Below are 251,358 nucleotides of genomic sequence, written 5' to 3'. Positions count from 1 at the left end.
CTAGCTCTATAGGGGTACACATAAGCCCAGTACAAACTCTCAGAAAAACACCCCCCGAATCCCTAAAAAAGGCGGGGGAGGGTTTTAAGAACTTCTAATAAGCAGGGACACATCAAGCTTCCACCCTAGTGAGAACACTCCTGTTTTTGTTGGATTATAATTTGAAATTTACCTAAAGCTGGCTACTGAAATATAAAGAAAATACCTGCCCAGGCTATGATGAGAAATACTATGAAAACCAAGTAAATAAACAGATGCTCCTCCAGGGGTTTTAATTTTTTAAAGAAACGAGTCTTGAAATTGAGGACTCTTGACCAAGTGTGATCTGTTTTACTCCCAAATATGATTGTACTGAAAAGATTAATGTGGGCGGAGGGTCAAGGAAATAAGAGAATTGGTTAACTGTTGCCTGGAAGCTGGTGAGAAAGGGCTGTTTGCCCCATACCCTTCCCGGAGGCTTAGGTAGGACACCCCCCACCCCCAGACATTCATACATGCTGGGCTGTCTGGAGCCAGGACACGGCAACTGGAAGCAGGAAAGAGTCCTGCCCCCGCCCCTAGCCATGAAAGTACTGCACCCCATCTCCTGGCGGGACTGGGCTCCATTTTCTGGAGAAATTGAGCCCTATGAACTCTGGACTGGGGATATCAGCCACAGGGCTGAAAAGCAGGTGAGGGGAAGTAAGCCTGTCCACCCTCTGCCCATAGCCCTCCCCTCATTTCAGAGAGGTTTCTAGATGTTTCCTCAGTGAAAAGACTGAATCACAGTGCCACTATTCTAGGAGATGCATGTGCTTGTGTACATACTCAGAGCATGTGTAGCCAAGGACCCTGAGGCAGCTGAAGAAGGCTTGCCATCTGTCAGGAACCATGGCACATGACACTTGGACCCAGTGTTGGAAGACAGCAGAAGAGGGTCGGGACTGGAATGTACAGATGGACATATGTCCTTTCTAGAGGCAGCAGGGGATCTTGTCACACCATCCACTCCATATAGATGACTTCATTTTTATATCCAGTTCACAGGCCCCATACTTGACTTTCACTGAGGCTTCACTGAGGCCATGTGCCCACTTGGCATCACTACTTGAGGATTTCACAGGCATCAGACTTGATATGTCTGAAGTAGAATTCTTGACCTTGATTCCTTTCTTTTCCTCTAAATGTTCTAACTCTCCTACCATTTATTCAAGCCAAGTGCTAAGCTTGATTTCTTGTAAATGTGAATTCTTGATTCTTGGGCTTTAATGGAGATGTACAGATTCAGAATGATGGTCATGATCCATTCTGAGTGAAAAGCAAGCAGTCAATCAATGTGCTCTCGTTTTTCTAAAGAAAAGCCAATAAATCCCACCACAGGCAAACACATCCCACTGTTAGTGGCAGTTCACTCTGGGGAGGGTAAGGGGAACGTGAATGCTCCACTTCACATTCCTCTGTGTGTTTGACTTTCTACAGCCAGTTTTATTTCTCATTTTGATACGGAGCCGTTTAAAAATAAATAAAACATACCCATATAATGAAACGCTATGCAGCCATTAAATTTGTAGAAGAATAATAAACGACATTGAAAGATATAAATAATGTATTAAGTGTAAACGCTGATAACAAAATTGTACGTCCAGGAGGATCGGTTTAGCTTTTAAACCATGGTCACAAAAACACCTGGATTGGAAGATGGTAATGGCTAGGTAAGCACTTGAGTTTGAAGATGTTGTGGGCTTCAAGTCTTAATGGCCATTGATTTGGTAATATGATCTTAGCATTATGAGACAGTCCTTCATTCTTAGTTCGTCACTGTGAACAGGGATGACAGTATCTGTAGAGAAGTCTTGGGAGGGTGTACAGTTGATGTCCTGCTCTTTTAGAGGACCAGAATTTGGTTCCCAGCACCCACATCAGGCAACTCTTAAACACCTGTAACTCCAGCTCCAGAGGATCCAATACACTCTACCGGATTCTGCAGGCACCTGCATGCACATGTGAATACAAACACGCACACACACACAATTAAAATTTTGTATCTGCTTTGTAGACCAGGCTGGTCTCAAACTCACAGAGATCTGCCTGCCTCCCAAGTGCTGGGATTAAAGGTGTGCTAAATGTTTTTTCTCTCTCTCAACATGTTTTTGCATTTATGATGAAAACCCAACTAATACCTGGGGCTCAGTGGTAGAGTGCTGGCCTTGCATGTATGATATCCTGGTTTATTTCCCAGCACTGAAAAAAAAAAATGTCTCAAAGCCAGTGGGCAGTGCCGTGATAGGACTATTACAAGTGGCCGCCTACATGGGATAGGAAGTGAGGTGCGTGGGGGGAAACTTCCATGCTGATGGAAAAGGAGATGAAAGAAGTTCCTTATGTTTCTTTGGGGAGACAGGCAAGAAAACAAAACAAAACGGGATTTTCTTAGAATTTCCCATCATAAAAAACGGTCTTTGCTTAAGAAAGTGGCTGAATACAAAATAAATATAGAAGATAGAAGCTGCTTTTCCAAGCAGCTACCAGGGTCCATCAGGAGGAAAGGGAGGTGTTGTTGATGGTATATTGGACACGTCAAATCCAGACAGCTCAGTGAGGGTTGTACACCGTCTGGACTGAGTCCTTACCAGACCTGTGGCCAGGGTGAATCGCCTGTCTGTGTCTTCAGCTCACCAAGGCCCTGTTCAGTGAATTCATATGAAGATGGTCATGTGTTCCACATATATGTTTAGAGTTGACTGTTGGCTTCGTGACTCCTGGTTCACACTTATTTCTGAATGTTTTTGAAAAATTCAGAAGAAAGTCCTTCAGAAGGTCCAGTCAGAAGCCATCTGCTTTTCTGAAAAGGGTGATGGGTCCCTTGTGCCACAGTTGGCACTGAGGCTCTGAGGGCTAGGGTGGGGTCCCTGCAGAGTTGCACTTGGGGTGTGTCCATCCACACTTGGTTGCTGTGCAAAAGTTTATGCACACTGGAGTGTGTGGGTCAGGGGACCCCCACACTGGAGGGAGAAGGCCTCAGTCTCTGAAACATTCCTTATAAAATATTTACAGCTTTTACCTTTAATGACAGAAAGCGGCAAATCGTGTGAAAGCATATTTTTTGACAACCAAGACTTACACACAAATATCAGATGTTTATAATATATGTTTAGCATTTTTAAAATTCACTAATTAATGAGGAAACCAGTCAGTTGTCATAGCCAATTCAAAGGAGAATTCAAAAGAATCGTGCATTCAGGCAACTGGAAATTACAAGGAAGGAAATTTACAAATAGATGCAAAATGTTTCCAGGGCACTGCAGCAGACACCATTTATCCCAAATCTGTAGGACGAGGATCACAGTGTTACCATCATTTTATGACCTAAAGAAATTCAAGACCAAGCAAGTGATGGGTCCAGGAGACTCATAACCAAAGATGTTGAAGTCTCATATATTTTCCTAAAACCAGATTTAAAAACAAAAACAAGCTGGGCAGTGGTGGTGCACACCGTTAATTTCAGCACTTGGGAGCCTGAGGCAGGTGGATCTTTGTGAGTTTGAGGCCAGCCTGTCTACAGAGCAAGTTCCAGCACAGCCAGAGCTATACACAGAAACCATGTCTTGAAAACCCTAAAATAAATAAATAAAATTTAAAATTTAAAAATCAAATAATAATGACTAAACAGGAAGAGGCAATGTTGAAAGTCCACTACCTAAAAATCCCTCTCAGTGTAGACATACCTATGTTTATAGCTATCGAGATAGACTTTGCTCTTGCCCATACAACCTAATTTCTATTTTATCATTTGAGGTAAAGTATCACTATGTATGTAGCCAAGTCTGACCTCAAACTTGAGACTTCTCTGCCCTCCCTCCCAGTGCTAGAGTTCCAGTGTGCACTGCTCTGCTTGCCAGACTAGTGTTGTAAAGGTAAAAAGAGAATTGCACTGCACACTAATCAATTTTTAAAAGATGCTTTCATTTTTATTTTAAAAAGTAAAATATGAGTGTGGGTAAGTGCCTGTGGGTTGAGTGCCTGCATGTACCACATATGTGGCTGGTGCCCACAAAAGTCAGAGGACAATGGAGTTCCCCTGGAACTGGAGTTACACATGGCTGTAAGCTGCCATGTGGGTGCTGGAAATCAAACCCAGGTCCTCTGAAAGAGCAGTCAATACTCTTAACTTCTGAGACATCTCTCTAGCTCCTAATCAATAGTTTTGCATTTGTATTAAATTTTAAATTATGTGTATATGTGTGCATGTATATGTGTGTGTCTGCATGTGTATGTGTATTTGTGTGTCTATATATGTATGTGTTTTGTGCATGTGTGTATGTGTGTCATGTGTCTGTGTGTGTATCTGTGTGTCTGTTTCTGTATGTGTGTATCTGTGTGTGTATGTATGTGTCTATGTTTTGTGCATGTGAGCAGAGTTGCTCTTGCAGAGTTCAGAACATGGCACCAGGCCCCCTGGGGCTGGAGTTACAGGCTGCTGGAGCTGCCTGATGTGGGTGCTGCAAGAGTAGCCCCGTCTTAACTGCTGAGCACGCTCCTGCTCCCCTAACCCCAGCACTATTTCGTTGGAGTTTTTTTTTCTTGTTTGTTTATTTTGCAGAGCATGTTTGGACATGGCTGTAATCCCAGAACTTTTGAGATAGAGACAAAAGGATCCCTGCAAGTTTGAGGCTAGCCTGGTCTACATAGTGTACATAGCATATCCTAGGTCATCTAAGGTTAACATGACCATACCCTGTCTCAAACAAAACAAAACCAAACAATACCAAACAATAACAACCAATCAACAACAACAACAAAAACAATTGAAATGTTGCCCAGGTTGAGTACCACATTCAAGATCACCCTGCCTCACATCCTCCTGAGTAAGCAATGTTCGTAAGATCTGCTCTCAGTATCCAACTAACTAACAGGTTTGCTTTTGCCATTCAGCAGTAGATTGTGGACACTGTCCTTTACAAATATCATCTTTCACTGTTACTTATATTTATTTACATATATAATTATATAATGATTATACTTGCATATAGTTTAAAATTACAAGCCTTGAATTCTGATTTTGTTTTTCTTTAAACTTTTGCTTTAGTAACCATTTCACACTTCCAGCTCAGTTGTTTAAATCTATAGTACAAGGAACACCCATGTGCCTTTCACTCCAAAGGCCATGAACATTTAACCCTATTCGCTTTATCCTGTAGTTTCTCTCTGTCTTTCTGTCTCTCCCTTTCTCTGTCTCTGTCTCTCTTACACACACACACACACACACACACACACACACACACACACACACACACTTCCTTGAAGTCAAGTTTCATATCACGGTTCCTTCCCTTAGCCCTTCCTAGCTTCAAGCAGTCTCTGCCCATCATAGTTGGGGCCAGCGTCATCAGGGGAACCCGCTCTCACATTCACTTTCTAGTTTCTCAGCCAACCCTGCTCCATCCTTTTATACTGTCCCCCAGTGCATTCAGTTGTATTCAGTTGTCATGGCTCTTTGGCATATTTTAGTCTGGAACTTTCCTGGTCTTTTGTGACGATGGCATTTAGGAGAAATACAATCAACTACACCCCTTGCTCATTGTTAAACAACATCAATAAGAAAATAGTGTGTTTGTCTGATGTGTCTCATGACGACAGCAGAGGCCTCCCATTATTATCCATGTGGTGCTGATGCATTCCTGTTGTTAAGAGGATAGAATTCATTTCTCAATTTTGTTGTGACAAAGTCACCCAGCAGCTCTGGCTGTGACCCCCGGACCCCTTCAAGCTGGTGTCTATCCTAATACCCCAGTTTCTGAACTTGACCTTACTGTCTGACCTAACATGACATGCAGGTTCCTTCTCTGACCTGGCTCTGGCATTTCTCTGAGCTATGTTGGGGAGTGGTATTAACTGGCCAAGATCAGGAATATACATCCTTACACAGGCACATGCTAGAAATTGGGAATTGGTGCTTCTGTTTCTAGTTGAATGGATCTGAATTTTCACACACACACACACACACACACACACACACACACACACACACACACACAGATGAAAAGCCTCAGGGACATTCCCTCTTGGTCCGTGGCCTACACAGAGCATGGCGAGTTTTGTACTTGAGTAGTGGTGTGTGCAGGGGGTGCAGAAACCTCTTGTAGGCCTTGAATGGCATTCTATCACTAGATACCCTGCCCTCCTTAGCAACACTGGTCACCTTGAGCTGCCTCTCACCTTTGTTGATGGTGAAAACGCACGTGCAAAGGGGTCCATCTCTTCCTGAAGAGCTGAGAAGTCAGGGCACCAGTTATCCCAGCAGCAAAGCAGGCGGAGGAGTGAAATGCCAAGTTGGAAAAGAAACACAAGGAGTTAGCAAATGAGTGCGAGCCTAGAGTAGGGCTCACACCTGCAATCCTGGCACTTGGGAGAGAGAAGGAGGAGGATCAAGGAGTTCAGGGACATCTCCAGCTACATAGAGAGTTGGAGGTAGCCTGGGCTAAAGGAGATCTTGTTTCAGAGTAAACAAACAACTGCTCAACCACACTCATAATTAAAGAAAAGCAAATGAAAATATCAGTTAAGTTGCTTTTGCTTTTGTTTGTCCCTGATTGAGTAATAGAAACAAAAAGGAAGTCAACCTAAGAAGAGAAAAACATGAGATGTTGAATGTTGACACACTTAGGGGCTGGGATTCACTGTGTAGCGGCCTTATATCAGGTTGTCCTGCTCGGCTTCTTTAGTTCAAAGTTTTATCGGCTTTCTATGTATATTTACACCTAAAGCGATGCTTGTCTCATAGGGGATTCAGCAAAGGAAGGGCCGTATTTTTAAAGATGTGTTTTTATTATTATGTGTGTGTGTGTGTGTGTGTGTGTGTGTGTGTGTGTATGTATACACAAGTTGTCCTTCCAGGCCAGAAGAGGGCAGCAGATCCCTTGAAGCTAGAGTTACAAGTGCATGTGAGCTGCCTGATGTGGGTGCTAGAATGGAACGCTGATCCTCTGGAATAGGAGCAACCACTCTTAAATGCTCTAGCATTTCTCCAGCCCCAAGGCTCTGTCTCTTAATGGACAGGGCAACGAAATTAGAAATTAGACCTATTGCTTGAAAATTCAATATACATGTAGAAGCATGTATATGGATGTGTGTGTGTGTGTGTGTGTGTGTGTGTGTGTGTGTGTGTGTGTGTGTGTTTGGAGAGGGAGAGAGAGAAAGGGAGAACTGGAGGAGCACAAACACACAGAACATAGGCACATGAGTATTGAATATCAAATTGGTACTCCAAATTCTGACTCTGCATTTATAGATTCAGCTGTCAAACATTGAACATGTTTGGGGGGGGGGGTGCAACTGTATTGACCACGTGTATTTGTTTATTTTTTAATTCCCTAAACACTTTGTGACTAGGCACTGTAAATAGTATAGCAGGAGTTTAAAGTGTACAGGCTACACATGTACATTTTACATAAGTGATTTGAGCATCTTTAGTATCTGAACATGAAGAGATAATCAGTACTGATTGTGATAGATGTGTAGTGTACCCGAGTGGGTCAGTGTAGTCTACACTTTGGCATGCGAGTGGGTATCTGTGGATACATATCATTGTGGGTATGTGTCCTGTGTCAGTGTGAGGAAATGCTGTAGATGTGTTGAGAGCTGAAGGCAGAGGCCAGGCCTGCAGCTCCCAGGAGGCTTAGCAGAGCTCGGTTCACATAGCATGGGCTTCATCGGCCAAGTCTTTGGCCAGCCAGCTATGGGTTCTGCCACAACAGCATCGGTGTGGTTGGGGCCAGAGGCCAAGGGGACCCAAGGACAGAGATAGACAGCCAAGAGTGCCCCTTCAATCTCCCTCATCGCCCTCCCCCTTCCTCTGGAGCTGCAGCAGGGACAGGTTCAAGCTCCTTGAACTTCTGTGTTCCTTGCAGAGGTTTGGAAGGGTTTTCCTGATGAGAGGAGGGCCGTGTGTCCATTATAGGAAGTAACTGTGTGATTGCATTCCAATAAATCAGCACAGATTTCAGAGCAGCATGGGGCCTTGTGGGCTCTGCGGGCCATAGAATTCAATATGATGTGCTTCAGTCTGTGGACTAATGGGCTGCTGCTGGACACCACGTGACCCAGCCTTCCCGAAAATGCGATGCAGGGCTGAAAACTAGCATAGATCTATTTATTGAGACAGTGTGCATTCCTGCTGGTGGGTGTGTGGGGAGCCGTGTGGGAGGAGACAAGGATTTCCTGAGGCCTCAGGGTTGGGGCAGAAGCCTCTAGTCTTGCTCTTGGCTGCTATGGGGTTGTCTCTGTTCCACATGGTCTCCTGCTGTGTACCCTCTTCTCAGTACAAGTATGCTGTTAAACCATTCACTCTGCCATGGTCCCTCTCACCTGGCATTCACACCCACCTGTGTGCTTGTGGAGACATGTTCTGCGTGCTGTAGGTAGCTTCCAACAGGGCAGAGAAGGCTCTGTATTCATGGAAATTTGGTTCCTAAGGGAGTCAGGCTACTGCCTTGGTGACTGTCCATTTGGTCTCCAAAAACTCAGAGTAAGGCTGGGCATGCAGCTCACTCCTTAGCTAGCATGCTTAAGGATTGAACATGGGTTCAATCCCCAGTGATAGCAGAAAAGACAACAAAACCTGAAACACACACACACACACACACACACACACACACACACACACACACGCACGCGCGCCCTAAAACAAAACTCTGGAAAAAGTGTCTGTTTTCCTCCAAAGTGATGGCCAGGTGGAAATGGTCCCTATATTCACTCCCTCACAGTGCTCACTTTGTTGAACCCAAAGTGTAAGTTTGTCTTCAAAATCACACCTTGATAGTCTTCTTGGTGATGTAGTACTGAGGGGGACTTCCCCAGGACCTGGGAAGCCTGGTCTTTCTCCTGGGGCAGTCTCTTGCCTCCTTCCTGACGTGCAGCCAGAGTGTCCTTAGACCTTTAGTCTCAGGCATGTAGGAGCCACCCTGGCTATGCCCATAAAACACACCCTCAGTGTTTATTCACTGAGAAGGAAGGAAAGGGACTGAGCCCAAAGCCACCAGGCAGAGCAAATGGTTGCAGCCAAAGGGCTGGATGGTGAGTCAGAGGTGAAGAGTTGCTGCAGAAGCCTGGACAAAGGCATAGCCCAGCTAGGGCTGAGACTGAAGGAGCCAATGGGGGCCTGGAGGAGATTTGGTGTTGCTCCTCAGAGGGTAGAGAAGCCACAAAACATAGTGAAGCTGGGAGAGTTACCTGAGCTACTGGGGAAAGAACAGAGGTTGAGAGCTGGATGGGACAGTGTGGGAGCCCATTTTCAGGTTCCTCGTGGCTTTACCCAGCAGGTCCGCATAGAGGATGATTAGGGCCACGGGCCTGAGTGCAGGTGTCTGAGATGGTCTGCTCTTGGCTGTGCTGGGGGGAGGTCTTTTGCTCCACCCCTTGGTGTCTCTATAAATACCCTGGGGCAGAAGCAGTCAGGGCCCCTTGGAAAAAGTTCCAGGCCCTCTGGAGGTGGTCCTTTTTCTTCTATCTGTTCATCTCCACAATCTAAATCCTTCTATCTAATATTTCCTGCTGCCCACACTCAAGAAAACTCTGGGGAGTTGTGGGGTTGGTGGGTGAACGCCCCACAGAATGGCACCATGAACAGGGACTAAAGACAAAAAGAGAAAGTGGGGGGACTATAGAAAAAGGGGCACTGAGGACAAATGAACAGGGACTAAAGACAAAGTATTAGGGACTAAAGAAAAAAGAAAATAATAGTTTTATTACAGAGTTTTTGGCAAAAGTGTGAGTCAGCCCTGCCAGTGGAAAGTGGCATAATGCCAGTGTTATGGGAAAAAAATTATATATATATATATATTATATATATATATATATATAAATAATTGAGGGGCAGGGGTTTTATCCTTGAGAGAAAAGAAAAATGGACTAGAAGGGTGTCTGATGCAGCACGAAATTCTCTTCTGTCAAAATTTTCTATCTTCTATCCCTTTCTCAATTTCTATCTGTGAAAAATAAGTATAAGGTCTAGGGTAGTAATATAGTGTAGGAAAAACTTAGAAGTGTAAGATCATGTAGAAAAAAATAAGTAAGGCAACTAGACAGAAAAACTCTTCAATTTTCTAACTTTGGGGGCTATGAACGCAAACTGGGAAAAAAAATCTTTCTTTGGGCTTTATTGGTAGTAAAAAAGCTCTTTTTTGAGCTTATGGGGAAGAAAAAGTTTCCTATGGAAGTTTTGACCTGGGGACAGCTGAAATGCTGAGTCCAAATGCAGGAGAAAGTGATTTCTCCCTGAGGCAAAAATGCGGGTGTAAAAAGCCAAAATTTAAAGTTAGAAGGTTTTGGAAAAAGTTGGTCTTTCTCTTCTGGGGGGAAAAAATCTTTCTCTTAAACTAAAAAGCTTTTCTTGAAATATTTTGGGGAAAAAAAATCTCTCTAAAAAGCTTTAATCTTTCTCTCTTAAAAAACTTAGAAACTAGCCAGGTGGTGGTGGTGCACACCTTTAACCCCAGCACCTGGGAGGCAGAGGCAGGTAGATCTCTGTGAGTTCGAGGCCAGCCTGGTCTATAGAGCTAGTCCAGGACAGGCTCCAAAGCTACATAGAGAAACCCTGTCTCGAAAAACAAAAAACAAAACAAACTTAGAAACTAAAGCCTTTAACTTTCTCAAAAGGACAAATTAGAATCACCTGAAGATATTATTAGTATGGGGACCACCTGTGATTAGCTCTAAGGGAAAACAAACTTCTTAAGACAGCAAAGCCTCTCTAAGTTCTCTTTCAAGCTTTAAAAATCCTCCCTGCAATGCAGGAGGCAGGGACAAGTTCCTAAAAACCTCTTTTAAGCTCTGTCTCTTCCAGCTAGTAAAAGAGTGGGTCAGAGTCCCCTGAGGGAAATGCTGGGAGAGTGGGTGAAAAGCTACAGAGCCCAAAGGGCAGAAAACCTTACCTGAGAAAAGCAAAAGCCAAGCTTTTCAGTCTCAGCCCAGCTGAGGCATCAAGGGTTTTGTTTCTGAGTGAGCATTTCAGAAGGAAAAGGTGCTCCTAGTTGCCCTAAGGCAAAGATCCCCTGAAGTGATACAAACTCTGTTAGCATTGTATCCTTGGTTCTGAGCAAAAACCCAGAGGTGACTGGCCAGTGGCTCTGAGTTGGAGTGCATTTCAGGGATACTAGGGTTCCTGCGGTTGTAAACTTCTGGAGCCCACAGCTGAGGCAGGAAGGTGCAGGACCCAGGGGAAGATTGCTAATGAACAAACAAAGCTAAAGCCGGTGGGAACAGCACAGTTGTCCGCTTTCCTACAAGTCCCGGGTTGACAGGTCCACAGCTGCAAAAGGAAATCTGAGAAAAGCTTCCCTACCAGAGAAAGGACCTTTCTGGGAAAACAGTAAAGCTGAACTGTGTCTGAAACACTGACTGGGGAAAGAGCCCAGCCAGGGCAGAACAGAACTATCCAGGAGTAAAGCTTTCTTCTCTGTCAGAGAAAGCATCTCTTTGAGAAAAGCTTTGTTTCAGCTGACTTCCAGTGAGAAGAGGGAGTGTAGCCCTGAGGGGTGATTGCCTCTGGCCTAAGCTCTGTCCTTGAGCACCCAGACAAACACAACCCACTGGGGGACTGGGCCAGGTGAAGGCCTGATGAGGCCAAACACCTATGGGAGTTTAGAGATGGCAAAAACCTCCCTTGTTAGATTTTCAGTCTGTACGCAAACCACACAGACCCTGAAAACAGAAACGGACAAAAAGCCCCTACCTTCAGTAACAGGGAAAGTCGCCACGTTAGTGTCAAAAACTGTTTCTGGGGCAGAGGTGATAAACTGAGACCGAACTGGGAACTGACTCTAAGAAACGGACAAGGGACAGATTCCTCCCCAAAAATGCATGACCCGACAAAGCTGCTAGAGTTTGAGGCAGATTGGGGCGGGGGAGCCCCTACCTCCAAAGGCAGCTAGCAGGGGAACAGAGCAGCCTGAGATATCTGAAGCTCTGCATCTGGGGGAAAGAAACAAGCAAAATGAAAAAAATCAGTGGGAGAAAACTCTCTGAAGGAGCTATGGAAAAGCTGTTGTAAATGTTTGTTTTTCATGACTGGCTAAGGCAAACACAAGCCCCGAGGAAAGTTGCTATCAGAAATTGCCCGTTTCAGTGCTCACTAACAGGCAGGTGCAGTTCTAATTCAGGGGCTAGTGTCAAATGAAGGAGAGACACCTGTTGAAGCCAGCTCAGAATAGAAATGTCCCGATGTCTCGTAATTGAAAACTTAAAACGCTTGGTTCAAATCTCTTGTTGCAAAAGCAAAAACTTCATAAGCAAGATCAGTAAAAGTACCAGAAGTTGACTCCCAGACCCAGAAAGAACTATGGGAAATGGGTCCATAAGCTAGCTTGCAACGAAGGACTGATATGAGGGAAATGCATTCTGGGAAATGTAGTTTTTCAGCTAAAGATACTGTCCAAAAACTTTTTGGCTCAAAATGAAGTTTCTTAACAAAGCAATGCTAGAAAGCTTAATCTTACCTCTTGAGAACTCAGATCAGAAAAAAAGCTACATATAAGAGCAAACAAACTACTTTAAAATCTTTAAAGCAAGGGAAAGCAGTTTATACACTGAGCGTTGTCTTAGATATGAAGAAACTTACGTTGAAATTAAACTTTTTTTGCCTTTTGAACAAACTGCCTGCAATGAGTAATTCCTTTGCAGGTGTGGCAGTCAGAGGACAGGCCATGTGTGATAGCAGAAGTTTCTTAATGTATTGAGCCATTTATATGGGCTATGGAGGTTACTCCATCTCAGCTTTGTACCTCAGTTTTCCCAGCTGTACAATGGGGTGGTGTGGTGAGTACACCCAGCCCTTCACCTCCATGAGGGTTCAACCTACAGATGCTCAAACATGTTCCCCAAAATGTGTGCGTCTGTACTGAGCAGGAACGAATTTCTTAGACTATCTATCTCTACAGCACTTCCATGGTATTAAAGATTGTAAGTCTAGAGAGGGTTTAAAGAATATGGAAAGACATACAGGCATTACATCGTGACAGTACACCATTTTATGTGATCAGCTTGAACATCCTCAGAGTTTGGCATCATCTGGGGATCTTTGAATCAATCAGTTTTGGATACCATGAGCTGAGTCTGGCTGGGATGGATGTTCCATATGCTAGTGTGGATGGGTATATACCACACCCTCGGCTGTAAGAGCATATCCGTGGCAAAGGTTGTGGTAAGGGATCTGTCCAGGTATGATTCATATGCTAATACACATAGGTAGCCTAATTGAGTTCGTTTGTACCAGAGAGTGCATTTCCCATTATACTTACAGTTGGGTCAGGGACATGTGACAGTGATGGCCAAGGCATGTGGGTGGAGATAGAGTTGGTGTTGGCCTGACCAACATCCCCAGTTGTCTTCCTGCCTTGTCTTCTCCAGAATAGCTGGCGACCTCTCCAGAGAGGGAAGAGCCCATGTTGGAAGCAGCTAGAGCCACCCTGAACTGCCACCTGCCTAACTATGAGAGCACACCCTGGGTAAGCTGCCGACACCTGCCCGCTTGCCTATTTCAGGTCTGCCTAGCCTGACTAAAATAGGAACATAGCACTGAACAGAATGCAAGTTACAGGACTTTTAAAGTTAAGACAAATAAACCTTCGATAAGTGCTTCTGACCTGTCAGTCTATGGCCTACATCCCCAGTACAACCAGGAACAGACCCTGTGACCCACTGAGGCCAACAGCTGCTGACTCTGGCAATAGCTCAGAGCAGGTCCATGTACGTGGCAAGTGCCAAGTGAGGAGCCAGTTGTTAGCACTTCATGTCACGGTACTCCTTCAAACTGATTGGTTACAAACTCAGCGTGGGGCTTCAAGAGTCCTCAGAACTGCTCAGCTGAGGGGAGAAATGCCTGTTGTAATGGACGGGATAGTGCTGTCCCGTCCCTCCGAAATTCAGCTGACGAATGCTTACTCCAGCGTGATGCTATGAGAAGGCATGGACTTTGGGAAGCCATTAGAGCATGAACAGGATTGGTGCTCTTATGAAAGGACCCCAGACTGTGGTCACTCTCTTTCTGCCACACAAGGATATAAGGAGGAAGCAGAGAGCAGCCTACAGCTGGAGGGCCCTCGTCAGAACTTGACTGTGCTGGCATCTTTCTGATCTTGGAATTCCAAACAAGAAGAAATAAATTCCCACTGCTTATAAACCTTTCAGCTTGTGGTACTTTAGCTGCAGTGAACTAAATAGATTCAGTCACCCTGGCCAGCAAGAGGCTGGCGGGGCTGGAGGTCTAGGTCATGGCTGGATTCTGGTGGCTGGCAGAAGCCCCTGTGGTCACGAACTTGGCCCCCAGCTCTATAAAAGCCTGGAGTTCTCCTCACAGATGGGAGTTTCAGAGACAGGAGAGTGCTGCAGGCTTTTGCTGTTGTATACCTGCAGGTGCACAGCACAGGCACACTTGTGTGACAGTGCAGTGGCAGCTGTTTGCTCAAGGGATGGGCTAAGAGCTGGCTCTAGCTTCTGCCCTTCATGAAGAGGCTTACCTCACACCCCTAACTTGCAAGGTAGAAGGATAAGAGCCCCCTTTGGCCTCCCTCATTTGTAAAAAGAGTTGCCAAACACACTGTTTTACAATGAACCCCTTTATGGTTGAGGGTAATGCTGGAGCTGCTTGGATTAAAGACAGAGGTGGGGCATGACCCTCTGAGGGATTATCATTAAGTGCCCAGTGCTTTGGGGGAAGGCAGCTGGGTGAAGAGCCTCTCTGGTCTGGACAGCCTCAATTCCAAGCCCCAGAGATGTACCCTGGGTGCAGAGGACCCAGGTACCCAAGCCAGGATAACTGAAAGACCCCCACAAAAGGCTCAGACACAGTTCCCCCAGAAACCCAAAAGAGCTGAGGGAAGAGAGATCTTAAAAATAAACAAAACCGAGTCAGTTCCCCCTTCCTAGGGAGGGTGAAGTCAGGAGTTTTCAAAAGATCAAAGTCGAGATGCCCCTCTCCGGAGATAACATGACCGGACCCTGGAGATGGGTTGTCAAACTCCTGACAGGACAAACAGATAAGCTGAAATAAGACAAAGTCCAGGCCTGGGAAAAACTGGACCAATCAAGGATGGACCCGTACTAACCCCCTCCCCTCTAAGGAATTTTGTGGGTTTTGCCTATAAAAACTGACTTCCCCAAGAAAGAGGAACTCTCCTCCCTGCCTCACGGTGTCAGGTGGGCATGGTGGACCAGAGTTCCCAGCTAGCTTGAACTACACAGGTGTGCTGAATCAAATAAACCTTGCTTTTGCATTCTGGATATCTCCAGTTCCTTTGGGGGTCCTAATCTGGCCAGAACAGTAACCTTGCATGCTGTCCTGCCATTTTCTTCACATAATCAGGGGACTCCTGGTAGGCAGACCTGGGTCTCTCTACTAGACAGTGGAGTGGCAAAGAGCCATTGGATGTGACAGGAACCTGGGACCAAGGAGGCTGTCGCATGGTGGGGAGTACAAGACATGTGTAGGATCTGAACGTTCTGTGAAATACTGGTGCAAAGAACCTAGGGAGTTGTCAGTGTGCACAGCCTGCCTAAGTGGTACAGGGCCTGCAAAGGAAGGCTTCTCTGAAGCCACTGGGGTGGGTGGAGAGTTCCAGGGAGCTGGGGGGGGGGTCTCACTTTATTTTTAACTCTAGGCCATCTGCTTCCCACTTCCCACCGGGTGGGCCACAGTCTGGGAAATATTCAGAATGAACATATGCTGCTCCTGGGGTGGGGTGGGGGTGGGATGCTGGGAAGAGGTGTGTGCAGGGGATGGGGGATGGGGGGCTCTGTCCTCAGGCGTCATGGCCACCAGGTATGCTGGGAGGACTCTTGGTGGCATCCTTGGTGAGGGGCCTTGTCATTTTGGTCTCTGGGGAGGAGGAACAGGAGATGACTTTACATACAAGGAGCTCAGAGAGCAAACCTTTTCTCAGGGCAGGCATCTCCTAGATCTCTGACAGATGGCCAACTTCTAACAGGGCCCACCCTGCTGAGAGAGACTGTTCCTCAGGCAGACTGAGGTTTGGAGGATTTCTCAAACTCTGACGCCCCCAGGACTTCATGGTTCCCTAGAGTCAATAGCTCTCAAGCAAACATCAACCATGAGGGGAAAAAAAAATTAAAAGGTGCCCTTTGCTTACCAATTAACCCAAGATGAACAAACATTGTCTCTCCCCCTCACCCACCTCCCAGGCAGGTTTGCTGTCAAAAATTATCACACAAAAGAAACTGTCAGTATTCTAGCTGTTTATACAATAAGCCTGTGGTTAGCGACACTCAGCTTCATTTTATTATTGTATTTTACGAAGTTACCAAGACAACTGAGGCTGTAACAGAGCCTTGAATACATGCGCCATGAAAATTTAATAAAGAATTTTGAAAGGCTTAAGAGGTGGGAGTGGCAGGGGGAGGGGAGCCGAGGTCTCAGCAGACTTCCAGGAGCCTCCCTGCCAGGGCTCATGGCCTGGCAGCAGTGTTTCCCAGCATCTGTGGCTTTCAGCATATGGAGACCATACCTTCCTCAGCAGACGTTTGTGAAGACACTTCTCATGCCAGGCTCTTTGGGTCCACTTTGACATGATCTCTGCACAGAAGAGGGATGGGTGTGAAGACAGAAAGTCACTGGTCCATGGCCACTCACCAACAGTGCACCAGACCAAGCAAGTTCACACTCCTGTCAGACTCCAAAGCCCCGTCCTTCCAGAGAAGACAGGCTTCCTTTGGCTTCTCCGTTGTGATGTGAAACAGGGAAAAATCTCTCTGCAGCCCAACTGAGGCCTGGGGGAGTCGTGATGGCCTTGGGCACAGAACCAAATGCTTTCCCTTCCTGTGGAGGAAAAGTTTCCCAGGGGCTTCTGGGTGAGCAGGTTTTGTGAAAACAGGGGCCACAAAGAACCTGCTTTCCTCTGCTTTCCAGATCAGACTCGGGACAAAAACCCAGAAATGAGGTCAACATTAGTGACTTTATCATTTTATGCTGAAGCTGAAGTGTGTGTGTGTGTGTGTGTGTGTGTGTGTGTGTGTGCGTGTGCGTGTGTGTGCGCACGCATGTGTCCCCGAATGTGTAAGTGTAAATAGACAGCAGTATGTTTTTTCCAGTTAAAATGAAAGCAAGACTTTGGTGATGAGAGGAGGCAACTGAAAAGCCTTCTGCAGGGTTTCTTTGTCTCTGAGAACAAGAAAAAAAATTGCACTATTTCGTAAGAAATAGGGTGTGAGAAAATTTCATTCACATTCATCAAATGAAATGGGAGAATGGCAAAATTATCAATAGAAGCTGGGTAGGTTTCAGTCTACATTGCTCACTGGTAAAATTCCCTCATGGAGTGTGGACAGCTCTCTGCCTCTGGGAACACAGCTCCCCGATGAGAGCTCATGAGTCTGAGCTTCAAGAGAAGGCATCCAAAGCCAGCCCAGTTCTCACTTACCTCTGAGGAATAAAGGACCTTAATCAAGGGACGAAGGTGTGTGGTGGTGGTATGTGCACCATTTTAGAGTAGTATTCTGTCAGTCACGAGGCCAACCCCAGACAGCTGAGGAGCGCCAGGGTCTTTTTCCAGCCTGTGAATTGTCTTCAAATATGTGCAGATGAAAGGCAGCCAGGGGTTAGGGGTGGGGGTGGGGATTGGGGGTGGGCATGTCACTCTGGGTTCATCCGTCTCCATGAACACTATTCAAGGAAGCTTTTCATCATCTTGTCTAACGTGCCTAAGTTTCTGAGAGAAGACATCACCCACACTTGGGTGGTTGATGACCTGGAGTCCTTACAGTCTCTGTGGGCCCCAGGGTCTTCCTTGGGGGCCAATAGAATAAGTTGGAAGGCCCCAAGTCCCTAGAATTCCCAGGCATGCTCTGATGGAACATGCAGCTCCCCTGCCACGTCTGCTCAACTGGGCTTTGGAAGGGTGTCAGAGGGAATGGTGAGAGTCCTTGCCTTTCACTGGGTAGCTTGGAGGATCAGAAGAGAAACTTAAAAGAAACCTTTGAACTGTGAAGCACCAAGAACACAGAAAAGGAGTCTCTAGAATAATCTAGAAAGGCATGAAGTGTTTTCAAATGCCTGTCCAGCTCCACTCCTAAGCAGCCACATTCACAGCAGACTGTCTTCTCCAAATGTGTGGTGTGACATTAGACGAGGAGACAGGGTGGATACCCATGAGGAGCAGGTTGAAGGCTATCCAGTCTAGCAGCCCTTGGAGTACAGGGCTGAAGGAGAGGGGGTGCCCCTCAGGAATAGGCCTGAGCTAAGGTCCCATGGAATCTATCTGTGGATAAACTCAAGGATCAGCAAAGCCATTGTTCACTCACGACCAATGGGACAGCTACCATGCTTGGGGAAGGGATCAGCCAATTGGGAATCTGGGGATGTTCAGCCAATCAGCTCAGTGAAGCTTAGAAAGCTGTGATTCATAAGGTATCCACAGCATGTGGAGAGGGGACATGTCTCCTCACTTACAGCTGCTCAGTTCCTGAACAAGCACCTCTGGGTCTTAGCAGCTTACCTGGTCTCTCCCTCAAGTCACAGCTGGGTTCCCACAGATAAGCGGGGTGGGGGTGTGTGTGAGCTACAGCAGGGTTCTAGAGCTGAGCCTCAAAGGGAAGTTGTTTTCTATTGGCCAGAGGATCTGGCTGGACCGGGTAGAGGTAGCAGGCGGCCAGGGTCTTCCTGCCAGTGAAGAAATGGCCCCATTGTTTTCATGACAGAGTCTAAGAGTACCAGGAGTCCAGAGGTCCAATCCAGGACTGTGGGGGCCTTGTGGCTCCTAGGGAAGAGGGGCTTGATCAAAAGGCCCTTGACTGAGGCACTTTCAGCAGGGATTTGAAGGCTCCCTGGCGTTCTTGCTCCCTTCCAGAAGCTAGGGAGGGAGAGAGGGAGGGAGAGAGGGAGGGACTGACTGAGGGGTATGGGGCCAGAGGCATGGCTGCATCTGGGAGAGACTTGCTAAGATCTGAACTAAGAAGACATAGAGTTCCCTGGTATAATATAAGGGGAAACACACAGCCCCCAACCCCGTGGCCAGGCTTGTGTGGGGAAGCAAGAGGCTCCAGGAGGCCCTGTTCTGCCAGGGGTGGGGACAGAGTGGGCATCTGGTAGGACCAGCATTTAAACAGTTCCACTGAATCCTGTGTCCTTGTAGGCTCCTTCTGGCTAGGCTGGTGGGTCACAGCCCCACCTCCAACAGATGAAAAGCTGAGCCTGGTCTACAGGCTGGGGCATCTACAGAAGGGCCTTAGGCCACAGCTGGACACAGAGCACGCATGCTCAGCTGGGCCTGCCTGGGCTCTCTGGTGCTCCTCCTTCCCTGCAGGAGGAAGGAGCCCTCTGAACCCCTTTCATTTCAGCCACGCCTTGCAGAAGGTGAGGTCACCAAAGAGAGTCTAGATAGCAGTGCCCCTGAGGAATGGAAGTGTTCACTCACAGCTGAGTGGCCCGAAATTCTGACAGTATTGGGGCAGGGCCAACTTGTCCTTAATGGGCTTCCCTCACCATCACTAGAGTCAAATCCTCAAGGGCATGAAGCCTCCCAAGGTCATGCGTGCTGGCAAGCACTTTCTGAAGACTCATTTTGAGAAAAAGTGTCAAGTCAAAGCTCTGTTTAATAATAGCCCTGTACAGCTCCCGGCTGGCCAACAAAGATCCCCACAGCAGACCATTTGGGAACACTGATTGCTCTGGTCTAGAACCCCACACGCTTTCCACACACTTCTGCTTGCTCTGCCTCTCCTCTGGGCCTTGCATTCTCCCTCTGAACCCTCCCCTCACCCAGAGCTGACAGCACAGTGCTGGGTGGGTACACAATGGCCCTTGGCCATTGGGTCAGCACCCCACCTTTGCTGGGGTCCCCTGGAAGCTGGACAGGGAGACTGAAGAACCCGTTATTTCTTAATTCTTAAGTAGTAATAAATCAAACATTGCAACAGGCAAGTTAATGAAATAGTGAGGTTCATCTATTAAGTACACCCATATAGCACATGATTGGGGTGTCCACCATCTTGATAGTTCTACTTCTCTCAGAGAACAGGTGGTTTGAAAGAGCTGCTGAGATCCTGAGCTCTGACCGGCAGACTCGGGGAGGCCCCAGCAGACCCCAAGTGTGACCTCGCAGCCACAGCTCCTTGCTTTGAGATGGTCTATCCTTTCTCTCACCCTCTGCTCCCCTGTGGCCCCAAGCACAGCAGAACTGCCCCAGTTGGTGCTTCCCAGGAACCCGGAACAGTAGGTGCCATCTGTCATATCTCAGATGTCATATATCCACTGATGACTCACAAGCAGGGTGGGTCACCACAAGGTGCTGGGAGGAGGGTGGGCAAGAATTAGCCATGTGAGGCGAGAGCCCTGCAGAACAGGATTCCTGGCCATTGTAGCTGGAACCCTAGTGGCTCCCCACAGATTGGAGAAGCCCAGGGTACTGAGCCCCCAAGAGCACACCTTCTTCCAGGAGGGCAGGGTGGTCTTCAGGATAGAGCATGTCTAGAGTGGGACAGCTTGTTAGCACCGATCATGCGGGGTGCAAGGCTGCCTGCAGCTGACTGGGTTCTGGTGTTCATCTCCTGGGGAGGACTACTTTGGGGGCGCCTGCGCCGGCCACACACCAAGCGCTTTTCATCTAGCAGGGACAGGTGGTATTCACACAGGTCAATCAAGGAGGCCACCTGCTCATGCAGAGGCAACATCTTGAACTTCCTCTGGGCCAGGAAGAAGAAAGCTTCAACAAATGCCTGTAGACACATCCCTGTGGACAGAGAGATGCTGTCAGTGAACTCGTAGTGCCCTAGGGAGGCTTACCCAAAGCACAGTGGCCAGCAAGAGCTTCTCTGCTCACCATACCTCCACTCCCAAATGGAGGTCTCCACCTGAGACCAGCACACAGGACCTTCCCCATGCCCAGGCATTCAGAACTTAAACAGGAAGTAGATTTAATTCTCTCTGAGATGGAGAAACTGAGTCTCAGAGAAGTGGGGAGACCTGAATAGAAAGCAGAAAGCAGTGGTGCTTGGATTTAAACCTTGTCCCAAATTTTATTCCTGGGTACCATGATGAAATGTCTTCCAGTGAAAACCCTGTTCCCAAACTTTCACCATTAGAGGGGTAATCTTAGTTTCAATCTGACATTGTGCTCTCCATTCTGATACAGGTATACACAGTCAATTGTATCTTAAGGTTTATGCATTTCACTACTTGTAAAATTTACCTCAAGTAAAATAAACTCAACCCCCTTCTCTTTGGTTGTCATGTTGTAAATGTGACCCCCCCCCCACACACACACCACAGGTGCTTGTGTTGAGTGCTTGGTCTCAGCTAATGGCACTCTTTGAGAAGGTTCTGGACACTTCAGTTTTCTACCTGCAGTGTCTACCTGAAGGAATTTGGTCACTGGAGGCATGCCTTTGAAGATGTCCTTGGTCTGCTGTCCCTCCACTTTTCCTTTATTTCCTATCTTCCACAAGGTGGCCAGCCTCCTCCGCCACACACTCCTACTACCGTGATGTGATGTTTTGCTCAAATGTATGGGGCCAAGCAGCCATGGACTAGCCCTCTGAGGCTGGGCGGCTAAATCCTCTGTCTTTCTCATTAGAGCTGTCCCCTCAGGTGCATCTCTGTTATGGTTTCATGAGAAACATGGCAGTTATGTGCTTGGATCACGACGTACCATCCCCACCATGTCCTGGAATGTTCTTCCTGACCTCATAAGCTCCTGCCTGTCACTGGGACTTGAGCTCCAATTTCCAAGGTTAAAATTAGGCAGGACCCCTGGCACACTGCGTTTTCATTGCTGGTCTAGGGTCCCAGGTCCTGCGTGCGGAGCTCTACAGTCACTACGTTAGAGCTGTGTCCTGGCCTCACCTGCTTTGGTGTCAGTTTCTACCTCACTAGCAGTGAGGACGCATTCCTCTTTCTAACATCCTCACTCGTATTTGCTGTCCTCTTTATTTAGAGACAGAGTCTCACTATGTAGCCTGACTGGTTTAGAACTTCTGTGGAGACCAGGCTGGCTTCGAACTCACAGAGATCCACTTGCCTCCTCCTCCTCCTGCATCCTGGGATTAAAGTTGAGCACTATCATTCTGACTGGGGTAAGACATATTCTCACAGCAATTTTATTTGTTTGCTTACTGTTTTGAGTTTGTGCATGTGTGTTTGTATAAGAATATATATATATATATATGATATGTAGTACACAGGTATATGCACCCATGTATATGCATGCATTTGTTTGTTGTGGAGGTCAGAGGTCAACCTTGGGTGGTGTTCTCCAGTCAATCACAATCATTCCTGGTTTATTTTTTAAATAAAGTTTCTCCCTGGGATATAGGGCTCATCAGTTAGGCTAAGCTGACTGGCCAGGGAGCCCCAAGGGTTTGCCTGTTTCCACCTCCCCAGTGCTGGGTTTCAGATCCTGTACCACCATGCCTGGCGTTTCCTGTTGGGGATCCAACTCCAATCCTCATGATTGCACAGCAGGTGCTTTACCCAGCATGTGCTTTACCAGCTGAGCTGTCTCCCCAGGCCCCAAAGCACTTTTAATTTGCATCTCCCTGACAGCTAAGGATACCTTTTCAAGTATTTTACTGGCTGTTTATGCTTCTTCTTTTTAGAACTGCCTGTTCAACTCATCATCCCATCTACTGATGGGTAATTTGGGGCTTGGTGTTTTTGTTGTAATCAATGTATCTTGTCAGAGTCCGTTGGCGTGGACTTCCCCCATTCTGTGGGCTGTCTCCTCAGCTTGTCTCTGGCGATTGCTTCCTTCGCTGTGCGTCCTAACTTCATGGGATCCCATTGTCAGTTCTGTGACTATTTCCTGTGCTGCTGGAGCCGTTCACGAAGTCCTTGCCTGTGTCGGCACCTTGGAGCATCCCTCCAATCCCTCCTCACCCTTCTCGGCAGTGCAGTGCCTGCCACGGCTCACTCGGCCATCTTTCCTGTTTTTGTTAAGTTCATCACTGTCTCCCAGGGACAGGAACCCAGAAGGTACTCAGGACCCATGTCCTGGGTCTCAGAGCGGATGGCTGGGTGGGCAGGGATGAACACGTCAGCATGAGGTGCTTTATAGATATTGTCACTGACCCTCTTGGGTGTCATTATTATGCTCTACAGATGAGGACCAAGATAGAGGTGAAGTAACTTCATAAGTCACTGACAGAGAACAGTGGCCTAGGAAATCAGTTTTTAAACCAAACTGTATTACATGAAAGGTCCAGTGTCCACATGAAAATGAACCCAGGGATCCCCAGGGAGGTGACACCTATAACCACAGTCAGTGCCTTACAGCATGCTGGCCCAGGCTTTGCCTCTGCTCAGCCACACCTGGCCTCAGGTTGCAGATACTGGCTACCCTCACACCTGAGAACGCCTTTTGACTTGAGAGTGGGAGGTGGGGGGAGCTTTTGTCTCCCTCCAAAGGCATCAGCTTTGTGACTCTGCTGCTGTTGATAGATGCCCCGAAAGTCCCTTGCTCCACGGGAGGAGATGTCAAAGTACGGGACTCTTGTGGAAAATCCTTTCCATGTAAACAAAAGCCTGTTGTGGACAGACAGGGAAACAGGGCTTCAGTTTAACTCAGGAGGCAGAGATATCCCAAACACCATCTTTTGGCTAGGTTTACTGAGGTGAGCGTGTGCCTGTGTTCTGTGCATATGACCATGTATGTATATGAGCAAAAGAATGTGCACACTCAAATGTGTGTGTGTCACTATGGTAATATATTGTGTACCCTAATAAAATTTGCCTGAAGATCAGAGAACAGAACAAGCCACTAGATTAAACACAGAGGCCAGGCAGTGGTGGCACACACCTTTAATCCTAGCACTCAGGAGGCAGAGATCCATCTGGATCTCTGTGAGTTCAAAGCCACCCTGGACTACATGAGATTGATTCAGTCTAGGAGAGAAAACAGAGCCAGGCAGTGTTGGCACACACCTTTAATCCCAGTACTTGGAAACCACACGCCTTTAAGGGCTGGGTGAAGAAAGGTATATAAGGCGTGAGGAGACAGGAACTAAGAAGCCCTTTTAGCTAGAGAGCCTTTTCAAGCTGAGGAGTCCAAGAGGTGAGACGTGGCAGTGGCTTGCTCCTTTGTCTCTCTGATCTTTCAGCATTTACCCCAAAGTCTGGCTCTGGGTTTTTTATTAGAAAGACCTTTTAAGATTTGAGCTACATCTCATGATTAGTTGGGTTGGTCAGATACATACAATGGAAGATGCCAAGCTCTCAGCCAGAGAAACTCAGTCACCCTCCAACCTCCTTGATCTGTGGTCTAAACATTTCTTCGTGAAGCCTGGCCCACCAAGGGCCATGTCTGAGACAGTGCATCTTACTGGCCACCCAGGGCAGTGTCAACTGCGCATCTCACAGTGCATCTCTGGCTTCTGACAACATAAGGAGCTTGGGCCAGAATGTAAATCAGCCGCCTCATCAATCACACTGCTTACTTGAGTTGACAGTTCTTACAGCAAGTCTTCCTCAGCAAAGGAAGTAGCCAGCTGTTTATGCTCTGGCTCAAGCCTCTGGTCCAGGCTGTAACCAGCAGTTTGCAGGTCACAACTCTGAGTACTTCCAATGTCCACACACAGCAGCACTAATGGGCATTCCTATTACCACTGTCTTGTTAACATGTGGGGTGTGGGGTGAAGCCAAAGACATGCATGTTGTTAGATCCAGTGGCTGCTGGCCTCTGGACCACACTGAGCATCAGGCTGGAAAATACAGGGCCTTGTAACTCATGGGATTACTTTTGTTCCCTTCTGGTATGGATATCACTCTGTATAAATAAAGTGCTGATTGGCCAGTAGCCAGGCAGGAAGGATAGGGTAGGTGGGACAAGGAAGAGGAGAAGGCTGGGAACAGGAAGGCTGGGAGGAGACACTGCCAGCCGCTGCCATGAGAAGCAACATGTAAAGACACCTGTAAGCCACAGGCCATGTGACAAAGTATAGACTAACAGAAATGGGCTAAATATAAGAGTAAGAGCTAGACAATGGTAGGCCTGACCTAATGGCCAAGCAGTTTAAATAATATAAGTGTCTGTATGATTATTTTATACATGGGTTGTGGAACTGCAGAGGCTTGGTGGAACCTGGAGAGAAGCTCTCCAACTACAAATGGCGTCCAATGTGGGGCAAGAGTTTCCACCTAAAACCTGAGAAAAAAGATTCTAAAATGGAGCTAAAAACAGCTTCCTAGTTGTCTCTCTCAAGTTAGCGGCAGCCTGCCAGTTTGAGCTACTATGGCAGGTTCCTGGGGTGTGCATCTGACCTGCAGTGTGGTGGGAATGAGGAATCTACAAGCAGCACTTTACTCTGCTGCATGGTGGATTTAGCCTTTGCTAGTTAAAAGAGAAAAAAAAAAAAAAAGGTTTCTGGGCTATGCAATGCTTTGATAGAACTGCTTCTGATAGTTGATGGTACACATGGCTCCAGACCCAGAGCAGGCAGTAAACTGTACCACCGCCATGTTGGGAAGCTGAGGTGGGTGGAGCCAGCAGCCACAGCGGTGTTTCAGTCTTACAAAGATGGATATCACACAGAGAATCTGGTTTATGTTGTCTTTGGGATTTTTAACTACAAAAAAAGATTTGATCGTAAAAGCTGTTGAGTTAAAGAAATATGTAAATTTTAAAGGTACCTGGACTTCAAAATTTGGATATAAGGATATGTTGCTTTGGAAAAGAGTCTCTGCTTTTGTTTCCACAGAAAGCCAGAGGCTGTGGATTTGTTCCAGATTAAGATACATCAGGTTTGATCAGCCAAGACCACCTGAAAGGTCTCTGATGACACCATGGCCCAGATAATCCAACATCCAAAATCGTTTCAAGAAAACTGGCTCAGAGGTTCACCCTAATGGACTACTCTATAATCCTAAAATTTTCTTTGTGTCCCCATAAGATACAGCGCCCCCCTCCAGCAGGAAGTAGTAAGAAAAGCTACGCCCAAATTCCCAGCTGGCTTTGGAGATAGAATAGGCTCACTCCTTCTCTAAACCTCAACCACATTGTTAAAATAAAAGGTTAAGAGCTTCTTGTGTCCCAAATCAGAAGAGCCCTCTGGTGTGGGACAGAGAAAAACCAATATTTTATTTAAACCAGGTTGATTATAAATGCAATCTCTTTCTAAAGATAAAAAGAGGATATGATATAGATATGATAGGATGAAAGGGTAGATTAATGAACTTACTTCTAAAGAGCAACAACTTGTTTAAAATGTTTTACATTGGTATAGATTTTAGTCTATTGATACAAACTTAGTTAATTTTGTTATACTGAGTGTATATTTCTACTCTTGTTTAAGGTATTATGTTTGTACAGCTCATTTAAAATTATAATGGATAATTAAAAATAGATTAATAATTAGTCATCTATGATCATACTCATAGCCATGTTTAAGTCTTCTAGGTATACACAGAGATAATTCAGATAGATAGGTAATCTTCAAATACTTCAAAGAACTACAGAATATGGCATTTAAAATATTTTTAAAATTTAGACTTTCTGGACAATGAGACATGTCCAGAAACACCAATTTACTTCAGAGAGGAGGATGGGCATTGAAGACACTTCATATCTTATCTTCACCTTGGCAAAAATAGCCATTTGGGCAAGAAACTGTTCTTGCCTGGACTGCTTGATCAACTGGACATGCAGGACCCATAGAAAGGTGACCACTAAACTTTGCTTGACAAAATGGTCCTTCAGGTTCCTGCTTCGCAGAGGAAACTGCCAGACATTCTACAGGACACTGAGAAAAGTGACCGAGAGACTCTAGCCCTGTGGGCTGAAGACAAATGCCCCAACTTTACAAAGGAACATTAGGTGACTGTCCAGGCTGCCAGCTGTCTCTGTCTACCCTGCAAGACTCCCGAAAGTTGCTTGCATCCTTCTCCCGGTTCTCAGGTAATATTATATCCTTTTGAGGTCTTTGCTATGGTTGAAGACTAGATAGTTATAATTTCTTCAGTTATGATACAAGATAAGTTAGATATAAAACTTTAGACTCACAAATATAAGATAGATAGGATATCTTCTTTAATATTGTAACTATAATTCTTGCTTGATAATTGTTTTGTTATCTGTAATTTTACTATATAAAAGTTAACCCTCCTTTTTTTAACAAAAAAGAAAAGGGGAAGTGCTGTGGATATCACTCTGTATAAATAAAGTGCTGATTGGCCAGTAGCCAGGCAGGAAGGATAGGGTAGGCGGGACAAGGAAGAGGAGAAGGCTGGGAACAGGAAGGCTGGGAGGAGACACGGCCAGCCACTGCCATGAGAAGCAACATGTAAAGACACCGGTAAGCCACAAGCCAGGTGGCAAAGTATAGACTAACAGAAATGGGGTAAATATAAGAGTAAGAGCTAGACAAAGGTAGGCCTGAGCTAATGGCCAAGCAGTTTAAATAATGTAAGTGTCTGTATGATTATTTTATACGTGGGTTGTGGGACCACAGGGGCTTCTCTGAAGACTTCTGTGATTTGAGCTATCACTTATAGAAGGAACATGACAGGGGCAAGAGTCCATGGTTGGATTATTTGGATGAAGACATTCTGAGAGGAGAAGAGGTTTAATTCATTATCCTTGGCTTTCTGTCTGTCTGTCTTTTCTAATTTCCTCAAGCTAATGTGTATTAAAAAATATACTAAAAAATGTATTTTGTCTTCTGAACCAAGTGATAAAGGGTCTCACCTTATAGTCTAGACTAGGCCCAAACTTGTATAATCCTCCTGCCTCAGCCTCCTGAGCACTGTGATTGCACATCTGCACCCCTACACTTGACTTGTAATGGGAAACTTGAGTGGGCACTTGCTTCTTAATAGTGAGCTTGAGTCTGAAGTTGGGAATGTGTATTACTTTGAAAAAATACAATGCCCGCACACACACACACACACACACACACACACACACACACACACACACACACAACAGTTCCTCAATTATCCTTGAGGGGTATGCTTCAAGACTCCCCTGAGAACCCCCCAAACTACAGCCAATACAAAATACTGTACTGTACACCCTATATTTTTTCCTTATATGCCCTGCAGCAACACAACACAGCACCAGAATTAATTCTTCTGTTCCTGTTTTATCCCCCGATTTTTGTGCTTTGGGCCGCTGCTGAGTACTAAGGGTTACTCAAGCATGAGCACTGCTGTGCTGTATTGCCCCATGGGCAGGTAGCCCATACAGTGTGGATACACTGGATGAAGAGATGATTCATGGTTCTGGGCAGATGGAACGGGTCAGCCTGGGACTCAATCATGTGATTCAGATGCATAATTCACAACATGAGAATCTTTTATTTCTGGAATTTTCCTTTTAATATTTAAAGGCTGATGTTGATAGTGGGGAACTGAGGCGGAAAGCAGTGCTTTAAGGGGAGACCACCACAAGGGGGGATAAGTGAAGGATAATGGACATCAGTGACTCACACAAAAGTGCCGTCCTGCCCAGTGTGGTGGCTCACGCCTTTAATCACAGCATTTGGGAGACAGAGATAGGTGGATCTCCGTGAGTTCAAGGACAGCCTGGTTTGCAAAGTGCCAGCCAGAGCTACGCAGAGAAACCCTGTCTCCAAAACAAAAGAAAACAAAACAAAAAACAAAAGAGAGCCGTCCTCTCTTAAGCCAGGTGGGTGGCAGCTTACAGTCCTCCCCATACAGACCTGTTCATTTCCTAGGACTCCTGGCTCTTCACCGCAACGGTACATGACATCCCGAGTCAGTCAGTAATCTACCACAAGAGGACCAGACCCCAGCTCTCCCTATGTGCTCATCATACTCTCCAACCACACAGCATCCCAGAACAAAGGCAAGTGGAAGATAATCTCAACTTTCAGGCTGTGGTTCGATCACTGTGGACTTCGGAAAAGCAATCTGGCAAAAGATTAACAGCCATTATACCATTTAACACAGCAATGACAGACCCAGAAATTTCCCAGATATAATACATTCTCTCATCTGGGCAGCTCATTGCCAACTCTGCACAGCACAGAAGTTTCATTGTGTCTTGGGGTTTCTGTTGCTGGGAAGAGATACCATGACCATGGCAACTCTTTTTTTCTTTTTCTTTTTTTGTTTTTTGTTTTTTGTTTTTTGTTTTTTTTGTTGGTTTGTTTTTCGAGACAGGGTCTCTCTGTAGCTTTGGAGCCTGTCCTGGAACTTGATTTGTAGACCAGGCTGGCCTCGAACTCTCAGAGATCCACTTGCCTCTGCCTTCCAAGTGCTGGGATTACAGGCGTGCACCACCTCCGCCCGGCCCCATGGCAACTCTTATAAAGAAAACATTTAATTGGGGTGGCTTACAGTTCAGAGGTTTAGTCCATTATTATCATGGAGGGAAAAGGCAGCATGCAGGCAGACATGATGCTGGAAAAGGAGCTGGGAGTTCTACATCTTGATCTGAAGGCAACAGGAAGTGAACTGAGACACTGGGTGTGGCTTGAGCATATATGAGACCTCAAAGCCCACCTCCACAATGACACACTTCCTCCAACAAGACCACTCTCCTGATAATGCCACTCCCTATGAGATTATAGGGGCAATTAATTACATTCAAACTTCCACATACAGCACTAAAACCTTTTCTGCTTTTCTGTATTTTCCAAATGGTATCGTGGATGCTCACTCTTAGTGATAATTTAAAAAAAAATAGAAAGAGCTTAATTTTTAAACAAATACCCTAACCAGGGTACTGGTTCTTTGAGGTTCCCCTTGGCTACCCCAAGTGGAAGTCAACTACACTTCCCAGTGCTTTCTCCTGTTTCCTCCTACTTCTGGCTATAAATCCATGGGTACATGGTCTGTCTCCTTAGTGGGGAGAAGAATTCTGGAGGCATGCTTGAGACACAGGTGCTATGATGGCCATTGTACAGAGTGGACACTGACAGCGGCTGGGACAGACCTGTGAAAATGGTTCTGAGAAGGTTTGCAGATGGGTGAGAACATAATGGCCCTGACTGGGACTCCCGACCATCAGCATCCCCTGGCCAGGGAGGGAGGGGCACTGGGCAGCAGATAGAGGCCCTAAGCCAGAGCTTCAGATCTGAAAGGCCAAGGTGGGGCCTGAAAATCTGCCTTCATAAATTCCCATGATGCTCAGGGCAAGGGACCCGGGAGTCCCCTTGAAGACAAACCCTTCCCGTGACCGAGCCCTGCCTGGATGAACTTTAGTCTGACTGTCCTGAAGTGAGAAGGAGCTTGGCTTTGTGCTAAAGACATTTTAAAATACATTTATTTTAAGACATTGATTGAGAGAAACCCAGCCGTTATTTTTCAAAGCCGAATGACAGATGTGAGAAACCATGAACCTGTCCCAGTGTTGTGCTGAGTCCTCCCTTGGTTTCTAAGAGACCACACACTCCAGACTCCTGGTCCTTGCTCCCGTCCATCTTACTAAGGTGTGATAGACTAGGATGGTTCTAGAAGGCTAGGCCACAGATAGCCCTGTAGACCATGGCAGAAGATTTCAGATGGAGGAAGACGAGAGGCCAGGAGGGGTGTTTGAAGTAACAAGATGGCTGCGGCTCCATGCTGAGACCAAGTGGTATGGAGCATGTGGGAGAGAAAATAAGGATGCTGCACCAGTCCAAACAAAAGCTGACAGCTACTGTGGTAGTGGAGAGAAAGGTAGTGAGGGCTGAGCAGACTCTAGGTACAGTTTAAGATCAGTCCCAGTGTGAACTGAGATCTGCCCATGGGCTAGATGTAGGAGTGATGGAAAGGCGAGTACCCTGGTAAACAGGGCTTCTGATGACACCAGGTCCAGGGGCGTCAGGTCTGGGGGCACCAGGTCCGGGGGCAGGCCTTCTCTTGGTTTATGCACAAGGTAATTGGAGGACCTTGCCAGAGATGCAGTTTTCTGTCCCCTTCTCCTGGAGGTGCTGCCTGTTAACAGTGATGCATCAGAAGGCTCGTTTGTCACAGCCAATCTGGGGGCCTTTGGGATGAACACTCCTACGTGGTTGTGTCTTGAGGCAGCACAGTGAGAAAACCCAGAGGATGCTCTGTGAGAAAGCTAGCACTGAATGGACTAGCCGGGCATTGCTGTGGACATTGCTCAGTATAAATAAAATGCTGATTGGCCAGTAGCCAGTCAGGAAGTATAGGCGGGACAAGAGAAAGAATTCTGGGAGGTGGAAGGCTGGGCAGAGAGACACGGCCAGCCACAGCCATGACAAGGAAGATGTAAGGTAATGGTAAGCCACAAGCCACGTGGCAAAGTACAAATTAATAGAAATGGGTTAATTTAAGATAGAAGAAGTAGATAACAAGAAGCCTGCCACGGCCATACAGTTTGTAAACAATATAAGTCTCTGTGTGTTTACTTGGTTGGGTCTGAGGGACTGTGGGACTGGCAGGTGAGAGAGATTTGTCCTGACTGTGGGCCAGGCGGGAAAACTCTACCAACAAATGGCGCCAAATGGCTCAAGTTTCCACCTTAAACCTGAGAATATTTAATAATCAATTCAAAACGGAGCTAAAAACAGTTTCCTAATTGTCTCTCTCAAGTTGGCAGGTTCCTGGCATTTGTGTTTGACCAGCCATGTGGAGGAAATGAGGCATCTACAAATGGCACATTATGCCGTGCTGCATGGTGGATTTAGCCTTTGCTAGTACAAAAAGAAAAAAAAAAGTGGCCGGGGGGGGGGGTGGGGGGCTTCTGGGCTACACGCCTCTTTGATAAAAGCATAGAACCACTGTTTCTAAGAGTTGATAGCTCCCAGAGCTGGTGGTAAACATACACCACTGCTGTATTAGGAAGCTGAGGTGGCAGCCAAAGCTGCTGTTTTAGCCCTAGTAGTGCTGCAGCAAACAGATTCAGGTGAAACAAGACTTTAAAAGCTTTACAATGTGTGTAAAAATGTACGTAGGCTTGAAAGAGAAAGAAAAGGGAATATATACAGTTATATAAATAAATAGATAGTTTTTAAAAATACAGTCTTTAAAGAGACAGTAAAGGTAGTATGAAAAATAAGCCACGTATAGATGGATATTACACAGAGAATCTGGATTGTGTTGTCTTTAGAATTTTTAACTGCAGAGAGATATTTGATTGTAAAGGCAGCGGAGTTAAGTCACCTTGACTTCAACATTTGGATCTAAGGATATGTTGCTTTGGAAAGGAGGTTCTGCTTTTGTTTCCACAGAAAGCCAGAGGCTATGGATTTGTTCCAGATTAAGATACACCAGGTTTGACCAGCCAAGACCCCCAGAAAGGTCTCCAATGACACCATGTCCCAGATGATTCAACATCCAGAATGGTTTCAAGGCAACTGACTCAGACTTGGACTACTCCTCACGGACTACTCCATAATCCTAAAATTTTCTTTGTGTCCCCATAAGATACAACGCTCCCCTCCAGCAGGAAATAGTAAGAAAAACTACGCCCAATTTCCCAAATATATCAAGCTGGCTTTGGAGATGGAATTGGCTCACTAAACCCAGATATATTGATTTAAAAAGAAAAAAGAAAAAAGGTTAAGAGATTCTTCTGTCCCAAATCAGAAGAGCCTCTGGTGTGGGACAGAGAAAAAAACAATATTTTTATTTAAAACAGGTTGATTATAAATACAATCTCTCTCTAAAGATGAAAAGGGGATGTGATATAGATATGATAGGATGAAAGGGTGGATTAATGAACCTACTTTTAAAGATCAACGACTTGTTTGAAATGTTTTACATTGGTATAGATTTTAGTCTATTGATACAAACTTAAAGTTAATTTTGTTATACTGTGTGTATATTTCTACTCTTGTTTAAGATATTATGTTTATACAGCCCATTTAAAATTGTAATGGAAAATTTAAAAATAGACTAATAATTTAGTCATCTATGATAATCATACTCGTAGCCATGTTAATTAAGTCTTCTAGGTATACATAGATATATTTCAGATAGATAGGTAATCTTCAAATACTTCAAAGACCTACAGAATATGGCATTTAAAGTATTTTTAAAAATTTAGACTTTCTGGACAGTGAGACATGTCTGCTCCTGGCAGCACTGACTGACTTCAGAGAGGAGGATGGGCATCAAAGACACTTCATATGGAGTTTATCTTCTTCTTGACAAAAATAGCCATTTGGACAGGAAACTGTTCTTGCCTGGACTGCTTAAAAAATGTATCGACTGGACATACAGGACCCATAAGAAGGTGACAACTGAACTTTGCTTGTCAAAATGGTCCTTCAGGTACCTGCTTCGCAGAGGAAACTGCCCGACATTCTACAGGAGAGAAGTGACCAAGAGACTCTAGCCCTGTGGGCTGAAGACAAATGCCCCAACTTTACAGAAAAACTTTGGATGACTGTCCAGGCTGCCAGCTGTCTCTGTCTACTCTTGCAAGACTCCCGAAAGTTGATTACATCCTTTTCCCATTTCTCAGGTAATATTATATCCTTCTGAGGTCTTTGATAAAGCTAAATAATGACAATTTCCTTAGTTATGAGAAAAGATAAGTTAGATATGAAACCTTAGACTCACAAATATAGGATAGATAGGATGTCTTCCTTAATTTTGCCAAATACAAATAGACTATTATTATTATAATTATAAATTATTATAAATAGACTAGATATTGTAACTATAATTCTTGCTTGGTAATTGTTTTGTTATATGTAATTTTACTATGTAAAAGTTAAAACCTTCCTTAAGAAAAAAGAAAAGGGGGAGTGCTGTGGATATTGCTCTGTGTAAATAAAGTTCTGATTGGCCAGTGGCCAGGCAGGAAGTATAGGCGGGACAAGCAGAGAAGAGAATTTGGGAAACAGGAAGGAGAGGGAGAGAGCTGCCAGGTGCCATGACAAGCGAGATGTAAGGTACAGGTAAGCCACAAGCCACGTGGCAAAGTATAGATTAATAGAAATGGGCTGAATATAAGAGTAAGAGCTAGACAATGGTAGACCTGAGCTAATGGCCAAGCAGTTTAAATAATATAAGCATCTGTGTGTTTATTTTATTAGTGGAGTGCTGGGGCTTGGTGGGACCTGGAGAAAAGTTCTCCAACTACAGCACGAGGCAGCAAAGAGCCCTTGAGGATGCTAGGGAAGCTTTTTTCTTTGAAGTACCACTGTCCATCCATCCATCCCTGTCCTCAGTCAGCCCAGGCTGTCATAGTGGAGTTCCACACACTCAGTGACAAAGAGCAGTAATGTCTAACTTCCTCACACTTAGAGGCTGGAGGTGCCAACAGGCTGCTAGCATGGTCAGGCTCCGGGGAGGACCTCATCCTGCCTGGTAAATGGCCACATTCTTACCGTGCCTTCATAGGTCAGAGTGCTCACACCCTCTGCTGTCTTTTCTGAAGAGGAACTAACACAATTGGAAAGGGGCCTCATTTAACATCACCCAGTTCCTTAGAGAACTCATCTCCGTGGTCCATAATCCATCCCACAGGGGATTAACCCCAATATGTAATATGTATCTCAGTATCCAATGGGGATACTGAGAAGTGGGGAGGGTGCTGCAATCCAGTCCTGCTGAGGTGGCCCTACCATGTGGGAATACTCTCTCACACTCCCTAGGTCTCTGAGTTCCTAGAGCTATTTAGGGCATGGTTAAACCCTCACCTCTCTTCTTGCTCCTCTGCCTGTCACAGGGAAGGCTGTCAGGGCTGGGCTTGGTCACTGGAGACATCTCATGACTTATTACAGTCAAAGGAATGAACATTAGTTCATGGTTATTGAGTCTTCTTATGTCAAAGCTCTGGGATAAAGACTGCCTGCACATTGTTCAACTAGATTGTACTCAAATCTTATAAAGCAGGTGCTGTTCAAAGCCATTTTACATTCAAGAAACATGCTAAAGTCCACATGGCTGTCAGATGCTACCCAAGCCTCCGTCATTTCACATTTTTGCTCAGTGCTGCTTTGAGCCATATCAGAGTTGCCCCAGGACTGCAAACAAGCAAACAATAACAAAAAACACTTAAAGAAGAAAATTCCAGAAGCAAAATCAATCTTGGAATGAGTAAGGGCTGGGTGCCATCCATCTCTGCCAGATGTCAAGAAGGACAGGAAAGATAGGCAAGATCCATGGATCTTTGTGAACATGCTTTCCCCACACCTGAAGATAAGCAGTGGGTCAGGATTTGAAACTTCATTTGGGTTGACAGATGTGGCTGAACTGATCGCAGACTCATGCCTCTCACTGGACATGGCCATTGGATACTGAGATACGGCCACTGACAGGACATGGCCTCATTCTGTCAATCAGCAGGTGAAGGAGGGCCCTCTAGCTTCTGCCGGCATGGTCCTCTCCTCACACCCAGGGAGGCCTGGAACACATCTGACCTGAGGGGAGCGTGGCAGTTCCCCAGGAAGCCTGTCTTCTAAGGTTTAAGGATGCAAACAAAGCCAAGGGCTTTCTTGGTGCTCTCCATCTTCTCATCCAGCTTGAGAAGTGTTTGAAGAAGGCTATTGGTACACAAACTCTCCACCTGAAGGTGAGGGACATATACTAGTGGCCAAGCAGCAAGCCAAGGTGACTCCCAATAGCATTACAGCCCAGGCCTGTCTCATACTCAAACCTGCATTCTTTTCCCAACCTAATTAATATTTTGTCACATTTGATGGCTATGTATTATTTTACAGTTTCCAGAACACATTTACACATTTGATGTAATTAAATCCAAATCATTGTTGACAGCCAGAGATATTATCCCACACTGAAGGTGAGATTGATTCCCCACTTCCAGTCAGTCTTTGTTCTCTCACAATACTCAAACCTCTTTCTTCTTACTCAGCCAGAATGGAGGGTTCTGCCTCACAGAAGTCCTAAGTGCACACACATACTTGTGTCTGGAAATGAAGTGGGATGCTCTTGGCTGGAATCCCTCACAGCCCCTCCCTGTGCATCGCCGTGGCCTCCACAAGAGATGTCTGCTAGGAGAGGAAAGACACCAAGGTGCTCCGTTACCAACTCCCAGCCTCCTCCCTGCTCGTGGTTACCCAGGTGTTCTGCTGCACCACAGTCTTCCAGGCCCAGTGCTTGGGTCTCATGCTGGGTGGATCAAACCCAGGCAGTTCCCAAGAGATTGCAAGGGGCTCAGTGAATGGTGACCGGGACTCTGAGTCTTATCCCAGCTCTGTCCCTGACAAGCTGCCAAAGTATTTCTTTTCTCTGTGCCTAAGTGTCTTCATCTATAAAGTGGGGACACTAACATCTGTCCTGAGTGACTTTTACAAGGATCCACTAGACAAAAGCAATGTGGGAGTCTAGAAGCTGGTCATGGGTCTGTCTGTCTCCTCTCCACTTGCCTTATTTTCAAACCCTGCCTCTCTTGCCTGCCTGTAGTGTTAGCTTCTTGCTCTGGCTTCCTTTTATGGCTGGTCAGCCAGCCATTGTTGGCCTCTGGACTTTTCTTTCTTTCTTCCTTTCTTTCTTTCTTTCTTTTTTTTTTTGTTTGTTTTTCGAGACAGGGTTTCTCTGTGTAGCTTTGCACCTTTCCTGGATCTCGCTCCGTTGACCAGGCTGGCCTCGAACTGACAAAGATCTGACTGCCTCTGCCTCCCGAGTGCTGGGATTAAAGGCATGCACCACCTCTGCCCAGCGCCTCTGGACTTTTCTGAGCTTCACAAGATCACAGAGCAGGAGGCCAGCCTCTTCAGTGCTCTCTGTCCTTTATATACTTTGTAGCTTTGAGCTGGTCACTTCTGCTCCATGGATCTCATGTTCCCTGTTGTAGACAAGGGTCTCTTGGGAGTCTAGAAATACTGAAAGTTGATTGTATCTTCTGGATGTTTAAAATAGTGATGTGATGGTTACTGTTGTCATCCTGATAGAATCCAGAATAACCTGGGAGATGGGCCTCTAGGCATAGCTATGGGGCATCATCTTGATAGCATTAATTAAGGTGGGGTGATCCACCCACTGTGGCACCATCCCCTGTGCCAGTGGTCCTGGATTGTGTAAGTGGAATAGCTGAGAACTGGCATTAATTTGCCTCTTCTGACTGTGGATGCCACGAGACCAGCCGCTTCAGGCTCCTGCGGACCTGATGTTATGGAGTGTACCTGAACAGTGAGCCAAAGTAACTTTGCTGCTTTCAGTGGCTCTTCTCATTCCATAAGAGCAACACAAAAGTGGCAATGAGAACACCACCAGCTGCCTGAGAGGACCCCGCCCCTGCCCTCCCCAGGCCCTTTCCACGACCCATGGTAGTCCGGAGAGGCTGGCATGAGAGGCCAAGGCAGGTAGGCAACATCAAGTTCTCTTGGCTGAGGTCACATTTTAGAGGAGGGTGGCGTCTTAGTTGGTTTTATTGCTGTGACAAACCATGGCCAAAAGCAGCTTGGGAGGAAAGGGTTTATTTCAGCTTACAACTCCCGGGGCAGGCACTCGAGCAGAGATTAGGAAGGGTGCCGGCTACTGGAGCTCCTCCTGCCTTGCTCAGCCTGCTCTCTTATGGAACCCAGGACCACCTGCTCAGGGGTGGCACCACCCACAGTGGACCGGGCCCACACATCAGTCCAGCTGATGGAGGTGATTCCTCAACTGAGGTTGTCCTTCCCGATGGCCCTAGCTTGTATCAACCTGACAAAAACTAACCAACATAGAGATAGTGCTGGGGTCCCCACCACTGCCCCATATTCATTTCCTCTCAAGCTGGGGTGGGGAGGAAAGCCCCCAAGGCCTACTCTTCCAGGGAAGAAGGGGCCACAAACCTCCTGCGCTTTCCCCATGAAAGCGTGAAAGTGACTGCCTATAAGCATCACAGTGGGAAGAAGCCACTACTACCTTTGTCCTTGTCTGGATAGAGAAATGAATAAGTGGTAAGACAAAGCCATAGATAGACCTTGCAGAAAATCATTACCTCCAGAAGCCCACAACCTCCAATGGCAAACACAATCAAAGATGAAAGCAGCTTTTCCATCTTTCATTAACCAAAGGTCACAGGCTGGCCCTGGGCCCAAGGTCCCAGCCCCTGCCATCTGACATCAGGCCGGATCCCACCATAATAGCTGCACATTTCACTCATCATGGAGATGGGACCTCAGAACCAGTCATCACTTCTCTTGCTGAGACATGCCATCCCAGATATTTCTTATGTGACCAGTAGCTCCATGGATACTCTGAGGCTCAGTATTCACTCCTCAGCAAGTTGCCAAAATCTCTGACTTAGAACTTCAGAGCCAGCACATCTCAGGCCCTTACAGGGCAATTGCACCTCTACTGAGAATTATGGGTATCTAGCATGCTCACGTCTCTAATTAAGACCCTCCACTGTAGTGGGTAGCCATCCCAGCCTTGGCCTGGAAGTTCCAACCCCCATTGAGGCTTCTGTAATGGTCACACCCACAAGGCGGGGCTGAGGGAGGAAGCTGAAGACCCAGGATCAAGAGGAGAGGCTTATCTTGGTTCCAGGACCCTGGACGCTGGAGGTAGACTGAGCAGAGTTCTCCAGAGAACACCGCCGGACTGTGCCATACCTTTCCCAGACCCTGAAACCTATCCCTTAAAAAAAAAAAAAAAAGAAAGAAAGAAAGAAAAGGGGAAGTGCTGTGGATATCACTCTGTATAAATAAAATGCTGTTTGGCCAGTGGCCAGGCAGGAAGTATAGGTGGGACAAGAGAGAAGAGAATTCTGGGAAGTAAACGCTGGGGCGGAGAGAGACTGCCAGCCACCACCATGACAAGGAAGATGTAAGGTAATGGTAAACCATGAGCCACGTGGCAAAGTATAGATTAATAGAAATGGGTTAATTTAAGATAGAAGAAGTAGGGGCTGGAGAAATGGCTCAGAGGTTAAGAGCACTGGCTGCTCTTCCAGAGGTCCTGAGTTCAATTCCCAGCAACCACATGGTGGCTCACAACCATCTGTAATGAGATCTGGTGCCCTCTTCTGGTATGAAGGCATACATGTTGTATATGTTAGTTATTAAGTTGGTGCTCTTACCCCACGAGGAACACGTCCTGAACACGACAAATCCACAGAAGAGCTGTTTATTAATATAGGATAGAGGATAGAGGTGACAGGCCTGTGTGAAGCACAGATGTGAGTGAGGAGAGGAGAGGAGAGAGACCTGTGCAAAATGGCGCCGGCTTTTTAAAGAGTGAGCCATGCATGTGTACAGGACCGCATGTGGCTACTCCACGCATGCGCGTAGATTACATGGCCATCCACGCTTTACGCAACCATGAAAAGCCACAGAGTCCTAGTCACGCGAGATGTTCTGACCTGGAAATGGCTATTTTGAACTGGAAATAACTAGGCTGTCCGCCAGGAAAGCCCAACCGTGTGGACATTTGTGATTTCCTATCAGTATACATAATAAATAAATAAATCGGTAAAAAAAAAAAGATAGAAGTAGATAACAAGAAGCCTGCCATGGCCATACAGTTTGTAAACAATGTAAGTTTCTGTATGTTTACTTGGTTGGGTCTGAGCATCTATGGGCCTGGCAGGTGAGAGAGATTTGTCCTGACTGTGGGTCAGGCAGGAAAACTCCAACTACACTTCACCTCCCACTTCTTCCTCTGGTTGTTCTAAACCTTTTGTTTTTGGGTCTAATTTGGTGGTTGAGTGAAGGGATGTGAGGTTGTTCCCATCAAACCCATGCTCAATACAACTCTCTGTGCAGGCTCCTTCCTGGCACCTGCCTGCTCAGAGGCAGAGAAGAAGGAGCATGGAGCAAGCGTACAGAGAATGTGACTTCTTGTACTGTCCTGTGAGATTCTGGGTTGCAGATTGTCCTCTCTGGCCATCCAGTCCCCTCTTGGCTGTCCCCAGGGCTGCAGTACCCACTCTTTACTGACCCAGAAGGCCTGTGTGGCTGCTGTGTGATATCTTGGGCTCAGCCTGAGTCCTAAGATGGGCGAGGCCTTTCCATGGCCTCACTTGAACATGGAGTGAACTTGACTGTTCTGTGACAGCTTTGGTTTGTGAGGACAGCCACCATGTGAAGAAAATTCCATCAGGGAGACACACAGGTTGATAAGCTTCTTCCTGTGCTGGGGTCACGACAAGTGGAGATGGACAGATGTGGAAAGGGTGTGACCAGGGCAAAGATCCAAGGGAGAAGATCAAGTCTGGACAGGCAAGAGAGATGGTAAACTCCCACAGGAGCTGTGTGGACCAGGTGAGAGCCTGTCTACTCCAATTCTTGGGCTCAAAGTGTGTGCTGTGTGCCATCTCTGGGATACACATGTGAAATGGAACTCATGGATTCCATAGACATCAGTAACTTATCTACATAATTCTGTATATCGTACTTTGCTTTTTCCTTTCCTTTCTCTCTTCCCTCCTTTATGGTGATATTTTATTTGCACTGAAATGTGATTTTATTTGTATGTTAATAAATAAAGTTGCCTGGGGGTCAGAGCTAATAGCAAGCCATAGCAGGAGCTGGGCGGTGGTGGCACACACCTTTAATCCAGATCACATGACAGGCAGATCTCTGTGTTTTCAAGAATACAGCCAGCATGGAGACACATGCCTTCAATCTCAATACCAACCATAGAAGACCTGGAGGTCTGTACAGACAGGCTGAGATGAGGAGGTCATGTGGTTGGGTTTACAACCAATGAGAAAGCAGAACAGAAAGTCAATAAAAAGACAGACACACAGGAAGTAGGTCTCTTGCTGAAGGGAAGGACAGCAGCGGCAGTGAAGGGTAGGCTTCAGCTCTCTGACCTCTTGGCTTTCATCTCTGCATTGGCTGTGTTTCTATTTAACAAGACGGTTACACTCTTTCTCTTCCTTCTTGTTTTCTTTTTCTTTCTTTTCCTTCCTTCCTTTCTTTACAGGCTTTTACTATGTAGCCCAGGATGTTTCACTCCTTTTTCCTGCTTCAGGCTCCCAAGTGTTCTAATACCAAGTGTAAGGATTCTGTCCTTAATTATGTCATCAGCCTGGGATGGCGGCCCAGCCTAAAAAGCGGGCGGGCCCTCTGTGTGTCCCCTTTTCTCTTTCCACTCTCTTCCCTCCACGCGGTCTCTCTGTTTCTCTGGTCTCTCTCTCTCTCTCTCTCTCTCTCTCTCTCTCTCTCTCTCTCTCTCTCCCTCCCCTCCCTCTCCCTCTCCCTCTCCCTCTCTCTCTCTCTCTCCCTCCCTCCCTCTCCCTCCCCCCATCTCTCTCTCTCCCTTCCCTCTCCCTCTCTCTCTCTCTCCCTCCCCTCCCTCTCCCTCTCTCTCTCTCCCTCCCCTCCCTCTCTCTCTCTCTCCCTCCCTCTCTCTCCCCCTCCCTCCCTCTCCTTCCCTCTCCCTCCCTCCCTCTCCCTCTCTCTCTCTCTCTCTCTCTCTCTCTCTCTCTCTTCCTCTCTCTCCCAGTAAAGTTCTAGAAAGGTAACCATGGCTCGTGACTCCAGCACTCTTGCTCCCTCGGCATGGCTGCCGCGGGCGGCGGCCAGCCACGAGCAGCGCATGGGTCACCACACTGAGTGTGTACTGTACTCTTTAACCATGTCTTAAACCTCCCTGTATCTGCATAAATATATGTCTACTCAGTGTTTTCAGACTGCACTCAAGTTTCTAGTGTGTACATACCATGAGCTTTAAAGCCCTTTCTCTCCTTTCTCCTCTTCCGTGTGTTATGTTCACATGATGCTGCACCGAACAACTTTGCACACCTATCAGCACACGCCATACTTGAAGGAGCCATGCCTTCCTTCAAGGGGAAACTTCTGGGTCACCTGGGCAGCTCCTGCCAAACTCTCCTAGGGTTGGGACCCTGGAGGATCCTGCACAGGAAGACCTTTTTATTTGTTTAGAGACAAGGTCAAACTTGCTACTGATCCTTGAACCTCATATCCTCAGGCCTCCACCTCTCAAGAGCTGAGATTACAGGTACATAACACCTAGTTTTTATTTAGTGCTGGGGAACTTTGCATGCAAGGCAAGTGCAGATCTACAAATTGAGCTCTGGCCACTGGAGGAAGACTTTTTATAGTGAGGAGCTAGGTCATGCAAAGTGCTGGGAAAGGCCTTCTTCAGGTGTCACAGGGCCTGGCAAGAGGCCTTGGAGCAGCGAAGAGAAGAAAGGCATCTGTCCCTTGAAGGAACGCTCCAGCAGGACTCCTCTGCCTGTCAGCCACTCCAAAGTGGAAAGGGCTGCTTGAGGTGGTATCTCCCTCCCGCCGCCCCCTACTCTCACTTGAGGCCAGACCTCCCAGGTGCAGACTGACCTACAGCTCTGTCCCTTCCACTGGAGTCTAGTGGGGCTTTTGGAAGGACTAGGCCCTTCCCTGACTCTCCCCGCTTCCCCGCCCCCTCCCCCATTGTGCTGCCTGGTTTGTCAGGAGCCTGGGGTCAGTTTTGAAACTTCCCTCCCACAACCTCATCTGCCTCCTAAACACTTGTACACACCAGTGGAAAGCCTGCTCTCCACCTGCCAGGCCCTGGGACTCCAGCTACAACCTCACCTGTCCCCAGCTCCAGCACCACCTACATTCCTCTGACTAAAACCCTGAGAGGGGATGCACACTCTCAACCTCCTCTGGGGGGCCTGCAAGAGCTGTTCCCAGCCTCTGCCCCACCCCCTTCTCCAGAAGCTTGGCATAGCAAGGTCCCTCTTTCCATTCCACCTTCTGCCCCCCAGAACCTCTGGTCACCAGCACCTGCTCTGACTGCCACGTCCTGTCTGTTTCTTCCTGGTGCCCCTGCAATGTGTCTCTTCTTTCACAGAATTATCAAAAACACTTTAAACTACAGGATGTTACGTTAAATGTCCGCCTCTGCTCCAGTCAAGGGCTTGGATGCGCTGACAACACCTGTGTGGCACACAGCACAACTTCCTGTTTGGGTCAGAAAGAATCCAGAGTGGCTATCAGTCACCATGTGTGAAGACAGGAAGGGACTCTGGTGGGCTGTGTGGTGATCTGGGCTGATTTGGTGTGCTCCTGGGAACCTCGGCTCCTGTCCTGGTTGGTGGTGGTGATGGCCGGGAGAAGTTTCCTCCCCCCTTGTCTTTAAGTCATCAGAGGGACTCAAGCCTATAGGGACAGACTGTCACCCTGCAGGACAGCCGCCATTGTGGGGGCTGTCCGCTCCCCACAGATGGACAGTGCTGCCCCATTACTTAGTTGCACCTTCTAGACTTTAGAGAGGCTTAAAGGTTAGGCCTCAAAGGGGTGAGGAGGTGGGCTGTGGGCGTGCTATCCACTCACAAGGGGACCCAGCCCTGTCCTCAAGGACCCTGAGACACTCTTCAGAGCCTGCCTGTCACTTGGAGAGGTGAAAGGAGGCAGATCAGTGTCAAAAAGAAGACAGAGCAGTGGGTTTCAACTTGACTCACGTTAGGAGTGTCACAGAGCACAATCAAGAGAGAGGAGAAATGCTTTTCTATGCAGGGGTTTATTTTTGTCACTTTGTCAGAGAGAAATTGCAGCCCTGGGGGCATTGGAGCTGCACAGAATTACCCAAAACTTTAACATGCAAATTGCCTTCTTTAGAGAGGGTAATTTTATTAGTGAACTAAAAATCAGGGGGAAAAAAACCCAGTTTCTTTCTTGTACCATGCCTGGGAGCAGTCCTGTCCTGGAGCTGGTTAGGGCCAGTGCAGGGGCTGTGTGTGTGTGGTATGTGTGTGTGGTGTGTGTGTGTGTGTGTGTGTGTGTGTGTGTGTGTGTGTGTGTGTGTGTGTGTTAGGGAGAACCTTGAACTTGGTCAGGATTTTGCCACCTCCTCCAGTCCCCCAGCCTCAACACACTGCTGACTGCTGCTGGGTGGCCACTGTACAAGTGGAAGGGGCAGGTGACTACCTCAAGATCTCCCAGCTGCGTTACAAGACCACAGCCTCAGGGAGCCAGATGAGCACCTGAGAGCCACTATGAGGCCTGGAAGCTGCCATTCTGAGAATCAGGAGCCACCTGTTCACGTGGACATTCAGGCACCCATTTATTCTAGAGGATTCCACCGGGCTAAGTCACTGGCCCCAAAGGAGAGCCAGGATCTGGCAGGAAGGCACTTGTGGGTGCCAGTGGAGAGGAGAGTGTGCTGGGGCTATATCAGGGATGGACACTGAGCTTCAGGCAGGAAAGGTCTCACAGGGCCTGGTCGAGGCTGTTAAGATAGGGAGGGACATTCATAGAGATGGGGACCAGCATACTGTGATAATGATGCCTAGGCCAGGGGGGACATGGTGGGATGGATGATGGGGCTGCAGAGGGTGGAGACGGGTCAGCAAAGGTGTCTTTAAAGGATGCAGCATCCCCCACTTTGCTGTTGGCTCACAGTGAGCAACCTGTAGGGTCTGCTTAGAACAGAAAGAACCACAGCCCCATGGAATTTTAGGAGAGACGGGTTTCCAGTCCCGGGTGCCAAAATGACAGAAGGTTCTATGAGGCTGCGATTATGTAAGGCTCCCTCTCCGCTTTGCAGCAGCAAGCAGGAAAAGCAGAGCAGAGACTCCCACGGCCACCAAGAAGCACCCAGGTGATGTCAGGTCTCCCCAAGCAGGCGCGCACACTCTTCCCAGGAGGCCACTGGTGCCCTCTCCACCAGGCTCAAGATACCTTCCCTCACCCTTACTTGGCAGGCGCTGTGGCAGATAGCCATGGTGGGGCACAGGGGACTTCTGAGAGCTCCAGTGATTGTCTTCAGGGAAGCCCAAGGGGAAATGTGGCTGCTATAGGCATCTGGAGCTGGGTGCCTCTTTGCTGGGGCCCAGGGCATCATGAGGGTTCAGGAGCACGCCAGCTTCTGCCTGCTGGAACCATCTTTCCACCCTCAGCCTGACCAGACATGCTCACACTCCTGGAGGACTTGGGGTAGGAGCTTTCAGTCCCATGACTTTCTGTGGCAGTGACATAAGTGCGCATCGGAGAAAGGCCGTGATGCTGAGCTCTCTCTGCTGGACAGACTTGGCCAGGCTGGGAAAGGCATTTCCTGACCCTGAGGGTGGACTTCCTGGATGGCTGTTGACTCTCACTGCACTTTGAGTTTTAGGAGGCCCAGAAAGTCTCTGGAAAGCCTCTCTGGAGAAACGTCTCTAGGAAACTTGTTCACTGGGACAGAATAACTCTCATATACCGTTAGATTCTGAAGAAAGTGGCCCTACTGCTCACATGCTAGGCCACCTTACAAAGATGGTAGGCAAAATGTCACAAGCTTATAGAGGTCTTCCCAGTTTTAGTTTCAACATGTATGGAACTCAAAATCTCACTCCAGCCTGAACAAGCTGCAAAGCCATGACTTTTCTTGAGTTTGGGAAGAATTGGGAGATCACAGAACAAATTGCCACACTGGAGGCTGGAGATGCAGGCAACAGAGAGAATCAATGAGGGGCAGAGACACCAGAGCCAGTAACAAGAGAGACACACTCATGACTGGCTGACAGGAGCGCAAGTCCTGGGTGGGTGGTGGTGGGCATGCACTCATAGATGAAGCCCCAAGAGTACCAGAGGCTTCTCAACATGGAGACTGGAGAAAGAACCCCCACTCCCCCACCCTTCCCACCCCCCACCCCTGCTTCAGACAAGGTTGCAGGGGAAGAAACTCTGGAAATATCTAGAACTTTCTCCCCCACAATGGTGAACGCCCTCCAGACACCCACCCAGGGTAAGGCAATTAGACAACTCCAGCCTCTCCAGCTAACCTGTCCCACCCAGAGGGAAGCAAACCCTCATGAAAGCATCGGTTGTGGATTTTGGCCCTCTGTAAGCTCAGGTTTTTACAGTGCTCTTTCTCCCTGGCGTTACTGGAGTGGAGGGGACCTCAACTGAGAAAATGCATCTACAAGCTCCGGCTGTAGGCAAACCATAGGGCATTTTCTTATTTAGTGATTGATGGGGGAGGGCCATCCCTGGGCTGGCAGTCCTGGGTTCTATAAGAAAGCAGGCTGAGCAAGCCATGAGGAGCAAGCCAGTAAGCAGCACCCCTCCATGACCTTTCCACCAGCTCCTGCCTCCAGGTTCCTGCCCTGTTTGAGTTCCTGTTCCAACTTCCTTCAGGGATGGACTATGATGTGGAAGTGTGAGCCACACATCTTCTTTCCTCCCAGGTTGGTCCTGGTGTTCCATCACAGCAATAGTAACCCTGACTAAGACATCACCTCAGCCCCAGGACTCAGCACAGGGTGGAGGATTGTCAGGCTCCATTTGAGGAGTTTTTAGAAACCCAAAGGCAGTGAGGGGAGAAAAATAAAACTAAAGAAATAAGAGGAAATGTGGGCTTCTGGCTCCAACAGCCACAGCACAGTCAACACAGCCGGGCCGAGGCAAGATAAATATAAAGCTCTCAGAGAGGAGGACTCAGGAGAAAGAAATATTTTGAACTAAATGAAAATGAAAACAGAACTTACTGAATTGTGTGGGGCACAATGAGCGCAGTGGTGTGATTAGACAGGTTTAGGGTATCAGATGCACAAATCAGACAAGAAATTGGTGGTGGCGCCAGTGGTGGTGCACACCTTTAATCCCAGCACCTGGGAGGCACAGGTAGGCAGATCTCTGTGAGTTCAAGGTCAGCCTGGTCTACAGATCGAGTTCCAGGACAGCCAGGTCTACACAGAGAAACCTTGTCTCAAAGCCCACCCCCTACCAAAAAAAAATGTTTTCAGGCTGGTGTGGTGGTACATGACTTTAGTCCCAGCACTCAGGAAGCAGAGGCACATGAATCTCTGTGAGTTTGGGGCCAGTAAGGTCTACACAGTGAGTTCCAAGCCAGTCAGGGCTACATAGATACCTTGTCTTAGAGGAAAAAAAATGTTTTTATTTCAGGAAACAGGAAAAAGAGCAGATGCAAAATGGTAAAAAGAAGTGGTAAAAATCAGAAAAGAAATCAATAAAAATTAGACAGGAAATCGATAGAGAAAAATCAATAAACCAGAGAAGCTTATCCTTGGAGTAAAAATCAATGAAATTGATAAACCTCTAGCCAGCCTAACTGAGGAGACAAAGGAGATCGTTAACTACTAATTACATGTTACTAGAACCAGAAATCTGAGGGTCCTAATAATTGCATCAGAAATGTCCCTCCTGACGCAGGGGACAGTACTGGGTAACAATGGAGTATCATGATGACATCTTTGCCTGTGAATTTGGTAATTTAAATAAAACAGACCAGTTCCTTCAAAGATACAATTTACCAAAGTTTACATAAGGAAAACCCATAATTTGATGAGCCTATTATCTATTAGAGAAATTCAATAAATAATTCAGAGCTTCCCCTAAAGCACCAAGCCCCAGAGGGCTTACTGGTGAATTCTCTCTGATGTTTAAAACAGAAACGATGCCAAGTCACATTAGAATCTTCTAGAACATGGGAGGAACTCAGACTGTTTAGACGTGTGCTATTCAGCATCCAAGGGGCTTCCCAGCTATCTTTGTTCTTGCTTTAGCTTAAGTCTCTTGTGTCTGAAAACAGTTTATTTAATTATCTGATTTCCTAAAGTGGCCATCCCTGAAGGTGGAGGCCTGTAATCCCAGCTACAGGGAGGCTTCAAGGCCAGTCTGGGCAATGTGAGGAGAGTCTGTCTGAACAGAACAAACTGAAAGGAAAGGGTGGGGATGCAGCTCAGCAGTAGAGTGGACTCGTCTGGTACATAGGAAGCAACCCCCAGTCTTGCAAAAAATAAAAATTAAAAAAAAAATGTTAGCGGATGTTTTACAGCTTAGGACACACTAGGTTTTGGAGACCATTCCATGAGGATGGAGAAGGATGTGGATGCCAGTCTTAACTACATGAAGCATTTTAAACATATGGGGCCTGAGGACATACTGTTCGGGGCACCTGTGTCCTGACCTGTGGGGGATGCTGAGGTTTACTCTTCACTGCCATCAGGTGCACTCATGATAACACTTTAGGTGTGGCTGGAAAACCAGCTCCCTTGCTTACTACTACCCACCTTTATCTCTGCCAATTTCCCTGTCTAGAGTCTGTTTGTCCAGAACTGACAATACTGCTCCATCTCAGATTTCGTTTGTGTGAGCATGATATGTCTGTCTTCAGTCACTTTCCTTGGCTATTAGTGTTTCTAAGGTTTAAATGGGTTTTTTATAAGATTGAGTATTGTTTGTATATTTTTATTTTTGAATTCTATTTACTTAAAAAAATTTTTTTAGACAGGGTCTCACTATGAAGCTCTGGCTCTTCTGAAACTCACAGAGATCCTCTTGCTTCTGCCTCCCAAGTGCTGGGACTAAAGGCATGTGCCATTACACCTAACTTGATTTTTTTTTAAATATTCTCAACAGGTTCTGCAATTTAATTGACATATTTGAGGCTTCCACATTAGAGTTATGGCTGATATATAAATGGCAAAGAAGCATATGGAAATATGGTCAATATTGAAAATGTATACTTTTTTTTTTTTTTTTGGAGCTAAGGATCAAACCCTGGGCCTTGTGCTTGCTAGGTAAGTGCTCTACCTCTGAGCTAAATCCCCAAACCCACTTCTAATGTTTTACAATCTTGCATCTAAGCTCTTAATGCCCAATATGCTGGATACACAGACCAGGAGCTTCCCTTAAGCATTCAGGAGGGTGGAATCTCGCAGGGAATTAGCATAGGGAGGATATCAAGGTCAAGGTCAGCAAACAATGCAACAGTTACCCAAAATGCGGGCCAGAACCCTACAGGTTCCCTCCTTTTACTAAAAAAATGAGTTTCTGACTTAGGTTGCGTGAGACCTCAGCAGGTCACCTTACCCATCAGGGAGACACCTGTCCAGGCCACATGGGCATTCTGTCTTAGGTTGGTGAGCACCCCCAGGTATTACTTGTCTCTGAATACTCATTATCATACAGGCTCAATCATGTGAGAGCTGCAGAATTAACTGTTGCCAGAGATCTCTAAGTGGCACTGGGCTAGCAATCTGTGTGTTCAACACAGAAAAGACCAACAGAAGTCTTAACCTACCCATAGCCGGTAGGCTAAAGGCAACTGAGCCATTCCCTTCCTTAACGAGCCTTACTGCAAATTGGAGTCCTTGTAGGATGATATCCCGAGAGCAAATGGAACTTGAGTTTTTAAATTTATAACTTTCAAAGCCAATCGAAATGTATATAACTATTGATTTAAATTTGTCATGCCCAATAGAATGAAAGATTAACTAACTGTGGTAGCTACTTTTGCTGCCAGGGTCTCCACTGTGCTAGCTGTAGTAACCAGTTATGAAATGGCAATCCCAGAAACAGTAGTAGCAGTGGTGGTCACTGTTATAACAGCAACAATGGCAGCAGCGATGTCAAATTCTCTTCTGGAGCGTGTGGGCATCCACTGGCATCAGAAGCAAATTTCTGCCCTCCGGGGTTCTCCCATTGTGCTGTAAGCCTGTATTTAAGACCTCCTCCATCTTTCAATAAACAGCATTCGACATTCAAAAGAAGAAGTGGGGTCAAGATCATGATGGGGACAGCTGACCGGTGCTAGTTGGAGCTCACTGACTCTGGACTGACAGCTCGGGAACCTACATGGGACCAAACTAGGCCTGCTGAATGTGGGTGAAAGTTGTGTGGCTTGATCTGTTTGTGGGGTCCCTGGCAGCAGGACCAGGACTTATCTCAGGTGCATGAACTGACTTTTTGGAGCCCATTCCCTGTGGTGGGATACCTTGCTCAGCCTTGATACAATGGGGAGGGGCTAGGCTCTCCTTCAACTTGGTATGCCAGACTTTATTGACTATCATGGGAGGCCTTACCACTCTGAGGAGTGGATGGGGTTAGAGTGGGAGGGAGGTGAGGAGGCGGGAGAAGGGGAGGGAGGGGGAACTGGGATTGATATGTAAAATGAAAAAAAATTAATAAATAAATGTATTAAAGAAAAAAGTATGAAAAAAAAGAAAAGAAAATGTATACTGAATCTCAAAACAGTGAGGTGTGTACCGCTACAGATCCACTAAGAAGGTCAATTAAAAGAAAAACATTCTCTGACTACCCTAAGTTAGACAATGATGTAGAGTGACAGGTGGGCACACAAAATGGCACTGCCACTTTGGAAGACAGGCATTTTGTATAAGACTAAAACAGCCTCATATGGATTCGTCAGGATTCTCCAGAGAGAAAACCAACAGGAGGCAGGGAAGGAGGCCCACAGACAGACAGACGGATGGATGGATAACAGATAATAGATTAATCTAGACAGGCGAGAGGGAACTTATTAGGGATATTGGTCATGTGATGATGGGGGTAAAGGCGCCCCACATCTTGCTGTCTGAAAGCTGGAGGCCCTGGGTCCAGGTAATGTGGCTCACTTTATGTCTGAAGGCCTCAGAACCAAAGGGCCTGAGAACATATGAAGTAAACTAGTATAAGGCCAGGAGTTCAAAGCCCAGGGAGGCTGGGAGCTCTGATGCCTAAGAGAGTGAGAAGCAAAGGGAGAGAGTTTCCCCTGCCTTTAAAACATTACAATTAATTAATCACGTGTGTGTGGGCACACATGGGTGGGCACATGCATGCCATCATGTGAATGGAAGTCAGAGGACAACTAGGTAGGTTTTCTCCTACCACTTGGGTCCCTGGGGCTGAGCTCAGGTCATCAGGCAGCTGCCACTTTATCTGCTGAATCATCCTGCCAGCCCCCTCTCCCCCCACTTTGTTCTTCTGGGTCCTCAGAAGGCAGGACCTACTCACGGTGAGGGTGGACCTTCCCCACTGAGTCCACCGACTCACAAGCTAGTCTCCTTTGAAAACCCCTCACAGACATAGTCAATGCTTTGCCAGCTCCCGAGGCATTCCTTAGACCAGTCAGGCTGACACCTAGAATTAATCATCACAACCATATGGCCCAACAGCTACATTGATGGGTATTTGTCTATCCGTGTAAAAACTTATGTCCGCAAAAAACCTGCACATGAATGTTTATAGTTAATTCATTCCTCATTCCCAAACTGTGAAGCAATCGAGATATCCTTTAAAAAGTAAATATGTCCACAAATTGTGAGCATGCCCATTTAATGGATGGTTATTCAGAGATTTTAAAAAAATGAACTATCAAGGCATAGGAAGGCATAGAGGATCTTAAAGGCATACTGGTGGGTGGAAGAGTCAGTCTGAAAGGCCAGGCATACTGTGATCTCAACAGTAATAGCACCATGAGAAAGGCAGAATTACAGAGTCAAGGGCTCACAGCGGTGTCAGGGGCCTGGGAGTGTGTGTGTGTGTGTGTGTGTGTGTGTGTGTGTGTGTGTGTGTACAGTGGGTGAATAGGACACAGAGAGGCTTGGGGCAGTAGAGCTGCCCTGTAATTTAAACTCATTTCTTTGAGGCTGGGGAGGTGGCTCAGAAGTTCAGAGCACTGGCTGCTCTTCCAGAGGACCTGAGTTCAATTCCCAGCACCCACATAGCAGCTCACAACCATCCATAACTCCAGTTCTAGGGCATCTGATACTCTCTTCTGGCCTCTATGGGGACCAGGCTCACAAGTGGTACATAGACATTCATGTAGACAAGATGCCCATACACAACCAATTTAAAAAATAAGAACTAAGAATATATCAATAAAAATAATTTTTAAAAACCTCCTAGGATGTACAGTACGAAGAGGGACCCATGGGCTCTACTGGAGACTAGTACTGCTCACTGGTGGCTGTGTCTGGGGTGACTGTACGACTGTATGGCATGCTGTCTGCTCCGTGCTTGTAGAGGCTGTGGCTCACATTTGTGCTGACCACCTGTGGTCAGGTTAGGATGTAGTCTGCAGCAGGGGTCTAAAAGCTGCCGCCATTAGCTGAGTGTCTATGGAGGGTCACCTCAGTTATCTGGTTCTTCTTCTCCAACTCTGAGCAGAAAAGAGAGATCCCCCCACAGCCTGGCCGGACACACCCGTGTGCGTTTTTGCCACAGTTAGCCCAGTGCAAACGCTCCACTGGCCTGTCCAGGGCTGTGAGTGACAGAAGAGAGGTGCTTGGAAAGGAAGCTCACAGTTGCAGCGCTTCCTGTCTGTCATCATCACCAGTACACTACTCCGAGACCAGAGACCAGACGCTGCTCTCTCAGCTCCTGCACTGGCATCATGTGAGGACAGGGGCTGGGGCTCATGTCTCTCAGAGTCTGGGAACTGAACTCAGGCTGCTTCCTTGTAGTCCTCGGTGGCCTGCGAGAGTAGTCTGTCCTCCATGGTCCCTCATGAGTGGCCTCTATCCTCAAGGGCCCCGTGAGCGGTCTCTTTACTCTCAGCCTCTTGGAACTTCAGTTTCCTCCTCTGGAAATAGGACTGTGAATAAGATGGAGCTGTCTGGGCATGGGGGCTCCTAGCTGATAGCTAGGAACCCATCTTGCCTCTACAAAGCACACCCACATCAGGGGGGATGCTGGTTGGCTGAGGAAAGGAAAAAGGAGCCACATTGGAGCTTCCTTATAAATCTTGATACCACGAACCCAAGGTGGATGTTAAAGGCCCTGTCTCAGAGGCTGCTGAGTCCCTCAGAGGAGAGGAGACCCGTCTCAGAGCTCCCTGACAGTCCCCTGCCACCTGTCCCATGACACAGAACACTGCTGCTGTGGAGTTCCCACAAGATATGGAAACCATAAATCAGTGGCACAGGGAGGTGTTAGGAAGCAGCCAGCTTCCTCCTCCTGCCTGGTTCTGGTACGCAGATGCAATGTTCTCCTTTGCCTAGGTGACTGAGGATTAGGAGGGCCAGAGTAACAGCATTCATCACAGAGTGGCACCCTGAGGTGAGGTGAGGGCACATCACAGTGTAGCCTGTGTCCTGCAGGTCTTGAAGACCCACATCTGGGTGGGGGGAAGACAAGGCTGGCATTCTTTTGGCCCACTTACTTAAAAAAATATATATATACTTTGGCTATTTTGTAAGTGTATAGGGCTTCCATCCAGAGAGACCCATCTGACTTGGAGATAACTTCAAAACTGAAGAAAGTGGACGGGGAAGTGCTGCGTGATTCCGGCCTAGGGGTAGGGCAGCCATGTATATGCATAAGGGAGGTCTTGCTAAGCATTCCAAGTAAAAATACTTTTAAATATTTCAGTACATCATCAACTAAATACGTTTCAGTAGGAGCATGTTCCAGCTGAAAAAAGTACAGGCGTCACATGATTTGCATAAGTCGACTGAGGAAATTTGGTGACAGACGGCAGTGAGCTGCAGACGCCCACAAGTTGAGCTGGCTGGCAGGGTCTGGTCCACCCAGTGCCTGTGTGTGGAGCATCAACTATGCACCAGGCACAACATTAGGCTTCTGCAGGACAGGAGAACCCAGCAGTGGCTGGTTGGTTTAAACTGACAGCAGGTACTGCACTATATAGCACTGGCTGTGAGTGGAACAGATGACAAGGGTCCCAGCCCAACCTGGGACTTCGAAGAGTTCTCTCAGGAGGAAGGCCCTAGCTTTGCCCTTAGGAGAGGGGCTCTGTGGGAGAAGCAAGGACCCTAGTGAAGAACTCTGAGGTGGCTGGCACTCTGCCTAGAGTGAGGGAGGACTCCCTCCCCAGAGATGGAATGGTGATCCTGCCATGAGAAGGAGTTGGCGGTAGTTTGAAGTTGAAAGATGATTCAGAATGAGCCGGTGCACGCTTCATCCTAAGGCGGGGCCAGGCAGGTTCGAGACTTCCTTGTCTGAGCTGAATGTGCTGAGAGGCCTGCACTGTCAAGTGTTGAAAAAGCCCACCCTGCTGACCAGACTGGAGGAAATCTTTCTTCCTACCCACTCCCCAAGACCCATAAAGACCTGAAAGGAGCAGGTGCCTTGGAAAGGGTCCTGGTAGGCATGCTGAATCACAATGGCAGCAGGCTAGCTTTCTGAGTGAGCATAGCTGGCAGACACAGGTAGACACCATCGGAGGAAGCTTCACTCTCCACTGCTTTTGGAGGCAGACACCAGGATCACACTCACTTTGCAGATGATGGGCAGGCGGCCTTAGGGGAAGTTAGGCAGCTTGCTCAGGACCATCTAGCTGGCAAGTTATCAAGCACAGGGTGGACCCCCCATTTGGGTCTAGAGTCCAATGTCATTCAAGTGCTGAAGAGATGGCACAGGGATTAAGAGCACTGGCTGCTCTTGCAGAGGACCTGGGTTTAGTTCCCAGCACCCACATGGTAGCTTATCTATAATTCTTTCCAGTTTCAGGGGATCTAACTCCCTCTTCTGACTTCTGCAAAGACCAGGCACACACATGGTAAATATACATATACTCAGACAAAACATTGATACACATAAAATAAATAAATCTTAAAAAGGAAAAAGAAGGCCACTCACAGCCAGGACTGCTTGAGGAGGGGACAGGTAGCTCAGGGACTCAGAAGGGAGATGAAGTGTTTGTTTGGTGGAAAGGTCCCTAGCATAATCAGATATTAAACTATGCATTCTTAGACTTCCCTCTCTGAGTCCTGAGAAGGACCTTTAAATTCCCTTTTACTTGTTTATTTTTTTACATTTTGTTGAGACTGGTCTCCTTGGATAGCACAGACCAGCTTCTGCCAGTCTTGGCCTCTCAAGTGTTGGGATTTCAGGTGTGTGCTGCCAGACCTGGCCCAGCTCCCTTCTCAAATAGGAAAACACCTAGCTGCAAAGAAAACAGATGATTCAGAGCCCCCAAGTGTCGACTGTTAGAGGGTGATGCCTGCTGCTGGGACCAAGTGCCCCCATACAGGTGACTGTTGCACCAGCAACAAGGACAAGTTTATTGCCTAATCGGGATGCGGTCCTCATCTCTCACACAGAGATGGGCTGGCAGGAGCAGAGAGCAAAGTCTTGGTTACGTTGTGAGTGCGATTTATAAGAAATCACTGCATCTCTGCCCACAGACTGGTTTCCTCATTTGGTTTCAGCCCAGGAGAGGGCTGTGGCATTCCAGCTTTGCTGATAACACCCTCATTTAGACTTGTGTTCTGCTAGAAATTCTAAGGATAGAAATGAAAATTCTTAATTTTGGGGGAAAATATGACAGTTACACTGGGGTGCTGGAGAGTGGGATGCAATTGTTAAGTTCCCCCAAGCTCCTGAGCAGGCTAGAGAGATTATCCATGGGACAGACAAGGGCTCTTCGTGGGGGAGGAGCGGAACGGGCCAAGGTGGGGAGCCACATGTGAGAGGCTGTTACTGTGAAGGTCTAGCTTTTGTTTTGGGTGAGCCTTCTGGGTCCTCATTCCATTACTAAAAATACCTAATTTCAGGGCTGGAATGAGAGCTTAGTGGGCAAAAGCCTTGCTTTGCGGGCATGACTCAAACAAAGAACTAATGCAGAACCTCCCGGGTGTGCTGGCACAGACTTGCAATCCCAATGTTGGGGAGGAGGAGACTGGCGGATCCCCCCTCCCCCCGCCAGCTAGACTAGCCTACTCAGTGAGATCCAGGCAAATGAGAGACCTCATTTTGAAAATCAAGGTGGATGCTACCTGAGGAATGAGAGCTGAAGTTGTCCTTTGCGGAAGACGCTTACACACCAGAGGCCCACCAGGAAACAAAGCCTGTGGTCAGGCCAAGGCTGCTGGAGAGGATGGCTTGAGAGCCATCTTAGTGGGAGTGCTTTTTTTGACTACTTTTGACTTCTTCCTAACCCGTTTCCAGGACTAGTTTTCTCCTCCATATCAGTAGAAAAGTCCCCAAACATAGGCTGCCTTTGTTCACACACTCTCACTTGTGAACTGTGATGTGGCTGGGTTACCCTTTCTCTTGAGGACAGGCTCATTAGGTCTGGGTGGGTTCTAGGGAAAGGGAGGGTCCCATAGCGCTTTGCCACAGCTGCTACTGCGTGGATGGCAAGCCTATGCAGCTGGGCTGGTGTATCACACTGGGCATCCAGAAGTGGGAAGAAAGACCCTGCCAACGAGGCCACCGCGTCTACAGGCTGTGACTTTCCCACTCAGAACTCCGTTTTGAGTATGTGGTGACCTTAATTTCAGTTTGTCAACTTATTTAAATACTAATTGGGACACACAGACAGACATAGACATACACAGACACACTGGCCAGCACAGAACTGGGATGGAGGACTGAGGATCCCTTGGCTCCATACCAGGAAAGGAAGAGGAAAGAAGAGAAGAGATGGAGGGGAGAAGGAGGGAGGGAGAAGGAAGGGAGAGACTGAGGGAGGGAGGAAGGAAAGGGGGACAGAAGGGCTCACTCTCTCTCTGGTATTTCTGCTGCTTCATGCCAAAAGCAAGAACCACACCCAGGCACAGATTTCTGCTGTGCTCTGGGAGTGTCCTGAACGGTCCTTGTGAGGCAGCTGGCTTTAGATGCTCGTTCCTGCTGAGAGTTGGGGTGGAGGGAGGGAGGGGAAGGTCTTGAAGGAGGCAACAGTGGCTGGGATAACAGGGTCTCCGTCTCCACCGGCACAGAATGGCTTCCATTCCTGACTTTAATACCCAACCCACTTCCTAGGCCCCAAGCCTCTGCCATTTCTTTTCAGCAACAACGGAAACAGGAAAATTAGCTCCAAAGACAAGGGTAGGAGAGGTGGGAGCTGGACAAGACACCACAACATACACACTCTAGTTATGTCCCCATGGGTTCTGTGCTGCTGGGTAAAGTGACTTTTTGAAAGAAAATGTTGTTGATATATAATATTTACATGTATTTATGGAACACAATGTGATATTTAGTCCACGTGAGCACATGTGACATCATATCCAGTTAATTAGCATATCCATCATCTTAATTATCCATCATTTCTCTGTCCCGGGGTCCTCATAATTCTCTCTCCCAGCTCTTTGAAACACACAGTGCCATTGTGAGCAAACCTCCCTGCCTCTGCATCACCTGAGTCCTGCCACACAAGCCCAGTCTCCTCCCCAGTTGTTCAGGGGACAGACACTTCCTGGTGTGCTTCTAGATTAGAGACAGTGCCTGGGGCCAGGCAGCTGAGGCCTGCCTTCAAAGTTTGCCTTTGCCACTAACTGCCTGTGAGGCTGTAAACAAGTCCCTTCTGCTTTTGGAACCTCAGGATCCTCAACTGCAAAATGAGGTGTGATCTTGCATATCAAAGCTACAAGAATAAACCACAATAAATGCCTTCATGAAGTCGAAATGGCCTGCAAGACCTATAGTTATTGCTCTACACCTTCAGGTGCAGATGTCCCAGGGAGCCCAGCCCAAGCTTCAGCCATGGTAAATAGAAGAATATTTCTCGTTTTCCTGGCTTGGTCAGCAAAGAAGAGACCCTGGCAGACCCCAGAAGCCCCTTACTAAGCTGATACTGTGGACAGCCCCCTCCCTGCCCTCTATGGATTCTGCTTACAGGGAACGATTTTAGGAGCAAACAATACATGCAAAGCTATTTGGGATGAACAATGGGCCAGATGGCCATGCTGGTTGGAAGCAATAGAACATGATAAATAGCTTCCTGCTGAGACTCCTGATCAATTTCAATATTTAATAATTCCATTGCCACCCCTACCCACTCATCTGGCCCCTCCACAGGGTCCTGCCTTCACGTCCTTCTGCAGGTGTGCTCTCCTCCTCTCATGCTGGGGAGGCTGGAAGGCCCTGTCAGCTGAAGATGTATACTCACCTTGTTGACTCAGTGACTGCTAGCATCCCCTGACTTTGGCTTCTGAATTAAGCCAGGCAGCAAGCAGTCTGGCCATCTTACCACCACGTCAACAATGGGCAGTGACCCAGACAGGGGGCCATGTGGGCTTATGGTTGAGTATTATTTTATCATTTGTACCTCCGAGACTCAATTTCCTCCTCTGTACAATGGACACAGTCAGACCTGTCTCCAGAATTGTAGCCGGTGCCACCCATGTAAAGTGTGTGGCGTGCCCAGCACAGAGGCAACAGCCAACAAGTGGTTTGAGGTGGCATCATTATCAAACATGAAGCTAACCTCAAGTGATTTCTGAGTAGCAGCACTTTGCAGGATGGGTTGGCTGTGTCCTTGTGGTTGGCATTTCTAGCCCACACTGGGGCAGATTTGCCTCAGTTGCCAACGGTGGTCACACAGCCTCTCCTGAGAGTCTCCCCCAGCAGTAAGACAGGAAAGAACCCACTGATAAGGTTAACCACCTTAAATGGTTGGCAGTGACCCCAAAGGCATTAGTAGCCACTGATATACGAGCCTTCAGGGCCTTTCAGAGAACACATATATATACAGATGAGAAACTCCAGAGTAGGAGGCAACATGGCTTTGGGTCTGATGTTGGCAAGAGATGGCATAGCCACTTCTCATCTAGATCTTTTAGCTTCTGACTTCACATCCTCTCCACCACTCACAGGAGGAGCAAGACACCCTGGCAGGTGTGGCCTCTGTGTGTTTGAGGTGGGGTGCAGAGGGCAGGGGAGGATGGTGGCAATACATACCCGGATCATGGTCACGGCACAACTTCAGTCACTAGAGTTACAGTTTACTGTGTGTGAAACGAGGCTCCTAATACCTTCTGTGCTGCGTCACGGGGACACTTAATGAGAGAATCTTTGTAGTTTTGTGATGAACTATACAAATGTCAGTTATGAACTAAACTGCTCAGAGGATGGAGATGGGAAACTTACCCACTCAGAGGTAGATTCTCCTAGCAGAAGAATCAAAAAGAAAACACAGAACACAGTGTGGGCTACCACAGCTGAAGTCTTTGGTGTGATATTTAAAGTTTACCACAACCCCATCCCCTTGCCTATTTTGTCCTCCATTGGAGCCGGTTGTGGTAGCCTAGGCTCAATGGCTTTTTCACGTGTTCGTGTGTAGACAGGCCTACATTCCTGCTCAGAGCCATCCTCACCTTCGTCACTAGTTTATCCAGTGGGCTCCTCTTGGGAGAGGAACATCCCCATCCTGGTCCACCCAGCTCCTACTATGTTAGTGCCATTTTTCACCTGTCTCAACCCCACAGAGTTCCTTTCAGGCAAGAGCCAAGTTCTCCAGTTTACCCAAGGCCTAGCCACTGTGTGCTCAGCAAATGTATGCAGAGCCACAAACAATTAAGTAACCAGCAGTCTACCTCCAGCAGCGATGGAGTCAAAGCCTTAGGCTAATGGTGGGACTGGAATTTGGGGTGGGGTTGCACAACCATGGTAGAAGACAATGCCTTGGGGCTAATTCCACTCAATTTATCTTCCTTCCCACCTCCATAATATGAAAGGACAGAAGATACACAGATCCTCCCCACACCCTGGGCAAGGGCCCATGGGATGTGAAGGCAGCCATCAGGTACCTGAGTCCCGCTGGTCCAGGGTCATAGAGTTCCACCTCCTTGTGATATCAATGTAGAGGATGTCCACTGCAGCCATGGATAGGCTGCTGCTGCTCAGCTTGCAGTTCCTGCCACAATGGGAGAGGAAACGTGTCATTCTATGGTGAAGACGTCTGGCTCTTTCTCCTTCAAGCCTATGGAGACTGAACATTTGTGCCCTCGCGAAACCCACAGGTGGGGTCTTTGGAGCTTAAGAGGTCATGTTGGTGGGGCCCTAGCAGGTCAATTAGTGTCCTGGTACAAAGACTCTAAGGAGAGGAGAGCTTGCCTGCTTCCTTGCTCCTCACCACAGAGAAAACAGATGCAACAAGCCAGGAGCGAGCCCTCAGCAGCCACCTCTCTGCCAGGGCTTCAGCACTGGCCTCCCAGCCTCCAGACTGTGAGAAGTCTGTTGTTTAAACCACTGGAGCTGCTCAAATGGAGAATGTGTCTTTGCTCAGGCCATGTTTTTCTCCCCAGAATTCTTGGAGGTCAGCAGAGGAAGAGCGGGGAGAAGGTTGCAAGTGAGGCCTGGGGATTGGAGACTATGGCTTTAGTTAGGAGCTAATGAATGGCCTGTTGAGAGCAAGACTGTGGAGAGCCATGCTTGAGCCAAACCCTGGCTCTGCCACTGAGAACATGGGTAAGCCACTCCCCTTTCTGGCCTACCTGTTCCAGTGTTTTCCTCCTGTCAGCTGCACCTCATACAGCCTTCAAGACCCTGCCCACTCCCAAAGGTGGCAGGACTCTTTCTTTGCATTATTATTATTATTATTATTATTATTATTATTATTATTATTATTAATTATATTATTGCAGTAGGGACTCACATAGCCCAGGCTGACCTCAAACTTACTATATGGCTGAGGATGATCCTCCTGTCTCTACCTCCCAAGTGCTGGGGTTACAGGTGTGCACCACTACACCTGTTTTTTTAGGTGATATTGGGGTGGAACCCAGAGCCTCATCTATGCTAGGCAAGCATTCTAAACTGAGCCACACCCTAGCCCAAGGAACTCCATAGTCAAGAAATACTCCTCCTTTATGTGTGTTCATCTTCTTATGACTATATCAGGATGTTAGTACTGCCCTCTCCTGCCAGTGCAGGCAGCCATCGGTGCCATGGTCACGTGGCCTGGCAAAGACCGCTCACCACTGAAGTGGCTCAAATCACCACTGGCCTGGGAGCCATTCCTTCCAGATCTCACCAGATGAGTACTTGAGGCCAAACACGAGGACAAGAGGCTTGCTGTGTCCCGCTTTACGTCCGACTCTGCCACCCTGATGGCTTTGTACAGGCCCAGGTACGCAGAGCAGAAAGCCCAGGTGGGGCCCACGCCACTGGAGAGCCCTTCCATCCTGGGCTGCATGCTTGTTCCTGGTCATCTGGAGCCAGGGGAGGGTGGTTGCTTCTGGTGCTCCTTTTGCTCATGTGTGGGGAAGCCAAAGAACGAGATTTAAGTCTGATGTCAGCAGCAATGCTGTCTAAGCCACAGAAGTAGGTGAACAGCATTTAGATGCTTGATTGTGGGTAGTTTTTTAAGCCTTTCTCCACACCTTTGTTTCCTGATCTCAGGATGAAGACAGCACCTGCCCACATGGCTGCTGAGACAGCGAGTGTCTGTGGGGACCTGTGTGATGCCTGGGAGACTCGTGGCATCCCCAGTCCTCATCTGCTCTCACTCTCCATTTTCCTCTCAGGCCACCAGACCAAATTTTCACTGATCTTTTGAGGTATTGATGCCTAGGTCAAGAGAGCCTAGGGCAGCTTGTCCGTCTCCCCCACCCCACTCTGGACGTGATCATTCTGGGAGTTGGGTTTTGTCTAGGAATCCTGAAGGCTGGACTCTGGGCCAGCTGTCGGAGTGTTAGACCTACAGCCAACACTTCTGGACAGTTGTAATGTGTCACATCCGTGACCCCAGCTGGTGACACAGTGCTTGTCTGACTGCCCATTTGTCATTGTCCCTGTGTGAACAGTTCCTATGGGCACCAGACAGGTGAAGCTTTGATTGGCAAGCATGATTGGCACCCAGAGGCTCCTGTCCAAATTCAGGTCCACTCCTTAACCACGGTGGCCGTGAGCATGCCATTGCCCCTTCTTCCTCTCCTTTCTTCCCACCTGTCTGCATTTTCCAGACCGACAATTCACACCCTGTTTCATATTTCAATCACAAGGCTCCATGGCAGACTTCAAAGCATGTCAGCGCACAGTTATTGAGTCTCAGTAAAACATGTCAGTGGACGCCGATCTTTTCACGTCACCCATCACAGAGGTGGCTGTCTCTACTAGGTTCTGCTAGGGACAATATTCCAGTCTCTTGAGCCATGCCGTCAGTGTTCACTGCACATTTCCAAAGCTTCACTGAGAAAAGCCCATCACCTTTCCCTAATGGTCAGTGTTCTTAGGACTACCTGCTCCATGGTAGTGTGGAGCGCTGCCTTCCCTGATCTACAGGTTAATGAAGGATAAAAACAGAAACTGAACTGACCCCTGGTATATAGTTATTTCTTTTTCCTGACAGGAAGAAAATAGAAGTGTCAAACCATTAGCAGAAGCCGTAATTTACCAAGGAGAATTCTCCATTTACCCCCTTTCCAAAGTAACTCATCCTCCCCAGCAATACTGCCAAATACAGTTGATTACGACATCTGAAGTCAGAGCGGTGGACCATCCATGTTGGCTGCAGCAGATGGGAAATGCTTAAAGAGATTTGGATTCTGTAGGTATTTCTTGGGCACCATATCCATCAGCAAGGTCCTTTCCTTCCCAAGGTCTCAGAATCTGTGTAAGCATATGTGAGGGAGGGGTCCCCAGTCCCATTTCAGTGGGGTATAGAGGGTCAGGATTTGCCCAAGGTCACACAAATCTGTATCCCATCTCCCCTTGGAGACAGAGAAGGTTCAGGAGCTGTGGGGAGGTAGCCCAGCTCAGGGTCCCAGGAGGAGCCTAGGATCAAGATACAAAGTCTCCGACTAGTGACCAAAGGGCTGGACACCTGCTGGGAAGTTTTGTGACAGAAGGCTTCTGGGAGATAACCAGGGTCTCAGGAAGGCACGGGCTTCTGGGTTTGTCCTTTGGCTACCAGACATTCTCAGTGAGCTCAAATAGAGGCTAACATCAAGTCTTTGGAATAAGGCTTTTCATCCATCTAGCCACTGAATACAGAACTCATCTGCCACGGAGGTTAGCAGTATTCAGGGCCCAGGGTGACACAACTCTCAGAAGGTGACGTGCAGGAGTGTGATGACCAGGTAGTTCATGGGCACAATCTCCTCCCCTTATGCCGGGACAAGCTTATCCAATGAACAGGTGGAGGGTCAATTCTTTAGTGGAAGAGCACTCTGAGAAATAGGGTATGAGAGAAGCTAGAAATTTTCTAGAACAGGAATGAAGGATTGGGACCTTGGCTTTGTTGCCTGTTCTTGTTTGTTTGTTTGTTTGTTTGTTTTTGAGACAGGGTTCCTCTGTATTGTTTTGGTGCCTGTCCTGGATCTTGCTCTGTAGACCAGGCTGGCCTCAAACTCACAGCGATCTGCCTGGCTCTGCCTCTGAGTGCTGGGATTAAAGGCATGTGCCACCACCACCCAGCTATTGCCTGTTTTTGAGCATGCCATAGAAGTTCTCATTTGTCTGAGGGGTTCGAGGCCACCTAGCAGACAAGGCCCAGGTATTGCTGCTCCATGCCAGGCTCATGTGGAGAAGAAGCCAATGACAAGCAAAGCCTTGCCTAGTGGTGAAGAAACAGCTGAACGTGATGATTTTTGTGCATTTCTTTCTTTCTTTTCTTTTTTTTTTCAGAATGGAAGGAAATCTGAATACATATGATGGGAGAGAATCACAAATCATTCAAGTTCATTAGGAGCCTGAGCGTGTAGGAAGCTTTGAAATGATCATTCCATTTCCTCTAACTGCCTACGTCTCATGGGAAATTTAGGGACCAACTTTTTATACTCTACAAAATCCTATTTATAGAATTTCTTTTATGTCCATCTTTCTTTGTGGTGGAAAAAAAAAAGCGTGTGTGTGTGTGTGTGTGTGTGTGTGTGTGTGTGTGTGTGTGTGTGCACGCGCGCGCATGCGCGGCGCGCAAGTAAAACTAAGTATTTCAGGGGGAGGAAAGAGGTGGCAACAGTTTAAACCACCCATGGTTTTCAAGGGTGTGAAGAAGAATCTTACAAGATTTCTGGGAAGGAATGGTCACAGAAGGGACAGTTTCAAAGTCACTAAGGAGTTAATGATAAAGGGGAAAGCTGGCTCCTTATACTTCTATTCTAGAACATTCTAACATGTCATGCCTCTCCGAGAAAAACCCCTACAGCTATCCATTATGGAGCATATTAATATCTCCGTACAATAAAAGGGAAGGGAGAGGGAAAAGGAGAAAGAAAAATGTGTCCTTTAATTCAGAAGGAGATCTGGGATCAGAAGCAGTGAGAGTGGTGGAACAGGGATTTCAGAGTATGGTCTCAGGGTGCAGGAGCTGCAGCTTCCTAGGAATGAGCCTGGCTGGGGCCAGCTGTTGAGTCCCGCACTGCATTGAGTGGAAAACGCAGGACACGATGGAAAAAGCATCCTCTGTAAATTACATCTGATGGCTCCCCACCCCCAACTAGTGACCCATTGGCAGGAGCCTAACACAAATATATTTCTCTTCAAGAAAGGCTGCCAAGCTGCAGAATCAATTAGACAGCTTTTATTTTCCTGAGAAAGAGAAGCTTCCTCACTCTGGCAATTATTATAAAATAAAATTTCCAAAAAATAAAAAAAGTAAGAAGAGGAGCTCAGTTCTCAGCAATGACGCGCTGCTATTCCTCGGCTCCTGAGGCTGGTTAGAGTGTCTAGACAAGAGAGCGACAGCTTGCTAGCTCTCTTCTCAGGGAGCGAGTGGAACATAGCCGGGCGTGCACTGGCATAATTCGCCCTGAAAACTGCTGATCTATGCTGCAAGTTCTGAGAGATGGACACTGAAAACAAATCCAAACAGACCGTTTATTATTCGCTTCCCTTCTCATTCCCTTCAAGGAATGTGTAGAGAAACAGAGTGGGTAGCAGATATGAAAGCCAAGTTCCACTTCAGGCATCCGAGTGGGAACCTTGAAGAAGCATGCACCGGGCTGGGAATATGTCTCCTTCCAAGCGCTCTTGCAAAGGGCACTTGGTTCAATTCAGCATATGGCATAAATATTATTAATTCATAACGAAGCAGCATTTAAACCAAAGTGGAAAGGAGAGAGAGAGAGAACAGTCGTTAGCAGGTGGTAAAATTTAATCTGCAAGACTGAACATACCCAGATAAATTGGAAAGCAGAGAATTATCATATTTTACTATTAAGTTGTCATTGGGGTTTCTTGGGACATTTTTAAAGGAAACGTCTGTTACCAAGTGCAGTGTTTCATCCACTTCCTCCTGCATCCTTAATCAGGACAGGTGTTTGCTGGGTAGCCTTGTTGTCTGGGTCCATCTGCTCGAGCTGCCTCTTGGTGACCTGAAGATGCTCTTTACTTTCCTGTTCTGCCACAGCCCCACTGACGGCTCTGGCTAACCACAGATTGGAAGTGGTGGCTTCACAACCTAACACCCCCAGCCTTGGAAAAATCCATTTCTCGTGCAAACACCTCCAGTGGTGGTGAGGACCACAGAGCCTGTCAAATCCACAGCTTTTGCAGGGATATTCTTGTCATTAGGTCTTCTGACCTGAGAGTTATCTTTATCAGAAACTAGGGTTTCTCTGTGCAGCCTTGGCTGTCTCAGAACCTGCTCTGTAGATGAGGCTGGCCTCGAACTCAGAGATCCACCTGCCTCTGCCTCTTGAGTAATGGGATTAAATGTGTGTGCCACCACCACCCAGCCTATTAGAAACATTCTTAATTCTGTTTTCTCTTCAGGATTGTGTAAATGTGGAGGTCCTCTCCATAGATGCCTCCTGGGTTCTCACACCAAGTATCACTCACTGGAGGCCTCCATGGGCAGTCCTGTTTTGATGGAATGCACACATGGTTTAAGCCATTCTTTGAATATGGAGATTTTACATAAAAATAAGCACTCATAGCTTCTTTTGAAGAGACCCAAATCTCTGGTAACATCAAGTGTGCTGGTGAGCAGCTTCTCCAGCCACTCCCCATCAGAGCCCACAGTGTGTTTGGGGCAGTGGGGAGGGAGGGGAGACCCGGATGCATTTGAGACTGGAAGCTTCCCAGTGTCTCCACATCTCCTCCCTGTCTATCTTGTGTCCTTGCCCAGTTCACAGATCCTCAGGTCCATTGCAGATTGGACTACGCACCATCCTCACTTCTCAGCTTGGGCCACATGAAATCCTTCTGCTGGCTCTCCTTGCTGCCTACTGCTCAGCCAATGTCAGCTAGTTGTGGACAAATATTGCCTCCTCCAGGAGCCCCCCGTGGATTCCACCAGGTAGATAAAACCTCCCCTGTTGTTATTCCTAGCTCGCTGCTCTGTTCATAGCCACGGCCATGGAGCCCTTGGTCGCTGCTTCAGACTTTGCCAAAGGCTGAAGTGGAGAGTCGATTCCCATGTGCAGTTAGTTTGGGAGTTCGAAGGGAAGCAAGGTTCTTTAACTTGTCTTTGAATGTCCTGTCCCCATACTTGGGAAAAGATGGGCATAGACAGCATGTTACAGGATCTGCATTCCTTGCAGATTCTGACAGTTCCCCATGTGAAGTTCAGCTGGCATTTCAGTCCTTCAGGTTTTGAATGGGGACTTCTGTGTCATGGTGCAGAAGCTGGGCAGGCCCAGAATGTTCTTGCCTTGGCCATGTTATGCAAATGAAATGCACCAGCTCGCCCACCTCACTGTGTCCCCATGTGCTTCCACAGGCCTCAGACCAGGGTCCTCTATGTTCCAAGGCTCAAGTAAGAATCACAAAGAGGCACAGACTGCCTAGCTATTGTCCTATTCTTTCTCCTTTTCACTATAATGACAGCAGTTTTTATACATTTTAAAAGAAAACACACACACACACACACACACACACACACACACACACACACACACCTCTATAGGCCAAACTCTAGATGCTTGCCACCAAGCCTGACAATTTGAGTTCAGTCTCTGAGATGCACATTTTGGGAAGAAAGAACTGGCTCCTGCAAGCTGTCCTCTGACGTCATAGACATGCCGTGACATGTGTGCACTGCACTCACACACACTAAATAAATGAATGACTAGATATAACACAAAGTTGGCTTCCCAGCTTCCCATGTAACTAGAAGTAGCCAACAAAATGGAGCCAGAAGCCAGGCGGCGTGGCACATGCCTTTAATCCCAGCACTCAGGAGGCAGAGGCAGGTGGATCTCTGTGAGTTTGAGGCCAGCCTGGTCTATAGAGTGAGTTCCAGGATAAACACCAAAACTACACAGAGAAACCCTGTCTCGAAAAAACAAACAAACAAACAAAAAACCAAACAAAATGGAGGCAGGAATCATTGCTCTCACATGCAGGGCAGCTTTTAAGGGGTCCAACTCATCAGCAGGGTAGAGACTGTGCTACTTCCCCCTCCTCCTCCTTTCAGTCTAGTGCTCCACCATGGTGGCTGGATTTTGAGCAGCCATCCTGTGACCATAAGGCAACCTTGAAACCATCAGAACATGCTTAGTGTGGGTGACCAGGAAGGAGGTGGGACATGGATGACACTGTGGAGTTGCTCACCATCCCTAGAAGGCCCTGGTGGCTTTTATGTCTAAGGCACTCACAGACACTATGCAATCCTGTCAAGAGTCAAGCAGCTCCTTCAATCCAGGCCCTGAGCCATGTGCTTATGATACACCATACCCTGGACTCACAACACCACAGAAGGCAGGATTACTGCTCACACAAGGGTATTGGGACTAGAGACTAATGGAGGATTTGCCAAAGACACACAGCCAATGACCAATAAACTTGGTCCCAGAGCCAGACCTATTCGACCCCAAAGCCTATGTCCTTCCTTCTGCCCAATGCACCACCCTGCCCCACACCCTGCCCCCAAACTAATGCAATGCCCTTCTCAAGCCATCTTAGGACTTCAGGCTTGCTAAAGTGGTTGGCAACAGCGGCCACCAAGATATGGGGTTACCATCTTACCAAGACTGGAAGGTTGGTAGCAGTCTCCATAAACTGCATCTGGAGAAGTCTTTAGGAAAATGTGGCTTCCAACTCACAGCGCCCAATTATTTGCTTTAGTGAAGAGGAGTGTGGCTTTGAGGTGTTAAATGACAAGAGGTAACAACAGGGCTGAGGGCTGTCAGAGACTTCTTTCTAAGGTGGTTATGCCGCAGAGAACTGCAAATGAGCAACTCTCTGCTGTGCTGGATCATGTTTGCTGAGGAGATCTAGGGTCATCTGTTTGGCTTGGCTGTCAGGTTTGTACCAGACCCTGTGTAGGCCCTGGCTCGCTGCTCGCTCTCTCTCTCTCTCTCTCTCTCTCTCTCTCTCTCTCTCTCTCTCTCTCTCTCTCCTTCCCTCCCTCCCCTCCCTCTGTGTGTGTTTGAATTTATAGAACTATATGCAAAATTTCATGACATTCTTTAACCGTTGTAGAAAGTAACTAACATTTATTAATCACTTACCATACACTAGGTGTTTCCCTGTGGTCCTGATTAATTCTATACACAACACATACACACATGCACACACACACACATGCACACACACGCGTGCTCACACATGCACACAAACACATGCACACACACATGCACATACACATGAAGACACATAAACGCGTGTAGACACATGTGCACATACATACATGCGCACATGCACACACACACACACACACACACACACACACACACACACACACACCTATGGCCTGTGTGGCTGCATTCCACTCTATAGAATAAGACCCCTAGGTCCAGAGTAGTCACGAACTTGCTCTGGGTTCACTGCTGCTGAGCTCACCTGTGTTGTCCCCAAAGTGTGTCAAAGGGAGGAGGCAATGAACGAACCCTCAGAGATGGACAGTAAGAGACAACTGCTTACTCTGTAGGCTACAGAAAAACCTGTCTCCTAATTTATGATTTACCTTTAAAATTCATGCAAGTTCTATATAGCACACACTATAAGCATGCTATTTTAATATTAGAACAACTGCACTATATGTTTTATCAGACTAATTATTAGACTTCACTCCAGAAACTCAGTGTGGAATGATATGCATTTGTGAACTCAGCCTCAGCCAGGCTGCTCTAATGGGAGAATGCATGTTAAACACAAGGCTGGTCAGACACCTGCAGCAATCTCTACCAAGTGTTGACAGACCTGGTTCAAGGTCAGAACCCGCAGTTGGAACCCTGTTTGAGGAAGTCCCTATTCCAGTCTCACTGTTGCTGTATGAAACACTTGGACCAGAAGCAGCTTAGGAGGAGGAAGGATTTGTTTGGCTTATACTTCCAGGTCATGGTCCATCTTTGAGGGAAGTCAAGGCAGAAACTCAAGGAGGTACTTGAAGCAGAAAACATGGAGGAATGCTGCTTGCTGGCTTGCTTGCTGGCTGGCAGGCTCACAGATTCCTGCTCAGCTAGCTTTCTTAAACAACCTAGGACTACCTGCCTTGAGATGGCATCCCTACAGTGTGCTGGGCCCTCCTGTGCAGGTTAATAATTCAGACACCCCTCACAGACATGCCTACAGGCCAGTCTGATTCAGACTTTCCTCCAAGTGACAACACTAATGAGGATATCCCCTGAGGAGTCATGTGTGGAGGCATGGACCTCAGCGTGGTATTACTCAAGGGGCAGCATCTTTAGGAGGCAGAGCTTGTCAAAGGTCTTTAGGTCATTGGGCATGAGCCCCTGGAGAATACTAGTGGGACCCTGAATTGTTATAAGAATGAGCCTGACTCCAATCTGCTCTGATCATCTCTGGACATGATCTTTCTCCTGAACATGCCTCCCCTGTGATATCTGCCATCAGACTCTTAATAAAGACCTACCTAACGGTGCTGCCTGATCTTAGAGTTCAAGCTGCTAACTTAAACTACTGTGAGCTAAATGAGCCCATTTTCTTAATAAGGTTATCCAGCTTCAGGTATCCTGTCATAGCAATAAAAAATGACTATTGTGTAGTTCACAACTCTTTTGGGTGTGTGTGTATATGTGTGGATGGGTGTAAATACCCACACATGTGTATATGGAGACCAGAGGTAGATTTTGAGTGTCTTTCTCTACCGTACTTCACCTTATATTTTGAGACAGGCTCTTCACTGAACCTGGAGTTTTGTTCTTTTGCTAGAATGGCTTGCCAGCAAGCTCTTATCTTGCCCTGTCCACCATCCCTGGTGCTGGAATTACTATTGCATGCTGCCATGCCTGGCTTTCATATGGGTGCCAGGGATTTGAACTCAGGTCCTCTATTTTTTTTTGTTTGTTTGTTTGTTTTTGTTTTTTCAAGACAGGGTTTCTCTGTGTAGCTTTGCGCCTTTTTCTGGAATGCACTTGGTAGCCCAGGCTGGCCTCGAACTCACAGAGATCCGCCTGGCTCTGCCTCCCAAGTGCTGGGATTAAAGGCGTGCGCTACCACCACCCGGCCAGGTACTCATTCTTAAGCATCAAGAGCATTACTATTGAATTACCTCCCTCAGCCCCACAATTGCTTGTTTTAATAATGAACCTACAATTAAATGTCATGATCAGAACATTCATTAACTCATTTGACAAGAGTCTATAATATGCCAGGGTCAGTGCCAGCCCTGAGGTGAATATAGCTTCAAATAGGGTACCAGTTCAATACTTTGGTCTCCTAAGAGCAGTCAAGGGCCACATGGCATTCAGTTAAATGACTGGGCTCCACCCTCTCCAAATCTCAAGAGAGAGAAAGCTGATCTCACTAACCTTATGAAGGTCCGAAAGCCAGTTGGCCCCAACTTCATTGTCCCCTTGATTCCCAGGAACCGGATAAACAAATTAGCCATCCTGTCTACCAGGCGCAGGTAGTTGAACTGCTTGGCATACTTGGGGAACACCTGCTTGAGGCAAATAGAAGGCAGGTGGGCTTCAGGGTTGGAGTCGGGGTCACCGGTCAGCTCACAGTCCTGATCTTCCTTCCCAGTGACAGGCTTTTCAGGATGCTGAGACCTGAAATACACAAGGCACTCATGACATACTGCCTTCCTCCAATGGCTTCCTTCCCTTGAGATGCACAGTAGCTCTGGGGGATTGGTGCTATACAGTTTCTATTTTATAGACTAGAAAACTGACCTCTGGGAAGTGGCCTGTCAAGGCGCACACAGCTCCTGTATGGTGAAGCCAAGGCTTAAACCCAGGGCAGGGCCAGGACTGGAAACACAGGTTTCCTCCATCTTGCAAGCCCGGCTTTGCTCTGCTCAAGATTCAAGGGAATACTCCATTGTGAGCAGTCTGGATTTGATTTCAAACTCCTACTTATGGGTTGTAATTGAATAATTAAGAAATGGAAAAAAATCTCACTGAGGGTTGGCAAGAAGCCACAGGCGCAGTTCAATGAACAACTTGTGGAGACTCTTCCATTCCCCAGCCCTAGGAATACAGATAATTTCCTGCCTTAACTGTTTATTTGGAGCTCATATAGAAAATGACAAGTTTTGTGACTCCATAGCCTATGTGTTTTATTCTGAAATTATTCTGATAATCAAGGAAATGATTTATCTATCTACCTCTAGCTAGAAATGGTCTCAGTTTCTTCTTGCCTCCAGCATGACACAGCCCTTCCCCCACCCAAAGTCTGTCCTATCCCCTTGGTATTTCTCTGCCAGATGTCTGCCAGTTACCCAGGTGGGAAAAATCAGAATAAATGCCAACTCCTCCTCTGTCTCCATAGTCAATGCTATATTACTATAGTCCTCAAATCAGCTCTCACAGGCCAGCGTTTGCCCATGCTGAGAAGAGACTCCATGACCACTCCAACTCTTATACAGGAAAACATTTAATTGGTGCTGGCTTACAGTTCAGAGGTTTAGTCCATTATTGTCATGGGGTGGGGTCAGGTGGGGAGCAAGATGGCACACAGGTAGACATGGTCCTGGAGGAGGAGCTGAGAGTCCTACATCCAGATCCGCAGGCAGCAGGGAAGAGAGAGAGCCACTGGGCCTGGTTTGGGCTTCTGAAACCTCAAAGGCCACCCCGAGTGACACACTTCCTCCAACAAGGCCACACCTCCTAATAGTGCCACCCCCTATGGGGGCCATTTTCTTTCAGACCATCACACAATGCAACAAATTTAATGAAAGCTGCCTCCCATTCTCTGCTCCCAGGAGCCTAATACACATCACATCCTATAGACATGAGTTGGCTGGGATGTGGGTCACATTGAGGGGCTAACCTGTGAACCACTGAAGTATGTGGGGAACAGAGAGACATATCCAAGGAACAGAATGGGATGTGAAAGACTGTCATTGGTGTGGCCAAAGAGACATCTTGGGGTGGAGGTAGTGTAGTATAGAAATGTGCCACACAGCCAGGGCCAGGGAGAAGCAGGTACAGGGACACCATGATGTTCTAGTGTGGGGACTACTGGAAGTGGGAATGTTGACACAAGGCTGTTTAAGAAAAAGAATCACAAGAAGCTGATATTGTGTTTAGCACCATGAGATGTGTGTTGAACACATCTTATGTTTTGGTTGAGATGGGACTTATTGACCATGCGCTGTAGATGTAACTGTCTTGTTAAATAAGAAACACAGCTAATTGTAGAGCTAAAAGCCAAGAGGTCAGAGCAATAACTGAGAGCTGAAAACCTTCACTGCTGCTGCTGTCTTTCCTCTCTGCCCTAGTAGCAGCAGTGAAGGGTAAGGTTTTCAGCTCTCAGCTATTGCTCTGACCTCTTGGTTTTCGACTCTGCAATTGGCTGTGTTTCTTATTTAACAAGACGGTTACATCTACAATGCGCAGTGTGTTCAGGACTTGGTCTTAGGACTGATGACAGCAGGTGGGAGGTGGTTTTCTGCGGACCTGGTTCCGGGTGCGACAGGAGCCAAGAAAGGGTGGAGCTTGAAGGAGAGAGAAGTACTAAATGAGGGAGTTGGGAACTCAGGGGCATGGACTCTTGGGCTCCAGGCCAGACCAATGGACAACATTGTAGAGGGCGACACTCAAAGCCTGGAGGAGAATGTGTGCCCAGCCAGTGAGGAGCTAGAAACAAGAAGGTCTGGGGAAAAGCACAAATGGCAGGATGAGGCCCTTGTGAAGAGGCGGGCATCTCAGACAAGGCTGGAAAGGAAGTAGCCCAATCAGGCGCGCTGGTTGCCATGGGGCTAAATAAACATGGTGGCATATGCCCATAATCCCAGCACTTTGGAGAAAGCAACAGGAGAATTGCAAATTCTAGGGTAGCCTGGGCTACATGGTAAGTTTAGGGCCAGCCAGAGGTACACAGTGAGACCTTGTCTCAAAACTGAAAATAAATAAAACAAAAGCCACTCAGGTGCCAGAATGGAGAATGGGAAGGGCAAACCCAGAAACCTGGTGTGGTGGTCTGAAAGAAAATGGCCCCCATAGGGGGTGGCACTATTAGGAGGTGTGGCCTTGGAGTGGGTGTGGCCTTGTTGGAGGAAGTGTGGCCTTTGAGGTTTCAGAAGCCCAAACCAGGCCCAGTGGTTCTCTCTCTCTTCCCTGCTGCCTGCGGATCTGGATGTAGGACTCTCAGCTCCTCCTCCAGGACCATGTCTGCCTGTGTGCCGTCATGCTTCCTCCCACCCCACACCATGATGATTAATGGACTAAACCTCTGAACTGTAAGCCAGCCGCAATTACATGTTTTCCTACATAAGAGTTGGAGTAGTCATGGTGTCTCTTCGTAGCAATAGAACCCTGACTAAGACATTGGGAAAGTTTGCTTCTAATAATGACATAAATGGATAGGGAGAGTCTCAAAGCCATGATGTTTCTTATCCCATAAGTCCCTGGGAATGGGAAAGAAGTTTGAGAGACAAACATTGTGTTGGAAAGCTCTGCCCAAGTGGTCCCCTTCTCATACCAGCCCAAGGAGCCAACTCCCAGGGAAGACATGAGTAGAAAGCTCCAGAAGGCCTGGTCACAGTTTCTTTCAAGTGGATCCTAACTTTGGACTCAAAGCAAGGACCGGCAGGGGAACAGAACAGTCACCATGAAGGAAAATCTCTTTCAATGTTCAGTGGCATGGAGGGTCTGGGCTGCAAAACACTCCCTCCTGCATGTGCAGACCCAGTTCCTCACAAGAGGTGACTATTCCCTAGGATGTGCAATTTTTCCTTCAGCAGAAATGGCTTTGTAACCACCACCTTGACAGTAAATAAAATCCAGGTGGTTATTTTCCCCATGAAATGAAGTATTTTCCCCATGACAGTTGTAGGAAGAAAAATGGGGGCGGCGGGTAAACTGACACTCTTACCAGAAATTAGCTCCTAAATTTCTGAATAAGTGGTGGTGGCTGACATTACAATCACTCAAAAAATTTCATTAAGGGGGAGACTGGGAGGTGTGCAGTGTGAAGGCATGGAGGGATGGAGACAGCTCAGGGGACCACCCAGTCAACAAACCTGCCTCCAGGGTGTCATCTCATCTTTTCCCCATGCACCTCTGCAGAAGAGCCTGTGACTACAGCCCTGTTCCAGACGAGGAGACTGAGGTCGAGCATGGCATAATATCTCTGAATAAACAAGGATTATAAAGCAGTTCTCTAGCATGCTTCTTTTACTTCACCCTTGTTCTAAAGCACATCATGGTCCACACTGGGGACACAGAATTCTGAATACTATTACTTAATTTTTAAAAATATTAAAAATATCAATTGCCTTAAATATCTCTCTCTCTATCTATCTATCTATCTATCTATCTATCTCTATCTCTATCTCTATCTATCATCTATTTGTTTTCTTTTATTTTTTAAGAGCAAGGTCCAAGATGAGGGTGATCTTGAACCTCTGATCCTCTTGCCACTGCTGGATTATAGGCATGCACTACCACATCCAGTTTTATGTGGTGCTGGGAATGAAACACAGGGCCTTCTGCATGGGAGGTAGGCACTCTGCCCTACTGAGCCATATCTTCAGCTGGGAGCTTTATGTTTCAGATTATAAAAGTTACTCAAGTTCTTTGTAGACCTTTAGAGGGAAGTTTAGAAGAATCAAAATGGTTCCTAATCCCTTAGCTTGAATAGAGACACCAATAGTGTGTTTAGAGTTAGGATGTTTAATTCTGTTGCTCACCCCAAGCATGTTTCTCATGAATATACACACAGTCTGAATTAAGCCTCAACTGTAATGAAGTTAATATTCCTTCTCAGTTAGAGATCTAATGGCAGCATGACTTGTCATCTGCATGAACAGAACCCAGTGTTCGGCCCCCTCCCTGGATGAGGTGGCTCCTCTCCCAAACACAGATGCTATGGTGTGTTAGCTGCAAGTGGCTTTGGAAATATTCTATCCAGAAAGATTTTTTTTTGTTCTTGTGTGAAACATACATAAAAGCCACCATTTAAACCATTTTAAAGTATACAGTTCAGTGGTATTTAGATCTTTCATGAGGATTTATCACCATCACTGCCATCTAGTTCTAGAACATTTCACAACAGTGTCATTTCAGAGATGAAATTTTAACCTAGGTAGACAAGATTGGAGCTATGTAACAGCAGGCTGTTTAAAACAGCACGTCCAGGTGGCCATCTTAGATTGGACTGTTATAATGATGGGGATCTCATCAGTTCTGTCCAGCACAGTCAGACTAGACAGATCTTCCTCACATCACCCCAGAGGATGAGGATGCCCTCTTCCAGAGACTCCTGTCTCCTGCAGCCCAGCATGCACCTGACACTACTCCTCCAAGGCTTCTGCACCTCCGATGGCTGCCCTCCCAGACACTGGTGTCCCATCACAGACCTCAGAACCACAGCTTCTGAGGGAGTGGTTTTCTTCACCCGGAAGTACTGAAGATATAGCTGATGTATGAGAGGAAACAAAAGGATGAGGGACGGCATCTTGGCTGGAGATAATTGCAGTTACCACACAAGACCTAAGCCATCACAAATACTGTAAAAATCCCATTTTTACTTAATAGCATTTTAATAGAAATGTCAGGCTTTTGGAATAAAAGTGACTGCTAAAGAAAACATAAATCAAGTTTACTAGTCCTTTGGGATTGTTTCTGGAAAAAAATGGAATTTGGTATATCCTTGATTCATTAAAACAGGGGAAAGAATCCTGGAATGTTTTATCTATTATCATTTTTCAAACAAAGTGGAATTCTTTTTCATTAAAACTCGTGTGAGAAAAACCACCTGTCTCTATTTTGTCTGGAAACCTCACTGCTAAAAAATCGCCACCAATTACTGGGGACCTTCTATATGTGAAGAATTGAGCTAACCAATTTACCTTTGTAATCCCATTGTTTCCAGTAGCAGGTCTCTGAAGTAGGTGGAAGCCATTTCTCCTTCTCAGAGTGGCCAGGCAACATTTGCCCAAGCTCACTCACTCAGCGGAGGGGTCAGCATTGACTCTAGGACCACCTCCCCCATGCCCAAGCCAAGCTCGCTATGCAGTTCATGTGCTTTTTCCATTTAAATCAAATCAGAGACTTTCTTCTCTATAAGCTATATATAGTCCTGGAGATGAACAAAAGTGGAGAGGTAGACATGGCAGGAGCAAATCCTAGTTTCACAGGAGTTGCTTGGATCCCTCTAGAGGAATAACTTGCATCTCTTGTTAAGTATGCCTTCAGTCATTTTCCACCCCTGAGATAGTTCCTAAACACTGGTATGTCCCAGTGGCCTTGGATACACAGGTGAGGTGGACAGAATCCCTGCTGCCCAGAGGCATGTGACTGAATGGGGATACAGAGAGGCCCATATATGAACCACACTGGTAGTGTCATGTCCAGGTGGCCAACATGGGTTTCGGTCTTGATTCTGACTTCTAGAAAAGATTTTGGATTAGTAGTGAGGGAATGTGGGAGGTTTTGATGCAAGGGGAAGCATGATTGGAAATGGCCATGGTGAACAAAATCAGCTAGTAGCACAAATTACTTATAGAGAAGGACATTAGGAAACTCTTGGAATAATCTAGAATTCAAGAGAGTTCATCCAACCTTTTGGATTTTCTAGTCCATGATAGATAAGGAAGAATTGTCTTAAGGCATACATTAAATCTAGGTTATTCAGCTCATGGCCCATAGGTTTTTAGTATACACACACACACACACACACACACACACACTTTTGATTTTTGTGACATGATGCTGATGTTGTATCTACAAAATTCACACTTGAGACTTACATAATAGAGTTATCAGAAAGATGTAAAATAATTTCATGAGATTTTAAGTTTATGATTTTGTATTGGGCTGCATCCATAGCATTTCTGGACTGCATGAAGCCCTTAGGACATGAGCTGGACACCATGGTATGTTAACCATCTTGAAAGTGGGGTCCCTGGACTTGCTCTGTTGGTGTCTCCCGAGAATTTGCCAGAAATGCACACTCATAGCCCCTCTGTAGAGGCATTGCATGGGCTGGGGGGTTAAGACTCAGAGTGGAGTCTGAGACTCACTATCTAGACAGTAGAAGATGTGGGTTATCTAAACCAGGACCACTGGATAAGCAAGGAGCCAGACAGCCACTTCAGGGGCCTGAAATGGCAATCACCGTTTGAAAATGGGCAATGATGAGGCAGAGAGCAGCCAGGTCACATGCTGCTGGCAAAGCTGTGTCCAGACAGGATGCCCTGGACATGGAGGTTCCACAGCACAGAGGGATGGACACAGGCCTCTTTCTGCCCATCTCTAGAACCGAAGTGCACCGTTGTTCATGAAGAAATGCTAACAACGCACCATGGAGTGTCTTAAATTAGGACCACAGCTAATTTGAAGTGTCTCAGGATGAAGTCACTAAAAATAAATGTAACTACCAGAAAACCCAGCTCTGTCACTTGAAAAAGCTCTGCCATGACAGAGCCCCATTTGCTTAATGGGTAATATGACGCAGTTTGAAGAGGAGGTGGAGATTGTAGGTAGACGGGCACACATTCCCAAGAGATGAGGGAAGAACTGAAAGAGAAGTCTCTACTGGACACATTCAAGTCCATTTAAGACCCAGACCCAGGCCGAGGATGGCCCTATTTGCCTTTGCCCTGTTCCTCCCCCAAACCCTGGCCACTCCCACCTCACTTGATCACGTTCCTCTGAGGCAGGACGTAACAAGCACACTGTTGACACCATTACTACCAGCAGGTTTTAAGAATGTATTCTCCATAAAATCTCACAGTGGGTGTTATTTTATTTACTTATTCTTCCCTCATACAATACCTCCTAACTGTAGCCTCCTTTCCTTCCAATCACCCCTCCCCTCTCCCCAGATCCACTGCTCCTCTGCTTCCCTTCAGAAAAGAGCAGACCTCCCAGAGATATCAACCAAACGGCATAATAAGACTAGGCATATGCCCTCATATCCAGGCTGGTGAGGCAATCCTCTAGGAGGAAAGGGGTCCCGTGAGCAGGCAAGAGAATCAGACACCCTGACTTGCATTGTCAGGAGTCTAACAAAACCTCAAGCTAAAGAACAACAGCATGTATGCAAAAGGTCTGATATAGACCCGTGACCAAGTGGATGTTATATTCCTACTTTACAGGAAGGGGAACCAAGACACAAGAAGATAAATCAATGCATGGTGGAGCCAGGATAGAAACATATGCATATATATCTACGTGGTTTTATACACATGTAAACACGCATGTAAATCTAGGTTCCACATATGAGGGAAAATGTGATATTTTAGGTGGCTCCATTTTAGATATGAGGGAAATGTGTTCAGAAAAGCTGACCGACCATCTTGTGAAAGTTTCTCAGTTACTCAGTTTGAACCTCAGAGCTGTTTAGGTTCAAAACTGGTTGCTTTCTTTTCGTTTTCTCAGCTGGACTCATTTTCTGTCTCCTTATGGAGAGAATCTCTTACTTTATGCTGTAAGGAAGGCTTAACGGGGAGAATGGATGAGGGTGGGCACAGCCTGTGCTGCTTAAGATCTAACTTCAACCTTCTCTGAGGCACTAACATGAACTAGTGAGGCAGCTTCTGGGAGGGTCAACTGCTCGTCTGGATGCAGTTGCCCAATTTTGCTTGCTGAGCAAATCAGTTTGTTACTTGACTATCCTGGGCTCTTGTAACTCGTGACGCAGAGTGTTTATGGAATGCAAAGTAGCAAGCTAGAGACAACAGCAGCAGCGCATCTCTGTCCTTGCTGTGGGAGGAAGCTTCCTGGAGCCATGACCTGGGCTGGCTGCTGGAGTGTTTCCTTGCTTGGTTAGCCGATGAATCTGCAGAAGGACAAATCAGAGGACATAGTCTCCTGGCTGCCTCCTCAGGCCTGAAGGCAAGTCTTTTCAGCGCTGGAGAGCTCTTTGGGGGTCACTGGGCCCAGCCCTCTTGTTTTCGTTTTCCGATGAAGGGCCTGACAGCTCCTTTTCCACAGGCCTCCCAGTAAGCTTCTGTGTTGGCAGGGCACGCTTCATGCCAAGTGCCTTCCCTGCTGACTCTTGCTGTGTTGCAGCATGCTCCATAGATAGAATGATCTGTGCACACAGCTCAGGAAACCATGCTACTGCGGCTCCTCTCTAGGGGGGGACAGGCCTGATGATCTGGGGGATTTGGGGTACAGGAGATTGGTAAATCAAGGACAGTTGGATCATCTGTTTGAGGCCACCTGACCTTAGGCAAGTAATAATCTCAAAGCTCTATTATTCTGTAAGACAGAATAATAGTGGTCCCCTAACCCACAGACCTGATATAAGTAACGGTAAGCCGAGAGAGTAGAGCATGCACCTTAGCACCATGCCTGGATAATGTCGGCCACTTCTATCATAATCACCTGGTTCTTCTTCATCTCAAAGGGCTTACCATCTAGTCACCAGCCAACCACTAAGAGGAAGATATTCACCAGGAGATCCTGCTCCATCCCTACCTCATGTAACTAGAGGCAGGATTGTCCCCCACTGCTCCTGCTACGGCCAATGAGACCTGTCTTCTTGTTCTAGCTTAGAGTGTGCTCCATGATGCCTCAATGAGTAACAAACTACACCTTACCTGATATTTCAATCTTGGCTCAGGATTACCTCTATCATAAAATCCTATGCTGATGAAGGTGTTGCTCCCTACCTTATACCAGAAGTAGTTAAACACAGGAGTTAGAGGGCACAACAATTTGCTTCGTTTTCTTTCTGAAATAAGAAGGAAGTAGAGGCCAAGTCTTTGCTTGAGGGGAGACATCTAGCAAGAGGCCAAATTCCATCCTCCTGATACCCTGGCTCAGAGTCTTCAGATGAACAAAGGGGAGAAAAACACACTACATTGAGCCGGAACACCCTGATGGCTGAAATTCCAAATGATTCTGAGTACTTTCGACAGGCTTCACTTTTCTCTGGAACCCAGAGAAGAAAAGTTCTTCAAAGTCTGAGCTTGCCTTGAACAGTGTCCTGTCCTGAGGCATGCTAGCCCAGATACCTGAGTGGAATGCTGGAGCCTCATGTCATCTGCTCACTACCTGCCTTCTCTTCCCTCCAGACATTCCCTCCCTTGGCAAATGTGTTTGTTAATTACTCATGTGTTCCATCTTTTCTGTATCTTTTTCTACAACTTTCTGGGGGAAAAAAAGGCATCACTCCTTTGTCCATAATCTTCCTGACTTTATACATCATCATACTATTTGTTGTTGTTTGCTTTGTTTTTTGAGACAGGGTTTCTCTGTGTGGGCCTGGCTGTCCTGGAACTCACTCTGTAGATCAGGCTGGCCTCCAACTCAGAGATCCACCTGCTTCCTCCTTCCAAGTGCTGGGATTAAAGGTGTGCACCAATATAGCTGACTCACCATATTCTTGATCACTCTCAACATTGTTATCTTCATTATCCTCACCATCACCTTCATCACCATCACCACCGTCATGGCCAGGATCACTTACATCACCATCATTATTTTTAGCATTGTCACTATCATCATCACAGTTGTCGTGATCACAATCTGCCACCACCATCATCTTCATGGTCATCACCGTGACCACCTCCTTTACTGCCAATGTCATTATCATTGCTGTCATCATCATCTCCATCACCATTATTATCATACAATTCACTGAGGACTTATTCTCTGGCCTTCAGGATGCAAAGAATGCAACATACTTGTTTTTCTTTTTTCAAAGAACTTATCAAGCTTAAATGACTAATTTTTTAACTGTCCATGGAATATCTGTTTCTTTTAAAAAAAATTCCAGAAGGCAGGCTCTGTAGTTGCTGAGTCTATGACGAAAGTTACTGCCTCCACAAAGCCTTATTGTGCACATATCTTGCAGTGAGTATAGTCATATTCGAATGAGTTTGTACTACATTCTAATTAACTAGACACAACGACTAACCTGAGTTTGTATCTGGTGACCCTGAGGCTTAGGTGCACTAGTGGCTTCAGTGAGGAGCTGGGACTGGAACTCTAGGCCATATCCCATATTCCTATCTCCTACACACCTCTACTTCTGGTTGCACAATGAATCTTTCTTCCTGCTTTTCTCTCTCAGTCACTGCAAGATCCTGCATGCATTCTGGGAAATGAAAATTTCCTAGTGGTTTCAGCAAGAGCCTATGTGACAATTGTAATCAGTGGTTGTATTAGCCCGTTCCACCACCTCCAGAATTAGCAGAAAAGGCTAACTTGAGCTTTCATTGTGTGGCGCTGCTAATGAAGGGGTCCTTTTAATTACACACTCAGTGCAAGGCTGCAACACAAAACAGTTTAATATTTAAACACAGTTCTGTGTCAAAGTAGGGGCTGCGTGAATGCGGGGGAAGTGGGGACAGCCACGTGTAGATGGCATTCTTTGCTAAGGCTGCTTTCTTTTTCCACATCCAATGCCACCCAAGCCCAGTTCATTGTCTGCAGAGGTCCTACATCTCTCTCAACTGTTGTGTATCCCAGGAGTCCTCATTCACTGGTTTCACAGGACTCTACCAGGCTAGAGAGTGACAGCTCTGTTGACTGACTGATTGACTGGCTGCCAGGAGCATTCTCTCAACATCACGGTGCCAGCACATCTACCTCAACCCTGAAGGACTGGTGTAACCCCAAATCACCTTCACTCAGTGACAAGGAGCTCATAGCATTTGCACCCCACTTCCTTTGTGAACCACTCAGTAGGGGATCTGTGTTAATGTGAGGGAGCCCTTACAGGACAAACCATTCTCAGGCAAGGACACCCTGCTCCTGTGTGTGCATCTGGTCCCTCTCCAGTAGACCAGCAATTCCATTATGTGCTAAGTGTCAGGCTTGTGGCTTCCAGACCAACACCTCATGCCCAGGGATGTATGAAGGCACTTGGGTCTGGCAGGCTGATGTCCTGCGAAGCCTTTCATCCCCAGTCAGGTTCTGATCCTATGTGTCCTTCACAGCTCCCTTTAGAGACCAGCCACAGTCTCTTTCCTCCCTCCCATTCAGAAGTACATTTCCTGCATTTCCCATGGTACTTCTTGGTGGACTGTATCATTTTCTGAACTTGCAACATGGCCATTTCTCCTGAAAGACTGTTGGAAACGAATTGATTTGTGTTCCCCTTGTCTCTTTACATTTCATATATGTTTGGAAGGCCTGCTAGTAGGATGACTGCACAAGCAATGTGTTTTTGAACACTCACGACAGGAAGAATCTGGGGTGATTCTGGCTGAGGGCATGCATGCCATTTGCTGGATGTCATTTTCAGGGAAGCATTCAGCTTCCTTGAGATGAACTATACGGTTAATATAGTGAGTAACTGATGATGGTAAGAGTAACTGGTCCATCTTGTGCTAACTGTATGGCTATTAGGAAATTGTGTTATTGCTCAGCCTCAGTTTCCCTTTGGTGAAATGGAAATAGACATGCAGTCTGGCTCCCAGAGCTGTGCAGGGGCTCAATAGGAGCACGAAGACAAGCATCCTGGCTGAGTCACAGCACAGGGAAAGCTGCTGTCACTCATAGGGTGTGTGTGTGTGTGTGTGTGTGTGTGTGTGTGTGTGTGTGTGTGTGTGTATGTGAGTGTGTGTGTGTGTGTGTATGTGAGTGAAAGACAGACAGACAGATAGACAGACAGACAGAGTCTTGTTAGGTAGCTCAAGATCCTCCTGCCTCAATTTCCCAAGTGCTGCCAATGTCCCGCTGGACACATATTTATCAAGTACCAACTCTGAAGTGAGGGACAGAAGGCCAGTTCCAGACCACCTTCTCCATAAAAGTCCACCTCCTCCTCCAGTCTACAATCTCCTTCCCTTAAAGAACTCTGGCCCTAATGAAATCCAGTGTTTTCTTCTGTTGTTTTGTTTTGTTTTTAATCAGCTAATAAGTTAGATGTGCATATTAGCTATCAGGTGCAGAGAGAAAGTCTGACTTTTTCCTTTATGCGATTTTGAATTCCCTTAACATAGAGCTGTTGTCAAGATCCATTAAAGTCTTTAATTTCTCTTGTTACTGCTCAATTCCAGACAGTATGCTGTGATACTCCTCAGAGAAGCATCAAGTGTTTAGTGATGTCTACATTTTCAGATGATGTCTCCCTGATGGACCGAGACTCTAGAGAGACCACACCGAACTTGAGTACAGGGTAAGTTGAGGTGGTGGAGTGGTAAGACATTGCGGAGATCAAGCAGGCTCCACGCTGACATTTACCACTGTGTGACCTCAGGAAAGGGACCTAACCTCTCTGGGCCTCGGCTTCCTCATCTGAAGTGGTGACTGTGTGCCAAGGCTCAGAAGCTCTGAATGGCAAATATAGAGAACCTGGGAGAATGCCAGACATGCCACAGTCCCCAATACAAGACAGTTTCAAAGTCTCAAGGACGTGAAGACACAGAGACCAGGGTCCAGAGGCTGCCATCCTCCCCACCCCTGCTTCTTCAAGCAATAGATTTGCAAGACCAGAACTCACCTTTCTTCTCTTCTTTGTGTGGGAGGGGCACGCTTACTCTATGTGTGTGGGTGTTTTGCCTGCAGGCATGTCTGTGTGCCATGCGACAGGGCCTGTGGAAGCCAGAAGAGGATGTCAGATCCCCTGAGACTACAGTTATAGGCAAATGTGAGCCTCCATGTGGGTGCTGGCAATCCAACCCGAGTCCTCCAGAACAACAGGCAGTACTTGTAACCACCGAGCCACCTCACCAGCCAGCCCCAATCTTATGTTCTGAGATAAGACCTCTCACTGACTACCTAGCTTGCCAGTTAGGGAGGGACCTGCCTATCTCTGGCATAGAAATTATGCACATATATCAGTTCACCCAATGACTTCTGTAAGCACTGGGGTTTGAACTCACAGCCTCGTGCTTGTGCGGAAAGCACATTACCACTAAGCTGTCTCCCCAGGTCTCTTGACATCTCTTAAACAGTAACTCCTACTAGCACCCATTCATTCAAATAAATTCATATCTACTGGACTGGATTCAATGAGCAGGCAAAAGTTTCCATGCCAACAGGAATATGGTGTGGACCTCCTTCTCCAAGGTGGGGGGGGGGGGAGACAAAGTCTTCACCATCTGGTTTCACTACTAACAAGTAGGCACTGAAGTCAGAGCTTGCCTCTTCCTCAGTTGGCAACAACTAGCGACCTATCCACCCCCCTTCTCCCCCAAACACACATGCCACACGAGGTGGGATGTGTAGAAAGTGGTGGTCCAGGGAACTCCCCAGTGTTCACATGAGGCATACTGTCATCTGTTTTTAGTACAAACAAAATCAGCAGAAGTATCTTTTGTCAGGAGGAGTTACAGCTTTATCATGCAGACAGACCCTTGGGTGGTTCTGGGAAGACCCAGAGCCCTCATCAGTTTCATCATGGCATTGCAGGAAAGTGGGCATCAGAGAGGCTGGGATAGTCCCCTGGGTCTTGCTTGCCGATTCTGACACTTGCTGTCCCAGGCTCAGAGCACACTTCCCATCCTAGACTGGACGCGACCTCAACAGCCCTCTGGAACAGCAGAGAACAATATGCCCATTTTCTGGCAAGACTGAACATTGGTGACCACTGCGTATAGACTAGCTGGCTTGTTTTCCCTTTTCAAGGGTGCTCTCTGCCTCCTCACTGCAGGGAGCACAGGAATCTGCCCAAGCAGGTTTAATTTCCTTCCTCTCACTCTGGCTCCATGTAGCTTTAAAAAGTCACCTTCTAAGCCCAGCGCTTGCCAGACAAATCCACGCAGGTGTCCCACCTGCATCTCAGTGAGTCTGGCCTTCCAAGTCGAACACAATTTGTTTCCCAGACCCCACCGAGTCTTGCTGGTTCTTGTTGTTATTGGCAACTTCACCAGCTCAGTGAGCCAAGCCTCAAAACTCTGAAGTTAGCTCTGGTTCCTTCCTTGTGCTCATCCTGGTTTCTGGGGAGCTGCTTTAGGAGGTAGGCTGCCCCTACCCTCTTCCGTTCGGCGGCCCTAATTCTGGGTTGGAAAGCACTGAGTGAGGTGGTCAGCGGTGAAGGCCAGGATGCCTGGGCTCTGTGTGAGGGCACGCTCACATCCCAAGCACGCTGATCCTGGATTTCCATCTTCCAGATCAGACATTGCCTAAGAGACCAGGGTAACACAATTTGCCCAACGCTATTCAGAGTAGAACAGATTATAAATATAGATTTGCCTGACTCACAACCAGGCTTCAACCCCCACTGCCAGCCACCGAGGAGTCTGTCTGTTTCCCTCCCTCCCTCCTCCCTCCCTCCCTCCCTCCCTCCCTCCCTCCCCTCTCCCTCCCTCCTCTCTCCCTCCCTCCCTCCTCTCTCCCTCCCTCCTCTCTCCCTCCCTCCCTCCTCCCTCCCTCCCTCCTCCCTCCCTCCCTCCTCCCTCCCTCCCTCATTGGATTTGTTTGAGGCAAGATCTCCCTACTACCTATCCCAGGCTGGGCTTGAACTCACAACCGTCTGCCTCTTGAGTGCTGGGATCCCACATGTGCACCATTACCCCTGGCTTCAGCATGAGTGTGTTAGCCAAAGTGGCTGGCCTCTCTTCTCCTGTTTCTATGCTGGCACTGGGACACTAAAGCTAGCCCCATGCATCTGAGGAGATGAGCAAGTAGCCGATTTGAGCTTCATGGAGAGTGCTAGTTCAGAGCCAGTCAGCCTGGATTCCACTCCATACTGCAGGATGCTTTCTCTCCTCCTCTTCCTCCTCTCCTCCTCCTCTTCCTCCTCTCTTCTTTTTTTGGGAATTTCACATGCATAGCATGTCATTGTGATCAAATCCACCTCCATCCCCCCCTTCCCACTCTTCCCGTCCCCTCCCCTCCCTCCTCTACTCCTCTCACTGCTATTGTCTCTGAATTTCATTCAGGCAGTCCTTTTATAAACCCTCTGAGTCCACTTCCTGCTGCCTGTATGTGCAGGGGTGTAGGGCCACCTACTGGAGCATGGGTAGCCTCTCAGGGGCCAGATCCCTGAAGAAATATGACTCTCCTCCATCAGTTTCCAACAGTTCCTCAGCTGGGGTGGGACTTCTTGTCCCCTGCCCTGTTCATGCTGGGATCCTGTCTGGCTGGATGTTGGGGAGGTTGTGCATATGCTGTTATAGCCACTCTGAGTCGACATGTGCAGCTGCTCTGCTGTGGCCAGGAAACACTGTTTCGCTAGTCTGGCTCTTACATCCTCTCTGCCCAACTCCATGATAATCTTGTAGCCTTGGGAGGAGGGGTATCATTTAGGGCTGAATAATCCATAGTCACATTGACCAGTTGTAGAGAGTCCATCTCTTGTTGTATGATCTTAGCAAGACAACCTTGAAGAAACCACTAGTTAAAGGCTAAAGGACTCCAGTGGGCTGACTATGCCCCACCCTTGATAGATACTTACATGTAATCTACGCGCATGCGTGGAGTACACACAGGAGTCCCTGTACGCATGCGCGGCCCAACCTTTAAAAAGCTGGCGCCACCTTGCATTACTCTCTCAGGCTCTCAGGCGCTCAGGCGCTCAGGCTCTCAGTCCTTCTCCTCCTCCCCCTTCCCCCTTCCCCCCCCTTCTCTCCCCACCCACGTGTGTTTCACCCAGGCCTGTCACCTCTATCCTCTTTAATAAAACTCTTTCGTGGTCTTGTTGTGTTCGGGACGTGTTTCTAGCGCCAAATAACTAACAACCCTCTCGGTTTGTCCAGGTCTAATTCCTATGACTATTATTGCCCGAGCCCTTTGCAGACAAAACCAAGTTAAAGGTTTTGAGCCATCAGGATCTAGAGAGGGGCATCCATGCTGACACACACAGAGGGACTGGAGTGCTGTGGGATGATCCTTCTGCACGCTGTGAATACGCACTACCCTCATTGGTTAACAATAAAGCTGTTTGGCCTACAGCAAGGCAGGATAAAGTCAGGCAGGACAACCAAACTGAGGACTGGGGTGAAGATAGGAGGAGTCAAAAGAGAGATGCCAGAGGCCATGGGCCACATGGCAATGACGGGGGTGTTACTCTGTATGCTGTGAATGTGTTGCTCTAATTGGTTAATTGATAATGCACTGACTGGCCAGTAGCTAGGCAGGAAGTATAGGTGGGATAAACAGACAAAGAGAATTCTGGGAACAGGAAGGCTGAGTCAGGAGATGCCAGCCCACCATCAAGGGAGCAGCATGTAATGGCACACAGGTAAAGCCACGGAACATGTGGTGACATACAGATGAACAGAAACGGGCTGAATTTAAGTGTTAGAGCTAGTCAGTGGTTAGCCTGAGCTAATGGATGAGCAGTTTTAATTCATATAAGCCTCTGTGTGTTTACTTGGGTCTGAGCAGCTACAGATTGGGCAGGACACAGAAAAACTTCAACTACATGGCAATACATGGATTAATAGGAATAGGTTAATTTAAACGTAAGAACTAGGTAGTAATAAGTCTCAGCTATCAATTGAGCATTTTGTAATTAATATAAGCTTCTGTATGTTTATTTGGGACCAGGTGGTCGGGACTGAAAAGCTCCACCTCTGTTTACATTGGAGTGATAGCATTACCAAGGAACAAGCCAAAGACCCAAAGCTGCCTCTCTCTACTGCATCAGAAAAGCTGTGGCCCCCATGATTTTCACCCAGCATCCAGAACCACAAGGGGGGACCATTTCTGTGGCTTTGTGGCCCCCATCTGTTGTGACTTGTTGAGGTAGTCCTAAGAAACGAACAGTAGGCCTCAACAGTCCCCTCTCTGGGATGGAGGGTCACAGCAGGTTATTCTGCAATAATGTAGACACAGCCCCAACAGGACCTGGTGCACAAAGAGCCCTGCACGAAAGTCAGGTGTGCAGAACCACTCTAGCCCCAGGCGACACCTCAGAAACATCTTCCCCAGGCACACCTGGCTGGCTGTTGCTGGCTCCATTCTCAGACTGGCAAACTTTAATGCTGCGTGCCCGAGAGAGGACCATCCCCATGAGCCTAGCTGCCAGGGATAAGCAGACAGTTCAGAGGCATTTGTGTCCTTGCAAGGCTTGTGACTAAGTGCTGGCCTATCTCCAGCCTGAGATGATGAGCCTGCCACAGTGGGTTTCACAAAACATCTGGTTCAGAACAAGCAGATTGTCTCAGGCTGGCTGGCTCTAGTGATAACAGTATGTTTTTCCTATACACAGCTATGACATGTTCACTGAAGCCCAATGTTTCTAAAAGTAATTTCTCAAGTGGTAGGAGCCCATCAAAACCTTCACAAGCACTGGTGACATGTGGACAGCCTAGGAAGTTTCCTTTGTTGTCACAGACCTGAGACGACATGACTGTGGCTTACAGGGACACTGTTGCGGGTGGCTGGGGAGGGGCAGCACTCTCTCTAAAACTGGTCCCTTTAAAGGTTGTGCCTGACCCCACAAAGGGAGTCAGGCCTGTGGCTTCATGCATATGGATGGCAGCCATGGCTGAATGATAACCTACAACTTCTTTGCTAGTGTTAATCAACTTTGGTTGGTTTCTAAGAACCTGACTATGATATACTGTGCCAGTGCACACACCAATGATCCCTAGGATCCAAACATGGCTTTGCTGGATTTGATTGAATTCCAGCTTGAGATAAGATCACAGGAAGTGGAGTGTCCCATGTGAGATGGACACACTGTGCCTTGGCATGAGAGAGAGAAAGAGAACCTAAAGGAAGACCCAAATAGGAGAGGAACAGACACTGTCTTCATAGTCTGAGAGGTAGGGGAATAGACTGGGCCAAGGAGCAGAGACTCCCAGGGATAGGACAGATCCTCTGAACCTTGGGCACTGGGCTAGCCCGGTGTCTGTTGGTCTTCCTAGAACAGTAATTGTACCAAGATCTGTCAGTCCTCAACTGCTCAGGGAGTCAAGGGGTCTGGAATGGGTCATGTTATCCAGGTCCCCTGCTGACTTGCAGGTGTGGTGGCTCTGAAATGGGCATTTCTTATCCAGTTGTGCCCCAGGAGACCACTGTCTATATCTCTGGTCTCCCTCCCCTTTCCAGGTCTCAGTAGCCTGTGTTTTACCTGAACCCCATACCTTTCTTTTCTGGACAGTCTGAGGCTGGGACCCCCAAATGCCATGGGGGTCAATCCCATCCTGGCTGATAGCTAAGATTTCAAGGCCAAGTGTGGTATAGTGGTACAGAAGGCAGTGTACAAAGCATGCCTCCTCCAATCATCGGACACCCTGAGACAGTTTCCCAAGAGAAAACATGGAGGCTCTGCGATCGGCAGACAAGCACTGAGCTCTGGAGATAGAACACAACCTTTCCAAGGGTTCAGGGCTCAAGGTGGGGGACCCAGGTTCTCAGATCTTAAGTTTGCTGTGACATTACCCTCAGGTTCTCCCTGGGCCACAGTCAGACAGCAGAGGTTTAAGGTCATCTCTGGCCCTTAGGCAGCTCGCTCTAGGACGGCAGCTCAGTACACATTACTTAGGCCTAACATGAACCTGTCTCGTATATACATATATCTCAGACTTGGACATATCCCTGAAGAGGGATAATTTCAGGACTCTGCCGACCAGCTCTGAGCAGGAACTTTTCCTGCCTGTGACATGATGTGGAAACAGATTATACAACAGCCAGAGATGCCATGACATGTGGCCATGCTATTTTCTTCCTGTGTATCTGTGACCGTGTTCACACAGTGACTACTGCTGCCAGAGGCCATGACCAACAGGCCTTGCCCTGGGGGCTGTGTACACAGTCCTACCAAATCTCATCCTCAGGGATTACCAGTCCCTCTCTACAGGTGGGAACTGAGGGAAGCTAAGGGTTTGCCCAAGGTCACACATGAGTGCTGGAGCAGGAATCATTTCCGTCTGGAGGGTTCTGCCTCAACCCAGCTCTGCTAGCATGGGAATAGTAATACTAATTGACAAATGATGATGGTTTTCTCTGCGCAGGGCATAAAGTGTGGGTGTCCATAATGCCCCCTCCCACCAGCCCCATGGCTCTACAGGCTTAGAGATGCACAATGAAGTTTGTAGGTGATCCACACCCAGGTAGAGAAGGACAGAGCCCAGAGTCAAAGGTAAGGCATGTGTGAGGAACTTTGGCTGGGTACTCTGCATGCCCTACTTTGAGAAAACTGCTTAGAAAACATTTTAGGGCTGGTGAGGCAGCTCAGCAGGTAAAGGTGTTTGAGAGCAAGTCTGACAGCCTGAGTTCTATTCCCAGGGTCCACACAAGTTGTCCTCACACTTCACACATAACACCCCTGCCGCATGAACAAATGAAAATTTAATTTATAATTTTTTTTAAGAGAAGGGACTTTTTGACTGTTTGTTTCTGAATTGGTTAACCAAGGCCTGCTTGGCCACAGGGTCCTTGCCCAGCATGAGTGAGGTCCTGGCTTCAGCTCCCAGCACCTCAACAAGTAAATTAATATTTGGTAAACCAAATATGACATAGAACTTTCCTTTTAACTCTTCAGGGCCCGATTCAATGATGTCATGGACAGTCTTTGCTGGGTAAAGTAGTCATCACCACCACCCACCCAATGATGTCACGGACAGTCTTTGCTGGGTAGCCATCACCACCACCCACCCCAGAGCCTTTCCTCTTTCCAAATGGAGACTTTGCATCTATAAAACACAACTCCCTGCTTCCCCTCCATGCAGCCCCTGCTCCACCTTCTTGGGACTTGACCTCCACAGATCACTCAGGATTTGCTGTATTCACTTAGCACAGTGCCCTCAGGGCTGTCTTTGTGCATCTCACTAGAATTTCCTTCCACTTGGAGATTGATGGGAATTCCATGGTAATGGAGGGTACACTGGCTCAGCCCTTTGTCAGTCTATTGTAAATAGTGTCTTTGAGAAAATGTGTGCACTTGGGCAAGTCACTAGTATGCTGGCCACCTTCTTTCCTGAACTTGAGCCTCCAGCCTGGCAGGAGGGGGCAGGCGAACACTAGATGGCTAAACACTAGAGAAACTGACTTCCCCTCTCCTCATGGGTTGAGATGACAAATTAAATCTCTCATCTCCACAGGTCCCATGAGATGATGCCATCATGGGTCGACAACTGAGAGACATCTGAATTCTCACAATTTCTTTGCCGGTCTTGTCACTATTAATGTCCCCCTTCAACACATCCTCCTGATCACAGACAAAGCTCACCACATCACCTCTGGCTTTACCTCACCACTCAATCACACCATCATTCTTTTAAAAAATCTATCCAAATGAGTCCTTCTTAAGCAAGTGTGCAGGAGCACTCTGCTGGCATCCTTAGGTACCCAGGGCCTTTCCTTGCTCCGTTTTCAACACTGTGCTCTCATTCCTTGGGATTCATGGGGATGTGGTCCAGGATCAGCTGTGGGGACCTCAATTCCAGTATGTTCAAGGCTCTTGTGGAAATTGGCATGATATTTACATAGAACATGCTCACATCCTCCTGGATATATGAGGTCATTTCCAGATCACTTACAATACCGAATGGAATGCAAATGCTATATAGAGAATTGATATTCTGCATTGTTTAGAAAATTGTGGTAAGAAAATGTCTGTACATGCCTAGTACAGATACAACATTCCCTAGCATTTTCAGTGTGTGATTGGTTGTTCTCACAGATACCAAACCTAGGAGCATGAGACTGATCACATCACTTTCTCTCCCATCCATCTCCTGCCCTTTCACCTCCACACCCTCTACAGAGAACACAGTTCCCAAGGCAGGGGTTGATGGTGTCCTGTGCAGAGTACAGCTATGTGTGAGTGACCAGTGGGCATCCTCCAGCCCCACTTTCTCCCACACTCCTGTTTATACTCCAGTCACATTGTCCTGCTTGCAATGTCTTCCTGTTGCCCACCAGCTCTGAGCCTTTACCTACACTGTAGCTTCTGCCTGGAATACTCTTTCGTTTACCACACCCTGTCTCTGCTACCTCAGTGGCTCCTTTTGCTAGGCTCTCACCACATCCCATTTAAGCCCAGTTTTGAGCTTTACACACTCCATTGCAGCTGTCCCTTTACTTATCTTGATCAGTTTTCCAACAACTAATTCTTTAAGGACAGGATGATATTGGTGGCTCTCACTCAGATCCTCAGGGCCAGGACTAGGCTCATTGTGGATGAAAGAAATGTCTACTAAAAGGAAAATGAGCTGATTTTACAAATCCCAGCTATTCCCTCTTGAATCAACACCAGGACTATTCCACTGGATTGGACAAATCATGTGCCATGAACATGTGTTTGAACATTTGGTCCCCAGTTAGTGGAACTGTTTGGAAAGAATTTGGAGGTCTGACCTTGTTGGAGTAAGTGTGGTCTTGTTAGAGGTGTGCACTGGGAGTTGGCTTTGAGATTTCAAAAGCCCATGCCAGGCCCAGTCTTGTTCTCTGATCCTTGTGGATCAGATGTAAACTCTCAGCTACTGCTCCAACACCATGCCTGCCTGCCTACTGCCATGCTTCCCACCATGATGATGATGAACAAACAGTCTGAAACTGTAAGCAAGCCCCTAGTGAAATGCTTTCTTTTATAAGTTGTCTTGGTCATGGTCTCTTCACATAGAGCAGTGAGTAAGTTACTGAGTCGGCACTCAGGTGCAAGGGGTCGGGGTGGGGAATTTGGGATCATGAGATACCTGGAAAATCTGTTTCCTTTCCTTTAGAAGTCACCCAGAGTCTTTCTATCATTTGTCCCCTCTGGAGGCTAGGCTGATCAGTGTCATCCCAGAAAGAGTTCCTGTCTTTTCCTGTCTCATCTATCACATTTTGGCAGCATGCCCTTGGTGCACAGAAAACATCCAAGTTCACTCTCTTCCCAGAATGCACTCTATTTATAATCAGCATGTTGTGAAGTTGAGACTCTCTGAGGACCTTGGGAAGCGGTTGTGCCCATCCCTTGTTTATACTTGAAAACACAGGTTCAGACAGGTTGACTGACTTGTTCACATCACACATCTTGTTAGGAACTTAACTCTCTCTTTCCTTAGTGAACCTGTGGGACCCTAGAGAAATCTAGAGTTTTAGTCTGAATCTCATCCTGGCCAACAGAATCATTGAAGAGAAACTCATTTGTAGCCTGCGCCCTTTCCAGCCAGCAGCAGCCAGGTGGTTTCAGATGTTAGCATCTCTGTGGGATACCTTCTCCCCCACTTCCCAGCTCCCTCCTTCTCACTGTCCTTTAGAAAAATGGCGTGCCATCAGCAGAGGGATGACAACGCCTGTGTCAGTCTCTGCCACTCTCTGTGGAGGAGGAACCCCCTGCCTGCCTACAAGTAATGGTCCTCTGTGTGGGCACCAGAGCCCTGTCTGTGGACTTAAGTGGGTGGATGGAGGGCGGCAACAGAGGGGTGAAGCAGAGCTGGGGGTGTGGTTTTGGGAGTCAGGAAGGCAGGTGAGAGGCAGCCTGGTTGGAAAGGACCCTGGTCCCTGTCTCTTGGCAAGGGAGTCATGAGTCATCTACAACTTCCAACTGACAATGCACACATTCATTCCCAGAGGAAATCATTACTCCTAATTATTATTATTAAGCATAATGACTAATTAGTAAAAATAGCTACCATTTACACAGTGCCAACGTATGGCTGCTTCTTAATGTGTATTTTTACCACTTTTTCACTCTTTCAGGCTTACTTTCTATTTTCCTAATTATAAAGTCAGTATGTGCTCAAGGAAAAAAAATTATCAAAAAGATCCCAGAAAGTAGAAACAAAGGGGCAAAATATTTCCCACTTGGCTCACGGTGACACACTGGAGGCAATATTAACATGCTGCTTGTTTCTCAGCCTTCCTTCTCCATCCTCCTCATGTGTGTGTGCGTGTATATGTGTGTGTGTATGTGTGTGTGTATGTATGTGTGTATGGGTGTGTATGTGTGTGTATGTATGTGTGTATGGGTGTGTGTATGTGTATGAGTGTGTGTGTGTATGTGTGTGTGTGTATGGGTGTGTGTGTGTGTATGGGTGTGTGTGTGTGTGTATGGGTGTGTGTGTGTATGAGTGTGTGTGTATGGGTGTGTGTGTGTATGAGTGTGTGTGTGTATGGGTGTGTGTGTGTGTGTATGGGGTGTGTGTGTGTGTGTGTGTGTGTGTGTGAGAGAGAGAGAGAGAGAGAGAGAGAGAGAGAGAGAGAGAGAGGGAGAGAGAGAGAGAAGGGAGCGGGAGAGGAGGAGAAAGAGAGAGGGGGACAACTATGTCACTTGGCTAGTCAGTACCTGGCTACGGAAAGCGAGGAGCCCTTAAACTTCGATGAAGACATTCTGTCAGAAACTGGAGGGATTCTGTGTTTTCTGCCCATACAGATATCTGGAAAGCTGAAATCAGAAAGCATAAGGAACTATTGTTTTCCCGGCTGCTTTGCATGAGACAGTTGAAGTAAGTTCTACAGAGAGGTCACCACGAGGGTAGGGAGGAGGGGGATGGGGGCAGTCTGCATGTCCACAGGGCCTGGGTGGGAGGGGCAGGAAGGACCCAGGGTCCACTTCTCACCAAATGTTTGAGCAGAACCAAAGGTACTCAGTGTCCTTATGTTGACACTGAGGTGACAGCTTATGTGACAAGCACTGGACCCTCATAGTGTCCCCTCCCAACAGGAGCTCACAGCAGGGCAGAAAGGGTCTCAAGGAGCAGTTACTAGGCTGAGGTGTAGTGAGAAGGAGCAGAGGAAAAACTAAACAAAACAAAAGCTCACACACTAAACCCAGAAGGAAACAAATCTCTCCATGTGAGGATACGTGGCTGAGAGAAGAGCTCCAGCTGGACGGGGAGGGAGCAACCGTTTAAAGGTTTTGTTTTTAACTCAAGTCCTGTGTTCATTCACGAAATATAATTATAAAGACAGATAAAGGAGGAAATTAAGTCACCTCTTCCCTTTATCTCCCATTTCTTAAGTTTGGCCGCAGTGCATTGGCACATGTCGCCCCTGGACAGTTTTAGGCTCTTTCTAACATGAAATGCTTTGGGAAGAAGATGGCTGGAATGCATTTTGTTCCCCCAAAAAAAACTCACTGTGTTTATGTACGAGTCTATGGGCACATGTATTTGTGTATGCATGCCTATGTGTTTGTGTGTGAGCATGTTTGCGCATGTGCATATCTGTATGTATCTGTGCATGCATGTGCATGTTTATACATGTGGATGTATGTCTGCTTATATGAATATGCTGTTCCATCTTCTAAAAGCTTCAGCTACCTCTAACTGGATAAACAAGGTTGTTGAACTCTGCCCGAGACCTATGGGAAAGAGGCCGCTGGGAACGCAGAGACTGCTGGGAAGGCAGGATGCAGGGAGTTCTGCCAGGTTAGAGCAGTGCTGTGGGCTTTGCGCCTCTTCCTCCTGTCCTCAGCCCTGCCTTCCTGGAACCCTCAGTCCCAGGCTCTGCCATCCTTTTCCTCTTCATTTCCTCTCCCAGTCCCTCCGCCTGCCTGTCCCGAACAGTACGGCTCACACATGTGCATGGCACAGAAAGGGTTGTAGGGGAGACCTGCAGACACCTGGCCTCCATCAGTGTCCCCCTGCCCCCCACTGTTAAGGAGCCCTCTTCCCACAGTGGCTGTGGGTCCCAGACGCCTCATCAGGGTATAGGGCTCTCCCTTGACACCTTAGGAAAGGATCTTTGTGAAGCAAATGCCAGCTCAGGGCAGCTCAGCAGCTTTGATTTGGGCCATATTAATTGACTGTGGCCTGGCAATCAGCCTGGATATCAGGAAATGCTGCACGGACATAGAGGGACCCAGACAGGGCTCCCTGGAGAGTCCAGGGATGCCTGGCTACTGCTCACAGGCTGTGTGCTTAGGGTAGCTTTGCCTGAGTTTCTACTTCACTTTTAGCCTCACACCAGCCCTGTGAGTTAAGACACAGGCCCAGGGACGGCCCAGGGACGGCCCAGGTTCAGCATCTCCTTGGGCTAGACTTCAAGCCAGAGCACAGTCTTCCCTTCTCTGCCCTCTCCCCTAGGCCAATTGCTCCTCTCTGCAGGCCCAGTACCGCCTCATTTCTTTCCTCTTTCTGGGGTTCAGCCTTATTGTCAGGACTCCTGGCACCTCTGTAACAGCCCCAAGTGACCTTCTCAGCCTGTTTCTCAGCAGCCTCTCTCACCCTCCTTCCTCCTTTTCATGCTCTGTTAATACCACCCTTGCCATCCTGAAGGAGAGGAACTTGGGGACCTAGAGAGGCAGAGAGCGTGACAGAGAAAAACAGAAGCTAGGGTTGGGGCAGAGGCCAGGAGGCTGTGTGGCCCTTGAAAGGACAGTGTGGGGTCTAAGATGCGTGGGTGCCATCGTGGATACAGCAGAGCTGGCTAAGGCAGGCTGGGAGCAGTGGGTCTTCAGTGGGTGTCCTAGTTTGCTTTTGGTTGTTGTGGTAAAGCACTGACCAGGCCACTTACAGAAGGAAAGGATCTATTGGCTTGCAGGTTACAGGCTGTCATTGAGAGAATCAAGGCAAGAACTGAAGAAGGTACCATGCAGGAGTACAGCTTGCTGGCTTGTTCTCCATGGCTTGCTCAGCCTGCTTTCTTATACAACCTAGGTTCATCTGCCTAAGGGTGGCACTGCTCACAGTGGGCTGGGCCCTCCCCCATCAATCATCCATCAATAAAATGCCCCCATAGATTTGCTTATAGGCCAATCTGATAGGGGTAATTCCTCAATTGAGGTTGCTACTCCCCACATAACTAAACAGCATGGAGGGCAAGCTGGGATAGGCGGGCCTGAGGGAAATGTGGCTGCAGCCTGGGCTCCAGCCCTGTGGTTCTAACCATTCTGACATGCAATCCTTACTCAAGTGCTCGATGGCATTTGTGTATTTGTAGGGTCAGCATGGCAAGATGACTGGACATGATCCTCTGTGGGTCAGGGACACTTCACTGGAGGGAAGTGGGAACAGGGTAAGATGCATGTCCAGCGAGCTGCTGGGCTGGAAGGAATCACACCTGCCTGGTGTTTGTCTTCGGTCAGCTCCTTCTGCTCAGCGCCTCCTGCCCTGTCCCTGGCACTCTCGGGGAAGACTGTGCTGCCATTGTACCATGTCCCCTCTCAGGGCGTGTGCTATGTGGAAGAGCTGCTGCCATCACACACCCATTCTCTCTGGTTCACTTGGCTCCATTTCTGCCAGTCATCTTGGACTTGCCTGGCACAATCCTCCTGCCTCGGAGCTTGCCTAATGCTTTGCCTGCCAGTCTGTCCTCTCTAGGCTTCCTCATTCTTTGTTTCTTCTTCAGGAGGCTTTGCCAAACAAACCCTGACACAAACCATGCTCTCTTAACCGGCTCTGTATTTTGATTATTTTATCTCTGTTTTCTCCCTCTCCATAACCACTGCTACTAGAACTTACATGAGGTTCTGCATTTGTTCACTGACATATTCTTAGCAGCTTGGGGATACTCAGAATCTCTTGGGTGAATGAACAAAGAAACGGGGATTTGAAACATCATTACAGCTTTTATATCTGATCTTGTGTTGTTTCACAGACAACCTGTGGGCGGGGGGAGACAGTATTTCCCCACTTTATGGGGTGAGAAGCAGAAGCCAATGGGTGTATCGAGAGATCCACATTTGTGCACTTAGCATAGTAGTTGAATCCAGAATAGCCTATGTTTATTAAGATCTTGTCACCGTAGACAGCATCTCCCGTATCCTAACAGCCAGTGGCCCTGAAGTCAGCTCTAACCAGGGCCTCTTGTCCTCAGCAAAGGGGTCTGTTGCTCTGAACTTCCAAGAGTATTAAGACACGTTCATGGGGGACACAATTCTGTGACTCTGTATTTCATTTCTCTGAGCGTTTGAAGCTATTCCTGCTGGGTCCTACTGTCACAGTTGAAATGACCCGGCTGTCTAATTCTTACTTGGCTGCCACGCACTCTGTCCCTCTATGTCTGGTCTCTCTTAGGCTCTTTTGTCTTCAGTATTTTGGTACCTTGCTGTTTCTCACCTTTCTACCTGTAGATATTTAATCAGTTAATTATTGTGAGACAGGGTCTCACAGGTAGCCCAAGCTCAGTTTGAACTCACTTCGTAGACCAAGCTGGCCCCCAATTCACAGCAATCCTCCTGCCTCAGTGGGCAGGCTGAGTTACCATACCAAGTTCTTTTTATTCATATTCACTGAGATTCGGTGGGCTTTCTGATCATTTTGCCATTTATTTTTAAGTTTCATTGGAAAATTCACCTCCAAATTCCAATTCTCCAGTCTTTCTATTATTGCCTCTCTCTGGACCTCCTGCTGAAGGTACGTGATTTTTCCATTCACTGTTTTTCATGAGATTCTTAGTAACCTCTTCAACGTGTCTATTGGTTCTTTCCTTTCGCTTTACTTGGTCTAATAGGCTAATTTGTCTGTCCCCCGAATTTCTATTGTATTCACACTAGTTTTTATTTTTAAAGGTCTGATTTCTTTTTATAAAATCTTACTTATCTGTTTATTTTCAAACTTGCCAACCTGTTTTATTATTTTTTTCTTTTTTCTTTTTCATTTTTTTATTATTATGTGTTTTAATTTTATACATTAGCCATGGGTTCCCCTCTCCTCCCCGCTCCTGCCCCCACCCCCACCTTCCTTCCAGCCCCTCCCCTCCATTCCCATCTCCTCCAGGGCCAAGACTCCCCTGGGGACTCATTTAAACCTGGTGGATTCAGTACAGGTAGATCCAGTCCCCTCCTTCCAGGCTGAGCAAAGTGTCCCTGTGTAAGCCCAAGGTTCCAAACAGCCAGCTCATGCACTAAGGACAGGTCCGGGTCCCACAGCCTGGGTGCCTCCCAAACAGATCAAGCTATTCAGTTGTCTCACTTATCCAGAGTGCCTGATCCAGCTGGGGGCTCCACAGCCGTTGGTTCATAATTCATGTGCTTTCTTTCGATTGGCTATTTGTCCCTGTGCTTTTTGCAATCTTGGATTCAATAATTCACGCTCTTGCAGTCCCTCCTCTTTCTCAACAGTTGGACACCTGGAGCTCTACCTGGGCTTGGCTGAGGATCTCTGCATCCACTTCCATCAGTTATTGGACGAGAGTTCCAGCACGACTGTTAGGGTGTTTAGTCATCTTATCACCAGACTAGGTCAGATCAGGCTTTCTCTTGACCATTGCCAGCAGTCTACAGAAGATATATCATTGTGGATTTCTGGGGACCTCTCGAGCACTCTGCCTATTCCTGGTCTCATGTGGTCTTCATTTATCATGGTCTGTTATTCCTCATTCTCCCTTTCTGTTCTTGATCCAGCTGGGATCTCCTGCTCCCCTAAGCTCTCTTTCCCTCAAATTTTGCCCTTCATTACTCCCACTGTCGTCCAGGGTGTTCATGTAGATCTCATCCATTTCTCTGTCATTGGGTGATCCCTGGGTCTTTCCTAGGGTCCCATTTTCTAGGTAGCCTCCCTGGAGTTGTGCAGCAGTCTAGTCATCTTTGTTTTACATCTAGTATCCTCCTATGAGTGAGTACATACCATGTTTGTCCTTCTGAGTCTGGGTTACTTCACTCAGGATGATTTTTTTCTAGATCCATCCATTTGCCTGCAAACCTCAGGATGTCATTGTTTTTCTCTGCTGAGTAGTACTCCATTGTGTATATGTACCATATTTTCTTTATCCATTCTTCAGTTGAAGGGCATCTAGGTTGTTTCCAGGTTCTGGCTATTACAAACAATGCTGATATGAACATAGCTGAGCAAATGCCTTTGTGGTATAATTGAGCATTCCTTGGGTATATGCCCAAGAGTGCTACAGCTGGGTCTTGGGGGTGATGGATTCCCAATTTTCTAAGGAAGCACCATATTGATTTCCAAAGTGGCTATACAAGCTTGCATTCCCACCAGCAGTGGAGGAGAGTTCCCCTTGCTCCACATCCTCTCCAGCATAAGCTGTCTTCTGTGTTTTTGATCTTAGCCATTCTGACAGGTGTAAGGTGGTATCTAAGAGTCGTTTTGATTTGCATTTCCCGGATAATTAGGGATGTTAAGCAATTCCTTAAATGTTTTTCAGCCATTTGAACTTCCTCTGTTGAGAATTCTCTGTTTAGTTCTATAGCCCATTTCTTAATTGGACTGTTGGGCATTTTGATATCTAATTTCTTGAGTTCTTTATATATTCTGGATATCAGCCCTTTGTCACATGTGGGGTTGATGAAGACCTTTTCCCATTCTATAGGCTGTTGCTTTGTCTTGTTGACCATGTCCTTTGCTCTACAAAAGCTTCTCAGTTTCAACAGGTCCCATTGATTGATTATTTCTCTCAGTGTCTGTGCTACTGGTGTTATATTTAGGAAGTGATCTCCTATGCCAATGCATTCAAGACTACTTCCTACTTTCTCTTCTAGCAGGTTCAGAGTAACTGGATTTATGTTGAGGTCTTTGATCCACTTGGACTTAAGTTTTGTGCATGGTGACAGATATGGATCTATTTGCAGCCTTCTACACATTGACATCCAGTTATGCCAGCACCATTTGTTGAAGATGCTTTCTTTTTTTTCCATTGTACATTGTTTATTTTTTATTTCTTTAAAGACATTAAGCATATTTATTCTACGGTATGTATGCATTAATTTTAATATTCATAGTCATTGTGTGGCTGATTTTCCATTCTGTCATTTTCCCTTTGTTTTTCTTCATTTGGACTGTTTGCCTGAAGGTTTTGAACAACTCTTTCTTTTCTGTTTCAGACCTACCTTCCTGGGGTCTTCACTGCTTTAGATTGCTTGAGTTTCAGAGGTAAAGTCAATTTCATCAGTCAGGTTCCTGGAAACACCAGTGACTCACAGCCGCTTCACCTGAAAATGTCCTGCTTTTCAAGCCACAGAGGTAATGCGAATTCTAATCCCAAATTCTCATGAAGGAGAGTTTATGGATTCTTAAAGATATAGCCATTACTCCTTGTCCCAGGCCCAGAACATGCCAGTCAAGTGTTCATCCATTGCTCACCATGGGCATGTCTTCCCCAGTTCACTCACTAGAGCTGTGGTCCCTCAGGGGTCCTACCTCTGTGAGGGCATCTATGGTCTAACTCCTCCACTGTTTGAGTTGTAGGTTTTATCTCTCTTCTCCAAACATCATGCCTAAGCTCCAGGCCACCAGAGATATGCCCATAGGAAAAGCCCAGTTTCCACACCTGGTACTGTCCCTGCTTGTTCAGACCTCTTTACATTAAGAAAACATTTAAAACATTATCTGGCACACATCAGGAGAACGTCATCAAATTTCTAGTTGGTTATATTCTCAGAAACACAAAATCTAGTGTGTGATTCAACAAAATATTATACTTGTGGATTTTTACTCTGTTATGAACAGTCTCTGAAGAAAAATGAAATTATGGATAAACAGATAATATGTAAAACATATATCTCTCTCATTCTGCCACCAAGCAGTAACTAGTTTTCAAGGTTGGTGCAGTGACTTCCTTTCCTAATAAATATGTCCTCTTGATCCGTGGCCTGGCGGGGCTTTTCCTGCAGCTGTAGTTACTACCCTGTCCTGGACTCTACTCCCACAGCTCACTATGGACCCTAACGTGGACCCAAAGGCCCATGTGGCAAAGGCCTGGGGCCAGGTTGGTGCTATTGGGAGCAGGTGGAGCTTTTAAGGAGTGAGCTTTAGTGGGTAATCTTTAGGCCACTTCACAGCCCTCAGAAAAACTCTGGAACCCTGGACCTTTTCTCTTTGATGAAGTGGTCTTGACTGCTGGGCACTTCCCACCGTGATGTACTTCCTTGTTGGGACTAAGGATTCCAAGGCTGTGAGCCAAAAGAAGCCTCATCTCTTTGTAAATTGATTCCATGGCTATCTATTATGGTAATAGAATGCGCATATGCTTGTGATTCTTTCTAAAAGTCATTTAAGTGACAAGAATGGGCTTATGTGCTTCCATGTGCCCAGTGGAGATGGTGTTTGGGAAAAATCTACCTGACTCTGGGTCTTTACTTTTCCCATTGTTCTGTGCTATGTTCCTGGCTAAGCTTCAGCAAAATCACTGTAGTTAGGAGCCTTGGAACAAAAAATGTTCCTCATGGTCACTTTGATTCTCCACACCCTACTCTAGGGTCAGGGTGTCTTTTATTGTGTGTGCTGTTTATGCCTGAGCAGGTTTGCCTGGGCTTTCTTCTTTCTTTCTTTGTTTTTAACTAATTAATTAGAGTTTTATTTGTTTGTTTCTTTGATATAGGGTCTCCCTGCATAGCCCTGGCTGTCTGGAACTAGCTTTGTAGCCCAGGCTGGCCTTGAACTCAGAGATTCTCCTGACTCTGCCTCCCAAGTGCTGGGATCAAAGGTGTGCGCCACTGTGCCTGGCCTGGAGTTTCTCATGAGTTGTTTACAGAGGTTGGTGCTGGGATGCTGACCAGGGTTTGCTGCACTCTTCTTTCCTGCTCCCCATTTTGGAGCATGAGGAAGTCATTAGTTAGTCCTCTATGCACTGTGTTTCAGCTGGGTCCATGCACTTCTGTGGCACAGGCTGAGAGTAGGCCTGGTCAGGGTGGGCCAGTGGTGGGGTCTCGGCCATGGCATCCGTTCCCTTTGGACCCTTTTGCCTGTAAGGTACCACACGTATGGGAGTCTTGACTCTGCATCTCTGAAGAGTAGGGAGCATGCTCTAAATCTGGGTCAAAGGGGTTGGAAGGAATGCCTGTGGGTCCTGTGTACTGAATGGCTCAGGATGGGCTTAGCTGCTGAGAAGCCTTCTCAGCGCTGCTGGAGCACCCTCACCAGAAGCTCGGACATGATCAAACACAAGGACAGTAACTGGAAGCCAGTGCATAGAGGGCTTTCTGGACATGAAACTATGCTGCATGCTTCACACCCGCCATCTTGAAGCCACTTAGCCCTGTGAGGATGTTCGCTTGTCAACATCCTAAAACAAGCAAGTAGCAGAGCCTAGAATCCAGGTCTCCCACTCCTACACTGCTGTTTCCCTCTGGAGTTTAGATGACAGAATTACTCCATGAGGATGTGAAGATGCTAAATCTGCAGCAATACCAGTAGTTGGAGAGACCTGCCATTTACGTCATTTTATCCCATTTACTGGGAACAGCACCCACTTGTACAAGCCTGGAACCATCAACACTCTACCATGGAAAGGGGGGCTCTTAAGGCCCCACCCCTTAGAGGGGAGCTATTTATAGTTAAAGATTGTAGAGGAAAGGAGTCAGTGGTATATCAACTGGTACACTGTCCCCATCCAAGCAAATAACCAAATAACCCATGCTCGCATAGGCAACCCTAATTAAATTCAGGGGCACAGAGTGTGCACACACGAAGTCATAAAAGTAAAAGGGAAGAAGAAGGGTTTGGTAGGACAGGAAATAAGAGAGAATTAATGGGAGATACTTTGATTCAAGAATATGTATATCAATATATTGTGTACCCTAATAAAATTTACCTGAAGATCAGAGGACAGAACAAGCCGCTAGATTAAACATAGAGGCCAGGCAATGGCAGCACACACCTTTAATCCTAGCACTCAGGAGGCAGAGATCCATCTGGATCTCTGTGAGTTCAAAGCCACCCTGGACTACATGAGATTGACTCAGTCTAGGAGAGAAAACAGAGCCAGGCAGCGGTGGCACACACCTTTAATCCCAGTACTGAGAAGCACACCTGCCTTTAACCCCAGGAAGTGATGGCAGGGAGGAGAAAGGTACATAAGGCACGAGGAGACAGGAACTAAAGGCTTTTTGGCAGAAGTGTCCTTTCGGCTGAAGTTCTTTCAGACTGAGGAGCTGGTGAGGTAAGAGGTGGTGGCTGTGGCTGCTGCTTCTTTGACCTTTCAGCTTTCACCCCAATATCTGGCTCCCGTTTTTTCTAATTAAAAGACCATTTAGCAATTCGACTAGCATATATATGAATATATATAAGTAAATAAAGCCCATAATTATATCTCTACACAACATTCTGAAGGAATAAAAAAACATTTTTAAAAAAGTAGTATGTACTTCAAAGGAAAAGAAAACAGTACCCACTTGCAAGCAAAGCAGCTCAAATCCCAACACTGCCACTCAGATGCTGTGTGACTATGTATATGTCACTCAACTCTTCTGATCCTCAGCTCTCTTATCCTTAAACAGGGATAATTTCTCTTTTGCAGGGTCAGTGTGAAATTTATTTGCAACTGTGTATAATTATAAATATTAATCTCTCTCTCTCTCTCTCTCTCTCTCTCTCTCTCTCTATATATATATATATATATATATATATATATATATATATATATATATTAAAACACAGCAGAACTGGTCTCTGATTCCAGAGACTTGTGTAGTTGAGGCAGGAGTATTTGAAGAGTCAAGACCTGCTTTGGCTACAGAGTGAGTCTAACTCCAGGTGTTATAACTCAACAAGATTCTATTTCAAAATATGCTTTTAAAGCAATGGTTCTCAACCTGTGTGTTATGACCCCTTTACCAAACCTCTATCTCCAAAAGTATTCACATTAGGGTTCATAATAGTAGCAAAATCAGTGATGAAGTAGCAACGAAAATAACTTTATGGTTGGGGTCACCACAACGTGAGAACTGTATTAAAGGGTCGCAGCATTGGGAAGTTTGAGAACCACTGCTTTAGAGGGCTAGGATTCAGCTCAGTGACAGAGATCTTGTCTAGCATACCTGAGACCCTATGTCCAACCCTCAGGACCCTGCCTACAGAGATTAAATGCACGCTATTTTTATACATACTAAATGGATACATTCTCCTTATGAACTGCTTTAAAAGCTTCACTGCAGATGCACACGTGCACTCCCAACCCTCCTGTCTAGGTGCAAACAGTGGCTGGCATGGGCAGTCACCAGGCTGTCTGGACATGCTGTGTTATACTTCATAAATCCATCACCAAGAACAGATTTGCTGGCAAGAGGAGAGGATTAGGTAAACTTCAAGCATTCGGAGAAACTCCTGAGCTGTCTTTTTCCTTCTGTGCTTTGAACGGAATGATATCCATTCTGTCATGTAGCTTGGAGTTTGCAGCTTTCCCAGCTGGCTTGGGAATGTCAAGCAGGACATGGGTTAAATAGAAACAGTGGCTCAGCTTCACATGCAGATGGAGTCTGACCGGGAGGCTGCTTTCCTCCTAGCTCTCTTGTCTAACAGTGTCCAGTCTTAGAGAGGGTTCTAACAGCGGACACTATTTCCACACCAATGACTGTCCAGTGGACATTCACAGCTACTTGGGTGCCTTTTGCACATTGTCATGTATTTGGTACACTGTCCATCTAGTGTTACATTCCCCTCCTAGCCTGAGTCCCCAAAAGGCCTGCAGCCTCTACTAATCCACTCAGCCCCATCCAAGCCCGGAGCTGCTTCCAGCCTGGCAAACAGAGTTTCAGTTTCCTCAGAACTGCTGTTATCTTTCTTCCTTGAGTCTGGAATCCAGAACCCCCTAGCTGCAGTTGCATGTTCATGCCAACCTCTCGCTCACAGAGGTCAGCCAGCTCTGTCCCATTGGCCTTCGTCTTCCGTGTCTGTTTGGAACTATTTCCCAAGAGAAAAACACCCTGACTGAGATCTTTATCCATCTGACTAGGCCCTGGAACTCCTTGCTTCCTTCTTCCATGCAGATGGCAGGTTCAAGTCCCTGTAACTTTACACTAGCTGAGTGTGAACAACTTGAGGCCACCAGCACCTGGCTACCAGCATCGACCACAGCCTGGCTTTCCATGTCTGTCCTACCTCCTATCTTGAGCTCTGGACTCAGATGGCTCTGTTTGGTTTGCTGTGGTTTTTTACTTTTAAAGTCTCTGGAACCTCAAAGTTCACAACCGTGGTTGCATTAAGGAGACTCTGCTAGCTCAGTTTTGTTGTTGTTTATTTGTTTGTTTTTAAGACAGTGTTCTATGTAGCCCTGGCTGTCCTGAAATTCATTCTGTAGCCCAGGCTGGCCTCGAACTCAGAGATCTGCCTGCCTCTGCCTCCCGAGTGACAGGATTAAAGGCATGTGCCACCTCGGCCCATCTACCTATGTCTGTTTTCAATACCATATCTTTTAATACCATACTCTATCTCCACAGAGTTAAATCACAATCTGTAGTGCACACCAGCTTGCAGCTCGCTTCACATTTAGCATTTTACTGTAGGCACTTAAGCAACCTCCTCAGGGACAATACCCTCAAGCCGTTAGGTAGTGAGATTGCTTCCGACTTTTCCTACTCAGATAAACTTACTTGCCAAACTATTGTCCTCATACTTTCAGACTTTATCTTTAGAACAAACTCTGAGAAGTGAAAATTTTAAGTCACCAGGTTTTGAAGACCCTTGACATATAATCTGGTTTTATCCAGGACCTTGTACATTGCTAAAGGATGAACTCAGAGACTCCAATTCAAAGCTCCCACCCACAATCCTTTGTTTGCAATGAAGTTGATGACTGTGATCACAATAAAGTGGGGCGACACGTTTTGCTATTAATTTCAACATTAAGAATTAAGACTATCTCACACAGAAGCATGTGAAACTGAAAGGCATGAGATTAAGCAATATTTTCAAATGACCCCAATTACTTTCTAATAATAAGAAATAGTCACTGAGATTTGTATCTCCAATTATTTTTTAGACTCTTCCCAAAGCTGTGAACTTGAAGGGGAGTCAGTAGCCCGAGCAGTCAGATGTGGAAATGGGGGCTCTATTTCTGAGTTTCTTTTGTAGAATGTGAACCTGGGACATAGCTGCTTAGAATTCCATTTATGCAGCATACTTTAAAAAATATCTATATTCTCTGTGATCCTTCCCCAATCTGTGCAGGAGAACTAATCACTCTCCATCACATAGCTCTTTGTTAGGGTTCATTTACACCTTTTCTGCTCTTTGCCAAATTTCAGTTTTGTTCAAGCATCTCTCCAGGGTGTGAGCTCTGGAAGGTGCAACTCTAAGATTTCTTTGACACAGCACAACCAACAGTGTCTCACTGGAGCTCACAGGCATGTGGGGATGCTGCCAGGGTGACAGTGAGAGCCTGAGGCTGGTGCTTTGGGGATGGAGTGTGCTGGAAGGCTGAGGAGACGCTGTTCAGAGAGCAACAGTGGGAAAGAAAAACTTCCGCAGCCTCAGTGCTTGGCTGGTGAGATGGCTCTGTGGGAAAAGGAACTTGCCTGCAGGACTGATGATGACCTGAGCTCGACCCTCAAGCCCTACATGGTGGAAGAACTAATTCTTACACATTGCCCTTGAATCTTTGCATATGTCCTTTATTTCAAATATCCTTCTGGAATGTCTTCTGGGCTCAGGCGTGGTGATAGGTGGTAGGATCTACCGCATTCTCTGCCATCCCAGGGTTCAGAACATCTCAACAAAACATAGACACTTCAGTGATTATCTACAGATGGGAGGAGGGGATGTGAGCATGAAAACCCACAGGAAATAGGGTAAAGGGGCTGTTCTTCCATCAGTCAGAGGCACCACCCTCCTTCCACTACCTAGAAGCCATGCAAGCTTTTTGTCAGGCAGCTACCAGTCTCTTGCCATCTTGAGATCATCCACACACCTGTTTCCATTGGTAACAACCTTCTGAGGATACGTGTTCTAGACATTTGAAATCTGCTACATCTTACTGCAGATTTCCCTGGGGATTCTCACATATGTGGTGTCTTGCTGTAGAAAAGACATGACTTCTAATTGAGCAAATACTTTAAAATATGCTATACATAACAGAGGGAAATAGCTAAGACCTAAGGACAAAGATTCATTAGAAGGGGCTTAGGAGATGACATGGTGGTCAAGGGCTTGCAGTACAAGCATGAAGACTTGAATTCAGGTTCCCAAAAGCCCACATAAATACCAGGTGGGTATGTGGTAGCCAGTCTGAAATTCCAGTCTTGAAGATGAGGACAGGGGATCCACACAGCAAACTGGCTATCAAGACTAGCCATAATAGTGAGTACCGACCATAACTGAGCACTGAGTTTGACTGAGAGATCCTGCCTCAGTGGATAAGGTGGAAATGCACACACACACATGCACCCCTATGGACATGTAAAACATGCACATGCACAAGATGAAAGAAATTCCTAAAGAAAAAGCATTAAGTAGTGAACCCTAGGGCTATAGCATGGTACCAGACCTTCTTGTTCTCTCTTACAATGTGTGTGGGCAGAGAACAGTGCATCCAAGAGTGGGGGGTTTCATTTGGCCTTTTATATCCAGATTAGAAAACTTGGTGGGCCTGACTCACCAGGCAGAATAAGTTGTTTTTATGAAAGATCGCATCACATGTAGGTATTACATGAGCAATGGGAAGTGTCTCTCTCATCCTGACTTCATTGGGGATTCATTAAATATTGAAGTAAGTGCTGTGGAATGGAATATGATGAGAAGGAGAAGGGTGGAGTCAGAGAGTCGCCGCCAAATGCAGAGATGCAAGATGAGAATGTTGCACTTAGAAAAGGTACAAAGCCATGTGGCTAAACACAGATATGAATTAAGGGTTAATTTAAGTGTAAGAGTTAGCTAGTAACAAGCCTGAGCTATTGGCTGATCATTTATAATTCATATGCAGCCTCTATGTTGTTTATTTGGGACCAGGTGGTCAGAACAGGAAACGTCCATTTGTAAGTAAGTGATAATGCCATTTTTCTATTCTGTGATGGTTTTCTCCTCCTCCTCCTTCTGTGTGGGTTTTGTTTTGTTTTGCTTTGCTTTTGTTTTTTGAGACAAAGTTCCTCCTTATAGCCCTGGATGTCCTGAAACTCACTCTGTAGACCAGGCTGTCATCGAACTTACAGAGATCTATCTACCTCTGCCTCCCGAGTGCTGAGATTAAAGGCGTGTACCACCACCAATTGGCCGTGTTTCTTTTCTTATCTCTTCATGTTTCTCCATCTAGTCAATCTCCTCAACTAGTAAAAAATATTTATTGTGACTATAAAGCAGCCATGTTGCCCATTTTCAAGAGCTGTGTTGTAAGCCTACCACCTCAGCTTATAGATGGCTGTCTTGTTGTATCTCCATGTTTTCATGTTTACTTCTTTTTAATGTGTCTCTGTGTGTCCATTTTCTCTCCTTACAAGGATACTGTTCATGTTGGATTAGGGTCTACTTAATTACTCCAATAAAGACTCTATCTCCAAGTAAGATCATAGTCTAAGTTGCTTGAAGTTAGAATTTAAACCTGAGTTTAGAGGTGGGGACAATGTGATTCAATTCATAGCAGTTAGTTCATTCATTCATTCATCCTTCCAACCATAATGGAGAACAAAGGTTTCAGGCACTGATTTGGGTAAAGGGAGACAAAGCAAATCAGGTAGCTATGGCCACAGAAGGCTTCATAGTTGGAGGTGGTGTCACTTGACAGATACTTGACTCAAAGCAAGTGCAAGCCAGAGAGATCACTGAGATCGTAAGGACTCTTGGCTCCCAGGGAGTGTTATGAGAAGGTTTCCTAGAGGAGTGAGAGCTATGTGACAGGTAGCCATAAACTAGCCAAAGGAACCTGTAAAAGTAACGGATAGGCATGTAGGAGGAAGGCTATGTTTTAGGAATTCAGGTGACAGGGGTGGAGCCTAAGGTGTGTGGAGGAAACAGAGAGGAAGGTTGTGGTAGACACTGTAGAAAACACAAGAGCAGAGACTCACTTCTTTGTTGGAACTCAGGTGCCCAAGAACCTCCCCTTCCATGTGGGACAGTTGGAAGAACCAGAAAGCCAGAGAGAAGTCCTTGGAAGTATGAAAGCCAGCCTGGAAGCTGACCCACTAAGGTCAACATCTGCAGGGTTAAAGACACTCACTGCACCCATATGTGCTTACTTTATCCACGCTTCCAACAAATATGCTGAATTGACTTTCAGATCAACATACAGCGAGGGATACCCGAAAATTAGGAGAGGAGGGAAGGGATGTCATAGCCACATGATCTGCAGAGGATGAAAAGATAGCTGCCAGCCAGAAAGCAGAGAAGGAGAAAATATCCACCTGGAAAAGTCACACTCTTCAAAGACACCAATGCATCACAAAGCAGTCTCAAACTGGGTTGTGGAATTCAGATAAAAAGTCCCAAGATGAATGGGGTGGCACACATCTGCCATCCCAGTGCTTAGAGGTTGGGCTAAGAATGGAGGGATGGAGCTCAATCTGGATTACGTAGAGACACCTTGGAAGGAGGGTAAGGGAGGAAATGGAAGGGAAGGAGGGAGAGAAGAGAGAGAGAAATTCATGAAATGAATGGATCTAATAAGTCGAGATGCATAGACAATTACACAAGATAACTGAAAAATCCAAAGGCTCTCAAGGGTCTCTCAATCAAAGGCTCACCATCATGCTAAGAGCCAGTCTTAACCAAACTGTAAGTGCTCATGGATTTGTTTGCTGTTGGAAGGGCTACAGAAATTTCTTAGACCCAACCTTCTTTTCAGGTCTAAGAGAATGAATACCAGTGTGGGGAAGAGACTTTCCCAGAACTATACAAAATGAAAGAAGCAGAGCCATAGCTGGGCCCAGGCCCTCTGGACCATCTCTTCTGGATCATCCAGGACAGGAGTTCTGTGTAAGTGATGCTCCCGGGATGGCAGGCTTGGAGATAGGTCTACAGAAGTACAGCCCGAGATGGTTCCAAACACTCGACACCTGATCCCACCTCTGTCTGGAATGCTGAGATTCCGGGGGTAGATGCCATACCTGGCTTGTGATTTCTCATTTGAAATATCACTCTACAAACCATTTTGGGGTTGTGGGTTGGTGCCTGGGGCAGTGGAGAAGAGAGGAAGGGACACATAAGTCTTGGGGTCCCATGATTGCTAGCAATGCCCTAGAGTTCTTTGCTGCCCACCAACAGCCAGTGAGATTTCCTAGGGGAGCCTCTGAGTGGAGCTGTGTAGTAAGCAATACAGAGGGGACCCTTATGATGGCCATGAGAGGCCCCAGAAGGGGATAACTACTTTGCCTACTTGTACTCAGCACAAAATCAGAACCATCACCGTGGTCTCCATGCTTTGTAGACACTGAGTCTTATTCACAGCAGCTGCCCTGGGGCAGGAGTAGCAGTAGGGGACAGCACCTATCTATTTGGTTTCTGCAAGTTAAATTGGGCAAGTCTCTCAATCTCACGGCTTTTTCTCATGGGGTACATCTGGTATTTAGCTCTCACTGGGGCTTGAGTATGTTACACATCTGCAGCGAGCTTCCAGAACCTTCCGCTCTGTAACACTCTGTAGAAGACGCCCTGTATTTTGTGAGGGCTTTAGAAACTTCCCAGAAGCCTTCACAGCTTCCCTGTCAGCTGAGTGTAACAGTTTAGGAAGTGGTGCTGGTTCTTGAGACTTCAGATGAAACACCAGCTCTAGCTGCTTTCTTTAGCACACATTTGCCATGAAGACAAAGGGCTGAGGGCTCCTAGGGAAAGTGACACGGAGCTGTCAAGATAGACCTGTTTTGGGAAAACATCATTTCTACCCACCTCCTTGCCTCATGAGTAGCTGGAACTTCAAATTACTTTCCCTTAGAAATGAGGGTGTTTAGGTTATAAAGGAAGGAGCCGAGCCGTCTTTGACGTCTCAGATGTAATTATTGTTTGATTAATAAGTCAGCTTTGCAATGGTACAAAGGCAAACTACCAAATACAACTCTGTGGCTCGAGCGTCTTGGTATTTCTGAAGCGTGTATGTGGGTGGAGTTGGTTGAGATCCAGGAATAGTCACGTGGTGTATTTTTTTATAATGAGTAGGGAAACAGGCTTTTAAACTAGAAAAGGTAAGATAAGTCTTAATTGGTGTTGGATAGTAGGGCCTGAGCCTCTTCACCCGCTGTGTTCTCAACTCAACCCCTAGATTCCTCTCAGATCATGGCTCAGTCAAAGCAAACAACAGGATTTCCTTTTGTAAGGGATGCCTTCTAGTCTGGGGACATGTGGTGCCAGGCTCTGAGGCTCACTTCAGATCACATCCTTGAGGGATTTTTGAGCATGCCAAGAAATGCTCCACCCTCCAAACTCCTTTCCTGCCCTCCTCTCCAGGTGACAACACATGCTGCTTAGAACACTCCAACACCAACACTCTCACTGCCTTTGCAGAAGCCCCTTCTGCTCAGAACATCTCTCTCTGCCTCACAAACCAAGCAAACCTTGCTGTCACTGAGACCTGGTACACAGTGTGCCATGCCTACTCTAGGACACGTCTGTACTGTGTCCACCTTCCCACGGCTGGGCTTGTCACCTTCATCTGTCAGCTGCCTGCTTGTCAGACAGGCCTCTGTCCCCTGCTATAGCCAGGAGCATCCTGAGAGCCAGGGCTAGGTCTGTGGCTTCTCTAGAGCCTCAGTCCAGACCCCTCATCCAGAACCTGGCAAATGATGGCTATCCAGTGACTTTAGTTATGTGGGCACCTCAGATGTGATGAGAAATTCTAGGCCCTTCTGAGTGTCTCCCTAACCCTCACGATGATCCCGTGAGCAAGGAGTTATCCTCTTTGTTTGGTAGATTAGGGAATCCAAGGCTTGGAGAAATTAAGAGACTTGCCCAAGACAACGGGCGGAAAACAAAGAGCCAGGATTTGAGGCCAGCTGTCTCTGCATCGCAGACTCGACTAAATTCCTTCTGTGTTTTCTCTCGTAACAGGTGATAAAGACTACAGTGAACTCTGACCTTTCACCCATTCTCCAAAACCAGCTCAGCCCAGGCAAGCAGGCAGAAGGGAGGTGTGGCTTCCGAAGGCTCCTGGTGATTTATTGTGGGTGGCTTCCCTTGCTTGTTTGCTCATGTGTTCACTTTCCATTGCATGGATCTGAACAGCAAGACCCTGAGCATCTTGTAGCCTTGCCTCTGAGTTTCGTCTTCCTGGACCAGTCTGACTGGCGGCTGAAGGACTAGACCTGACTGACATAGTCATTTCTCTAAAGTGTCCAGATCCCTCAGTTGGTGAGAAAACCAGGAGGTGAAATTAAATTACAGTCCACCACTGTCTCCACATTTGTCTCTGTCAGCATGAAAACTTACAGCAGATATTATCTCTTTGAAGGGGTTCAAGTCTTAGAAAATACAAGCTAAATTTTAAATAGAATTTTAATTTTAATGAAAGCTTCAGGGAACACTGTTTGTTTGTGTTGCTTATCTTTCATACCTGGTGATTAAGTTAATTTATGCTTAATGGCAGAGGATATTTCTAATCCCCAGACAGGCTCAACATCTGTCTAGGACTGTGTTTCTGGAAGCCTTAAGCTGCTTGTGATGGATGTAATGAAACCAGGACACTGCTGAACTGGCACCCAAAGGCTGTACATGGAGGACCAGGGACATTGTATCTCTCTGCCCAGTGCTTGTGCTGAAATCAAACCAAAGTTCCAAGCATTTCATTCTGACATTCCTTCAGCATCCTGTCTCCTGCTCTTTCATGTTATTCCCTAGATAGAGCTGTGCAAAGGAAGTTGGGCTGCAGGGTTTGAATCTGGTATTGAAACTAGCCATTCTCAAGCCCCTCCCACATCTGCGCACGTCTGTACTTTGAGGCATTCCTTCTGTGTGCATCTTCTCAGCCAGCTCTCTTGGGTCTGCAGGAAGCAATGATTATCTATCCTGCTTTACATTTTGGGGAACAAAGTCTCAAAATGTTGAAATAGTTCACCTAGGAGATGCAGCTTCTAGGTACCAAAACTAGTATTTGACCTGAAGGCAGTCAGTTCTCACTCTTTGCCCCATAATAATGGATCAAACCACTTTGTCATATGTTCTTGTAAATAAAGTTTAATTGGAACACAGCCATGAATATTTAAGCATTGTCTATAGTTAAATTTCATGCTGCAATAGCTGAACTGTGTAGATGTCACACAGAGAGGGTAAATGGCTGGGCCCAAAGTATTTTATAGCAAACCTTTGAAGGAAAAGCTTGCTGACTCAAGTAAAGAGACTGCGCCACAATAAAACTGACTGTGAGTCAGTAGCACCATTGTCTGGGCTGGAGAGGGCCATAGGATTAAAGTCGAAGAAGATAAAGGGAATTAGAGACAACAGCTAAGCTTGGCTGTTGATCATCTCAGTAACCCCCCCACCTTTCCAGTCAAGGAACAAGAGTCCTGCCTTGCTCTTGTACACTACAGCAGGTCTCTCAACCTTCCTGAGCTCCCCAGCCAGCCAGCACCACAGCCTCCACCATGCAGAGCTCTCCTAACCTCCCTCTCCTGTGCAGATTCCCATATGGTCCAGCCCCACTGCCCATAGCCACTGGGAGAAATCTTGCTTCTGAGCTAGGTTGTAGCCTGAGCATCAAGCAAGATTTGCATTCATTCCCCTCTTTGAGGTGGAGTGAGGTCAGGAGCCTGTGCCCATCCCTACCCCCCCCCCCCCCCCCCCCCCCCCCCCCCCCCGAAGTTCTGGAGTCCTGCTTCGGCCTCAAGTTCTCTGTTGTCGTTTGGATGTGAAATGCACCCTCCTTCCCTCGCCTCGTGTGTCAAAGGCTTGGGTGTCAATTGATGGATGGGCTTTGGGAAGTGCTTGGATCACGAGGCCCCCACTGATACATCCATGGTTTGTTGACACTCTGTGGGAGGTTATGGAAACTGGGAGGAGGGCACAGCTGAGGAAGTAGGCCCCTGGAGGAGCACCCCTCAGGGAGGATAGCTTGTGTCTCAGCCCTTTCATCTGCCTTCGCTTCTTGCCCACAACAGGTGAACAGCTCGCTCTCTCTCTCTCTCTCTCTCTCTCTCTCTCTCTCTCTCTCTCTGCCAGAGCTGAGGGCTGAACCCAGGGCCTTGCACCTGCTAGGCAAGCGCTCTACCACTGAGATAATTCCCCAACTACTGAACAGCTCTCTCTTACCCCGTCCTTCTTCCACAAAGCTTCTACCTCGGCACAGGTCTATAAGCAGTGGAGCTGCTGACCACTGACTGAGACTCAAGCCAAAAGTAGTTCTTTTTAACTTGGTTCTTGTACTGCCGTGGCAGGCTCCGTCCCTCTAGGGCTCGATTCATCCAGGGGACCTGGGATAGTTTGTGACTCATTACCTCATTCCCTCCCTAACATGTCTCTCTTCCTGTAAACAAGTCCTTCCTCTCAGTCACAGAGCAGACATCTGCTGCTGGAGGGTGTGGGGGCTGCACCCACATGAAACTGTTCTCACATCACAGTGAAGTGAGAAACACCAAAGGCACACATATGTGTGTACATGTGCTGCTGTGAACATATGGAGACCACACTTTTATGAAATCATGTTGACAATATTAAGTTAAATCATGTGAAACTGCAGATATTTTGACACATGGAAGTCCCAATTTCACATTTAACTGGTGATAATTGGTATTTAGAAATTATCTTGTACATGGAGATGTAAAATGTTGGCAACTTTCATGTTAGCTCATGTGTGTGTGCATGCATGCATGCGTGTGTATTTTCACATTTTATTGGTTTGTAAAGTCTGAAAAACTGGAAATTACTTATCCTTTCCAAGCAGCATCTGGTCCCAGACACTCTCACATTTTGGCAGTAGTTGTCAAAAATTTTAAGTCACCTATTCTTTGGCCTACCAGGTCTTAGTTCTCAGGATCTAGCCTGCAGATGGGTGGGCACCAGGGTGTTCCTGGCAGCGTGTACAAAATGTGGAACTAACTGACGTTCTCACAGTCATGGAGTTGGCTATGAAGAGAATGAGAAGTCCCCAGACTGGAATAGCAAACAGACCAGAGAAGCAGTGATGCCCAGCTCAGGATCTGCTCCTGTGCAGATATGTCCTAACTATCCTGGAGAACACAAAGCTCAAGTTGGAGACCGGCAGATGCATTACTCAGTAAAGCATAGGTTCCTGTGTGTCTTTGCAGGTTTAAACATAAAAATAAAAAGCTTGGGAAGAAGCAAGCAGTGGACAGTGGCTCTCATTAGGAAGCAGGGAGCTAGGGCTGAAGGGATGTTTGCCTTTTCAATCACATATAAACTGTAGGGCTAACGGTGATGCTCAGTTGATGGAGTGCTTGCCTGGCCTGTAGAAGCCCAGAATCTGAGCCTGGCACACATACACCAGATAGTCATGGTGTATAGTCATGTGATCCCAGCATGAGGAAAGGCAGGGGGTCCGAAGCTCCAGGGCAGGAACAAGTGAGGGAATAGTCTGGAACACATGGGGCTATCTCAAAAAAAAAAAAAGCCAGACAGTGGTGGTGCACGCCTTTAATCCCAGCACTTGGGAGGCAGAGGCAGGCAGATCTCTGTGAGTTTGAGGCCAGCCTGGTCTGCAAAGCGAGATCAAGGAAAGGCACAAAGCTACACAGAGAAACCCTGTCTTGAGAAGAAAAAAGAAAAGAAAAGAAAAAAAGACTTGATAAACCATTCACATTATTTATGATGCCACTACTTTCATAATATTTTCAAACAAAGCAGTAAATGAAAACAGCCTTGGTATGCGGTGGGTAATGGTGTACAGTAAAACCAACCAGGAAAATTCATACTGGTTTTGGGATTCTGACTGGGCTTTCAGCACAGGCATTTTCTAAGCTGAGCCTTAGAGGGTGGGAAGAGAGAAACAGTGTCCCTGGCCAAGGGACCCTGAGCTTATCTGAGCCCTCACTGGGCTAACCACACTGGGGTCTGCTTTGCAGATGATGGCAGTCAGGTGGCTGGAAAGTTCTAAAGAACCAGATCTTCAGTTAAGAGTCTTATTTCCTTATTCAAACAAATGTACACCCCTCCCTACCCACACAGCCCAGTACTGTCTTTTACTTGGAGACCGAGTGCGGCTTTATGTTAGGGTTAGGATGGCTGTAGACGTGGTTGATAGCTCACTCCGGCCCCTTCCCTTTGCCTGGCAGACTCAAATTCCATTCAACTTCTACGCTCTTTTTCAAAGATATATGCTTCAGAGAGAGGCTGACCCCAGCCAAGCCTTGCTCAGGGATAGGTTGCTGTGGGTCCAATCTTATTGACAATACTAATTTATGATTGGGACTGTGACCTCGTTCTGGATAATGTAATGTGGCAGAACATCTATTAAGGTATCTTTGCTCTTTTTAATTCTTTTAAGTGAGAAAAAGTCTCATGTAATCCCAGCTGTGCTTGAACTCATGCAGCCCCGTTTCCACCCCCCGAGTACTGAGATGAGAAGCATACCCTACTACCACATCTGACTTCATTTTCACTACTTAAAGACGTGTTGAGAATATACTAATTGATTTGTTTTATTTTTTATTTTATTTTATTTTTTCTGAACATTAGTGTTTTGCCTACATGTCTGTGTAAGGGTGTTCCTTGGAGTTGGAGTTACAGACAGTTGTGAGCTGCCATGTGGATGCTGGGAATTGAACCTGGGTTCTTTGGAAGAGCAATTGGCTGGTACTCTTAACCTTGGAGCCATCTCTCTAGCCCTGTTTTATATTTTAATAAAAATCAATTTATCATAAAGAACTTACAATAAGAAACACCACACAGCTAGACTAACACAAGCACTCAAGGACCACCTACGGAGACCCGAAGACTACGCGTCTCTATGAGCTTCCACACAGCTAGAATGGCCGTTCTGAAGCCTGGGGCCTCACACTTCACTATCAGTTGTGTTTTTGTGCACTTACACACACACACACACACACACACACACACACACACACACACACACACACCAAAACCATGACAGTTAAAACTAGAAATGCAGTGAGTTTTGTAGCTTCCTTCCCGACTCGAGTGTGCCTCCCTGCACGCCAGCCTTCCTCACTCTTCTGTGTACAATGTTAGAGTGCACACCACACTGGTGTGCACACACACATGTGTCCATCATAGGCTAGGACCTGTATATGAGAGAGAACATGTGTTCTCTTTCTCTTTCTAAGGTCGTGTGACCTCACTTGGTATTACACTTGAGACGGTGTGATAGTGGCTTCTGTTTTATATCTGCAAAGCCATACTCCTTCTGTATCTTTGGCTTTGAGATGCTTCTACATGAGGATGCAGCACCTGCCTGCAGCAGAGAGTTTGTGACTGAGACAAGACCATGCCTGAGGAACAAAGCCTCTGTGCCAAGGATGGAAGGAATGGCAGGGTGGAGGGAACTTGCTGGGAAAAGGATGCTGTCCCCCACTAGGCTCACTGACATACATTTATGTTACTGTATATGGAGGTCAGAGGTCAACATTGGACATCTTCCTCAATCACTTTCAACCTTTGGGGTCTTTTTGGTTTATTTGTTTTTGACCCAGAGTCTCTGACTGAAATCATTTGCCAATTAGACGACAGCCCTGGGGTTCTTCAGTCTTGGCCTCCTGACATGGGGTTCTGGGTTCATGTAGCCACACCCAGTTTTTTACATGGGTTCTGGGGTCTAACTCAGTTCTCGTGCTTCCATGGCAAGAACTTTACCAACTGAGCCGTCCCCTGTGGCCCTTAGCAAAGGGACTGTAAGAGGAACCTCAGTTGACCCAGCCCTCAGCCCATGGAGGTTTAATACATCAGGGATGGGGACATGAGAGAAGATGACGTGGGTTACTGAAGCAGAGGGCACTAAGGGAATGAGGTGGCTGGTGGAGAGAATGCGTTCTTGGAAGGGAGTCTCGGGGTGGAGAGGTGAGGGGAGACTTCTCAAGGTTTAGCAGAGAGCAGCTGATACAAGGAAGACACCAGAAGTCAGGGATGTCAAAAGCTCAAGTGAGGCTGAGGGGACCGTGTGACTAGGGCATAGTTCAAGAGGTCAGCAAAGGCGCTGCTTTCGTGTGAGGTGCACTCCAAATTCCTGTTTAGCAGCCAGGCGGTGGTGGCGCACGCCTTTAATCCCAGCACTTGGGAGGCAGAGGCAGATGGGTCTCTGTGAGTTCGAGGCTAGCCTGGTCTACAAAGTGAGTTCCAGGAAAGGTGCAAAGCTACACAGAGAAACCCTGTCTTGAAAAACAAACAAACAAACAAACAAACAAAAAACACCAAATGCCTGTATGGCACAGCATACAGTAGCAGCTTAATTAATACTCATTGACTGTGTCATCCCAGCTCAGGGCAGGGCAGAGCTGCAATAAGGACATTATAGGGCTGTCCTAGCAGCTCAGTTCACAGATGGAGCTGGCTGCAGAGAAGCCATGGTCCATCCTCTGTGGGAGAGAGGGGCCATGAGGGATGAGTTCTAAACATTTGTTCATTCACCATTTCCCTTTATTTCTTCAATTACTTATCTTGGGCCCCAAACAACAGAAAATAATAGCCAGACACTGAAAGTAACTGAAGCCATCAATTCCAGCCTGCAGCAACATTCACAAGATGTACTCACTTCTATGTGGCAGTGAAAATGAATGAACAGCTGCTAAACTCCTCAGTGCAGACAGACACCACTGAACATCACTGACAGAAGCTGGACACAAAGGATCGTGGTGAGCGCCACACAAAGGCAAAAGCAGCCCAAGGGAGAGGAAACCGGGGCAGGTACCTATGAGGAGGGGCAGTAAGGGGCACAGGGGGCACCAGAGGCCTTGGAGATACTGCAGATGCTGCATGGCTTGTCATGAGTTTGGTCACTGCAACAGCGTGCTGAGCAGTGCGCCTGTTACTTGGTGTCTTTCTCTGTGAATGGGATGTTCAATCAAAATGCAGATCAGTTCAAGTGGCTCAGGTTCCAAAGACTAGCCCAGATGGGAGAACACAAAGGCTCGGCTGCAAAATTAAGAGTCCATCTCAGTAGTTTCTTACAAAATCAGTACTGAGCAACTTTAAAGATGACAAGGAGAATTTCAAATGCTATAAAATATTGACTAAAAAAAATACATTTTCTTTGTAAGAAAGAATATGAAGTGTCTTACATAAAGATCTCCATGAGAGATGGCAGGTGACAGAGAAGATGGACAAAGGGGTGACAGGTGGCAGATAAGAGATAAGTGACAGGGAAGGAAAGGGGTAGTATAAAATGTCCTGGGGAGGACCCACCAGGAAAGAGGAAAAGGGAGAGCGTGGGAAGGGGAAGGGAAGGCCAGGGAGAAATGGACCGCACAAGAGACAAATGGGCAAAGGGTCCGCATAGTTGCTAGAGTTGGGCACACATTTGGCTCCAGGCTTCTGGAAAATAAAAAGAACAAAGAGAAGAGTCAATGTCCAGAAGCCACAACTCAGGAGGCGAAGCGGCCACTCAGAAAGTGCAGCTTCTCCACAGCTGAGGGAAAGGAGCCCTGGGCCGGGACACTTCAGAACTATCCTCCAAAGCACCCTGACAAAGCCACTTGGTGGTGGTGATGACCTCGAGAGCCGATATTTTAATATTCTTCATGCCAAGGACTGTACTTAAGTTCCCTACATACAACAGTGAGGTTAAAATCAGTGCTTCTTACACGGCTCCTGCTCTTGGGGGGCACTGCCCCATGACACACAAGAAAGAGCAAAGCTCTCTGACGAGCTGTCTTGAGCCCACGACGTCAAGGAAATCATGACGGATGTCACCAGGCAGCTTGTGTCTTACAAATGTAGAATTTTGCTTTTCACTCATGAAAACTGAAGGTAGGGTTGACACCCTCTTCTGAAGGCATAGTGTCTATCTAATCAGATTGTACCTTCTGTCTGTAGAAGCTGGCCATGGTAACTCGTGAACAGGTCAGGATTTCCCCCTGGAAATTTCCAGGTCTGCTTTGATACATAGACCTGTAGACAGGATGATGGTTCCCAAACATAAACCATGCAGCATGGTCATGGCCACTTCAGCCTAGTGTGTGACAGGAGTCCCAGCAGTGACCCTCGATGGGTAGTGAGTGTCAGAGGTGGCCAGACACACAACTGTTACCCACAACAGTTCCCTCTAATCTTGTAGGGAACTTGACTCAGGTAAACCAGCTCTTTAGTTTTGACACAGAAAATAATTTAAAAGAAACCACTATAATGTAAAGTTGGAATTTATGAAAAGGGGTATGCACACACACACACACACACACATATACCACACACACCACATACACACGTGCACACACCACACACACTTACACACATCACACACACTTACACACACACACTACACACACCCATACACACATATACCACACTCACATATACATACATTCACACATACCCACACCCACACATACACCTCCCCCACCCCACATTTACAGATGTGTGTACAAGGGTTAAGAAAGAAGCATTTGGGAAGAAAATAAGACTCACCAGAGAGCATGGGTGTCGGTTTCTCAAAGAAGAGTCATAATTAACTGCCTTAGCAGTGACATAATGCCATTTGGGTGGCTCTTGAGTGACATCTCAAATGGTGTTAAGAAACTTCTTTTCCATTTTTTCCTCTAAATAATTGGGATTTGAAGCTGGCTCCAGGCCCTGCCCCTGACAGGGATTACAATCTAATAAAATAAATCCCAGAGCCATTGGGGCTTGCACAGGTCTCATGCCCCATAACGGTCCCTGCCTTCCTATCCTGTCTCAGTTGGAGAGGATTCCTCACAGAGAGGGCACCCTCACCTTCACAGTCCCCTTTGCCTAGGGCACATAAGCTGAGGAAGGACACCTGCTGACCCACGGACACCGAGCTTAAGCTCCCAACTTAAGCTTCCAACTGCCATGACTTCTGCCCACACATTTCCAATAACCTTTAATTAATAACACTAATCTTTGTTACAGAAGGATTTAGCAGAGGATAAATTACGAGGGACTAATTTGTTGTTAGGACTTTGATAGAGGAAGAGGCTTCCAGCTGGCAGGAGGCAGGGGAAGAGGCCCTTTGGATTGGGTGACTGTTCCTTCAGGGGTGAAGTTTAATTCTCTGTGTACCACTTTCTCCTTTCCTTGGATCCAAAAACATGGAGTTCATGCTTTTTTCTTTCTTTTTTATACTAGGAACTATTTTTAGCCCAGGCAGGTAGGTAGAGGTGTTGTAAATCCAAAGGGTTAATCCACTTGGGTTGAAGAGAGGAGGGTCACAGAGGGGCGACCTGGGAGCTTGCTAAGATTTGTTTTACAAAAGAGCGCACTACAGGGGTCTTCTAAGTAACAATCCCACCCCCCACCTCCATCCCCCACCTTCCTGGGCTGATTTACACACCCCTTTAGAAGCACAGCTGTTGTGTAAATGAAGCTCCAGTAATTCCAACCTCCCAAGTGCCAAGTCCCCCTCAGGAGCATTCTGGCACCCGCTGATTTATTTCTGTGTGCTTTTTCAGCACCTTGAGAATTTTAGCTTTTGGAACCACAAGCTACTTCAATTAGGGAGCATGAAGGGAAGGGAGAGCTGGGCTGGGGAAAGAGTGGAGAAGCCCTGCAGACCAGAGTGGACAAGGGGAGGCCGTGCCAGATGAAGGGAGTTGGAGCTTGAGCTGGTTGAACTAGTCATGGTGGCTGCTGGTGGGAGAGGAAGAGCTGATGGCCTTGCAGGGAACCATCCTGGCTGAAGACGTGACATCCTTCAGGTTCACATATCTGGAAGTCAGCCAGCCCCCAGCTTCAGCTGCTGGAATTTGAGTCAAGCTTTTCAGCTTGAGGTCGCCCAGGAGGCACCACTGGGTAGCTCCACAGAAGAACTTACTGGTAACCCTGGGGTTCCCCCATAGTGTTTCTGCTCTCCAGGACTTTATCCCTCCTGTCTTCACTTGATTGAGAGTCTTTTAAAAGGATGCAATGTAAGCATGTGTCCCACCATAACTGGGGTGCTTCTGTGTGCATTTAGCTGGTTACCCATCACCCTGAGGCTGCCTCATCACCTCCAATGTCACTGCTGCATTCTTTTCTTCTTTTTTTTTTTCCAGACAGTGTTTCTTTGTGTAGCTCTAGCTTCCCTGAAATTCATTCTGGCTGGCCTCGAACTCACAGAGATTCACCTGCCTCTATTTACCAAGTACTGGAACTAAAGGTGTGTGCCACTATTGCCTGGCTTCTTTTCTTTTTCCTTAAGATTTTTTTACTTATTCTTACTTATGTGTATACGTGTGCTGGTACCCATGGAGCTCAGAAGAGGGCATTGGTGCTGGCCTGGAGGTGCAGGTGGGCGAGAGCGGTCAGCTGGTGATGTGAACCCAGCTCAGGTCCTTTGTAAGTGCATCATCGAGTGCTCCGAACTGCTGGGCTTCTGTCTAGCACTCCACTGTTGAAGTTTTAATGTCACATTTCTCACTAGAGTCCCATTTTGGGGTATGGGGGTTATCAAGTTTGTGAAATCAACTTTAGACAGCTTTGGACTGGCAACCACCTTGGGAGTGAGCTGGCCTTGGGCTAAAGGAGTCCTGAAGAGAACAGACTTTCTAGTTGATCTGCACCCATAGTCCTCAGTCAGTAGAAAAAGACTCCTCCTCTCTGTATGTGTTTATCAAACCTCAAAGTCCTAAGAGAGGGACTGGAGAGATGGGTCAGTGGGGAATAACAGTTGCTATGCAAGTGCGAAGACCCAAGTTCAAATCCCCAGCACCCATGTGTGAAAATGGGCATGGCTGTATACACTTCTACAACCCCAGTGCTTGGGAATGGGCCTGAGGGCAGAGAGGGGAGGATTGGTGGAGTTTCTGGTCAGCAGCCTGGTTCCAGGTTCAGAGAGAGACCCCAGCTCAAAGGAATGGTATGGAGAATGAAAGGGCAAGCACCCTACATCCTCATCTGGCCTCCACATAAACACCTGCACGCACACATATTCTAAAGGCTAATGACCAAGGGATAGGAACATCTATGTTCCAAACCTCACAAAGTGAAATACAAACAGCAAACATAAAAGGCCATATGGAAACACAGCCAGCCTCATAACAATCAAAGACCTGTACACTTTTACATCAGCTGACACACACAATCGGCAAGTAGCTTTACAATAATAGCACCTGAGCCATCCCAGCTCAGGAACAGACATTTCATGCTGATTGCAGCCAAGGTAACCACCAGCTACAATCCTCTGGAAGAGCAGGGCAGCACTTCACACCAGGAGCTTTGAAGATGCCCACTTTCTTGACTCCGTAATCCCACAGCTCTGCTCTATTTAAGGAGGCGCAAAATTGAGCCTTTCAGAAGCACCAGACAAGGGATAAATTACTGTTTGGCAGAACGTGAGGGTATATTCCTGCCACTAAAGCTGAAGAGGAGATCAGCAGAGCAACGTGGGATGACATTTATGCCATAAAGCCATTCAAAAGGCAGAATTACAACTGTCTGTGCACTGTGAGATAATGTTAAAACCCCACTTGCAGGTGGGATGGGGAGACACTGGTAGAGATTTTTTGTATTTTCTAAAATGTAGATTTTTTTTAGCACTGGCATCATAATTAAAGCAAAACAAAAGCACTTTACCAATTTGTCCCCAAACTACAAAAGGAGTCTTTCACCAACAGGTGAAGCCAGTGTTCACTAGGATATCCTCAGGCTTAGGATGTCACTCAGCTGAGAGGATACTGGCCTAGGCTGTATGAAGCCCTGGGTTCTAGCCTTAGCACCATATAAATCAGGTTTGGTGATACACATGTGTAACCCCAGCACTCAGGAAGTGGAGGCAGAAGAATCAGAAGTTCAAGGTTTTCTTTATCTACACAGCAAGCTCATGACCAGCTTGGTCTATATGAGACTTCCATTAAAAAAAATAAAAATAAAAAACCCTGATTGGGCACTGTTGTTCCAGGTACATTTAACTCCCCCAAAGGTCCAAGGTGCTGGATGCTCCATGTCATAGGTGTAGAAACTGAAGTTTGATCAAAGTACAGTTTTGCTTTGCTCATAAGGCCGCATAGAGTTATGCAGGTCCCAGCCTTGCTCTGTCTGGCTGTAGCCTGAGTGTCCTTACTGATGCCACACCTCCTCCCTAGTCTGACATTTGTTTTGTTGCTAGAGCAGGTATTGGCTCTCTACAGTTTGTTTGCACACTGCATCTGGAGTCACCCTCCAGCTCTCCCAGGCCCCTAGACTCAGCCTGGTGTCTAGATGCTCAATGCACAGTGTCAGCTCTGAACTTGAAGCAATCATTGCAGCCATGCTTTGCTTCTATTTCAGAGATCCAGCTACTAGCCATGTGACAGCTGATTTGCTTTGCTTCACAATGCAAGTGAAGATTTAGGAGGTGTTAGGAGGAGCCCTAGGGCAGAAAATGGAGAGGCCTCTGTGGAGTCACAAGGGTGTGCGTCCTGAGGCTGAAGAGCCAGTGGGAGAGACAGGTGGGGAGAACAGTTCCCTGACACAAAGTGGAGGTCAGAGAGAAAGTGGGCACTTGAGAGAGGAGAGAGATGGGGGGAGAGAGAGGGAGAGAGAAGAGGGAAGGGGGGAGGGGAGAAGAGAGGAGGGGAGAGGAGAGAGAGAAAGGCCCTGGCAGTTCCCTCAGGAATACCTGTGGGATAACAAGCATGTGGGTTTTGTTTGTTTTTCCCTTCTTTTTTTAAACCTGAGGAAAATCATCAAGCCCAGCTACTTTTACCATCCAAAATTTGTTCCAGAGATTTCCTCCAGCTTGTGAGACACATCTTAACTCCCTGGAACAGCCGTTTGTCACAAAGGAATGGAAGCCCACCAGAGTGTCTATAAGCAGATTAGAGTTGTGGGGGTCTATGTGGTGAACCAAATTGCAAAAATATTGATTTTGGTTTTTTGCAACCTATTTGAATCCAATTGTACGGCCTTATTAGGAGAATCTTCTCTTATGGCCACAAAGAGAGCCGGTCCAGCTCCAGGGGGGACAGCATGCTTGCCTCGCTCATTTTCCCTTCCAAGGCTCTTTCATAGCCTCTAATATCACCATCAGGATTTCAGGCCAATTTTCCACTGGGCCATTTCTGACCGATAGCCCGAGGTGAGAAGTAGAAGAGCACCCTGCACCAGTGCTGAACCCTCCTCAGAGCCTGCCTGCTCCCTGCTAACTGATGGGGGCGGGGTGGGGAGTCCTCTGTGTGCCTGACCTCCAAGGACTTGGCAGTGTTCCCTGCGCTCACCCACCCACCTCCTGTTTTTCTAGACACCAGCCTTTCTCTGGCTGTCTCCTTGTTGGGTATGCCCTTTCTTCTCTCTCTTTTACATAGACCTGGTCTTCAAGTATGTGGGTCTCCTCTTCAGAAAAGCCCTCAGACACTCCTAGGGTGAAAAGCTTCCTTCCCAGGTTCCCCAGGACAGGATCCCATGTCAGCCCTTAATCCCTCGCCAGTAGCCAGTATTCAACCTTTGAGTCTTGCTGTTCACAGAACCTGGATGGGTTTGTGGCACGGACGGATGGATGGATGGATGGATGGATGGATGGATGGATGGATGGATGGGCAGATGGATGGACAGCCCCCACTGTTCTACTCCCACATCATCCTTTGATCAAAAACAGTACTCACTGGGGAGGAGGGCAAGAGCCTTAATCTTGGGATGAAAGGCACAGGCCGCTCTTTAGAAGATATAGAAGATAAAGCATTCATTTTTTCCCCCCATCCCTCTTTGTGCTGCAGGGGCTCTGAGAAACCTGTCCCATCAGTCTGTGTTCTTCCCACAAAGAGATCAGTTTACCTGTGAGGGCTCCAGGGTTATTCATTCCTCACGGGGGCGTTTGAATCTTTGGAGCTAGAAGAGGATCCTGAAATGTACTTTGAAGTTCCTCTTCATATGTGTCTGCCAGGAGGTAGCCATGGTTTTATATGAAAAGAGTCTTGGTTTCTCAGGAGCCCTGGTTTGGGGCTCAGGGGCAGGAGTAGCCTCGGGGAGGCACTGCCCTGTGCTGCTCACATACTGACCCAGCAGACCAGGCCCCTCCACTGGGCTTCCTGATGGCTGGTGCCCTCAACTCATTTAGAATCTGAAAACAACTCTCCCTTCCTTGTTCCATGGTTTACTGAGGGTTGATGCGTCTTCATGAATTCCCTTCTTCCCCAAGATGCTGAGAAGGCTATCACAGCCCTCTGAAGTGGGGCTCTTAAACATCCCTGTGGCACAAGCCATGGGTGGGGGTGATCTTAGGCTGCTGCCAGTCTCAGAATGAGTTGGTGCTGCAGGCTAATCTCTCTCCTGAGCAGCCAGTGTGCTTGCTGCTCAGTAGCTTTCTGCTCAAGGCTGAAGCAGGAGCCCTGGCTTCAGAGAGGCCCTGCTCTGAGCTTCCTGATTGAGCTGAATGTAGTCAGCTCATGCTGCTGTGGTGAAGAATCACAGGCTGTATGGCTTGGCCAGCACTACCACTATCTTTAACCTCCCTGTTCATGAGCCTGGAAACCTGATGGGGCCAGCGGAGTCTGGTTGAGGTTACTCAGAAGGAGAGAAGGGATCCCTTTATGAGACACTCATCCTGGATCCCTTTATGAGACACTCATCCTGGATCCCTTTATGAGACACTCATCCCGCGAGATCTGCTCTCACGATCTGATCACCTCCAAAGGCTATCCCGCCAAGAACTGCTCATGTAGGTGTTTTGGATTCATTTTCTGTTGCTGTGATAAAAATATCCTAACACAAGCAACATGGGTGGGAAAGTGTTTATTTCTGTTCATGGTTCCAGGCCACAGTCCATCGAGGTGGGGAAGTCACAGCGGCAGAGATTGAGAGAACTGCTCATATTCAATTTCTCTAATCTTACATAGCTCAGGATCCCTTGCTTAGGGGTGGTGCCAGCCACAGCAGTCACACCTTACCACCGAAATGTACACACTCAAGGTAATTCCCTCACAGATGTGCCCAAAGAACAACCTAATCTGGACAATCACTCATTGAGTCTCCCTACTCAGGAAATTCTAGATTGTGTCAAGTTGCCAAAGCCAATGGTCACAGTGGGTTAGGACCGCCCCTCACCCACCAAGCACCTTAGCAGACAGCTTTGTTGTGAAAAGTTACTGAAATGTGCTTACAAGGTAGGTCTGGCTCAGAGCACAGGTTGAGCTGTGTAGGTGGTGGAGGAATAGGTGGCTTTTTTTTTTTTTTTAATTATCACAGTTACCATTTCACCTGGAATTTGATAGACTCATTTACCATTTTTGTTCAACAAGTACCAGCACCATGATCCTCTATAAACTGACTTTCTCTGAACTATATGATCCAGTGTTTTGAGCCAGTGTCTGAGAAAATGCTTTGACGGAGTTCTCTCTAAGAGTCAGGCATTCTTATCTAGAGATGCACGAGGCCCATTTTCTTTGTATACAGGAAGTTAAAACAAAAATCAAAAAGACATGTAAACTGGTAAACAAAAACAAAAACAAACAAAAACCCCCAGTAAGTTCTACAAGAATACAGAGAAATGGGCCATGCTTTGAAGAGAAAGTGGGGAAGTGTGGGGAAGACCCCACATGATGTCACCCTGTACAAGCACAGCAGAATTAGCTGGGCAGAGAGGAGGTCCAAAGAGCACTGTGAATAGACAGCTGTGCAGCCTGGTGGCTAGGCCGTCCTTTGTGTCGCAGACCACAAGAGGCTGCAGATGGCAGGTTTGATTTTGGTGACTTGTGTATCCCATGTGACCAAGAATGGGTCTTCCTTTGGAGCCTGTGACCTGAAAACCTTGATGTTCTTAAGATATTAGCCAAGGAGCCTGATGAAATGATGTTCTCTGTGGAAAGACTGATGCCATGGGACACCCAGTTATGCAGCTTTGATGGGGTGCCCCACAAGCCTCAATCTTAAAGTGCAGTGGCAGCTGGTGGGAAGCAGAGCAGCCTGAGGTGAGATCTGATCCAGGCATATCAGGAGTTCTCACTTGAATAATTTCCCAGGCAGATCCTCCTTGAAAGGGGGTACCACCTCTGGGAAAGCCTGACAATTGACAGACAACTCTATTTTTGTTTATTTTTATTTTTATTTATTTATGTTTTTGGGGGGGTTTTGGAGACAGGGTTTCTCTTCTGTATAGCCCTGGCTGTCCTAGAACTCACTCTGTAGACCAGGCTGGCCATGAACTCAAGGACATCTGCCTGTCTCTGTCTCTGGAGTGCTGGGATTAAAGGTGTATGCCACCACTGCCCAGCTGGGTTGTAGTTCTTAGAAAATTTTTCACATATTTAGGCTATGCAGTGACAGGTTAAACATGTGCATATTCCCAGGAGACCATGGTCAAAATCATAAATACAGGCTGGAGGACGGCTTGGCTGGTAAAGTGCTTGCTGCGAAAACAGGAGCACCACCATGGAGGCATGCACCTGTAACCCCAATGCTGTGGGGGAGGGACAGAGGGTCCTAAGGTCCACTTTCCAGCCCACCTAGGTAAAGCTATGAGCTCTAGGTCCATCTACAGGCCTTACCTCAAAAAATGAGGGAGAGAGCAGTCAAAGACACACTCACACACACTCACACACCACACACTCACACATACATACACACACTCACTCACACATACCACACATACACATACACACCACACACACACACCACACATACATATACACACACACTCACACATACCACACATACATCACACACTCACACACAACACATACACACACACTCACATATCACATATACACCTACACATACCACATGCACACTCACACCCACACTAACATACCACACACACATACACACCATACACACACTTGCACATACCACACACACAGACTCACACACCACACATACGTACACACACACATTCATATACCATATATACATCCACACACAACACATACACACACACTCACATATCACATATACACCTACACATACCACATGCACACTCACACCCACACTAACATACCACACACACATACACACCATACACACACTTGCACATACCACACACACAGACTCACACACCACACACACACACACACACACACACACACACTATACATACATAGACTGAATCTCTTAAAATCTCACATTAAATCTCCTATGTATAGACAACATACATTTGTCACATTAATGTAAAGTGACTCATTTCTTCTCATTTGGGAAAAAAATCCATTTACTCTACAAGATACTACCTTTATTTACATGAAGGGTCCCTTTAGGGTCCAGATAGTTTCAATTACCAGAACAGGACCTTCAGACATGAAATAAGTCCAGAGGCCCCAAGGCCACACAGGTTCCCAGAAAAGTGGTTGTGCTGTTTCAGAGGGTGGGAGAGACCCAGCATGGTGCTCTGAGGCTTTCCGGGGAGTGAGGCAGGTTCCTGTTCTTTTCTTTATATCCGTATCTGTTTTCGCTCTGACTCCGGCTCTGTGCTAAGTGTAAGGAGGGCCAAGGCAAGGCGCCAGGAGTGCTGGATATGGAATCGGGAAAGTGCTGAGGACACACGTGCTGCCCTGTCCAGCTACACTGGGCCTCTGGGTATTTGCAGGTTGGGCCCGAATCACTATTCTTTTTGGCAAAATGATCAAAATGAAGAACAGATCAACTTCAATAATTACTGAAGTTAAGAAAACAATGCTATACATGTTTCTGGAAAAAAATTCCAACTTTAAGTGGCGGTACTTAAATTTTGGTGGTTAGTGATATGTACTGTCATTGGATAGGACTTCATTTATGGGGAATAAACACGAGAAGGTCAATAAACAGAAGATCACAGAAATCTGAGAGCCAGAGAGTGGCTTAAGGGTGACTCACCTAATTCCTCTCTGTGGAGTTCCGAGGGAAGCCTGTTTGTTAGAGGCAGAGGTGAAGTGAGCCACACTCAGCTACACAGAGATCTTTGATTATGGTCCCAAACACACAGAGTCCCCAGGGAGAGAGAAAGACTTTGAACCTTTGAAAGTTTCACTCATACAATTGGAGGAAAGCACCGAAGGGGTCATTCTGGACAAAGCATGGGTGTAAACTGGTGTTTTCTCAGGGACATAAGCTAAAACGTGCCCCACAGCTTACAACACACCATCAAACGACAAGGCTGGTCTTTACATTCAGCCTCACATCCGTGAGCTCCTACAAGTAGGCTGAGCAGGCTGCCTGCTACAGAAAGAAAACAGCTCACCTGGGGCCAGCTAGGGAGAGTCCTGGGTCAAGGATAGGAAAGGAAGACCCTGGACCCCAGGCCGGCCACCCAGCCAGGTGATCCTGGTGGCCATTCTGCATCCTGACCTTTGCATCTCCAAGATGGAGCCGTATGTCATCACTGCTCAAATGCCAACATCCCCGCACTGAGTGTGGCTCATCCTAAGTGCCCATTTTATGTTCTTAGTGGCTAGTAGTTATTAATGTTACTAGTACCCTAAGCCCACTCTGCCCTTCTTTGCAATGGAATCACTGCTCTGCCTTGAGTGGTAAGAGGCGGGAGGCACTCAGCGGGGAAACACAGTTAGTGGGCTGGAATCAATCTAATTACTCGCTTCACTTTATTCACCCATTAATTGGGAACACAGTAAGGTTCAAAGACCTAATGATTAGTCCTAGCTTCCCCTGGTCAGTCAGGCCAGCTGTCTTGCCACTTCACCTGTCTCAGCCATTCACTGGGAAATTGTCTGAGTGGCAGCTGTCCCATTTGTCAAATGCTGTGAGTGCTTGGTAATGAGCTAATGTGCCTGGGGCAAAGAGCACATGCTAAAGGCACCAGACCGCCCAGCATCTCCTGAACCCCTGGAGTGTATGCAGACCTCTCCCAGATAGACTACCAATGAGGTCACAGGGCTTAAAAACTAAAGTAAGCCGCTTAAGTGCACTTCTTATGTGAAAGGGAGTCCGACCATCTCCCCATGCCCTTCCAGACTCTATGAAATGCACAGATCCCTGCTTCACAGAGACCTGAAATGCCCACAAACCACTGAGACAGTGAATGCCAGGAACCTGCTTCTAGGTAATACTGCAGAGGACCCTGTAGGAGAGGCCTGTCCTATCACCAGACAACCTGCTCACCCCTAGGTTAGCTGCATGATTCTAGAGGACTTCATAGACTCATATATAGTCTCAACCAAAAAGTTTTGGTGTGTCCAGTGTCTCCTCTCTCTTTATCCCCCTCAGAACCTTTCCTCAATTAGGTTAGGGCACATTGATTTCTCTCCTGGATTCTTGCGGTGTTTGTCATTGAGCTACATGATTTAGACTTGATAATAGATCTCCTGCCCTCCTGTCTATGAGACAGGGTCTCACTGTGTAGCCCACGCTACACTTTACAGTCTCCCTGTGTCAGCCTCCTGAACTGTGGGATGTCAAGAGTACACCACTAGCCTTGGCTAAATCATCTCTTTCAAAATGGCTTCCCCAAGTTCTTCAACTGGAAACTGTCACCATTCCTAATTGGCACCAACTTCCCGGTTCCTGCCCTAAAACCACATCTTGTTCCAGCCCTCTTTCCCTACCAGTGGTGCTTTGGAGCCTAGCTGGTTGTACACTCCATGTAGCTCCATCATAAACCTATGAATCCTTTAGAGTTGACATGTGTACACTCTCCCTCATCTGTTCCCACCAGATCTCAGGAACAGCAAGGGTCCTGCACAGGTGGGCATTCTAGGTTTATACATGCGTACACACCTGTGTATAAAATGAATACACACACACACACAGAGTGGATATCATTCCATAGGTGCTTTAGGGTGTCTAAGACACTGTGTTCTTTGGAGAGAACACCCAGGTGTTTTCCTATGCATGTTTCCCTCCTCAGCACCAAGAACAGCTTGGAGTTTACTGGGCTCTCCAGAAACCATTCATCTGACAGCAGGAAAGCCAGGTCCAGAGAGGAGCTGAGGCTCCAGCATCCTCAATACCAGGAGCCGAGGCTCTAGCACCATCAGTACCAGGACATGCTTCACGAGCACACCTCTTCAACCAAGGGTGCAGACAGCCCAAGCTCTTACAAAGCTTTCTTCACAGTTTCAATAAGAAAGCCCTGCCAAGTCTTCCACAGTCCCACAGCAGGATGAGATGTCCAGATAACCCACATTATTTTTTTCTTTGCAAAGGAAAATCAAAGGGTGCGGCGGATTCCCACTGATGCTGAGGGTAGGTGAGGTCTGAGGCCACCTAAGGGCCAGAGCTCTGAGGAAAAGACAGTGTTCCATGTAAATTAGAGGAGTGGCAGATGTGGGGGACAAGCACACACTCAGGGCTTTCCAGCTATAGGAGTCAGGAAAATCCCTGTCAAGGAGCAGCAGGTGCTTTTCTTTCTGAGCTTGGGAGGGAAACAATAACAACAGCAACAACACTGAGTAAATTATGCCAGCAGAGTAAAGAGGTAGATGAGGCTTCTCAACAATGTCTGAAGTCTCGGCAAAAAGACTGAGCACTGACTGCTCGCACACTGAACATGTCATCTCTCTCTCTCTCTCAGGCGGTGATTAATACAGCGGGCGGCAGAGGAGACTCTCGGAAGGTAGGTGCGGAGGGGCCGTGATGAAGGAGGGACATGATGAGGATTTTAATCTGAAGGTAGAGAACATTATGAACATTAACATGAAGCCTGCAGAGGGAGGGATTGGAAGCATCTGGGAGATACTGGCGAGAAGCCTTTTCAGGCTGCACTGGTGAGAGCGAGCAGTTGGGGGGCTGGGGTTAGGGTACACAGGGCAGTCAGGCCAAGAACAGAAAGAAGGGATAGGAACGCTCCAGGAATGTTGAGAGTGAGTGATGGGAAGCCGGAGAGCTGGACCTTTGTCTACGGGGTTTACACCAGGGATTCTTTTTTTGTTTTGTTTTGTTTTGGGGCTTTTGTTTTGTTTTGGGGTTTTTGTTTTGTTTTGTTTGTTTGTTTTTGTTTTTTGAGACAGGGTTTCTCTGTATAGCCCTGGCTGTCCGGATCTCACTGTATAGACCAGGCTGGCCTTGAACTCACAGAGATCCGCCTGCTTCTACCTCCCAAGTGCTGGGATTAGAGGTGTGTGCGCCACCACTGCCCGGCCTTTTCTCTTTTTTTCTTCCTTTTCTTTTCTTTTTTTTTCAATATCAGGGACTCTCAAGGGCTATCTATGCGCTTGGAAGTCTCTCATACTCCCACAACCTGTTAATTTCCATAATATAGAGTGAGACAGAGCACTTAAAAGTAAACTAATTCTTTCAACAATAAATTACTAACAATAAATCAGTAAGACAGTAATGAAAGCAAATACGTTAACGAAAATGATGTTTGTGTAAGCAATCGTCAAAAGATGAACTGTTTTGCACATTTGCAAATCTCTTCAATGACTTTATAAGAAGAGCTGAAGACACGATATGAAGACAGGTCATGCATTGTAAGCATGAGGACCTGAATTCAAACCCAGAACCCACTTGAAAATAGCCTAGCACAGTGTGGGACAGCATGCTTTCAATCCCAACATGGGGGAGGCAGAGACAGGCTGATCCTGGGCTCCATGGGCAGCCTGGCTAGCCTAAGGCAAGGCCCAGTCAGCAGAGACCCTGTCTCAAAAGACCAGCGGGGATGGGCAAGAGGAGTTCTCCACATACATGCACATATGTACATAACACACACACACACACACACACACGCACACGCACACGCACACGCACACGCACACGCACACGCACACGCACACGCACACGCACACGCACACACACCAGAGACAGAGACAGAAAGACAGAGAGAGGATGGCCAGAGCCTACTGCCTGCTTCTATGTTTGATCTGCTGTAATTTTGGGGAAAGTCTATATGATAAAAACCTGGTGAACATCAAGTTTTGTCTTGTTAAGTGGTGCCTTGTTAGGTGACACGCAGAGCAAAACCTGCATGATGTCAACAAGCTGCGTGCTCTGCTAGGTCCTGCCTTGGACCAATCTCTATCCTGTGAACACGGCAATGCCATAATTTGGATGTTTGTAAGACAATGGTTCATGGGGATCTTCCAAATGAGCATCTACCACACATCATCAGAACATCACAGTCCTCCGTGTGACCTCAGCGGACACGGGCACAGCAGAAGGCGCAAGCTTCCTGAGGACTCCTTCTGCTTTCCTTAAGTCAGAAGCTCGTTTCTTTCTGTTCAAGATAATAGTTTGTCTGCCGGTTTTCTTCTCACAAAACCCTTCCAGTTGCGGCCACTTACAGCTCACACAAACGCAAGAGCTCCCTGTTTCCTCGGGCAGCAGAGGCATCTTAGCTCACTCGGCATTGGTCACACAAAGTGTGACCATTGCCACCAACAAAAACAGTATATCTAATAAAGACTGAGATTTTTATTTTGAATTTTTTAACTATTCCACCAAGGACTGACTCAAGTGAATTTGCCATTCTCTTTGTTTTAAATTGTGAAGGAAGATACCTTGCTAGCACAGTAGGGAGTATCCCAGTCTCACAGTGAGAGGCATATGACCATAAAAAACACAAAAACCATGTGTAGTATGTGGTTACTATCTTTTAAAAAAGTATTGCATTTATTCGTGTGTGTGAATGCACATAATGCCATGGTGTGTGTGGAGGTCAGAGGACAACTTTGAGAATTTATTCTCTCCGTCCACCAAGGGGACTGAACTCAGGTCCCTAGGCTTGGTAGCCAGGGCCTTTAGCTGCTGAGCCAGCTCCCTGACCCTGCTGTCACCGTCTTGACCAGCACTTAGTAGCCAGTGGTTTTATTGATCACTGTGTTTACAATGGCAGGGCCAGCATCAATGCCATGGAAAAGGTAAAGGATGACAACAGCAGCTTTGATCTCGCAGGGACCCCACAAGGTCTTGGGGTGCCTGGGGCTCTGAGAAGGCAGATTGAGAGCCATTAAGTAGGCAAGGCAATGCAAAACCTTGTCTGGTCCTTGACACAGTCTGATCTTCATTCTGTGGGAGATGAAAAGCCAGCAGCATACCCCATTTAGAATGGAGTTTTGAAAAAGACCACCACGGGCTGGGGATATGGCTCAGTGGTTAAAGTGGACTGGATATGTGCAGTCTGGAGTTTGTATCACCAGAACCTATGCAAATGCCAGGCAGTAACAGTGGCTCACTGGTGACTGGTGATTTCTGCCTCAGAAATCATAGATGAGATCCCTAGAGCAAGCTGGCCAGAAAGAACAACCGTGTTGGTGAGCTCTGTATTTGATTGAGAGACCCTAACTCAATGCATAAGGTGGAAAAGCTTTCAAGGGTGATTACAAAATCTGTGTCATGCCTCCACATCTAAACACACACGTACATGCGTATGTACACACAAACAAAACATGAACATGCACAGGTACATGTGTACCCACACACATGCAAAACACACACACACACACACACATACATGCACATATATGCACACATGTGCACATGCACAAGTGCATGTACAAAAATGGAAAAGGGGGCTGGCTTCTGAAGGGAGAGTAAAATAGAAGAAGTAGGAACAGGCGAGAAGATAGATTCTGGGATGCTCAGTGCTGCTCAAGCCCGAGAAGATGGCAGCCTAGCAAGTGGATGAAGGACAGGGCTCACCAGGAGTTCATGGAAAGGGCTCTGGTTAGTTGCCTAGAAGAGCTGAGAGGTAAGTTCCAAGCAAAGCACAAGCCTCGCTCAGGAGAAAGGAGCTGCTGGCACCTCTGGGTACACTGACCTCTACAAGCCGCTTCTGAGAAAAGCAGCCTCAAGTAGAGACTCCAGTGGACTAAGCTGGGAGCTGTGTGGCCAACACCTTCAGGACGCCCTGCCTGGATATCTGGGCAGCTCCTTCACAGCAAGCTCAAAGGATGAAATCAACTCAGTCATCAGGGACAGACAGAAGGAGGACCCTAAGGCCATGTGTACCGAGTTGGATTTGGGGAGAGAGGAGTCGGGACCACATGTGAGGCCTGAGGCTGGGCTCCAGCATGGGCCTGGAAGTTGAGATTTCACTGGGGAGTTCACTGGGACTCAGTGCCCAGCTCTCCTCCCTCAGTGCCACTTCAGGTCACAGAGAAACTTGGAATCTATAATCTTACAAATCAGACATGATCATACTTGAGATTTTACTGTTGGGGGTGGAGGGGACGGGGAAATAGACAGTAAAGTGCTTGACTAACAAGCATGAAGACCCTTGGGTGCCAGAGACCATATTTTAAAAGAGAGTCATCTGGGCAGAGTGGTGCATACCTTTAACCCCAGCACTTGGGAGTCGGAGGCGGGTGGGTCTTTGTGAGATCTGGTCTACAGAGTGAGTTCCAGGACAGCTAGAGCTACTTAGAGACCTTGTTTCAAAAAACAAACAAAGCAAAAGTTGGGTATGGTGGCACACGCTTGTAACCCCAGTGCTGACAGGTGGACACAGGCTGGTCTCTGAGGCTCCATGGTCAGTCAACCTGGTCTACATTGTGAGTTCCAGGCAAGAACTGGAACTCTGTCTGAAAAGAAGAGGTGCATGGCTCCTGAGGAATACTACCTGAGCTTGGGCTTTGACCTCCATATATACTCACACACATACACATGCTCACACATGCATGCACACACATTGATCTTGTTTTCCTCACACACACATACACACATGTATACATGCACACACACACACACACACACACATTGATCTTGGTGTTTTCTTCCAATATAGTAATGCCTAGATGTTCTTGCTAAATGATCTTTGCAATCAGTCCTCTGGTCCCTCTTTTTCAGACATGTAGGCTGCTTCTCTGATTCTTGTGATACATGATTTTAGATGTCTGCAGTGATACTCCAAATGCAGACAAGAATTTGGGCCTAAGCCATCCCCCAGAGTGACATTCCCTCCCATCTGCATGGTATTTGACATCGATCAAAGCCCTTTTACATATATTAATAAGAAGCAACATTTTTACAATATTTTACTAAATGTTCCCACATGCTCATGAAACATCTGTCAAATGCTAACAATAATCTATCTCATAAAGCAATTATGGGAACAAATGGAGAGATGGATGCAAACATCGACAGCTCCGTTTGATCGATTCCCACTGTGTGCTGGATACCATGCTAAGCGTTTTGTGCCACATGGATTCCAACATACTTTGTGACACACACACTAAATGTCCTGCTTGAAGGGACAGACTTCAGCCTTAAACAATCAGGTAACTTGCTAACTCAATAACTTATGGCACCAGAGTTTGAATCCAGGCTCCTCTGAGCCTGAGCCTGAGCTTTGACCAATGTCACCGCACTATTTAAAGGCTTTGCAGATTGTAGCGTTCATTGTGACAAGTGTTTGCCAAGCAATGACTTCTCAGACGCCAAAACTGCCCCCGTCTCCTCACTCCACTATATTTGGTATACAGTAGTTGCATACTCAATGTTTGGTGACTGTTTGGCCATGTAAACCAACGGAAACTGAAGAGTATGTGTACAGACCATGAAGAGATTGAGGCCTTAAGAAAATGACTAAGTACTGACCTGAGAATCTTTAAAAAGGAAGTTTTGAAGAGAATAAACCAAACCCTAAGGGAATGGATACATTTGAGAACCAGAGGCTATCCAGAAACAGATCCAGTAAAGTATGAAAAATAACCTATTATTGTCAATGTTTATCCTAGGATTGCAAAGATATACCAAGTAACCTGACAATGGATTCCTGCCAGAACCCACAGCTGAACCACACTGGCGCAGTTAGAAACAGCACGTGTTAGAAGGGCCATTTTCAAATCATGAGCATGGTGAGCATGAGAAGAAATGGTATTTTAAAAAAGAAGGAAGAGGGGCTGGGGAGAACTGACTGCTCTTCCAGAGCACCCACACGGCAGCTCAGGACTGTCTGTAACTCCAGTTCCAGTAATCTGACGCCCTTACACAGACATGCACGCAAGGTAAATACCAACACACATAGAAATTAAATAAACTTTACTTTAAAAAAGTATACTACAAGAAAGGAAAACGTAAAACTGTCAATTTCAGTAAACAAATAATAAAACTGAAAAATTAAAAAGCTGGGAATAGCCAGCCATGCAAGTCACGAGTGCCATGCATGCCCATGACCCCAGTGCTTAGAGTGGGAGGTAGGAGGATCCTGAGTTCTGGACCACCTGGGCTACATACTGAGTTCAAAGTCAGTCCAAATTATCCATGCCAAGAACAAAAAAAATAAACAAACAAAAAAAGTTAAAATGAACAAACAAAATAGGACCTGTACTTATCAACAGGCAAACCGTAAAATACAGCCTAAGCCACCATCTGTGACCCAGGAGACCATCAGAGGCACTTTAGCAGTAACTGTACTTGACGTCAGTCAGGCTCATTAGTAATCACAGAAATGCAAATGATATGACAATGATGCTGTCCATATGTATTGGACTAGAAAATGTTAACAGATTCCACAATCGGCTGTTGGCAAGAATGTCAGAAATGGAACTGTTTACACAAACTGGTGGGAGTGTAAGTACACCCGCCCTACAGTGTCATGTGAACGTGTTCATTCTTTGAGCAGATATTTATTGAAGGTATTGTTCTAGGTTCGAGGGATGGAGCAGATAATTAGGTCTCTAAAGTCTTGAGAGAAAATAACATTTGTACATAATAATATAATAATGTAACAATAAAATAGCATAGTAAATGAGTAGCATTAATCAACAAAGAGCTCATTTCTCCTCTAGGTCCAGTCCAGAGAAACTCTTGCACATGGGCACCGGGGACACACAGGAGGGCATTTACAGTGGCTCTCTTGTCTCAACAAAGATGAGAGGAGCAACCTGGCTTCTCTTTGCTAAGAGCAAACTAACAAGGTGGAACTGACCAACCCTGGCTTAGCAGATGGAGCGCTGTGCAGCCAGCAGAATGAAGAATGGAGCCTGGCAGAGGTCTAAATCTGCCACACGCAGTGAACATGCAAACGCAGTGAACATGCAAACCCAGTGCTGTGGGGAAGGACTGCTTAAGACGGGACATGGCACTGTGGCATTTAGATACAAACAAACAAACAACCCACAAAACGTGTGTGTCAAATAATCACACATACTGTCTATAAATGTATATGTATTTGGCAAAATGAACAGAGTGATGACTCTTTTATGGGGAGAGAGAAGGAACATTACACAGTGACTTTTAAAAGATAGTTATAAAAAGTATATGCCTGTATAAAACTGCCAAAGAATACATGTAATTATTTTTTAAAAATAAAAGGGAAATCTGAAATAGATAAGGCAAAATTGTGCTCATCTATGGGAATTACATAGCTACCCCTTGTGTTGTCTAAAGAGTTACGATGTTTCATGATTAATAACAAAGGTGTTTTGTTTTGTAAAAGCAGGAAACAAAGTGCCAGCTCTTGGCTTGGAGGAAATCTCTGGTGCTGGCTGAGCCCAGCCTGGCTTGAGGACCACAGGTCAGCTGATGTGACCATGGTCCTGGAAAGCATTTCATCAGACAGAGGAACACCCAGAGCAGGTGGAGTGAGTCAGGGTGGGGTGGGGATGCCTTGGTGGGTACTCAAGTTGAGGCAGTCTTGTATACTCACTGAAAGGATGACCTGTGGATAGGGCCAAATGCCTTTGCCTTGAGGGCTGCAGCCCCCTCGTCCCTTTCTTCCCTGGACGGAACAGCCGAGCTTGTTCTGGGGACTTCAGTGATGGCTCAGATGGCTACCCAGTCTCTGAAAGCTCTTCTGGACAAAGGCAGTTTTTTCCAAGCTGTGATCCAGTCACAGGTCCTCTTTTAAATGATACACAATTGTGTGCTAATAAGATGCCCCACTCTGAATTCTCCATCTCCCTCACATCCCCCAGAGTCCTACCCATCGGGCCATGTTTCTGAAAGTCCAAATGTTGACCTATTTCTTGTCTTCTCTCTGACCTCTCCCCGAAACTCACTGAGGACTGGACCCAGGCCTTCTGCATGGAAGGCAGGAAGGAACCTTGCACAAGCTGTGTTTCCAGCCCACTTTATCGCTTTATGTCTCTTTTCGTTTCTTGAGATCTGCACTTTCTCCACTAGTCCATGTCCAATCAGACCCAGGGGGAGCCAAGGTCACACCTGTCCCATCAGAACTTCAGATCTCCCTTCTCCCAGGGACACTGCTATGCCCTAAGTGCCTCCCTTTTAGGATAGCATTCTCCCCTTTTCTTCACAGCCCACTGCAGGCGTCGCCTTCTCTAGGCAGAGCAAACTCCTTTCCTCTAAGTCCTGATAGCACGTGGGGCCGTCTCCCGTGGAGGCCCTGGGCTCTCGCCTGTTTCCCAGGCCACACTAAATCCCTGCCTCCAGCTCACTGCATGGTACAGAACACGTTTCATAAAACATTTGCTGAACAAGTCACCTTTTTAAAAAATTTTGTATGAATTGCAAATATAATTTTAATTGGATTACCAACTTAATTCAAACACCATTCAGCTCTAATTAAACAAGGGGTCTCTATTCACCATGGAACCCAGAGATGTTGGCTATAGGCTGTGAGAACTTTGGAAGCTCTTCCGAGCTCCACTTGTGACAGAAGAGGGCTATATTTGGGAGCCAATTATTTTCACAATGTCAAAAACTAATGCATTTAAGATTCTGCTGTTCACATCCATTTTTCTCCATTAAAGCATTTTAACCATGCAGTGCCTGTCTCTGTCTTAGTGTGTGTGAGAACTTTCGTGCAGGGGACCTCAGGGCTGCCAGGCGTGACTAACACTTACACCTCACTTCTATCACTGCAGCTAATTTTAAGAAACTTCAAGTCACCACATTGTTACAAGAGGGAGGCTGGGTACCCACAAGTGCCTCTGTGCTGGCTTATAAGAGAAATAGAGGCAGGGTGCCACCTCTGGTGTTGCACTCTTCCCAGAAGACCTCACCTGTACAGCTGACAGCTCTGGTGGCCAGGATGGCGATAACTGACGTATGGAGCACTTGACAAGCACTTTGAGCTGACCTGCGCGAGCCGGCCTGCTTCCCTGCCCTCGAACCTGCTCTTGCTGCTGTCAGCCTCCTCAAGTTACTCCGCCTTCAGCCTTCTTTTTTTTTTTTAATTAAGAATTTTTTTCATTCATTTTACAGACCAATCAAGATCCCCTCTTCCCTCCTCCTGCAGGCCCCAATCCACCCCACTCCCCACTTCCGAGAAGGCAAGGCCTCCCGGGCAGAGACACACCCAGTAGCAAGTCCCGCCCTTCCCCTGCCTCAAGGCTGCATGAGGTGTCCCATCACAGGCAGTGGGCTCCAAAAAGCCCCCTCATGCACCAGGGGTCCCCCAAGGAGATCAGGCTACACGGCCGGCTCGCTGCCGCACAGACAGGACTCAGCCTTCATTCTTGAGTCCTCTGGCGTCCTCACTTGTGGGTCCCAGTCCTACCCAAGCCCGCTGAGTGGAGCAGGGGCAAGGCTTGGGCTCTTTGTTCCAAGAGCTCATTCCTAGCAGCTGGCCTTGCAGACACCTTGTCTCACACAGATCCTGCCCATCTTGGGGATTGTCACCCTCTTCTGTACGGCACAGATGGGCTCCCCTGTGTCATTCTCAAGACAAACTCTCCAATTCTTCCTCCCCTTCCCTCCATGGCAGTCTCAGGAAAGTCAGCTGGGAGTCTGCCTACCCCATTCCTGTCTGTAAATCCACACAGCTAATGCAAACTGCTACCATACTTCCCCCAGGCCCTGCTTGAGATAAGAGTAACTCTTCAGCTGCCACTCCTGTCTCCCAGCTGGTCCCAAAGCAACTGAAAACCAGTTCATACCACCAGAGTTTCTGCTGAAGCCAGAACAAACTGCTTCTGACTTAGTGCCACAACTAGGTCCAGTGCTATGGAGGCAGTCTGAGGGCCCTTGAGCAAGTGAGCTGAGTCCCCTAGCCTATAGCTACAGAATTTAGTGCCTAGCAGACCAGTCCCTTGGCCTCAGCAATCCCAAAAGTCACGTGGCATTCAGCAGCATGCACCTAGAAATGATAAATGTAAACACCTTGCATGACCTTGCCCCACGAGTCTTTGAGGGAACACCCACAGAATAGTAGCCAATGGTGCCCACAGGATGCTCACCCCTGTGACTGTCAGAGCCCAAAATTGTTTATTTTCCCTTCTTAAAGGTAGGGACCCTGTGATCTAGCTCTCCTTAGCTGTACAGATTATAATGGACACTGTGTAAGGCTGGCTGGATTAATAGATGGACCAGGACCTTTGTGGCTGCTCCTGAGGGACCCAGGAAAGACTCCTCCACAGACACTCACCTCATCTACTCACTGATGTTCAAATTATTCTAGAAGAGAAATGCCTTTTACTTTACAAGGGGAGATAGCTTTTCATAGATTAGGAGATGAAAGATTGCTGTTTCACAGACCTTCATGGTTTTCCAAGAACGGTCAGAACAGCTGACATCAAACCTACAGAAGACATTCTGGATCTCTCTCCTCCTGTACAAGGACCATCTCAAAGAAAAAGACAGACGATGGCTACTTGCTCTCATCACTGTCCTATCTTGCTATGCTTTGGACATGGTTTGTCCCCGAGGGTCCACGTGCTGGGGGTTTGGTTCCTAGGACGGTGGCTTGGGAAATGGTGAGCCTTGAAGAGGTAGGATGTAGTGGCAGGGCCTTAGGCCAGTTAAGGGAGGGAGCAAGGCTGTTCTCAGGAGAGTGTTATGAGAACCTGAGCCTGGCTTCATCCTGCACTCCCTGGCCTGTGTATCGAGGCGTGAGCACTTTCTCTCCTACCATCTCCACTCTCTATGATGTGACACAGCCGGAAGACCCTTATAGGACCCAGTGGTGCCAACTACATGCCTTTGAACTTCCCAAACTGTGAGCTAAAAAAGCTCTCATTGTTCATTCATGTTGGTATTTTAAGGTAGGGTCTCATTCTGCGGCCCAGGTTCACCTTGAACTCACAGCAATCCTCCCTCATCAGCCTCATTAAGTCCTGGGATTACAGACATAAACCACAGCCTCTGGCTAAGAGGCTGTGTGGTCAGCTTTCCTCTATTGTAACCAACACCTGAGACAATAATGCTGAAAAGCAGAAAAGGGTCATGGTTTGGGGGGCTTCAGATCATGGTCAGGCTGACCTACTGCTTCTGGACTGGGGAGGGGGCAGCACATTGTAGTGGAAAAAGTAGGCGAGGCAGGGGCTGAGATCCTAGAATGCCCTTTGAGAGCGCTTCCTCAATGGCCCAAGACCTCCCACTTCTTAAAGCATCTACCCTTGTCGAGCTTAGAACTAAGACTTTATGCCTGAGCATTTGGGGGGCATTCCAGGACCTAGTACTTGTTGCTGGGACACACCTCAGTGTTTGTTGAAGGTCAGATACACAGGTGGACACTCCAAAGGTCCCCTTGAAATGCACCCCACACATGGGAGAGACTCAGAAAATGCTTGTTACATGAATGATCCTATAACCCAAACCATTTCATTCTTCATGTCTGCTCAAAGAATAAAAATCCATCTTCATGTTATAAATAGCTAATTGTGAGAGAACAAAAAGACCAAATTAATGTGACGTTTATAAATCTCTAATCAAAGCGATTCCTCACAATTACCATCTTCCTGGAAGGAGGAGACCCTATGGCCATATTAACCAAGTGATAAATATAGCCTGGAAGGCTGGTTAAATCAGGGGTAATCACTGGGGAGCTCAGCGGCTGCCCTTGGGGTAAGTTTAGAATTTAGGGCTTCGCCAGCAGAGCAGGGAAATATTGAATTTATTTTTTCAAGTGAATTCAAGCGGAAAGGCTACATAATACAAGAAAAGTATTAATGGCACTTAATACAGATCTATAGTGTTCTTAAGCATATCTTTAAATTATTGTTTTATTTTCCATGTGATGTTTAACTAAAATACAAACTCCTGTAGCATAAAATGCTATCAATTAGCCATCTGGGGAGTCTAGCACTTGTCCGGCATGTACAGGGTGCTGAGCTAGGTCCACATCAAGCCTAACTGAATGTAGGCAAGTGGACTGCAGTAAGCAAGACTGGCACCCACTGTGAGAAACAGAGAATTGAGCATGGGCATGGCCCGACTCTTACAGAGATATAGGTAGGACCTTAGCTAGTGACTCTAGTCTCTGAAGCGGAATTTCCTCCTTTGAAAAAGAGCATTTGCAAAGATCTTTCAGATTTCAACAAGACAACTACACATGTAGCTAACCGTAATCAGTAATAACAATGTGTAGTAACAAGCATCCTGGAAAAATGAGGAAAACCGGCAAAGACTGGGAGGCTTGTTTTCAGGAGGTGGGAAGACAAACATAAGAGTATCTTTGCTGAGTGAGTTATAATGTTAGCAGCTCTCCCTAAGCGTTGTGTGATGCCTGTTTTTCCAAGTGCACACATGGTCCCGGGTAGGGAGCTCAGTGGTACAGTGCTTGTCCAGCACTGGTGAATGCAAGGTCCTGGATTCCAGACCTTGCTTGTAGCACAACACACATGCATAACACGCACTCACTGACCAACCATTGCCAGCCAGTTTCTTTCCTGAAAACAACTATGGATGATTCAAAGTATTCCCAACCCCTATAAATTCACCCCCAGTTCATTGCTTTCATTCTGGACACTTTCAGAAAACAAAAACAAAAACAAAAACAAAAACAAATTTATCAAAGTTAATGCCAAGTCCTTTAAAGAAGGTAGTCCACAGTGTAACGGCCATGAATGAGCCCTGCCGTAGGAACTGGACCTCCCTATGAAGCTTCTAGAAACAAGTTAGTTAGAAAGTCTTTTTTTCAGTCCACTTAGCTCCCTGAGTCACAGCAGTCCTGAATACACACATAAATCACAAACATCTCACACCCACCCACCCTTCCACCTGTCTTCCCAATTCGAGAAAAAATAAAACAAACAAAAAACAACCCTGCGTTCATGGCCCTGTGCAGAGGGACAGGGCACAGGTGAGTGTGATGAAGCTGTGGCTCCGGAAGGCATAATTGGGGTGTCTGATCTATAAACTCAGCTCACTAATTTTTGGTTCGCCAGAAAAATTACCAACTAAATACTCGCTGAATGAAGACAAGGGGATAAACAAATGAAGCTGCGTTGTGCCAAGGGCGGCTGCAGAAGTCTTGTTTTACTTTATGTGTTGCTGAGACAGAGTGTGATGTAAGAAACTGTGGAAGAATTTATCTTGGTACACAGTTCAGGGATGCAGTCCATCATGGTGAAGGGGTCACAGTGTCAGAAACATGAGGTCTGCATATTGTGTCATAATTAGGAAGCAGAGAGAGAGAGAGAGATAAACACCCACATTCGACTAGACTTCTCCTTTTTATTCAATACAGGACTACAGTCCATGGAATAGTGCCATCCTCAGGTAGCATGGGTCTTCCCATCTTAATTAACATGGTCTAGATGATTCTTCTTGGGCACCCCCAGGAGCTTGTCTCCTTGGTGACTCTGAATACTATCGAGTTGACAATATTACCCATTAAGGTCCTGAGCCCTTAAGAAGAGTGTGCCCTGCTTCCTAAGGAGGCAAAGAGGGCTTCGGGATAAGATGAGGCAGAACTGACCTTTGGACGTAGATTGGCATCATAGGTGGAGGGAAGGGTATTGGCAAGCATGTGAAAGGGAGAAATGGAGGTAGAGTCCCAGAATTCTTTGCTCTTGAGCCTCCAGCAAAGCCACCTCACTTAAACAACAAAAATGTTACAAAATACACTCACGCCCACTATAGACAGCAAGACAAAGCCGGTGGTGAGGAGCATGCCGACAGAGGCGGGGCTGTGGCTGAAGAAACGCTGCCTGGCAGCCAAGCCACTGGGGTTGAGGAAGATAAAAAAGACCTGACCAAAGAATAGTAAGCAGGTTGCCGCACCATGCCAGGCTACATGGGACAGGTAAAGCCCCCTGTGGCTGCTGCCATGTGCAAACAGTTTACTTACTTGGGAGGTGACAGACATGCTAACTAGCCATCCACAGCTGCCCAAGACCTGGGGAGGTTTTGTTTGTTTGTTTGTTTGTTTGTTTGTTTGTTGTTTAAACCTTCGGAAATTCTGGTTTAGTTGCTGGAGGCACCTATGATATTCTCGGTCGGTTCCTGTCTACAGCTAAGCCAGAGCGGTAAATTCAGGTGCCTGTCCATGTCTCCACCCAGGTCTTGCCTGATACAGCACTTGAGTTCAAGACCCCTGAGGTATGCCACTATCTCTTATGTTCATCCTCACTTCTGTGAGGTCACTGTTACCTCTACTTATAAAAGGATGCTCCAGGAATAGCCCTGCCCCAAGGAGGCCAGTCTCCAGTGTCCCCAGCCAGGCCTACTCATGTTTGATGGCCTGTCCTTACCACTTGGCCATGCTGTGTGCTTTCATTCCTGTACAAGCAGTCTATGAATATTCAAGACCCTTCCAAATTGGCTGTTAAGAACCACTGTGGAAAGAGTATTTACACCATGGGAAATAAGCAAACACACCCAGAGTGTAGAGTGTTTTGTTTTGTATTTTGAAAGCTAGTTTATTAGCACATCTCTTCCTTCCAAGGCAACAAGGAAAGAGAAAACAAATGTCAACTTGCTGTCTTTGATTTCTGGAAGCAGGTGCATAACACACTTAGAAAGATGCTGTGGGGCTGGTGAGGGGGCTTAACCAGCCAAGAAGGCTTCTGCTGCCAAGCCTGACGACCGGAGTTCAATCCCTGGATCCTACATGATGGAAGGAGAGAACCGACTCCCACAAGTTGTCCTCTGACCTCTGCACACTTACTATGGCAATGCCCTCCCCGCAAAGAAATCAACATTAAAACATTATACTTAGAGAAAGATTTCAATTCCAAAAAGCTAAAAATGAAAGGTTTTCTTCGTCTTTTTTTTTTTTTAATTCAGAAAGAGAAGTCCCGAGAGTATAGAAAATACAATTCTGTAATTTTAATGAGGCTGCCACGTGGGCACAGATGCATTTTGTGTGCTGCTGTTGGCTGGGGGAATTCGACTCAGTTACTTTATGACAATTAAAAAGGGAAATGGTGAACACGGTCCCTGGGAGCTAGAAATTGTTTCCAGGAAGGAGTGCCTGGCAGCCAGCCCCTGCTCCACTGCCTGTGTGTGCTGAGGCCAGTACTGGAATGAGGTGGAAGCCTCCTGGTAAGAGCGACAGAGTTGCTCAGGCTATGGCATTTCTCCTCTGTCCCCAATACGGTTCTGCCATTAGCAGAGCATGGCTGGGAAGCCCAGTCAGAGTGGCATGGTGCTGGGGAGAACTGAGGGACATGAGGACGGAAAAGGAATGAGGAACTTGTATTTAATGAGTACCTTCTTTCCCACCACGCATAGACTTTGACGTCCTTAGACATGTGCTACACAATAGTCCTTTGTTCCATGGCTATTATACACCGAGTCCTTAGGTAAGGTAACTCTCAGCCTCTCAATGACCCTATGAAGCAGCTGCAAGTCTCCTCCATTTTACAGAGGAGAAAAGGCACATCCTCCCTTAAACAGTGCCAGAAAAGAGCCAGAGCAATGACTCTGGGACAGCCCTCTGTCCTGACCAGTAAAATAACAGCCAAGAAAGGATTATCATCAACTTGAACCCTGACCTTCATTTATTTAATATTTATCAAAAGATAACATGGCCTCAATAGTACAAAGTTGGGAAAACAGAAATTTTATGTATAATTTTATAATTAGTAAATGGTAGTAATTATACATAGTGGCTACTGTTGGTTGAATAGTATCTCCTATGTCTAAGGACTCTAAAAGCCATGGGATGCTGACATTTGTATGCTTCACCCTCTGTCCTTCCACATGCCAGGCTCTGGACCTACCAAGTATGCAACCTGGATCCTCACAGAGAGCAGATGTGCTGGGTATTGTCCTAATTTATAGATACAAAAGCTGAGGCATGAAGGGTGACCTTCTCCAAGGTCACAGAGCTGGAAGGGACAGAGCAAGTGGATTCTGGGATCTGGGGCCCTGCCATCCATGCTCCTGCTCTGCCTGCCAGATGCATGGCCTCTCATGTGCTAAGGAGTGGATTCCACCACTGCTGAATGGACAATAACCCAGGAATGAGTTTTCTGAGCACCCCACAGCCTGTGTGAAGTGAGTACAGACATGACTCTACCACCTGAGCAGAAATGTCGCTCAACTCAAGCTGAGACCCTGACTCCACTGGGCATAAATGGTCCAAATGGGAATGTATCACCCACCCTCAGTGTTTCTCACCAAGAGCATCTGCCCCAGAAATGTGACCTCCACAGATGACCTACAGGCCAGCTGGGCCAGTCTCCCATCTAATGTTGGCACCCTGGTCTCCATTCTGATTGTGTAACATTAAATGAACTCTAATTAACATGCTTATTATCTCAGTGGCTATTACATTAGCCAGAAGCCGTGAACACATGGAATCTTTCCCTCATTCACTCACTCAGTGCATTTAAAGCTGAGGACTCCTATGTACCAAGCTTGGGATAAGACCCAAGTTTAAGCTTCAGGGTCAGTTTTGTAGGAAAAGTAATGATTTGTTGATTAATTCCCTCAATAACTATGTACTCTCATGTGCTGACATTAAGCTAAAAACTCTAGGGATCCAAGACTGATTGGTTGGGTGGCTAAGACATGTTTATGAGTAACTGCAGAGAAGTCACAATGAGCATGATAATTAACACTTCGCATGACATCCCATGGTTTATGAACCACTCTCACACTTGTGTTGGGTCCTGTGAGAAGTGGAGATTGAGGGCTGGAAAGTGGCTCAGTGGTAAAGTCCTTGCTACACAAGCATGAAGCCCTGGGTGTTTGAACCCCCAGTGCTCATGCTGAAAGCTGGGTGTGGTGGCAGGCACCTTCCAGGCAACACTGGTGAGGAGGTGGCAGTGGGCAGAGGGATCCTTGGAGCTTTGGAATTGATGAGTCCCAGGGTCAGTAAAGGACCTGCCTCAAAAGTAGGGTGGAGACTGATTGAGAATATTCCCATTATTAACCTCTGGTCTCCATAAGCATGCACACACACCTATGTGCATACTCAGAAACACGTGTACAAAGACATCATACACATGCATACACAAAGAGAAATGGAGGTTCAGATAACTCAGGTGACCTACATGGGGTCTCTGGTGTCAAAGCCACTGCTCCGGTCATCTGCTTGGACCTGCCAGTGACAAAGAACAAAGCTGCTAGTCCTGGCAGCCAGGCCCCACTTTTAGAAGAATCTTGAATTATATAAGGCCTTTGCTGGTATTTGTCAAAAACAAACAAACAAACAAACAAACAAACCAGCCTGTCTTTCTGGTAGGTTCTGTTCATCCTCATTTTGGTCCACACAGTCATACTGAACAGTCTCCTGCTATAGAGCTGTTTCTTCCAGACTGCAACACTTCCTCATGGAGGGAGGAGGCAGTGTCCCCCAAGACTCATAAGAAGGGGACAAGTTCCCTCTCCAAAGTTACAGAAGCTGCACATGGTTGCTGGGAGAGGAGACTCCAGGGTGGGGTGGGAGGCTTTCAGTGAAGGCACAGCCCAGGTGTCCTGTGCCCTGTAAGTCAGACAATGTGCTCCTGTAAGACGGCCCAGTAAACTCCTCAGATCTGGGAGGACCATTTCTTGGGTCTGTGGTCAGTTCCTTAACTGGGGTGAGTAGATATCTGTTCATGCCTAACATCACATGCACTAAGGCACCCCCACTCTGAAAGGGCCTTCACACAAGTCTCCTCCTAGCCCTCTCGGCCACAGGTGACCTGTTCACACAGAAATGCTGCTCTTCCTTTGTATCTGTCTCACGTCACCTCTCCCGTTTTTCATGACTTGTTTGGGGGTAATCTTTTCTAGAGACTTCTTTCAGGGCCTGGTTACTGCTCTGTGGACTTTGTAGCCTGAACTCAACAATGGCATTGGAACTGTCTGCCCCTAAGTCACTCCTGGCACACAGTGATAATCATCACACCCTTGCCATGTCAAGATGTGATTGCTTAGTACACCCCTTCTGGACCCAGGAAAGGGTGGGGGTTTGTAAGGGTTTTATGTTTGCTGGATGGCTGGTTGGGTTGTTTGTTTGGGGCTTGGTTTTGTTTTTAGAATTTAATAAAATTCCAATGTTTCTGTACCTTTGGATCCCCAAGGGCCTGTGCGTTAAAAGACTAGTCTCCTGCTGGGTGTAGCAATGCGCATCTATAAGCCTAGTAGTATTCAGAAGGCAGAGACAGGAGGGTCACGAGTTCTAGGATATATATATATATAGGATATATATATATATGTATGTGTGTGTGTGTATATATATATATATATATATATATATATATATATATATATATATATATATGATAAAGCTCAAATTTTAAAGGTCATGGTCTCCCATTTGGTGCTATTGGAAAGTAGGGGACCCTGTAAGAGGTAGGGCCTAGTTGGAGGAAATTAGGTCATTGAGGATATGCCCTTTTAGAAAAAAATGTAATTTTAACTATTCATAGGCCTGTGCGTATGCGTGTAGGTTTGTGCTCATGAGTGCATATGGCCCACAGAGGCCAGAAGAAGGTGTCGAGTCCTTCAGAACTGGAGTTACAGGTGGTTGTGAGCCATCCTACATGGGTGCTGGGAACTAAACTTGGGTCCTCTGCAAGAGTAGCATGTGCTTTTAACCACTGAGCATCATTCTAGCCTCCAGGGGATGTGTGCTTGAAGGGGATATTAGAACCCCAGGCCCTGTAAGAAGAGCAGATTCCTCTGTGTGCTCCCACCACAATGTGCTGCCTTATCCATCATAGGTCCAAAAGCAACAGAGCCAACCCACTTTGTATTGAAACCCCCAAAACTGTGAGCCCAACTCAGGTGACTTTTCTTATAGATTCTTCTGGCAACGAAAACTGACTAGCACATCTGGAGAACGGAGACAGAATCCTCCCTAAGAATACAAGGTGACACGGATCAGACAGAACACCCTGTGCTCAGTTCCCACATCTCATGGGTCAAGGGAAGAGAAACATTTCTAAAGTGCAGGGAGAGCTGGAGTAGCGCATCAGCAGTCTGCCACGAGGGAGAAGCTGTTATTAACACCAAGTGGGCACAGCACGATACACCAGGGCCTGCACAGGGCCTCTTCCAGGCCTGGAGAAGTGTTGCCTCAGCTCCCAATGAGGCTGACATGGGAGCTGGCATTAGCCAAGCCTGGTTCAAACCCTGACTCTGCCCGAGTCCCGAGGAGAACATAGAAACAGTAGAACGACATCAGTGATGCTTGGTAAGGTCATGGTCCAAATTAAATCAGAAAGTTCCTGTCTAAAGTGACCCTCAGTAAACTGGGTGGCAGAGATGACAGGGAGGACAGAGGAGCCCGAGAGAAGCCCCCTGGTGTCCACTGCTTTTCATTCCTGAGCACTCTTCAGGCACTGCCTCTGGCACCCTGTGCTGTCCCTTGAAGCCTGATGGCTTACAGACACGCCAGGCCTGTGTCAAATTCCCACTAATGATTTCTCAGCATAAATTAACTGGAGCGAATACTTTGAAATGGCTGCTGCCAAATTATGTGGCGGCTTCCAGGAGAACCTATAAAATAGCTGGAATCAGAGAATGGCCATTCAATGCACGGAAGTTTCTCATTAATTTAAGTTCTCCTCTCCTCTTGGCTCATGATCCTCTTTTGTAAGAGCAAGAAGGGGGGCAGGGGCAAGGGGCAGTTGCTCTGGCTGCAAGAAGTAGTACTAACCAACAGCAGAAAGAATTCAAGATTAGTTAAAACCATTATAAAACAACTATTTCTTCATACTTACACAGAAGCAATTTATATAAATCTGTACCGTTTACCAAGGACGTCTGTATTGCTCTCATCTGACTTACAATTGTATATTGTGCACTCACCACAGCCTGGTACGTCCATGTATCATGTCACTTCATTTCGCAGTGACCCACCATTATCTCTGTTTTTGTGGGTGGGTTGCAGTGTTGACACAAAAATTCACCTGGGATCACGCAGCTGAACCTGGAAGACTAGAACTGGCACCTGAATCTTTCAGATCTCAGCAAAAGCCACTGTTTTGAGGGGCACTGTCCCCTGATCCTTGTTTTACCCCAGGAAGTAAAATAAGGGCCGCTCGTGGAGGAGACAGCGTGCCTCTGGTGACGGGGAGATTTGGAGGAAAACAGTGTGCCAAGGAGGCCAGGTTGCCCATGTCCTCTGCGTTTCTACTGCTCACAGCCCTGACTCTGATCCCCATAGTCCTGCATGTGGGTTTCAGGATCCATCACTCTGGATTCAGCATGGAGAAGCCCATCTGCCTGAGGATAGAGGCCTCATTCTCCGGGGTCACCTCTTCCATAATAAGCTCTTTTCGTTATTCCTTGATATTATTCTCAAATGATGCTGAAGCAAGGTGGGAAAGGGACTCCTTCTGGGTTCCTTTCATGCTCCCATCTGACCTCCATTTTACAGACAGCCCAGAAGGACAGGAGGCTTACACGCAGTCAGGTGTGTGATAAATATGCTGTGTGAGGATATTTCTTTAACTCAGATTACTGCACAGAGTTTAATAAGAAATGGGGGGAGGGTAATATTACAAACGTCTTCAGCATGAAGCAAACTAGAAAAGAAAGCACACATCCAAACGAAGGTACTGCCAATGGAGGATACCAAACTTCTCCCAATGTAGAGACCTAAATCTAAGGTACGATATAAGGTAACCAGAGCACCAACGGGTGCCTAGAACAGGTATTTGACCAGAAATATCCTAGCAAAAGTAATGTAGGGGAGAGAAGCACTTATTCACCTTACAAGTCCAGATTACATCATCATTGAGAGGAGCTCAAGGCAGGAGCTTGGGCAGCTGGTCCCCACACTCACAGCCAAGAGCAGAGGGAGATAGAACAAACAGCCATGCTTGCTCGGTGCACACCCTCAGCCAGTTCTCATCATGAGCATCAGTTCAGGGTACAGCCCATGAAACAGTATTATCTTCATTGGGGTAGGTCTTCCAACCTCCGTTAACTATCAAGAGAGTTCCCCACAGACACGCCCACAGACAGATCTGTTCTAGGAAATCCCTCAGCTGAGACTCCCCTCTCAGGTGACGCCACGTTGACAGCTGAAACTAACCAGCAGATGAGATGGAAGCACGAGAGATGACTCTGCCATTGAAAGCACTGGCTGCTCTTCCAGGGGACCCAGGCTCAACTCTGAGCACCCACGTGGCAGCTCACAAACTTCTGTTGCTCTGGTCCCAAGAGACCTGAAGCTCCCTTTTGGCCTCCATGGGTATAGTGCACACTTGGCATACACACAATCAAAACATCCATACACATAAAAAACAAAACAAACAAACAAAACCCAGCACAGTAGTGGAACCTGAGCCCCTCAGGGAGATGCAGAAAGCTGCCATGCAACATTATCTTCCATCCATAGGCGTGATATGGCACCTCCCCCATAGCATGCATAAAAGAGGCAAGTCAGTGGTAGAGCTAGGGCTGCTACTCAAGGTCTCCTTGCTGATCCAAAACTCACTACATAGCTCAGGCTGGGCTTGAACTCATCACAATCCTCCTGCCAAAGCCTTCCAAAGGCTGGGATTGCATGTATCACCATACCTGGAATATTACCCATAGAGACACTATTGTTGGGTCACTTTACCAACACTACATACAGGTCAACTGAGCAGGCTTCCAACATCAGCAGGAAGACGCCTCCCAAGGCAGCTGGCATAAACTGTGGTCAGACCATAGAAGACACAGAGAAAACAGTAGAGATGAGGACCATTCTGTTCCCTAATTGCATGTACTAGCTCATCAGTTTCAAAGATGCTAGCCATGAACCTGGGCAGAGGATCCACACAAAACCTCATAATGGCACCCTTATGAGGCATCTAGCCTACAACACACCAAGAAAATGGCCTTCTGTATTCACAACTATTTTAAGAACCACAAATCCTGTTTCTCTTCTTCAAGCTAATTAAGGTTTCTAAGCAGGATTGAGTGCTTGTTGTGACTGCCACGGGGAAGCAGATCACCCCAGTTGGAAGCAAGTGGTGGGGCAACGAGAGACTGTCAGGGACACTTCTCACAAGCCCAGCCACTGTAGACAACAACTACAACTCCCAATTAGGCTGGCCTAGAATATCCGGAACTGCATACCTAGTGGTTTAAAAGCAACCAGCAAAATTTGCAGAGTCTAAGGGTTTTTAAAAATGTGAAATCTTTTTTTTTTTTTAAATCTCTCTCTTCCAAATAGTAAATCATGCACACTTAAAAAAAAAAAATGGCTGCATTTTTGCAACATGGTAGACAGTACAGATGAGCAAAGCACGGTCCAAGAAAGAGTGGAGACTGGCCCAAGGTCAAGTTCAGAGTGCACTGTGGCAAGGTGGCCAGCCCAGAACCTTCTAGCTGGGTCAGAGCTGCCTTCCAAGGGACACTGCTTTTATTTAGGGTCCCCTCCCATGTGGCATGACAAAGACTTCATGGAAATTAGAGGTGCCATTTCCATCAAGAGGCGCAAAGGGAGCAGCTGCTCTGCATCAGGGATCACTTTAATTAAACTGGCTGCATGGGCGCTGTTGGCTTTCTTCAGCCTTGCTGAACTCCATTACACTGGCCATATGCTTAGATAAATTTCCATCTTCGAAAAAAATAAAATACATGACTTGCATGGTGAAAAACGGTATACAATTGGCCCTCTGCATCTATGGGGTCTCTGCCCAAGGATTCAACTAAGGATGGGAAATATTCGGGAAAGAAACTGCATTTATTGACTGTGTATAGCCTATTTTCAAAGGGTGGTTTCCTGAACAATACAGTATAGCAACTGCTTAGGTAGCATTGACATGGTATTAGGAACCCACAGATAATCTAAAGTATATGGAGGTGGGGGAAGGTTACATGCAGACACTTTGTATCCACAGACACTTGAGTATCCACAGATGTGGGTACTATGGGAGATGCTGGGAAGGACAACTGTATTTCAGTATGTGTCCATTTGTGAGAATTGTAATAATGTTAATGCTGGTGATATTAGCCCTATGTGCTCAGCACTGTGATAGTAGATGATCATAACAATATGGCTAATTATCAAACATTTACCACTCAGGAAGCGCTTCCCATATCCAGGCAGTATGTGTGCTGTGAGTTGGGCATGGTGATTCATTTTACTACCACAGTCCTCCTGCTACCCAGCTTTACCATTACACACATCTCACTTATGGAGAAACTGAGACTCAGGAAGTCAGCTGCCCCAGATTTCACAGAGAGCAAGGGGAAAGCTGTCCTCAAATCCAGGCCCAGAGGATTTGGAAATCTGCCTCCTGCACCACAGAAGACGGCATCCCTGTCTGTAGATATATTACTTCAAGTTCTATTTCCAGCAAGGACATTCCAAGACCCAAAGGCAAACTAAAGGGTAGGACAGTGGCCTGTCCTCCACAGCCACGTTGGCCTTCTCCATGGCACGAAACCAAGGAGCTCTGCCACTTGTTTCCTCAGGGGACAGCAGAGCTCACAAGGCCGGGCCATCAGATAGAGCTGAAACACAAGTGGTTCAGAGCACCAGTGAGATTCGGGAGCAAAACAGAATTTGTCTACTCTTCCATCTTAAAATATTCATAAAGCAAAGGAGCACTTCCGCATTCAACAATTAAATGGCTAAAATCTGTAAACTGATCATGAAGGACACATTCCTAGAAGGACTGAGGTTCAAGTCAGCAGCACTGTCTGCTGCCATGTCACAGCGCAAAAACCAAACAAATGGACAGAAGCGTCGCTGTTGCCTAGAGAAAAAATGTTCCCCGACACTTGTCTTGCTGGAGAGAAAGGCGGAGTCAGAATTAAGAATGCATCTAGGACTTTGCTTGCAAACCAGCTGTGAGAGAAGAAGGATGGGCGGGGATCTGCAACTTCTCCCTCGTTAGAATTGTTTTAAATGGATGTGATGGTGCCTTAAAGGTGAGGTTTGCCATAATCCTTTGATTGTCTAAGGAAAGCCAAACAGAAAGGCAGGAGAAAGAAAGCAGAGGAACAAAAATGTGAATTTATGGTGTGGCCCTGTTTTGTTTTGGCAGAGCTCTGGTTGCAAGCATTATGAATAGAGTTCAATTAAACTAGAGCACCCTTGCCCTTAGAGTTACAGGGAAACTGCATCTCCAGGGTGTCCTTCCCCAGGGGCACTGTTCGCTTCTTACATATAAAAATGAGTCATACTGATTATCACAGCGCTGAAAACTGAAGGATTGCTTCCCAGCGGGTGGGGATGGTGGGGGGCAGACCTGAAGCATGAGCTGCCAGGTAAGTGTTGCTCTCTATCAGAGCAAGGACAGTACCAGAAAACAGATTAGAAGCCCACAGTGTCTGTCAGCAACTCTAGGTAAACTCTGCATCTGGGCTTTCACAGGCCCTCCCACTAAGTTTGGCAACAGACCATCTATTTCACTTTGGGTAGCCTTGGTTCCAACCCAGCTAACAGCTTTGTGATTCTGCATGGCGGGGGGTAGGGGTGGCCCTGTCAGTCCAGAGCAGACCTGTGCTCATTTATGCAGATTCTAAAGCAAAGCACCCCTGGAAGTGGGCAGTCTGGCTGACATGGCCTGGCAGTGTCTCTCTCACCAACATGGTGGCACCGTTGGCTATAAAAGGGGCTGTGGTTTGCTCTTCAACTCTAGGTGAAATGGCTGAGGGCTGCTTCTGGCCACTCTCCCTTATCCCCACCTAGGGGAAGGTGTGTGTTCTCAGGGTTACCACACACTGGTGAGAGTCCCTCTCCAGGAGGCTCCAGGGCCCAACTTCCCCAAGCCCCTGTCCAAGGCCAGAACTGAAGAAAAATGAATTCAGTGTGTCTCTACAGACAGCAGAGTTTAGCTCCTGGCCCTGTCCTGACTATCCTACCCAGCACTCTGTTTTCTCCCCTTGCTCCCCGGCTCTCCATCGCCCCCAAATGCTACTGAGGCCTGACAATGGCACATGACTGAAGACATTCAAGTACCATCACTAAACAGTCAAAGAAATCTTGCCCTCTGACTCTGGCCACAGATCCCTGCCCTGAGCTCCAAACTCAAGAGCTGAATGATGGATTGTTGAGACCAAAGAAATACAGTTACAGAAAGCCCACACCTTCTAGACTTTCATTCCAGATATCTAGAAGCTAGAATAGCATCCTTATAGGGCGAGGGTCTACCTAAGCAGGAGGTCTGTCTGGTGCTCTCTCTCTAGATCTCAGGGACAGTCAAGGAGCATCAGAACCAGCTATGAGAGAGAGAGAGAGTGAGAAGCAGAGTGTCCACCCCTTGTCCTCAAGCAGTAGAGTTAGGAGTAGGAAGAGGCCAGAGAGGCTGGCAGAGGCTGGGATCTCAACTGTATTCTTTCTAGGGCATCATAAGTACTAGGGGTGGGCCTGCATGCAAACTGATGAGCTTACCCCTAGAAAGAACGCAACAGACACTTAGAGAGAGAATGTACCGAGACCTGTTTTGATCCCTTATTTGCTCCTCATAACTATTATGGTTTGGATCTACAATATCCTCGCCCCAAAGTTCATAAATTGAAGGCTTGTCCCCCAATGCAGTAGTGTTCAAAAGCAGGCCCAGTTACCCAGACCATGATAGCTCTGATCTCCTTAATGGGTTCATCCATTGGTGGGCATATACTTAATGGGCTCTTGGGAAGTAGAGAGAATCGTAGAAAGAGGAAGCAGCATTGAGGACGTGCTCACAAGGGACTATTTTGTGCCCTTCTCTCTGCTGTCATGAGGTAAATGGCTTTGCTCTAACACATGCTGACCACGAGGATCTGAATTATCACAGACCCTCAAAACAAACAGAGTCAGTGACTGACCCCTCGGAAGCTGAGAGCTAAGACTAAACCCTTCCCGCTTTGAGTTGTTTGCCTTAAACACTGACCTGAGGCCAGCTCCAGCCCAGCAGCCGTGCAGGCACCATTCCACCGTTATCCACACATTACAGGGTGGGAGGCAGGCCTCAGGGAGGTGAAGTGGTTCTCTCAGTCACATGCTCACGATCTGAACCCAGCTGCACTCATCCCGGGGCTGGCTTTCCTTTACTCCACACAGCTATTTGATCTCTGCCTGGTTACTTCTGGCTGCATGGAACTTATGATGCCTTTGAGTCAATTCTTAACATTGCAGGCAAAGGGAGTTTTTGGTTTTCCCTTTCCTTCACTGAGCCTAACTTTCTCTGCAGACTTCAGCCTCACTTCCTTGTTCTGACACCAGCACCTGCAGAGCCATTGCTCTATCTCCTGCTACAATCTTTGAAGCTACAGCAGCATCTGCTCTTGGCTCTTTCCTCTGAGCTGGAACATCCTCAGTGACTCTCTTTTCCATCCTAGCAGAGGGTTTCCAGACCTCTACTTAATCAGGCCTCTTAGGACAGAGTCTAATCTCTGTCCCCTACAGCACCTCACAGGTTCACTGTGTGCAGAAAATCCACCTCAATCCAGCATGCAGGCAATTGGCTTGTTTCTCCTACCACCAAGAGATGGAGTCCTAAGATGCAGAGCTGAGGACAGTCTCACTGCCCTAGGGGTTTGGCCTATAGAATGGGATGAGGACTTGTGGGATGCCTATTGCACACAGTTTGGAGTGTGCTTGACTGTAAGACAGCAGAGCACAATGCAGGTGTGAGGCAGTGATAGTTAGCTGCAGGCAGGAGGTGCCCTAGAGTTCAGTTCCTTCATCACCCCACCCCTGGCAGACACGGATGCGATGCACAGCTGGAGCTACGTACTCCTTCAGTTTGTGCCAAGACAGTTGTGTGACTCTGGGAGACCACCAGTGAGTTACAACCGCATGGATGATACACAAGCACAGCTCTGCATTGCTGGAATAAACTACCCGACAGTCAGTATAAGGAGGGAAGGGTTTATTATGGCTCAGAATTCAGGGCTGCAGTCCATCATAGCAGCGGGACTGTGAGGCGGCTGGCCACTGCATCCACAGGCAGGAAGCAGAGAGATGAATGCTGGTGTTCAGTTTTCCTTTTGTATTCAGTCCAGAACTCTAGCCTACATTCAGGAGGGGTTTTCTTACCTCAGTAACCTAGTCTAGATACCCAGACATCCCAGAGGCTTGCCTTCTAGGTGGCCTGGATCTTGTCAAATCAATAGTCAGTATTAACCATCAGAGGCACCTTAAAGACAGGATGACCCTGTGTCCGGGGACCGAGCCAACCATCAGGAGAGACCTCTGAACATGCTGACATAGCATTGTAAGTAGGGCAGAAACCGAGATTCAGGATTAAAACCAGTGCATTTTTCCATGGGGGGAAGGGTGTGGGGTTTTTTTCTAGTTTGCATTTTCATGAGTGACATGGCTATGAATATTACAGTCCCCATTTTCATTAGCTCTATACTGGAACTCCCGAGAGGCTGAGGCTTCTACAGCGCCTCCATCCTGTTCTACAGTCCCTGGGGCAGGCCCTGCTCCATCCCCACCCCCCCCCCCCCCCCCCCCCGTTGGCATTCCTACTACGTTCTGTACCTCACCAGGTCCACATGCACCCCCAACCCAGGCTCTGGCATAGGTCTCCATGCAGGCATACTTTTCCTTGCGCATTCATTGACATTCTAGCAGCTTCCATGCTATAGAGGTACAGCCCAGTCTGGAGGAAGAAGAGATCCTCTCAATGTTAAGGCAGCTCTGCAGCTGGAGTGGGGGTGGGGGGCAGAGAAGGAGCACTTTACTCACAGGCAGCCCTGACTTGCTAGAGTGCAGGGGTGGAGGAGCCTGGGGCTCAGACCTACTCTCTCCCACGCCCCACACATTAGCCTCTGCCTTGAGAGTTGCCAAAAGTGAAGGAAGAAATGGAAATTGCTTGAAAAGACTAGATGGAGAGCAGCTGGAGAATAGTGCCGACCTGGTGTGGTAACCTGAGGCTCTGGGTGACTGCCGAAGCTGACTTTCATCCTGATCTTTCGTGTCTTTTAATCTAGCAGATAATTAGAGGAAAATCAAATCCCTTCCCACAGCCAAAGATTAACCTGTCACTGCTACTACTACTACTACTACTACTACTACTACTACTACTACTACTCACACACACACACACACACACACACACACACACACACACACACACAAAATGTTCCACTTATTTTAAACTGTTCACATTGGGCATTTCCCATGGCCAAGACTCTTTTAGAGATAAGCAAGACTCTCTCCCCCTTCAAACCAAGAACTTTTCATTGCTTTGCAGATTAAAAAAAAAAAACCCACCCAACTGAAAACTCCCTTTTATGGATGAAGAGAGCACAGTGTAGAGCATAAGGAGACGAGACCATTTATGGCTATAAGTGGCAGAGCCAGGATTTCCCCCAGCATCTGACTTCAGAGCCCCTGCCCCCAATCTCTATTCCGACAAAAGCCACCAGTGGATGTCTATTCTGACCTCAGTGGCTCTCTTCCTGCAGATGATATGGTAATTATATGTAGGGAGATATAAACCCCTGTCCAACTAGTGCTGAAAATCCTGCTTACCAAGATTCTTGCTTCTCTCTACACGTCAGCGTGCACTCCATCCCTCCCAGTTGGGGCATTATTGAAAATGAAGTGGTCTCTTGGTTGGCTGAGGCTCTTGCAGCTCAGGGTAACCTGCTTGTTGCTTAGCCCATATAAACTGAGAGGCAAGTCCCTGCTGCCTCTCACAGTGAAGCCAGCCGCTCTCCACTTCATGCGCCAAGACAGGGTCTCTTTCTCTGAACCGAGAGCAGCCAGTTATTCCCCAGAGATCCCTTCTCCCAAATGCTAGGACCCCAGGAGGACTCTACCATACCCACCTGGCTTTTTGTGGAGGCCTTGGAGTCTGAACCCTGGTCCTCATGATTGTAAGACAAGCACTTTATTCATTCAGGCACCTCCTCAGCTCACAACCCGACTGGAAGAATACCCCAGGCTTTGGGCTCTCTAGGGCAGTGCAGGAGGAGGCTGCTAACCTGTCCTTACTTGAAATGACTCTGGGAGGGCTCACATACTGGTCAGCACTGCTGCATGTCCATGATGGTGACTGACTGGCTATATGCCCATCCAGTTTCCCATCTGCCCCATACAGGGGGCATTCCACCTGCATATCTGTGATGGAGAGACCCAGTCATCTCTCTGAAACGACACTCTTTAGGATATGCGAGTTTCCATCAGCCTCAGAAATGGCTCCCCTCAGCCCACTGCACACAGAAGAGGCCTCTACTGGGCACTGCTCACCCATTGTTTCCACATATTTAGACGGATAAGACAGTATGTTTCACGCAGAGTAATGCATGTGTCATTAGCCTCCTCTGTCTGTTTTCCTGTGGAGATCATGCACACGTGTCTAGTTTACTGACAACTCACCCAAGCCTCCAACCTTTGAAGGCTGCAAACCCCAATGCCCCCAACTTTTGGCAGCTTGTGCTATCCAATGATAGCAGCACACTTTGGCCTTTCTCCAGGAACAACACATACATATACAAGATCCTGTGTCACTTCTGGGCTCCTGCAAGACCTCACACATTCCACACTGAAAACAAGCTCCAGTTTCTTTAGTTCCAGGCTGCCCACTTCTGGTCTCTGGGTTTCCACGGTGCATCCTTCTGCCTCCCTCTCTCCAGTCCCTTCAGGCGCCTGTCTCTCAGCCTACTTGAACTCCTCAGGGTCCCTGCAGAGCCTCCCACTGATGCTTCCTCCTCCAGGGACATCCTCCCTCTTGTCTCTTAGTTTCAAACCCTACTCACCCTTTCCACCTCGGCTGCTTTACAAATTCTTCCTGCCAGGAAGTGATCTCCCCCTTGGTAGTTTGCCTTTGCAGCCACAGTACTTAGCCCCTCCACCTTACAGATCGTTAAGTATGGCTCTTACCTCCCCTTCTGGCCTGCGAGCTTATTTGCTTCTTCTGGTGTTCTCTTGACAGTAAGTGTTCAATAAACACTCAAGATAAAGGCATTCTTGGTTCTCTGATCCACCCCTGATGCAAACGGAATGTAAACAAACCCACAAAGAGCCACCTTACTTTGACCCAGACTTCTTTTATGTATGTGAGACCTTTGGAGGTCCTTGGAGTCTGTGTATGCTGGTCCATGGGGTTCAGCATAAAGAATTCTTTGGCACCAGTTGAACCTCAGAATTTGAACCAAAGATCAGCTGTGTACACACAGATGGACCAATCGGTAGGACAATGAGATGATTCTTCTAGAAGAGTCTTTTTCCAGATGCATTATCACCAACTAGAAGGGTGCTGCCTTTTTTAAGGATGGCATGCCTGGAGCACATAGTTCTGGAGAGGTGGCTAAGCAGTTAAGAGCACTGGCTACTTTTCCAGACAACTGGTGTTCAATTCCGAGCACCCACATGGTGGCTAACAATCATCTCTAACTCCAGTTCTGGGGGAAATCTGACGCCTCTTCTGGCCTCCATGGGAACTGTATCACAGAATACAATAAAGGCAAAGTACCCATATACATAAAATAAAAATAATCAATCTTAAAAAAAAATGAATACCTCTTCCCTGTTCCTGAGGTGGTTTTAGTAAAGTATACTGCCAATTCAAGGAGGAGAATCTGAGTTTGTGAGCTTTCTGATTTGTGTGCTCTTTTTTCCCCCAGGACAAAGCCACATTCTTTGGTCATACTCAGAGGTCCAAACATGGGTGTCTGGACCTCTTCTCGTTCTCTCAGAATGCCTCACCTTTGTCCTAGGTTCCATTAGAATCCACCTGCTTTGGAGTTTCACCTGTTGGTTCTAATGGCAAAGGATTCAGGAAAGATGCTTGTCAAGGTAAGTAAAACCTCGAGTGGGCATCTCTAATAGGATGCTGCTCAGGCAGCTCACTCTGTCCTTATAGCAAGTGGGGTTATTATGGTGACAAAGGGTAAATAAAATGGAAGCAGATTGTGAAAAGTCAATGTGGGAAAAGGGCCTTCTGGGCTTCCGTAAGTCATGCTCCAAACAGCAGTAGCTGAGTCAGAGGTGAGCAGTCTATAACCCAGCTCCTAGGCACTAGGAGACACCGTGGTCTCCATAAAATCCCCTCAGGTTCCTCCATACCTTCCTCTATGCCACACTTTATAAATTCTGGGGTCCCAAAGGGTTATGAATCCCAAGAAGAGTCCAGCTACTGGAAAGATCAATGTTTGGGAAAGAGCAAGCAGTAAAGTGGCCCTGCTGGTTAGACGGGCCTTCCCCAGTCTGGGGAGTCATCCGAAAACACCTGGGAAAACCGTCCATTCCTCCACATCAGATAGAAGGTTTTCAAAATGAAGGCTTGGGCTGCCCAGAAGCCTAAAGGGAGTTTCTGTTGCTTTTCCTTATTTTTCCCTTCTCGTTGAAGCTGGGCTTCCAATGTGTGGCAGAAACTGGTCTCAAAATGAGGAGAGACTGGTCCTGTTTACTCTGCTACTAATGAGCCTTGTGACCTGGTACAGACAACTCATATACGTTCTCCACTTTAGTTTCCAGATGGGGGGCAGCGTGGGTGGAGGTGCACAGGAGGAGGTCCAGGCGAAGGATGGCTTTATCCATCACTCGAATCAACTGCCTCAGAGGCTTAGGAGCTAGCTGTCACCATCAGCATAGTTTGAAAGTGTAGCCTGATTGACCCCTTGGTGACCTGGGAACCAGCATTTATCAAATGCTGTCAGATTTCTCAGGAAAGTGACATGGCTGAGCTCAGAATATGATGAGAGATTAAGGACCTCACCCAGTTCACTGCCTGCCACATCACCATCCTTCAGCCACATGTGAGGGGGTTCTTGAATAAGTGACCTCTGTGCCTCTACCAATAAAGTGGGGGATCAGATGACACCAGAGCTTCTTTTATTTTTTTTTTTTCTTTTTCTTTTGAGACAGGGTTTCTCTGTGTAGTTTTGGTGCCTGTCCTAGATCTCACTCTGTACCAGGCTGGCCTTGAACTCACAGAGATCCACCTGGCTCTGCCTCCTGAGTGCTGGGATTAAAGGCATGTGCCACCACTGCCTGGCAACACCAGAGCTTCTAATGGTTTCTTGAGGCAGAAAAACTTTCCCTGTGAGTGAAATCTAATGTAAAAGACCCAAATCAGAACTTAATCCTTTCATCACACCCTGGGGGTGGAGGATTAATCTGTCACCTGACAAACAGGTACTAAACTGCAGGGTATCTACTCTATATAATAACAGAAGGGTACTCAGTTATAAAGGTCTAACACATGCTATAGCAGGCTAACCTCAGGACATTATACAGATAAAAGAGGGCAATCATGAAAGACTGCACAGTGTGCAATTCTGTCAAAAACAAAACAAAACAAAGCACTCCGGAGGACTGGAAGTCCATGGCAGACAGGCAGCTTCCAGGGCGGCTAATGGAGGCCTGGAGACACTGGGAGTGCATACAGGGATGGGATTTTTGTGGCGTGACAAAAATTGTAGGAGCTGGATGGACCGGGATATTTAGTGACTCTTAAATTTTATAGTATGTTAATTTTACTCCTACAGAGATGAGGGTCCCAGGCTCTTTCCATCAGCTTCCCCATTTCCACTGAGCCCCAGTCTGGAACTCAACAGTCGCTAGATATTATAGTTTTCCAGCCGACTTAGTCCTCATGTGACAGTATCTTCCTTCTTTAAAGGCAGTTTCTCCTAGACTCCCAAACACACATGTTCCAGAGACATCCTACTGCCTGGAGACACACCCCCACCGCAGCCCTCTCCAACGTAAATGACAGTCCACGGTGGTCTCGCCACCTCAGAGTTATGATACATCATGGGTTTTAAGCTCACAATTCTGCAAGAAGGGGATGTAACAACTAATCATTATTTTTGTTTGTTTCATGTCCATTGGTAACTTCCTCATTGACCAATGAGATGAGCATTAGAAAGAGCCTGTCGTCAACAGTGCGGTGACAATCACCTGCCACTCCAGCACCCTGGAAGCTGAGCCAAGAGGTGTGCAAGTTGCAGGTGGGCTAGATTACATAGGGAGACTCTGACTCAAAAACCAATACCAAACCAAACAAAAATGTGTCCGCTAAATTGTTTCATTTGAATGTGCTCATCTTTGCTTTATTTACATGTTATTATCTATTCTGTAAAAAGCTTCTAGAGGCTCAAAACAGCCATGCAACTCTCTGATGCACTTACCACAGAGAAACAGAAGGTTATCTGTTATCCTCCAAAGAAAGTTTGTTTGTTTTTTTGAGACAGTGTCTCATTCTGCAGCCCAGGCCTGGCTGGGAATTCACTAGATAGTGCAGGTTTTCCTTGAATTTATGGCAATCCCATCAGCCTCCATGTGCTGGGATTACAGGCATAAATCATTGTGCCCAGCAAAGAGAGTGCCATTGGTTATGTTTGGAAGGTCAGCAGGGTCAGGCTTCTCTGCCACAGAACACCCATGACTGCTGTCAGTCTCACTAAGAAAGGTCCCAGGACTTACAGGACCCAGGGTGTACAGGGGGTGCAGGGTGCATGGGGGTGCAGGGTGCATGGGGGTGCAGGATGTACAGGGGGTGCAGGGTATACAGGGGTTGCAGGGTGCATGGGGTTGCAGGGTACATGGGGTTGCAGGATATATGGGGGTGCAGGGTGCATGGGGGGTGCAGGGTACATGGGGGTGCAGGGTGTACAGGCACAGGTTGGAGCCTTTCTAATGATTCTTCTGTACTGTTTCAGAGAAATCTTGGGGCTGAGGGGTTCAGGACATCTGCTTCTTAAGATTGTGTGGATCAAGGGAACCTCACTCCAGCTGTCTTGATGACAAACACCAGAAGCAAATAAGGACCAGCCACATGCTCTAGAACCAGGCATGGAGACATGCACACCTGTAATCCCTCTGCCTCTATGGAGGCAGAGACAAGAGGATTGTGAGTTCAAGGCCTGCCTGGACTTCATAGTGAGCCCCAACTCAAGCAACAGACAACAGCAAAAGGAAACTGAAAACTCAGCTTCTACAGGCCAGTTCCAGCCTAGAATTCTACTGTGATATCACTCAATACATTGGAATAGCATGGTCTCAGAACGCATCCACAGTTTTTGGCCCACAGCCCTGCATATTTTCTTTGGCCCCCACCCTGTACTTTGCCCAGTTATCTTGAGACATAGGAACTGAGAGTTAATTCAGCCTCGAACCTCGTAAAGTTACCATAGTAGTGACTGCTTATGGATTAATGCACCTTGAAGATTGCAATGTGCTCTCATGGATGATCATTGCTGGCTAAAAATAAAATAAAATAAAGTGAAATTAAGGGGAAAAAACAGTAAATGGCATTTAGCTATTTATACACCTCCTTTTGCTGCTGATAAAGAGGGGTATGAAAGGATTTCTCAATTAACACGGAAGCCGGAGTCCTGAAATTCTGTTCCTGGATATGGATACAAAGTCAATGCTTTTTAAATTAAAAATGAGATGCTGCTACTTATGACTTGATAAGTTATAAAATGCCTCTTTCATCCTCCTAGTCAATGGTCCCAGGCTCCACTGCAATTAAATTTCAGATCTTCAGCTTATATGGATTGTATCGGTACCTCGAAACAAGGACAGGGAAAAAGAGGGCTCTGTCTCTGTGCTGTTTTAGTGTGAAGGATGGAACCTCTGAGTCCTCTGTGTTAGGTGGCAGAGATTAGGGGATGTCAGGCCTCCCTTGTGAGCACTAACCAGTCCTGACCAGCTCAGAGGAGACGGTGCATTCAGGGCAGAATGACCACAGAAGAGGCCTCTGATGGGCTGTCCAGTCTCAGCCCTAGACATGCATACCTAACAGCAACACTAATACACTTGGTAGATTTTATATGTATATATATAAACTACTATATATACTACTGAAGAGGAGGTTGTGAATATAGGAAGGACTTATGACAAGTTGGGAAGGGATGAAAATAATGTAATTCCTACAGTCATGTAGGAAATTTTCAAAAGAAAAAAATTAACTTAAATTTCAAAAGTATGCTTAGGCCATACAATGGATTTTGGACTTCTTGTTCCCAGTGAAGACATCAGAAAACCAATGTGTCAAGGTCATCCTAAAATAATCTGCACCCTCACACTATAGAAAGCCACCCATTTCTCCCTGCACAGATCTTGGGATCTCATCTTGACCGCTGAGATCAATAACCATTACAGAATAGATATTTAAGGAGTATGATTTATTGCAATTAATCTAACTAAATTGCAACTCCAAGCAGTGTTTTTCTGAGAGTAAGGAGTGAGAGCTGCTGTGTATGTCCAGCCAGTGGCCACGTCACTTGCCTGCTGTTGGGCCTGAGATGCTCAGAGGATTTGGCGGCCCAGGGACATCATCTCTAAAGCAGGAGTCCATGGCAGCCACACCTGCAGAACTGTCCTATGCAAACCCCAGGTGAATGTTTGTGGGATGCTACCAGCATGGTGAAGTTGTTCTCAGAAGAGACCGGAAGCAGGTACCACCCAGCCTGCCTGACATTTCCTGCAAGGTACAGTTGCTCAACCACACCTGCCAAGATGCGGCCTCTGGGGAACCTACAAAAGTCTATGAACAAATCTCCAAGCCATAGTCATAAAATTTGGCATTGCGGAAGGTGGGGCCCTTGTGCTGGCATTCCCAAAGCTGCTTGCTCTGTTCTCATGTGCACTCAGGGTGAGAAGCATTGCTGTGCAGTGAATCAAACAAGAGCTTGAGCCCCACTGATGAGGAGTCTCACTGGCTGGGGAAGTCAGCATCCCTCCCTGTCTCCAGCCATGGCTGGCAAGTGCTGACATGTCTGGGAGCTTTTGGGTCAGTCTGACGCATCACAGCTATGAGAAGTACTTCAGGTTTCTGCCTAAAACCTAGGCCTGGCAACAATCAATCAACATTCACTTTGTGGGAGCCTGAAATGCATGGTGGGGACAAACAGAGCAAAGTGGCCAAGTGAAATGTTCTTCATATTAGGACGATTGTATGAAGAGTGAGGTAGGGACATACATCTTCCCCCTTGGTGTCCCCATGGGTGGCCAAGAGGGTGGGAGGAGCAGAAATTTCATGTGGACATGTGCTAGAGGTGTCAGAAGTCCATGGTATCTGCTCTGCAAACAGAGCTCAAAAGCTTCCACCACAAGAGTATAAAACACTGGGGGACCGAGGCAGCTCTCTCCATGTGCAGCCGCTGTGGTCTCTCCACATGCTGTAGCCCTCTTCCTGTGCAGAGAGATTTCACAGTCACCGGAAGTACAGATCCTGTCTCTGAGGGAAGTGGAAGCTTGGTTGGCTCCCTCTAGATTTGGATAACCATGGGAGATTTGTCACTGAGTCTCAACTGTGGTGTAATCCTGATTCTATTAGTGTGTGGACTGGTTGGTTTGTTGACTGAGGGTAGTGCTGGCAATGGAACCTAGGGTCTCACATGCTAGGCACATGTTGTGTCTACCACTGAGCTATGTTCCCAACCACTCCTGACTTTGAGTTGCTGGCTGCTTGGGACTATTTATGAAATAAAAACATGATTTATTCATTTAGATCTCAAGAAGTTACTTCACCTGCTTAGGACACAAAGAGAAATGAAAGAATCAGCAGAAATGAGTGACATAACAAAGACTTACTGCGTCTCCTTTTTCTTCTTCAGAGGGTCCATGAGGCGCAGCGTGTCTCTGATCACGGCTACCTTCACCTCCTCATCCACTAGGCTGGGGATATTTTCAAACACTCCTGGAGAGAGCTTGGAAGGTAAGGATTCCAGTCAGAGCTGAACTGTGACCCACTTCGGATGCTTATCTCTGCTTGCCTCCAACTATCTGGCCTATGCAAATCCATAGAAGGAAGTTTTAACCCTCCTTCACTTTAGCTTAAATATGCAAATCACCTTTTATAAATTCACAAAACCCGCAAAAATAACAGCACTGTGGCTTTGTTGTTATTGATAAGATTTTACTTTGTTAGCCTAGGCTGGCTGACAACTTGATATGTAGCTGAGGATGGGCTTCAACTCATGATTCCTCTGCCTTCCCCTCTGGACTGCTGGAGTTACAGGTGTGCACTACCATGCCTGCTCTTAGCACTGTGCTTCTTGGATTATTAAAATTATGCATGCTCACTATGTATGAGATGGGAACGTGGAAAAGGCTTAAGAAAATTAAAAGAATCCAGATAATCCCCAAAAACCCAGTAGTAATTTCAGGGGTGTTTCCTCTGGCTCCTTAAATGCGTTTGAGGGGTGGGGCACAGTGCTGTCAAATGTACTGTTTATCTTAGTGGCTCAAGCATGCCGACATGGCTAGCTCCTATTCATAGAATTTCAATTAGTTAATCTCCTGAGGCTAACTAATTAGTTCATGTCAAAATGGATGGAGAGGCTCAGCTGCTTCTAAGTTTCCCACCTTAAAAATGAGAAGAATGGCATGCTGGGAAATTACCGTGGGTCGGAAAGGTCTTATATTAATAGACTCTCTTTGGAGCTTGACAGAACTAAAATTATTTGACTCGAATGGAATTTTGCTGTGAATTTTTGAGGATGGCAAGTCTTGGGCAGTCAAGGAGATGCCTCACAGGTAGGGTTACAAGGTCCAGGAGATGCTGCAATCACTTACTTCGTATTCATGCTCAATTCTCATGCTGGGGTTTGCATTCACTTCAAGTAGCATAGGTTTCAGGCTTTTCATCAGAAGAATGTCAAAGCCTAAAATCTGGACAGAGCACACATGACTCAGAATTACTCCCTCCAGCCACAATTTCTTCTCAGGAACTGAGTATGGTATTAGGGTCATTAAGGGGAAAATAAATTCAAACTTGGTCTCCAACCTCGGCCTTGACCCTGACCTCCCTCCTCCGCAGCCCTGCTCCTCTGGGTGTACTTGTCGGGCCAAATGGATAGCTGAATTTTTTATGGAAACCTTGGTAATGGGAAACGTTCCCATAGTGCATTTCAGTACTATCTCTGTCGACCCAAGTGCCATAAAATGATGCCCTCTATCCTCCTTACCAGGCTTTTTATTATGTTAAGGATTACTAGCAGTCCATCAATTTCTCTCCCAGCCTTTTGTTCCACTCTCCTCTGTTAAGTTGCTTCTTGGCTACATCTCTGGACACCCAAGGCCACCTTTCCTAACCTGGAGCATACATGAGTGTCTTGTAAGGTTCAAAGTCAGCTCACCCTCCAGGCAACACCTGCTGTTAGAATCTCTCAGAGCAGAATGTGGGCAAGTGTATTTGGGAAACATTAATCACCCTCCCTGGGTGAATCTGACATAACTTCTTGGAGTGTGTGTGTGTGTGTGTGTGTGTGTGTGTGTGTGTGTGTGTGTATGTGTGTATGTGTGTGTATGTATGTGTGTGTGTGTGTGTGTGTGTGTGTGTGCAGAGAGAGAGAGATGAGGGAGAAGAGGTTTATTTTGGAAAATATGACATTGGGGACTGCCAATCACCACCCCTTTTTCCTGCTCCTAGGATCCTTTATAGTTATGCATGCTACACACACACACACACACACACACACACACACACACACACACACAGAGAGAGAGAGAGAGAGAGAGAGAGAGAGAGAGAGAGAGAGAGAGAGAGAGAGAATTAGTAACTATACAATGCACCAAAGATTCACAATTCCATTAAATCCTATGAAGAAGACAGTCTCAGAAGGCAGCAGAATTTGAGTCTCAGAAAGGATTGTGGGTCCTCAGTACTGCCTCCCTACAGAGTGAAAATATTGGCTTTCACACCCAAAGAGGACTGATCTCATGTGCCTCTAGTATAAGATGAGTGTGTGTGTGTGTCTGCTCAAAAAGCATTAACAGTTTCCAAATGGTGATAGCATAAGACCAGGCTAGAAAGCTACCTGAATGTGGGCCCCTGTGCAGCGACTTCACAAATCAGCACTGCAGGCCAACCCTGTGCTCAAGGCTCACTACAGCACCAATTGTTGGACACCCCTGCTTGAATTCAGCATGACTGGCCACAGGTGAGGCTTTGTGGGCCAGCGCCCTAGCCTCGGAATTCCTTACAAGGCCCTCCCTCAGGCCAGCCGCTGTGTGCATCCTGCTCTCTCCTCACATGGTTCACCTGGGGAACTTTGCATCCTTCAGATCCTTCCTAATGAGATTCAGACTCAAAGACATGGATCACAGATTCTTGGGGGCAGGAGTGGTTCCCATTATCTCTAGAAAAGTGATAACATTAGAAAATTTCTAGGAAAATTGGCACAATCCTGGAGTCTCAAAAAACTAAATAAATAAATGATGTAGAAGAGGGCAAAGAAGAAACAGATATGGTGTAGATTCCTCTTCCTTTACAAACTCTATGAGGGGAAGATGAGGAGAATCCATTTGCTCATCCATATAGAATATGCATTAGTTAAATGATAATTATCAAACTGTAGCTTCATCTATATTAATGAAATCAAAGTCTGGATGGCCATTTTTGGGAATGATTCAAGATGAACTTATGTCTCTGTGAAGGGTAATCAGGATGAGGAGCTAGGAAAAATCACCCTTGTACTATTTTTCTTTCCATGGTCATGAAAAGGAAGGAATGGAAATCAGTAGAAAATGTTGCATGTATTACAGATCTGCTTAATAATAAATGACAAGTGGCTATGAGTGATGAGGCCTTTAAGAGACTGTGATGACACCAGCAGTGTCACTCCAGACCTGGTCTGAGCCATGTGCTGTACACAAGGTTGGGACAATGGCTCACCACTGTGCCCGACGGTCGTCCTTGATTGTCTGCCCCGGCTTTCTGCTGCGTCTCAGAAGTCTGGATTTTCACTCTCTCAAAGTTTTCTGTTCCAGGCCCTCCCAGTGGATTAGAGAATGTGAAGGGGTGTTGATAACTAGAGAAAAGAGCAGTGAAGTCTCTTCCAATGAATTGTTTGGCACCCACCAGTGCCGACCATTCAAGACTCTGAACTTGGGTGCTTGGTTTTGAATGGATTGAATCTTATATGGGAATGCTTTGGAGTTGGAAAGTCCTGGGCTCTGTCTCAGCTCAGTCTCTCTCACCAGTTCTTTAATAGGCTTTTGGGAAGGTGTTTAGCTTCTCTGAACCATGACCTCATTGAAAAATGGGCATAACATAGAAGTCCTGCGGGGCCATCAATAGTGGGGTTTGAAAAGTGGTCCCTAGGACTGTGCTTGCTGTATAGAAGGTGACCTATGCTAGCTCTCTTTCCAGTTTCCAACTAAGTCCATCAAAGGGATGGCATTGGTGTGCTGTGGAGTCAGCTCTGCCTTTAACTACATGACTGAAGGCGAGCTTCTTGGTGGCTCTAGGCCTCACTTCCTTCATCATAAAATGGGAAAAAAATTTCCATTCATTCATTAGTGTGATATTTACTGAATGTTTTCTATAACCATGCACCATCAAGGAGGGCACCCAGTAGAATGCGTTCTGCAAAGTACTTGACACACACTGTGTGTTTAAGGGAGGTCAAACAATATTATGCATTTTTTTTAAAGTTCAGGGACATTTGAATTGTTTTCCTCTCAAAAAGTTTGATGATGAAATATCCAGTACCAAGGACTCTCAGTTTTACAGGACTGGGAAGAACTTGACCTTGCCATTAAAATCCCAGAATGTCTAAACTGGCAAACAGACAGACAGACAGACAGACAGACAGACAAATACATAAATAGAAAGGAAGAAAGAAAGTCTGAAAATTTCTTGGTCCACAACTATCTCAAGATAATGTTCTTTGGAAGGAGCCAGATTGGATCAACTTTGACCTACTTTTAATATGCTACATTTCCAGGAAAAGACATTTATGTATTTTTTTTTCTTTTTTGAAAAATCACTAATCTCATCTAGCCCCTTCTTTTAGGAGACTCTAGAAACCTGCAGCTTGGGGAGGGAAGGGAGGGCCTCTCTCAGCCTCTCCAATGGCTGTGGTACAGCAAAGAGAGGTGACTTTTCAGCCATGTGACCATCTGCCTTATGGAGCCTTTCAACCAATAATTATGTGGGGAACAGCTTCTATTTGAGGAAGCCCTGGGATTTCAAACATGACCTTCACCGCAGACCTCTAGAAGCTTCAAACTGAGTTGGAGAGGGTCCTGAGCAACTGACTTAGACTCGCACAAAAGTGTCAAGCTACATTCCACAGAGAGAGCTCTCCTCTGAGTGAGCCACATGACCATGTGAATCAAGTGTTTTCAACAAGGAGGTCCAGGACTCCTAAAATTCTACATATACCTGTGGTCTGTGGTCTCTAATGTGGTCCCAGTGGGTCACCTCTCAGTATCCAAGAGTTTGTGTAACTCCCAATTACCTCTACCCCTTGAGTGTGGCTACATTTAGTGACCTGTTTCTGACAGAAGGGCAGAAAGGATGGTGTATCACTTCCAACAGTAAGTTAAAAAAAGGACAGAGGCTTCCGTCTTGGAGTGCTTTCTCTCATTCCAAAAGAAGCCACCAGGCATGTAAGTAAGCTGCCCTATAGAGAAGGGTAGAAATGACTTGATTTCTCCAGCCCCTGCCAGGCAGGACCTGAGGCCTATGAACATTGTGAGAGAACTTGGAAGATCTTCCTCAGGAAGGCCTTGGGAGGACTGAAGCCCAGGACAGTGTGTAAGCTGGAGCCAAAGACACATCAGGTACTCTCTGATTCTCTCTCTCTCTCTCTCTCTATTTTATTTTGAGACAAGGTCTCACTATAACCTGGCTGACCTGGAACTCGATGTGTAGACCAGACTAATCTCTAACTTACAGAGATCACCTATCTTGGCATCTTGAGTGTTAGAATTATTCCTAGATTTTTTTTAAGTTTATCATGTTGAGGTTTTTAGATTTATTTATTTACTATTTTCTGTGTGTGGGTGTGTAAGTATTTCACTTGCTTGTATGTTTGTGCACCATGTGTGTGTGCCTGCTGTCTACTGGGTCAGAAGTTAATGGAGAGCCACCAGGTAGGTGCTAGGAATCAGACCCGGGTCCTCTGTAAGAGCAATGAGTGGTCCTAGCCGTGATGCCAGCTCGCCAGTCTCTACCCTAGACTCTCGGTCACCAGGAATGGTGACGTGATGACCGCTGTTTCAAGCTGCTGCTTTGTCTCACAGCAATAGCTACTAAACTCAGCATCCTTTCCCTCTCACTCCTTATCCAACCATCCATCAAGTCAAAACTTCTCCCCTTATCTACTGGTCACCAACTCCTGCAAGACCTTTCTAGATCTGGTCTTCTCACTCTGGCACCTACCTCAGCTCTCACTTTTCCCTGATTTCAAACTCACTCCTTTGAATCATTAAGAGGTGGCAGGGTAACTTCTAGAATGCAAAAAGAATCTCTGCCCACCGAAGTTCAAGTCCTTTAACTGCCACCAGGATTGGCTGACTATCTCACAGCACTCCCGGCCCCGCAACTGCTCACCTGGATTCTAAGTACACAGCTCCGGTTTGTTTTCATTTGTGGTGTCCTCTCCACCCCGCTCTTCCCTTCTTCCTGGAGAGCATTATTTCTTTGTGGAGTATTTATTGAACACCTATTCTAGGCACTAGGAACAAAGCAACTCAACTTCTGTCTCCAGGGCTCACATTTCAGAGAAGAGACGGCCATGAGTAAGCTAAACTTAGGGCAAGGGAAGAACGCAGGAGCACAGAAAGGCGGTAGAGGAGGGCGGGAGGACCAGGGGAGGGCTTTTGCTCTCTCCTTCTTTCCTTCCTTCCTTCCTTCCTTCCTTCCTTCCTTCCCTCTTTCCTTCCTTCCTTCCCTCTTTCCTTCCTTCCTTCCTTCCCTCTTTCCTTCCTTCCTTCCTTCCTTCCCTCTTTCCTTCCTTCCTTCCTTCCCTCTTTCCTTCCTTCCTTCCTTCCCTCTTTCCTTCCTTCCTTCCTTCCCTCTTTCCTTCCTTCCTTCCTTCCCTCTTTCCTTCCTTCCTTCCTTCCTTCTTTCCTTCCTTCCTTCCTTCCTTCCTTCCTTCCTTCCTTCCTTCCTTCCTTCCTTCCTTCTTTTGTTTTTGTTTTTTGAGACAAGGTTTTTCTGTGTGACAGCTCTGTAGCCCAGGCTGGCCTTGAACTCACAGAGATCCACCTGCCTCTGGCTCCCGAGTGCTGGATTGAAGGTGTGCGCACCACCAACAAGGCTAGGGAGGAATATTGTCAGCTCACTGTCTTTGGACTCACACAGCTTCTCATATGGGTGTGAAGGATGTGCAGTTTTCTCTTGGCTCTGTCAAAGTTGCTCTCATCACTACTGGTTATTTGTACCCTGATGTAAGTCTTGGGGCGGGGTGGGGTGAGTGTGAGGGGTGAAATGTGTGGGAGGGTGTGATGTGTGTCCTGTTTGGAGTTTGGGGTTTTTCTTTTGTTTTAACTTCTTGGATTGTGAGCTTTTGCTATGTTTAACCAAATTTGGGAAGCTTCAGCTACCAGTTTTTGTTTTTCTGTAGTTTCCTTTTCTCCTTTCTCCCGGGACCCCACACGACCATGTGTCAGGCCTCCTGGTATGGTCACGCCTTTCCCTGTTCTGTCCCTCTGTTTGATTTAGCAGAGCTCATGGTGTCTCCCAGGTCGCCGCTGTTTTCTTCGGTCTCTTGTTTGATGTTAATCCCAGTCAATGAAAATTTCACATCAGAAGTAAGAGTTTGTCTTGTTCCTTTGTTGCCTCTTTTTTTTTTTTTTTTTTTTTTTCCCCCAAGACGGGGTTTCTCTGTAGCTTTGGAGGCTGTCCTGGAACTTACTCTGTAGACCAGGCTGGCTTTGAACTCACAGAGATCCTCCTGCCTCTGCCTCCCAAGTGCTGGGATTACAGGTGTGTACCACCACCCAGCTTTTTTTTCCTTTTTTTTTTTTTTTTTTTTGGAGCCGAGGATCGAACCCCGGGCCTTGTGCTTGCTAGGCAAGCGCTCTACCACTGAGCTAAATCCCCAACCCCCTTTATTTTTTAAGATAGGGTTTCACTGTGTAGTTTAGGTTGGCTTCCATCCTCCTGCCTCAGCCTCCCTGAGATGAGGTCACAGATGTGGACACCAAGCTCGGCTTGGGTTTTTGTTTCTTTAGGAGTTACAATCGTTCTTTTTAAGGACTTCTAGTTTCCTTGTTAAGGTAATGTTTTCCTTAAATTTCTGTGCATCATTATAATTAACTATTTTGTTATCCATTTCCTGCTAGTTCTGTCATCATGAACACTTGGAATCTAGTGGACGCTTGTCCTCTTTCCTCTCTGTGTACACTGTTTCAGCGGTTTCTTAAGTTGGATGCTGGGCACTGCGGGACCATGACAAATGTATTTATTCTGGCTCAAAACTCTGGGCTTCATGCTGCAATCAGTCTTTGTGGGTTATTTTGATACTTTAGGATCTTGTTGTTTACAATCAGATGGGCTGTGCCACCACTACCTGTGGAGGAAGGCATCTTTGCCATCTCCACTGAACATTCCCAGCAACCAGCAAGGCTTCTGGACTCTAGATGTTCCAGTTAGAACTCTGTCCTGTGTGAGCTCCAGAAGATCACCTTAGCCTTTCTGGGTCATTCTTTCCTAGCATTGTAGATGAACCTTAGACACACACACACACACACACACACACACACACACACACACACAGCCTAGGACTCCACTTAGAACATCCTGGGACAGATGCCTGGGGCTCATTCCTGACTTAACCAGTTACTCTCCTTGGGGTCACCAATGTCTGTGTGGCATCCTGTCCTTGCTGCATGCTCCAGACAGCTGCCTCCAGACCAGAAGCATGGACAGCAACAGGATTGCTTCAATTCCCTCCTTTTTGGGGGGCTCACAGTGGAAGGCCACACCTCCCCTCCAAAGCCCCAAACACTTATTTCACACACCTCTTTTCATGTGTTTCTGGCAGCCTCGATGTGTGCAGAAAGATTAAGCTCAGTCTCTGCGGCTCCATCAGGACTGTGAGGTTCAGGAGGTGACATGCCAACAGTGACTAAAGTGAGAGTGAGTGTCCTGTCTGCAGGGCTGGCACAGCATTCCAGGAGAGCTCACTGAGAGCAGAGGACGCAATGAGAGCAGAAGGAACGGGACAGGAGCTGAGTTCTGAATGAAGGCAAAGGGTAGACAGGCAGCCTGTTACGGAGCACACTGTGCAGCCAGGACTGTAAGCACAATGAAGAAGCCATCAGAGAGTTTCAGCAGGGAAGCTAACATAATCTGACTTGTAAAGGTTCTTATTGGCTACTTGCAGGATTGCTTATGGGTTGGATGTGGCAAGAAGAGGCTGGAGGAGCTAAGGATTCTGGCTTTGGTCTACGTGAATGCTGCTCACTTGCTGAAACAGGAAGGAAGGTGGACAGCAGCCTCTAGGAGGGAAGGCAAGAGTGATTTTGAACCTGGTAAGTGTTCGGTGCCCACTAGCTATCCCAGTAGAAAGTGGGATGGTTCAGTCTGGAGCTCAAGCAGAGGTCAAGATTAGCAATGTGAATGTAGGACTCAACAGCATGAAGCTGATCCCTAAAGTCACAAGGCAGGATGAGATCATTTAGGAAGAGACACTGATATATGAAGACAAATTTCCCAGAATCGATCCCTAGGGATCTCCAATATTGACAGGCCAGAGGAAGGGGCTCAGGAGGCACAACCAGTGAGGTAGCAGGGAAGCTAGAAGAATGTGGACTCCTCACCATGTGCTGTGAAAACCCTTTGCATGCCTTGCACTCACCTGAGTATGTATCCCCTCTTCTGGGGGCCTTCAGTTGGGCAGTTAACTGTCCCCTGATCCCATATGTGCCTTTGGACTGCATGGTTTACAAGGAACTGTGATTATCTCTGTGAGTCCTCCACACTAAACGGAGCACCCCCAAGAGGCACTGACCTCACCTTGGCCTTAGCCACAGGCCCCCATACTTAGCTCAGGCCTCATCTCAGGGGACCAGGGAACGTACTAGATTCCAAAGGGGGAAAAAAAAACTTAGCTATTGGAGTGTCATGGAAGGCATCACAGAAAGAGGTCTGAACTTCTTCAGAGGGTATTGAGTACCAGAACCAGTGAGCAGAAGAGATTGGAGCACACTGGCCAGGACAAAAGAGAAGCGAAGGCCCAACCAGGACAGCACTGGCGATGCCCAGGGAGAGGACTCAGATCTGCTTTGGGAGAACTAAGGTTGAGGCACAGGGAAGGTAGGAAGCCAGGCTGGGAGGTGACGAACGCCAGGCCAAGGGCTTGTTTTCCAAACTTGGTTCCAAATTTTGAACACCAATATCCCAGTTAACACTAAAATGAGAAGGCTGCCGATTCACTATAGTGTCAAGATCCTTCCTTGTGGGCAGGTGTGAGAGCTGTTGGCATGGGAGACAATGTAATAAACATCCAACCTGTCTTAAGTGACTGCTGTGTTAGGGACTGCTCCATACAGCTCTCTTACTGAAGCATGCAACAACTCTGGGGTGTGGCTACAAACATGCTCGCTCCTTTTAGGTAAGGAAATCCAGACGAGGAAAGGTTGGTTTATCAAGCTCACCAATGACAGTTTCTGTAAGCGGGAACTGGGGAACCTCAAACTCAGTGTGTTTGAGAAGGAAACCCCCTTGACCACCCCACTGAATCTTGGCTTCTGCCTGCTGGAGTGTCTGGGCTGTGGAGTAAGGGAGAGGGCACAGAGAAAGAGAGAAAGTAGACCACACTAGGCCTCAGGAATGATATACCTCTAGACATCCAACAGGAAGGTCATGGCCAAGGACAGAATTAGACATGGGGAACAAGAAAAGTATACAGACTGAGACACAGAGTGGGGAAGAGCCTTCTGGAGAGCCAAGCAGAAGCCTTTTCTCTGCGTGTGTTTCTGCCACGTGATCAACTACAGCCTAGCTGACCTTGATGTTTAAGCCAGGGTCACACTGCTGCCCTCAAGACAGCAGATGTGAGGCTGTGAGGCTGGGGCTACCTGGACAATGAAAGGGAAGAGCTGAAATGACAGGGAAGCTGTGTTCCTCAGCAGCAGATTACAGGAAATCTGACCACAACTGAGCTGTGCCAGTGGTTGCCTGGCCGCCATGTTTTCCAGGTCATTACTGCGGTTGTGGTGGAAACAGGGTCCCAGTCACATGCCCTAGAGGGGTATAATTGGCTGGCTGGAATTTACGCCCTGCAATGCTGCCATCTGGCCAAGCAAGAGAGGCTGCAGCAAAGAAACAGCTCTCGTGTTTGTGCCTCGACAGTTTGCAAAGAGCTTCACTGTCCTTATCTCAGGTGAGCTGGACAACCCTGTGAAGCAGAAGGGGAAACTGAGTTCCTGAAAAGTTAAGTGATTTAGGACAGGTCACGTGGCAAATGGACATCAGAACTATGTCATGGCCCAAACCTGTTCTAAGTCTGCTCAGGTATCTGGAGCCCAGCTAACGACATACTGAGAAGTAAAGCAAGTAAAGAAAGCAGGGGTGGGGGGGGCGGGGGCGGGGAGTAGGTTACTGATTCCTCTCCCTCGCTGTACATCTGAGACATGCAGGCAGCAAATGGTAAGTGAAGGGCACTGGATGCCTTGTGCAGGCGTTCCCACCCATACCACTTCCCAGTGCGCCCACACAGGTGTGAGTGCAGAGGCTCTAAGTGACCTCAGGTGGTGAGAGAGACGGCAGCACTCACGAAGCGAGGATGGGGATGGGCTCCATTTCCAGCCTAGCTCCTCAGAAACTGTTCAGTGTGGTCAAGCAGGGGCAAATGGTCATGAGACTCTGCATCTAACCCTGCCATTCTCTGCGGCTCTGCGGCTGGCCCCGTCCCACCCCAATGGCTGCTTGCTGCTGCCTGTCTACTGCAAAGCAAAATGACCATCCTGGCTCTCCCTGCTGCTACTGTGACCATGCAAGGGGTCTGTGGTTTGGCCATGCTTGCCTGGCCCCATGTGATGCTCCTAGAATAGCGGTCACTACCAAACAGGCATGACCACACAGTCCCCAGGGATGAACCCTGTGTGTGACCACATCACAGCTATCTCCTCTGCCCTCACTTTGTGGTAGCCTGGGTCAGGACTTATTTGCTCCAGCACTGCCTGGAAGTTTTCCTCACCTGCCCTTCCTAACCATCTCTTCATGGCTATTGGACACACTTACTTGCTCACCCCCAATCGGCAGGAAGTTACCTAGAACACTACATCCACATTCTCAAGATGGACTATGGATGTTTGTCTTTGTTTAGGAGTTTGGTTACAAATTGTTACTGGTCATAGTCAATCTCTTTCTAAAAGAAGACATGATGGGGAAAAGGATAGATTATACATCTACTTTCATCCAACAACTATTAATCTTACATATTTTGCATTGGTATGGATGTTAGTTTATTGATACAAATTTAAAGTTAATTTTGTTATACTGTATGTATATTTCTACTCTTATTTAGGATATTGTGTTTATGCAGCTCATTTAAAATGTAATATATAATTAAGAATAATATAATTAAGAAATACAGATTAATAGTCATCTATAATAGTCAAACTTATGGTCATGTTAGGTATGTTTTCAAAGTCATACAGAGATAAAATTCAGATAGATAGGCAATCTTCAAACACTTCAAAGACCTATAGAATATGGCATCTAAAATGTTTTCAGGACTTAGATTTTTCTTGATTGTGAGACACATCTACTCCAGGCAGCACCAATTACTTCAAAGAGGATGATGGGTATTGAAGAAACTCCATATGGAGTTTGTTTTCTTTATGGCAAAATCTAGCCACGTGGGCAAAGAAAGTGCCCTTGCCTGGACTGCTGACAGTGTACTGCACAAATTGGACCAGCAGGACACAAAAGAAAGTGACTGCAGAACTTTGCTAAGACAAGGTGGGACAGTCCTTCAAAAATCCTGCTTCACAGATAAGTTTTTCAGATACTCTAGACCTGTAGGCTGAAGATGGATACCCCAACGTTGCAGAGTAACTTTGGGTGACTGTCTAGGCAGCCCGATGTCCCTGTCATTAGGTAACATTACACCCTTCTGGTGTCTTTGATGGAGTTGAAAACTAGATAGTTATAGTTATCTCTAGTTATAATTAAAAGATAAATTAGATACAGTACTTTAGACTCACCAAGATAAGATAGATAATGAAGTATTTTCTCAATTTTGTCAAATGCAAATGAATTGGATGTTGTTACTGTAATTTACTTAATAATTGTTTTTGTTTTACTATATTTAGGTTAAAACCTTCCTTTTTAATTAAACAAAAAAGGGGAAAAGCTGTGGGAAAATGCTCTTGTACACTGTAAAGATATGTCACTTGAATTGGTTTAATAAAATGCTGATTGGCCAGTATCCAGGCAGGAAGTATAGGCAAGGTGAGCGTTTTTGCTTTTGTTTTAGTTTTTGTTTTTTTCATGAATGCATGCCCCACATTGGGTGCCAGATGTTGCACAAATCCTAATTGGTCTTAATAAAACCCTGGAGCCAGATATCAGAGTGAAAGCTGAAAGATCAGAGAAACAGAGCAAGCCACAGACACTACCTCTTAACTCATCAACTCTTCAGCCTGCAAGAGCCTAAAAAGACCTGAGTTCCTGTCTCCTTCTGTCTTATATTCCTTTCTCTGCCCAGCCATATCATTTCCCATCTCAAGTTTCCTAGTGCTGGAATTAAAGGTGTGTTATCTCAAGTGCTGGAATTAAAGATGTGTGCCACCACTGCCTGGCTGTTTTTCTTTAGACTGGATTAATCTCATGTAGCCAGCCCAGTGTGTCCTTGAACTCACAGAGATCCGTCTGTCTCTGCCTCCCAAGTGCTAGGATTAAAGGCGTCTCTGCCTGACCTCTATGGCTAACTCTGTGGCTAGCTCTGTCATCTGATCTTCAGGCAAGCTTCTATTTCTTAGATTACAAGCAATATATCACCACACATCTTTGCTCTGGCACTGCCTGGAAGTCTTCCTTCCCTTCCTAACCATCTCTTCATGGCTATTGGACACACCTGCTTAGGAACTGAAGGCACAGGGGCCATAGGACCATGAATGAGACTCTAGAAGACAATTACCACTTCCTGCTTCTCCCACTGCCTCAATTCCCACCCCCAGGGCTTCTACCTGATGACCCTGCTGATGGGGAGCCCAGCCACTGAGCAGCCTCTCTAGATTTTGGGCTACCCAGACTATTCATGTGCTGGCGAGTGGGTGTGCATCTGTAAGACTTATTGTTCTGGTCTCTCTCCTCACTCTTGCTCCTTACTGCCTGCAACCCTCCTAACATGGCCAGGAAACACTCATTTTCTTACAGAAAAAGTGTAAATAGATTGTGCATACTTATAGTAGTACACACCAGTGCAGTCAAAGGCACTAGCAGCCCTGGCAGTTGGATGGACCTTTGGAATTCTGTCTACAAGGGAGCAGGTGCTTCAGGGGACAGGACTTCACACCATGGATTTTATCAGGCTCAGAAGCAAGTCAGATAAGTGTCCTGTCTAGCAGAACATTTGTGCACGACCACATGTAGTTTTGAAAATGGAGGAAATGGTCAACATAACATTCAGAGAGTGGTTATGTAGAGGACAGGCTGGGAATGGAATAGGAAGAACACACTAATAGGGGCCGGGCAGTGGGTCAGGTGTGGTCATTACAAATATCTTTTGTGTTCTTTTATCACCACACACACACACACACACACACACACACACACACACACACACACACTGCTATGCAACAATTTCAAAGATCAGGTGCAGAGGGTCCCAGAGGTTCATCTTCTCTTGCCTGTTCTGACAGATCTGGTGGCAGGGAAGAGTGCCCAGTGAGTGCCTGGTCTCCATGCCTCTGTCTCACCCCTGACATCTGTGTTTTCAAAAGCTGTTTGACATCATTCTCCATTTCCTTCCCTCTCACAGACTGGTTGGTTGCCTAAGACGGGTCTTGTTAGAGTCCCCAGGAGAAGTGTCACTGAACATAACGGACAGTTCCAGGGATGGCCTTTCCTGACATCCTGGCAATGTTCGAGGCTGCAGGCCCAGGTGTCCCTCTTCCTGGCATTTCTAACATTCACCCTTGACCAAACTTCTCAGTTTCCTTTGTGGGTTCCCTGCCTCTGCCCATGCCTTCGTTAAGCGGAGGTGTCATGGGGTCCTCTCCGTATCACCTCACACCCTCAGTCGCTGCTGTAGATGAGCTCTCCATTCTTTCCCCAGCCCACCCTGTCTTTCCTGGATGCCAGCCCAAACATCAACTTGTATACTAACCTCTGCTTTTGCCTGCCACACAGACATTTCCCTCCAGCTTCTGGCCTTTGTTGCTAGCTGGTCCTCTCCTGGTAGCCTCTCTCCATCCTTCCAAGAGCCTAAGACACGTGTCTCCATCTCAGTTCCTCCTCTTCTCTCTGCTACCATCTCTTCTCTTTCCCTAGACCACATCAGCACCAAGGCTAGCCATCCAGCCTCTTAAATGGCACTCAACTTTATCTATTCTCTCCATGCCTACCAAAACCTCCCTACTCAGAGCCAGCATCTTCTGCTTGTACAGCAACATTGATCTCATGGCAGTCTCCTTGCAGCTAGCCTTGGCTCAGTACCTAACCCACAGGTCATAGAAGTGTGTCCTTGAGAATGTGAAACCTGAGAGTAATCTGTTTGTGACCCTCTGGTGGTTGCCTCTGTCCTCGGGCTCTCCACCACTTGTCCTAACCTACTTTCCCTCCTCATTTCTCTCATTGGTGCCTCAACCCCACCCTCACCACAGTGAACTTCTTTCGGTATCTCAGACACATCAGGTTTTCTTCCCTTTTACCTCCAAAGCAACATGTCTCCACCTAGAACATCCTGTGGCTGTTCCTATCCACTCTCTCCCACGTCATCTCTTAGTTAGGTTTTCAGGAAGCCTTTCTGGACTCGGCCAGGAATGATGGATGGGTCCACAATCCCACAGCACCTGCTCCATTTTCGATTTGATTCAACCACTTGTAACACACTCTATCAGTTGCTTCTTAATCGCTCTTTCTCCCAGTGTGGATTCTAAACACTGGGCAGCAGGATTCCACAATGCCTGACCCCACTAAGTAGGTGGTAACAACTGTTCAATGAATGGAGAAGGAATGACACATGTGTTCTCACAAGAATCTTATAGACCTATAGTTCAGTGAGGGGAGTGGCTTGCCCCAAGTCACATAGGAAAGAGAAAGGTGGAAGTCGGTCTGGAGGCTTCAGAAGCCCACAGCAATCACCACCTATATGCCTACGTCTGGCCATCCTGCCCATCCTTCATCCCACAGCTGGCCAAGGAGCATTTCCTTGGCCCGATCAAGGCTAGGAGGTTCAGGATGGAAGCTGTCGTGGTTACCTGGAAGCAGGTGGGCCCTGGCCTCCCTGTAGGGATGTCTGATTGGTAGAAAACTTTGAGCTCCGGGGTCAGGGCGATGACCGTCTTGATCACCAAGGAGATGATGTCAGACCAGACCTTCTTGATGTCCACACCTTTGGAGGAGAGTCTGCAGAGAATGCTGGAAAAAGTCCTCTTGCTGCCTGTGCTGGCGCTGTCAGAGTGGATGAACTTGCCACTGTGGATGTTCAGCGAGTAGTTGGTCAAGTGCATAAAGACATGGTGCAGATTCTGGGGGTTCGGCTCTTGATATGGCTCTGTACAAAATCTAGAGAGTCCATCTTTGGCTATATAAATCTCTAAGGGGTCCAATGACTTCAGCAAGACGTACAGACGGATGTCGAACTTGAGCTTGTCAATAAGGAGAGGCTTATAAATGTACTCCTGGACCACTGCCGGCCTGCTCTGGAGGGTCCCAGTCAGGCGGATGTCATTGGGATCTTTAATGAGGTAGATTCCATCACCCTGACAACCACCATCTGGTTTCACAATAAAAGTGGGCTTCCAGGACGGGTCACCATCTTTCACCATCCGGACCTGGGGGAAGGAAAGACCTTTAGCACTGTGTCAGAGATCTCCCTTCCCAAGTGCTCACTAGGTGTCTTCCACAGAGATGATGCCATCTGGGGGTACAGTGACATGGGACTGCCCTCAGTCTCTAGAGGGAGGTAGAACATGGATTAGAAAGGCAGTCACAAGACCTGAGTTCAAGTCACTTTGCCAATCCTTAGTTGTATTCTTGTATGAGTCATGTAACTAATAACAATGACAGTGGCTTAATACAGTTTGTGAGTATCATATTAGGCATCTTACACTAGTTGCTTCATCAAACTGTCCCAGAAAACACGGTTGTTATAGAGGGGTGCAGATGTTATGTGTGAGAGGAAAGAGCCTGCCTGGGTTCAAGGCCTGGTGCTGTCATTTACAGTACCAATTATTTCTCTCTGCCTTCCATACCTGCTAAATAGAACTAATCTTGTCTTTTTTTTTTTTTTTTTTTTTTTCCCGATCTTCTTTGTTTTGAGCAGGGTACCTTGTCTAACCTGGCCTTGAACGTGCTCTTTAGCTAGGGATGACCTTGAACTCCTGACCCTTTTGTCTTCAACTCCCAAGTGCTGGGATTACAGATAACCAAACATCACACCTGGCTTATGTGGTGCTGGACTGTGCATGCTAGGCTGCCTGAGCTACCTCTGCACATGCTAAGCGAGCATGCAGCTGCCTGATCTACATCCTCAGCTCAGGACTGAGATTGGGCTAAGGATTCAATGAGAAAATAAAAGCTGATGTGTGAGTGACGAAAAACCAGCCACTGTCATGTTTTAAAGATAGAGTAATTTGCCACTCTAACTGGGGGAGGTGGGGAGGTGGGGAGGTGGGGAGGTGGGGAGGTGGGGAGGTGGGGAGGTGGGGAGGTGGGGAGGTGGGGAGCTGGGGAGGTGGGGAGCTGGGGAGGTGGGGAGGTGGGGAGGTGGGGAGCTGGGGAGCTGGGGAGGTGGGGAGGTGGGGAGGTGGGGAGCTGGGGAGGTGGGGAGCTGGGGAGGTGGGGAGGGGGGGAGGGGGGGAGGTGGGGAGCGGGGGAGGGGGGGAGGTGGGGAGGTGGGGAGGTGGGGAGCTGGGGAGGTGGGGAGGTGGGGAGGTGGGGAGGTGGGGAGCTGGGGAGGTGGGGAGGAGGGGAGGTGGGGAGCTGGGAGGTGGGAGCTGGGGAGGTGGGGAGGTGGGGAGGTGGGGAGGTGGGGAGGTGGGGAGGTGGGGAGGTGGGGAGGTGGGGAGCTGGGGAGCTGGGGAGGTGGGGAGGTGGGGAGGTGGGAGCTGGGGCAGGTGGGGAGCTTGGGGAGGTGGGGAGGTGGGGAGCTGGGGAGGTGGGGAGGTGGGGAGGTGGGGAGCTGGGGAGCTGGGGAGGTGGGGAGGTGGGGAGGTGGGGAGGTGGGGAGGTGGGGAGGTGGGGGGGTGGGGAGGTGGGGAGGTGGGAGGTGGGGAGCTGGGGAGGTGGGGAGGTGGGGAGGTGGGGAGGTGGGGAGCTGGGGAGGTGGGGAGCTGGGGAGGTGGGGAGGTGGGGAGCTGGGGAGGTGGGGAGGTGGGGAGGTGGGGAGGTGGGGAGCTGGGGAGGTGGGGAGCTGGGGAGGTGGGGAGGTGGGGAGGTGGGGAGCTGGGGAGTGGGGAGGTGGGGAGGTGGGGAGGTGGGGAGCTGGGGAGGTGGGGAGCTGGGGAGGTGGGGAGGTGGGGAGGTGGGGGAGCTGGGGAGCTGGGGAGGTGGGACTGAGTCCTGGACTGACATCTCTAGAGCCCTGTGCCTTCCTCCATATTCCTTTCAACCCTCAATGGGACAATATAAAGATGTGACCAACTGAAACGTGCAAAGGACGGAGCGCAGTCACCCCAGCCAGCACACGAGAAACAGGTTTTCGGGTTGCGGTGCGTCTCACAGACTTGGCCAAGCCTCCGATCTGTTTGGACCTTTTGAGAGTTAGTCTGTCATCAGCAGCATTCACCTTCCTCCCGGTCAGCAGGACACTCCTGTTCAGATCTGGACCTGTGATCATATATAATTTATAGGTACCCGATTCCTCCAGGTCATGGCTTCAAGGTGTTCCCCTGGAGCTCACATGGTGGAAACTTAACCCCCATATGCATATATTGATGGTATCTCAAGGTGGAAACTTAGCAGGTAAAGTTGGAGAAGTCATGAGAACGGAGGTTGTGACGACACTGGTGACTTCATAAGGAAGGGAGAGAGACTCCCCACTGCCGACGAGCACATTTGCCATGTCTTGTCCTATGATGCTCTCTGCCACCATGTGAGGCAGTAAAAGGTCCTTCGCCAGCTACTGGCATCTTGACATTGGACTGTGGAGCTGAAAGACACACTTCTATTCCTTGCAAACCGGCCAGGCTCAGGTACTAAGACAGCCTGAGACAGCCATGTGGGGGAGCTTTGGGAAGCTATGGAAGTTGAAAACTGAAATGTTGAGAGAGGAGGTTTTCAGGGGGAACATGTAAAGATGGACAAAGGCATAGAGGACACCTTGCTCTCTGCAGCTCCCAGCATGGAAGCTCTGCTCTGAGCTGTCACCAAGAGCAGCACCCAGAGGCAGACAGAGCTGGTGACATCCACTGCCAGACTTTGCCTTTGCTGTGCAAGCCTGACCTAAGCCATCTGTGCTCTAGAATGTACTTATCTCTTTGACTGGCCTATATTTCTAACTGAAGCTTTTACCGATTCCTTAGGCTTGTAAAAGATCCTTAACAATGGAGAAACACTTAAAGCCTTAATAATGGTTCACATCAATTGTTTCCTCCATGTCAGCAGGATTCTAGAATGGAACTTCACAAGAGATCAATGCAGGCTTCCGGGCCCTTCACAGAGCCTTTCCTGCAACAGTGACCTTGACGTTTCTGCCATTATTTAATATTCATCCAAGGCCTCCACATGCACAGCCTTTATGGCAAATATGAGTGCAATGGACAAGTGGCAGCCATGGATCAGCCAGGGAAAAATGTCAAGTTTGCACTGATGGGTAATTTCTGCCTCTGGGAAGCTTTTTCTAGGCCAATGAAACTAACAGTTCAATATATTATCAGGAGTGGTATTTTCTCCTCTGAATTCGGGGTGTGTGCCTTAAATAAATCAAACTACATGGTCAATAGTCCCTGTCATTCATTACACTGTTGAATATTCCTTCTGCTCTTTGCCAGAGTTGTCACTACAAATCAAGATTATTAATTCTAATAGGTCGTTGAATTTTCTGAACCCAAAGGATCCTTGGAGATGGACATCATCTCATCCATTCATAATTCAAAGGGGAGGCTGAGGCCTAGAGAGGCAACAGGACTTGCCTTGGGCCCCATAACTGGCTAGTGGGCAACTGGGACAAGAACCCAGATCTCTTGGTTCCACTTCAGTTCACTTGGCCATTGTTATTTTTGATAAGATAAAATCAAAGACCAATTTTCTGACTTCTGTAGGAAAGGTTCTCTTTGTATTCCAGACATTACTGACATCTGGGCTCTGACCTCACCGTGAGAATGGAGTTGTCTGGGATACCCGAGTTTCAAATCTTCTGTCTGGATTGCTAGTGTGATCAGAAGCAAGTGCCACCAGGCTCAGTCATTAAAGGGACTGCCATGCCATCTGGACCCGAGTTTGGTCCCCATCATCAATAGCTGGACATGGTGGTGGAAGCCTGTCACCCCAGCACTGGGGGGCTCTAAGGGAGCCATGCTAGCTGAGCTCCAGGCTCAGTGAGAGCCCATGCGTCAAAAACAAAACAAAACAAAGCAAAAACAAACAAAAAATAGTGAAGAGCAATTGAGAAAGACATCTGGCTTTGACCTCTGGCCTACACACACACACACACACACACACACACACACACACACACACACCTAGGAAATGAGGCCCCCATACCTTCAGTCCCCTCAGCTGCTTCTTTAGCAAGAAAGACTTTTCAGAATTCATATCCTCTGACTTCTGTTCCCCTCACCCCCATAGACACCTTTCCCTCCAATGACTGATGTTAAATACAGTTTCTATCTCTGGACCCCAACCCCACCCTCACCTCCCACTGAAAATTTTGACTTGATTTCAGCTGAGACCTGGATATGTGATTCTGACGTGTGCACTGGGACCCACTGGACTAAAGTGAATTAAGCCAAAAATACCATCTGAAGCCACTATCTGAAATGAAGTTCTATGCCTTGGTGTTTGCCAGAATGTGAGCAAGACGGCTCTTACACTACAGTGATGGTATCTCTGGTTTATCCAACTCTGCTGTCGGATGTGAAATCCATTATCTTGTAACTGTATACACGGATGGCTGAGAGAGATACACAGAGGATGCCTTGGCCAGCTTGCTTGGCACTCATGAGGCTTATTGAAAAATTTCTGCATCTTTTACTGCCCCCTAGTGGGTATTTTGGAAAGGCATCTGGGAAAGCCAGTCTGTTCAAATTTCCAACATTACTTAAATGGGGTATTATTAGCCTTAAAAGGGCAGGGAATGCTAAGAAGGAGGCACCGTGAGGACTCTGAAGAGAAACAAGCCAAACACAAAAAGGCAAGTCCTGTAGGGTCCCACCATACAAGGTCCCCAAAGTCAAATTCTGAAGAATACAGAAGTAGAAGGGTGTTTGCCAGACCGGGTTTGGGGGTAGCAGTGGTTAATAAACGGTTCAGTTACTCAAGAGTTAAAACATTCTACAGCTGGATGGTGGTGATGCTTGGACGGCCAAACTTTACAGTCTAAAAACGATGGAGCCATGGCTGAGGAGACGGCTCCGTTGGAGGAGCGCCTGCAGCCTGCCTGTCGGCACTTGCCTGTGATGGCAGAGTTGGGATGGGGTGGTGAGCACTAAGGCGGGCAGATCCCAGAAGCTCCTTGACTAGCCAGCACAGTCTTACCAGCTCCAAGCAGTCTCAAAAGCTAAAGTGGAGAACAGCTCTACAGATTCTTGCCGGCATCTCTGGCCTTCGCATGCACATACATACATGTGCATGTCTCCACATAAAAACATATGCACACACACACCACACATACCACATACACTCATACACATGCCACACACCACATTACACACACTGCCTACACACATACACCCACCACACCCATATCCTACACCACTCACAACACACACACCACACCACACATACCACACCACACACACCACACACACCATACATACAATACACACATACACACACCACACACATCACACATCTGACACCACACACACCACACCACACATACCACACTACACATACATATAACATATCCCTTATCTCACACCACACACACCACATAACACACCACACATCCTACATCCCACACTACACACACACACACACACACACACACACACACAAAGATGAAGCTGGTAAACTCCGTTATTCATATTTACTCTTAACTAGTCTTTGGTGAGTTGAAAAAATAAGCAAAAGCCAGAAAAGTCTGGATTTGGGCTCCACTGTTGCTAGGTCATTTCTAACTGTTGTGTGGCCATGGAAAGTCACTGGACCTTCTGGCCTCCGCTATGTTCACCTGTAGAATCAAGGGCTCATTGGAAGGCCCTGGGCTTCAGGCTGCTAACAGGTGTTGAGCAGGGGTTTATCTCAACATCACCTCTCTGGGGGGCTGTGTCACAGACACACCAACAGCATTAATCACACCGGGAGGTCACGCTGTGCTTTACCACCAGCACAGGACGATGGGAGAGCGGGCTGTGGATGGGAGACTTGGAATGCATTGAGGCATGGGAGAGAAGCAAGTCACAGCGCTTGGAGGAGACCAGCAGCTGGACCAGAAAGGCACAAAGCATCATCAGCATTGAGAGGCAGGCGTGGGGACAACCTCCGAATTACGATGACACCAGGGTGTCAAAGCTAGTTAGAGCTGTGCTTTGTCATCTTGGAGTGTCTGCATTCCATCATAACAACCCGGGCCCTTGGTGTCACAGGTACAAACAAGGCTTTGACAGATGAAGCAGGTGTGACAAAAGGTACATTGGACAGGACACAGGGGCTCAATCCTGACAGCTGTGGGGTCTGTGATTGGTACCCAAGGGAAAGTTCACCACTTCGTATGCAAGACAGTTTCTGAGCCCAGCTATGACTGGAGTTAGCTGTCACGTGGGTGACCAAGGCCAGACAGGGAGGGCAACATGGACCATCTGAGGGCAAAGTGAGGGGTGGACTGAGGTGGTTACAAAGAACTTGAGCAGATGACAAAGCAGGAGAAAGTGGTGGACATTTAAGAGACTGCCAATGACAGAGGACAGCAAGAGAGGGATCACCAGTGTCAGGGACACAAGACTCCCACTCACCAGATTAACAGGCAGAGCGGACAGCTCAAGACACTATATATGGGTCAGGCACTGTTCTACACACTTCATCGCACGTAATCCTTGCAACTATCTTGTTTTATAGGCAAGAAAATGGGGGGCTAGAGATGTCTATTAACCTGCCGAAGGTAACACAGCCAATAGGGTTAGGAGCCAGGGTTTGAATTTAGGCAATTAGATTCTAGAGTCCATGTCCAAAATGAATAGATTACCGTTGGGTGTGAGAGGTTAGCCTGTTTGGTAAGGACCTTGAATATCATTTCAGGGACTCTAGGTGATGCTCTACAAAGGCAGGGACTTCCTAATGTGTTTTTGAGAAGGAAGAAACTAATTGATGTGTATTATGGAAAGATCTTCCAGGCCCTGGATAGAAAATGTCCTGGAGGGGGCAGATGTCCACAGACTGAGAGGAAACGTTGGCACTGGACGGTGGGACTGGAGGAAGGTGGGAGGTTTGAGGAAAACATGTAGAAATAGAATGTTCCAGTTCAGATACGAACTGTTTCCTTCCAAAGGTTCAGAGGTTCATTCACCAGTGTAGGCAATGTGGACCTGAGGCTCCACCTTCATCAGCAGATTAACTCACTAATGAACTCAGAATGTGAATGGACAAGCTGGAGAGATGGCTCAGCAGTATGGAACTCACATTGCTCTTGCAGAGGACCAGAGTTCAGTTCCCAGCACTCAGGTCAGGAGGCTCACAGCCACCTGTAACCCTGGCTCTGGGGGAATCCCACCTCTTTCAACAGGTACTTGTGCTCACATCACATCTCTACCCCCATGCAAACACATATCATTCAACGATTTTTTAAAAAGTTTAAAATAGTTTGAATAGACCATTGGGAGGTGGGGAGCTGCAGGGGGTGGAGTCTAGTTGGGGACCTCGGTCAACCTCTCTGCTTCCCACCCACATGGGGTGAGCTGCTTTGCTCTCCCACTTCCTCTGAGATGTTTAGGCTCACAACAATGGAGCCAGACAATCATAGGCCTAAACTTCTGAAAGTCTAAAAGCACACCAAGTCCTTCCTCCTTTCAATTATTTAGATGAAGCGTTTCATCACAGAGGACACGAAACTAACAACCTCTTGGGTGAGGGACTCTTAAATACCTTGGTTGGGAAACTAAGAGGATGTAGCAGGGAGTCAGGAGCAGGGGCAGGGGAAGGTGATGAGCCAGGTAGAGGGCGCAAGGACACGGCTGGGGGATGTTTATGTCACTTTTCTTCTGCTGTAATGGAACACCGTGACTCAGGCAAGGCAACTTTGGAGAGAGAGACAGAGAGACAGAGAGAGGGTTTATTTTGGCTAATGGCTCCAGGGGGTGAGAGTCTGTGATGGCCGGAACAGCAAGCTGAAAGCTCATATCTTGGACCATAAGCAGGAAGCAGAGAGAGCTAACTGGAAATGGCATGAGTCTTTCAACTCTCCAAACCCACCATTGACACATCCCCCAACAATGCTGCACCTTTTAAACCTCCCCAAACAGCGCCACCTGCTGGGCACCAAGTGTTCAAATACAAGAGCCTATGGGGGACATTTTCATCCAAGTCTCCACACTTGGACATGAGTCTAGAGTTTGGGGGAGAGATGTGAAGTCACCAGATGATGATAGCTGCCACAGACCAGATCATCTTGGAAAATAAAGAAGGGTATATCCCAGAGCTGGAGTCTGGGAAGGGCACCAAGATGGTGAGGCCTCTCTTCTGAGCTTGACCTGCAGGCAACTGTTGGATTTTCAACTGGAGATGGACATGGGTACCCACGAGAACTGCCACAAAGGAGGTCTGAGTCTGATGCAAGAAGATGTCATGGCCACAGGATCCCTGAAGGCCTGAACAGGGACAGGGATAGTGGCGCTGGGGCAGGGGATGGGAGGAGGCAGGTTGCTAGGAACCCTGTGCCAAGTGATTTTATGGATGGACGTCACTCTTGATGAGTACAAGTTTATGCGGGACATAATCTATCTATCATTAGGGAGCAATCAAAAAGCCACTTGAGAACGCATCTGGGGCCATAAACTGCTCGGTAGGAAGGAACTAGTTATTTCGTGTTTGTCCATCCACCCCCTGCAGGGCCTTCGGACTGAGGACACCAGCCCTGTGGGGCAACCCTGCCTGGCATTCCTGACACTTCCCATGGTTCCAGCCTCAGTTAGCTCCCCACCCATCCCTACTTGATTTCTCTAACAAGCAGATACTAAGCCTGACTTAGTGGTCTGAAACATGCCATCCCAGAGGCCTTGCATGACCTCTGAGTGCATGAAGGACCTCAGGCAGCTACTTCCTTTTGTCACCAAGTCCATGTACCGGAGTGCCTGTTGGGGGACAAGGGTTGCAGTAGGTTACAAGGCTTTGATAGATGGCAATTCATATCTCAGTACAGACACTTTCTGGGAAAACTTGTCTGTTTCTGTTCCTGTAGGCTGGATAGTTTGCGAAGAAAACTGGTTTATTTGGCTCACAGCTTGGGAGGTTCAAGGGTATCAATCACATCAGCTTTGGTGAAGGTCTCATGGCAGATAACATCACATTCAAGAGGGAGAGATCATATGACCAGACAGGAATCCCAAGAGTGACTTAGAAACTCACTCTGCAACAGTGTGGTCTTTTGAGAAGGTCCCAGAGAACTGCCTTAACCTCCAAGTGACCTAAGGACTTCCACCCTCCCAGCACTGTGACACTGGGACCAAACTCCCAACACATCAGCTCTTGGGGCACAGGCTCAAACTACATCCACACCGCTGCACTGCCTGCTGGACCTGCCCAAGCTATTCATCTTGCGGATGTCAGTATCCTTGTCTGTCCAGCAGAGGGGTGATGCTTGCTCCCAACAGTTCAAGAATAATCCAGTACTAGCCACCATTTACTTGCTACAGCTTGTTCCGATTTGTACCAGCCTCCCTTGGTTTCCCCAACATCCCTTGTGTTCCTGTTGGAGGTGCATCCCAAACACCTTGGCTGGGGTCTAAGTACATGCTTGGGCTATCCCATCAATGATTAGGATCTGTCTACCCACCCTCAGCGGGGTCCTGGTGATGTCACACTCATGTTTTCTACACCCCTAGGACCACTTCCTCCAGGGTTCACACTCCCAGCCTGCTCCTGGTCTCATGAGTCCCCTTGGTCTCCTGCGAGGTAACAGGAAACTTCACAACTGCGCCAATCCTGAATCCAACATTCAACTGCTGAGTGAGATCTGCCTCCAGCTAAAGCCATTTTTCCAATTGTGAGGATTTCCTGCTAATGAACTGGCTAAATAATCTTTAGTTCACTTCCAAGTATATACAACTTCATTACAGTCAAGAGCACTTGAGATCCTGGGCTCGTTTCTTCCTACTGCCCAGCACTGCATTCCCATATCTCTTGTATTGCTACAGTCGTCCTCACATTAAACTGATCCATGTCGTATTTTGCCACATTCCATCCAGGTACCCTCATCTCAATGTTCCGTCAGACAAAGTGACAGTCTTAGTCACAAGACTGAGCACATCTATGTGTACAGCTGAAATCTGACACTGAGGTGAGGAACAGCTCTTCTCATGCGCTTCGTAGCTAACAGGTTCTCCCAAGCTCATGAGAAGCTGAGGGAACTACTAACTTCTGAGGGCAGGGGAATGATCATGACATGTTGAGTCTCCTGTCTGCTCTGTCCTGCCTCTCTGTGCCCTTTATGCACAGAGCAGGACTTGGCTGATACCTCTCAGAACCTGTCCACCATCTCCTCTGTTCAATCTGTCACGTTGTGTCCAGGATGTTAGATTCACGTGGCTTAGAATGCTACACCTGGGGGATTACTCATACATCTGTTAAAGTCTCCCGGGATGCAGGTAACTCTCACTCTTTCTGGGATAGTGTTGCCCTGTGCTGCAGACTCATCATGACATGTGGCACATCCAGTAAACTCATCTTTCCCTTCAAATCTGTTTCTCAGTGAGTACTGCCACCATCCATGTATGTGCCTGTGCCAGAGACCTGAGCTTACTTGCTTTGTCTCACACACACACACACACACACACACACACACACACACACACACACATACACACACACACACCCCTCACCAGCCAATCCATTCTGACACTTCTTTATACACCCAGTGGTTCCCTTGGCTTCCCTCTATCACCAGCATCACTGCACAAGCTTCCCAGTCATCCTGAAGGCTGCTAGCATTGCCCACACACCACATTCAGCTCTTACAAGCAACACTATAAAGTAGGCACCAAAGGGTAAGCTGTATGAAATTGCTATTTTTATAGGCCAGATATAGTTCTTGTGCATATGTGCACACAGGTCCAAATAGTTCACCATAAGCCTAGTATTTTCTATTGAAAGCCAAACTTTTACGTTTGGAGCGGGGTGTTGTTTTGGTTTTGGAGACAGTTTCATACAGCATTAAATTTTATGTTCTTTTGTATGTTTGATGTGTGTGTGTGTGTGTGTGTGTGTATGGTATTCATATGTTATATTGATAGTGATAATGTTATAAGAAAGGAATCCAAGGTTCCCAGAGGTCAAACTTGCTATGTAGCCAAGGCTGGCTTTGAACTCCTAATCCTCCTGCCTCTGCCTCCGAAACACAAGGGTAAATTACAGGCATGCACCTGGCTATAAAACTGGGTTTTAAAGGATAATTTATTTCTCCAAGGTCACACATTTTGTATTCCAGAGAACCAGGATCTAAACATAGGTGTGTGTTCAAATTTCCAAAACCAAGCTTTTGCTGCTGAATTGCATCAACTTTCAGAATCTACATGCTAGTTCCTGGAGAAATGCTCACAGCTTTACGCTTTAAAATGCTATCAATATGTATTGAGAACAATGTCTCCCAGCACCTACACTGGTCCTTATGCTTGTCATTTTACTTAATCCTGGTAGTCACACCATGAGAAATCCGCAGGCATTAAATAGTTTTTGTTCTTTTGTGCTATATGTTGGGGCGGCGAGGGTGGGGAGATTGCTTTTAATAATGTTACAAGAGAAAATATTGAGTCCCTTAGATGTCAAGTGAGCTTGAATGATAAGGCCAAAGATCAGGAGGTGAGAATAACAAAATCGAGAAAACGTTATGGACTGAGCTACGAATGTGGTCTCTTGCTTGCTGTCCTCAGCATCAGTGGCATGGCCCATGGGTGGGTGTGGCTGTCTCAGGTCCTCAAGTGGATAGACAGGGACAGCGGAGCAGGAAGAACCTTCCCGGAGTCTTGGAAGACTCTGACCTTGTACAAAGAAGCCTGTGTATACTGTGAGAGCCCCAGGCCAACCGTCAAGTGTCTAGATGCCCCACACAGGGACTGTCGTTTGCTGGGTGGTCTCCACCAGCAGAGTGGGGTCAGGATGCCCTAGCAAGGTCTGGGTTTCCACGAGGGTGAGTGTGGGCTTCAAGGGAAACCTGCAGGTGTTGACATGAAGGGATTTGCTGTCGCATGCCTTTGATCACCTGGAAAGGAGAGCTCGTGGCTGGAAGCTGAGCTTGGACAGAGAAATTCTCACTGCCACAGAGGCAATGTTTCAAGGGCAGCAGGTAGGCATTGGACAACTAGAATTTGAGGGCTCACAGGAGATGTCCCCCAATCCTCCTTCCACACCCACCTCTGACAGGGACCTTCACCTTGGATCATCTGTGAGGAAACTATCCTCTTCCTTGATGATCCCAAGAGGGGCTACAGAGGATCGCTTTTCGAGAGACAGCTGACTTGCACACCATCCCTCTAAACGCATTTTTCTTTCAGGAGCATCCCACAGGTCACAGTTACCACATCTACAAGGAGTTGAGGGCTGAGAGGGGAGGCTGGATCCCTGCTTGGCTCCGAACCACACCTAGTGCCCAGCTCTTATTTTCCAATATAAACAACCTAATCAACAACTCAAGATGAGCAGAGGGGAGTGGGAACCAGTGGAAGAGCGCACAGCTACACACTTTTCTTCACAAGCTTCCTAGCCTTGGAGTGGAGGCTTCTCCACTTGACCCTTGATGGCAGAGAGCCGTGTTTCTTGACCCTGGCACCTTATCTAGATCCCCCAAAACTTAGATCCATAGATCCTTGTCTCCACACACAGAAAGGACTCTGGTTTGGTTTTGCTTTTGTTTTGTTTGGTTTTTTGAGACAGGATTTCTCTGTGTAGCCCTGGCTGTCCTGGAACTCACTCTGTAGACCAGGCTGACCTCGAACTCAGAGATCCTCCTGCCTCTGCCCCCCGAGTGCTGGGATTAGAGGCGTGCACCACCACCACCACTGACACTTGTTTTTGAAACAGTCTCATGTGGCCCAGGCTGGTGCTGGCATGACACTCGTGGTCTTCATGCTCTACCTATGACGTCCTGGGGTTATAGCACTAAGCCCTAGCTGGCCCCTTTCCTCATGCAGGCCTCACCGAGGACAGGACGGCAGGGTCACTTACAGGACAGCCACCACAGGCTGCCAGAATGTAACACTCCAGGTGAACCACACACAGAAGAAACACTTATTGAAATGAAGGTGTCTGTCACACACCCACGTGGATGTCTTCATCTGTCAAGTGGGATTGTAATGAACTTTCCTGGCTGCATGGCCAGGGGACACTTTCAAATTATAGAGTACTTGAAGAATACCAATAGGCACAAACATCTCTTCACATTAATAAGGTAGACTGATTCTCATCTCAGAATATGGGATATGCAAGATGGCGGCGTTAGTCGGTGGATAGGTTAGTCGGCAACATCACCAAAACTGACGGAAGCACTTCTCTTTCTCCTTCGCCTTTTATCTAAATAAGCATGAGCTCCTTTTTTTGTGTTTGGTCCATGTAATTAAATATTCCATAGGTATATATATGAATGTGATACGTCGAAACATGTTTGTGAGTGCATGCATACCATAGTGCATGGTGGAGGTCAGAGGCCCATCATGCCTTTCACCTTGACACAGGGTCTCTTTGCTCACGGCTGCCTATTCCCATGTATACAGCGTGTTCACTGGCCTGTGAGTGGCCAGGAATCTCCTGTTTCCATCTCCCTTTAGGACCCTGGGGTTAGAGATGCAGAGCACGGGTTCTGTTGGTTCAAACCTGACTTCCCAGCAAACACTTTACCCCTGAGCCATTGCCCACATATTTTAAGAGTACTGCGTGGGGGTCTGAGCAGGGGTGAGAGGAGGGGCGCAGACCGCTGTTACCCTAGTTTTCTGTGCTGAGTGTCAGGAGGTTGCTCAGGCCTGCCATGGTGGGGAAGGAGGAGGAAGTACGTAAGTGTCACAGTGCTGGGGGGCACCTCATTCTTTTGTTTGTTTTCATTTTTGTTTTTCAAGACAGGGTGTTTCACTGTGCATCTCTGAAACTCGCTTTGTAGACCAGGCTGGCCTTGAACTCACAGAGATTCACCTACCTCTGCCTCTGGAGTGCTAGGATTAAAGGTGTGCACCACCACTGCCTGGCTTCTTATTAAAATTCTATCTCTTGCCACCCTTCCAAGAGCCCTCTGAGAAGGTCGTTATTAAGTTTTACATAGTGTGAAGGCAATGGTAGCAGCTATGGCCTATGTGGGCTGCTCCACAGCCCAAGGTGTTTCCTTGGTTTAGACGACAGTGCTAAGGGAATGGAGGTCAGAACGTGTGTTCCTCCTTGTGTCCTGCTTGCTCCTTAGAGAGAAGAGCTGTGTCAGGTGTGTTCATCTCATTAACAGCAGCACCACATGCAGATGACAGCTTTCAATGCTCAAGAGACACGGAGATCATTTTAGAATTCGTAAAGGTCGGTCAGAGTCTGTAGAGAACATGCATGTTCCCTGGGACCAAGAGGGCCAAATCATACCCAGAGTAGAGAAAGGGTGAGATACAGGGTGACGGGTGCAACTCTGGAATATTTAGTTAGAACTGTCCCACTTGGTGGGTAAATTGCTTTGAAACACATTCAGTTGCCCACTTATGAAAAGAGGGACCCATTTAGAAAGGAAAGTGGCTTTCACATTCTCAGGTCTTTTCTAGTCCCCAGAATTTATTCAACACCAATTTCTTCCATTCTAAGCTTAATTAGTGTTTCCAAGTCTCTGCATGTCTTGGCCACATTTCTTCTCTCTGGGTTTCAATTCCCTCGTCTGTATAATGGAGGGTTTTGCCTGTTGACCTTACTGAGAATTCTTCTAAGGCTCCCACAATTCTTCATGCTTTCTGGAGAACTGGTGAACATGCTCTGAGAAGCCACAAGCCTTCCTGTGACACTCTGGATGCATGTTTGGGTCACCTAAGGCAATGAGCTCAGCTGTCTCCCCACTCAGGCAGGGAGACAGACAAGGCTCATTTTGATTCAGAAGGTAAAAGTAGGAACCAGGCAAATGCATTGAATTAGACACAATTCTAGGATTGTATTAAAAATTAAATGCCTCTGAGAAATATATGAGGTATGCATTTCTAAGGTACTGAGATGAAAATGCTTTTGCTTCATACAGGACAGCCCCTGGTCTCAAGAAGCTAGCACTGCCACCTAGGAAGGGTCTTGGGAATTCCTGGTGGTGTTTGTCATTGTCACAGTAACTAAAGCATGTGACTGGCAGTTTGCGGGCAGCGTGCAGGGATTCCAGAAAGATCTCAGTGTATTGAGTCATCCTGACATGGCTTCCTGAATGTGAAAGGCTGTTTTATAGATGACATAAAGATAGACCAGAGCCTTGCTCTGTGTTCTGTAGAAACAGGGAGAAATTTTCTGGTTTGAATTGAGTATCACAAAAAAGAGCTGGATAGATAGAGGGGAAAAATTACATTTCCCCCTTTTTTGTTCCTGAAATTTTATTGAGTATATTTACTATTTCAGGAATACCACCTCCATAATGGCACAGTGGCTTATTATGCATACACTATCTAGTGACTACATATGGAAATAGTTTAAATATACAGAATATAGTCAAATAATAAATACAGAGAAGAGAGTCAAACATAGAGAAATAGTAAGTAGAGTGAGAGACTGTAGCACTTGATCATGTCTTATCTTCTTTTTCTTGTATCCAAACTTGCTCATTATAGGTAGAGAGTCAGCTAGGGAGGCCTTCATCACATCATATGGCATAGCAGTGTGAACTCATTGAAGTGTGGATCATTTGTTTATAAAGAATGTGTCTCATTTGTCTGCTCTAGAGGGCATAGAGAGAGGTTGGTTGGTTCTTTAAAAAAAAAAAACTGTATGTACAGGTTACTTATACATTATTCCAGGACAGCAAAGAGAATGCCACAATTCATCTCTGGTATCATTTGAGATAGAGTCTCACTGTGTACCTCAGGCTGGTCTTGAACTCTCGATTCTCCTGCTTCCATCTCTTAAGTACTGGGATCACAGGCACTCACCATCACACCCCAGCCACAGTCATATTAATAAACGATGGGAAAGAAGCACATGGCACTTGTGTAGCAATGAGCATCTGCTAAAAAAGAATCTAAGACTTATTGAGATTTGGCTGATTCTATGGCTGCAACAGTCGAAAACACAAGAGGAGCCTGGAGTGGCTTACTGTCCTAGTGACACAGTGCACAAAGAATGGCAGAGCTGTTAAAGGACTCAGGGTTCTGCTAGCCCAATCTTGGATAATTTAAGCATCCAAATTAATGATAGTAAAAGATTATAATCCAATGAACAAGAGTCCACAAATCCACACTAACATGCATGTTTACACACAGCAATAAGGAAGTGAGAAAGCCAAGTTCTCCTTTGAAGCAAAACATCCATCACCAGCCAATTGAACAAGGGTTGATGGCTTTATATGTCAGCATTTGGCAACCATCATCACCATAAGAGAGCCTTGTAGACAAATTTCTAAACAGTCTTAGTAAATAAGAAACACAGAGCCAAATACAGAGGTAATAGCCAAAGAGATCAGAGAGCTAGCGAAGAGCCATGACTGCCTTAGCTTACCACTTCACTGCCGTTGCTTCCCCAGAGAGAGCTTCTTCCCATCTAACTTGTGTTTTTAATTGCTTTTCTGTTCTGCCTTCTCATTGGCTCTAAGCCCAGCCACATGACTTCCTTGTCACTGCCTATCTATACAGACCTCCAGGTCTCTATGGTTGGCACTGGGATTAAAGGCTCCTGTCACCAAGCTTGGCTGTGTCCTTGACCACACAGAGACTCTGTCTGCCATGTGACTAGATTAAGGGTGTATGCTACCATCGCCTGACTCCTGTTTATGGCTCGCTATGTAACCTCGCTATGTGACCTCTGATCTCCAGGCAAACTTTATTAACATACAAATAAAATCACATTTCAGCACAATTAAAATATCACCACAGAGCCTGGCAAGGATTATTAATAAAAGCTAAAGCTAGGAGGGAGAAGGTAGTGAAGAACCTTCCCACAAGACGCTTACTGATTAGGAAGGGGATAGAGTACTCTTTGTCATGGAAACTTAGCACACATCACCTCAACCAAATGATTAAAGTTAACGTCCCGATAACCAGAAACATGGACACAGGGTACTTCCAGATGCGATACTTCCAAGCAAGACACAGCATGGCTCTGTAATGTATTCTAAATCCAGTAATGAGGAAACTTCAGACAATCCTAGATTGAGAGGCAGCCGCCTCAATGACTAGCCTGTACTCATCAAAATGCCAGTCAATGGACACAGACGGTGAAGTTCCTCCAGGGGAAGGAGACTAAATGACACACTGAGTGATGCCTATGATCCAGAGCTTTCTTTTCTATACACTATTGGAACAATTATGAAAAAAACCTGAATAGGAAGCAATAAACAGGGGAAGAGGCAACCAGCAGAACTGTGGAGAATATTTTCAAGCCACATATCCATAAGGGCAGAGTCTCAAGTCAGTGAAACACAAACAACTCAACTGTGCCTGTGCACGCGTGGGAACTGAGTTTGGATTCCTATCAGCCACGTAAAAGCCAGGTGTGGGAGGAGACGTCAATTGAGAAAATACCTCCATAGGATCAGGCTGCTGGCAAGCCTGTAGTGCTTTCTTAAAATCAGTGATTGATGTAGGAAGGCCCAGCCCATTGTGGGTAGGGCCACCCCAGGTGGTTGGTCCTAGGTGCTATAAGAAAGCAGACTGAAAACACAAACACTACATATATACTGTATATATGTATACACCTGTAATATATACAAGTATACTATAAAAAGAGTAACAATGCTGTATGTATGTACATATGTGTCCATTTATTCATCTGCTGTGTGGACACACACATATAATATGCAACCATTCTGGTGCCTGATTCCTAGTAAAATTGTAGTAACAAAGCTGCAGCTAATTTAAAGAGATTGTGGGCTCCCATTCTGTGACCTCAACTTGCTGAAAAATCTTATTAAGAGACTTATCTGCTATCTTTCATGCTACTGCTAGAGATGGCTACTTGACTAAAATATCTTTTTGTTTGTTTGTTTGTTTGTTTGTTTGTTTTTCAAGACAGGGTTTCTCTTTGTAGCTTTGTGCCTGTCCTGGAACTCACTCTGTAGACCAGGCTAGCCTTGAACTCACAGAGATCTGCCTGGCTTTGCCTCCTGAGTGTGCCACCACCGCCGGCTGACTAGAAGAATATCTTAATTCATATATAACTTCACATCAACTCATGAATTTACTTCTCTAATGTTAGTTTCTTTCCTTTTGCTTGTTTTCTTAGCTCTGTATCTCCCCAGTGAGACTTTCCTGCTGTGTGGCTGGCACTACACCCAGGGGTTCTGAGCTTCATTCTGCCCCCTTTAAGCCATGTCTTCCGCACTAATATGCCTCAGAAGCAGTTCCCAGTGTCGATCTACAGTAATTCTTACATATAAGTTATTTTTGGCATTCAGTCTCTGTTCTTTCCTCTTAATCTTCTTAGCATAACTGACAGTGAAGAAAATAAAACACGTGACTCCTCTTGTAAAACTAAAGGTGGTGGCGCACGCCTTTAATCCCAGCACTTGGGAGGCAGAGGCAGGCGGATCTCTGTGAGTTCAAGGCCAGCCTGGTCTACAGAGTGAGTTTCAGGGGAAGGCACAAAGGTACACAGAGAAACCCTGTCTCGAAAAACCAAAAAAGAAAAAAAGAAAGAAAGAAAGAAAAAAGAATGGACTCTCTTAATAAGACAGAAAATTGGGCTGGAGACATGGCTCAGTGGTTAAAAGCACCGTCTGCTCTTCCAAAGGTCGTGAGTTCAATTCCCAGCAACCACATGGTGGCTCACAACCACCTGAAATGAGATCTGGCGCCCTCTTCTGGTCAGCAGGGATATATGCAGACAGAATACTGTATACATAATAAAATAAATAAATCTTTAGCACTGCCCCCCTGTAATCCCAGCACTTGGGAGGCAGAGGCGGGTGGATCTCTGTGAGTTTGAGGCCAGCCTATTCTACAGAGTGAGTTCCAGGACAGGCTCCAATGCTACAGAGAAACCCTGTCTCGAAAAACCAAAAACAAACAAAGCAACAACAACAACAACAACAACAAAAAAAAAAACCTAAAGGTCAGGCATTGCTCAAAATGTATGTGCAGTCTTTTTTTTTTTTTTTAAATTCTTTCTTGCAATCGTAAATGCCAGTGGAAGTCTCCTCGATGAAGTGAGGTTGCTTTAGTTGGCTGTGTGGGATGAGAGACTTTGGACCATGCCGTGAGTCTCCTCCTGGCTGGTTTATGAAGTTTTGCTGGAAAGTAGCCATACTCCTTTAGTCATGTGTCATCTGTCGATCCTGCACAGCACAGCATCTGAGCTGAGTGCAACAAGACTGCGATGTGTGAAACTAAAGTCAGTTACCAGCTGCCCTTGATGGAACAAGTTTGCCAACCTCTGCATAGAAAATTAACATGTGCTACTGCCATGAGAAAAGGAAAAAAATTACAACACAGTATTATCAGCTCTAGTAATAAGTGTCCATCGAGGGACAATTTTCAATACATGTTTGAATATCCCCTGTCAATATGCTTAGAGGTCTAATAAACCTATAGGTGTGTATGCCTGTATACCACTTACTTGTCTGGTACCCATGGAGAACAGAGGAGGGCATCACGTTCCCTGGAACTGGAATTACAAATAGTTATGAACTGCTATGTGGGTGCTGGGAATTGAAGCTGGGTCCTCTGGAAGAACAGCCAGTGCTCTTAACCACTGAGCCATCTCCAGCCCCCATGTTTACATTTAATTGTTTCCAAGGTAATTGTCTCTAGTCCTGGAATCTGTTAAAATTTTCTCAAAAATAAGTTTTATTTATAACCTTTTGCATTGTAGAATTACCAGTTTACATGATCTTTAAGGACACATGGCTATTGGTGTCGGGTAGGTCATGGTTCAAATCATTGTCTGCTACCCATTGGCTGTTCATTATCAGCTAAGTAGTCAAGGTAAACTACCATCTTTGGCATATGACTAGAACTCTCCAAGGTTTATGTTTTTCATTTATAAAATGGTGGTGATAGGTGTTATGTAGCTCATGTATTTAATGTAAGAACTAAATAGAAAATATGCATATAGTACAGTCATGGGCTATAGTGAGAGTGTGTACTCTGCATGCATTAATAACTAGTGTCTATTTTCTCTTTATTTATTTACGATAGAATCTTGCTATATTGCTTGGGATGGCCTCAAATTCAAGATCCTGCTGCCTCCACCTACCAAAGGTTGGGATCACAGATGTGCACCACCATATCTGGTGTGTTTCTTATGATAACCAAAATTAATGAATTAAACTAATGACAATAAAATAGAATAAAGTTTGACTACAATTATGTTGTAGACAGTGTTGGGTCCATGTCAGTTTCACAGTTTTGATAACTACACTGTGATTGTGAAAGAAAAATGTACATATATGTAGGAGAAGCACCCAGAAATGTTTGGGGAATGTTGTACTTTAACTTACTGTCAAAAAAGATAGAGAAGGCCAGGTGGTGGTGGTGCACGCCTTTAATCCCAGCACTCGCGAGGCAGAAGAGGCAGGTGGATCTCTGTGAGTTCGAGGCCAGCATGGTATGCAGAGTGAGTTCCAGGACAGGCTCCAAAGCTACACAGAGAAACCCTGTCTCAAAAAAACAAAAAGAAAAAAGGAAATAGAGAGAGAAAGAAAATGGGGTAAATGTGCTGAAATAGTGACCTCCCAGGTTGGGTGAAGAGTTTGTAGAAATTATTGTATTGTTCTTAGAGCTTTTCTCTGAGTCTGAAATGACATCAAAATGAAAAGTTAGGGGTTAAGGACATGGCTCCAAAGGTAACAGTACTTGCTGAGTGAGCATGAAGACCTGCCTACAAATCTCCAGCACCCATGTAAGCCAGCTATGGCTGCGCATGCTACCCCAGTGCTCAGGTAGGGCTGGTGATGGGAGAGTTGTTGGGCTCAGTGGCTGGCTGACCTAGCCAGAAACAGAGAGCTCCAGCTTCCAGAGAGATCCTGCCTCAAGCGATTAAGGTAGAGAGTGACAGAGCAAGACACCAGTGTCCGCCTTTGACCTTGCTTGTGAACACATGCACCTACACACATGCATATCACACACACACACACACACCTCATATGAGGGGGGGTTAAAAAGAAAATGGAAAGGTGGCGTCAAGACAAAGCACAGAAAAGTGTTGTCACAGATTCATCCTTTTCAAACAAATGCTTCCTCACCTTTTCACCCCTCTAGAAAACAGACAGGGATATTTTCTCAGAGGGCGGGGGAGGGGCTGCATGACTGGGTGAGGGAAAGGACCAGAGGCCCCTGTCGCTAATAACTGCATCACTGTCCTAGCTGCATCTCTCCCTCCATTAGCATTGTCCAGGTGCAATCCCATGGAAAAGCCTTGAACCAGAAACAGTTGGAGAGATTCTTCATTGTTTGGAGATGAGTAGAGGAATCACAGGGCAATTTTCATAATTTCCTTTTGAAACAGTCACTGAAGTCAAGGTTGGTCCCACTATTTTCTTGCAGAACATTAGATGTCTCTGCTAAGTGACTCAGATGCCACCACCAAGATTTTCTTTTTTCCAAAATGAGACAAAGGGATACAAATTGAAGGCGAAAGATGACCTCCATTTGCTTGGGGAAGCCGGGTTTCCTTGACCTATAAAATAGTCTCTCTCGGAAGAACAGCTGTTTACGCATCTCACTTTTCCTGTCTAGAAGCTTGCCTTAGAGGGAAAGGCATATTAAAGCAGGGACCTGAGTGAGCGTGTTTATCCCCACACTTCTCATGATAAATCAGTTCTGCAAAGTAACATGATTATAATAGTTGTGATTTAAAACACTAAATGTGTCTGAGGAAACTTGAGTTTAGAATGTGGAACAATTAAGCTCCTCCAGGAACAAGTGTTGTTATATTGGGCTGTCGGAGTTGGGGGCTGTCTCAGGACAAAGTGGAGATCTCAACACAGCTAAGCCAAGCCAGGGCACAGTGTGGTCACAGTTAGTGCTTGCTCTTTCTCACTCCTAAGTGATGTACTAAAAAAAAAAGAAAGAAAGAAAAAAAAAGAGATAATTCCTCTAAAGGTGACAAATCCATTTCTATACTTTCCCAAAGCCACAAATATACAAAATGCTAAGCATTAACTTTTCAAATTACATTTATCTATTCAATGTGTATGGATGTTTTTTCTGTGTATGTGTGTGTGTACCACTTGTATGCCTGGTGCCAAGGAGGGCAGAAAAATATCAGAGCCCCTGGGACTAGAGTTACTGCTCACAGCCCTGCTGGTGCCGGGAATTGAATCTGGTCCTCTGGAAGAGCAGCCAGTGCTCTAACCACTGAGCTAAGTATTCTTGGCTTAGAAGCATTCTAGGCTTAGATTTCCATCTAACACAGCAAAGCCATTTCCAGTAGTCATTTATTTCATACATGTCTGAGCATCCTCTTTACAGTCCTTATGGGGGACACAGCTTCCTAGAGACTTCAGCTTAGCAGGGACTGCAGAATAAGGAGCACTTCCTGGGGACATTCAGTGTAATTCACATTGCAAGCCTGTGGTGCTAGAGGAGCAAACTGAGGCTTAGACTGACACTTGAGTGCATAGTTACAAAAGAGTAAAGAAAAGCTCTCAACTCAGGTCTACATCAACACCAGACCTTGGATTCTTAATAGGGAATTCTGAAATACAATGTTTCGGGATGTATTATCACTGAGAAAGAATGCAGAATTGGACCCAAAGGACAGAGCAGTCAAGCCAGACCTAAGATGGTAGCAGAGTCAGAGATGAAGGTGGGGTGGGGTGTGTGTGTGTGTGTGTGTGTGTGCCACCACAAAAGGCCTTTATAGCCTGATGACATCAACTTCAACACACAAAAAAGATTAGGATCTGGGGAGAGGGAAGTGTGGGAGGGGTAACCCTCAGAGAGGGATCCAGGTGAGAAGAGGGTGAAGCTTTGGAAATGGGAGTCTTTTTTTTTTTTTTTTTTTAGATTTATTTATTTATTATGTAATGTTCTGCCTGCATGTATGCTTGTAGGCCAGAAGAATGCATCAGATCTCATTGTAGATGGTTGTGAGCCACCATGTTGATGCTGGGAATTAAACTCAGGACCTCTGGAAGAGCGGCCAGTGCTCTTAACCTCTGAGCCATCTCTCCAGCCATCTCTCTTTCGAATGGTCTTTGGGGAGCCATGGGAAGAAGGATGTGTTGGCTTAGCCGCTATCTGTTTTTCTCAGCCAATCACACAGGCTACCTGACCCTGTCACTGGCACAGAAGAGGGTGGGACAGGGATCAGGAGGACAGTGAGAACCCTCTATCTGCAGCTTTCCTGCAGCCTCCACCATCAACCAGGGCTCTGCAAGCTCCAGGCTGCAGACTCCACCATTAATAAGATGATTGATTACCCAAGGTCCTGTGTGCTTCAACTGAAACCTTCAACAGTAATTTGCATAGATGTTTAGTTCCAGCAGGAAGTTTTGTAAAAGCCCAAACCCACAGAGTTACAGATCAGAACGCAGGCACCTTAGTGATGATGGTCTAGACTTCTGGAGCAGTGAGGTGCTTACCCAGCATCTCATAGTCAGTGAAGACATGGAGGGGATTTGAACTCTGGTCCCTTGACTCTGGCTCACTGTTGCATTTCAGGTTAAATGATGGCATGAGGGTGTTCCTTGGCTGGTCCGTCTCCCACACTCCACACCCTATATTACCCTGGTTCCCACAGTGCCTGGGTTAAGCTCTTTGCAGACTCTCTCATCTATCTCCTTGGACCATCCATCACCAGTGTCTAAGTCTGGGCTTCCATTGCTGTGGTAGAGCACCATGACCATAGCAACTTGGGAGGAAAGGACTTATTTCATCTTACAGCTTGTAGCACATCATCCAGAGAAGTCATGTCAAAAACCTGGAGCCAGAAACTGATGCAGAGGTCATGGAAGAACACTGCTTATAGACTTGCTCTTCCTGGCTTGCTCAGCATGCTTTTTTATGTCCCTCAGAACCACCTGCCCAGGGACAGCACCACATCAATCATTAATCAAAACAGTACCCACAGATTTGCTGACAAGCCGATCTTAAGGAGGCTCCCTGCTCCCTGATGACTTGAGATTGTGTCAAGTTAATATAGGACTAGCCAGCTCACACAGCGATCTCCCCTGAAAGCAGAGACTCATCCCTTGGGTGCTGGGTATTTTAAAATCACACAATAAATGTCTGCTGAGACTAAAGGAAATCATGCCTGAGTCCAGAGTATGTCCAAGTCCTGGCCACATGTTATCAGAAGCCACAAGACTCTGGGAAGTTAATCCACATTCAGAACCTCATCTTCCTCCTCTGCACAGTGAAGAATAAGAACATGGATTTGTGGAAAGGCAGCAGGATCAGTACTGCAACTTCTCAAGTGAAAGGATGGATGGATGGATGGATGGATGGATGGATGGATGGATGGATGGGTGATCACCCTTCCAGCACAGAAACACAAGGGCAAGGGCATTTTCAGCTTGTTTGGTAGCCCTGGCACTTGGTACAGGCAGATCTCAGGAAGTGTCTGTCTACCACAAGGGGCAGAAGCTACATAAATCTACTTGCACATATATCCACATAAGCCTACCATTCTGACCCCTCATCTCTGCCTCTGCAAGTGGCTGATGATGGGAGCTGCCAATGCTGAATGGAGATAAAACAGGCCATGTGCATGAAAAGCTCCCAATGGGCAGCAAAGCATGCATGATACAGGTGCCAGCTGTCACTGGCCTAATGCAGACCTTCTCAGATCCAAAGAGGAGCAACAATTTGAGCTGGAGATGATATCATCATCCTAGGAAATGCACCAGCTGGTAAGCAAGGGATACAGGGACAGTATTAGCCATCTCAGCAAGGGGTGACAATCTATTTTTAGAAATAAAAAAGGGAAACGAAGCAGATGGAGGGATGAAGTCATGCCTTTGAATCATCCAACTCCTCTGATATCTGGAGTTCCCTCACTTCTGTCTCCAGTCTTTTGCTCACTCAGTATCACCACCTTGAGCCTCAGCCTCTCGGGATGCTGTGTGTCAAAAGCAGGCAATATCCCAACCTCTGTGTCTGTTCCTGATGGGAAAAGAGCCATGTGGCCAGGTGGAGGTTGGGACAACACCTAGGCAGGCTGACCAGTGAGCGACTCCCTGGGCCTCTCACTAGATGGCATTATTTTGGTAGGTCTCCTGTCACCCAAGTCTGTTCTGTGTTCTTGGGAGACAGATCAAGTCACACTGATCTTTAAGGCCAAAGTCAATGGCCGATTTTCCAAGAGGTAAAACCTTTCAGTTCGATTAGGCAGATGCACTTAAGCATCTCCTTTGTGTGGGTGATCAATAAGCAGACGTCACAGCAGGAGAAAGAGAGAAGAAAATGTAGTTATCAACCCTAAGTACCATAAAGAGAGCAGCCCAACGCTATTGGGAGCTGCCCCAGATGTGGGCAGCAGAGAAGACTTGGTGGAGAAAGGAAAAGCTCAGCAGGAGTTTAAAGAATTATCAGAATTGAGGCAGGTGTAGAGGCACATGCCTGTCATCCCAACACCTGGCTATTGGAAATAGGAGGATTAGGAGTTCAAAGCCATTTTCAGCTACCTAACAAACTCGAGGCCAGCCCTCTTCTTGAGACCCTGTGTCAAAACAACAGCAAAAAGATAGAAAGAAAGACAGACAGAATAGTTAACATCAGTCACATGAAATAAGACAGTGTTGGGAGCTGGAGGAGACACAAAAGCTGAAGTCACAAGCTCTCAGCAAAAACATGGCACAAAGAGAGATCAAGAGGTTGACGCTTAAAAACCAGTAGGGTGCTGGAGAGACAGTTCAGTTAGTAAAATGCTTGACTTACAAACAGGAGGACTTGAATTCGACCCCCTGGAATCCATTAAAAAAAAAAAGATGGGCATAGAGGGACCATATGACATGTACTCTCAACACTAGGGAGTCTGAGACAGGATGGTCACTGGAGCTTGCTGGCCAGCCTAGCCTGCTTGGTCAGTGAGAGCCTCCACCCCACAAACCACGGTGGATGCCCCTGAGGAATGACACTGAGGTTGTCCTCTGGCCTACACATGCATGTTCACAGAGTGTGGAAGGAGGAGGAATTGGGACTGTGTGAGGTGAGGCTGCAGGACTCTCTGAAGCAAATCAAGGAGCTTAAACTGCATCTTTTGAACAAACTATTGATGACCCCAATGCAGGCAGGTCAGCATACTGTCTCCATGAAGGAAACGTTCCATTTTCACTCATTGCCTGTGGTAAAGCATCCTGACAAACAGCATCACGGAGAAGGGGGCTCAGGCTTACATTCCCAGGTTATCCTCCACCACTGCAGGGACATCTCAGTGGCGGGAGCCCAAAGCTGGTCACAGCACATCCAAAGTCAAGAGCAGAGGGAGATAAGTGAGCAGATGTGCACTTACTTACCAGTGCTCAGCTGGCTTTTCTTCTCTTGTACAGTGCAGGATCCCCAAGCCCCGGGGATGGTGTTGACCACAGTGGGCTGGGTCTTCCCACATCAACAAAGACAATCAGGACAGTTCCCCACTACCGGGACCCCACAGGTCAACCTGGTGTAGACAATCTTTCACTGAGACTTTCTTTGGGTGAGTCTTGTGTCAGGTTGACAAAACCAACCATCACAGACCACCATGCAAACAGGTAAGTCACCAAAGGTCATTGGACGACAAGAAAAGGCTATGACAGTGGGCTGCAGGTTTTTCCTGCCTTTACTCAGACCCATTCACTCCCCCATCTTAAACCCAGTGGAGAACATCGGCCTCTGTCTCAGTTTTTTTTTTTTCAAACAATGCACTTGACTCTACTCTGAGGCACTGAATTGTAAGAGTTAACTCAAGACAGTATCTGCAGGGAAAACTGAAGCACTCTTGCTCAATGGCTCCCTCTGAGAAGCTGCAAGACATCAGTGAGCAGGTTTTTGGCTTTATTCACTAAAAATAAAAAAATCTTCGCTGAGAAATACAAACTCTTTCACCATAATAAGTGCTGTTTTGATAACAAAACTCTACTTTTCTCAAATACCCAGATGGAAGACCATATGCAAAACAAAACAAAACAAAAAAAGCCCCCAAAAAATCCAAGGAATTTTTTGATTGGCCATCTGCTGGAATTGGAAAGCAAGCCTGCTTTTTCCTGCAGCACTCACAAAAATCTCCACTGAGGAGCTTGCTTGCTTCCGCCTGGCGCTACCTGCTGCTGCATTTGGGTAAGGACTTTGCTCATGGGCAGCAGGGGAGCTGGGCCTCCCCCTTGCATGGTTGAAACGCACTCACTACTAATCCACACAAGAATCACAAAGCTCCAGATTTCTTTATTTTTTACAGTGACTCACACCTCCTCTAGCACACCCACACCCACACTCTCCCCTCCCACCCCCACACTGGTACACACAGAGACAGAGACAGAGGCACTCACTGCAGAGGTACTTGTGTCCCATGTCTGATAAAGCTTTGTGCTTGTCATGGTTCAGCATATGGATGGATGACTTACCTATTTGAAGAAAAGCCTACACCCCCTGGCCCCCGCCCAAGAGGATGTCCCTTATAACAACAACAAATAGGAGAACTGCCTAAGACAAGTCATGATCTCTTCATGTGATGGGATGTGATCCAGCACTGACCTGGAAAGATGCTGGAAGTGCTGAGTGGGGGTAAAGGCAAGCTAATGAACAACGTGCAGACGACAACACTTTTCACATCAAAACCACAAACGACGTGAACCAGGAGGATGTCTGCTTGCAACACTTCTGTTCAACACCATGCAGGGTCAAAGGCATGGTAAGAAGAATGTTAAGAAAAACCTCGGTTAAAAGAGGCATGACTCGGGCTGGAGAGATGGCTCAGAGGTTAAGAGCACTGACTGCTCTTCCAGAGATCCTGAGTTCAATTCCCAGCAACCACATGGTGGCTCACAACCATCTGCAATGAGATCTGGTGCCCTCTTCTGTATACATAATAAATAAATCTTAAAAAAAAAAAAAAAGAGGCATGACTCATGTCCACAGGCCAGAAGATTTCTTGTCGTTAAGCAATCAATTCTTCTATTCAAATGATACAAGGACTGAACACATCCCAGTGGGATTCTGGGCAGATTGATACGGAAACTGACAACTGTCTCAAATGGGAGGGACTGTAATGCAAACAGGCTCTCTCCATGCTGTCTAAAAAGACTAACTCCCGGCAAGACACAAAGTAACTACAAAGATTAAAATAATCACTCTGCAGTAAAGAAACACAGCAGACAATGTAACAGCTAATTTAACCAACACCACCAGGAGCAGACACTGGAATTATCCACCTCCTGCTCTGCTGAATTGAGGAGGTCACAGCATCTCTTTTGTGTTATTTTTGGTTAAAAAAAAAAGTGTAATCTAAATTGGACTGTGAGAGAAATCAGATAAATCAAATTTAAGATCCTTCTGAAACAACAAAAACTGGCAATACTACTCAGAAAGTCAAGGTCATGAACGCCAAAGACTGACAGCTTGGAGGAGGCTAGCAGGAGTCAGAGGCTAGACCCCATACCAGAGGAGGTATTAGCATGTTACTTAACAGTAAGTACATCAGTGTTCATTCCCAGTTTCAGCAACTGTACAATGTGGGGGGGGGGGGCTACAAGGAGAGTAGGAGAACTAACTCTGCACTAACCTTGTAAAATCTCAGGAGTCTAAAATCATTTCAAAACACTTTAGAAACTGAGAGCAAAATACACTTCAGATAAGACCTGAGGGAAATTGCCACCAACAGACTGGAAAAAAAAAAAAAAGCTAATGGAAATCCTGTAGGCCAGACAAAAGAAAAAGTAGAGGGATCCAGACCTAAAGAGAGAATTCCAAGTGCTGGGGAGAGTGTGGAGGTGCGCTAAGAATCAGAGCTAAACATACATAGTTTCCGTTTCTCTAAGATAAGCAACTTTTCATCCCCACGGAGGCACACATCTGTAATTTCAGCAGTAAAAGGGTTTTGTGAATTTGAGGCCAGCCCAGACTTTATGAGACAAAACAACTCAGGTAACTTTTTGAAGCATAAAATTAATGGTTTGCTATAGAATTAACAGTGAAATACATTGTAAAACATGTAGGCTGAGGATAGAGACAGACCTGTGCTGTTTTAAGCTGTTTGAATTTTCTTAGGAATATGGTAATAACTAATGGTAAATATGATAAGCTCAAGATGTTCTGCAAACCCTCAACTATAGGACTAGGCTGAAAACTAAAAATATTTTTAAATGGATATATTTAATAAACTTAAAGAAGAGATAAAGAAAAATTTTAATTCAATTGATCTAAAGGTAAATAGAAGATAATTAGCAAAAGTCCAGACCCAAATTCCAAGACAATATGACACACTAAGTGTAAATGTTTTACATACAATAATTAAAAGGCACAGACTGACAAGCAGGCTAAAATGCAATAACCTATATACATGCTCTCAACAAAAAGCACTCTTTAAATGTGGATAGTTTGAAAGTAAGAGAAGAGAAAAGTCTATCATGGAAATACTAAGCCAATAAAACTGGAAGGTACCCGTCAGTATCACAGAAAGTAGACTTCAGGGCAAAGTAATCATCTTACAAAGAAGTCTAATCATTAAACTAAACATTTTGAAACACATGCAGAAACAGAATTTAAGAAGCACTGGCAGAATTTAAGGAAGAAACACAACCTTAGTTACAACCATAATTGGAAATTTCAGTAATAGTCAGTAAATCAGTAAAAGAAGACAGAACCTTACAGAGAACTAACTAGACCTGACATTTAAAGAGTGCCACATTGGTCATACCAGAATACAAATCAAGTGTACATGAAATGCTCACCAAGACAGATAACATGTGGGCCACAAGAAGAAAATGTTTCATACATTTTAAAAGACAGAGGGAGCAGCAGGAGAATGTCCTGGCAGCTTGGGTTCAATTCCTAGAACCTACACGGCAGGGAGAGAAGCTGTTCCCAGGAGCATTGTCCACTGCCCTCCACACACGCCGTGGCACGACAGTGCCCCCGCAACCCTGACAAAAAGGTGCAATAAAAATGTTAATCATGTTTTATAAAAATTAAAGAGCTTGAGATAATAAAGCCTGTCATTTCCAAAATTAACAAAATAAAATTGAAATCAATAGCAGAAAGTATTTAGAGAATCTCAAAATAATTGTAAAACTAAACAATACATTTATAAATAGCCCACAAACAAAAGAATTCTCAAAGAAAATCAGAGAAGACTGTAAGGGATAATAAAAATGCAAAATATAAAACTATCTGAGCAGTATTCAAAGCAAAGTTCACAGGGAAATGTATTGTATTAAGGTTTCAGATGGGAGGAAACTGTACAATAGAGACCCTGCCTCAGAGCCTGGTGGGGAGAGAGAACCACCTCTGCTCTTCACATGTGAACCACTGCCGCAGGCCTGGTAGAAATAAAGGTACTCTAAAGAGATATTCAGATTACTCCATAGGACCAGCTGTTGAAACAGTGGACCCCCAAACAGATAGGAATTTCCCCAGGACTCTCATTCTGGGGAAGGAAAAGAACCAGGCAGAAGGGAGCTTGTCACTCAGAAAGAGATGTTACACAGCTCTAACAACTTGTCAGACACCATGCAGCCTGAAAGCGCAGCCCCAGCAGACTATGATGGCTCAGTGGGCAGGACCAGGCTTTGAAAGGGCTGCTGACTTATGGGCATCCTAGGTCCTCCACTTAATCGTCGATCTCTCTTCAGTACCGTTGAGGGGTTTGCTGGGTCTCTCTGCCCCTCCCCAATGGGGACACATGGAATAAATGTCTTTCAGGGTTTTTTCCTGCTTTCAATTTTTGATTCATCTCTTTTAATTGGTTTATTGAAGGGAGGTGGCCGAATCTGACTGGGCCAGGTTGTTTAATAATACCATGGTGTATGTGTGTCTTCTACACTTACACTCACACACACATAATAATAATATCTCAATGTTATTAATATATTAATTAACTATAATTATAATTAATATATTGATAATAATAATATATTACCAGGCATGGTGGAATACACCTTTAATCCCAGCACCTGGGAGGCAGAGATAGGTGAGATCTCTGTGAGCTCAGGGCCATCCTGGTCTACAGAGTGAGTTCAGGACAGCCTGGGCTACATAGTCATACCCTGTCTCAGAAGGAGGAGGAGGATGATAAAATAAATGAACAACAATAAGAACAAACTCTTAAATATCAAAATGTACATGAAAAGGAAATGTAACTAGATCTGAACATAGCAGCCCTTTGCTTATAATTCTAGCAAGATCCCATCTCAGAAAAAAAAAAAAAAAGAAATACAATTATACTCATCAGAACATCTAAAGGTCTTCCAATGAGGAATTGCTGGTGAGAAAGTTGGAAATCACAAAGGTCACATGATCCTAAGGTTTCCAAGAACAGATGCACCTACAGACCTACAGTTTAGCAGTCAGGCGCCTCCTATCGTCCCTGACCTGGAAATAAATCCAAATGCCCATCAAGTGCAGGATGCATAAACAAATAGTGGTATATTCATATAATGGAACACCTGTCAGCAATAAACATACAGATGACGAAGCCACACAACAAACAAAGACAGCCCCCCCCCCCCCAGCACTACTGACTTGTTTACTTTTCTGTCTGCTGCAAGAGGGTTGAGGACAGAGAGACCTGACCAGGAGGACGCACACAGGCTCTGAGGGACGGATAGTGGGTGTTCTCATCTCGCTAGATCTTAAATGCTAACTCCTCCCATTAGAGTTGAAGAGAGGGGAGGGAAGGGCGAGCAGGGCCAGGAGAGGAAGTAGAAGCACTGAGAGCTGTTTTCAAAGTTAACTTTATTGAAGCAAAAGTTACACATAACAAATACACCTGGCTCCATGGATACACAGATCCCACGTGTCTACCATCCATCCATCTATTCTAGCCCCATGCTTTAAAGATGAGCAAGCTGAGGTTTGTTTTGGCCTTTCTTTGTTCCTTCCTTCCTTCCTTCCTTCCTTCCTTCCTTCCTTCCTTCCTCCCTCCCTCCCTCCCTCCCTCCCTCCCTCCCTTCCTTCTTTCCTTTATTTATTTCTTTTTTCCCCAAGACAGGGTTTCTCTGTATAGTTCTGGCTGTCCTGGAACTCACTCTATACACCAGGCTGGCCTTGAACTCAGAGATCCGCCTGCCTCTTCCTCCTGAGTGCTGGGATCAAAAGTATGTACCACTACTGGCCAGTAAGCAGGCTATTTTTGTGTTTGGTAAATCTTAATCTTATTTCAAATTCTAGATTTTTATATTAGACCCCAAAACAACATTGAGGTACTCATAATGCCCAGACTACAGTAAAACCACTAAGGTAGCAGACTTGTCCTAGAGAGACCAAGGTTTGTGGCAGTTACCCTGTAGTCCATAGTTATGGCATGCTCTGCAGAACTTGTCAAAGGGTCTGGAATGGTCTGAAATTAATCTTGTCAAAAACAAAAACTAAACATTGGTTTTGAGTCCCAATTCGCTGCCAACTGCTATTTCAAACTGGTAGCCAAGACACTGGAGTATCTTATTCTCGAACACACTTTCGAGGTGGAAGGGTTGGACAATGGGCCACTGGAAAGTGGATGATGCTTCAGATTGTTAGGCCTGCTCACTGGTCTTTAAGCAGCCCAGTTGTGTTGTTGGCTGGGGAGCCCACCCCCAGGATTCCCCTCACCATGGCCCATTCCACTTGTGGGCTCCACAGCTGCTCCACCTTCCTGGTTTGCTGGTTCTGTGACTCCATGATCCAGCTCTAGCACCTGTCACATCAATTTGCCTGCCTGTCGACCTGCCTGTTCCACACTGCAAGATGCCTCAATAGCTGCCAATACTCACAGTGTACAAGCAAGTCACTCAACCTCCTGGTGCCCCCTTGGCTCAGCTCCCAGCACACAGGACCAGCAACCCAACTGCTGTCACAAGCATACTTATCAGGCCTGGCGTGCTATCTACCTGAGCGACAAAGAGCTGGAACTCCTCAGGCAGAATCCATGAGCGAGGGTAGAAGTTGTATTCCTCAGGAAACAGGTTCTGCATGATTCTCAGCGCTCTGCTCAGAGTGATTTTACGCACCATCTCCGTCATGCCTGGGGAGAGGAAAAGCCATGAGGCCCGACCGGGGCAGGCCACCAGGGACTTCCAAAGCCTCCCGCCCACCACGGCCGCTTTCTAGGGCAGTAGAGACTCGAGGATTAGGAGGCTCTACTACAGTAAGGAGAATCAGTCCATTTATTCCCTTCCTTATTGAAGTAAGAAGAGGAATTTTTGCCTCCATTTGAGTCTTGAGTCTGAGACTGTCCTTTGTCATGTGTTTCGATGAAGTTCTCTCACTTAAAGCTGAGCCCCCTCTTTATTGCATGTTATTTCAGGGACCCTATCTATCCTGTTCCCCAGGGAGGATTATCTAGTGGACTCTGGTGACATTATGAGAAACTTAATTAAGCTGCTTTGTTTTAATCTTTCATGACTACTAAAAGTATAAAATAGAAAAACACATGCCTTTCAGCATAAAATCCATCTCCTTGAATCAAGGACAGGAAGGGGGGAAAGAATCCATAGCATAATTTATGATATTAATTATGAGGGGGTGTGGTGCTCAGCACTGTGGGAGTGAGTACCAGCTTGCACATCTCCTGACTTTCATTCATTTATTTGCCCAGAGGGAAATGTTCACTTAAAAATGTGTGGACATTTTGGTCTTTATGTGTGTTTGTGTACGTGTGTGTGCCTGTGTTCATGTGGGTAGGTGGGTATATATGGCTATACATCTGGAGGGCAACCTTGGTGTCATTCCTCAGGAGCTGTCTACCACTTTTCTCACCGTGTGTGTGTGTGTGTGTGTGTGTGTGTGTGTGTGTAGGCCTTTAGCTGTTTGAATCTTCCTCCATTGCTCTCCACTTTATTCATTGAGGCAGTCTCTCACCAAACCCAGAGCTCAACAATAGCTAGTCTGGCCAGCCAGCTTGCTCTGGGCTTCCTGTCTTCCAAGCACTGACATTGCAGACAGGCCACCATGCCCACTTGGCATTAACATGGGTTCTGGCAACCCCAGCTCCAGTCTTAATGTTTACACAAGAGCTTTACTTGCTAAGACATCTGCCTTGGTTTTAGAGACAGGGTCTCTCACTGGTCTGGAACCCAAAATTAAGCTAGCCTATGTGGCCAGTGAGGCCCAGGGATCCGCCTGTACTGATGCATGGCACTGGGACTACAAGTACCCACTCCCACATCTGGCTCTTTGACATAGATTTTGGTGATCAAGTTCAGGTCCTCATGCTTGGGTGGCATACTTTATTGTCATGGAGGTCACTGGCATCCTTTGCATGCAGCTCATGTAGATGTGGGGAGTGGTGTCTTCTCACACTGCAGCCCTGTTCTGGGTTATCTGGGTTTCTAGCAGAGCCAAGCCCATGCTCCCCAGTAAATATGTGAAGAGGAGTGATGGCCAGTGTTAAGTCTCAACCCTGGGACAAATGGCTGAGGTGACTATTTAACATATCAAAGAGGTTCTGGCCCCCAGACTCTTCCAGCATCCCTATCTGTTACAGGGTAGGGCTGGCATACCCTGCCCTCTATCCTGAACTCTCCAGCCCCAAGGGCTAGGCTGCCCTTCCCCCAGAGGCTCTTCCCTATACAATCCAAACATTTTGGTTACTCACCCTATTGTACCTTTGTCCTCATGGCTGCTGCACATGGTTCCCCTTTCTCCCCCTCTCCCACACAGCCCAGCTCAGTCTGGTCATGTCCACTCTGGACTCTCCCAGATGTCTCTGCCTCTACTTATGCTCTCCCTTTATCTACAGTAAACCTTCCCCTCCACCATACCCAGGAACAGTCATACAAAGCCCCACAGGCTCCATGCCCTGAAGACTCCACCCCTGCCCAAAGGCCCTGTAGGTTCTATGCCCTGCAGTCTTTATGCCCCTCAGGCTCCAGGCCCCAGAGGCTCTGTGATTTGCCTCTGTCCTTAAAACAGCCTCTCTCCCCTTGAGAGCCTCCCTGGGCTCCAGAACCCACTGTGACTTGCAGTGGCTGTCCCATCTCTTTCCCTCTGCTAAAAAGGTTGGCTGCACTCTATAGCTGAGGGTTTACGTGGTTTTCTGACCTCTAATGTCTAACTTGTCTTTTGCTCCTGGTGGCTCAGTGGCTCCCCGAGCCACACACAGAGCTGAACACAGCTTTGGCCTCATTCTCTCTCATGTATCACCCCTCTCCTACGTAGTTTCCATTCTTCCTGGCCTACCCAAAGGGCTAGGGTCTTTGCTGTCTGTGACAATAGCCCGCATCTGGGCTCCTGCCATCTGTCACCATACTCTTGAGGCTGACTGCATCCCTGGGTCACTCACTGAGGTCTACTCTTAGACATCTCCTAAGGCAACGAGAGCCCCTGGACTCAAGTCACAGCTACTGATACCAAGTGCTTGCCTCCGGCTACTACTCTGAGCCCCGAGTTCTTCTGTTGGAGTCACAGGGCCTGATGGGTCTTATCCCATTGGAGTTAACAAAGAGCCGACAAGTTGGTCCTCAGCCTCACCCATGTCATTGGTTCAGGAAGAGTGAGTGAGTCATAGTGAGTGCTGTGCTGGAGAAAGGACGAGCAACCTGGGGCAGGCAGGCTGCGTGAGGTCCTGGAGGGAAGGATGTGCCTCTCCCCACACCACACAGGGAGCTGCGCTGGTGCAGACATCTTCAGCATGCCACTCATTCAGCTGAAGTACCATTTATAACCACAATTCCTGTCATTAAATAGAGAGCCCACATTACAACGGCCAAACAACACGTTTTCCCTGCCCATCTTCTCCTCCATCTTCACCATCACGGCTCACCTTCTGTGCCAAGAGTGCCTCAGATTCTTACCTGCATCCATTTCCTCTCTCAGCTGTCTCCAAAGTGACCCTCTGGCTGACCTTTCTAAAGTGCAAGCTGGCTATCACACTTTGGCTTCCAAGGGTCTTCGGCTCCTAGTGACTTCCAGCTACAGCAGTGCTGCACGTGGGTGGGTCCCTGCTGTCACTTCTCCATGGCCCCACTGGACCTCTGACTGTCTACATCACCTGCTCTCAGCTGAATGAGTGGCATGCTGAAGCTGTGTGCACCAGTGCAGCTCCCTGTGTGGTCTGGAGGAAGAGGCACACCCTTCCCTCCAGGACCTCACCCAGGTTGCACGTGCTTTCTCCAGCACAGCACTCTCTTTGACTCACTATTCCTGAAGCAGTGATGCTGACTGGTCACCTCACACATACCCTCTGTGTGATGTGCCCTTTCCCACCACAGAGACGCCCCTGACTGCCGTGTGCCACCTCCCATCTCAGACCTGGAAACGCAGTAGAAAACTGCTGACTGCAAGCTAAGAAATGACAATTTTGACTTCATTAAAGAAAGACAGAGCCAGGTGTGGTAGCATACCTCTGGAATCCCAGCACTCATGTGGCAGAGGCAGGAGAATCACAGCCAGTTTGAGGCTAGCCAGACTGACATCGTGAGTTCCAGGCCATCCAGAGACCTTGTCTCAAGAACAAATCCACCAAAGCAAAGACCTATCTAAATCAGAGTATTCTAATGAAAAATCTTAACACATCAGTTATGATAAAGCGAATCTTTGGACAAAGGAAATTACCCATAGAAAAGCAAGTATCATCTAATACAGTGACACAGACAAAATAAATTCCATGAGGAGTGTCTTAGAGTTCTCAGTTTATGCTGTATTTCTAGCACATCCTCTCCTGGAGCAGCGCCCGGAACTACTCTAGGGATACACCATGTATAAGAAGTGCACATTTCAGAATAATGGGATATGTGTGAGGCAGGAGAAAGACTCAGACACCCCGGAACCAAAAGCCAGTCAGCTCTGGCTGGAGTTACCCGCCGCCTTGGTGGGTATTGCCTGTCTAAGGTGGAGGGTGTGGCAGCACCGTCCCCTCCACGAGGTTCCCACATAATCAACTGTGTTATCACAGTTAATTAACTGCTGTTTCCAGAGTGGAAATGACTAGTTGCAGTCACTGGCATGTTGAATGTACAACGGACCAGGCTTGCCTCTTCGGGAAGGACGTTCTTGTACTAAGCTGGTCCTTCGGCTGTACTTTTCCTCTCTAGCTATTTCTCTCCCACTCTCAGCACTGGGGAGGCAGGAGCAGAAAGAAAATGGAGAGGCAGCCTCACCCATGAATTGTGAGTCAGGTCCTAAGAACTTGGTGCCTATGCAGTGTTGTTTGTGTGCAGACTGTTTTCTCCCACGACCTCAAGAAGTCTTTTTTTTTTTTTTCTTTTAAAGAAGTAGCCTTTTTGTGAGCAGCAAGACAGAAAAAAAAAAAAAAATAGTAGCAAGCTCATTAAAGCGGTGTGCAAAGACCCTGGCTGCAAGGCTCTCTCTTGCTCTCTAACAAACCCCTTCTCCTCTCCGAGAATAAATTTGACCTTGGCGTAACTTCCAGCTCTGTTCCCCTCAAAACCAATAAAGGTGGGATATCTGCTGTGTTAGCAAAGAACAGGGCACACGGCTAACATGAGCTCAGATTGGTGAGCTGCATGACCACCAGGCAGGAAGCTGAAGCCCCAGGCCTTCCGGAGTGATGATCCTTGTGATAAGCCTTGCAGGGTCCTTAGATGCATGAGAGATGCTGGCACCTGTGGGCATCCCAAGACAGATGTGGACCTTGTCTCCTTGTGTCTTATCTTTTACTGAGGGCCAGAAACAAGTCCCTAGAACTTTTGCAAATATTCTACTAAAGATAAATGCTCCATACCGACTGGCAGCCATGTTGTGCTTCCTACCCTGTACCCTTCCAAGTGAACCAAGTACTGCCTATGGTAGCAACCTGTATGTTTGAGTGGTTAAAAGCCCCGTTGAATGTGACAAAACTAGCCAGTGTATAAATATGTATATATGGATGTTGTTTTTTTCTTAGAAGTGGTGTTTTTGTTGTTTGTTTTGGTCTTGAGACAGGGTATCACTCCACGGTTTAGGCTAGCTTGTAACTCATCATGTTACCCAGGCTTGCCTCAAATGAATGGCAATCCTTCTGTCTCAGCCTCCCAAGGATTACAAATGTGAGCCACTGTATCTGCTAGCTGAGAGCTTTTTCTTGAAGGTACAGGAGAAGACACTAAATAAAAGGGAAGATTGGTTCTCCCTTCGATACAAGTTCAAAAGATAAGACATGAACAGAAGGCACTCTGCTATGGTAACTGCATTGTGAAGCTGCAATACAGAAATGATGGTCATGGTTAAAGTCTGAGAAAATTGGGGCTGGAAAGACAACTTAGGGGTGAAGAAAACTTTCTCCTTTTCCAGAACTGAACCCAGGTTCAGTCCCCAGCACCCACATGGTGGCTCCCAACCATCTGTAACTCCAGTTTCAGAGAATTTGACGTCCTCTTCTGGCCTTCACAGATACTGCGCACACATCATACATATACATACATACATACATACATACATACATACATACAGGTAAAAGGCTCATGTACATAAAAAAATCAAACTTTGTGAGAAAATATAATCTTAAATGAGGGATGGGCCTGGCGGGTGGTGGCACATATCTTTAATTCCAGCACTCGGGAGGCAGAGGGAGATGATTCTCTGTGAGTTTGAGGCCAGCCTGGGCTACCAAGTGAGTTCCAGGAAAGGCTCCAAAGCTACACAGAGAAATCCTGTCTCAAAAAAAACAAAAACAAAAACAAAAACAAAAAAAAAATGAGGGATGGAACTTGAGTGATTTTCTCCTTTAAAATTACTTATTGCTGTATTATAATAGAATATAATATTACAATACATTGCATTAAAAAATTAATGTGAGGCTTGTATCTGGAAACTCAACTAAATATTCTTTTTCTCTAAGGAGTCCCATTACCCTTTGCCTCCGTCATTACAAGACCTTCAGGATAGTGACTGTAGAGGAGACAGAGGTAAGGGCAGAAAGACAGAAAAGCCACGGACATGGAGGTGGAGCCCTGCAAATGGAGGTGCTATTAACTATTTCCTGCCACCCCATCCTCATTGCAGGGTAAGTCTAGAGGCTGTCCACAGCCTATGGCACTTAGACACTTAGAGTGAAGACCAGAGCAGCTCACTCTAATGGTACCTTCAACTATGATACTTGAAAAGAAACAGATGGGGTCTTCATTTCTGTGACCTGTTCCCAGAACCCTGGTTCCCTGCTCGGGAAAGGCTGTATTTCTTTCTTTAAATACTGTAGTTCCATTGATGGACTCCCTGTGCCATATCTCTAACTCAACAAGTTCAAAACATTTTGTGTATGTTTACATGTGTGTGTGGTATACATGTGAGTGCTGGCAAACATGCCTATGTATACACACATGTGTAGAGGCCCACAGGTTAATATCTGGTACCTTTTCCATCACTACCCATCTCAGTTCAATGGGGCAGTTTCCATCACTGAGTCTGGAGCTCACCCATTCAGCTAGTCTGGCTGGTAGATTGCCCTAAGGGTCCTTTGTCTCTGGCCCTAGGAAGCTGGTGTTACAGATGGACCACCATACTTGGAGTGCTGGGGATTTGAACTCCAGTCCTCAAGTTTGCACAGCATGCACTACCCACAGAAAGCACATCTTTACCAATGCAGGCCAGTCTGCATCTTCAGACCCTCAGGAGGGTTAGTTTTCATGGTTCTCTGGGGACTTCTTCCCCTTGGCAACAGCAGCTAGGCAGAGCAGGGGCAGACATTCTCAATTAAGAGTCCTCACAATTGGTCTGGAAACATTGTTGTGTTCTTGTGGAAGACTATGTTCTGGACCTAAGGATTTGTCCAACAATAACAGCAGATACCTGGAAATTTGTTCACTTGACCGGAGAGTATGTCATTGTCGTGAAATGAAACTCCATGCCAGTAGATGTCACAAGGCAAGCGCCGGCCAAATGGGAACTAGAAAAAGAGGGGAAAATGTGATTCATGGTAAGAACAAGAGGTGCGGCACCCATACTCGGGGCTCAGGAGTTACAAATGCCTGGTGCTAGGTAAACATCCCACGGCTTAAACCTCAAGGCAAGCAAGTGAAGAAACAGACTCACACAGGTCACATCGCTCAGAGCAGCGGTGGGTATACTGCTGTTTGGCAAGCATTGTTTTGCTTTTATAAGCCTCCTGACTGCTTTATAAAGGATTATTCCCATTTTACTGATTAAAAACTTAAGGCCAAAAGGAGTCATTTAATATGCCACGGTTTATGCAGAGCTGGTGTGTGTGTATGGAGAGGGGCAGGAGTTGTTCAGATTTAAACCTAGGACAAAACAACCCAAATCCTAAATCCATGCTTCCTTCCCTTTCTCTGAAAATGGCAACCCTCAATCTGGCCCCACAAAATAGGCAGTCAGTCCATCCCTCCCTCTCCTACTGCCTCACACACAACTCCTCACACAGGGCAGGAAGCAGCTGCTGAGACAGTCCCTGGGCCTTAGTGCAGATGTTTTGAATTCATAAATGAATGATGCAGGCATGGTCACCTGACTCAAAATGAGCCAATGAGTGTCTGCCTTCCGTGAACTTGGGTGTCAGAGATGCCAGGTAACCTCTGCTGGCCCCTGGCCCCAGAGCAGTGAAAAGACAGAACTGAACAGCTGGAGATCCCTGAGTGTGGGAGGAGGGACAGTCCATCTGCTGAGAGCAGGGCCAGTCATGGAGAGCAACGGTGAGGCAGAGTGACCCTGGTTCCTCAGGCCTGCTCTCCCCAGCCTGGCTGCTCCACCTGCCCTTGGGTTCTACAACATCTTCCCGGTGTTCTCATCTTTTCTTTGGTACAAGCTTTACGGTTCCATTTATTTTCAGCCAGAAAACTCCTCACCAAGAGCAAACGGCCTGTTCTTCCTGCTGTATTCCACCCCCCTTAACGTCATTAGCAAGTTCTGCATCTACAGAAGTTCTTTAAAATGTGACTCAGATGACCTTGTTAACGGGAATGTGAAGACTGGCTCTCTCATATTTAGAACTTGCTTGTTAAGAGACCAAATAGAGAGAGAAGGCTGTACATTAAATAAACCATTTGATTTTCCCATTTTGAGACTACACTTCATCAGAACTTTTATCTACTGTGAGTTGAGGGGCTACATCCTGATGGAATCACATGGCATAACTAATGAAATAGTGGTAGGATGCTTCCAACCATCCCAAATTAAAACTGAGGCCAACAGACTCAAGCCCTTTAAAAAGCTCTGCTACAGCGAGGCATTTGCTATTACATGTACGGGCATGAACAACTTTTATGTATAATTTACAGCTTTTTGTTCATTTTCTTTGCTTCCAATGGGTGGCAAGTTATTTATTCAGCAGCCATAAATACAAAAAATTGAAACATATGCTGCCTCCTTCCAGATGTTAAGTCCAATACAGAAAGGCAAAGACAACATGAGGGCTCTAAAGTGCAGACTGTCCAGCAACTGGACCATAGTTGGAGTGGCTTTGCTGCCCATCATCAGTGACCAGCTCAGCTCCTTGCTAGTGTGCCACCTGATGGCACTTCCCACTCGTGCCACTGCCCTCTAACCTTAAAACTAGGCATGGTGGCTCACACACATATTTGAAGAACTTGAGATGGAAGGGCTGTCATGAACTTAAGGCCAGCCTGGGCTACAGAGTAAGACTTGGTTTAAAAAAAAAAGAAAAAAGAAAGAAAGAAAGAAAGCAAACAAAAAAAGAAAGTACAAAGAAAACAGTAAAAAACAAATATTTTTAGCTCTTTAAGTTAAAAAAACATATTTTTCCAATAATAATTATGTTCCAGACTCTATATGGGTGCTAAGAATGTAACATAGCACAATTTTAAAGATGCCTGTTCAGAGCTTGAACATATTCAGCAGTAAAAAGCTGAAGTCTTAGCCTCTAAGGCTGAGAACAAGACAAGGGCATCTGATTTCACTCTGCTCAGCACAGGGCTAATGACATCAAAGCAATAGGCAAAAGAAATTAACTCTCACTAGAAATGGAGGAGAAAAATGGCCTCTGCTTACAGATAACAGGATCTTGGGTGTAGGAAGCCCTCATGACTGCATGAAAAACTTACAGAAAAGCAAGAGAACGATGCTATAATGCCAAAAGATGAAATACTTAAGAGTGAACTTGAGAAGGGAGGAAACACCTTGTACAGGGAAAATGACAAAATGTTCTTCAAGAAAATCAATGAAAGTTCAAATAAAAGGAAAGAAATCCCATTTCATAGATTGGATAATAATATTATTTAAGATGTTAAAATACTATCCAGAATGAGCTATAGATCTACTGTCTCTAACAAAACAGCCATGATTTGGTTTTAGCAAGAAATAGAAAAGATGATCTTATAACTAATGGAATTACAAGAATCTCTAATTGGCCAAAACAACCTTGAAAAGGATAAACACAGTGGGAGACCTCACATTCCTGGTGTCAAAGCTGAAAACAAAGCTGCAGGGTTGTAAAACAAAATACAGCCACATAGATATCAGCTGAACTGGCCAACACTGGAAATACTAACAATGCCAAATGCTGGCACGGCTTTGAGGAGTAAGAACACATTCTTCTCTGGAGGGAATGTGAAATAGCACAGCCACCTTCAGGTGGGCAGTCACTTAGGAGTCAAAACACATTCTTACCACCTTATCTGGTGATTATACTCCTTGGTGATTATTCAAGTGAGTTGAGACTATGTCCACACAAAATCCTGAACACAAGTGTTTATCGCCAGTAGCAGACTCCTCAATAAGTAAATGGATAGACTGTGGTACATTGGGGATCAAGAGCTAAAGCCTTGACAAAGTGTAGAGGAACCATTGTGCACACTGCTAAATGAAAGAAGCCAATCTAAAATGGCTACATAATGTATCATTCCCACCATAAGACATTCTAAAAAAATAAATAAATAAATAAAAATAAAAAAAAAAAACAAGGCAAAACTGTGGCCAATCTGAAATGGCTACATAATGTATCATTCCCACCATAAGACATTCTGGAAAAGGCAAAACCATGGCGATGATAAGGCCATCAGTGGAAGTCAGAGGTTGAGAGAGAGAGAGAGAGAGAGAGAGAGAGAGAGAGAGAGAGAGAGATATGAATCTAGAGCCCAGAGGATCTTCAAGATAGTGAAACTGTTGTTGGTACTATAATGATGATCACAGGTCACCATTCATTTCCTAAAGCCCATAGAATGTAAACACCAAGAGTGTCCATGAACATATGATCAAATGAACTTGTAAACACCAAGAGTGTCCATGAACACATGATCAAATGAACTTACAAAGACCACCACACACTCAAAACACACCATCACTGCCAGTCTGTGTTTATACTGTTTTTCTTTTTTTTTAGTACTTAAGTTTTTTAAATTTATGTGCATTAGTATTTTGCCTGCATGTATGTCTGTGTGAGGGTGTCAGAAGCCTTGGAACTGGTTACATACAATTGTGAGCTGCCATGTAAGTGCTGGGACTTAAACCTGGGTCCTCTGGAAGAGCAGTCAGTGCTTTCAACTGCTGAGCCATCTTTCCAGCTTCTACACCATGTTTCTTAATGACTTACTAATGTGTGCCCTGAACTGTGTGTAGTGTCTCAGCCCTCAGGTCTTATGAGAAAAGTGGCCCCATGAACCCTGTTTATAGACTGAGGAAACAATACTTTGGAAGGGTAAATCATGTCCTCCAGGACACAGGGCTGGTAAAGGCAGAGTTCAAATCCTGGGCTCTTGGATTCATGGTAGCATGCACCTGTAATCTCAGAGCTCAGGAGGCAGAGGTAGGCAGGTCTCTATGAGTTTAAGGCAGCCTGGAATACAGAAAGACCCTGTCTCAAAAATCAAAACAAAAGATTAACATGATTGGTGAGATGGCTCAGTGGACAAGCTCTTGCCACACAAGCCTGGTGACCTGAATTCCATCTTTGGAACCCACAGGAAGGTGGACAGTTGTCCTCTGACCTCCACATGTACTCCATGGCATGTGCACCCATGCACACCATTTCAAAAGGCCTGACTCTGAGACCAAAGCTCCTGAACACTGACTATTGCCTGGATGTGCATATTCAGAGTCTGTGTGATCTTAGACTGGAAACTCCAGGACCAGGAGTTCACTGTGGGAGGCATGAGGTCCTTGTGCTCACAGATAAGCACCCAGGGAACCAGGAATTTTAAACACATGGGGTTGTTCCTTTAAAGGTTACCAGATGGGTTAAGAGCCTGGTGACCTTTGTACTATCTATGTGGCTGAGACCACATTGGATTCTCCCCCAGATCCTTAACATGAGCTCATTTTTCTGTCAATCTGTAGAGCCTACCTTTGTGAAAGGTGTCACATGTAGCCAATCTACAGAACCCATCTTTATAGACCATGTCACATGTACTTTTACAAAGAGTTTTGATGCAGTCATGTGCACATATAATTGATTTTATTATCAACAGGAAAGTTGTGCTGTGCTTAAGTATACCTAAAATAAACTACCCTGGATTTCTCAAAGTTTGAACCAATACCAGCTACTTAGTGGTGTTGAACCAAACAGCCTTCTTATCTTTCACAGACTGTTTATTCTGCAGGCCATGCCATGGTGATTGCAGAGACAACTCCCACCACACACACACACACACACACACACACACACACACACACACACACACAGTAAACTTTTTCCCTTTTATAAGCAAAGAGCCTCCAGTATCTCATCATATTACTAATATAATAAGGTAAAACTGACTAATCCACTACTACATGCCACATTTTGAACTAGTCATTATAATCATGTACCAGTCCAATATGAAATATTGTAACAAACCTACCCTCATTGCTACACTACTACTCCGGCACAAAGAAGTTCCTGTGTCAGGGGACACACCTGGATGGACTCAAAATTTTCCCCCTCTTGTCCAGAGGACTGAAAACACACTTTAAAAACAGGCTAAAACAAGAGCTGGCACCATTTAATGTCCTTTGAGCATATTTATGCTTAAGGAACTGATGTCAGGGTCTCTCTTTTAATGGTTCAAAAGGCATGTTCAAATGCCACCCCCCTGAGATTAGAAAAATGAAATTTCATGGCTATTGCTGATAAAAGCCCAATTCACACTTCTATACTTTGTGAACGGTTTTCTTCATAAAGCTGCTGTGCAAACACAACTTTTTAAACAACTAGGGATAAAAGTAGGAAATATACTTTGGTATGGGCAAGAAAAACAATCCAAACAAATGCTTTAAAACAGATGGCCTGGGGCTGGAGAGATGACTCAGAAGTTAAGAGCACTGGCTGCTCTTCCCAAAGGACCTGGGTTCAATCCCCAGCAACCACATGGTAGCTCCCAACCACCTATAATGAGGTGCCCTCCTCTGGTGTGGAGGCATACATGCATGCAGAACACTGTATATATAATAAATAAATCTTTAAAAAACAAACAAATAAACAAACATCAGATGGCCTGGGGCTGGAGAGATGACTCAGTGGTTAAAAAGCACTGGCTGCTTTTGTAGATTTGGGTTGATTCCCAGCACCCACATTGTGGCTCACAACTCCTTAACTTCAGTTCTAAGGGATCAAATGCCCTCTTCTGGCCTCCATAGGCACTGCACACACGTGGTGAACACACATACATACAGGCAAATACACACATAAATTAAAAATAAATAAGTCTTTAAAATTGAATGTATACTTACAGTAAATGTAACAATTACTATTTATGGCAGATCTCTTGCATATCTGCCCCCATTCTGAAAAATAAATATAATCCAGTGGTGGCAAACCCAGAACTGGAAGCCACATTGATCTCTCTCCAAAGGTTGTGCTCTTTAATTGTACTATGCTAGGTGGCTTGACAGCTAACCTGAGTCAAAAATGAGCACCCAGCAGTGTGGCTCACATCTCAAAGAAGATGTGATAAATGTGCTAAATATAGCTACAGCCCTGGCATCAACTTTTAGGTCTGATGCAAATTATGTGAAACCCAAGGAATGGTACCTAATTAAACTTGCCCTTCCGTGTGGTTGTTTGTGATGTAACATGCATGTTGTTCATCCTATTGACCCAAACCCAGCAAATTTTCAGCTATTGATCATAAAGCCTTATGCTCAACACTGGGGCAATATAAACTGTTAAGACCCCTTCTCGCCTGCTCTCTAGAAACAAGCTGAACTACAACCTGGGACAGAAAGCCGGAAGGATAACCCATGTACCTTAAGAAGGGCATTGTCCACTGTCTCTTCCTTTGCTTCCTCCCCTGCTTTCCCCATCCACAGTTCTTTGCAGCTGTTGCCTGCCAGTGGCACACCTAGCCTCTCGGCAATACGTGTCTTTAGTATTGTGTGTTTGGTTTCATCCCTCATTGGATTTATCTCATTCATACATCTGAATCCAACTGTCACCTGGCCACTGCTCTCCTAGACAGTAGTTATTCAACTTGTGGCCGTTCTCAACAAGAGCGCTTAAGACTCAGTTAGAAAGAAACCATAAAGATCACAACAAAAGAGCATAGACACACTCAGGAAACTGACTAAAAACTCACCACTGACCATCAGGAAGGAAGCAATGAAGCACTGGGAGAAATCTTTAAGTCCATTTCCCATTGCATAACACATGCCTGAAGCGGTGAGCATGAAGGAGCAGCATTTATCTTGTCTCATATCCATGGGGGTTTCAGGACATGGCTAGCTGGCACTCTTGCTTTTGCTCCTAAGGTGAGACAAGTTCTTTATGACAGGGAGCATATGGTGAAGCAAATCTACTCATCTTTTAGCAAGGAAGCAAAAGAGACCAGGGTATCTCTCTACATCCTTTTTCAGGGCACATTCCAAATGACCTATACTCTCCGAGCCACACTTCCTAAAGGTTCCAACACTCTGCAATAAGGCTGGGAACCAAGCCTTTACCACATGGCCCTTGCAAGACATTTCACATGCAACCCACAGCACTATCACATCCTGAACACAGTTCTAGCGGCCAAATCTGAGCAGAACAAAGCAAACCCTGGAGGTGGAAGGCCAGCACACCCAGTTTCTCTGCCACTTCAATCCCATCTGATGGCACTGTAGTCCTCCCAGACAGCTGAGAAGTGCCAGCCACCAGCCGAGGACCATGGCAAGATTCTGGACTTACTTCCCCTTGTGAGAATGGGGCTGATGGGAAGACCCCCAGGTTGGTGGGAGATCACACTGCCCAGCTCTGGGAACCTGCACTTGTAGTTAAGTCCCTTGCCTGGCATTTGAGAACCTGGCCTCAAATCTCAGTCCTGCCAACTGTGATGGGCCACGGTTTCATCATCTGAGAAAGATGAGCAGCACAATGTCCCTGGAGTGGGATGCTGCAGAGATGAAAACAACCACTCAGGGGAAAGATGCCCCTGAAGCAAGGGCCTGGCACACAGTAGGAGCTAAATTAGCCCAGTTAGAGACTGTGAAAAGCAAGGCTCCCTGGCTGTTCTTCCACTAATGAGGTCCCCTGGTGAGAAAGGCAGAGAGGGAGCCTCCTTAGCCATGCCTGGTGACAGAGCAAGGAGTCCTCTGAGGAAACACAAAGCAGAGCCACCTGATGCCAGGTATGCAAATGAGTCCTGCTGGCTGTGGTTAAGAAAACTTCAATCCCAGCACTCTGGGAGGCAGAGGCAGGTGGAACTCAGTGAGTTCGAGACCAGGCTGGTCTACAGAGGGGGTTGCAAGACAGCCAGAGCTACACAGAGAAACCCTGTATCAAAAACCAAAAACCAAAAACCAAAACAAAAACAAAAGAGAGAGAGAGAGAGAGAGAGAGAGAGAGAGAGAGAGAGGAAGAAAGAAAGAAAGAAAGAAAGAAAGAAAGAAAGAAAGAAAGAAAGAAAGAAAGAAAGAAAGAGAAAAAGAGAGAGAGAAGGGGGGACCCAGCAGTGAGTGTGAGGTGGGTGTGAAGTGACAAGAGTCAGGGAAGCTGGGCGCATACTGGGAAGTCCTGCACGCCTGGAGCTCAGGGCTTGTGGGGACAAGGCTGGAGAGACCCACAGGGCCCCATGTAGCCCACATCAATGCTGAATAACTCCCAGACAGGCCAAGGATTGAACTTGGCTCTGCAGGTACGGGGAATCTGGAGGAAAGGAGAAATCAGGCGAGCAAGATGTGAGCAAGAAATGGACTGGAGCAGGTTCTATGAGGAAGCCAACCAGACTGGGAGAAGACAGGCATGTACTGGGAAGAAGGGAAGATTAATCTAGGAGTTAGGGCACAGGGTAGTCCCAGGTCAGCGCATAAGGACCCTTCTGAGCTCCTTCCCATGTGCCATGAATCGCCATCCCTGTACCACCTCCCCACGATGCAGGCGCTTGAGACTCCCAAGGAGAGGCTCTCACAGGGCTAACTAGTGCTCAGGGAGACTTCCAGTTTAATAAAGGTGCCAGCTCCAGTGTGTTTCCCAAGAACACAATTACTCACCCTCTAATAGAGCCAATAAATACAGCATGAGGATGGGTAATTAACAACCTTCTGCTGGAAAGTGGCAATTCCTGTGATCTACAAGCTCCCTGTTCCTGCCTGCCCCTTCGTTGCTGCAGACACAGCATGACACTCTGGGCGAGTGTACCATTCATAGCTCACCAAGTTACCACCAGAACACGGTGTATTTATATTAAGCCCATTTGTTTTCATCTGCTTCTAGGAGTTACAGCTGGCAGAGCTATGCTGGGGTCTGTCCTCTACCTCCACATCTGCTCCCAAGTCTTTCAATGGAGTCAATATAGTTGCCAAATAGTCTAAGTGTGGGGAGGAACCATGTCAGTCAGAGGAGAGAAGACCTTTCACCTCTCATAACGTCAGCCTTCCTCTCTGGATACCCACTCTGCTATTGATTTTCCCACTCATGAAGAATCATTAGTGATGATTATATTAGGCAGGAGAAAGACACACACACACACACACACACACACACACACACACACACACACACTTCCAAAGTGATTTACCTCTTGGCTTGCAGTTTTAATTAAAATTCCAGTTTATTTAGCAAATAGCTCTGGAAAGATTAGATACCAATTTAAACACTATGTTCTTTCTCCACTTTCCAATTTATAAGGGTGACACAAACAGCTGAATGTCCCCAAGTCTGTCGCATCGTAACTCTGCCTCAGGAAAAGAGAGCCAACACCAGTGATGTTTATACTTTTATGAAGTAACTCCAGTACACTCTGAAACCCTCAAGAGCCACCTCTCTGCTCCCAAGTCCCTCACAGCAGTAAATTGTCATTTCACTGCTAGTTTCCAAATTACAGAACTTGAAATGTGTTTATTAACTGAAATGGAGGCAAAGCCAAGGAGGCTTCCATTTCAGAAGCCTTTCCTCCCAGCCAGGAAACAGCGTCATCAAAGCCATACCTGAGGCCCCTTAGCCAGACCCCATGCTGACTCGGGGTGCTCTCAGTAGTAGGTCCCAGGAGAAAGCTGCTCTGCAGACTGGGGTGGGCTGGGGAGAGAGTGCCATCCACAAAGCACTTGTCTTGCAGGCATGAGGAGCTGAGTTCTGTCCCAGAACTGATGTTTAAAAAAAAAGTCAGGGCTGATGCGGTAACTCATCATCAAAGTCAGGTAAAAGCACTTGCCATTGAGGATTGGAGTCTGAGTCCCAAAAGTGTCCGCTACCTGTATGCACGCGCACACACGCGCACACACGCGCACACACGCACACACACACATACTCTCTCTCGCGCACACACACACACACACACACACGCACACACACACACGCACACACACACTCGCGCGCGCACGCACACACACACGCACGCGCACACACACACGCACACACACGCACGCACACACACACACGCACACACACACTCGCGCGCACACACACACGCACGCGCGCACACACACACACTCTCTCTCACGCGCACACACACGCACATGCACGCACACACACGCACGCACACGCACGCACACACGCGCGCACACACGCGCACACACACACACGCACGCACACACACGCACACACACACTCGCGCGCGCGCACACACACGCGCACACACACACACGCACACACACGCGCACACACACTCGCATGCACACACACGCGCACACGCACGCACACACACACGTGCACGCACACACACGCGCACACACACAGGCGCGCACACACACACTCACACATGCGCACACACGCACACGCATGCACACACGCACACGCACAAAGTGGGGGAAAGTCATCATGGTGGGGTTCCTTTGTCATCCCAGCGCAATAGTGAGGCAGAGAGACCTGGTCCTCAGGTTTTGTCCACTGGCCAGTCAGCCTAGCCCATTAGGCAAATTTCAGGCCAGTTTTGAAAAAAAAAAAAAAGTGGACACCTGAGGAACAACCCAAGGTTGTCCTAGAAATAGCTGCCCTCTCTCCCTTCCACAGAAGAGGCAGCTGGGGCATGGGGAGGTGGCAGGCACTGCTCCTAATGAGGAAGAGGGATTCTGTCAAGAAAGCAGATGGAAAAGTTTCCACAGGAGGAAATGGCCCCAGCAGAGACTGAACAAGGAGATTCCAAGGCCTGCAGGTCCCCTTCTCTGTAGTCACTGACTCGTTGAGTGACCTGGGAGCATTTCCCCTTGTCACATGCAGGTTCTCACCATCCTACAGAATCTGCAAAGGCCTGCTCTTCATTCCCTTTCCAAGAATTGAAGCTATTTTGGGCTCATCCTGAAGCTCATCCTAGGGGAAGAGGTTTTGCTGAGGACTCATAGATAAAGGTAGATAGGCTCAGGCCTCCCCTACACTTAAGTCTTCCTCCTGACCCCAAAAGTCAGCCTGAAGCTCACAGAGATATTCTACTGTGATGTCACAGGTCACATTTTAAGAAGAATTGATCTTATGCCAGTAATTCTTATACTAAAAGTAGTGGCGATTGAGTACCGAATTCATAGGATTTGCTGTGTGATTTACACGTGCCGTTTCAGCTTACCTTTATGACAACACTATGAAATAGGTAGAAATGTTATTTCTGTTTGACAAATGAGGAAACCTAAAGGCAGAGTAGTTAGACCATTGAGTCTCTGGTAATGAACCATAATGGGTAGAATAAGGACCCAGCCCCAAATAACCAAGTCCAAGAGAAGGAGATGGGTTTCTTCAAGCACCATAGAATTCTAGCAATGGTGGCCTTCCTAAGTGCCTGGGTTAAAGGGGAAGGTGGGTAGAAGAGGCACCGGGAGGAAGGAATTGCCCACTCCTAGCAGCTCTTCAGAGTGGGGACATCAACAAGACACCTGCTCCTCTGCCTGGGACTCTCTACCTGGCCCAGCCCTCACCCTGGGTTTCAGTGCCCATCAGAGTCCCGAATGCTAGGCACAGGACTGCTTCTGGCTCCACAGGGCTTTCAGAAGTGCCTAGCTTACAGCTGGGTAGAGCCATCCTCCAGGGGACTGGAACAAAGGAACAGGAGGAGAGAGAAGGGAGAAGAAAGAAGGCAAAGTGAACAGAAGCCACAAAGGAGAACCTGGAGAGTGGGCGGGGCCTTCTTGGAGTGACCATGGTGAAAGAGGAGCCAGAGACACATGGTGGCAGGTTCTGGGAACAAACAACTAAGTTCTCAGCCCAGTGTTGCATTCAAAGGTGTTCTGAAAGGACCACACTTTTGTGTATTTTCAACTGAGAGATAAAAAATATTGAAGTCATACATACAAATGGGGAGCCATGTGTTGTCTGCATAATATAAAAAAGAAAGGCTAAACACAGCTTTCACCCAAAACATTTTCTGTTTATGGTGAAAGTTTTCAAAACCCTTTCTATTAGATTCTTGGAATGCCCAGCACACTACTATTAACTCCAGGCACCACTTTGCCCAGTAACCCTCCAGCCGTCTTGTCCTCTCTAACTGCAACAACACCCATTGGTCAGCACCCCACCCACACTTCCCTCTGTTCTACTCTCAGCTCTGAGATGTTGTTTGGACTCCACGAGCGTGAGGTCTGGCAGTGCTTCTGTGCCCAAGCTACACCTCTTAGTGCAGTTGCCTCACTCCCCAGCATCACAGAGGATGGGATTCTGATGCCCTCCCCCTCTTCTAGCCAAGTAGTCCCTTCGTGTATGCTCTGCCCACTTTATTTGCCCATCTCTCCATATGAACATGCAGATAAAACTCAAGCTGCCATGTTTGGAGCTGGCACCTTTACTCACGGAACTAGCATCTCACCAACCTTTTTTTCAATTTTGGGGAGACCAGCACATTGTTTTCCACCATAGATGCACAAATTTATGCTTCTGCCAACAATGTGCAGAGATTCAGGGTGGCCTGAATTTGTCCTCTGGAGAAAATTCACAACAAAGAGAAAAAATTGAAATTGTTCAACTATAGGGTGACTAGATTCAAGTTACTCCTGGTTATAATCTTGGTTGAGGTGAAAGTGACCCTGTGAACTGAGAGGTCACCCAGACAGGCCCTGGACCTCCATTCAGTCATTTAGGCCACGGAGCCTAAAGGCCTATAGAACTGAGTATTTATGAGCCACCTCTGTGAGAGAGATATTAGTATAGCACTTCTGTTCTGTAGTTAAATCCCCACCTCACTTTCTATCCTCTTACACACCCTGCATAAAAACAGTTAGCCACTTTCACCTCTTCCAAGCAAGGCTCACTGTGCATAAACTCAAGATCAAGCCTCTATTATGAATACACACAGCACCTATATGGTGGCTCACAACTGTCTATAGCTCAATTTCTAGGGGATCTGATGCCCTCTTTTGGCATCTGAAGGCACTGTGTACACATGGTACATATATATAAATGTGTGTAAGAAACCCATACACATAAAGTAAAAGTAATCTTTTAAAGACAACTTAGGGTAAAATATGGCAGTTATGGGCAGGTCTGGTCACTCCAGACCCAGACTGTTTAATAGTCAATAAAAACTGACAAATCCATTTCCCATAGGCAAATAAAACCACTCTGGAAAAGGAAATCTTTTGTCATATGGGCCAGCCAGTACAAGCTCTGGGCTGGTCCCCAGATGGGACACAGCCCACTTGTCTGTTAAAGACTTTAAGGGGAATTTTCAGTATAACAGCCAGGCAGAATGGGAAGGGTGGAGTGTGGATATCAGAGTTAGTGTCTGGAGTCATACTTCATTCCTGCTGATGACTACATGGCCAGACCCCCCACCTTCTCATCCTTTACAGCTCAGACAATGGCTGTGGCCAGAAGCAGAGCCTGTGCTGGCTCCTTAGGATGAGCTGCTCCTTCCCAGGGAAAGCATTTAAGTGATAACTTCCATTTCATGATGAACTTGGGACAATGACCTGGCTCAGTCAGCAATGACAACTGGCATTTCCCTGATGACAAACCAGGTAATGAGGCAGTTGCAGAGTGTTTGTGTGTGTGTGTGTGTGTGTGTGTGTGTGTGTGAAAGAGAGACCTCAATCGGTGAAGGAAGCTAGTAAGACAAAGCCGGGCCAGGAGGGCTTTCAGTCAGTCTCCCAGCATGCAGTTCTGTAATAAGTCTTGTTGCAGTGCACACACCATTGTTTGTGCACACACCATTGACTGTGCACACACCATTGATTGTGCACACACCATTGATTGTGCATAGCACAGAGCTGGTGTGTTCCTGGAACAGCCTCAGAAACTGGGTCAATAAAGTCACTTTAGGAAAAACCTGTGTCATGTTGCAAATATGACCAGTAGAGACATCAGAGGATTCAGAATCAAACCAACACTAATTAAAGCATCCATTGGAGGAGCATTAATCCAGGACCTATCATGTTTTAGCTTCTGGGCTAAACACAAAATCCCAACCACCAGGTTCAAGGGACATTACAGAGGAGGGGCAGAAAGAGTGGAAGAGCTCACATAAGGAGTGGAATGTTGGGGAATGTGGGATGACTCATCCCTAACTGGCTTGAGGGCCAGAAGGCCCAAACAAGTAAAACAGATACTTTCTGAGAACCCGCCTGGGTCTGCCTGATGGTCTTAGCAACAGCAGCTGAACCGTGATCTGGAGATGACCTGACCAAAAGGAGGCAGCCATGTCACACCAGCAGATGTGATTCATCAGCCCTCCCCCAGGGTGGGGTGGAGGGTATATAAGCCTTGCCTCTTCCTGAATAAACTGAGCTGGTTGTTTCCACATTCTCCCAGAGTCTGTGTTGTTGACTCTGCGCCTACTTGGCCCCCACCCCGAAGGGAACAGCAGCAAGGACCCTGCCAAATCTGGTGCCAAAACCTGGGACATCTGGACATTGAACAGGGTCTCTTTGTCTCCCTTTACTCATGTGCAGCACTGGTTGAGCAGCCCCCTTGAGCAGTGTGTTTAGTGAGTAGGCCCCTCTATGTGGTGTGCTTTCGGTCCCTTCAGCAGGTAAATGCTAGGACCCCCACTTCCTTCTTTTGTTTGTCTTGTTTGTGAGTCTGTCTGTACAGTAAGGTGGGACATGCTTTTGTTCAGGCTTGCCTGGTGTTTCCATATAATGGCTGGACCCTCAGGAAATGGAGCCATGGTCTGACTATTTTAAGTGTGTGTGTGTGTGTGTGTGTGTGTGTGTATGCATGTGCTTGTGGGTTACAATGCTTGGAGAGATATATGGCTCAGCAGTTAAGAGTGTGTGCTGCTCCTCCAGAGAACATGTGGGAACCTGATCTTTGGATAAGAGTTCTGTTCTTGGCCAGAAAAAGGGAAGTGGCCTCAGGAGTAACTCTCCAATTGTTTTTTATGCCCCTTTTGTTGACTATAATTGTTGGCCTAAAGTCATCCTCTACTGAGGAGGTCATTAAGGCCCACAATACTCACTGCCAGGAATAATACAACACCAACTTATCTATTGGCTTCATTCCATCCATGACTGAAATTTCCTCTGCCCCTGTTGACAAGGAAATGAATGGAAATAGGCATAAAGGAAAGGAAAAGGATGGAAAAAAGAGAGAAAATGATTGCCGAAGCACCCAAGCCTATACTGGCAGCCCCTCTTTCTATTTCCCACATGCCTCAAGTGGCTACCCCTACACTGCAGTATCCACAGAGTGATTTGCCTGGATGTCTGCCTGTTGAGCCAGCTGCTCCGCTAACCTCCCAGCCTATTCCACCTATGGTGCTACATATGACCACCATGTTGTTTCTAGTTGATGTGGGCCCCAGTGTGGCCAACCAGCCATGGATACTTACACCTCTTGCAGACCTGTCTTTGTTCCATCAGGCTGCTAATGAATCAGGTCCTGACACGATGTATTTTGAGCAAGTCCTACGACAATGGGCAACGCATCTACAGACTTATTATGACTGGCATCTTTTGATGTGTTGAATGTGTTGAAGCCTATGGTCTTCCTTAATTGGCAAGCTGCCTATGATGACCAGGCTGAGACTCAGGCTTGTTTTAATATATAGTACAACATTGTTGTTTCTCTTGAGATGTTCAGGGCCAAGAACCATATGTTAATCCTGTCACACAAGCCCAAATTGGACAACATGCTTATTTACCTACCTTGGGAGACACCATTGCCCTTGATGCATTGGAGGGATCCCATCACCCTTCAATGGCAAACCCCTCTTTCCTTATTAACCCAGGGGTGAGAGTATGCTTGCATTTTTCCCCAGAATACCACCACATCAATATGTATACCCTCCAGACATGTGCATCTGGCAACAGACCAAGAGATTTTGGACAAAGCTTCAGAGGGGTAGTGTATGATTTGCCCTGCTACTGTGGCATGTCTGTAAAGGTCATGTCATTACTGGTATTTGACCCTAGATATCAAGCAATTGCCTCACCCCCTACAAGGTCACTAATGCATCACCAGAAAGACTTCAATTGGCACAATAAATATGACTAGGGTCCCATCCATGTCCTTGAGACTGAAATTTTGACTAATCCTTCTCTTGTTCAAATATCTTCTGCAACATGTTCACCAACAGAAGGTGGCCACAAAGGCGACCCTATAGGTTTTATTGGCTCTCAGATACATAGATCAAAGTCCTCCTAGAGAGGTAATACACACAAGGCTCACTGAGACATTGAAGGCTACTGCCTAAAGCCCACCCACCCAGTCGGCTCTCCAGGACTGATGCTCTGCCAGGGCTGGTAGTCAATGACAGATATGAGCTTGTTTGGCAAGCCAACCTAAGACAGGCACAGTCCATTATGCTGAGCTCTCCTGAGATGGGGTCTACAAGGTTAGGGCAATGCACCCTAGCTCCCACTGAGCATGTTCTATAACCCCAGAGTGGGGTGGAGGGTATATAAGCCTTGCCTCTCCCTGAATAAAGTGAGCTTGTTGTTCCGACATTCTCTTGGAGTCTGTGTTGTTGACTCTGCGCCTACTTGGCTCCCTCCCTGAAAGGGAACAATAGCACAGGACCCTGCCACAGGGGAAGGCTCCAGATATCACAGCAGCTGAGACTATCGGCACAAGATTGGGTCCACAATCATGGAGCAGTAAGAGGAGCCCCTCCCTGAGGATTTAAAAACAGCTAATAGTTGCTAGTAAAGGGAGACGTTCACAGATATTCAGTGCTGTGGCCACTGGGAAAGCAACCATGCTCCCGTAAATATCCCTCACCCATGTTGTTGTAAGCATGGCACACACACACACACACACACACACACACACACACACACACACGTAGAAGATGGGCTAATTATAGAGGAGGGGGACAACCAGGATCAGGTAAGGGTAATGGAGTAAAGATGACCAAAGCATATTATATGCATGTATGAAAATGTCATGATGAAGGCCACTGTTGTATAAACTATATGCTAACAAAAACCATTAAAAACTGAACTGCTTTTAAGATTCATACACTATCAGCTCTTCTACTGAAGTTTCCTGCAAAAATGAATCATTCAGAACACACTGGTACAAATTCCTGCTGGAAAATGGGGCACAAACTGATGAGTTCTCACTATTCACGTAGAGAAAAATTATAATTTTAAACATACTCTTGGAGCTGGAGAGATGATTCAGTGATTAAGAGCACTGACTGCTCTTCCAGAGATCACAGATCCATTTCCAGCACCCACATGGTGGCACACAACCACATGTAACCCTCTTCTGAAGTACATGTGGGACACAGATATACATGCAGGTGAGACACTGACACACATAAAAACAACCCTCAAGCACACTCTTCATTAATTGGCCCCAGTTTGCCCAGGGCTCTCCTGGTCTTAAGACTCAGAGGACTGTTGTTGGTCACTCTCACGCCAGGGCAGCTTACACTTGTCCAAGTGTCTCTCTTGTAAGCCTGAATTCTGACTGGTCGGTCATTCCTCTGGGTAATTCCCAGCTGAGGAAGGAAACACAGTTTTGAATTCGGATTGTAACAGTATCTGCCTGGATTTCACAAAGGCTTAGAAGACCCTTTCACCAGTCAGTGTTCTTATTCTCTTTCTAAAGAATTCCAGGCAGAGATTTCCAAAAGCTACCCTGAAAGCCTTCCTACCATCCATAATCTTTTTAAACCATTAAGTCCAACTTACAAGCTGATTGTTTTGTTCTCAGCATCAAACTGAATAAGGAAATCTTCAGCATATACTAGCCACACCAGAACAGAGTGGAAAGACCCCTGGAGGACAGCATTTTGATGTGTGTTGGGGGAGGGGTCCACATTATAAAACTTTGAGAAAGCTGCAAAGTTTGTGGAGTGTGGGGTTAAGCAGACAGCAGTTGTAAGGCATTGCTTACAATCTGGTCTGCTCAGTGTGATGACAAGACCGTCACCCACAGAGGCCAACAACAAGGCATTTACCATGCATGCGGCAGAGCCCTGGGCTTTCCTGTCACGCTTTCACCTCTCGCCCACCCCCACTGATTGACAATATTCATTCATTTTACAAATTAAAAGAGAAAAAATATGAAGACACTGAGTTCACTCACATTGTACTGTGCCAGAAACTAGGCACAGAATAAAGGATGTTAGAGGCATGGTTCCTGCTTTCCTGGAGCTTGGAGTCTAAACTCCCACAGAAATGTTGATGACTGACTCAGCTAAGGAGAACCGAAGTTCAGAAAGGAGTGGGGAAGAGATGAGGGGGAGACTTCTCAGAACCTTTCTACAGAGAATAAATGGCACAGAGGCCTTGAGCAAAAGATGTTCAGGTACATAACTGAGTTGACACTCTATAGACTGTGGGACTGGGGTTCTTGACTGCCGTGGTGACCTGCAGTCCAGGATGACCAATCCAAAGAGTACACACCACCAGTGGCATTCAGTTCCCAGACATGACACTTAATGCTTCTCAACCTAATCTGATCCTAACAGTCATTTTAGGGGACTCATTAAAAACAAGGAATAAAGATTCTCCAGACTCGAGGGGTTAGGCTCTCTTTCAACTTGGTATGCCAGACTTTGTTGACTACCATGGGAGGCCTTACCCACTCTGAGGAGTGGATGGGGGCAGAGTGGGAGGGAGATAAGGAGGCGGGAGAAGGGGAGGGAGGGGGAACTGGGGTTGGTATGTAAAATGAAAAAAAAAATTAATAAATAAATATATTTAATAAAAAAGATTCCCCAGACTCACCCCTGCTGGGGACTGGAGTTAACAAGCCCCCAAGTGATTCTTCCATCAGACAAGTTAAGGCCTGTTAAGTCCTACCCTCAGAAAACCTGAAACCCAGGGTCTCTGTTTACCGAACAGCAGCCTCCTGGCCATTTTTAAGAATGGAGTAGAATCATTGAAGTCATTCAGCTTTCTAAAAAGGAAAAGAATGAAAAAATAAAATAAAATAAGAGCCCTGCAGAGCTCAACTAGTCAAGCAAAAGGTTGCTCTCCTGTCATCCATTCCCTGGGTTAAGCAATGTCTTCTCAGAACAGAGCTCATTCCCGTGCAAAGGGCTCAGGAACATGTTCTTCATGTGGAGTTGTTGTTAATTAAGGAGTTGACAGAGGAACTAAAGCAGCTAGATCATAAGAAACCAGCAGCTTCCATTGGGCAGAGGCCATGGATTCAGAATTGAGGCAGCCTAATTTCAAATCCCAGACCTACCACTTACAGAAGAAACATGGACACTCCATGGACCTCTCTGACCCTCATCCTCCCCAGCTGCAAAGGGGCTAATCAACCCTGCTCTCCACAACTATTCTCAAAACATGAAATAATAGAGGTGGTGGCCTGACAGTTGAGCCCTTAATAGATATTTGCCAACAAATAATGCAACAAGTGAATTTATGGCATAATTAGAGAGAAATGGAACCAATTCAAAATCAACAGTTAATAAAGATATGTTTTTTGTTTGTTTGTTTTGTTAAAGAGAGTGATGCATGTGGAGGCCCTTCCCAGTAAAACAGTGAATGGAATCACAATTGAGCCTCAGGCATGTTTTTACCTGGTGGTACAAGGGTGGGATGATGCCCTTAATGTGTTGAATTTATTCATAAACAGCATATTCTTCTGGGAGCCGTGGGAACTGAACCCGAGTTCTAGAAGGAGAGCAGGCCTCAACTCTGGCAGTGGCTGCGGAAAGCTGGAGAACTGTGGAGAAGCCATTGGGAGGCTACAGGCCATGTGACTAGCGCTGCCATGGAACCCAAAATGCTTTTCACGATCCTTTACAAATGACAGGGAACATAAGGAGTTTCCCCATAGGAGGTGGAGAAAGGTGGCAATGGATGGGGAAAGTGCTTGCCATGAGGGCCTGAGTCTGGATCCCCAGCACCCACATAAAAACAGGTGTGGTTGTGTGTATCTGTAACCAAGGTACTGGGGGGAGGGGAGGGGGGTGCGTGGAGCTTACAGCTAGCCAGCCTAGTCAAATTGATGAGCTAGCTCCAGGTGGTAAGAGACCTGTCTGAAAAGACAAGGAGGAGAGTCACCAAGGAAGACCTTCACACGCATGCACAAGTGCACAAACACATATGTACAAAGCACACACATACCCATGCACACGTACACACGTGGGACACTGGAAAACACAAATCGCTCCACCAGAGCTAGCATTTCAAGTGTTCAGTAGGAAAGCGGCTACCAGCATGGGCTCTGGGTGTTTGGCTCCCACCAGCCTCAGGAAAAGGTCCATGCACGTTAATAGCATTTTATTGTTTTATTTCCACATAGTCTGATTGGATTTAACTCTGCAACTTCTTCCCCAAAGAAGAGGAAATACATCACTAGTTGTTAAATGGCCCTTCCCTTCCTGCATGAGGCCTTACTAAATAGCACCAAATACCCAGCACTGAGGTGGGAGCAGGGCACAAATCTCCCCACTGCACTGGGCCGCCTCCTCTCCGTGTGCAAGGACACTCGGGAAAGAGGGCATCGTGGCCTGGAGGGAACTCGGGAAATGGCCCTTCTGTGGTTGAATGCCTGGAGAAGCCTCTTTTGGACCCCTGCTCATCAGAAAAGCTCCTTTATGCTGTTGTATGTATTTTTGCACTGGCATCTACCCATATCTTCCTCCAATAGGTGTATGAGGTGCCTGTGTCTGAGTGAGTCCAATCTGTGCTTGCTGTGTCTGTGTCTCAGGGGGCCACTCTTGGTCCAATCATACCTAGCTCTTAATCTAATTGGAGCTGTCAGATTCTGTGTCTCAGGGAACTGCTCCTGGTCCAATCAGAGCTCTTGGTCCAATCAGAACTGGAGGATTCTGTGTCTCAGGAAGCTGCTGAGGCTGCAGGGGCATGGGCGGATTTGGGGTAGGGCGTGGGTCTTGTAGCTTGCAGGGTTGGGGGGGATGTTAGTAGGGAAGCCTGCTCACAGGAGTCTTCCCTGATGGCAGGCAACTGGGCAGAGATTGGTGGGTCATGTATCATATTTCTTCAATCTTTTCTATACTTTCCAAATTTTCTGCAACAAGTAGGCAATTTCTTTTCTAACTGGAAAATCAATTTTAAGTAAAAAAAAAATGGCTATTATTATATCATTTTTACAGCAGGTCCTCTTCTGGAGGGCAAAGACCAGAAGAGGCTGTCTAGGGGAGAAGCGCATAGACTACTTCTGTCAGCCGGATTTTTTTTCTGTTTCTGTAAAGATTTGCCACCAGGTGGCGCTCGAGGACCGACTTGTGAAGGCTTAGCGGTTGATGAACAGGAAAGATGGCCACAGTATTCTGTACAGTAAACAGCTCTCATCTGCCTCCCACAAAGTACAGACGCTAGACGTTTGCGACTGTTGATCCTTCTGCCTGGTACACCCTCCCACTTCATTGTACTTAAACCTGTCTACTTAAGACCCAGACTTAGTTAAGCACATTAACTCAATATTAGCTCAAATACAAAACCGCCTTTTCTTAGGACATGGCAGGGCACCTGACACATCATTTAAAATAAATTTTAAACGGCTCCACATTTTAAGGACCCACACTGTCCACTATCTACTTGATATGAGAATGGGGAATAGTCCCAACACAAATTGACCCCTGAAAGAGGCATCTCTCTACACTCCCTAGGCACAGCCTGGGATGGCACAGCCTGGGGCAGGACAGCCTGGGGCAGGACAGACTGCTTGACTTGGGACCAAGCAACGACCTGGTGTGAGTTCTGACTTTACCTTCCTCATCCCTACAGACTAGGGATGATGCCTAACTCGCACAGAGGCTCAATAAAGTGCCCAGTGATGCCATCCCTACTCCATACTGAGGACTCATAAATCTTGCTTTGCCACAGTCTCCACAGATTGAGTTCATCACCACATGTCTGCTCTGTCTACCATTTCACCATCCCACCCCTAAATACACTTCCACACACAGCCAGAGGGGCTTTCTCATCTGTTTTCTCAGGCACCTGCACATACCACTTAAGCAGGCACATATGTACATACAACCACCCCCCAGGCAGGTGCATACACACACACACACACACACACCTTAAGCAGGCACACATATGCACACACAGAGAACCCCCCCTTAGGCAAGTTCATACACATGCACACTCCTTAGGCAAGCAGGTGCACACATGCTCACATACACATGTGCACATACACACATCTCAGACAGGCACATACATGCACACATACATATTTCAGGCAGGCACATACACAGACACACACACCCCTCAGGCAGGCACACATACACACACACCCCTCAGGCAGGCACACATACACACACACCCCTCAGGCAGGTACAGGCACACACACACACACACACACACACACACACACACACTCACACACTCACACCCTTCAGGCAGGCACAGGCACACACACACACACACACATACACACACACCTCCATCATACCCATTCTTCCAGCAGCCCCCTCAACTCTTGGTTCCCGTATATATCTCAGGCCATTGACGTAACTCTCCCCTCTCATCCTGTGCTCCAGATGGAGGTAACTGTCTGCAGTGTCCCACCCCTCCGCCTTCACCTGAGTCCCTTTCTTACCTAGTCTTTAAAGCACAACTACTACCTCATCTCTGTCTCCTGAGAGCTGGCTCGTCCACATCCCAGACTCACTCCGAGGCTCCTCCTAGCCAAAGCCAGGCACCCTGGCCTTGGCCTCTGCCCTTCTTACTTGTCTCCCATGGACCAGGGCTGCCTGAAGGAGAGACCCATAGGGTGCCGCTGCTTTGTTTGCCCAAAGTCAAGCCCAAGGAAATGTTTGAGGAAGAAATGGAAAAGTTATTCCGGCCAGTATTTATCAAAATCTGATTCTATACTCTCTCAGGCCTTGTGCAGTGGGGATCCAATAATAAACAAGAGTAAGCGAGACGGACACGGGCCTTGCACTAGTTGAATTTAAAGCCTGCTGGGAAAGAGAAAATTCAACACCAATAACAATAAAGCTGATGCATGTTGTGGAAGAAAAGCCCAGAGAAAGAGCATCTAACCCAGCTTGCAATGTTGCATAGTGAACGACTCTTCCTGTCCCCACACATGCCCTGAGCAGGGGTAGAGGGCGGGTGCCTGAGGAGGCGGCAGAGATGAGAGCTGGGAAGCCTGGCAGAAACAACAGGGTCAAGAACTCCCAGTATGTTGTATAGGGGTAGAAGGGAGTTTGAGGATGGGGTAGGGGTGGGGTGGGGTGGAGGGTGGGTGGAGGTGGTGGAGGGGGGGGTGGAGGTGGTGGAGGTGGGGGTGGAGGTGGGGGTGGGGTGGAGGGGTGGTGGTGGTGGTAGAGGTGGTGGAGGTGGTGGTGGTGGAGGTGGGGGGGGGTGGTGGTGGTGGTGGTGGTGGAGGTGGTGGTGGTGGAGGTGGTGGAGGTGGTGGTGGTGTGGTGGTGGAGGTGGTGGTGGAGGTGGGGGTGGGGTGGAGGGGTGGTGGAGGTAGTGGAGGTGGTGGGGGTGGAGGTGGTGGGGTGGTGGAGGTGGTGGTGGTGGAGGTGGTGGGGGTGGAGGTGGAGGTGGTGGTGGTGGTGGTGGGGGTGGTGGAGGTGGTGGGGGTGGAGGTGGTGGGGTGGAGGTGGTGGAGGTGGTGGTGGTGGAGGTGGTGGAGGTGGTGGTGGAGGTGGTGGTGGTGGAGGTGGTGGTGGTGATGGTGGTGGTGGTGGTGGTGGTGGAGGTGGGGGTGGGGGTGGGGGTGGGGGGGGGTGGAGGTGGTGGAGGTGGTGGTGGTGGTGGTGGTGGTGGTGGTGGTGGTGGTGGTGGTGGAGGTGGTGGTGGTGGAGGTGGTGGAGGTGGGGGTGGTGGAGGTGGGGGTGGTGGGGGTGGGGGTAGGGGTGGGGTGGTAGAAACATGGTAAGGCTTGCAAGGCCAGGGTCAAAACAGGCCCTTCTGCACAGGCGTTGGTGTCTCTGAGAGGGTTTTAAGTTCTGCACACAGCTAGGGCATCAAGTCCTTTTCCACTCCTTGCCCTTCCACTGACCAAAGATTTCATCTTCTCAAAGCTGTTGGCCAACTTGTACTCTGCCAGGACCAGAATACATTGTTAGAGGATTCTGAGCAGGAGGCTCAGAGCCGTGCAGAGATGCTACTCACATGCCATGCATTGATGTAGGGGCTGAGCATCATCCAAGACCTCTACAGGACCACAGTTAGCATGCCCGGGTGCGGAACATACCGGCTAGACAGAGGTACCAGGGCTGGTCCACAGGGTTCCTAAGTACCAGAGCCTGGAGCTGGGAAGAGAAGGGACAGTGCTCCTGGGTCCTGGAACTCCAACGTGGGGGAGGGGCGTGACTTAGAACAAGCGGGTCTTAAAGCGGGGAGGAGCTTGGCCAGCTGAGCTGGAAGGTTGGAGTCAGTGTGTGACTTGGTCTCCTGGGTACTGCTGCATGAGTCTGGGCGGGGCGGCGGGGCTTAGTCTCAGGCTGTGGGACTCCTTTCCTTTTCACCCCAGATCGTCCACATCCAGCCCCACATTGCAGAGGTGAGCCACTATGTATGTGCCTCCAATTCGGCCTGGATCATGGGGCCAAGCAGGTGAGAGGCTCTGGCTCCTATAACCCGGCACACACACACACACACACACACACACACACACACACACACACACACACACAAATTTTAAATTAAATCTTCTGATTCCCAGTTCCAGAGTTTGCAGCTCCCAGAAACAAAACTACATAGACACAGAGATAGGAAAGTAAACATTAAGTAGGCAGGAATTAGCTGGATGTGGTGGCACCCTCCTTGATCCCAAGCACTATGGAGGGTAGGCAGGAGGAATACAGTTTAAAGATAGTCTGTAGGACACAAGGATATCCTCAGGGTGGGGTGTGGAGGAGGGGGAGGCAGAAAGTATATAAACACAAGGCTTTTTGTTGTTGTTTTTGGAGGATTTATTTCAGTTTTATGTATATGAATGTTTGTCTACATGTATGTGTGTGTGTGTGTGTGTGTATACAACACACAACATTCATGCCTGGTGCCTGCCAAGGTCAGAAGAGGGAGTCACTTCCTCTGGAACTGGAGTCACCAATGATTGATTGTGAGTCACCACCTGAGTCCTCTGCAAAGCAGTAAATGCTCTTAACTCCTGAGCTCTCCAGCCTCTGGTGTTTTAAAGATAGGGTCTCCTTAGATGGGGCTGGCCTCTAATTCGACCTATAGACAAGGATGACTTTGAACTCTTGATCTTTCTGCTTTCAAGCAACTCAACCAGCACATACATCTCCAGCCCCTTTGGAGTCCTTTCTCACATTTCTGGTAGAGCACTACACCACTACTCACTGAACTTTGTATATCATTACATCCCAAGGGTAGAGAAGGGGATTGTGTTGGGGGAGTGCAAGGGGGAACAGCACCGGGCCAGGACCAAAACCCAGGGAGATATGGTTTGGGGAGGCAGGTACATATGTGTGCGTATGTGCACACATGGAGCAGGTATATATGTGTACGTATGTGCACACATGTGGAGGCCAAAAGTCAAACTCGGGTGTCATTCTTGAGAGCTATCCACCCTGGTTTTTGAGATAAGATCTCTCACTGGGACCTGGGACTCACTAATTAGCCTAAGCTGGCCAGCCAGCAAGCCCCAAGGATCTTCTGTCTCTGCACTATGGGAAAGCAGACAAAAAAACACCAGATCCCACATCACTTCTCTGAAAAGGTCAAGGGAAATCGGAAGCCAGAGCACTCTCTGAACAAGTGGTTCTTCTCTTGGAGAACTTCCAAAGTTTGAAAATATTTTAGGGAGCGATCATCTGTAGGCACTCAAGAGAGATGCCTTACCCAGGCATGGAAGCAAGGGTTGCTGAACACATTGTGGAGCTGTGCTTCAGGGGAAAACCCATACCATTGCATGCTCAGTGTTAGCCTGACATTAGAAAGCAGGTTAAAAAAGAAAACCCCAAGTAGCCCCAAGTAGCCCAGGCTGAGAAGAAATCTCCCTTGCAGCCAGAGGGGGTGAATTGAAAAAGAAGATTTCTTTCAGATTTTGGACACCTCTTCTCTTTGTTTTTCCAAACCGACCACAACAATTAGCCAAGACCCCCATTGGCCACCAGTAGATCCAGATTTGAAAATAGTCTAAAGAGCAATTTTCCATTTCCCAGAAGGCCTATCTCTGGCCTATCGGGGCCAGAGAAGTGGCTCCAGCAGTCCTGTGGTCTCTTCTGCTGAGCTTGAATGTAGTCAGGACTGTCATGTTATACTGCAGTAACAAACATTCCCACACTTCAGCTACACTACACAAGTCTACTTCTCATTCCAGGATGGGGGCTCTTGACATAGTTGTCATACAAGGTCACAGGCTAACTTAGGCTTCATTTCAACATGAATGCCTTCGGTTCAGCATGGTTGTTTGGTGAGAAGAAAGGAAAAGTGAGTCACAGGGTGGCTCCCCTCTACCCACCCACCCAGGGCAGAGCACTGGATGCAGGGCCTGTGCAAGCTAGGTCCAGGTATGAATCATACAGGACTGTAATGTGGGACTCAGGGGACTAAGCAGCACCCCCCACACCTAGAGTGAGGGGAGATGAAGGCACTGGTGCATGCCTGGTGCACAGTAGGCACATGAGGTAGATGGCCTTGTAACAAGGCAACATCTGGCTGCAAACAGGAGAAGAGGTGAAGAGAGGCCTGCAGGCTCAGTGAGGGTAGCTCAGTGCTAGCATGCATGGAGTCCTGGATTCCACTCTCAGCACATTGGGAAGAAGGAAGAAGAGGAGGAGAAGGAGGCATGAAGGAAACTTAAAGTTATTTAGCCCAATTCCCTGAATCAGAAATGGTGAGAGAAAGTGAAATGAAGAACACACGGGTGGGGAGTGTAGAGGGGGAAGGTTCTTCCCAGCTGCCTTCTCTGAGCAACAAAGGCTTGTAGCTTAAGTAAGTCTTTGATGCCCTCTTTCTCAAGAGGAAACAGTCATGCCATTTCTATTGTCTGTGATGATGGATATTCCACAGAAGGAGGCTGTTACCAAAGCCCTGGCCTCCAAAGGAAAGGAGGCAAATCCAGCCAAGAAGTCAAGGCTGTTGCCGCCACCTTCAGACCCATCCTTTGTGAATGAGACCAAGTCTGAACCAGAGAAGGGTCAGAGCCCACTTCAAACTTGTAGACCAACATGCCCTTGATCTGGTAGGAGGAAAGGATTCTCAGATGTATTCAGGATCAGTTCTGAAGAAGGAAGCATGACTGTGGTGGACAGGTTCTTTGACAGCCCCACATAAAGCATACATACACCCCCTCGTGACCAAGTGACTTGCTCTGAACAACTGGACAATGGCAAGTATGACATAGGTAAAGGCCTGAGAAGTTCCTGTGCGGCAGGATGCATCTTCTTGGAATGTGCTACCAAGAAAGTCCAACACCATGCTTTGCCAGGCCAACACAATTCCTCACTACACTCTGAATCTTATCCTCATACACACAGGCACATGAAGTTACCAGCCCTCGCCAGAGAAACCACTCTTCACTGCTCATGGAGACCATCATAGAAAACCACAACTGTACACAATTCAGGGCTCAATGGCTCCTGAGGAGCCCAGCCCCAATGTGTACATCTACACCACTCAGAGAACATGATGGAGGAAGAGATGGAAAAATTGCAAGAGCCAGAATCCCAAGAAGTCTGCTGTGAAAAAGTCTCTCATAGGAATGGCTTCATAAAGAAGACCAGAGCCCAGCACCATGGCAGTATCAGAGGATATGTTAAGATGGAAGGAGGGACTTTTCTAGGGTCCCACCCCTACACAGGCAACTAGCAATTGGTGGGGGAAGGAGACTTAGCCTCTTCCAGGAATGAGTTCCCTTATTGGCTAATCCCAA

General features: G+C 46.9%; 1 protein-coding gene across 6 annotated transcripts; it reads right to left on the bottom strand.

Annotated features, from left to right (window-relative positions):
* Window positions 1-16,222: 16,222 nt before the first annotated feature.
* Ttll11 (tubulin tyrosine ligase like 11) lies at window positions 16,223-230,449 on the bottom strand. Of its 6 annotated transcripts, none has more exons than XM_036183854.1 (10): window positions 230,367-230,447; window positions 223,686-223,782; window positions 216,851-216,984; window positions 183,663-184,238; window positions 169,068-169,163; window positions 168,084-168,199; window positions 69,807-70,049; window positions 58,956-59,062; window positions 20,632-20,711; window positions 16,433-16,561 (listed from the first exon to the last, which is right to left on the bottom strand). In XM_036183854.1, exons 1-10 carry the CDS (start codon window positions 230,430-230,432, stop codon window positions 16,499-16,501), a joined length of 1,578 nt encoding a protein of 525 aa, XP_036039747.1. In that variant the 5' UTR covers window positions 230,433-230,447; the 3' UTR covers window positions 16,433-16,498. The 6 variants fall into 6 exon arrangements, with proteins under 6 accessions (XP_036039743.1, XP_036039747.1, XP_036039742.1 ...); XM_036183849.1 differs by having other exon boundaries at window positions 16,502-16,561; window positions 20,408-20,711; XM_036183850.1 differs by lacking the exon at window positions 20,632-20,711 and having other exon boundaries at window positions 16,223-16,561.
* Between the last annotated feature and the right edge of the window lie 20,909 nt (window positions 230,450-251,358).

The sequence above is a fragment of the Onychomys torridus genome, chromosome 4, assembly GCF_903995425.1.
Source record: "Onychomys torridus chromosome 4, mOncTor1.1, whole genome shotgun sequence".
In the NCBI taxonomy this organism is placed as follows: domain Eukaryota; kingdom Metazoa; phylum Chordata; class Mammalia; order Rodentia; family Cricetidae; genus Onychomys; species Onychomys torridus.
Note: the sequence above shows the minus strand (reverse complement) of the source record. Positions and strands in the feature narration are given on the sequence as shown.

Excerpts from the sequence above, each read along its gene's own strand:
- Ttll11 (XM_036183849.1), bottom strand. The coding sequence starts at position 230,432 with ATGTGTTATGCAATGGGAAATGGACTTAAAGATTTCTCCCAGTGCTTC. Across the intron at positions 169,164-183,662 it reads CAGGGCCCACCTGCTTCCAG|ATTTTAGGCTTTGACATTCT; the intron begins GTAACCACGACA and ends TGCTCTGTCCAG. Across the intron at positions 168,200-169,067 it reads GAATTGAGCATGAATACGAA|CTCTCTCCAGGAGTGTTTGA; the intron begins GTAAGTGATTGC and ends TTACCTTCCAAG.